General features: G+C 50.6%; 9 protein-coding genes and 2 long non-coding RNA genes across 28 annotated transcripts in view; 8 read left to right on the top strand and 3 right to left on the bottom strand.

Moving 5' to 3' along the window:
* The window catches only part of ANPEP (alanyl aminopeptidase, membrane), a 24,855-nt gene extending 4,315 nt beyond the window's left edge, over positions 1–20,540 (top strand). The window contains exons 2-21 of one of the 2 annotated variants that reach the window (XM_082736081.1): positions 3,064–3,924; positions 4,446–4,588; positions 4,701–4,840; positions 5,276–5,402; positions 5,485–5,639; positions 5,862–5,975; positions 6,062–6,205; positions 6,336–6,401; positions 6,542–6,607; positions 8,039–8,214; positions 8,468–8,547; positions 9,740–9,876; positions 9,998–10,053; positions 10,833–10,980; positions 13,913–14,004; positions 14,699–14,809; positions 14,937–15,104; positions 15,913–16,053; positions 16,438–16,519; positions 19,905–20,540. In XM_082736081.1, the coding sequence (XP_082592207.1) occupies positions 3,287–3,924; positions 4,446–4,588; positions 4,701–4,840; positions 5,276–5,402; positions 5,485–5,639; positions 5,862–5,975; positions 6,062–6,205; positions 6,336–6,401; positions 6,542–6,607; positions 8,039–8,214; positions 8,468–8,547; positions 9,740–9,876; positions 9,998–10,053; positions 10,833–10,980; positions 13,913–14,004; positions 14,699–14,809; positions 14,937–15,104; positions 15,913–16,053; positions 16,438–16,519; positions 19,905–20,054 (2,934 nt within the window). In that variant the 5' untranslated portion in view covers positions 3,064–3,286 and the 3' untranslated portion in view covers positions 20,055–20,540. Of the gene's footprint in view, positions 1–3,060; positions 3,925–4,445; positions 4,589–4,700; positions 4,841–5,275; positions 5,403–5,484; positions 5,640–5,861; positions 5,976–6,061; positions 6,206–6,335; positions 6,402–6,541; positions 6,608–8,038; positions 8,215–8,467; positions 8,548–9,739; positions 9,877–9,997; positions 10,054–10,832; positions 10,981–13,912; positions 14,005–14,698; positions 14,810–14,936; positions 15,105–15,912; positions 16,054–16,437; positions 16,520–19,904 lie in introns of both variants that reach the window. The other variant, XM_082736080.1, reaches the window with a different exon arrangement.
* A 5,445-nt stretch (positions 20,541–25,985) lies between these two features.
* On the bottom strand, positions 25,986–28,516 carry MESP2 (mesoderm posterior bHLH transcription factor 2; the record flags this gene model as incomplete). Its single annotated transcript, XM_082736085.1, has 2 exons — positions 25,986–26,624; positions 27,668–28,516. The coding sequence occupies 2 exons, from the start codon at positions 28,514–28,516 to the stop codon at positions 26,358–26,360; spliced, it is 1,116 nt and encodes a 371-aa protein (XP_082592211.1). The 3' UTR covers positions 25,986–26,357.
* LOC309867337 lies at positions 28,452–41,160 on the top strand. 5 transcript variants are annotated; one of them, XR_014313113.1, is made up of 10 exons: positions 28,452–28,588; positions 29,323–29,409; positions 31,566–31,679; positions 33,625–33,835; positions 33,984–34,067; positions 34,580–34,686; positions 35,492–38,079; positions 40,031–40,140; positions 40,410–40,627; positions 40,996–41,160. It is a non-coding gene; the product is annotated as an uncharacterized lncRNA (long non-coding RNA). The 5 variants fall into 5 exon arrangements; XR_014313115.1 differs by having other exon boundaries at positions 36,796–38,079; positions 40,996–41,159; XR_014313116.1 differs by having other exon boundaries at positions 36,482–38,079; positions 40,996–41,159.
* Positions 41,161–45,735: 4,575 nt separating this feature from the next.
* MESP1 (mesoderm posterior bHLH transcription factor 1) lies at positions 45,736–47,212 on the top strand (the record flags this gene model as incomplete). The annotated part of the gene is made up of 2 exons (XM_082736086.1): positions 45,736–46,533; positions 46,854–47,212. 2 exons carry the CDS (start codon positions 45,736–45,738, stop codon positions 46,926–46,928), a joined length of 873 nt encoding a protein of 290 aa, XP_082592212.1. The 3' UTR covers positions 46,929–47,212.
* A 5,104-nt stretch (positions 47,213–52,316) lies between these two features.
* On the bottom strand, positions 52,317–94,998 carry WDR93 (WD repeat domain 93). 5 transcript variants are annotated; one of them, XM_082735260.1, is made up of 18 exons: positions 94,934–94,998; positions 92,690–92,773; positions 91,452–91,781; positions 90,372–90,564; positions 88,906–88,970; positions 83,163–83,241; positions 80,790–80,905; positions 79,587–79,625; positions 71,865–71,949; positions 69,100–69,271; positions 67,876–67,946; positions 67,243–67,329; positions 66,076–66,195; positions 64,059–64,272; positions 61,856–61,919; positions 61,020–61,176; positions 60,485–60,683; positions 52,317–52,653 (listed from the first exon to the last, which is right to left on the bottom strand). In XM_082735260.1, the coding sequence occupies exons 3-18, from the start codon at positions 91,737–91,739 to the stop codon at positions 52,557–52,559; spliced, it is 2,046 nt and encodes a 681-aa protein (XP_082591386.1). In that variant the 5' UTR covers positions 91,740–91,781; positions 92,690–92,773; positions 94,934–94,998; the 3' UTR covers positions 52,317–52,556. The 5 variants fall into 5 exon arrangements, with proteins under 5 accessions (XP_082591386.1, XP_082591387.1, XP_082591385.1 ...); XM_082735261.1 differs by lacking the exon at positions 94,934–94,998 and adding an exon at positions 94,550–94,913; XM_082735259.1 differs by lacking the exon at positions 92,690–92,773 and having other exon boundaries at positions 94,934–94,995.
* A 45-nt stretch (positions 94,999–95,043) lies between these two features.
* Positions 95,044–105,053, top strand: PEX11A (peroxisomal biogenesis factor 11 alpha). Of its 2 annotated transcripts, XM_082735267.1 has the most exons (3): positions 95,044–95,183; positions 100,961–101,076; positions 103,030–105,053. In XM_082735267.1, exons 1-3 carry the CDS (start codon positions 95,128–95,130, stop codon positions 103,599–103,601), a joined length of 744 nt encoding a protein of 247 aa, XP_082591393.1. In that variant the 5' UTR covers positions 95,044–95,127; the 3' UTR covers positions 103,602–105,053. The 2 variants fall into 2 exon arrangements, with proteins under 2 accessions (XP_082591393.1, XP_082591394.1); XM_082735268.1 differs by lacking the exon at positions 100,961–101,076 and having other exon boundaries at positions 95,054–95,183.
* Positions 105,054–107,794: 2,741 nt separating this feature from the next.
* Positions 107,795–120,484, top strand: PLIN1 (perilipin 1). Of its 3 annotated transcripts, none has more exons than XM_082735264.1 (9): positions 107,795–107,994; positions 108,659–108,717; positions 111,567–111,771; positions 113,372–113,454; positions 114,770–115,034; positions 115,344–115,516; positions 117,142–117,333; positions 117,763–118,008; positions 118,932–120,484. In XM_082735264.1, the coding sequence occupies exons 2-9, from the start codon at positions 108,670–108,672 to the stop codon at positions 119,277–119,279; spliced, it is 1,560 nt and encodes a 519-aa protein (XP_082591390.1). In that variant the 5' UTR covers positions 107,795–107,994; positions 108,659–108,669; the 3' UTR covers positions 119,280–120,484. The 3 variants fall into 3 exon arrangements, with proteins under 3 accessions (XP_082591390.1, XP_082591391.1, XP_082591392.1); XM_082735265.1 differs by lacking the exon at positions 107,795–107,994 and adding an exon at positions 108,003–108,157; XM_082735266.1 differs by lacking the exon at positions 107,795–107,994 and adding an exon at positions 108,166–108,258.
* Positions 120,485–127,829: 7,345 nt separating this feature from the next.
* KIF7 (kinesin family member 7) lies at positions 127,830–162,250 on the top strand. Of its 4 annotated transcripts, XM_082736079.1 has the most exons (22): positions 127,830–127,995; positions 129,613–129,957; positions 131,788–131,988; positions 132,356–132,749; positions 132,968–133,514; positions 134,026–134,142; positions 134,690–134,917; positions 135,634–135,767; positions 136,116–136,231; positions 136,409–136,561; positions 137,815–138,017; positions 149,857–150,054; positions 150,338–150,463; positions 150,591–150,767; positions 151,793–152,008; positions 152,713–152,919; positions 153,703–153,901; positions 154,020–154,166; positions 154,331–154,522; positions 155,305–155,356; positions 155,787–155,849; positions 156,527–156,620. In XM_082736079.1, the coding sequence occupies exons 2-21, from the start codon at positions 129,630–129,632 to the stop codon at positions 155,833–155,835; spliced, it is 3,984 nt and encodes a 1,327-aa protein (XP_082592205.1). In that variant the 5' UTR covers positions 127,830–127,995; positions 129,613–129,629; the 3' UTR covers positions 155,836–155,849; positions 156,527–156,620. The 4 variants fall into 4 exon arrangements, with proteins under 4 accessions (XP_082592205.1, XP_082592203.1, XP_082592202.1 ...); XM_082736077.1 differs by lacking the exon at positions 155,787–155,849 and having other exon boundaries at positions 135,637–135,767; positions 156,527–162,250; XM_082736076.1 differs by lacking the exon at positions 155,787–155,849 and having other exon boundaries at positions 156,527–162,250.
* On the bottom strand, positions 155,409–198,472 carry TICRR (TOPBP1 interacting checkpoint and replication regulator). 2 transcript variants are annotated; one of them, XM_082736075.1, is made up of 22 exons: positions 197,639–198,472; positions 192,545–192,821; positions 191,025–191,260; positions 189,671–189,905; positions 188,677–188,806; positions 183,991–184,130; positions 183,029–183,247; positions 180,032–180,183; positions 178,862–178,959; positions 178,187–178,280; positions 178,008–178,087; positions 177,601–177,840; positions 177,023–177,119; positions 175,289–175,343; positions 173,347–173,493; positions 163,868–163,958; positions 162,753–162,814; positions 161,422–161,556; positions 160,681–160,838; positions 157,073–159,170; positions 156,836–156,961; positions 155,409–156,112 (listed from the first exon to the last, which is right to left on the bottom strand). In XM_082736075.1, exons 1-22 carry the CDS (start codon positions 198,299–198,301, stop codon positions 156,000–156,002), a joined length of 5,646 nt encoding a protein of 1,881 aa, XP_082592201.1. In that variant the 5' UTR covers positions 198,302–198,472; the 3' UTR covers positions 155,409–155,999. The 2 variants fall into 2 exon arrangements, with proteins under 2 accessions (XP_082592201.1, XP_082592200.1); XM_082736074.1 differs by having other exon boundaries at positions 156,836–159,170; positions 197,639–198,469.
* Positions 198,473–214,677: 16,205 nt separating this feature from the next.
* Positions 214,678–218,640, top strand: LOC309867326. The gene is made up of 3 exons (XR_014313111.1): positions 214,678–214,905; positions 216,440–216,576; positions 218,560–218,640. It is a non-coding gene; the product is annotated as an uncharacterized lncRNA (long non-coding RNA).
* Positions 218,641–250,661: 32,021 nt separating this feature from the next.
* Positions 250,662–271,310, top strand: RHCG (Rh family C glycoprotein). Of its 2 annotated transcripts, none has more exons than XM_082736073.1 (11): positions 250,662–250,920; positions 258,639–258,825; positions 261,245–261,395; positions 264,432–264,579; positions 265,416–265,582; positions 266,959–267,096; positions 267,214–267,350; positions 267,653–267,777; positions 268,001–268,074; positions 269,971–270,052; positions 270,866–271,310. In XM_082736073.1, exons 1-10 carry the CDS (start codon positions 250,737–250,739, stop codon positions 270,037–270,039), a joined length of 1,380 nt encoding a protein of 459 aa, XP_082592199.1. In that variant the 5' UTR covers positions 250,662–250,736; the 3' UTR covers positions 270,040–270,052; positions 270,866–271,310. The 2 variants fall into 2 exon arrangements, with proteins under 2 accessions (XP_082592199.1, XP_082592198.1); XM_082736072.1 differs by having other exon boundaries at positions 269,971–270,063.
* The last annotated feature ends 8,887 nt before the right edge of the window (positions 271,311–280,197 follow it).

Raw genomic sequence — 280,197 nt, 5'->3', positions numbered from 1 at the left:
TTCCTTTAAGGTGCTTGGGTCTAGTGGCAGGCTTTGAACACATAGATGGTGTAGTCATAAGTGCTGTGATAGAAATGTGAAACGGGCCAGGAAACCACAGAGGGGAGAGGAGTCACCGAGCGTGAGAAGGCCATGACATTGAGGTGGGTTTTGAAGGATAAGTAGGAGTTTGACAGGAGGGAGAGGAAAGGCATTCCTAGTAGTAGAAACGGGACGAGTAAAGGCACAGAGGCATGAAAAGGCCCAGCAGGTTTGGGGAAATGACTGAGGCTAGAGGCACAGTAGGCACTGGGAAGAGGAGAGGCCAGATGGTCAAGTTCACGGAAAGTGTTCGGACTCAAGACTGAGGTTTCATTCTGCAGGCAGTGGGGAACTGGAGACTGTGTAGCAGGAAAGGAAGAGCCTTCTGCTGAGGTGTGGGGTGAGCCTGGAGATGCCCACCACCACACGCTGGGGTGTGAAGATAGCAAGCTCTGAAGCTAGAGCATGCCCCTCACTGTGCCCCCAGCCTGAGCTCGCCTGGTGCCCAGAGCAGGGACCCCTTATTACAGGGCAATAAGGTGCCTGCTGCGCCAACTTTGAAAACTAGAGGCTCTTTCCAAAAGAGTAAAGATTCCAGCCAGCTGGGCCTGTGGTCTGCATCCAAAACAAACAGGAAGAGACCACAGTGGGCCAGGCAGGGCCTCTTTCTTTATTTGGAGAAGGGATTAGGCCAAGTGGGCTTGTGGGTCCTTCTGCTTCAGAGGTGGGGGGCTGCAGGCCCATCAGGGACGGACTGAAACTTGGTTTAGGGGGACACATGGCTCCAGGGGCCAGCCTATGGGGTCGCTATAAAGATGGCCTCCTTAGGCCAGTCCTGGCCCTGATGATAGTCTGGAAGCACATGCCACATCACCCTTGGGAGCCACTGTCCACTGTGTCACCATGCCCAAGCTGGAAACTTCTCTTGGGCACTCGGCTTCCTATGAGTGCCCTGGGCGTCAGCCCAGGCCTGATGAGGGTGGGTCCTGGCCACCACGGTGGGAAGTCCACACCAGCCAGCCCAGGGCCACATAGGCAGGTCTCTAGAGAGAAGGGAAGAAGCACCGAGGGCTCAGAACACCCTCAGCCTGAAGCAGCTCTGCCGGCCCAAAGACAGGTGGCAGTCATTTATTCTTGTGGTTACATGTGAATGAATTGATCTATGCGTCCATTCAATGCGTATGTGCACTCACTTTCCAAGCATTCGCACAGCTCAGGGGAAGGCAGACCGGAGCCAGGGCGGGGAGTGACAGATGAACGAGGAGTTTACAAGCCGATGGAGCCGGCCCAGGTGAGCCCTGGGATAGAGTTGGCCCGAACCAGAACACCGCTCGTCTGCCATGGTTGGAGGAGGGTTCCTAGAAGGGGGCAGGCAGTTCTCCCAGGGCCAGAGTGGGGGCAGGGACGGGGTGGAAATGGGCTAGAAAGACTTGAGTAAGCAGTGATTCATGTATGTGTGCGTTCACTCAACGACTACGCGTTGAGCACCTGCTATGTGCCCGGCACCATGATGGGCTGGTGAGCAGAAGCAGCCGAGGGCCTGCTCTCATGGGGACTGCAGTTGCTGGGGTAGACAGACGGGACTCAAGTCTTCACTATGCAGATCAAACGGAAAACTACACTGAGTTAAAGGGCTTTGACAAAGAGGTTTGTGGTACTAATGGAACTAATAGGGCCTTGACCTGGCCAGCGAGGGCTTCTCTGAGAAAGAATGGAAGGATGAGTAGGAAATAACTAGGGAAAGAAGGTGCCCCTGCCCAGCCTACTGACCTTTGCTTCTGTGAGCCCTGGATCATATGCTGATCCAGTCAGCGGGAACAGCATGTGCAAAGGTCCTGTGGCAAAGGGAGTGGATGATGACCAGAGTGGCTGGACCACTGGGACAGAAGGGAATGTGGTGAAAATGAGGCTGGGAAGGGGGTAGGCTGATGGCAGGCTGAACTTGTAGGTCTCTTTGGAAGATTTAGTCTGGATTTTATGAGAAAAAAAAGTTTTTTTTTTTATTAAAGATTTTATTTTTAAGTCATCTCTATCCCCATCGTGAGGCTTGAACTCATGTCCCTGAGATCAAGAGTGGCATGTTCCACTGACTGAGCCAGCCAGCTGCCCTAGGAAGGTTTGAAGCCGATCCAATTCTTGTGGCAAACAGGTTTGAGGGGGCCTGAATGGAAGTGGTGAGTCCATGAGGGCATAGTGGACTCTGTATGAACAGGGAGAGCAGCTTTGACCAAGGACATGGTGAGAGCAGGGATGGGGGCAGAATTGGACGTGGAAGTCAGGGTCAAGAGGTGTCAAGGTCTGAGACACTGGACTGATGGGTGGGAAGAGCGATAATGAACATTCTTTTATTAAGTATGATAAATCACGTCTTCATTTCTACTAAGGATAGGAAAAGAGGCCATGGCTGAGCTCTGGGTAAGGAAGAAGGGAATAATGATGCGTAGGTTGTGCTCTGTGATATTTAATATGTTCTCTTGTTCAATCTGGGCAACAAAGTTGAGAGATAAATACTGTTATGTATTTGTGAGGAGCGAGCTCTGAGCAAGGTACCTGCTCAAGGTCACAGCTGGGAAAAGGTGAAACCTCACCAGCCTCCTGTCTTTAAAAAAAAAAAAAAAAAAAAAAAAAAAAAGGCAGAGCACCTCCTTTCTTTCTCCTCTGTGTGCTGATAGCTGAGCTAGAGCTTTTTGGCAAGAAGGGGTAAGAGGGGGAACCTGGAAGAACTCCTGCTCTGGAGGAATGCAAGGGACTCTGAGACCCAGTCGCCACGGCTTGGATTGTCTGGGTGGGCCAGATCCAGCCACAGGGGTGACCCATGCCCCTCTTGACCTGAGCAGAAACTGACTCCTCTGCATCTCCTATCTCTTCCTGCTCCTGGGAGGTCCTTCCCTGACTCTAACCTCAATCCTCCCGCTTCTGTCCCCACTGTCCCAGCACGCAGGCACATCAGTGCCACCCAGCCCCGCTGCTCCCTCTACCTGCTGCCTGCGCTTCAGCCGTCTTCCTGCAGCCCGTAACTGGACACTGTTTGCTCCCCAGCAGGTACCCTGGCACACTGTGTCTGGACCTCCTCCTCTCTGGAGCCCGAGCAGAAGGTGTCCCTGCCCAGCCTACTGACCTTTGCCTGTGTGAGCCCTGGTTAATTTTTGCCCAGGCTGTGGGCTGTGGGGCTCCTCCCCCGTCCCCTCAGGGATATAAGTCTGGCCCGAGGCTGCCTTGCTCCTCGCCATCCTGAACCTCCCCCAGCCCCCACCCTGCCCTCACCATGGCCAAGGGCTTCTACATTTCCAAGGCTCTGGGCATCCTGTTCATCATCCTGGGCGTGGCAGCCGCGTGCACCATCATCGCTCTGTCTGTGGTGTATGCCCAGGAAAAGAACAAGAACACCGGGAGCTCCGCCGACGGCTCCACAGCGAGCCCCACGAACCCCATGAACCCCACGGCCCCCACCACCACTGGGTCCACCACCGCGGCTACCACCTTGGACCAGAGCAAGCCATGGAACCGTTACCGCCTCCCCAAGGCTCTGATTCCCAGCTCCTACAATGTGGTGCTGCGGCCGTACCTCACCCCCAACAGCGACGGCCTGTACACCTTCAGCGGCAAAAGCACTGTGCGCTTCTTGTGCAGTGAGCCCACCAACGTCATCATCATCCACAGCAAGAAGCTCAACTACACCAACATCCAGGGGCAGAGGGTGGCCCTGCGGGGCATGGGGGGCATCCAGGCCCCCGCCATCGACAGGACCGAGCTGGTGGAGCTCACTGAGTACCTGGTGGTGCACCTCCGGGAGCCGCTGCAGGTCAACAGGCAGTACGAGATGGACAGTGAATTCCAGGGGGAGCTGGCCGACGACCTGGCGGGCTTCTACCGCAGCGAGTATATGGAGAACGGTGTCAAAAAGTAAGTAACAGTGGGGTCTGTCTGCTTGGTGGGGGCAGGTACCAGATCGGAGGCAGAGCCGGATCCTGGGGGCCAGGGAAGGGCTTGGATTGCAAGTCTTGGAACCTGGAACCTCTTGCTGGCCCCTGACTCCATCCCAGGTGCTAGGGGAGCAGCCCCTCCCCTGGGGGCTTCTGTAACCCACATTAGGGAGTCAGGGGCGAGTGGTAAAAGAGCCTCTTGGACAGATAGGAAAACTGGGGCTCAGGGGAGAGAAACTTGCTTAAGGTCTCCTGGCTAATATAGGGATGGAGCCCGTCGGGACTTTGACCCTGACTCCTGAAGGAGCTCTGCTCTCCCCGAGGAGCTGGCCTGTCAGGGCCGAGAGTCTGCCTGGGGGAGACGGAGACGGGGAGGGCAAGAATGAGTCTGGAGCAGCCTTCCCCTGCACGCCTGGCAGCACCCTGAAACCCCCACCCCGCCCACCCTCACGAAGCCCGAGTGTTTCCCCGGCACACGCTCTGACATCCTGGTTTGGGCAGGGTGATCGCCACGACACAAATGCAAGCTGCAGACGCCCGGAAGTCCTTCCCATGCTTTGACGAGCCAGCCATGAAGGCCACGTTCAACATCACCCTCATCCACCCCAGCAACCTTGTGGCCCTGTCCAACATGCTTCCTAGAGGTGAGTGGGTCTGTCCTGGGGCCACACAGCCTTGGGAAGGAGGCGCCCCAGGGCTAGGATTTGGAGCAGGGGAGAGGAGGCATCCCTTTGAATTCCAGTGCTCCCTGCCCAGGCCCCAGCGTCCCTCTCCCGGGAGACCCCAGCTGGAGCGTCACGGAGTTTGAAACCACACCTATCATGTCTACTTACCTGCTGGCCTACATCGTGAGCGAGTTCAAGAATCTGGAGAGGATAGCACCCAGCGGCGTCCTGGTAAGAAGCTGGGCCCTCTCGTTCTTCCCCTTCTCCGGGATTGGCCCCAACCCGAGGGATATTCTTGTTCTAATTCATTCCCATCTCTGCCCCTGAGTTGTTAGTCCAGTGTTCGAAAACTGGCGCTGAGTGCCTGGGACAAGTGTCTCAAGTTTTGGCCCTCAATCTCTGCAGCTGGATGTTCGCTCTCTCCTCATGAAGGGTGTTCCCAACCCTGGGTCAGGCAGACGGCGGCCATGACTGCTGCTATTCCCAAAGGCTCCTCCATAGGACTCTGAGCCCCTCAGAGACACCCCCCCCCAACCTCCCCTCTGCTGCCCATGCCTTTCAGTTTAACCTAGTCGGTACCCTCACTAGCCTGCTGGCCCCTGGGGCCCCGCCCATCTGCACCGGGACGCAGGAGGGGCCTCTGACCTACCTCCATCCTCTCTGCAGATCCGAATCTGGGCTCGGCCTAGTGCGATCGACGAGGGCCATGGAAACTACGCCCTGGGTGTGACAGGCCCCATCCTAGACTTCTTTTCTGCACATTATAATACCTCCTACCCACTCAGCAAATCTGGTGAGTGAGGGGCCTTGTGGTGGGGACAGAAGATGGGGCACCCCACCCAGAGGCCATCCTGCCAATGGCCTCGCCTCCACAGACCAGATCGCCTTGCCTGACTTCAACGCTGGCGCCATGGAGAACTGGGGGCTGGTGACCTACCGGGAGAGTGCCCTGCTGTACGACCCGCTGTCCTCCTCCACCGGCAACAGGGAGCGGGTGGCCACTGTGATTGCTCATGAACTGGCCCACCAGGTAGCCCCCACCCATCCCAGGGAGGGCCGAGAAGTGAGTGGGGTCTCTGGGAGGAGAGGGCACAAGCCCTAGGCAGCTGCAAAGGGAGGAGGGTCCCAGCTAACAGGATAGCGGAGGGGAGTCACGGTGATGCCAGCCAAGTCCCGGCCAGCGCCTGGCACGTGGGGGACACTCGGTGAAGGGGAGTTCTGGGTACTGTGAGTGACCTTCCCTCCCCAACAGTGGTTTGGGAACCTGGTGACCTTGGAATGGTGGAATGACCTGTGGCTGAACGAGGGCTTTGCCTCCTACGTGGAATACCTGGGCGCTGACTATGCAGAGCCCACCTGGAATCTGGTGAGCCGGGGGCCCCGGGTGCAGCGTCGGCGGGCCCCCCACCCCACCGCCAGGCCGGTCTCCTGATGAGCACTGGGGATTTGCAGAAAGACCTCATGGTACTGAATGACGTGTACCGTGTGATGGCCATAGACGCGCTGGCTTCCTCCCACCCTCTGTCCTCGCCTGCCAGCGAGATCAACACGCCGGCCCAGATCAGCGAGGTGTTTGACTCCATCTCCTACAGCAAGGTACGGAGGCAGCGGCGGGCAGGCAGAGGCAGTGGGGACGCGGCCCACTGAGCCCCGCTCTGGGAGCATGCGCACTGGCCCGGTCCTGCTGGCTCAGCCCCGCTTTCTGAGACGCCCTCCCCTTCCCCAGGGAGCTTCCGTCCTCAGGATGCTCTCCAGCTTCCTGACAGAGGACCTGTTCAAGAAGGGCGTGGCGGTGAGTACCCTGGGCCAGCCGTGGGGGTGGGTTTCCCCAGCCCCTGCTGTGTGTCCCCGAGCCCCCGCCTACCCCAGGGGTTCAGTGGGAGAGGCTGGGGAGCACCAGCTTCGCCTTCACCGTGGCCTTTCTTTCCGCAGTCCTACCTCCACACCTTTGCCTACAAAAACACTGTTTACCTGGACCTGTGGAACCACCTGCAGAAGGTCAGTAAGAGCCAGCTGCCCGCAGCCATTTTTGGGGAGTCCTGAGATGCTGTAAGTCTGGGGGGGGGTAGTTGGCGCAGCATGTGTGGGAGAGAATGTGTCCAGCTCCACGGCTTCCCAGCCCAGGCAGGTCCTCTGAAGGAAGCCTTGGTTGCTCGTCTGTAAAATGGGTGCAGCGAGAGCTCCTCGAAGGAGACCATGGGTCAAGACCCCAGGCAGGCAGCTTGCCTCCCCCCCCACAAACCGTAGTGAGCTCCTTGGCGGGAGCCCAGGAGCAACCTCATCAGCTAGCCCGCACGGTTCCTGAGTCCTCCCCTGCCTGGAACTTTGGAGTCAGTCATTCTACCTACTCAGCACTCCTGGCTGCCCTGTGCCCCAGTGGGCCCCTCCCAGGCCTGACTCTGCTGCACACTCCGGCACCCCCAGCACCAGCTTTGACCTTTTCGCCCTGCCCTGCCTTGTCTTCCTGTCCCCTCAAACCTCACGCAGCCCTGTCTGTGGGACAGACCCTCTGGCCACCCCGCTTCCCCTCTCCTCTCCCTGCCTCTCCTAGTGCTGGAGTCTGCACACTGCCATCTTCCCATCGGTTCCCCTCCCTTACAGCAGCCTGACTGACCCCTCCTGAGTCCCAAGCCCAGTCCAGCGGGGAGGGGAGACCAGAGGCTCATCAGGGAGTCACAGCTGGGCTCCAGCACCCTTCTGGCTGGTCTCCAGGCCAACTTCTATCTGCCAGGAGCCTGGTTGGGCCCTCTCCCCAACATTTCCCTCCCTGGACCCCCCACAACCTGCTGACAGGGGCACCTCACTGCCTCCACACTGTCTTCCTAGCCTGCCTCAGTCTCTCCCTCCTTCCTCTCCTGCAAAGCTGAGCCCTCCTCCATGCCAGGTGCCTCTCTACCTCCACCCCTCCCTCCCACTCCCTCTGTCCCTGAGCCCCCCCCCCTCTGCAGCCCCTCCCAGCTCCCCTCCCTGCTCAGCTTCTGCCCTTCTGACACTCTTCTTTCTCTTTCCTGTCTTTATTTTCTCACTTAATAGCAGATGTTAACTTCTTGTTGTTATTACAAAAGCAACGCATGTGCGCGGTAACAGATGATAAAAACCTGAGAAGACCACCCTAAGCCGTCCCCAGACCACCCACACTCTCACCCACGTGCTCGCTCTGCACGCTGCCTGCTCCTGGCCCTCCTGTCCTCCTTGCGGGTTGTTCACTCTGGGCAACCGCCTGCCCCCGCAATACCCACCTCACCTTGGGCCCCAGAAGTGGTGGAAGGGGGGAGCCCACCTAGATTTGCAGCGCACCAAACGACTGGCCATTCTCAGCTGGCCCAGCCCTGGGACCCAGCCAGCTCCTGCCTCCCTGCGGGGTGGCACTTCCGGAGCGAGGCGGGAGGGGGCGCTCCGCTGACCGCCGCCCCTGTGGCTCTGCCCCAGGTTGTAGACGATCAGGGAGCCATCAAGCTGCCTTACTCTGTGCGCGCCATCATGGACCGCTGGATCCTGCAGATGGGTTTCCCCGTCATCACTGTGGACACCGCCACGGGCAACATCTTCCAGAAGCACTTCCTCCTCGACCCCGAGTCCGTTGTCACCCGCCCCTCAGAGTTCAAGTGAGTGGAAGGGGTCACCGACGCAGGTGTCTTAGGGAGGGCTCTGAGGGGCAGTGGCCGTGGCGCCCCTTGGCCATCTCAAGTCCAGGAGTGCTGCGATCCCGGCCCTGGTGGCCGGAGACAGGCTCTCCCTCTGTGGCCGGGAGGATGGGAGTGCTCGGTGCGGCAGCAGGGCAGACTCGGAGAGCTCTTCCCCGGCCGCTCCAGGGGCTGCTGTCCCTCACCACCTGGTCCCGGGGGGCTCTCGTTGCAGCTACCTGTGGATCGTGCCCATCACGTCCATCAAAAAGGGCATAAGGCAGGCAGACTACTGGCTTCCGGACGTTCAACAGGGTAATCCAGCCCTGTCCCAGCAGACGGTGGGCCCACCCTAAACCCCCAGCTCCTGGTTCACGTTCTGGGGGTTACAGCAAGACTCGGGGGCAGCTTCCTTTGTCATTTCATTCAACAAACGGAGCTGAGTACTTCGGTTCTAAGCTCTCCTCTGCTGTTGCCCAGCTGTGTGACCCTGGGCGAGTTACCATCCCTCTCTGGTCTCTCTTTCATCATCTATAAAATGGGGCTGAGAACGATATCTACCCCACTGAGTTGTGTGGGGACTAAAGAAGAGAATGTATATGAAATGTTTACAACAGCACATGGCATAAAGTGTGAACAGCCCTGCTGTGCCAGGTACTGAGGGGAAACCAAGCTCAAGGCAGTTCCTCCTCGGCCTAGGCCAGAACTGCAGATGAAGAGAAGGAAGATAAGCAGCTAGAACTTTCCAGAGCTATGTTGAGTACTTTAACAGAGGCATGTGGCCTCTGGGCTGCTGCAGGACAGGAAGCCAGGAATAAGAAAGCGTCAGCTTTGTGGTGAGGTGAGGGAAGGCTTCCTGGAGGAGGTGAGCAGGGCCTTAGAGGAAGGGAAAGACTTAGCCAGGCTCATGGCGGCAGAGGAAATAGCAAGTGCAAGGCATAGAGGTAGGAGAGAATGTAAGGACTGTGACTAGGGCAGAGGTGTGCCCTCCAGGTGAGGCAGGTTCCTGAGGTCCCTGCAGGCTGTGAGGCACAGTGGCTGTGTCCTCGGCCAGGAGGAGCTGGGGCAGGTGGGAAGTCGGCAAGGACCACCTCTGTGGAAGGACCCCTTCTGGCTGCCAGAAGAAAGACTGGAAGGGACGGCTGAGAGGGCCAACCCTGGGGGGGGAGGGGGTTGACTGGCAGGAACAAATTGTCTGGGCTTCCCCCTCAGGGACTGGGGCGTGCTAGAGCTGTTCATAAGCCCAGAGAGGATGAGGAGGACCACAGCTTGGGGAGCTGAGTCTGAGTGGCCCGGGGGTATGGGGATGAGATGTCCAGGCAGTGGTCACTGGCCAACCCGTGGTAGAGTTTGGCCTGGCAGCCCCGTCCTACACCCCTTCTTCTCTCCTCTCCTTGGCACTGCCCAAGGCTTGAGGGCCAGCCGGTGCCAGGCTGGAGAGAGGCAGGCCAAGGGTCGGCCTGTGGCCTTCTGGGCAGCCCCACCCAGCTCCGGTCTCTCTCCACAGCCCAGAATGAACTGTTCAGAACCACAGGTTCTGATGAGTGGGTCCTGCTGAACCTCAACGTGACGGGCTACTACCTGGTGAACTATGATGTAGACAACTGGAGAAAGATCCAAACTCAGCTGCAGACAAATCTGTCGGTGGGTGTCGGCAGCCCCACCCCATCCCCTGCCCCAGGCCCCGGGCCCAAGATGGCGCCCCAGACTGCCGGGCCTGCCCCCACTACCAGCCTGAGGTGACGCCCTCTGTTGCCCCTTCTAGGTCATTCCTGTCATCAACCGGGCTCAGGTCATCCATGACACCTTCAACCTGGCCAGGTGAGTGCCCCCGTCTTCCTTGGGCCCAGCCTGGCTCAGGCCTGGTGACTTCAGCAAGTGCTGTTCCATCACGAGAGCTGGTGCTCTTCCTCTCGGCCTTACCGTCCCAGGCACAGGGCGGCGGGCTCCCCGGGCTTCTGCACACCCCGCCCTGGGCCCCCAGATAATCATCCGAGACTTGGTTTGAGTACTTTACCTCAGGCCATATAGGAGTGGCCCCTGAGAGCCAGACACAGGCCCGTCCCCTCTAAAACCACTCTAAACGGGCTTTTCCTGAGGACTGACAGTGGGCCAGGCCTCCACAGTAGGCGCTCAGAGAATCTGGGAAGGCCAGGACAGGAGAGAGGCAGCACCTACTGTGTTCCCCGCAGGTGCTAAGTCAATTTAAGTGATGTCCCCCATAGACACGGACGTTTATGAACCAGATGTGTGCACACGGCCTTAGAGGGAGGGGGGCGGAAGGCGCAGAGGGCCAGACAAATCAGAGAAGAGGTGGGCAGAGCACAGGTTTCCGGCCTTATGAATCTCTGCTCTGTGGCCTTAGGCAAGTCACTTGACCTCTCTGAGCCTCAGTTTCCTCTTCGTAAAATGGGGACAGTATGCGATGGGCTGCGGGTGAGGGCGGGGCCTGAGCTGGCCTCATCTGCGGTGCCAGCGCATCCGTTCACGGTGAGCACTGGAGCTGGTGTGTCTGGGGCTCTGGAACCTTAGGTTCCACGAAGAGCTTGGAGTTCCCTCCCTGGGGCTGGACTTACTTGAACCCCTCTGTTTGTCCCCAGTGCCCAAATGGTCCCCGTCACCCTGGCGCTGAACAGCACTCTCTTCCTGAACCAAGAGAGAGAGTACATGCCCTGGGAGGCCGCCCTGAGCAGCCTGAGCTACTTCAAGCTCATGTTCGACCGCTCTGAGGTCTACGGCCCCATGAAGGTACAGAGGGGCGTGGCAGGGTTCAAGGACCCGTTGGTCTAGTGCCTGAAATTGCACCATCAGGGAGTTCACGGAAATGTTATCTGGAGTGGTAGACCCTTCAGAATGCCACGACGCCGGGTTCTTTGCCAAGAGCCACCTGGCCAGGGTGGTGAGAGGGATATGGGGTGAAGGGAGCAGGTGCCAACGAGGCAGGTTGGGGAGGGCAGAGAAAGGACACAGACTGCTAGCGAAGTTTGCTGTTTGGGAAGTTAGCACTGTCCGAAGGCACAGAAGAAACCGCTGCTTGGAGCTGGGAAGCCTGCCATTTACCAGCCCTGTGGCTTCAGCCAGCTCTCTTCAGCCCCAGCGCACTGTTCCCTCTGTGAAGTGAGCAGGCCCGTACCTGCCAAGCCCAAGGGCGGGGAGGGAGAAGCAGGTTAACAGCTTTGAAGTTGGGGTGATTGGGGGCGGGGTATGTTGAGGCTCTCATGAGGGAAACTCCGCAGTTTCAGACCCCCCCAAAAAAACCACCCCAAACTCTCAATGTCCAACAGTTGGGGATTGGTTAAGTAAATGGCAATATCCATTTAATGGAGTATTACATGGCCATCAGATAATACTCGAAAAGCAAGTGATGACATGCGTGAGGTTGGGTGGGAAGGGGCAGAGGGAGAATCTTAAGCAGGCTCCACACCCAGCACAGAGCTCAACACGGCTCAGTGTCACAACCTTGAGATCATGACCTGAGCCAAAATCAAGAGTCAGACGCTTAACCCACTGAGCCACCCAGGCACCCCTTGAAGACATCATTTTTATGCTTGCCTTCACAAGTAGGCAGAAAGGCAGGCAGAGAGAGAGGGGGAAGCAGGCTCTCCCTGATGCGGGGCTCGATCCCAAGACCCTGAGACTATGACCTGAGCCAAAGGCAGAGGCTTAACCCACTGAGCCACCCAGGTGCCCCAAAGAGATAATTTTCACATTAACTTTCTATCAGGGTAAATGCAGTATTAGTGTAAATGAGCTTTTAACTCAGGGAAGTGTTCAAGGACATGGAGGCATAGCATCTGCAACATCTTTGTCCCACTGCCACACAGGTCCCAGAATTCACCCAGGTTTAGAAGGTTCTAGGTTGGAAATTGTTCCTCAGCGAATTTCAGGGCTTGCTCCACTGACCCCCAGTCTCTCATGTTGCTGTTGAGAATCAGAGCCTTGCTTATTTCTGGTTATTTGAATGTGGCCATTCTCCCCCTTCTGGAAGCCTGTGAGCTCTTCTGTCAGTCCTGGTGTGCCTTTGTGTGGGTCTCTCTCCTCCCCTACCCTTTCCATCCGGGCATTTTGACATTGTTCCCTAAAATGTTTTTCCCCTCCTTGCTGTTTGGTTCTCTTTCTGGGTCCCCTGTTTATCCAACGCATTGTTCTTGCGTTGGCCTGCCTTCTGTCCTCCCCTTAAATTCCCAAGAGCTGCTCCTGGTCCCAGTGTCCTTTGCAAATCTCCGAGTGCTCAGAAGGTACTCATCTCAGGCTTTCACCAAGCTTTCTTTTTCTTCCATTGACTTGTTTCATGAGTCTTCTGTTTGTTTTGGTCTCCTTTGGAGAGATCACGGCAGAGGCTGAGCTGCCCTCTTTGGATTTGAGAGTGAGGCAGTAAAAGGCAATTAGAAGTTCCATGAGGTCATGTTTGTCACCTGCAGGTCTCACTTGGGGGTGACTGGGGCTACGTGACTCCTCAGGGGGACCCTCAAATATTAGTATCCATGGGATGTCTGGTTGGCTCAGTTGGAGAGCATGTGACTCTTAATCATGGGGTCATGGGTTCAAGTCCCACATTGAGTCTAAAGATTACTTAAAAAGAAAAAAACAAAAACAAAAACCAGTGTCCAAGAGTGTTCCCCTGAGACCGGAGAGAGTCATCCTTTATCTTCTTCTTTTTTTTTTTTTTTTTAAGATTTTTATTTATTTATTTGGCAGAGAGGCAGGCAGAGAGAGAAGGAGGGAAGCAGGCTCTTATCTGGTGACCCCTGATTCTGAGCCCCAACCCATTCAGCCTCACCCACGGGGGAGGTCGGGGTTTGCCTGCTGCCCGGAGAGAAGCAGGAGCTTGAGGGTTTCATTACTCCTGCTACAGACCCTGACTCCTTCGTGCCCAGCCCCCGCCTCACCCCTGTCCCCTGCAGACCTGTCCCTCTGATTCTGGGCCCCTCGAGCCAGTGTCGCTTCTGGTGGTGTGTGCCCCGCAGCAGGCACTATGCTGCAGGCGCACCTGTCCCTCTCTCCCCACCTTCTGGCTCCTTGCCTGCACCGGTCCCTCATCCACTCTGGTTTCCCCTCCTGTTTCCTTTGTTCTGGAAGTTTGTTCTTGGACATAAGGCAGGACTCACGTCCCAGTGTCAGGGACAAAGAGCAGTGTGCAGAGTTATAAAGATGCTAGGTAGAAAAGGAAGAAGAAGGGGTAAGCTCCCCAGCGTGAAAATCATAGTTTGGGGAAGCACCTGGGCGGATTGTATTTTCTGCAGACGCTGCTCCATGTTTCCTAAGCTCTTCATAAGGGAAGTGGGATACTAAAAAAATAAAAAATCAAAAATTTAAAAAATCAAAAAGAAAATTAAAAAGAAAATAAAAAAGAAAAGTGGGATACTTAGCATTGGGCAGTGGGGGTGGGGCGAGGCATAACACTCCATTCAGATGTGGTGACCCGGAGACCGGACTGTTAGACTGGGTGAGGCTTTCGGGAGGGAGAACCTCAGAACTGTGAGCTCCAACCTGGGCCGGCCCTGGCCTCTTTGAGCCCTGTGGCCCCCGGGCAAGGCCTGAACCTCCAACCTTTCCGCCTCCGCCTCCTTGCCCTTCACCCTGGTGACACCTCCCTACCCACGTCAGAGGTTGTGCAGGGCTCCAGAAAAGTCAAGTGTGAGTCTCACCTTTGAAGCCCTTCCTGTTTTCTTTTCCCCAGAGTTACCTGAGGAAGCAGGTCTCGCCTCTGTTTGATTATTTCGAAACTCTCACCCAGAGCTGGACGAAGCACCCAGACACCCTGATGGAACAGTGAGTGGAAGCATTTCCGGAAGTCATGGGCGGCCCAGCTCCCCTGACCTGGGGAGTCCCAAGCGGGGTCCTGCAGTGTCGTCTTCTGGAGGACAGCTCCAGGCTGGACCAGGGCCACTGGCCACAGAGAGAACCCCTCCTAGGAGTAGGAGGCCTGCCCTGAGGCTCTCTGTGGCCTGCGAGCCGGTCTGGCCTCCTTATACAAGGGATCAAACTGAAACTGAGGTCCCTCACTGGCTTGGTCATTTTATTTTATTTTAAAGATTTACTTATTTCTTTTGGAGAGAGAGAGAGCGAGCGCACAGGAGCTGGAGCAGGGCAGAGGGAGAGGGAGAGGGAGAGAGTCCTCAATCAGCCTCCCTGTTGAGCCCTGACATGGGGCTCTGTCCCAGGCCCCTGAGATCATGACCTGATCTGAAACCGAGAGTTGGCTGTTTAGCTGACCAAGCCACCCGCGCGCCCCTTGGTCATTTAGATTCCAGGTGTTCAAATTGGGGCTGGAGCTCGTACTGACCCCTCTAGGTCCCAAGGCACAAAGCAAAGAGGGGGACCCGCTGGGTGGAGTGGGTTACAGCCGCAGACAGAGCCCAGGCCCTGCCATCCTCCCTGGAGATGTGCATCAGCAGGGGACTCCGGCCGGAGTCTGAGCCACGTGACCCACGGGCACACTGACCAAGTGTCACCCCCGGCACAGGTATGGTGAGATTAACGCCGTGAGCACCGCCTGCACCTATGGGGTTCCGAAGTGTAAGGAGCTGGTCTCCGCTCTTTTCGCAGAGTGGAAGAAGAACCCCCAAAACAACCCGTGAGTGTGCCCCCTGCTCCTCCCACCCCCGCCTTCATCCGCCCCTCAAGCCCACAGCCATGTCCTGGTCAGACCCTCGTCCCACACTCCCTGCGGCTGCTCCCCCTGACGCCCCCACCCTTACCAGGATCTACCCCAACCTGCGCTCCATCGTGTACTGCAACGCCGTGGCCCAGGGCGGTGAGGAGGAGTGGAACTTCGTGTGGGAGCAGTTCCGAAATGCCACGGTGGTAAACGAGGCTGACAAGCTCCGTGCGGCCCTGGCCTGCACCAACCAGGTCTGGATCCTGAACAGGTGAGGGCTGCGGCCAGCCGGGGCTGGGCAAGTTTCCCTCCCCACTGGGAACCAGGATCCCCACGTGCGAGAGAACGCACCAGCCAGGCCTCCGCACTCTCATTCACAGGATCCCCACAAACTCGTGCAGTGGGGTAATACGTTCCCCATTTTACAGATGAGAACACTGAGGCTCAGGGAAGCAAAACCACTTACCCAAAGTCCAGAAGCTTTAATAAGTCGTGGAGTCAAGAGCTGAACCCGGGTCTGGGTCTCCGTCCCCAGCTTTTAGCTGCTGTAGCTTCTTGGCCTGTGATTGACCGCAGCTCAGTTCTGCTCTCTGTCAAGGGCCCTGGGGCAGCTGGACCTGAGTCCTCTCGGACATGCAGCCGGGCACACCTCCAGCTCTTGCACAAGGGCTCCTGGCTCCCACTCCTGGGCCCCAGGAAACAAAAGCCTCTCTCCATGTCAAAGACAACATAGCCACCCTACCTGGGATAGGGCTCTTGAGCCAGGTTTTTTTCTTTCTTTTCTTCATTTGTCCATGGCCCGTCATCAGATATTTATCAGGCACTGGGGCCACGGGACGCATGACGTTTGGCATAGCCAGTGACCCTGTCAGGGAGACTCAGTATCCCTCCTACTAGAGGGAGGTTGACTAAGAGGTCTTCAAACCTTGGTAGGCCGAAGCGATATGAAGAGGCTTACAAGAGAGGTGTGGGGAGGGGAAGGTGGGGTCCATTGCCCTCCTGGGTTCTCTCTCTCTCTGTCAAATCCTCTGACCAGAGCCCTCGGAGGAGGTCACGAAGTCAGCACCCTGCCCTCACAGGTACCTGAGTTACACCATGAACCCTGACCTCATCCGGAAGCAAGATGTCACCTCCACGCTGAGCAGCATCGCCAGCAATGTCATTGGGCAAAATCTGGTCTGGGACTTCGTCCAGAGCAACTGGAAGCAGCTGTTTGACGAGTGAGTCTGCGGGAGCATATTAGGAGAAGTGCCTGCAGAGGCTGGGGTGTCCTGGGGTGGGGGGCGTGTCTGTGTGAATGGGGCCCCGCAGGGCTGGAAGTTGGGGGACCTGTGGGCACTGCTGAGGAATGCGGGAAAATGAACCAGCTCAAGGGGAGTCGGGTGGGGGGCAACACGAGGCAGGTGTGGGCCGGCAGAGGGAAGAGAGTCTGGTTCTCTGCAGAGATGGGGGCAGAGACACTGCGATCAGACCTGTGTGCATGTCCCTAGAGCATGTCATTTCCTCTGGTATACGAGATAAGGACAGTCGCGGCATGGCTGTGAGGATGCAGTGTCACCGGCCTGTCCCTGAGCATTAGTTCCCTGCTCTTCTCTCCCCCACAGCTTCGGCACTGGTTCCTTCTCCTTCTCCAACCTCATCCAGGCGGTGACCCGACGGTTCTCCTCGGAGTTTGAGCTGCAGCAGGTAAGCAGCCCCGGACCCTCGAGTGGCCCCCAGAGGCCCATCGCAGTCTATTCAGCGAGCGGCCCCTGAGTGTGCTCTCCACACTGCCAGAGCCTTCCTCATTTCCAGGGGAAGGAGGGCATCCGGGCTTTTTAAGTGGTGACAGTTCAATCAGAAACATGCATCTGGGAATTCTTGTATAGGCAAAAAGTGAAGAGAATCATATAAACAAACCTCCATGTTCCCGTTACCCAGACTGAGCAATTATCAACATTTTGCTGCTTCTTTTTGGGGGGGGGTGGATAATTTTCGGGCACAGGTCACTTACATAATTTCACCTGTAAGTGGTTTAGTTATATCTAAAGGAAAGGAATTTTTAAAAGATAATCTCAGTGTCATTAACAGGCCCAAGAAAAATGAACAATTTCTTGCTATCATGTTCCATTCAGGGACATTTAAAACCCTCTGGGTGGCTTCTTTTAAAATTCCTTTTGCAATGATAGATATGCTTGAATCAGAAGCCAAACAAAGTTAACTCATTGTATTAGGTTGATTTGCCTTTTTCTTTTTTCATTGAGATATAATTTATGTAGCACAACACTCATCATGTTAAGTGGTTTTCTGTATATTTACGAGGCTGTACAACCATCACCACCGTCTAGTTCCAGAACATTCTTGTTATCCCCCAAAAGAAGCTGTGGCAGTCACTCTTCCTCTGTCCCTAGCCCCAGGCAACCAGTCTCTATGGATATGGCTATTTTAGATATTTCATAAAAAGGGATCATGTAATATGAGACCTTTTGTGTCTGGCTTTCGCCTAGCATCGGGCTCTCAAGTTTTATCCATGTTGTAGCATGTAGCATTTATGGCTGAATAATATTTGTGTGGCTATACCACATCTGTTTATCCACCAATCAGTTGGTAGACACCGGGTTATTTCCACTTTTTTTCTTTTTTTTTTAGATTTTATCTTATTTGTTTGTTTGAGAGAAAGAGCAAGTGTGGGAGACAGTACGAGCGGGGCTGGGGTGGAGCAGAGGGGCAGGGAGAAGCAGACTCCCTGTTGAGCAAGGACCCCACCCCCAAAATATGGGGCTCCATTCCCAGAACCCTGGGATCACAGCCTTAGCCGAAGGCAGACCAAAACTGAGTCACCCAGGTGCCCCCACTTTTGACTATATGAATAACTCTGTTATGAATATTCATGTACAGATTTTGGAGTGATTGTATGTGTTTATTTCCCTTGGGTATACACCTGGAAGTGGTACTGCTGGATTGTTTGGTAACTCTGTTTAACTTTTTGAGAAATTGCCAGAATGTTTTCCAAAATAATTGCACCTAATTTACATTCCACCTGCAGAGTAAGAAGGTTCCAACGTCTTTCTGTCTTTGTGGACTCTTAGTATTTTCTTTTCCTTCTTTCCTTTACTTCTTTCCCTCCCTCCCTCCCTCCCTGCTTTCTTTTTTAATTATAGCCATCCTGTGGGTGTGAGGTATATGGACTGCATTTCTCTAATGACTAATGATGACGAGCATCTTTTCATGTGCCTATTGGCCATTCATACATCTTCTTTGAGAAATGTCTATTCGAATCCTTTGCCCGTGTCTTAACTGGGATATTTGTCTCTTTATTGTTGAGTTGTAAGAGTTCCTTATATACTCTGGATAGTACGCCCTCACTGGATACCTGGTTTGCAAATGTTTTCTTCCATTCTGTGGATTGTCTTTTTACATTCTCCATAGTGTCTCTCGATTTCCTGAAATTTTTAAATTTAGATAAAGTCCAGTTTTCTAATTTTCCTTCTATTGCTTGTGCTTTAGGTTTCATATCACATGCTACTAAGAGTCTTACCATTTTAGCTCTTACATTTAGGACTTTGATTAATTTTGGCTTAATTTTAGTATATGATGTTAAGGTAGGGGTCCAACTTCATTCTTTTGCATGTGGCTATCCAAATGTCTCACCAGCATTTGTTGAAAAGATGATTCTTTCACCCAGTGAACGGTCTTGGCATCCTCGCTGCAAATCAATGGACTATAAATGTGAGGGTTTATTTCTGGACTCTCAGTTGTGCATCATTGATCTATCTGTTCATCCTGAAGCCAGTACCACACTCTCTTGATAAGTGTAGCCGTGCAGTGAGTTTAGGAATGTGCGCCTTCCAACTTTGTTCTTTTTCAAGACTGTTTGGCTATTCAGAGTCTCCTGCATTTCTTTGTGAATTTTAGGATCAGCCTGTCCATTTCTGGGAAAGAAGAAAATGCAGTTGGGATTTTGAGAGGGATTACATCGAGTTTGTAGATCGATATGGGAAGGGTTGCCATGGAATAATATTAAATCTTCCAACCTGTTAACACAGATTTGGGTCTATTGGGGTCTTTTTTCCTTTCATTTAGGTGTTCTGAATTTCTTTCAACAATATTTTATAGTTTTCAACTTGCCAGTCTTGCATGTCTTTTGTCAAATTTATTCCTCAGTATTTTATTCCTTTTGATACTATTATAAATGGAACTGTTTTCTTAATTTATTCTTTGTAGGGGCGCCTGGGTGGCTCAGTGGGTTAAGCCTCTGCCCTCAGTTCAGGTCATGATCTCAGGGTCCGGGGATTGAACTCGGCAGAGAGCCTGCTTCCCCCTCTCTCTCTGCCTGCCTCTATGCCTACTTGTGATCTCTCTCTCTGTCAGATGAATAAATAAAATCTTAAAAAAAAAATTATTCTTTGATGTTGCTCTTCCATCTTGCATCCTTGCTGAATTCATTAGTTTTAGTAGTTTTTTTTGGGTAGATTCCTTAGGATTTTCTATATTCAAAATCATGTCATCTGCTAATGGAGATAGTTTTACTTCTTCCTTTCTGGATGCCATCTATTTCATTTTCTTGCCTAATTGCCCTGGTTACAACCTCTAATAGTATATCTTAATCTCTGACATCTCTCTCTCTCTCTCTCTTTTTTTTTTTATAGTGCCATTTATTTGTTGAAACAGCTAGGTTGTTTGTAGTATAGAAATGGCCACATTTTAAATTTCGCTGATTACTTCCTTGTGGTATCTTATCTGATTAGTCCCTCTCTCTTTCCTGGATTGGACTGAGATTACAATTCAATTAAAAGCTAAGGGTTAACTCAATAAAGAACCATAGGGTGAAGATCAGAGATGTCCAGGAGCCAGATTTAACCACAAGGTTCTTGGTTTTGACCTCTGCTCTAGATAAAGACTTTATTGGGGGGGGAGGAGGGGAGAGGAAGGACTGGCCCTTCCTCTGCGGCCCTTCCTCTGCTGGAGAAAGCCTGTGGCTGTGTTCCCAAGGGCCCTAATGTGGGTGGGAGGCCCGAGGCCTGGACAACCCTCTGCTTGAGGCTGTGTGACCGACCCAGCCTGGGGCTGAGAATCCTCATTCTCCCGGCAGCTGGAGCAGTTCAAGAAGAACAACATGCACATAGGCTTCGGCTCAGCCACGCGGGCTCTGGAGCAAGCCCTGGAGAAGACCAAAGCGAACATCAAGTGGGTGAAAGAAAACAAGGAGGTGGTGCTCAGGTGGTTCACAGAAAACAGCTAATAGCCCTTGGTCCTTCGTCACCTGCCCGCCCCCACTTCCCCGTGTGAGTGAGATGCGTGCATATGTCTGCCCGGTGGCCCGCGGCAGCAACCCCTTCCTGGAGCCTGAGGTGACGGTGTCCTCCCCTCAGGGACAAAGCCCACATTTTCTCTGGTCTGCCCATGGGGCCAATCCAGTGTCCAATGGCCAGACTGTCCAAGCACCTCCCAGCCCCTGCCCCTCGTGCCCACCCCCACTCCAGGCCTGGCAGGGTGCCTGTCCCCCGGGCCCTGGGGCTGATCTCAGGGAAGCCCTGCTCCAGGGCCAGATGAGCAGAAGCCCTCCATGGGGCTTCCCAGGCCTCCAGGGACGATGGATGGCCTTGGGGGGGTAGCCCTGTGCCCTCTCTCACCTTCCCATAAAGACCCTGAACCTAAAGAATCAACAGGGCACAAGACCTATATATTTTTTTCTAAGAGAAAATGTAAATAAAGGATTTCTAGATCAGTGTCGAGACTCATTACTAAACTAGAGCAGGACTGGGTTTGCACAGCAGCCAGGAAGACAGCGAGGGAACCTGGAGTGTAGGGACCCCCAGGGAGCACAGGAGGGGAGAAGTATCCAGAATGCTTGTGTGTCCTGTGGGGTCCGCCTGCGGTGCCTCTCATCCACTCCCCCGTGGCGGCTGGGGACCTGGGTGCTGGAAGCTACGAGGAGGTAGAGGCCAGGCAGCCAGACCCAACGGTTCTCACGGTGCAGTGAGAGAGCTGGGGCTCAGTGCCGGGCCCAGGACAGGTCATGGCGGGGAGGCAGTGTTTTTTTCAGAAAGCAGAAGTTTCCATAGTTGCAGATGCTGGGGTCAGCCCCTGCCCAAGCATGAGGGACAGGAGCAGATGCTGAGTGGGCTTTTCTTCTCGTGGCTCGGTCAGCACACCTGGAACAGTGAGAGAGGGGCTTGGAGGGAGGGCAGCAGGCCCTGGGACCCAGGCCCCGTCTGACCCCTCCCTGGCCAAGGGCCTGTCCCATCTCCTCTCCTGGACCCACGATGGAAGGTGGGATGTTACTTTGTGAAGTGGCTGTTTTTAAGAGCAGCGCGCAGAGAAAGGCCGGTGCCCTCCAGACTGCCCGGTAGCCAGGGGGTCAGTGCCGTTTCCGAGGAGAAGCTCTGGGACCCCCATGGCTCCGCGGCCTGCACTGGCCTTGGAGGAAGTTTCTTGACCCATGGAGCCAGGTGGTTGGAAGCTCACCTCAGCCTCAGCCCCCCACCCCCGGGGGGCCCAGGTGAGCACCCCCAGCTGCTGGAGGGCACGTGGGAGGTGACACACCACAGGGCTCCTTGGGGGTCTCCTCCAAGTGAGTCGCTGGGCCTGGAGGCCCGGAGACCAGGGGACCTGGTGTCAGAGCACAGCTTGGCCAGTTTCTTGGGCAACTGACCCAAAGCTCTGGGTTTTGGCTTCCACATCTGCACGATAAAGGTGACAAATCACGGAGCTGGGGTGTGGATCTAAGGACAGTCACTTATCAGGGTATCAGTGGCACTGCCCCCCTTCCCCCCACAGGAGATTTGGGTGTTGTTACCCTTAGCCTGGTCTCCTGGCCTGCGGGCTCCCCTTACAGCCTCTGCTTGGCTTTGGGAGAAGTGGGGGTGGGGCTGGGCCCGGAAGGCGGTCCCTCATCAAAGGTGGTGCACGCCAAGGGGTGAGAGCAGCCCGGGGGGGATGGGGTGGAGTCTCTCCACCAATCAGGAGGCTTCCCTCAGCCCAGCCCCTCAGGGCTGGGCCTTCCTGTCGCCAGTGCCCAGCAGCTGTGGCTGGCACTTAACCTTCTGGGGATCAGATGGCAGGCCCCCTCAGGAGGTCCCGCTGGGGGAGGGCCCAGCCCCACCAGGGTCCCTGGGAGAGACCTGGACTCCAGGGAGCCTCGGCTCTGTGCCTGGCACTGGGCCGAGTGTTTATGCGCATTATCTCATTTGGGTCTCAACAGTCCCAGGAGATAAGGATTGGTTTTCTTATCTCAGGTTTGCAGATAAGGATACTGAGGCGCAGAAAGAGTAAGTCAGTAGGGCTAGAGCGAGTTGCCGGCTTCTGAGCCACGCGGAACAGAAGGCCTCCCCCCATCTAGAGCTAGGGCGAGGTCTGTGGCACCCACCTGTTGGGAGCTCCCACCACCGCACGGCTCCCCAGGCTGGCCTTCAGATGCCCTTGTAAGGGCCCATTCAGCCAGAGCTGCCCCACCCCGGTTGAACTGCCAGTTTGCTGTAAAACTTAAATTGACCTTGCCCACCCCCCGCCAGGGGAACTTATATAAAAGCAAGTCTGGGGGGGCGCCTGGGTGGCTCAGTGGGTTAAAGCCTTTGCCTTCGGCTCAGGTCATGATCCCGGGGCCCTGGGATCGAGCCCCACATCGGGCTCTCTGCTCAGCGGGGAGACTCCTTCCCCCTCCTCTCTCTGTCTGCCTTTCTGCCTAGTTGTGCTCTCTCTCTGTCAAATAAATAAATAAAATCTTTAAAAAAATAAAATAAAATAAAAGCAAGTCCGGGAAACCAGTCCCAGGTAACAAAATCCAAGTACAAGGGTGGTCAGACCAGGTGGAGGTATTCAATCAGTGGGGGGCGCATACTGTCTCCTAGCTACCAAGGAGTATGGGCCCCGCCCTTTGGGAGCCTTTTGGCACCAATCCTAACCAAGGTGGGATAGGCTAAATCAAACGTCTACTAGGGTAAATTGTAATTCAACTGGTCACCTAGCATCACTGTGGAGTTTCCTGTGTGTGTTATAATCTCATTGGCCTCCTGTGTGTGGCCAGGCCCAACTACGCGGCCTTTGCCCTATAAAAGTCTACAAAGCAAGGAGGGGTCTTCCTCTCTATAGGGGCGGCTCCAACCGGTCTGCTTGACGGTCGGTCTGATTCCTGATGTTTGGCGCGAAATAAAACTTTGCTTGACCTTCGCTTTGTTATCAGTCTTGCTTCTTTAATAACGGACCCATTATTGGGGTACCCAATTTTGGAGGGACCCAACACCCTGGGTGTCTGGAGGAAATCAGGTCCCCAGGAATCCAGCGAGGGCACCCAGAGCCCGACGCCCGCCTGCAGAACCTCCCCCAAGTCGCACACACAGCAGGGGCCAGAGTGGAACTAGCACTCTGCGGTGGGCTGACCGCTCAGGGCCAGTGGGGAGGCAGGCCCTGGGCAGGGTTGGGGACGGTGGGGGAGGTCTCCCACCTCCCCTTACCCAGGAGGCTTCTCGGGAGGCATGTCCTTTACAGTGAAGGATCATGAGAGAATGTCCGTTCTCCTATGGCTGGGGATGGAGGGGGGTCCCCAGGAAGGTGTGGGAAGACCAGTCGTTCAGGGCAGGCTCCAGGCAGCAGCGCCTCTCCCTCCACTGCCCGGCCCTTAGCAGACAGGCACCATCAAGAGTGGCACACCCAAGGTGAAGCCATGGAAGGAGGTGACGGGCTCCTGCTCCTGAGAGGCAGGCTTGAGCCTTCCCATGCAGAGGCTGAGGACAGGGGTGGGAGATCAGCCCAAGCGCCCCGCCCCCGCTCCCGGACCCCCCACTCCAGTTGTACCCAGATGTCTCCCAGGCAACGCTGGCTGCCTCTCCTGCCTTTGCACCTCTCTTGGGCTCCACTGCGGCCCTTGCAGGACGGGGGAGCTGACCTTGGAGCTGGAAGGGCATGGCCCTCTGTGATAAGACCAGCGAGCACCTCTCCCTGTCCGGACAGCGACCAACCCCCCTGGGAGCCAAAGGAAGGAGATGGGCAGTTGTTTAATTTTGCCTTTGGTGCAGATGCTGTGAGACTACGGAGCCAAGACCTTGGGTCTTCTAGGGAAGGAGAGAGCACTGGATAGGGAGTCAGGGGCCAGGCATCCCTGCCTAGCTTGGGGGCTAAGGAAAGTGGCTTCTCGGCCTTGGCTTGCTTTCTCAGCTATGAAAAGAAGGGGTGGGGAATTTCCACTGAACCCAAGCCTGTTAAGGATTTTCTAAATCCCCAGGTTTCTAAGTCCCCGCTCACTGAGCTGACTCATTCTCTCAGGGTGGGCCCCGAGAACCAGTGTCTCGGCAGGCAGCCAGGTTAGGGAACCTCCGGACTGCAAGGTTGTGTGGCTCCATTCAGCAATGACTACGTGCCCTGCCTAAGAATCCTGAGGGACTGGGTCTCTTCTCATTTCACAGCTGAGAAAACTGAGGCTCAGGGAGATTTCTGTTTGCTCAGTTATATGTGAGCAAGGGCTGAGTGGAACGTGCTCCCAGGTTAGTCGTGCCCTGTATCCATCTCCTCGATGTATGTAATCATGTGTGAGGTGTTCTGATCCTTCCAACTGCGCCTGGCAACCCCTAGGGACAGGAGGCCCTGGGGTAAGAACCTGAATCCTAAAACGCTAGGGCAAGAAGCCACTTCAGTGGGCAATTAAACCAGTTCCTCTTTTGGGAGATGGGGCAACTGAGGCACGGAGAGGGAGTGACTTGCCTGATGTTACCGGGCACATCGGTGGGTCAGATGGCCGGCCCTATGCACAGCTGAGAGCTCAGGCAGCTTGTGCTTGGTTTTCCTGCCCCTCCTCTAGCCTGGCACCGTGACCATGGCCTCCCTGCCCGGCTCCTTTGTGGCCACGCAGCCAAAGGGACCACCTGCGCCTCTGACCAACTTCTTCTGAGTTCCCTACCTTCAGTGCCCCCCATCACCCAAGAAAGAGGCCATACGGGGTCCCCACAACCTTGTCTATGAGCTCCTTTTCCCACCCTATTCATCACCTCTGTCAACTCTGGACACGCTGTTTCTTCTGCCTGGGTCACTCCCCACTCACCCTTCTTGGCAAACACCCTTCAATACCCACCCCCGACATCCTGCGGTTCTCCCCTACTCCGGTCAGTAGAGACACCATGAAGTCACCACCACGGTTGGCTCCAGCCCATGGCGGCCATTGTCAATGGACCGCGGGTGGCAATTCTTTTCCTCCAGATTCTGGAGGTGCAGCTTATCCTTATTCAAGGCGGCATTAACACGATCGGGTAACTCAAGGAAGAGAGCGTGGTCAGCCCCACCTCCCACCAACTGTCACATCCTCTCTAGTCCCTAAGTACCTTATAAAATTCCCATCCTCGACCCCGGCTTTAACGGCTTACTTTCCTCTAATCCAGCTGTTAGTTGGGGGCTGTTTTCTCGCTGGCACTTCGCACTGGGTATTCTGGGCTGAACTGTGTTCCCCCAACATCCACGGGCAAGTTCTAGCCCCCAGGACTTCAGAACGAGAATGTATTTGGAGAGAGCACTTGTAAAGAGGTAAGAAGCTCTCATGGGGGGGGTCCCCTAATCCAGTATGACTGGGGGCCTTACCAGAAGTGATTGAGCCAGGCACACCAACCACAGCGTACCTATGTGAGGACACAGAGAAGGCGGCCATCTGAAAGCCAACCCCGCTGACACCGACCTTGGATGCTAACCTCCTGAACTGTGAGAAGATGGTGTTTCTGTTCTCCGAGCCACCCCGTGCGCACTGTTTCCTCATGGAAGCCCTTGGAACAAATACGCCAGGCCTCACTTGTGGAGGCGAACCACAGTGCATCCTTCAAAAACGCTTCGCCCTAATTGTGAGAGTTCTTTGCGTCAGCGGGGAAGCGTGCAGGACAAGGGCGTGGTGATGGGTTGGAGGCAAGCAAACAGGCTCAAAGGTGAACCCCGACTTGTGCCACCACGCACAGCAGGCCAAGGGCAGCCCCTAGAGATAAAGACTTGTCACAGTGGCTCGGGAGGGCGGGGCGGGGGGGGGGGATGGGGGTGGGGGGAGGGGGGAGGGGAGCTGCGGGGTGGAGAGGGTATTTGGGGTGGGGGAGGGTGGAGAGCAGCAGGACAGTCCCTGCAGGATGGGAGCATTCTTCCTTTTCCAAAGGCAATAAAAATCCAGGTTGATGGAAGAAAAACAGACCAAGCCCACATTTTTGTTGTTTTTAAAAGAAGTACAAAACCCAAGCGTACAGGTTTCTCTCCCCCTTCCCCCACCCCCAGAACCCACACCCCCGACAGTCCCAGCCTGGACGACTCCGTGGCCAAGCGGCCAGCACCTTGCTCCTTAGCCGTGCTCTGCAGACACTGGTCATTCTGGGGGCTACCTGGGAGTAGAGGCTGCTCCGTCAGCCCCGACTATAGCCAGGGCAGCACCCCCCCACGCTCTGTTTCGAACACTACCTCCGTGGAAGACATCACTTGGAAAAGAGGTCTTTGGCTTAAAAACAGCTTGAAGACCACAGCACGTACCAAAGGAGGGGACACTGCAAACCAGAGGGCTGATTCCTGGCTGACAAGGGGACAGGCAAGGCTATTAGAAGATGCCCAGGTGGCCCCCCTCCAAATCTTCTTGCCAAAGTTCAGGGCAGCCACTGAGCTGCAGGCCTGAGCTCTGGGAAGGGCTTTGGTCACCAAGCTGGAAGCCAGGGACTGTTCCCTGGTCCTCTGAGCTGGGGAGCACGTTGGCACTGTGACTCCAGCATTCCCACGGGGCCTGAGGTTGGAGTCTCTGGCATGCTGGGCTGGACAGGAGCGGTGGGGTTTCTGGCAACAGACAGGATTCTGGAGACACAGCAATACCCTGCAAGAGAGACAGAAGCAGCTGGTTAGTGGCCCACTGCCTGATGTCCTGAGACCTTGAACCTGGATGCTCCCTGGAACATGGCTGGCAGTTTCTGGACAGTTCTGGGTACCACGGACACAGTGAAGCAAAATGGTGAAGCTCTGGGGATATGCTCCAGGGGTTCAAATCCCACCTCTGCTGCTAACTAGTTTTAAGAACTCAGCCTCTTTTGGGGCGCCTGGGTGGCTCAGTGGGTTAAGCCGCTGCCTTCGGCTCAGGTCATGATCTCAGGGTCCTGGGATCGAGTCCTGCATTGGGTTCTCTGCTCAGCGGGGAGCCTGCTTCCTCCTCGCTCTCTCTCTGCCTACTTGTGATCTCTCTCTGTCAAATAAATAAATAAAATCTTAAAAAAAAAAAAAAAAAGAACTCAGCCTCTTTTATTCAGTTTTCTCATCTGTAAAATGTGGATGATGATACCAGTATCGACCGCACAGGGTTGCTGGAGGGCTGGCTGAGTTACAGCACCAAGAACGGTGTTGGGCAAACAGCAATCAAGCAGTAAATTTTGGTTCTTAATATGCTCTTTTATGGACCATGATTCATCCACTCATGGGCCTCATGAGCAAATGAAGCTTAAAGGAAACAAGAAGGTCCCCAGCTCCAAGCCCATCTATTCTGGAAGTCACTGCCCCTAATGCTGGCCAGCCTCCCTTCACCCCGAACCTTAGTGGAGAACTTGGAGCGAATTCCCTGCCAGGACCTCTCCCTACCTTTCATCTTGCCTCTGGAGCAAGTCCGAGGATCCCCCCTCTTTAACGTGGTTGCAAAGACTTCTCCGTGGTGGTGTCCTTAGTGACCTGGGACCCCACCTCTTTCCCCAGGAGGTTAGGGTCCTCTCCACACTCCCTTCACCTTCTCTCTAACCCTAACTTGGCTGGATTAGATAAACCAGGATCTAAAGAGCACAACAGTGTCTGCAGACTGGAGCCTATCCACTCCCTCCATCTCCCAATGAACCCGGGTACGACCTCGAGAGGAGCGGCATGGGATTGCACGCATACCTGGTATAGGACAGCAAGCTCCGGGGCCGCGGGGGGCGGCGTCCAGGGCACCGCCTGGTTCCTAGGTTCTGGGGACGTCTGCGTTCCGGACCAGGCCTGGGACGCTGTCCAAGGGGCCGTCTCAGGGGCTGGCCCTTGGGAGAATTGCGTGGGCGACTGCGTCGCAGGGCAGTAAGGGGGTGTAACCCAGGGATCCACGTCGGGCACTCTGCTCCCCAGCAGCTCTGGCGCCGCTAGTGCTACGGGACAGGCGGGCGGGGACCCCCACGTCGCGGCGGAGCCCAGGACCGGGGCGCGCGCCGCCACCTGCGCCTGCACCTGCGTCTGCGCCTGCGCGGGGCCGCCGTCGGGGCAGAGCGGGCAGCCCCGAGGGGTCGCCGCGTCGCCGCGCCGCCGCCGCCGCCGCTGCTGCAGGCTCTCCTCGCTGAGGCCCAGCACGGCCGACAGGTGGCCGATGTAGCGGATGGCCAGGCGCAGCGTCTCGATCTTGGTGAGGCTCTGGCCGGCGGGCGCCACGGACGGCGGCAGGTAGCGGCGCAGCTCGTGCAGGGCGCGGGCGAGGGTGCGCATGCGCAGCTTCTCGCGCTCGCTGGCGCTCTGCCGCTGCCCGCCCGCTGGCCCGCTGCGGGCTCGTCCTGGCGCCGTCGGGGCGGCCTCTGCGGCGCGGGCGCTGCGGGCCGGGAGCGCGGGCTGTGAGGGACCGCGGGCGCCGTCGCAGGGGCACGAGCCCGACGAGTCTGAGGAGGAGGCCGGGGACGTGGAGTCCGGGTGGCCGGCCCAGCCCCAGCCCTGGGGCAAGATCCAGTGGTCGTGGCCCGGGAGGCTGTGCAGAGGAGGGGACTGGGCCATGGCCGGGGCTGCAGTGGGCTCTGGGAGGCTGGGCGGGCCACCTCCAGGCCTGAGCTTTTATCTGGACCAAAGGTGAGAGGTGGCCCCCTGCCAGGTTACAGAGAGGTGTCAAAACCCACAGAGCCCAGGGAAGGCCTGGGCAGGGGGGCCTTGGGAAAGCGGGCCCATTTGCGGAGGTGTGGATTCTGACTCCTCGGGGGCTCTAATGGAGGCCCCTGCAGCCCGGGAAGTGTGGGAGGGACAATTCGCATCTGGATGGAGCTGCTAAGCTTCTCACCGAGTTCCCACCCACCCGGGCTCGTGCGTGGTGAGTGCCCAGGAGCCCGACAGGGGTGGGCAGTGCCATTGTTAGGGATGGCCAGGCGCTCCCTCATGTGTGGAGTGGACCCATGTCAAGAGGGGCTGCCTCTCGCATCACTAGCCTCCCAGTGGGAGAGGGTGGGTGTCCAGTAACTTCCACTCACTGTCTACAGGTGTGCTGGATAAGGCGGCAAGACGAGCCCGGAGGGATGTGTCCACAGTGATGGGGGGTGGGGTGGAAGTAGGGGGATATACAGGTGCATCGTCCCTGGTTTGCTTCCAGAACCCACACTGGCTGGTTTGGTGAATAGTGGGAGGAAAGTCATCTCACTACCCACAGATAGTTTCCGCCCCTGAAAACTAGAGCTGCCTGGAGAAGAGGGATAGGAAGCAGTGGGTGATGAAAAGAGTGGACGGTGAGCGCCCCAGGCAGGCCTGAGTCGATTTGTTGTGTGACCTGGGACAAGTTACGTAGGTCTTCTGACAAGTTTCCTTCAATCTCCTAGCATTAATACTACAGACCGCCCACCACCTGGGGTGTCAGCTGGTACTCAGCGGAACTGACTGGATCCGTTCAGTCCTGGGCCCGGCAGGTGAGCGGAATGTTTGCCGCGATCACTCCATAAGGAAGGTGCTTACATTTCAAAACGCTGCAGCCAATAGTCATTTACTTCGTATTTATTTAGCGACTGGTGAAGGTCAGGTACAGCAGCATAAACAAGTTAGTTGTGGTCTCTGCTCTCATGACATTTCAGGTTTGTGCTGAGAGGCAAGTGAACAGGCTGTGTTCCCTAACTGGCTGTGTGCCCTTGGGCTGGGCCTTTAACCTGTCTGAGCTTGAACTTGGGCTCTATAAATAATGATTATAGTATCAACTCGCAGGACTGTTGTTACAGTCTCATAATATAAACCTGGAGATAGCAGTCAGCCGTGATGACAGTTTAAAGGAGGCATCAGTGTCCTTCGTGATCTTCAGAGAAAGGGTTGAACTCTGAGGCTAAGGGCCAGATGAGGGCCAGGGGCTATAGGGCTCTGGCCACAGGGCTGGAGAGGTTGCCACTGGGCCTTGAACCATGAGTAGGACTTGGTTAAGGAGAGAGGCAGGTAGGGAGCATTCGGGCTGTGGGAACTGCTTAAGGAAAGGCCTGGCAGTGGGACTTGCTGAGGGCCTTCCAGGACAGTGTGCAACGGCGCTGATGTGGAAAGCGGGAGCACAGCTTGGCTGGGGCCAGGCTAAGAAGTAGGATTGCCAGATGGACCTTAGAGCAGAAGTGTGACGGGCGGGGGGGGGAGCGGGCCATTAGTAATGAAAGGTCAACATGATGATGTTTCTGGGATAGATGGCCTTGTATCCGCTTGAAGTAATAAATAATGGCCTTGTAGTATTTGTGCCTACAAAGAAACATTTAGTTACACAAATTACATAAGGAATACATTCTCTTTGGCCGCAGTGGGAGCGTTACAGGTGAAGCTAGGGTCCCTCAGCAAAGGAAGCAACGCTCAGGTTGTCACGTGTGGCTCCACACAGGGCCCACACGGCCACGTATGTAAATGAGGGAACACGGCGGCCTGTTTGTAAGTTGCTTTTCTTTCTTTTTCTCTCTCTCTCTCTCTCTCTTTTTTTTTTAAGGTTTTATTTATTTGAGAGAACAGGAAGGCGTATGAATGGTGGGGGGGGCGTGGAGCAGAGGCAGAGGGAGAAGCAGACCCCCCCGGTGAGCGGGGAGCCTGACGGAGGTGTTACAGGGGAGGCAGAGGGAGAGGGAGAACCCCAAGCAGGCTCCACGCCCAACACCAAGCCTGATGCGGGGCTCGATCCCACGACCCTGAGATCATGACCTGAGCTGAAATCAAGAGTGGGAAGCTTAGCCCGCTGAGCCCCGCTGGGGGACCCTGTCGCTTGCTTTGTTTCAGTCAACAGCATGTCTTACGGCACGTCCTGTCAGGAGAGAACCAGCCGACTCCTCGACGGTCATAGGCGATTTAAATGGATGAACATTTAAACATTATACAAACATTAGAGCAGATCACTGTAACCAGAAGGAAAATGGCAAGAGGCGCCGGCAAACCTCCGCGAGGAGATGACACCACTTTCGGCTCATGACTTATTATTATTTTTTTCAATATTCGAGAAAATGTGCCCGAGTTACCGCTCTAACTTGATGTTGAAGGAATAATTGGCATTGAACGACGTTGGTCAGGGCAACCCCTGTTTAGGTGATCCTAGCTGCCATGAAGGAGCAGAGGAAATTTCTAGTTTGTCCACAGCACGGGGGAAAAAGGTGACTCACTTAACAGTGACCTTGAATCCAAACGGGCTTTTCTCTGGAAAGAAGCAGGAAGTCACTGCAGTATTTCACAACTTAAAAGGATTTAAACCAAGTTAGAACAACAACAACAACAAAAACCTAACTTTTTCCTAAGGGTGGCGGGGACTTAGGAAACAGTCGATCCTACACTTTATTGGTTGCGCTCAGGGCTATACCGGCTGGGAATTGTTTTATGTATAACTGAGAGGGGCGAACAAGATCTGTCAGGTTTCTTGTGTGCTTCCTGATCTGGATCCTGAAGTTTCAGATGAATGTGCTGCTGGGACTGTTTTTCTGACTCATCTCTTTTAATTCTTCTATCATAGTCTATAGCCCATGTGCCCTGGTCAGGCTCTTACTGATGCATCTTTTTTTTTTCTCTTACTGATGCATCGTTAGTGTGTGTTTATTTTTGCCAAATAACACTGCTTTGTGCACAGGCCTGTAGAGCTGGAGAGGTGGAACAGCCTCGTGACCTCCAGTAAGGGTCCGAAAATCCAGAATTATGCCCACCCTCAGAGCCAGCCTGGAGGAGTTTCCTGTGAAAGGATTTGGTGAGTAAGGGGAGCCCACCGCCAGTACAGAGCCAGCCCCCTGCTTGCTCTCCTGCCTCGCTAGGATAGCCTGGCCTCCTCTCTGGGTCTGGGCTGGCCCCAGAGCCCGGGCCTCACACTGACTAGGACGCTGGACTGTAGGTTCTAGCCGGGCTCTTCACCAGGCCCCTCAGCCAGGCTCTGGAAGCGCCGGGACGCACTGTAGACCAGCCCCATTCATCAGGAGGGGAAGCCAAAGTGATTCCACCCCACCACCCCACCCCGCTCACTGGGCCTGCGCTTAGCACAGGGAGGCCGTGCTGCTTGATGGTGAGGAGGCTGGGCCGTGGAATCTGACTGCCCTGGGCTTCGAGTCCCAGCCCCACCCCTTCTAAGCTGTGAGAACATGGGCAACTCAGTATGTGTTTTCTCATCTCCAAAGGGGAGGATTCTGGTTTCCAGGGTGACTGTTGCGGTAAATAAAGATGACGTCTGTCATAGTGCTCAGCACGGAGCCTCCATGTGCAAGTCTTGCTTTTGGCAAGTTCAGGGGCAGCAGAATGAAGTAGGTAAAGGACTAGGCGGGGGGCAAGGAGGCCGGTATCTTTTAGTCTTGGCCCTAGAAGAAGGCGATTGCTTCCGTTCCCGAGACTCCAGCACCAGACCAGGCGCATCCTGCCCTATCACCCTCCTCTACCTGTGGCCCTTTTCCTCTGTGGACCGAGGATTGGGGGGGGGGGGGATCGCTAGCAGGGCTCTCCAGCCCCTGACCAGCAGCAGGGGTCACCACAGCTGCAGAGCAGCAGAAACAGGAAAGCTCGGATGCCTGGATCCAGAGCCCACCAGCCCAGCCCAGCCAAGGCTAGGAAATGGAGGATCTGAACCTGCTTCTGATGGTCTGGGTCCTGGCCCAGGTGCTTGTCCAGCTTGCTTCTGGGACCCTCGAGCATTCCTCCTCTGTGCAGGAACCTGCCCCAGGTGCATGGTGCTTGGTGAACAAGCCGGGCCTGGGCCCTGCCCCGCGGGGGGCTCTCCTTCCTTCCTCCTCCTACTCTCCTGTTGCAAGGAGGGACATCCGCCACTGTGTGCTCTTGGAAAAGGTGATTAACTTCTGGGCCTCAGCAGGCCACTGGCTCTGGGTTCACCATCTCCTTCCTGTGCTGGGAGGAAGAGGTGCTTAGGTCAGGGAAGCACGGTCAGTAGAATGTTCACGGGTATGACAGGCCCTTCTAGTTGCACACACAGCATCTGTTACAGCCTCTGTTCTTATATCTTTTTAAATAACAGGACTGGGTATTATTGTGGGTGGCAGAGTGCCCAGCCAAAACACATGTCCCAGGCTGTCTTGCTCACGGAACGGCCAGTAAGATGTTAGCGGAAATACTGGATAGGGCTTCTAGGAAAGCTCTTTATTTTTTAATTTTTTTAATTTATTTTTTTATTCATTTGACAGAGGTCACAAATAGACAGAGAGAGAGAAAGAAGCAGAGGGGAACTGAGCAGAGAGCCCGATGTGGGGCTCGATCCCAGGACCCTGGGATCACGACCCGAGCCAAAGGCAGAGGCTTTAACCCTCTGAGCCACCCAGGCACTCCTAGGAAAGCTCTTTAAGGCACCCCTTATGTTTTCTTCCTGGAACATGTGATGGCTGGAACTTCAGCAACCATTTGGTGACACCGAAACGGTCCCAAGGACAGAAGTTGTCCACTGAGGATGACGGGGCCGACAGAAGCCTGGGGCACTGTGTGTAAGCATCATACTGGCCCAGCACTGTCTGTCCCTGAATTTCTTCAACGTGAGAGAAAACAAATCACCTGTTTGTCCAAGTCATTGACGTTCGGTGTACACGAGCGGCCACACATGACTCCTGTAACGAAGAAGTGCCAGGGTATCCCTGTCAAGAAATAGGGCCGCGCGAGCTGGATGGCGGTTGAGTGAACTCATAACAGACTCGATGTTCCCACAGATGAGTGGCTGCGTGTTCTCCTGGAGGAAGGTCTACGGCGACGCTGCCACCGCCTCTGTTCCCAGCCTCGTCAAGGGCATCGTTATGACCTTGAATGAAGATAAGAATTGGTCTACGTGGGGGTAGGGTCCATCGCAGCAAGCGAATTGGATAACAGCCAGGATCTAGAGAGAGGCTGACAGGCAGGAGCAGCCCTACCAGATCGAATAAGGTGGGATCCCCAGAGCTCCACAAATCCTCCCACAGTTTGGGGGTCAGGTGGCTCGTAACTAGCAGCGCGTGTGGAAAACAAGGTCATTCCATTTTCGAGAAACAGGATCTTCAGTCAAAGAGGTGACTGTTTCTTGTTCACTCTGCAGGAAGGTCATTGCCCGAGTACGTGGTCAAATGTGGGGGCCTCTATTCATGATGGAAGGAAGCAGGCCCTAGCCATGGACGGTAAGGTTAGTGACGAGGCTTCAAACCAGGTCACCAGAGAAATAGTCAAAGGACTTGGGGATGTTTTGTGCACAAAACACAAACTTTAGGATACGATAGGATGGTCGTCTCCAGGTGCCTGGAAGGAAATACTCCAGGGAGACTGAAGAACTTCCTAAGACGGGAAGATCTGTCTTATGAGGGCGTGAGTGGCCTGTTTGTGGAGGTGATCAAGAACAGGCCAGACGAGCACATGCTAGGCACGGGCAGGAGCTGGGGTGGATGGCTGTGTCTGCCTCTGCCAACAGCGACAAGCCCCATAAAACAAGGGGATTAGACATGACAACCCCTGAGGTACTTTCAGAGCTGAGGCCAAGAATGAGGGAGAGGGCGGGGCGGCCGCCTCAGGGCTCCTGGCTCTATGAGGGCGAGGAGCCACGGGGGCCCCTGCAGGCTGTCTCGGGCTGGGGGTGCACACCGAGGCCTCCCAGGGCCTCAGCACCCCTGACACTCTCTCCCCTGTTCTCTGTGCCTGAAGTCTGGCTCAGCGGGCCTCCAGGGCAACCTGGAACCATCAAGTCACCACGACCCTTGGCTCGGCCGGCCAGTGGGGTGCAGTCCGGTGTCCACGATCCTTTCATACAGGTGAGGAGAATCATCCTCCCCAGGGCACTTCCCCAACTTTGCCCCAGGCCAGCAGTCCCAGGAGAAGGGCACAGAGGCCCAGGCTGGCCCCTGAACATTCTCAGTCAGCTCCGGCCCTGCAAGAGGCTGTGGGAGGCCAGTGACGGCGGCCCAGCCTGCTCCTGGTGTCTCAGCACAGGCCCCCCGGTCTGTTCACCCCCAGCCCCACTCCTGGAAGTCCCGCAGCTGCTCTTTCCCCTGGGCAGGCCGTGCAGGGCCCCCGGGAGCAGGCCTGAGGACCCGGAGCCTGGGGGAGGCCTGGCCTCTGCCCTCTAGGTCTTCTTCGCCTGCTTCCCCCTAGGGTTCCTGCCAAGCCCTGGGTGTGGGAACATGGGAGGGAAAGAGAGGCTGGGCACACGGGGGGCTGCAGCGGCGTGTGGTATTCTCATTACCGGGGAGCAGAAAGGGCCAGGCCAGCCCCCCCCCCCGCCCCCGGGCCACTGTGGCCGCCTTCACACCTCCTCTCGGCTGTTGACACAAGGCCACCTCCCCCCGGGCGGAAGGTGTCGACTTGGGAACCACGGTGTTCGGGGGCCTCCAAAACAGGCAGCAGGTCCTCTCAGAAACCCCAGAAAGCCCTTCTGGGGTGGGGGTGGGAGGCTGCAGGTCCCCACCCCCGGAGGCCCAGGGAGGAGGGAGGGCCTGTGTCCTGGGGACGGGGAGGAGGAAGCGGGGAGTGGGGGAAGACAGGAGCCCCGAGTCCACCTGCCCATTCCATCCCCTCCTGGCTCTGGGGGCTGGTGCATGACAAGGTCCTGCCCGGCAGTGCCATCAGTGTCACCAGGGGGCCCAGAGACTGAAGCCACCAGGGCAAGGTCACCCTGACAGGACTTCCTGACCGCCCGGTCTCCTGAGCCCTTTTAGACCGCACCGCGCCCACTGCCACCTGCAGGAGCCTCATCACTGCTCAGACCCCGCGACTTCTGGCCTGTCATTCTCCCCGTGCTTGGACAGGCCAGGCCCAGAGAAGTCAGCCCCTCAGCCTTCATGCCCCAGAGTCAGGATTCAGATCCACGGAGGCCAGGCACCAGGCACCATGGGGAAACTCTGCCCCAGGCCGAGGGGAGGCTCTGGGGAGGGACGAGCCCTCTGGAATCCAGAACTTGGCCTAGCGTGCCGGGAGCCCAGGCCCACAGAGGGGCACGACCCGGCCAAGTGATCAGGGCAGGACCGAGGAGGAAGTTGGGGGGGACCCAGAGTTGTGGGTATTCTCCTGGCAGAGGGACGAGGTGGGTGTGTGCATCTGGGAGTGGGAAGTTCCCCCTCCTCAAACCCCTCCGCTGCGGCACAGCAGTGCAGGTGGGCTGGGTCCCCGCTCAGAGAGGTGGGAGAGGCAGAGGACTAGCAAGCAGGGGAGGTGGGGGTTCAAAAGGCTACTGACTGGTGAGCTGGGACTCCTAGGGAGGGAGGCAGTGGGAACACAGACCTTCTGAGTAAGGAGGGGGGCAGAAGCTGCCCAGCCAGCCGGGTGCCCTTCTCCAAGAGGGCTGATCCAGGGAGGCTGGCGTGAGAGGGCGTGCCGTGGCCCCAGGACTGCCTAGTCCAGGTCCCAGGGCAGCAAGGCCCAGTGTGGGGGGGCTCAGGCCTAGGGCCAGCCATGCCTGGGCTCCATCCCTCGAGCCTCAGTCTCCTCCTCTATGAAATGGGTGTCCTTGCTGGGAGGATTTGCTGGAGCATCATGGGTTTGGCATGTGGGACTCCAGATGTCTTGCCTGCCTGCCCGGCTGGAGAGAAGCGACCACTTGTGCTCCTACAGCTCCGGGAAAGGACAGAAGGGGAGAGTGAGGACCACGCACTCCTGCGACCCAGGCTCTGGGAGGGAAGACCCAGCCTTCTGGCCCCCCAAGACACCGGAGGGCATGGGCCCACCTGCTGGAATGCAAACAAGTTTGGGCTGGTTCTGCAAAGTTTTTCCCTCCCCTCCTCTTCCCGGCCCTTCTCTCCCCCTCCCTGCCTTCCTTTTCTGTCTCTTACTTTAATTATCAAAGCGAGGCATGCGCCTTACAGGAAAGTGAGAAAATGTAGGCAAATCAAAAGGAATTTTAAATGCCCCTGGTTCCATCTACCCAGAGAGAACCAGCTTAACACCAGATCGGCACCAGGTTGGCGCGGATCCTGGATCCTAAACTTCTCCGGGCAGCCCTGCAAATTCACGAGCACAGAGAGAGGCGTGAAGGGGAGTATGTCGGGGCTTTTCTGTTTGTTTTTTGTTTGTTTATTTTTGCATTTCTTGAAGTTTCTGGTATATATATCTATATATTTTTAAGATTACTTTAGAGAGTGCACGCATGCACGCGGCAGGGAGGGTTGAAGGGCGAGGGAGAGCATCTCAAGCCGATTCCCGGCTGAGCCGGGACACGGGGCTCGATCCCACGACCCTGAGATCATGACATGAGCCGAAATCAAGAGGACACTTAACCACCAGGTGCCCCATGTTTTCTTTTTTTATACGAGCTCTATTGAGAAATAATTCAAACATTGCGCTTTCACCTGTGTAAAAGGTACAGTCCACTAGTTTTGTAGATACATTGCATTAAAAAACCATTATAAAATATATATGACAGAATGTGCCATCTTACCTGGTTTTCAGTGGTGTTAATTACATCCGCAGCATAATGCAGTGGTCACTTCTTTCCACAGCTTTCCATCACCTTGAGTAGAAGCACGGTACCCGGGGCGCCTGGGTGGCTCAGTGGGTTAAAGCCTCTGCCTTTGGCTCAGGTCATGATCCCAGAGTCCTGGGATTGAGCCCCACATTGGGCTCTCTGCATGGCAGGGAGCCTGCTTCCTCCTCTCTCTGCCTGCCTCTCTGCCTATTTGTGATCTCTGTCAAATAAGTAAATAAAATCTTTTTTTTTTTTTTTTAAAGCACGGTACCCATTAAGCAACAGCTGCCCCTGGTAACCTCTCGACTGTTTCCTGTCTCTACGAATCTGGCTGCTCTGGGTGCTTTTTGGCAGTGGAATCAGTGCGCGCTTTTTCTATATGGCTCACTTTATAACGCCCTTGAGTTTCATCCACGGCGTAGCATGTGTCCCAAGTTTATTCTTTTCTGTGGCTGAGAAGTATTCCTGCGTCCATATAGACTGCATTCTGTTTGCCCATTCATCTGCTGGTGAACCTTCAGCTCGTTCCCACCTTTTGGCTGATTGTGCCTAATGCTCCTCCGAAAGTTGCCGTACAAACCTCTGTTCTAGTCCCTGCTTTCAAGTTCTTTGGGTATGAAAAGGGCAGGTTGTTTTGTGACCAACTTTTCTTGCTAATGTATTAACATTCTCCATATCAGTAGTTGTAATTTTTTTTTTTTTTTTTTTTTTAGATTTTACTTCTTTATGTGAGAGAGAACATGTGTGGGTGAGTGGGGTGGGGAGAGGAACAGAGAGGAGGAGGGAGGGCTCCAGCGGACCCCCAGTGAGTGTGGAGCCTGACGTGGGGCTCAGTCTCTTGACCTTGCAATCAGGACCTGAGCTGAAATCAAGAGTCAGACGCTCAACAGACCGAGCCCCCCAGAGCCCCGTCAGGAGATGTACTTGTGTAATGAGATGTTTCAGGCACACCTGGTTCTCCACGATGTGGTGGCATTTTTGGTAACAAGTTGTCTAGTACACACTGAGGTGCATAATGGCTTTCCACACAGCGACATCCTTATACCTAGATTTTTAAATTTATTTTTAAGTTGTACATGTAATACATGAGTGCAAACTTCGTGTGATAAATTTGAGCCTTAGAGATGAGATTAGAGTCTCCCTTGGGGGCGCCTGGGTGGCTCAGTGGGTTAAGCATCCACCTTCGGCTCAGGTCATGATCCCAGGGTCTTGGGATCGAGCCCCATGGGGAGTCTGCTTCGCTCTTTCCATCTTCCCCCACTTCACTTGCACTCTCTCTCTCAAATAAATAAACTATTAAATGAAAAAAGTCTCCCTTGATCACCTCCCAGAACCCAGATCTCCCTACCCACCACACATACACACCAACTAAGTCCTGGGACGTTGTTGGAGATTGGGTAGGTGCCCCGAGACCGGGGCTGTGCGCAGACACGCATGCACACAGTGGAGCGCCGGAACTCGCCTGGCATCACCAGACGCCTGTGTGGGGGCTGGGCTTCAGATCTCTGTTCTGTTTGTGCGTCTGTCAGTGGTGTGCTGCTGAATGGGTTGTTCTGGGACTTGGTTTTTCTGTGCCTTTAATCTTTTCTAAGCAGAATGAATTCCCATCAGGGCACCCTCTGGGCAGAGGTTCTGAGGCTGTTCTGAAGATGCAGGTGGCCTTGGGGAGCCCTGGAGGTGGGCTCTTGAGGCTCAGCTGGTTTGGGGTGCCCAGCTATCCTGGCCGCCTGCGCCGTGCTGGGCGCTCTGTGTTCTCCCAGGGCGGGGGCTGGATCTTAGATTTCTCTTGGTGGGGGAAACTCTAGAACTGAGGGTGGGTTCATCCTTTCACAAATAACCAGTACTCACCTCGTAAGACCCTTCTCCCGCATGATTTCGTATCCGCTCAATTTACGTTCTGTCCCCTCCCCCTAGATGTTCCCCACCGTGTCTGGGGACATCTCTGTCCCCCAGTCTCTGGCAAAGAAACCTCTGCCCAGAGGCTTCTCACTCCCCAGGTCTCGGCCAGACATTCCAGCTCAGTCCTAGGAGCCCCTATTCTGCTTTTTTCTGGGCCTGAAGTCAGGTACCTCTGCGGGCACCCTCTTTCCCTTGCTTCCTCTGCCCTTGGAGTTGGCGAGGGCCTGAGCCACAGTGACCTGGCAGGGGCTCATCACTGTCTTGGCACCTCACCCGTGCTGTGGTGAGCAGTCAGCACAGGGAGGGGTGGTGTTACGAGGAGCTGCAAGCCGTGGATCCTGCCTGGAGGAAGCTCCACCTTGTGCTTTCTGCAGGGCCTGGTGTCCAAAGTTGGCAGCTGAGCTGGACCTGCAAATCCTTACCAGGGACTTGGCAAGGGCACAGAGCCCAACACATCCCCTGTCTAGATTTTCCATCAACTTGGGGTCTTTTTTCAGACTTTGCTCCCGGGAGTATATAAGGAAGGTCAGGGGCCTGGGGAGACCTGCTTGGCCCTGCCCTCCTGACCCCTTCCTCTTCTCCTCATTCCTCTGGGCTCGATCTTGTGCTGCTTCTCTGCACACAGATACATATTTTTCCGAGTGGCCAGATGAGCACATAGGGCTCCAGAGAGAGCAAGTGGCCCGGCTGGGGCCACACAGCCCATCACACTGGCACTGAGCTGACTTCATCCACATTTTTTTTTTTAAAGGAAGGAAGCTTGTTTCATGTTTTTGTTTGTTTGTTTGTTTGTTTTTTAGGAGTCAGTGGAGTCCAAGGGCCGAGCCAGGGCCCTGGGCCCCAGGGGCGAAGGTCAGCCCAGAGTGAGGCAAGTCCTGCCTTCTGACAGCCCTGGGGCTCAGGACAGGAGGTGAGCCTGGCATGCTTTGCTCCAGGCCCGGCTAACATGGGGATGTGGAAGAGTGAGTCTGTGTCCCCTCAGATGTCCCTGAGTTTATACGGGCACGGTAGCCCGACAGGGCCAACCCTTAGTGAGTCAGGGGTCCTGCCTGCACAGGGAGAGGCAGCAGTTTGCATTCACGGAAAGTAAACTGAGGGAGGTGGCCGCACTCCCCAAGTTAATAACCCGTTTGCAGTGTGAGAAACAATTGTCCCTAAATGTCAGCCTTGGTGCCACAGGCCGCACCTGGCAGCATGGAGGGCAGCGAGACCAGAACGAAAGCTTCCTGTAGCCCCCCAGCAGTGAGAATAGGGTCAGAGGGAGCGAGGGTGGCGCTGCGTGGGTTCACCCACTTCCGAAGCCAGCCCCGCATCTCCTGTTCCTGGTGCCCATCAGCCCACCCACCGCACCCAGGCCCTGGCCCTGACCCTAGGACAGAGGCCCCTGACTCGCGGAGGTAGGTGTGCCCTGCTCATATCCCCGGACCCCGGGTGGCTGGGCAGTGCCCTCTGCTGGTGATGGCTGGGAATTCGCGGACCTACTCCAGTGGACCCAGGGTCAACCCGCTGGCCAGAGATGGGAGCCTTCCAAGCAGGGTGTACAGTCTCCCCCCCCAGCCCCCCCAAACATCTCAGCAGGCGGTCGCCAGGTCTAGACTCCAATTTAGAGTTGGAGAAACCAAGGAGCCAGGTGACAGGATCTGCCCCCCCCCCCCCATTCACATGTCTGCATCTCGGCTCTGGGCTAGTTCAGCTCCCTAAACCCTTTCTGCTTTAGTTTCCCCACATTACACTATAAAGCTTAGCTCTTCCTCCACTTACCCAGGTGAAGCAGAGGAGTCTAAGTGTGACTCCCCGAAGAGCGGCGCGATCTGTGGACCCTGGGTTCTCAGCCCCCCTCCCAGAACCACAGAGATTGTGCATCTCCCCGGGAGCCCTTCCCAGAATCCGCCAGATCTCTCTCCTTTCTTGCCACCCCCTCCCTCCTCATCACCCCTCTGCCTCCTGTGACTCCCACTGGCTGCCCATCCAGCTGACCCAGGACCAGGATAATCAGATTACCTCGGGTCCAGAATAATCCATTCCATATGGCTTGCCAACTCAGAGGCTCCGGGAGCTAAAGGTGTGAGGAAAGGGGGTGATCTTGGTAGGAAGGGGTTCCCGGGGTTCCTCGGGGGCCTTAGCGGGGGAAGGAGGGAGGTGGAGGAGAAGTCGGGCGCCTTCCTGCTGAGCCCCCTGACTGCTCTGGGACCCGAGGGGACCACGGCCTCATCCATCTGGGACCCACGGGGGCTTAGGATCTGTGCTGGGCTAGCACTGGGCACTCCCAGTGCCTTTTCCACTCTCTGGATTGGGACATGGCCACTATAGGGTGCTGCTGCTCGGAAGGGGCTGAGGTTCATAACTCTGGGGCAACTGTACTTTTCGCACCCACATTCTCCTGCTCTGTCCCCCCAGAGGCTCTGGTGGAACAGGTCCAGGGGGAGCATGGAAACCTTCTTCTATCTCCACGGGTCCCTGTGACTTGTGACAAGATGTTGTGGGTGTTGGAGGATTCTGGGGGAGTCTCCCCCACACCAGCACCCTCCCTCTTGGGGCAGCCTTCAGGAGGAAAGGAGCCCCCCCCCCCATCTTCCCGAGGAGACAGGACCCGTGCTGGGGAGGACAGAACACAGGCTTTGACCCAGGCTGAGGCAAAAGGGTCCCAACTCGGCCCCTGTTTGCCATGTGACACAGGGCCACCTCTCCACACCTCCATTCCCTCATCTGCAGAGGGAGGCAGTGACGCCCACATCACGGCAGGACGGAGAGCTGTGACCCAGCCACGCCCAGTGCGGTGCCAGGCCCAGGTGACAGTAGCAAACGTGACCACGGCTGTGGCCAAAGGCCAGTCCACGCAGGACAACTGGATCCATATGATGTCAACACGGCAGGCATTACCCCGTGGCTCAAGAGCAGAAGCTGGGGCCTGAGGACCGGGAGTGAGTTCCCCACGGGACACAGGCGGTGCCTGGCAGGCCACACTCCAGAGGGGGTGTCCTAGGCTGTGTCAAGACGGCCGCTTGTTAATAGCAGCCCCCCACCCCGAAGGCCCTCCCTCTCAGGCTGGTGCCAGAGTGTGGTGGGAAGACCACAGCGTCGGGGACACCTCCGTGAGGAGCCTCCTGGGAGACGCCCCTGCGGATGCTAAGAGCTGCTTCCCTCTCCTGGGGCCTCTGGCTCCGGCGGGGACAGGGATTAGGGGCCACAAGAGGAGTATTGACATAGCACCTTTGATTAGCACTCCTGTGTCAGGAGGGCTGGCTGGGAAATGAGAGCGCGGAGGCTGGGAGGTGGGAGGGGGCTGCGTCCAGGACCCAGGCCTAGGCCCGAGGAGCTGGCTGAGTCTTCTTAGCGGAAGGCTGAGACCCAGGCCTCGTATAGAGTCCGGTCTGGGTCCCAGAGGAGGCCGCCCTGTCCTGCCTGCCCCCACCCCGGCCAAGGGCCCCAACTGAACTCTCACCTCTGCTCAGTGGGGCTGCCCCCAGGCCTCATTTCCCAGCCTTACACGTTGGCAGGCGAAGGCAGGCTCGGGCCAGGGGAGCAGGAGCCACTGGCTCAGGCACTTGTCAAAACACAGGCCCCTGAGGTGTGAAGGCCTCACCCCGGCAGGAGGGCCTGCAGGCCCTGCTGCCCGGAGAACTCATTAGCTGGGGCAGCTCCCAAATGAGCCCACAGGAGAGGCTGGCTGATAAGGAGATCAAAGGTGAGAGAGGCCTGGGGGAAAGGGAAAAGGCGACTGGCAGGAGGAGGCAGAGCCCAGGCTCCAGGTTGGGGAGGGGGTCCCTCCTCTGCCGATCTTGGCTGCATTAGGCCCACTGGCAATGTCCCTTGCACACACTGGCCTTGGGACCCCCCACTCCCGCATCCAGGGTGTAGCAGGAGAGGGAGGGACTCCCTGGTGGCGGCCTCTGGGGCTGAGGCCCCCCAGCTTGGGATGGAGGTGAAACCGGCCATCTGCTGCACCTCTCTCATGCCCTTTCTGGAGGCTCTTTGCCTCCACACTCGCCCGGGGGACTTCTGAGCCCTCCCCCAGCCTGAAAGCAGAACTCCTCCTGTCACAGGCGCTCCATCGCGGTGTCTCTCCTGCTCCAAGCCTCTCTGTGGCTCCCAGGCAAGGGCCCAAGGAGGTCAGAGCTTAGGTCCCCAATGTGCGAGTCCTCAGGAGCCAGAGCTGTGTTTAGGATGAACAGTCTGCCTCCCACACATATGGCCTGTTGTCCAAAACGTGTCTGGTTGATTCTGTGCTGAATAAAGAGTCATTCCAACGACACACCAGTACTGGTGGTTTCCCCTGGACCGGGAACTGCAGGCCCCAGAGACAGGACGGTAATGAACTTTGTTAGACCCTCATGCTGGTTGGGCTCTGGACGTTCTAGCCTTGGGCGCGTATTGGATTCCCAAAGAGACGACAATGAAGCAAGAGGGTGGTTGATTGCCTGGGCATTTTTGGTCCTTCTGAGTTTTCTCAATGATTAGCTGCAAAGTGGAAATCTGAATCATGTGGGAATTGGAAGGATTTTTTTGACATTCAGAAGGTTGGCTGCAGGGTGCCCAGAGCCCTCGCAGATCCCACCTCTCCTGCCTGACTTTACTCTGCACTCCGTCCCACCCAAGTGTACAACACGCTCTACCTGTTGCCAACTGTCAGTCCCCTCAGGCCCAATGACATTGAAGGGGCCCAGCAGCTGGGCTGCAATGCCAGGTTCTTGGCTCGGATCTGGAGCCCCAGGAAGGCCTCCCTTGACAAGGGTCTGAAAAGCCCAGACCCCACTGACAGTTTCCCACTGAGGAAGGCCCTCCTGGAGCAGGCTCTCCTTGGGAGTAGATGGATCTACAGCACGGCCCAGGGGATGGGTTCCTCCCCTTCTCTCCGAGGGTGGGCTGGCAGTGCCTCTCCTGGATGTGACCATGGGCATAAGAATTCTGGGGCTCCTGGGACAGACTGCAGGAGAGACCAAGGGCAGTAGAAGATAAGAAATGAGGGGAAGGATGGTGGTGAACAGAGATCCCACAGGGAAGTTACCGAGTCACCTCGCTGCCTTTACTACAGACCAGCTCACCCATCAGTCTCACTGGGCTGGAAGCCATGGGAGATGCAGGTGGGAAATATTAGCTCTCACACACTGAAAGATGTGAAAGACTAAGGCTCTTTTTTTTTTTTTTAAAGATTTTATTTATTTATCAGAGAGAGGGAGGGGGAGAGAGCGAGCACAGGCAGACAGAATGGCAAGCAGAGGCAGAGGGAGAAGCAGGCTCCCTGCCGAGCAAGGAGCCTGATGTGGGACTCGATCCCAGGACACTGGGATCATGACCTGAGCTGAAGGCAGCTGCTTAACCCACTGAGCCACCCAGGCGTCCCAAGACTAAGGCTCTTAAAGACACGATGCTAGACACCAGGTACTTCAGGGTCTAGGCAGAGGACAGACATCCGTGCACAGAGTAGCTATTATGACAAGGGACAGACTCAAACTCCTGAGGGGTCAGGCAGGCAGCACAGGTCCTCTGAGATTTCCTACATAGACTATCATATCGTCTATAAATGGAAACAGTTTTATTTCTTCCTTTCCAGTCTGTATGCCTTTTATTTCTCTTTTGTTATTGCACAAGCTAGGCCCTCCAGGACAATGCTAAGTAGCCCCAGGTAGGAGCAGACATCCCTGCCTTGTTCTTAGCATTATGGGAAATGCACTGTGGAGTACGTTATTAGCCTTGGGTTCTTTGCAGATGCCTGTTATCAGGTTGAGAAAGTTCCCCTCTGTTGCTAGCTGGCTGAGAATTTTTATCATGAAGGGGTATGGATTTTGTTAAATGCTTTTTCGGTGTTACGTCCTTACGTCCACTCACATTTCAGTGGCAAATTCTTCTCTGCCTGCCCCAAAGTGGTGGAATACCAGCTAGAGGCCAGTGGCGGCAACTGGATTCCGCCAGGCTGAGGGTGGCCTGGAGGGCATCAGGCTTCCCCTCCTCCAGGTCGGACGGTGTGGCAACTTGACCAGATTTGGCTAGCTTGTTGGACTGGGGTGGAATAGTTTCCTCATATTGCCTCCTCGGTCCCACCACCACCACCACCACCGGGTAAGGCCATGTCCAGGAGCAGAAATGGGTTACTGTTCCTCTCACCTCTAGCAGGGATCAGGGCCCCATTCAGGGTTCCCATCCTACAGATTCTACAGATCTGGTTGCAGCATGCCCCAAGGCTCCCCATTGTACAAACTGGGAACAAATTTGCAAGAAAACGTTAAGAATCTGCACAAGGTCCCAACAGGTGAAGGCAGCCCAGATCTAGGTCCTATACGTCCAGTTCCCTGACTGCGCTTCCATTAACCTCCTGAGCTGGCCCAACACGCCAGGCAGCTCGGGCCACTAGGTGCAGGCAAGAGCCCGAGCGGCTGGGCCAGGTGCCCAGTCGAGGACCCAGGTGAGGCCAACCTGGGGCAGCCCTCGGCCTGCACCTTCTGCACCCCGTTTGTTCAAAGGGTCAGGCCCCGCCCCCTCCAGGCCCCGAGCCCGCTTTGAAGTGCTGATGCGGCCTGGAAGGGGCCACTTCACACCTCGGGCTCGGGATAAAGCGGTCGCCGGCTGCCGGCCCCGCAGACGCGCCACCGCCGCCATGGCCCAGTCCCTGTGCCCGCCGCTCTCCGAGTCCTGGCTCCTCTCCCCGGGATGGGGCCCCGCTCGGCCTCCGCCGCCCTCCGACAGGGACTGCGGGTGCTCCCCGGCCTCGTCCCCGGACTCCTGGGGCAGCGTCCCGGCCGGCAGCCCGGAGCCGAGCCCCGGGCGGCCCGGCACCCACGCGGCCCCCAGAGCCCGGAGCGCGGGGAGGCGAGGCGCCCGGGGCAGCCGCCTGGGCTCGGGGCAGCGGCAGAGCGCCAGCGAGCGCGAGAAGCTGCGCATGCGCACCCTCGCCCGCGCCCTGCACGAGCTGCGCCGCTTCCTGCCGCCGTCCGTGGCGCCCGCCGGCCAGAGCCTCACCAAGATCGAGACGCTGCGCCTGGCCATCCGCTACATCGGCCACCTGTCGGCCGTGCTGGGCCTCAGCGAGGAGAGCCTGCAGCAGCAGCGGCGGCGGCGGCGGCGCGGCGACGCGGCGACCCCTCGGGGCTGCCCGCTCTGCCCCGACGGCGGCCCCGCGCAGGCGCAGACGCAGGTGCAGGCGCAGGTGGCGGCGCGCGCCCCGGTCCTGGGCTCCGCCGCGACGTGGGGGTCCTCGCCCGCCTGTCCCGTAGCACTGGGGGCGCCCGAGCCTCGAGACCCGCCGGTGCTCTACGACAAGGCGGCGTGTCCGGAATCGCAGACAATGGAGCTGGACCCCTCGTCTCCGGTGAGTACCTCCTTCCCGCGCGGGACTCCCTCCCGGCGCCGTCGTGGGCGGCGCTACCTGCTATCCGCGAGCCAGGTGCGCAGCTCCCCCTGCGGGGCCACTCACTCCGCGGCACCCCCACCGGCAGCCTGCCTGCTCTGCATGCTGTCCCGAGTAGTGTAACTGGTGTGTCCCCCAGCGCTCAAGCGGGGACGGGAGGGAGAGGACACGCCGGGAACAGGGGCCTGTTCCCCGCCAAAGGTCCCCTGAGAGGGGAGCCCCTGGGCGCCGACACCCACACTGGGCAGCCAGCGCGGATGGTAACTGTTTCCTCCCCGCAGCTCTTTCCTGGCGACGTGCTGGCCCTGCTGGAGACCTGGATGCCCCTTTCGCAGCTGGAGTGGCCGCCCGCCTGAATCGTTGAAGTGACTCCCTGTAACTGACACCCTGTCTGTGAGCATCGAGGCCTTCTCAGCCTCGGCACCTTCAAAACGGCCGCTCTCCAGACTCCCTTTCCTGGGAGGGGGCCCCTGTGATACTGGCATACGCGTTCCTGAGAGGGGGAGCCTGTCCCCACCCAGGACGGTCCTCCCCAGCCCTTCCCTCAATGGAAGGACCCGTAGGTAGACCCTGGGAGGCCGGCAGGGGGTGCCTGCCTAGTATGTATTTATTTATTTGTGAATAAACGTGCTGGTGTCCATTGACCGGTTCTTCTTTCTCTACACGGGCACAAAGCTCCCACCCCCTCTCCAAAGAAGAACCTGGAAGAATCAAGAGGGTCCCTTGCCGACTTCAGCCCTCAGAACACACGGGCTCAGGCCCTTTCCTCCTTGCCCCCACCCCTGGCTTAGCATCTCCCATTCCCCAAGTTCAGCCTGGAAGGGGGAGTTGCTGCATATGAGGGTCTGTCCATCTTTTCTTTGAACCTGGTGGGAGTTGGGTAAAACCCAAGGATCTCTGCAGAAAATACGTTGCCATTAGTACTTTCTGTGTATTGGGTCCTTTACACAATTTATACCCAAATCACCATCTTATAGAAGAATAAACCAAGGATGGACACTCGAGTCCTGATATGAATTCAGAATCTGAGTTCTAATCCCCAGTAGGATTTTACCAGCTCTGTGGTCTGAGGGGACACCAGCTACCAAGGGTTCACGTCAGGCGTCCCAATCCCTTTCTCCCCCTGTGCTATAGCATCATGGCCTAGACCTTGGGGTTTTTCTCATCTCCTTCACTTCTCTCCCTGGTGGTTTAGGGACATAAACTAACATCAGTGAGTCAGTCCCGGGTTCGTGTAAGTGTGACCTCCCGGCGGCCTAGCTGGGATGGAAAGACTCATGGGGGTTGCCTCTGGAGTCACACAGCTGACCTGGAACCATACTCCTGACTACACTGCTGGATTCTGATCAGGGATGTGCTGCATGGGGAAGAGGAAAGCCTTGACCCTGGCCTTGCTCAAGGGGTATAGGAAGCAGTCAGAGGTCGCGGGGGGGGGGGGCAGGGCAGCAGCCGAGGCCCAAAGGCCCTCTGTGGATGGGTACTGAGTTCTCCCCTCTCCCTCAAGCATCTTTGAAATACAGGCCTTCATGATTTATTGAGATAGTTTATGTACCATCAAATTCAACTTTATAATTCAGTGGTTTTAGTGTATTCATAGAGTTATGCACCCATCACCACTGTCTGAATTGAGAACTTTTTTTTTTTTAAGATTTTATTTGAAGAGAGAGAAAGAGCACAAACCAGGGGAGCGGCAGAGAGAGAGGAAGAAGCAGGCTCCCCACTGAGCAGGGAGCCCAGATGCGGGGCTCGATTCCCAGGACGCAAAGGCAGACGCTTAACTGACTAAGCCGCCCAGGCACCCCTAGACTGAGAACATTTGCACCACCCCCCAAAGAAACTCTGTGCCCATTAGCAGGCACCCCCCCATTACGCCATCCCCCCTCCCCAGCACACTCCTCTCCTTCCCGCCTCCCTCGATCTGCCTGTTCCGGACATTTTGCATGAGCGGAACCACACAACATGAAGCCCCTGGTGTCCGGCTTCTTTCCCCGGTCAGAGCATTTTCAGGGTTTAGCCACGTGGTTTCGGGCATCCCTGCTTCTTACCGCCCAGGGATAGTCCCCTGCATGGACACACCCGGGTCTGTTTAGCCGTGGATACTGATAGGTTTGTTTTGAAACCATCTCGGAGATCCTTTCCAGCGCTTGGCTGGGCCGGGAAGGTGGGGGGTACTCAGACCCGGCGGGCGGCAGGGCCGTGTCATTCAGGCGGCGGCGGAGCGCACCCTGACCAGCATTTGGCCGCAGAGAGTGGGATCCGAACGCAGAGGCCCTGCAGGGGGCAAACCTCACACCTCCGCTGACCACCCCCTTTCCCACACCTCCCCTCCCAAGACCCTAACCGGAGCCAAGTGGGAAGGCCTTTCCAGGGGCCGGGCCAATTTAGAAAATCTGTTTGCATGGCAAAGGTCCTGCGGTTTAGGATGGGGAATTAAAGTTATTAGCAAGTCTTTTCACAGGTAAGTGGAGCTCATTGGCCAGCGCCCTCCCCTGGGGAGAGCCTCGCCTCCTTCTCGGAGCCAGCCGCGGCCGGGTGTTTGTTAGCACCCGGGTGTGAATTTTCATTAGCGCGTCTCTGCTAATAAGGCAGAGGGCTGGGGCTGGGAAGGGCGCTCCTCGCACGGCTCCTGTGCCTGCGTCCCCGTTGCGAGGCTCCAGGACGGCCAGCAGCGTCCAGGTAGGCGACTCTCAGTTCTCAGCTAACCGACCTGTGAAAGTGGCAGCTGCTGGGGCCAGGGTGAGGTTGGGAAAGTGGAGGAAGGAGAGGCTAAGAACACGCCCCAGCAGATGGCCAGTGGCAGCGTCGGACTGGGCCCCCATGGGAGGGCAGCCTCCCCGGGCGCGCACACAGGTGAGCACCAGCCTGTCCCAAGGACGGGGACCCAGGGTACTGGGTAGCGCCCTCTCCATCACCTGAGGCCTTGGCTGGGTGGGGAAGGCGCAGGCCCGGAGCCAGAGGCTCGCTGAGCCCGGGAGCCCCACCAGGCCGCAGGCGGATGCTGCCTCCTTCCTGAGGAGCTGCGTTCTCAGCTGGCGGGGTCAGAACCCACGGGGCACGGGCCCACGGAGCGGTTCCCGTCAGCCAGGCTCCGTGGCGAGGGCTGCAAATGCAACAACTGACCTCACGTGGTTTGAGCATGGGAGCCGCAGGTGAGGGGCAGGTGTGTGGAGTTAGACCTGTTTTCCAGAGCGGGACACAGCAGCACAGAGAACAGGGAGTTGTTCACAGAGCGGGTACCCGGCTGGTGAGGCGCGGACACCCGTGGCTGGTGGTTGATGGATCAGGTCTCCGGGATCGACCTGGCCGTCACGTGTGTGCGCACGTGTGTGTGTGCGCGCGCGCGCGCCCGCTGGGAGGGCAGAATCAGGCCCCTCATGCAGAGGAAGCTGCCTCTGCTTGCTGAGCGGAGATGTTGTTCTCACTGAGAAGGCCACACTGTGTGGGCGCTGATGCTGACGGGCTGTGTCCTAAGGAGGGACAGCTGATGGTTTCATATTTAAGCCATTTATTCAGGGGCAGGCTCCATGGGTCACTGTAGGAACCCGGGGGAAGACAGGGGGTGGTGGTCATGGGCTGTCTGCCGGCGGGTCGGAGGTGATAGGACTGAGGCCGGGCCAGGCCTTGTGCGTCTGCGTGGTGCCCCTGGAGGAGGCCAAGCCCACACGTCCCTCCGGCCACGTGTTGCTCAGTCAACAGGGCCATCTGAGGGGCACGCGGATGCGCTAGGATTCTGGAACCACCAGTATCTGGAGAAGGAGGGTAGCCCAGGGCTGGGGAGGGAAGCTGGGCCTAACTGCAAAGCCCTGCTTGTCCTGGCTGAGGCCAGGAGCCATTCTGCCCAGCCCGCTCACCAGAGGTCATCCCTGCGTTTGCACAACCCTGAGTGTGATGTGTCCTAACTATGACACCTGGGGCGCTCCTTTAACTGATACTAGTTCTAACATTCCCCTGAGAAATCCCAAGGTTCTTGGTGCTTCTGAGGGGTTCTGTCACCCAGTGGGCAAGGACCTCTTTTGGGGACCACTGGCACCACCCACTCAGCCCTGGTGGTGCATCAGCCCTGGGCGGGGCGGGGGGGGGGAGGGCTAGGGCCATGGGTCCCCAGCTCAGCGCTGCTCAGGCCTCATCTGCCCATTTTCCAGCCCTTTGCTGGGCCTGGGGTCCTCTGCCTTCCCCCCTCCCATGTACCTGCCCTAGGAGGCTCCCTGTGACTGTCCCAGCTCCCCTCACCCCTCCCTGCTCTCCCTACACACACTGGGCAACTGAGGAGGTGGCCTGGTTTGGGTGGCACGTGACTTTGGAGGAGGAGGACAGGGCCAGCCCAGCACCCCTCCTGCCTTCTTCCCTTGTGACCTGGCATTTTCCTGTCTTCAGACAGCTCTGCCCTCCTTAGTTTGGGTGGGCATGACCTCCATGTCCCTCCAGGGATGGGCCTGTGCCACAGGCCTGCACAGTCAGCCCCTGAGTGGTTCCAGAATGTGACCACATTCAGACCAGTGAGAAGCAGGCTTCGGACTTTGCTGGAACTGTTGAGAAAGGGACACTCGCTGTGGGTGGTGGTTGCGGTCACGTTGCCAGCCGAGCAGAGGGCCTCCCAGAAAGGGGAATCAAAACAGAGTTGGAAAGAGAGTCCTGATTTCTCCAACACCTGGACCCAGCCGCGGGGGAAAGCACCACACCTGGATTTTTAACATTACATGAGCCAACCTGAAAGTTCATTTGAGTCTCTGACACTTGCTGATGAACAAGTCTTTTAGGACTTGATCCAGGCTGTTCCGGGCCATGTAACCCGAGTCTCCACTTCCCTTCTGGGAAATGTGGATAATGACAATATCTCCATTTCACAAGGTCACTTGAGGCGCACAGGTTGAGCCCACAATCACGAGCCCACAATTACGGTGTCCCGTAAACCTTCGTTCCCTGCCCCATTCAGTGTATGTAAGGTCATGGCCACCATCCTAAGTTTTCCTCCCTCACCTCAAAAGAGAGTGGCCACAGTGCCTGGCGCGGGGAGGAAGAGGGTTGTTGTGAAAGTTGCCGCTGCTGTGGTCTCTGCTCCCGCCGTGGGAGGGCGGGGGACAGAGTGCCTGGGTGGGGGGACCTCTTCGTCTGGGGACATTCTGCGATCAATACCAGTGCTGTGAAGGATGTGTCGTGGCGATGAGGAGTGTGTGTGATCCAAGGGAGGAGAGGGATGGGGACACAAAGGGAGCTGCTTGTCAGAGACCCTGCCTTCCGCAATCGCGGGCAGGCTGGGACGCGACAGCCACCTGCAGTTCTCAGAGGGGCCACACGGTGTCCTCAGAGAGGCAGGCGGAGGCCCTGAGCCAGGGCAACCCTCTGGCCTGTTTGCCTGGGAGGAAAGTTTCCAGAGAAGACAAAGACACCTCTCTGCCCACCCCTCCTGTCCTCCGGTCCCCCAGCCTCCTCTAGGGTTCCAAGCCAGCAGCCAGCGGCAGGAGTGGCACCGTCCCTGCCTCCCAAGTGCCCTCTCAGGTCCCTGTGACCTCAGGCAGTGCCCAGCCACTCTTGAGTGAGCCTTGGCCTCTCCAGTTGCGAAGAGGGAAAGAAGCCGGTGGGGAGAAAGCCGGCCACACAGTCGCTGGGGGAGCCTGGGGTCTTGCTCATGGGAGCAAAGGGACTCTCCGGGGCCCAGAAGGCGAGTGGTCCTCACAAGGCCCAGGAAAGCCTTGCCTGGGCCCTGCTAGGGTCTGGACTGGGTGGGAAGGAAGAGTCACGGCTGGAAACAGTATTGCTGTTTATTGGGGTGACACATCGTCCACCTGAGGGCTCTCACAAGCGGCTTAAGGTTGAAGCCCTCCCAGAGCATGGCTCTCCCTTGCTGATGTCCTGGACTGCCAGTCCGGGTCCCTGGGCCTACTGAGCTGCAGCCCTGTCCCCGCGTCGTCGCCTGGCCTCAGGGCACCCTGAGGGGAAGCCTGCCTGTAGCCAACCTTCTCAGAGAGCCCAGAGCAGCAGCCCAGTCACTTCCTGAAGTTCTCTCTTTGGAGAAGCAAGGAATACCTGCGAATCCGCGCGCAGTGCTCCTGCTCCTTTGCCGCCTTCTCCAGCTTCTGGAACCTGTGGGCCACAGAGGTGGGAATGAGAGGAAATTGTGTTGCGCCCTGTGCTCCCCACCCCTCCAGCTCCTCGGTCCCAGGACAGCCCCTGACCACCCTGTGCTAAACTAACAAACTCGCCAAGTGACACGTGTGCTGCCTGTCGGTGTCCTCGGGACTCAGCCTGGGGCACAGCCTGCCCTCAGAACCTTTACTGCCTGACTACAGGGCTGGCCACCTCAGCCAGGAGCTGAGCCCGCTAGAAGGCACAGTGCGCTGGGGGACTCATGGTCCATGTGCATGGACCACCGTCAGCCACATCGGAATGCCAGCACGTCCAGTGGTTAAATACTCCTCAAGCGTCTACTAGTGTCTTCAGCTGGACCCCAAGACCTAGCCTTGACCACCCCCCTGTTTGTGCCCACCAACCTTTGTGGGTACATTTTTCCTTAAGTTCTTCTTCTTCTTCTTTTTAAAGATTTTATTTACTTATTTGACAGAGGATCACTGTTGGGCAGAGAGAGAGGGGGAAGCAGGCTCCCCGCTGAGCAAAGAGCCTGATGCGGGGCTGGAGGACCCTGAGATCATGACCTGAGCTGAAGGCAGAGGCTTAACTCACTGAGCCACCCAGATGCCCCTCCTTAAGTTCTTCTTTCCAGCATATCTCTTAATTTAGGCAAACGACCCGAGGGCCACACTAAACCTGAAACTACCCCTCAAGCAGCAGCAACAGCCCAGACAAAGCCTTTTGGAGGCCCAGACCACCCCGACAGGTTTGTGCTTAACCCCCAACCCACGCCTGCGCATGTGGACCATGGAGTGACCCACGGAGGGACAGACCATTGTATCTACCTCCTTGTAATACTAAAATCTCCACCCAAGGAAGAGCACAAGCCTCATTTATACAACATACAATGTACACACGGGCGAGTTTCCTAAAGGCGCACGCGTGACCCTAGGCCGGCCTCTATGTACAATGACGGGGCTTCCCTAGCTAAGTACTCATCCTAACCCTCACTAAAAGGAACCCAGTCCCCATTGCTCAGGGAGTCACGGCTTTGCAAGTCACTAACTTTGTAAGTTAGCCCGTGATCACCTCATTGGCTGCAAATCAAGCTCCCTTCATGCAACAGCTTGCCCGGTGTAGCTTCCTAGGAGGGTTTGGTTACGCTTGTGACAGGCACAGGTGCAAGTGCAGGGAAGACCAGAGTGTACAGAAACAGCCCCGGTTTCCTCTGGGTGACAGGAGTGAAGGACATTTATAATCCGAGGCATTTCAGCAGCCGTCAAGGTCAAATGCAGGGAGAACCTGGGAGGGGTCGACCCTGCCCGGGGAGTGCTCCTAGAAGATCAGGTGTCTGAGTTGGGTCTCTTACAAAGTAAGAGGTTAATTTAAAAACAACAAAAAAACAAGCAGATGCACGTTCAGTACAGGAGAGTCGGAGAAGCCCAGGATCCACCCCTCATTCTGCACGCAGACCTGGCCGCTGGGAGCGCGCGGAGGACGCCTTCCTTCTGGGGAAAGGGGTGCGGGCTGCTGGCCAAGTTCCTGCTGCAGCCTGCGTGCACCGAGGGTGTCAAAACAGTCCCGGCACGCAGGAGGAGGGCTCCTTCTGGGGAGAAAGGCAGTGATTGCAGCTCTGGATTTGTTTCAAGGCTCTGTCTGCCAAAGCGCATCCACGTGGAGACGTATCTGGTCTAAACGCACTAAAACATTTTTTAACTTGAAAAAGTAGCCTATACGTTGCTTTTAAAGAACTCAGAAAATCCAGGTGGGTATACAATTACAAGCAATCTCCCTCTCACCTCAGATCCTGGCTTTCCCTTCCCAAAGCAACTGTAATTAACAGCTCCCTGTAAGTCCTTGGAAATTGCTTTCACACGTACAAGCATAGACAATCTTGTGGTTTTTTTTTTTCTTTGTGGCCACACACTCTTGTGCACCCCCCGGTTTGCACTGGAAATGTATCCTAGAAACGGCTTCTAGTGGCCACTCACAGATCTGCCACCTTCTCTCTCCCTAACAAGCACACCCCGGGGCTGAAAATCCTTTGTTAAGGCCTTCCAGGCTGCATGAACCGGAGGGAGCGCGGGGAGGAGGCTGAGTGTGCACAGGGTACACACTCGGACTTTGAACCCACACTGCTTGTACCTCACTTACAAGCCGTTGACCCTGGACAGGCGAGAGTAACAACAGTAAAAAATAAGATTATGCCCGCAAAACACTTAGCATAGTACCAGACCCCGGGTAGGTGCTCAGTGCACGTTAATGACCATAATACTTCTTGGGGTGCCTGGGTGGCTCAGTGGGTTAAGCCTCTGCCTTTGGCTCAGGTCATGATCTCAGGGTCCTGGGATTGAGCCCCACATCGGGCTCTCTGCTTAGGGAGCCTGCTCCCTCCTCTCTGCCTGCCTCTCTGCCTACTTGTGATTTCTGCTTGTCAAATAAATAAGTAAAATCGTTAAAAAAAAAAAATACTTCCACTGCTGATGAATTAGTGGGAGTGAAATTTCTGGCTCAGGAGGTCAAAACAACATGACTTCCATAGACGACCCTCCAGGAGTGCCTGCTGGCTCAGTTGGTGGAGCCATGGCTCTTGATCTTGGGGTTGTAAGTTTGAACCCCTTGTTGGGTTTAGAGATTACTTAAAAATAAAATCAGAGAAGAAAATAAAAGAAAAAGTGACTGCCCAAGTGGCTGCTGAATAGATCGGACGAGGGCAAGTCTGAAAAGGAAGCCTGAGAATAAAGCTGTTTGTGTGTTAAGACAACGTGGGTGATTTGCAACATACACTGTGGCACGGAGGCCTTTCTCTGTGGTCTCATGATAAGTAATGCTGGCCCTTACTGCGCATGCCATCATGTCCCATGCTGAGATGTGGCCGTCACTCATTTCATGCATGAAGACCTGAGGCCTGTCCTGTCCCACAGCTAGAGGCCCCCGGTCTGCGCCCCAGGCCTACTGCACAGCTTGTGCCCTGAATTTGAGGCTCTTTACACCTGCCCTTCAACAGCATCTAAGGGAGAAGATGGAAAACTCCAGCGACCTGAGCCTCGAAACTTCTGTCTGGCTGCGTGAGCAGCCGCATTTGCAGCTAGCCAGACAAACCAGGAAAAAAAACCGTTCATAACACACTGACACAGGACTTTTAAAATCAAAAGAGAATGAACTCGTGCTTGGGAAAAAGATCCAAGCCAAGTCACTGAAAGAGAGAGAGACATGTACAATGTATGTAACAAAAGCTGCAAAGTGTCCTTCACTTCCAGGTGAAAATAGTGATGGGCTATCACTTCTGGCCTGCCCCACCCCTGGTTCCCTTGGCCGTGGACCTGGACTGTTGTGTCACCCCCGAAGCCCACCTTCTGGCAGAAAGCCAGCTATGGAGAACCCTGCATCTTTCTGGGCTTTGTATTCACAGAGAATGAAAGGAGAGAGAGCCAGAGACACAGAGAGGAAGGGGCACTCTGTTTCTGTCTGCTTCCTGGTGTCCAGAAATTGCTATCGTGATCAAGTTTGAGCCAGCCAGAGAGGGCAGACTCTAAAGCAGGGCAGGGAGCCAGGAAATGGTGCCTAGAGACCCGGGCTGGAGGAGAGCAGAGGCCAGGCCTCGGGGAGGGGGGTGGCGGAGTGGGGGGTAGGGACACGTATTTGGAGCTAACTGGCCTCCTTTTAAAGCCCCGAAGGCAGGCTCCCTTTCACACAGGCTGTTTATAAAAGTCCCAAGGGTAGGTTTTGTGAAAGCAATTTGGACAGAGTATTGCAAGTCTGAAACTTTGACTCGATTGCCACATAAACCCATTGCCTTGAAATTTCACTTATTTTTAGCATCAGTGAAGCTGTTTCAGACACGAGGAATGAAAGGGGGGGGGGAAGAGGTGAGATTAATATTGGGGGGACACATAGGAGCCTATGTGAGAAACAGCAGCAGAAGTATGTTAAAGTCTACATTGTGGGCATGTGGCTGTTCAGTGACTTTTTTCTCCTCAAACCTGTATGTTTGAAATTTTTCAAAGTAAGGGGCACCTGGGTGGCTCAGACCGTTGAGTCCAGTTCTTGATTTTGGCTCAGGTCATGATCTCAGGGTCATGAGATCAAGCAGCATGGAGCCTGCTAAAATTCTCTCTCCTTTTCCCTCTGCCTCCCCCTGCCCACCCCTACCCTTTGTGCACTTTCTCTTGGGAGGAAGGAAGGAAGGATGGACAATTTCAAACTAAAATGCTGGGGCAGGGACTACTCTTTGGGAAAACCCCAGGTATCAGACCTCAGAACAGGAGAAGAGAAAAAAGCCTTCTTTTAATCAATGTTTCCCAAATTCTTGCTGGGACCCAGTTTGGAAAATGGGATGCCATAAGGGATATAATTCGAACACTGTGATCAGGCCCAAGTGAATGTTCCTTCAATCTGGGCTGGCCACAACCACACAGTGTGACCCCTCCTAGCTCCTGCTGGGTTCCAAGGACCCAGTGAACACTTCCCTGAGCTTTTCTATTCCCAAGCTCCCAAGCCCTGGCCCCTGGCTCCTGAGGTCCCACGTGGTCAGCCCCTCCAACCTTCTCCCCTGCAGAAGGTTCCCCAGGAGGCAGTCCTCTTCACCCCTCTCAGCGGCTGTGGGGCCTTCCCAGGGAGAGGTTGGGGTGAGGTTCCTAAGAGCTAAGCTGTGTTGATAAGGAGGAAAGACATTAGGGAAAAAGCACCTTAAAAAAGTCCATTCCCACGGGAACTGGAGGAGGTCAGGGTAAATAGACCCTGTCCTTACGAGAGGAGACCCAGCCACAGGGGAGTGGGGAGCTATACTGTAGACACAGCCTTTCCATGGAAATTACATAGGCATTAAAAGCCGTATTTATAAGGAGGTTTTTCTTAAAAAATAATGAACTTCTATTCTGGAGCGACACAAAGCCAGACTTAAAAATTGATCATGAAACAGGATCTCAACTTAGTGAAAACACCAAAGGGAAAACCTGAACCTAAATTAACAAATTAACAGCCCTGCTAGGGTTTTTGTGATGGACTCTGAGTTATTTTAAAAATTTTTTTTGCATTGTCCTATTTTCCAAATTTCTACAAGTGTATCGATAATAACTTCTATCAGAAATAGTGAATAATTTTTTTTTTTTTACAATGGAGAAGTACTTAGTAGTAGCTCTGCTTGAAGAAAATTTCCTTCCTTCCGCGGGTTCCTTCCACGGGTGTCCTGAGTTCTAATCTCCACTTATACCTTGGCCAAGGGTGGGACTTGTCCATCAGGGACTGTGGCAGCCTGAATTGGCCGGGCCCTCCGCTGCCAGGCGGGAGGTGAGCCTCCCAGTGCTGGAAATGTGGGGCCGGGGGCCATTCCCCCAGGTGGGGCAGCCGGCTGGCTTCCAGCTCAAGTGGGAAGGCTCACCCTTTCCAGGCCAGTGAAAGAGAGGGGTCAGACTGAAAGGCAGAAATGGAAGCAAGCTCCTTAAACAAGGGGCTCTCTGGGTCTCCTCAAGAAAGAGCTGCAGATACTACGCCGCCATCAAAAAGAATAAAATCTCGCCATTTGCAGCGATGTGGATGGGAGTAGAGGCTGTTAGGCTAAGCGAAATAAGTCAGAGAAAGACAAATACCATATGATTGCACTCATGGGGGACTGAAGAAACGAGACTGATGGCTATAGGGGAAGGGAAAGAAAAATAAAACAAGATGAAAATCGAGAGGGAGGCAAACCATAAGAGACAAACTCTAGGAAACAAACTGAGGGTTGCTGGAGGGGAGGTGTGGGGGGGGTGATTGGGGGATGGGCATTAAGGAGGGCCCTTCCTCTAATGATCACTGAGTAGTATACGCTGCTGGCGAGTCACTAATTTCTACCTATGAGACTAATTAAAAAATTTAAAAAGGAAAAAGCTCCAGAAATCTCCGTGCCAGGACCTCCCCTGAGAACAGTCTCACTACGGCCATGGTCTAAACTCATACTCTTCACTTCTTTTTTCACTGATATTTAAAATTTTCCAAAATAACTTTTTTGTTTTGTTTTGTTTTTGTTTTTAGAAAAGCTGCAAATAGGGAAAGTACAAAGAAAGAAAATCACACATACGTGATCACCCAGATATAACTACCGTTACTATGGGTATACACACTTCTAGTCTTCTTTTACTCAAAATCAGGATTATACTGTAAGTAATAATTTATAACCTCTCCTTATCTTTTACTTAGAAAAATTTCAAACCTACAGAAAAGTTGCAAGTAGTACAATATACCTGTATTTACCACCTATAAACATTTTATCTGTCTGTCACTCTCTATGAATATTGTCCTCGGTTTCACAGTTTGTTCACATTTTCTCTTTCTCTCTCTAAATGTTTTCCTGGTCTGCTGGAAAATAAACTAGACTTCATGATGGTTCACCCTTAAATTATTCAGTTGCATGTCCTCAGAACAAGTCAAGCCATCAAGGGTTAAAAAAAGAAGCCTCCATGGGAGGAACAGGGGCACTCTTAGTAAATCTTGGTAATCCTTTCATCAGGGGAAATGTCTACTGACCCCTTCTTTGCTGTCCTCCCCCAAGACCCACAGAGCATCCCCGCCTCCGACAAGGATGGCCCTACTTCCCTCCCAGGGATGCTGAAAGCCCTAAGGCCAGCCCACCACGCCCAGGAAGGAACCAAGTGCAGCCTGTAAAAGCCGTCATGGGGGCTGAAGCGCCACCTGGCGGTGGTGTCTACAGTTTCCTGGGCACGAACTGAGACTAACCCAGCATCACTCTTGGACCTACCATTGAGTGAGGACCCTATGCCCAGCCCTTGACATGTATTAGCTCTCGAATACCTACACCACCTGCGGGCCAGGCATCGTGGAAGAGCCCACAGCACAGTCTGCTGCACCATGGGCATACCACACATCTTTTTTGAATTAACGAGGAAACTGAGGCTCTTGGAGGTTAAGGGACTCGACAAGGTCTCCCGGCCAGTGAGCGGCGGAGGCAGCAGATTTCAGAGCTGAGTACCCTCCTGTTGCTTCATTCCTCTGGAGGCAAGCGTGAGGAGATCATACTGGAGAGATCACAGAGTCCCAGAGCGGACGCCACAGAAGGCCCGGGAAGGAAAGGGACCACTCGATTCCCTCCCCACCCCGTCTGTTGTGGAGGGCTCCACTAGTGACCCTGTCCCACTTAAAGTGCACGGTCCAAATCACGACACAAATCAACAAGAATTTGCAAGCCGCCAGAAATTTGTAGTGAATGGGAGAGAAGAGAGACCTCTTCTCCAGAGCAGACAGAGCACAGTTCACGATGCTTCTACAGTGGAAAGGGCTGTGGATAGAGTCCTGGTGGCACCACGACAGTGGAAAGGGGAGAGACGCAGGACCTCACCATTTGTCCAGATGATGGATAAAGCAAAGGGGAGCTTGGACCAGGGGCTGGAAACCCGTTTCTACAAAGGCGTGACAGATCCTATGGTGTCTGTTGGCAGTGTCAGCTCTGCCGTTGTGACACATGAGCAGCCACTGGTAAGACCTAACAAACAGGCCTGTTCCAGCAACACTTTATTCATGGAAACAGGCCACAGCCCCTGTCTTAGATGATTGCGTCTGATAATCCAAACATGATTTGTAAAACCAAAGACTCGAGAAAGCAGAAAGCAAAGACAGTCTTGACACGGAGAAAAGAGCAACTGGCAGCCCTTCCTTTCCAGCCTGAATCCGCTGCTCCTTTTCTACCAAGCTGAACGGGAACGGAGGCGCGGCTCCGGGGTCAGGAGAGGGTGGGGTTCCCCGCTGGCGGGGGCTCTAAATGCTGGACGGACCTTACCGTCAAACGAACGCCACTAGTCCTCCATCCAGACACCCCCAGGGGCAGGGATGGGAGGCGGACCCAGCACTCTACCTCTTCTGGAGGAAACGCTCGCATCTTTTCTCCAAGGGCAGCACCTGGGCAAAGGCCGCGTTCTCGGTCATGTCTGCTTCCGGAATGGTGTGATTTTTGGACAGGTTTTCCAGGAGTGGGTAGGCCTCGAGGTTGAAATAGAAAACAGAACTCTGGATGTCCTTGGTGTTGCTGGATTCAGTTTCGTCGGGATGGTCTCCTGAGATGAAACGACAGGGCCAGCGCTGTGGAGGGATGACCTTCTCTGTGGGCTGGGCGGGCACAGGGGGGCTGCTCTCTGTTGGTAAGGCTGGCTCATTGGGACTGAGCTGTGAGGGGCTCACTGGATCTAGAATAGCAAGATTCCAGAGAAAAGACCTTGCCTTGTGTTTTAGCTAAGCACCTAGGGAGGGCTGAACAGCCGCGTCGTTCTGGCCTGTGGTGTGGGGTGCGAGAGTGGGGGAAGAGATTGGGCAGTGTCACCCCATCTAGTTCTGGGAGGGGACGGAGAGTGTCAGGAAAAGAGCCAGCAGGCCACAGGGTCCCCCTCCAGTACCTCGGAGCAGGAAACACGGGTGTTGAACAGACACGACAAACAAGGGCTTCCAGGGGACCACCAGATGGTAGGTTCTGGGTAGAGCAAAGGCACAGATGATCTGAGGCTTGGCCACATCCATGAGCTGTAGAGAGCCGTTCCCATAGAAGACCAGCAACTGGGAAGCAGACAGATGGTGATGGGGACTTCTCTGTCCCCTCCATTCGGAGTCAGAGAAGCAGCTGGACATTTCAACAGGCCACAGAGAGAACTGATTTGCTTTCAGGCACCCGGTGAGGCTCAGGGAGCAGAGAAGTGTGTGTGTTACCTTCTCTGGCGGTCCCCCCAGCAACAGGCCCTCCTCCAGGCGCTGGATCTGATTCTGGAGGCGCGTCCCCCTTCTGCCCTGGCTTCTAGTCCGCCAGTACCTCACCCCGCCCTGCTGAGGTGCTGCCTCTGTGTACAAACCCTTTCCTTCCGTCCTCGGGGACCCCATTCACTCCAACGGCCCCTCCTGGCCTGAGATCTGAGCCAGAACTCCCTCCTGCCTGGGCTCCTTCCTCCCTGTAGATGGGACATACCCCGATGTCATCCTCTTCCAGCTGCCACACTGTTTCCTCTCCCCCAGACTCACAAGTCCAGCGTCTGTCCTTGTCTTCTCCACCCCCTCTTGTCACTGCCTCCTGAAAGCAGCTGCTTTCAGCTGTGCACCCCAGCAGGGCAATGACTTGTTCCTTCATCCCCAGGTAGCCCAGAGCTAGTCCAGGGTCTAGCACTTGACCTGCCTTTGACATGTAGTGTTTGAAGGACAAATGATCACGTTTACTGAAGAGGAGTGAGGGGCACAAGGAACCTACCATGCCAGGTAAGGCTTGGACCGGGGCCACTGCACAGATGGCTTCATCCAGGTGCTTTATAGGCCTGCAGGAAACAAGACACATGGACAGTCGTACTGAGTCGGCCAGAGTTCAAGCTGCGCTGTCCTCTCCTGGGCATACACCCCAGACACACTCTTGTGTATATAAGCATCAGGAGATATGTTGGACTTTTCGGAGTAGCAAACACTGGGGACAATATGATTGTCCCCTGGGAGGAGCATGCCTCGTTGCACTCTGTTATACGACGGGCTGCAGTGCAGGTGGGAAAATAACCAGGCCACGTTGCCCAACATGTGCGACTCCCATGAACAAGGTCGCAAGGCAAGTGATAGAAGAAACGGCACTGAGAAACAAGCTGGGGAGTGTACAGGATAGGATTCCATTTACAATTGCCCCAAATAATGTGCAGCTAAGTGGTCGGTTACTTGGAGATACAGGTGGTTAATTCTTATAGGAGAGCCAAGGAATAATGAATTTTGGAAAATCATATTATAGATGGAAAAAGAAACTGGCTGTAATATTTTGCAGCAACTCCCATCAAAAGGTGGAGTCAAGGGGCGCTTGGGTGGCTCAGTCTGTTGAGTGTCTGACTCTTGGTTTTGGCTCTGGTCATGGACTCATGGATTGTGGGATTGAATCCCCCTGCTTCTGGCTTCTTGCTCAGCTGGGAGTCTGCTTGAAAGAATCCCTCTGCCCTGCCCCGCCCTCTGCTTGTGCATGCACACTTGCTCTCTCCATATAGATAAATCTTCAAAAAAAAAAAAAAAAGTCTTTAAAAAAAGGAAAAAGATACAAATGCCTGGGTGGCTCAGTGGGTTAAAGCCTCTGCCTTCGGCTCAGGTCATGATCCTAGGATCGAGCCCCGCATCACATCAGGCTCTCTGCTCAGCAGGGAGCCTGCTTCCTCCTCTCTCTCTGCCTGCCTCTCTGCCTCCTTGTGATCTGTCAAGTAAATATATAAAATCTTTAAAAAAAAAAAAAAAGGAAAAAGATGGAGTCAATTTTCCCACTGCTTGATTGTGGATATGGCCATGTGATGTGCTCTGTCCTGTGTGGCATGAACAGAAGCCTGGAAAGTGTTTGTGCACTGCGGTGGCCCTTGCTTGCTGAGGGGGCCCTTGGGCTGTCAAGTGATAGAGGCTGAGACAGCCTGCAGGAGTGGCCACAAGGAGGAGAAACAAGCATCCTGGCCAATGGCCACGTGAGTGAGGCCACTGAGAACTTCCCAGCCCCTGGCTGAGCTGTCAGTGGCCTGGGACACACAGGAGAGCATGAACCAGACCGGTGGAGGAGCTGCCCAGCTGAGCCTCACCCAAACAGCCGACCTACAGGATCGGGGGTCCGGGGCTAAATAATGAGTGTTTCCTTTAGCCTTTAAGTTGTGGGGTGGTTTGTTACATACAGCAATAGATAGATAACTACCTTTGGGGAGGAGAGAGGAACGTGACAGGGGACAAGCACACAGAGAGCCTTAACTGAATTGGAGATGATCTTTTCTTAAATATTTTATTTATTTCTTTGAGAGAGAGACAGCAAAAGAGAGGACAAGCAGAGGGGAGAGGGAGAAACAGACTCCCTACCGAGTAGGGAGCCCAATGCAAGGCTCCGTCCCAGGACCCCAGGATCATGACCGGAGCCAAAGGCAGACGCTTAACCGACTGAGCCACCCAAGCACCTGGGAGATGATCTAGTTCTTAAGCTTGATGATGGGGTCAAGGGAGTTTCTCTCTGCCTCTAGATATACGCATACGTGGACACACACACTAAATATAGTGTGTATATGTATATATATATATGCATACATATAGGGTGTGCATATAGAAACAGCCGAAATCCACACACATATTCTGTTGATCATTTGCAAGCTTAAAGTATTCCACAATTTAGAAAAGAAAGAGACCCTTGAGGAAACGGATAAAAGGCTCTTTTGGCAGAAATGATGCTCTTCTTGGTCATGTGGGACACGAAAGGTGTCCCTTGTGCCATCATACAATTTTTGCAAGACGAGTTTTACATATTTACCCACATATAAAAGACAGTGGGGACCTTGGGACGCTCACGGGTGGGGGGTGGCAGCTACAGAGCAGTGGACTCCCACAGGGGAGGTGGTCGGTGTCTTATCAGTGAGAGGCGCCTTCTGGCTGGCAGCTCGTTCACTCCGTCCTGCACTCGAGCCACCCACCTCTCAGCGAGCACACTGATGCTGGGTCCTTGGGTCCCTCTGGCTGTCACCAGGTAGAGAGAAGAGTCTGTGCACAGCACCACACACTTCATTTGGGATTTCAAGGGATTCTCAGGATACATGTTCTTTCCTTTGTGGACTAAGAAGTACTTCAGGAAGTGAATGCTCTGGCAGGAACAACCCTTGGGAAGCGCGATGACCCCAAGAGGGAAACCTGGAGAAATAATTGCACCAGCAGATCAGAAAAGTGGCCAGACGACGATGCAGCCATGGGCTCGGGGTCCGTGACCAGCAGGTGTGTGAGTGATGTGAAGGCAAGATCCAGCCAGGAGAGCCCTTTGAGAGTGAAACCAGAAACCCCAAAGCCCAGTGGGAGAGAAGAGCCACCCCTTCTGAGTATGGAGAGGCGTGGGGGACAGGGAGGACCAGCCCCGTGGAGGGGTCTGAGTCAGCACTGGGATGGAAGGAAGGAAGCTACACCCAGCCTGGTCCTGAACCACAGCTGACCAGGGCAGGTCGAAGTACAACAGAGGGGGCAAGGGCCAGGGTGGTCTCGGAGAAGGAGAGGGACATGTGTGTGTGTCGCCAAGCAATATCCAGAATGTATCAACATCCAGAAAAATGAAAGCAAGCTATTGGGCAAGTGAATGTGCCATTAGTATCATCCTTCTGCCTTTGACGTATCTTTTTTTTTTTTAATCTTATTTATTTATTTGACAGAGAGAGATCACAAGTAGACAGAGAGGCAGACAGAGAAAGGAGGGGAAGCAGGCTCCTTGCTGAGCAGAGAGCCCGATGCGTGGCTCAATTCCAGAACCCTGAGATCATGACCTGAGCCAAAGGCAGAGGCCTTAACCCACTGAGCCACCCAGGCACCCCTGACTTGGACACATCTTTAGCCATTGTAAGAACACTGTGGGTGCAGTAACTCAAGCTCAAGAGGGCCTGGAGCCCTGTTTATCTTCCCGCCATGTGGGCAGAGTACACACTATTGGAAAGAACTATGGCATTCTTCAGACAAATATGCCAAGTGAGGAAGGCACTCCACTGGCTTGACAGAGGCCTCCCTGAGATGGCCACGAGCCAGGCACCACCCCGAGCTCTACACCGATGTGTGGGCTCGGAGCGCTGCCGGGGATGATGGCATACCTCTACTCCCAAATGAAACACCTATCCAATTACAAAAGGGCAAACCAGTGATTCAGTCATCCCATCTAAGAAAGTCCGGTAAGAGGGAGACACTCCCAGGGCGCCTGGGTGGCTCAGTCGGTTAAGCGTCCAACTCTCGGTTTCAGCTCCGGTCATGATCTCATGGGTGGGATGGAGCCCCATGTTGGACTCTGTGCTCGGTGGGGAGTCTGAGGTTCTCTCTCTCCATCTCCCTCTGCCCCTCCTCCCCACTCTCTCTTTAATTAGTTAATTAATTAAAGGGAGACACTTCCTTACATCTTGATCAACTTAGGGCAAGTAGACACTGCTGATTTTCTGCACCTGCAAAGCTAGACCCAGGACCCAGGACTCTAGCAACTTACCGCCCACCCAGAATAGTTGCTGGTCTTGCCCTGGCCCCCTTTGAGGACTCTTAGTTTCCATACCAGTGAGGTTCCTGCTGACCAGGGAGGGGGTAGAATAGCAGGAAGCAGGACTTGCTTATTTTGAGAGGTTGGGGGAGACGGGGAGAGGGTCGAGACTGCCATGGTGCCACACCCGGGGCTGGAAGACACTTCCTCTCCAGAGAGTGACAGTGAGGAAATGGACGGACTTCCAGGCCCTGGTCCGGTGCGGGGACGGAGCTAGCACTCAGTAAATCCACAGGGAATGGGAATTGTCCGCACATAGTAAGTTCAATAAATGTCTGTTGAATGAGTGAATGAGGGGAAGGCAGGACCGGCTCCCCAAGTTGACCTAAGAACACGGAGTAACTAACAGAAGGCTCCGAGCCTACAGGAATTCCAGCATTCCCGGACTCTCGTTACCCGGAGACCCACCCAGGGGTTAGGCGGAGATGGGGGCTCACCTTCAGCCAGGTCCAACAGCGTGAGCACGCCATCCTCGCAGGCCAGCGCTAGGTAGGTGCAGGTGCAGCTGAGCTGGGAGACCGTAATGGGCGCGGCGCAGGGCCACACGCTCTCCGGGTCTGCGGGGAGGACACGGCATGCAAGGCTGTCCCCCAGCCTCCGCCCCCACCCAGCACCTCCACCTGCACAGCCCGAGACCCAGATGAGTCTGCCTGTCTGGGACGTGGGCAGGAGCCATGGTCTGGGCTCACCCTCTCACTCACCTCTTGGCTATGCTGTCTCCCTCCTAAGGATAAAAGAAGGGGTCATGCTACTGTCCCCCTGCAGCTAACAGTGAAGGCTTACGAGGTGCTGACCACTGTGTTAAGCCCTTTCCATGCCTCCTTTCAGTTAATTCTCACAAGGGTCCCGTGAGGTGAGTCCTGTTAGCACCCCTATTTCACAGACGAGGAAACTGAGGCAGAGATGTAAGCGACCTGCCCCAGGTCCCAGCCAGTCGGTACAGAGGTTGGTATTAGAAGCCACGCTGCCTGGGAGAGGGCTGGAAGGAGAGAGATTCTTCCTTTGCCCATTTTCACGTTTCACTATCCTTGTATAATTCTGAAATATAACCTAAGTGAACAGCTCAAGGAATCACCCCGAAGTGAACTTGCTCGACAACCATGAGTTTGTATAAACCAAACCACCACCATGTTTCCAAAGTGCTTGTCAGTTTCAAAGAGCTTCCACATCCGGAAACCCTCTGGATTTGGCTCTTCCCAGCAAGGGCGAGCAGGGGGCAGGGATGGCGTCGTGAATTAGCTCTGTGTTTCAGATGAGAAGAGGGGACTGGGGCTCACGGTGGCTGGCCTGACGGCACGCAGTTTACAAACGCCTGGGCCGGGGCTGGATCTGGCCTCTGACGCCAGGCCTCTCTTTACCTGAGCTGCCAAAGGAGTCCTGGGGACTGGACCGGGTTTTGTCCCTGTTGACCTGTTCTCTTAAAGAAACGGGACCGCTCAGAGACAGAGTCTTGCGGTCACTCACACCCCAGCCACTGAGCTACCTGCTTCTGCCTGCACAGCTCTGGTCCCCTAAAGTGACACATCAGTCACGTGCCCTCAACTAAGCTGGAGAAGGCCATGCTCTGAGAGCCCCGAGCTTAGGGAACCCCCATCTCAAAGTACCGACTTTATCCTTCAGAGTTCGGTGAAGTGAATAGAGGAAGAAGTTGTGATTTCCAGGCCAGTGTATGCCAAGGACACAGGCTACCCCTGGGAAAGAAGAGAGAGGGGGCATCATGTAAGGAATCTAGATACCCTCTGGTTTATAGAGAAGCTGTTTGCCCAAGAGGAAGTCAGTTTGCAATCAAAAGTGGTCTGTTCTAATGGGCAGCAGGCAACAGAAGGACGTGCCTCCTGGGGAGTGGGGGGGCACCCCTGGGAGGGCTGTACCTAAGGTCAAGTCACCTTCCTGGGTGGGGAGGATGGTCACACTGCCCCTGGGCTGCTTTCACATCTTCTAGGTAATTCCTGTCCTCTTGGCTGTCAGTGTTTTAAATAACCTTTTGTACAAAATGAATTCATCTCCACAAGCAGCCCAGCGGGCCATGGGCTCATGCCCTCCTCTGTGGCAGGTCCCTCCCTGAGATGATGCCAGTCTCTGTCATCAGGGAATCTGGGCACCATGCATCCAGCCAGAAACCATTAAGCTCCAGCTGTGAAGCTAGTGACCTACTTCCGGCCTCCCTCCCTCCCAGGGTTTGCTGAGGCATTCCCTCCAGGGGCTCACTGCCAAGGATAACCCCCTGCTTCATTTACCCGAGGGGCTCTTGACTTCTGCTGGCATTGCAATCATGCTGCTGGGAAGGAGGAAATGGAACGTGGCCATGCTGGGGAGAAAAAGAGACACCAGTCAGAGCCCCAGCAGACTCCTTGGCCAGGAGAGATGCTGGCAGTCTTGGTGCTAAAACCAGACGTGGGTGGTTAGGATGGACCTTCCACGCTCTCTGTGCTGGTACTGGTGGCTGCAGACCTTGGAAGTTGGTGAGGGCGGGGCGGACTGAGCTGTGGGAGTCACTCGCAGGTTGGGAACAGTGCCCAGCACCTAGCAGAACTTTCTCTGTCCTAGAGGAAGATCCCTTAGTGATCAGTCTCGGCTCCCTCATGCTGGGGGGTAATCCAACTAGGGGGGTGCTGATAAATTTGCTCTTCTTAAAAAAGCCAATCAATTTCTTGATTTATAGAGTTTGCATTTACAAGAGCTTCTTGTGGTATAAAGACTCCCACTACAGACTGTGCGAATAGTTTTAACAACTAGCCTGCAACACTCCTAACTACCCAGCTAGGCAGTGCACCCCTGAACTTCATGGGGGTCCCGCTTCAGGTCTCTGGTAGCTGCTATGAGGGCACAACCCTAGGAGTCTGTGTCCCCAAGTGAGAAAATTCGAGATGCTCTTAACAGCAAGATGTGAGGCTTCCCGGGTAAAGCAAGAACATTCCGGAGGTTCAGCGTAGCTGTGAGGAGAGCTAGCTCCTAAAACCAGCTCTACCAAGTTCAAAGACTTGGGCTCAGTTTTTACAATCACAGCAGGGCTCATGAGCCCTTCCTGCTGCCTAAGGTTACAGAGGAAGGTATTTAAGTAATTAGACATTAATATATGACATTAGAAAGACTGGATGGACATTAGAAAGTCTCACTGAATAGTGAGACTTTTATGTCTGTCTGCAGGCTCTTCTGTGTTGTCAGGATAATCAGGAAAAAATTTTTTTAAGAGAAGATGTGCACAAAATTGTAAACTAAACTCCTCTTGCGCACACGCGTCTATCCCCTCTTTGAAATTCATGTGATCAGCCTCTGTTCTAACAGTATTTGAACAATCTCCACACACTTTTTCAAAACATCTGCTGAAATTTTTGGAAAAAAGTCCCCGAAACCAGGAGCTCTTAGACCTCAGATGAATTCACGGGCTTGGGCACATGTTCCTGCGAGTGCCCGCACGGCTCCGGGGAGCAGGGGGCTCCCGGGACCCCCGGCCCGCTCACCTGAGTGGCTCCTCCTCCCACTCCGTGTCCGGGTCCTTCCGGTATGAGGCGTGGAAGATGGCCGCCTGCTGCTCCCACTGACTGTCCTTGATGAAGTGGTTCTGCCCCGAGCCCAGGCCATAGTAGTCCTCTACCTTGGCAAAGATTTCCAGGGGGCTTTTGAACGTGGTACCTAGGATGAAAAGATTCCGGAATTGGTCAAACCCTGGGACTTCCGCCTTCCTGATTTTCCCTCCTTCCTCGGTGCTTCCCAGTTTCCTGTGGAATCCCCCATCCCCAGAAGTCCTTGGGGGAGCCCAGGGTTCAGCCTTCGCCCTGCCTCTTTCCTGCCCCGGCTGCTCAGGGAGCACGGGCCAAGCGCAGCTCCCACAGCCCCATCCCACCGCCACTTCCTGTTTCCGGGTTACCGGATCCGCAGCGGAGGCCTCAGACCACCGGTGCTGCGTCCCCAGGGCAGCAAGGCCCCAAACGGCCAGTTACGGTCACTACTGAGCTGCTGCTGAAGGCCCCCGTAATCAGACAGGCCCGCCCCGAGTTCACCTACCCCACCGCCTTCCTTCAAAATTCTCCTCTCTGCCAATCACTTTTCTTACCACTCGACTCCCCCTGAAACCTTTCATTTCCTTCTTTTTCAACTGTTCCTAAATCCTCAGTATGACTGGGTGATTGATTTTTTTGGGCGCCCACCCCAGCTTTGAGAACTCTGCTCTCTTTGGGGCGGGCTGGAGGCCCCATAGTGCCCCAGGTCCCCTTCCCCTGAGACATCCACTGTCCCGGGTTTCTTGCATTGGTTGCTACAGGAGACCCCTTTTGTATAAACAAGTGGCAGCGAACGATGCACAAGCAGTTCCCTTAGTGGGGTCCCTGATCAGCAGGGATCGCGCAGGCTCAACAGAACTTGTTAGAAATGCACATTCTCGGGCTCCACCCCAGGCGGAAGGGAAAACTGTGGGTGGAGCCCAGCCATCCGGGTTCTAACAAGTTCTCCAGGTGAGTCTGATGCAACTAACGTTTGAGAATTGTTCTTAGACACGAGCACCCTTGCGTTTATCACTCACAGTGGCTTGGAGATCTCTTCCTATCATACTATAGACCTTCCTCATTGTTGCTTGTTTTCTTTTCTTCTTCTTCTTTTTTTTCCCTTTTTCCTTTTTTTTAAAGATTTTATTTATTTGACAGACAGAGATCAGAAGTGGGCACAGAGGCAGGCAGAGAGAAAGAGGGGGAAGCAGGCTCCCCGCGGAGCAGAGAGCCCGATGTGAGACTAGATCCCAGGACCCTGAGATCATGACCTGAGCCAAAGGCAGCTGCTTGACTGACTGAGCCGCCCGGGTGTTCCTGTTGCTTGTTTCCATTCTCTGAAAAATTTTCTTATGTGAAATATAATACATTCAGCAAAGAGCATAAAAATATATATCTTAATAAATTATTACAAGGCAAACATCTGTCTCTACTCAGGTCCAGAGATGGGACAATGTGTGCTCCCTAGAAATTCTGCAAAGGCCTGTCTCCAGTCACAGCCTCTGGGGAAGAGCGGCAGCCACTCTCCTGGCTTCTGTGTAAGCACCACGTTCTATTTATTTTACTTTCTCCCTCCTCCTCTTCCCCTTTCCCCTATTTGTGCTCCCTCTCTCTCTCAAATAAATAAAATCTTTAAAAAATATTTAAAAGCTCTATTGTTTTCTCTTTCTTATTTACTTCTGTGAGTCATCTGGAATTTATTTTTGTGTGTGGCATGAGGCAGGAGTCCTGTCTCACTTTTGTTTCCATATGGACAAGCAGCACCATTTACTGAAATGACCATCCTTTCTCTACAGCTCCGGAGTGCCACCCCTCAGATATCAAGTGGACACTAATGCCTGAGTCTGTCCTGGCCTCTATGATAGTTCTTTCATCTATTTTTTTTTTATCTTGTCTTAATCACTATAGCTTTATGATAAATCTTGATGGAGCAAATCGTATCATCATGTTCTTTTATGAGAGTGAACTAGATATTCTTGGCTTTTTAAATTTCCTTCTTTGTTTTTAATGGTTGCAAAGTATTCCTTTGGATGCGTGTGACCAGATTTTATTTAATTAGTCTTTTGCATCTATAAATACTGCTGCAGTGAATATTCTTATATCTTTTATGTCATGTGCACGTATTGAAAGGATATACTCTATCCTCTGCCTATAATGGACTTCTCCTCTGCACCTCATGACCTACTCCTACTTATCCTTCAAAACCTTTCCAAATGCCTCATCCTTTGATAAAGGCTTTGCCTGCTCTGTGGCAGAGTTAGTCACTCTTTCCTCTATATTCTCATGGTCCTAGATGTTCCCCATCATTGCACTTATCATAATGTTCAATGTTGGTTCCCTCTTACTCCTCTTTAGTAGCACTGCAGCTTTTAGAGCACAGGAAGGTGTGTCTTCCTCATCTGTGTGCTTGGTGTGTTACTGGCACTCAGCAAATACTGATCAATGAACAAACACAGAAATATAGAAATGAATAAACTCCAGCTAGATGACTGTCTTTCCAGATTTCCCAATTCTGTTAGTTAGCTGTATCCTTGTAACTTCTATATTTTTTGTCTTCAGATCCCAGAGCTTATGACTTAAAAATTTTTTTCCTTTCAGAACTATACTTGTAATTTAGATATTGCTGCTAATAAGTAGAAAAGATGGGAAATGTAGAGAAAGGCAAAAAAAAAAAAGGAAAAAAGAGAAAAGAAAACCAAATTCATGGCAGAAGGAAAGAGAGCAGTTAGTTGAATTATACTAACCTGTAACTGGTTTGGGTGGTTTGATCTTCATTATGTGAACTGGAAGACTCAACTTAATGTCTCCTCTAAAACAAACCATCATATCCTACAATAAGGAAAAGGCACAGCTAAGAAGCCAACAAAGGGGATATAACAGAATCATTAAAAACATATCTGAAAGAAGTCAGAAAAAGAGGGGAAAGGAAGAAAGAAAAGGGGAAAAGTGGGACAAATAGAAAGTAAATAGCAAAGTGATAGATTTAAATTCAAACACATCAATAATTACATTAAACATAAATGGCCTAACTACCCTAATTAAAGGTAATTGTACAAAAACTGTATAAGAAGGTAAGACCCAACTACATGCTGTCAAAAAGAAATTCATTTTAAATACAAAGACACCAATATTAAAAGTATAGAAAAAGATACATCTTGTAAAAATAATGAAAGGAAAGCTGGGGTGACTGTATTAATATCTGACATAATAGATTTCAGAGCAAAAAATATTACCAGGGTTCAAAGATTCACTGAATAATGATAAAACAGTCAATTCACCAAGGAGATATAACGTTCCGAATGTTTACACACCTAATAACGGAGCTTCGAAATACATGAAACGAAGGCTCATAGAAGTGAAAGCAGAAATAGATAAATCTGTAATTTATTTTTTTAACCATCTCTGCCCTCCCACCTCAGGCAGCGATCCTGATAAATCTGTAATCTTAAAGATTTGAACACTCCTCTCCCAATAACTGATAGAATAGACAGAAACCCAGTAAGAGCATAGTAAGGATATAGAAGGAAAAGCAGTAAATATATAGGAGACTTAAATAACTTGACCAACAGTAGCTGAATACACATTGTTTTGAAGTGCACATGAAACACTTAACAAGATAAACCATATTCTGGGCACAAAACAAATCTTAATAAATTTAAAAGGCTTCAAATTATATGAAGCATGTTCTCTAATCACAATGGAATTAGAAATCACAAAAATAAAGACATCTGGATATTTCAAAGTATAGAAGTATTTAGAAGTATAATATACCTCTAAATAATTCATTGTTCAAAAAATATGTCAAAAAGCAAACTGGGAAGTAATTTAAAGTATTTTTTAAAATAACATAAAATTATAAAGAAAGGTCTATTTCTGGGCTCTCTGTTCTCTTCCATTGATCTATGTGTCTGTTTTTGTGCCAGTACCATACTGTCTTGATGATGGCATCTTTGTAATAGAGCTTGAAGTCTGGAATTGTGATGCCACCAACTTTGACTTTCTCTTTCAATATTCCTTTGGCTATTTGAGGTCTTTTCTGGTTCCATATAAATTTTAGGATTATTTGTTCCATTTCTTTGGAAAAAAAAAAAAGATGGGATTTTGATAGGGATTACATTAAATGTGTAGATTGCTTTAGGTAACATAGACATTTTCACAATATTTGTTCTTCCAATTCATGTTCACTATTACATGATCTCCCTGATATGAGGAAGTGGAGATGCAACGTGGGGGGGTTGGGGTAGAAAAAGAATAAATGAACAAAGATGGGCTCGGGAGGGAGATAAACCATAAGAGACTTTTAATGTCACAAAACAAGCTGAGGGTGGCTGGGGGTAGAGGGGTAGGGAGAGGGTGGTGGGGTTATGGACATTGGGGAAGGTATGTGCTATGGTGAGTGTTGTGAAGTGTGTAAACCTGGCGATTCACAGACCTGTACCCCTGGGGCTAGTAATACATTATATGTTTATTAAAAAATTAAAAAACTTTTTAGGGGCACCTGGGTGGCTCAGTGGGTTAAGCCGCTGCCTTCGGCTCAGGTCATGATCTCAGGGTCCTGGGATCGAGTCCCGCATCAGGCTCTCTGCTCAGCAGGGAGCCTGCTTCTCTCTCTCTCTCTCTCTCTGCCTGCCTCTCCATCTACTTGTGATTTCTCTCTGTCAAATAAATAAATAAAATCTTAAAAAAAAAACTTTTTAAAAATATATAACGGAAACAGCTAAAACAGTGCTTAGATGTAAGTTTATAGCACTAAATGCCTATATCAGAAAAGAAGATCTCAAATCAATGACCTACCTTCCTACCATAAGAAACTAGAAAACAAGGAAAAACTTACACCTGAAGTGGATGAAAGAAAATAATAATCAAATTGGAAACCACTGAGATAGAAAACAGAAAAAAAATGAAGAAATGAAACCAAAAGCTGGCTCTTTGATGAGATTAATCAAGTTGACAAACCTCTAGCCAAGCTGATTAAGAAAAAAAGAGAAAATACAAATTACCAATATCAGAAATGGGAGTCATTTGAGTGTCCGACTCTCAATTTTGGTTCAGGTCATGATCTCAAGGTTGTGAGATAGAGTCCCCCACCTGCCATCAATGGGGAGTCAGTTTGGGATTCTCCCTTCCTCTCTCTCTGCTCCTCCCCCACCAGCTGTCTCTGTCTCTCTCTCTCTCTGTCTCTCTCTATCTCAAATCAATCAATCAAACAAACAAACCAATATCAGAAATGAAGAAGGTGACATCAAAACAGATTTTACAGGGGTAAAATCTGGGGCGCCTGGGTGGCTCAGTATGGATTTGGCTGAGGTCATGATCTCAGAGTCATGGGCTCAAGCCCCACATTGGTCTCTGCATTCAGCATGGAGTCTGCTGAAGTTTCTTTCCCTCTGCCTCTCCCCCTGCTCACTCCCTCTCTTTTTTTCTCTAAAATATATACATACATACATACATACATCTAGCTTTTTAAAAAAACACATTTTACAGATAATGAAAGGATAACACGGGATTATGAACCACTTTATGTCAATACCTTAGGTAACTTAGATACAAAAGTTTCCTTAAGAAGAAAGAGATAACCCTTTGTCACTCAGGACATCAAATTTGTAGTTCCACAAAGGAAATTCCACAGCTAGATGGCTTTATTGGTTACCTCTATCAAACATTTTAAGAAGAAATAATACCAATTCTATATAAACTCTTCCAGAAAATAGAATGGGAATATTCCAACTTATTATACAAGACCAGCATCACCCTGATACCACAACCAAAGATGTTATAAGAAAATAAAACCAGGGTACCGGGCTGGACCAGTTGGTGGGACGTTCGACTCTTGATCTTGGGTTTGAGCTCAAACTCCAAGTTGGGCTTAGAGATGACTTAAAAAAAATCTTAAAGAAAAGGAAACTAAATATTCTTCATGAATATACATGTAAAATTTATTAAGAAAATATTGGCAAGTTAAAATTGGTGAGTTGAGCTTTGTGCAGTGGCAGTATTGTAGCCAATGAGGTTTATCCGAGGCGCAATTATTGCTAATTGAAAACTTTCCCTAAACTTGGTGAGTTGGATCTACAAACAGTTTCTTTAAAAAAAATTAAAAGAAGGCACACATAAATAACATTAAGAATAGGAAAAAGGACTAATTTAAGAGACAGGTTTTTATTTTTATACCATAGGAAAAACATATTTACACATATACAAAAGTTATAGATCTACACTAATAAATGAATTGTGACTGAACTAGGCTCAAAATTTTTTTTTTAAATTTTGAAATTAAAAAGATAATATAGGGTGCCTGGGTGGCTCAGATGGTTATGCGTCTGCCTTCGGCTCAGGTCATGATCCCAGGGTCCTGGGATCGAGCCCCACATCGGGCTCTCTGCTCAGCGGGGAGTCCACTTCTCACTTCCCTTTCTACTCCCCCCACTTGCACTCTCTCACTCTGTCGATAAATAAATAAAAATAAAATCTTTTAAAAAAGAGATAATATAGGACTTATTTAGACCTAGAGGGTAAAAAAAGAAACATCAGCTTTCTTTACAAGGCTAGGATAACACTAAGACCGAATGCTGATAAGAAAACCACAAGGAGGGGCGCCTGGGTGGCTCAGTGGGTTAAGCTGCTGCCTTCGGCTCAGGTCATGATCTTAGGGTCCTGGGATCAAGTCCCACATCGGGCTCTCTGCTCAGCAGGGAGCCTGCTTCCTCCTCTCTCTCTGCCTGCCTCTCTGCCTGCTTGTGATCTCTGTCTGTCAAATAAATAAATAAAATCTTAAAAAAAAAAAAAAAAGAAAAAAAAACCCACAAGGAAAAAAAAATATTCTACAAGCCAATCTCATGTTTGAATATGGATACTCTATGAACACCAAACTATCATTTTGCTTTGTCAATATCTTATTTAGGACTTCAATATCAGCAAAGCAAACTGACAATGCAATTAAATGAATTATTACCAAGTATGGATTACCCAAGAATGGAAGGAAGAATGTTTCCACATTAGAAAATCTATTAATGCAATCCACTGCATTAGCAGATTAAAGAAGAAATACTCTGAAAAGATGAGGAGGAAGTATTTGATGAAGGTCAATATCTATTCCTAATTTAAAAAAAGAAATAACAAACTCTTAGCAAACACAGGCTGGAGGGACACATGCTTAGCTTGCAGAAGGATATTTATGTCAAACACCTTTAGGAAGCTTCATGCAAAATGGTGAGACACTTGGGAGTGTCCCAGTTGGGTCCTGGATAGTGTACTGTCCCCATGACTATTCAACATTTTACTAGAGCTCCTAGAAAATAGAACAAGGCAAGAACAAAAAATAAATAGGAATAAATACTTGAAAGAGGAAAAACTGTCATTATCTACCGTTAGGATTGTCTATGATTGTCTAGGTAGAAAATCCAACAGTATCAGCTGACAGACCATTAGAACTTCAGTAAAGAGGCCAAGGGTCCTGAGACTCAGGTGAAGGAAGTAAAGTATGAAATTTAAGGAGACTCTCACCCTTAGGTGTCCACCCTGTGCTTGCATGAACCTGCCAGGATCTAGGTTTTGCTGACCTCACTCAAATACAAGATCAATATACAAAAATCAGTAGCATTCCTTCCAATTTTCTGAAACTTGATATTCTTCCAGTTTCTTTGCTCTAACTAAGGACCTGATGAATACTGATACAGCCACAGACTAGCACGAACTTGCTAGAAAATATAGATGGTAGTGTCAACATTTAACACTTAATACCTCTCCTTCCTGAAACCCCATTAAAATGACAAAAAGTCATTGAGGAGAGCATCTCTTCAGAAAGACAGAGACCAAAACAAATTGGAAGAAAAAAGCAACTTGGGGAAAACAGACCATACATGGAGAAGAAACACCAACAACTAGAAACGTTTTTTAGGGAAGACATAGTATTTATCAAATAAACAATCAGAGAAAAAAGGGAGACGCTTGTAAATAAAAATATGATAGCAAAAATGAAAAACTCAGTGAGAGAGTGGAGAGACTGAGCCAATGAGCTCTCCCCAAAAGGTGAACAACAACAAAAGTATGGAAAATAGAACAGAAAATAATCGGGTGACATTGATGAGATTAGAACCCTGGCAGTTTTGCTCCAAAGTTCATTAAGGTCCTGGTGTAGGTAGATGAATGTTGTAATGGGACAGGATAAAGAGCATAAAAATATATACAGGAATGATTGAAGATCACACTTCAAAACAAATGGGAAAAGATGAATTGTTCAAGGTTATCTGTGTGATGATTGGCTATTGGAAAAAATAGATAAAAGTGACCCCCTTCTCACTCCATTCACAAAAGACACTCTCCTCTATGAATTAGAGTGAAATGTCAAAAACAAAACTCTGAAATTATTAGAAGAAACCACAGGAGAACTTATTCATAACCTTGAGAGGGGAAAACCTTCTTCAGTAGAATGAATATTTTTAAAAAGGATAGAAAATTCTCACTGTATTCAAACCTAAAGCTTCTCCCCACTCCCCGCTTTTTTTGAGAGAGAGAGAGAGAGAGAGTGCATTCACATGCAGTGGGGAGAAAAGAAGAAGGGGGAGAGAGAGAGCCCCAAGTGGGGCTTGATCTCATGACCCTGGGACCGTGACCTGAACCAAAATCAAGTTGGGTGCCCAATTGACTGAGCCACCCAGGCACCCCAAGCCTAAAACTTCTTTACAACAGAAAAGCACACGAACAATGGAGAAATGGAATTAACAAATTGGAAGCAAATATGTAACAAGCAAACTATATAGGCAGGCAATCCAAAGAAAACCAGTAAATAAGGCCAGTTAAAAATATGGAGATCAATGAAAATTATACAAGATGTCATTTTGTTCCATCAGTTTGCAAAAACAAAAAACAAAAAAACACAAACAAAAAAACAACAGAAAAAAGGATAATAGCAAGGTCAGAGAGGCTGTGGAGAAATTGGTTAAAAGCCTCAGGGGGTTGGGCCTCTGACTTTGGCTCGAGTCATGGTCCCAGGGTCCTGGGATCAAGCCCTGCGTGGGACTCTGCTCCACAGGGAGCCTGCTTCCTCTCCTCTCTCTCTGCCTGCCTCTCTGCCTACTTGTGACCTCTGTCTGTCAAATAATAAATAAAATCTTTATTAAAAAAAGTTAATTGTCACGCCACTTTGGGGAGGCAACTTAGCAGTATCTACATTAACACTAAAAATGCAGTGCCTGAACGCTCAGAAGCACCCAGGTATACAAAGAATTGACAAAGTTTTTCACTGTATAATGTAAAAGCCACAAAGTGGAAATGTCTTCAGTATCAATAGACTCATACCCCAAATAAACTGTGGTATATCCATAATATGGAACAGAATACGATAGGTCAAAAGAACAAGGTAGGTTTATTTGATGTTGAAAAACTTTGCCAAAAAAAAATAACACCCCCCAAAACAAAAAAACGCAAAGTTGTAAGAAAATATATAGTATAGGAAAATATAGTATAGGAAATTCTCATAAAACAAAACAAAAAAAAAATAGAAAAAATTTCCCATAGAAAAGACATTCCCATAAAACAAAACTATATATTTTTAAAGATAAATGCATGTAAGAACCTATGTAAGATACACACCGAAGATCGAGGAAACACACATCAGGCTAATAACGATGAGGACCTGTGGAGACAACTGCTGTCTCCGAATTACCTGGCTTTTCCCAGAGTGATAGGTTCACCTGTTGTTTGTATAATTTGAAGCATAATGTAATTTAAAAAGGGGGAGAAGAGAGGGCTTTCGAGAGACTTCCATGTGGAGGTGACCTCTTCTGTACTGGCCAGCCTGGGTCCTCCCCAGAGCAGAGCCTCTGGAAAGCCCGGTGTGCTCCTGGCCTCAAAGGGAGAGCCGGGAAGCTCCAGGGAAGCCACTCGTCTCTTGAGGTACGAAGATGAAACCCTTCAGGAAACTTGGCTTGGGGGACTGGGCTGTTATTTAGGCAGGAGCAAACCGGGCCTCATGGGGCCTGAGGGTATATAATTTGGGGGCCTCTTGTGAAAGAGAACACAAAATTTTGAAAGCAAAATGCCCATGGCCATCCTAATACCTAAATGGTGACAGGGGGAGAAGGAGTGAAGACAGTGGTCTGAAGTGACTGTGGTTAAAATGTTACTTTTGCCAATTTTACAAGACTACGTGGCCATGTGAATACATTGTTAGGATCCCTTGCAGGGCCTTGGAAGGGGCCATACAGGTGAGGGGCCCTAAAATGTCACCTCCCTTATCTTCATGGAAACCCATCTCTCGACAAACGACTCGGGGCAATGATCCTCAAGGATAGGGGCCTGTCTTCGTGGATATGAGGTACGAAGTTGAGTGACAGAGAATCTGAAAATGTGCCCTACTGGAACATTCTCCTGGGATACTTGGTATTTAAAGCACATTTTCAGTCAACATAAAAATCTGTGGCATGCAACCTAAATTTTCCCTGCAGATTTTCTTTAAAATTCCTTACCGTTTCTAGATCCTCTGAAGTCACAGGTTCAAGAGCATTCTGAGGAGAAAAGTGAGAAATTAAGTCACAATAGGCCGGATGTATGTGCGTCCGCCGCTTTATTCTCTCTCTCCCCGTTACTGCCGTCAGTAGTGAACGCATCCTGCAGACACAGACGACTGATATTTGCGTGGTTGCCTGGCCCGCAGGATTTTAACACAGGATCCCCTGCTGTCCAGGGTCTTGGGATGCAGGAGGGGAGATTGGAAATAGTGAGAGGAAGAAATATGAATGCGGGCGCCCCTGGGTGGCTCAGTCGTTAAGCGTCTGCCATCAGCTCAGTTCATGATCCCAGAATCCTGGGATCGAGCCCCGAGTCAGGCTCCTTGCTCAGCGGGAAGCCTGCTTCTCCCTCTCCCACTCCCCCTGCTTGTGTTCCCTCTTTTGCTCTCTCTGTCAAATAAATAAAATCTTTATGGGGCGCCCGGGTGGGTTAAAGCCTCTGCTTTCAGCTCAGGTCATGATCTCAGGGTCCTGGGATCGAGCCCCGCATCGGGCTCTCTGCTCATCATGAAGCCTGCTTCCTCCTCTCTCTCTCTCAGCCTGCCTCTCTGAGCCTGCTTGTGATCTCTGTCTGTCAAATAAATAAATAAAATCTTTTTTAAAAAAATAAGTAAAATCTTAAAAAAAAAGAAATATGAATGAACAGAGGTAATGTTGGGCATTGAGATTATTTTTTAAAAAATAGACTGAAATGGTAGAGCTCCTACTTTCTAAGAATAATATGAAGAACATATGTATTCCCTATATATTGACAACAACCTGTTTATACCATAATCTGGGAAATGCAGTGAGGCATGAAAGGATTATTTCAGCCCAGGGCGGGGGTGGTGGTGGTGGGAATAAAATGACCGAGGAGGCAGGAATCAGGATAAAAGACCTGGGAGTGGTCTTGGTGGAGAGGCACCTCTCAGACGAGAGAGAGAGAGAGAGAGAGAGAGAGAGAGAGAGAGAGAGAGAGAGAGGCTCCCACTACTGAGGGCCCCTCTTAATATCTTATTTTGACCAAAGCAAATCGAGTTTGGAGTCATGGGCCCATGTGCCTGCTGTCCTCTCTTGCCGCCTCCGTAAGGCCCCATTCGTCCTGACTCCAAGGGGCATTTAGGCAGATGTGGGTCAAGGGGAGGGAGAAACGTATCAGTGGGAAACAGGGGCCTTTCCTACCGGTTGTGGCTGTCTGACTTTCTTCTTCGGATTTAGAGCCGGTTGGGGGTGCTCCACCTCCTTGAGCCAAGACTCCTTGGGCAATTTGTACACGTCCAGCCAAGTGTCCCCAGCTCCTGCATTGGGAAACCAAGGCGCCATTGGGCAACTGTGCGTAGGTGACAAGCTTCCCGTGAGGAAAGGCCTGTCTTCTCAGAACCCCCAGCGTGGGGCCCGGCAGGCACCCTCGGAACAGAGACTTGGGCAGACCGAGGGGGCCGTGGTCCTGCCATGGGTCGCTGCCCGGGGAGCTGTAGGGCCTCTCCCCTCAGGCCACCGCCTTCTGAAGGAAGCCGGGCTCCTTACCGTCACAGCACTGGTATTACGGTTTTTAACCAAGCTGTCGCCTCTGCCCAGACCCCCTGTCTTTTTCTAGGTTCCAAGAGGTAAATTACACAGACATTTTGTCATACTGCTTTTCCTGTCAGGGGAGGAAGGCGGTATGACACAGAAGCCATGACTGAGAGGGGATGGCTGAGGCTGGAATTGGGAGAGATTCCCTCCAGAGCATTCTTCTGATATTTGAGGAAATGACCACCAAGGACCACCTGGGTGTGGGGCTTTAACTCGTCACGGAAACACACTCAGCTTCTATACCCAATACCTGACAACCTGGGAAGGGCCGCTTCCCCTTGGTTTGGGGCTCTAGCTAAGTGTTTCCTTTAACACGCAATCATCTGGACCCCTGGACTTCAGGTTTCTGGTCTCCAGTCCTGGGAGAGAATAACTGTCTGTTTTGAGCCACCGCATTTGTGGTACTTTGTTGGGGCCTAGGAAACAGGACAGAGTATAAAAGCTTCCTTTGAAGTATATACTTTCCTCAAGCACTTAACATTTGAGGGACCTGTGGCAAGAATATAGAGGCCCATATACCATATGTCTAAATATTTAAAAGTTTGGGGCGCCTGGGTGGCTCAGTGGTTTGGGCTGCTGCCTTCGGCTCGGGTCATGATCTCAGGGTCCTGGGATCGAGCCCCGCATCGGGCTCTCTGCTCCACAGGAAGCCTGCTTCCCTCTTTCTCTCTCTCTCTGCCTGCCTCTCTGCCTACTTGTGATCTCTGTCTGTCAAATAAATAAATAAAATCTTAAAAAAAAAAAAAGTTAAAAGTCAGGTTGCCTGGGTGGTTCAGTCTTTAAGTGTCTGCCTTTGGCTCAGGTCATGATCCCAGGGTCCTGGGATCGAGCCCCGCATCAGGCTCCCTGCTCAGCTCATGTTCCCTCTCTTGCTGTCTCTCCCTCTCTGCCAAATAAATAAAATCTTTTTAAAAAGATAAAAATCAAGCTAAGAGTCACTTGAATAAAAGATGTTCTATCTCGGCAGTAATAATGACAGCAGGTAAGAGCCAACGACAAACGCTAGAATTGGTGGGTTGTACTTCAAGGGGATGCGGAATAGATGCATAGTCTCAAAGTATCTCCCCCCAAATGGTTATCGATTACTGTGGTGGTTTCAACATATGCCCCCAAATTCTCTGATTCTTCTGCCTCCAGGAAGAGAAGCTTAAATCCTTTCCCCTTAAGTGTCGCCTGGACCTAGTGACTTGCTTCTAACATAGTATGGGACGGGAAAAGCAGTATCGTAGTGGGGGAATCTGGCAGACACCAGTAACCTGGGTGAAATTGCTGGCACATACCCCTGATATACAATGACAAGAGCATGTCACCTCTTTGGCATCTCCCCTAAATCCTTAACCCTGGTTGAATCATGAGAAACAGAGCAGGCAAATTGAAATTGGGGGACCTTGTGCAGAATATCTGACTGGTATTCTTCAAAAGTGTCAAGGCCATGAAAAACAAAGAAATTGTCACAGATCGGAGTAGACTAAGAAGACACAATGACTAAATAGAATATGGAATCCTGGATTGAGCCTTGGAACAAAAATTTAGTGGAAAAAAGGGGAAAACCTGAAGAAAAAAGCCACCACCTTTAGTTAATAGTATTATATCGATGTCATCGCTTAATTTTTAAAAAGATTTTATTTATTTTTTGGACACAGAGAGAGAGAGCACAAGGAAGCAGAGTGGCAGGCAGAGGGAGAAGCAGACTCTCTGCTTAGCAGGGAGCCCAATGTGGGGCTCGATCCCAGGACCCTGGAATCATGACCTGAGCGGAAAGCAGAGACTTTACCCACTGAGCCACCCAGGCACCCCTGTCATTAATTTTGACAAACGAACTGTGGTCATGTTACATGTTGGTATTGGAAAACAAGGGACACCCTGTCCCTATCTTTACAACTCCCGTAAATTATTTCTAAATAAAAGGTTTGAAAGGAGGTGGTTATCTGGAAGAGGCTACACATCTGAACCTTCTTATCAGCTCATCGTTAATCTCACCTTGTAGGAGGAAGGCCGCGAAACCCCCTCCTTGAGAGATCTCCACCTTCACACAGGTGGTTTGCTTGCTGGCATCATCCTGGAAAGAAGAGAAGTGTGGATAGAGTAAGGTCAGCCTCATGATGGAGAGGAATGGTGGACTTTGGATTTCCCGCCTAAAGGTTTTGGATGTATTTCCTAGTTTCTTAAATACCATAGATTGGATGACTCATCAACAATAGACCTTTATCTCCCATAGTCCTGGAGGCTAGAAAGCCAAGATTTCCAAAGATTTCAAAAATCTGGCAGATTCAGCGTCTGGCGAGAACCTGTTTGCTGGTCTGTAGACTTTCTGCCTGCCACTTTCTCAGGTGCCTTCACATGGTGGAAGGGTTGAGGGAGCTCTTGGGGCTCACCTAAGGGCACTAATCCCATTTGTGAAGGTTCATGATCTAAACCTTTTGAAAAGCCCCACCTCCTAATACTCACACCAAAGTTTAGGATTTTCAACCTGAATTCTGTGGGGACACAAACATTCAGTCCATAGCAAGAAGAGACTGACTGTAACCCTGGTATGAAATTTGCTCAAATTTCAGGCCAGGTGAGAGATTCAATGTTTATGGTTGTCTGTGGCCTGCTTTTTCATTTTCTTAATTGTATCTTTATAATAACAAAGATACTTGTTATTATTAAGACCTTTATTAATAGGTGCTTGCATTTTGTTGACTTTAAAAAAAAACAAGTTGTAATGTTTTATTACAAATTAAAAATGAGGTGCTTAAAAACCTCAACTTGGTGAGGGACAGCTGGGTGGCTCAGTTTGCTCGAGAATCCAGTTCTTGATTTTGGCTCAGATGGTGAGATCAGTCCTTGCATCTGGCTCCGCACTGGGCACGGAGCCTGCTTGGGATTCTCTCTCTCCCTCTCCCTTTGCCTCTCCCCCACCATCCCAGGCTCGCTCTCTCTCCAAAACAAACAAACATCTCAACTTGGCTAGATATGAAACAATGTTAAAACCTTTAAAGGTGTATTGAGAAAAACCAGACTTTTCAAAAAACCCATTTGTTATTACCAAAAAGAGACATCTTTAAGTAAAAATAAAAACCAGATGCTGCATAGATGATGCCACTAGTTCTAGCTGTCTGGTCAACAGTAGAAATACAAGCACTGAAGGTCTTCAGTTCCAATCTTTCATTCACTTCTTATTGCTGGGATGTCATAATTTCACCCCCCACCCCTCTGGCAACCACCAATCTGTTTTCTGTATTTAACAGTCTATTTGTTTCTTTTTTTTCTCTGTTTTGTTTCTTAGAATCCACGTAAGAGTGAAATAATATAGTATTTGTCTTTCTCTGTCTTATTTCACTTAGAATTATACCCTCTGGGTCCATCCATGTTGTGAATGGCAAGATCTCATTCTTTTTTATGGCTGAGTAATATTCCATTGCATCTGTATATACCACATATTTTGTATCCATTCATCTATCAATGGACACTTGGGGCCTTCCATAATTTGGCTATTGTAAGTAACACTACAGTAAATACAGAGGTGCATAGAGTTTTTCAAATTAGTGTTTCATTTTCTTTGGATAAATTCCCAGAAGCACAATTACTGGATCATGTGGTATTTCTATTTTTAATTTTTTGAGGAATTTCCATAGTTTTCCACAGTGACTGCACTGACTTACATTCCCACCAACAGCACACGAGGGTTCCTCTTCTCCAGCTCCTTGCCAATTCTTGTTATTTCGTATCTTTGATTCTAGCCATTCTGACAGGTGTGAGGTGATCTCATTGTGGTTTTTTGATTTGTATTTCCCTGATCATGAGTGGTGTTGAGCATTTTTTCATGTGTCTGTTGGCCACCTGCATGTCGTCTTTGGAAAAATGTCTGTTCATATCTCCTGCCAATTTTTTAATTAGATTATTTGGTTTTTGGGTGTTGTGTAAGTTCTTTATACATTTTGGACACTCTTTATTAGATATGTCATTTACAAATATCTTCTCCCATTCTGTAGGTTGCCTTGTCGTTTTGATGATGGTTTCCTTTGCTGTGCAAAAACCTCTTATTTTGGTGTAGTCTGGATATTTATTTTTCGAGATCACTCGGTGGGGACAGGACAGGTGGTAAGCATGCATTAGCTCAGTCCCGCCCTGCTCAGCCTGGGGAGCCATGACGCCTCACCTGAATTCTTAGCTGCTTTGTCCCTTTGCCATCTTATGGCTTAGGATCTCCAGGCATTTGCATCAGTAATAGAAGTTGCAGGGTTGAGGAGGCTGCTGACCTTGGGTGCCATCTCCTTGATTTTCCTTTTCTTCATTGCTGTCCTCTCTAGGGGGTCTTTGGTGAGGTGGGCCCATCCCCTGATACAGATTCTCTCACTGATCTACCTGCTTCTGCACCCTACTCGTCTACCCCCTTCGTCCCTTCTGCACGGGAGGGTCGGCATAGTGTGCTGGGCTCTGCCCACATGCAGGTGGGGACTGTCACCTGTGCCGGGCCCAGTGGTGTGGAGCCTGACCTTCAGGGGCACTCTCTGACCCCTCATTCCTTTCCCTACTCTTACAAGTCTGGAATCCCACTGGTAATTGCATGGAGGCCCAGCCCTAGACATGGACAGCGTTTCCCCCTGGTTCTATTCTGCACTGATTTACTGCCTTGTGCTGAACTCCACCAGGGCCTATGACGCCCACTGCCTCTGCACACTTTCTCCTCCAACAACATCCAACTCTTCCATCTCTTCATCTCCTATATAAAAAAGTCCCTTCTTGGGGTTACCTTTTATGGCAGTCTGCTATCCAAATACATCTTCCTTGGTGTCCTTGCTGCTGATGAAACCGTGTCTGTTCTGCGCATGGAACCACCTGACTGGTCCCTAAACCTCTGTTGCCATGACCTCCTTGTCCCCACCAGCAGGTGCCACTGCTCCCTTCTTGTGGGCGGGTGGGCATAGGCGGGGGCACTGCGGTGTGGGCGGGGGTATTGTGGAGGCCCCTGCTGGGTCTCCTCTCCACGGCTCAGGATTGCTATCACTCTGATCGGGGACAGCTATGGCTCCCCCTGGAGTGTGAGGGTCATTGGGCTGTGCCGGTGGGGCCGGTCAAGGCTCTCAGGGCCCCCCGTCAGCTCCTGCTAGAGAGTGAACTCCAATAGCATCTTTTGATGAGAAGTTTTAATTTTTTTAAACTGCTTTATTAGGGATATAATAACATGTACCAACTACATGTTTAAAGTGTACAATTTGATGTTTTGACACATGTATATCTCTTGAAACCATCCCACAAGCCCATGAACATATCCATCACCCCCGAAGTTTCCTTCTGCCCTTGGCAATCATCCCTTCACCTTTCTCCCACCCCACCCCAGACAAAAACTGATGTTCTCTGTCACTACATTAGTTCGTATTTCTAGAATTTTATATAAATGGAATTATACGGTGTGTACTCTTTTTGTGTCTGACTTCTTTCACTCAGCTTAATTATTTTAAGATGCATCCATGTGCATTAATAGTTCATACTACTGTGTGCGCATACTACAATTTGCATATCCCCGCCCCCCATGCTAATGGACGTTTGGGTGGCTTCTGGTTTTTGGCTAGGACACAGACAGCTGCTTATAAACATTCACAAACACATGTTTGTATGGAGATACGCCCTCAGTTCTCCTGTGTAAATATCAAGGAGTGGAACACCCAGATTGTATGGTAGGTGTACATTTAACTTTTTTAAAAAAACTGCCTGGCTGGCTCAGTTGAGTGAGGGCGTGACTCTTGATCTCAGGGTTGTGAATTTGAGCCCCACGTTGGGTATAGAAATTACTTATATAAAAAAAAAATTTTAAAAACCTTAAAGAAAAACCTGCCAAAATAACTGAACCATTGTATTTCACCACCAGCAGTGTATGAGAGTTCCGGCTGTTCTGGATCTCTGCCAACAGTTGGTCACTCTTTTGAACTTGAGGCATTCTAATACATCTGTTGTGGTAGCTCGCTGTGATTTTGACTTGCGTTTTCCTAATGACTAAGGATGCTGAACAGCTCATGTACTTCCCATCTATCTTCTTTGGTGAACCGTCTTTTCTTTTCAAACCCCTGCCCATTTTGAAAACTGGGTTGTTTGTTGTCTTATTGTTGAGTTTGCATCTTGAGAGTTCATCGCATGTTCTGGATACAAGTTGTTCATCAGGTAGGTGATTTACAATTATTTTCTGCCGGTCCGCTGCCTGTCTTTTTATTCTTTTGCCAGTGCCTTCTACAGAAGAAGCTTTTAATTTTGATGAAGGCCAACTTACTAATTTTTTCTTGTATGGATTGTGCTTTTGATGTTGCTGCTAGAAACTCTTTGCCATTCCCCAAGTCGCGAGACTTCCTCCTATGTTTTCTTGTAGAGGTTTTATGAGTTTAGATTTTACAGATAGACCTTTGACACACTGCAAGCTAATTTTTGCTTATGCCGTGAGAATAATAAGTTGTTAACATTGATGAAGCCCAAGATCAATTTTTTCTTTTCTATTTAGTACTTTCCATGTCCTAAGAAATCTTTGCCTTCCCCAGGCGCCTGGGTGGCTCAGTGGGTTAAGCCTCTGCCTCTGGCTCAGGTCATGATCCTAGGGTCCTGGGATGGAGTCCCGCATCGGGCTCTCTGCTCAGCAGGGAGCCTGCTTCCCCCTCTCTCTCTGCCTGCCTCTCTGCCTACTTGAGATCTCTCTCCCTCTCTCTGTCAAATAAATAAATAAATAAATTTTTTTAAATGCTACAAGAAATCGTTGCCTTCCTGAGGTGGCTAAAATATTTTCCAGTGTTTTCTTTAAAACGGATAATGTTTTTAGCCTTTACATTTAGACCCATAATCCATCTCAAATTGATTCTTACATATGGTACAAAGTAGGGTGGAGTTCATTTCCCCTCTAGCATTCCAGCATCATTTGTTGAAAATACTTTCTTTTCCCCACTGACTTGCTTGGATGCCCATCAGTGGTATTTTTTACAAGACAAACCGCAGTTAAAAATCTACTCTGAGCAATATCCTCTCTCTTTTTTTTACTCCTTGATTTACGAAACACTTTCCGAGACGCTACGGTAGACAGGCAATGTGTTAGGAACAAGGGATACGTGGGTGAAACATGGGTGAATAAGAACACGTCTCCTGCCCTCTGGATGGTTATACCCAAGAGAAGAAGTAGTCATTCAAACAAACAAGGACGGAAGGTAGAGAAAATACTGCAACAGAGATTCTGTTCTGTATGGGGGCGGACAGAGGAGGGAGAGATTGGGTTTTTAGGGGCATTTCGGGGAAAGTATCTCAGAGAAGGAGATATCTGAGCTGCTCTTAAAGGAAATGTAAGGGAATGAGGGAAATTTAAGAGGTACATACAGTAGATAGGGAGGCAAGGGAAGCACTTTGAGCAGGGGGAACAGCATAGGCAAGGAGACAGGATGGGAAGCAGCCTGGAAATTGTAGGGGCTTGTAAGTATTTGCTGAATATATTGGTCTGGTGCTCATTCTGGACTGGAGATTCTTAGTAAATTTCCTCTGCCAAAAACAGGGTAAATAAATCCACAGCTTTCAGCATGTGCCCTCAGTTGGTGGGAGGGTCTTTAAATTGTATATTTTTAGAGAAGGCCCTCTGTCCAGAGAGTCTCTATCTTTCATGAAACTCTAGGACAGGTGTCATCACCTCCATAGTAAAAGTCAACTTCATTTGCTACAGCTTTTGGCTACATTTTTGCTACAGCTGTTTCTAGGGGAAACAGCAGGAACTTACCACTTCATTGATGGCTTTGATGAGGAAAAGACCATCCTTGTAAAAATAGAACAGTCTAGCAATGCCTGAAACAGAGAAGGTAAGGCAGACAAATGAATCAAAGAACTGGAATTTTAGATCTGACTTTCTGAATTATCAGCTTGCGCTCACGGGTCCTTAAGCCTCCTCCTGGCCTCTCGGTCTCCCTGGCTTCCTCCACCCCTGACTTGACATGTTCAGGCTGTTCTCCCTGCTGGGTTCTCTCTGCCTACCGTGGCCCATCCTCTGGTCCCGGAAGCCTCTGTAAGACACTCCTAACTCGCTCTGACACCCATAATCCAGAAAGACAAAGGCAAAGGTTCCATTGTGGGCGAAGGTCTAACTCAACCCAATAAACAACCACAGGATATCTGCTGCAGGACCACAGATGTGCCAGGGACAGCCATGCATTACACTGAAGTCACACAGATGTGAAACCCAGCGGATGTAACGCAGTGTGATAAAATACAATCCTATCTTTAGACCAAATTCCTCTTGAATTCAACGTTCCCCCTCTAGCTGTGTCAAAAAGCACACGCTCAAATTAGAGAAGAGTTTCCAAAATAGTACCAAGAATACCCCAATATCCCTCAGCTCACTTCCCCAATGATAGCATCTTACAAAACCAGAGTATGATTTTTCCTTTCATTGTAACAGCCCGTGTCTTGGTTCAGACCTTCATCATTTCTCTCCTTGATGAAAGCAACAGTCTTCTTGGTCTCTCTCCCTCCCTCTTTCCTCCTTTCTCCCTCGCTTCCTTTCCTTTCTTTCTTTCTCTATCACTCTCTCTGTCTTTCTTTCCCAACAGAAGATAGGTTTTTTTGGGGATAGTACAGAATTGCACCCCCGGGCAAGCCAACTACTACACAACCGCATCTCTTTCTCTCATTTTGACTCACCCCTACCACGGCACCCTTCCTAAAACACCAGTCTGGGCGGCTCACTCTCCTGCAGTGCACTGTCCTCCTCAACACTGTCTATGGCTCTGGGTACTCTCGTCCCCATGAAGGCCTGGTTCAGCGTCAGGCTGAGGGGAAGAAACGATCCCTACTTTATTCGAGCAGCGGGATTTCTGAGTGCCCAAAGGGTGTGAGCTCTGGGTCCATGCTGGCTGGGCAGCACCCTGCCTGTGCTACTCTCCTTCTACATCATCCCAAGTAAGTTATTTAACCTCAATGCCTCAGTGGCTTCTTCTGAAAAACAGGGTTAAGAAATTCTACTTACCTCCCAGGGCTGTTGTGAGGGTTGCATGGGTCAGCTTATGAGCAATGTTAGACTAGTGCTTTGCACACTATCATGGTCTGTGTGTGTGAGTTAATACTATGTGACCAGGGAGAAGGCTCCAGGTCTGGCCCCACCCATACCTAGAAAGGAGATTATATTGGAACAGTCTACAGATAACTATATATTTGGCTTAAAAAAAAAAAAAAAAGAGGAAGAACATGTACCCATTTCATCCACAGGAACAATAAGTATTTCACTCCCCAAATCTGTGGCCCAGATGGAAGTGACATCCACCTTAAGTTTCTCCCAACCATATACTCGTTTGGCACTGTACAGATTATAGATGGAGAATCCTTTGGCTCCTCCAATAAAGACATAGTCTTGGGAAATCGCCATACAATTTGGCATTTTGTTAAGCTGAGGAAACAAAAAAACAAAGGAAGAAGGAATGATTTTCAGTTGCCACCATCTGCAAGAACATGAGCTAACTTTGCAAAGAGGCATGTGGGCCCTTCCTAGGTAGAATACCGCCCCAAACAGTGCTCACCTAAGTATTTTGTCCAAGCATCAAGAAAGTCATAGCATTCTACTTGTAGGAGAAAAGAGCCAGAGAAAACAACCAAATTGAGAATAAGTACACATTTACAAGACTAACCATGACCACAGGTCCTGTGATGAGTAGACAATTGTCCCTATTCCCTGCCGTGGAAATGCTGAGACACTGGCAGATTCCCAATCATCAAGCAAGAGAGTGATTAAAGTATTCAGAAGCATTTTAAAATAACAACAGAATATAAAAGACTTTCTGTATAATCTCCAACTAATCAGAATACCCATTTCTCCCAAGCAATTACTAGATCCATTTTTTAAATTAATTAATTAGCTAATTAATTAATTAATTAAAACACCATGCTATTTGCTGGGTAGAGGGACCATTAACCATGGCTGTCTTTTTTTTTTTTTTTTAAGATTTTATTTATTTGACAGAGATCACAAGTAGGCAGAGAGGCAGGCAGAGAGAGAGGGGGAAGCAGGCTCCCCGCGGAGCAGAGAGCCCAATGCGGGACTCGATCCCAGGACGCTGAGATCATGACCTGAGCCGAAGGCAGTGGCCCAACCCACTGAGCCACGCAGGCGCCCTACTAGATCCATTTTAATCAACATCAGCAAGCCTAGTAATCTTTCAGAAATGCACCTGTCTTAATGAGGGAAGGTTCCTTGTAGGAGCTCCTTCCCTGGATCAGGCATTTTCATTTATCAACACTCTACTGGGAAACAGGGACTCCTGGTCAGCACCTCCATACCTTGCTTTCTATAAGTGGAGCGTAGATGGTGGGCTGGGTCTGGCTGAACTCAACTTTCCTCCGTGCCTCCCTTTCCTGGATAACTTCCCAACACTTGTCAAACAGAAGGTTCACCATCTTGTTGATCATGCGGTAAGGCTGTGGCAGAAGATCCACCTCCTCACCCAAATCTATGAAGACATAATCATCTTCATCATCCTTCGGCCAGTCCTTCTCTGTTGGGGATGGCACCTCAAGCACCCCCTTTCTCATAAAACTGGAGACTTGACTTCCTCTGGGGGTTGACATCACAGAAGCTGGTACTGGGAGCGTCTAGGAAACTTGGAAAAGCTGACAAAGGAAGCAAGCAGAGGTCCTTTGAGAAAAAAGAGAAGTTACCAGAAGACAGCACATCTCTCTCTCTAGCACAAAAATCCCTGGGAACTATTCATTCTAGAGACTGGTGCTTTCCTTATTTATCACGGGATTGTTACCACATTACTAAAGTATGCCCTTCATATAATAAGGATATTAGCAGAACTGGGTATTAATGAGTCACATCTTCCAGAATAGCTCAAGATGATGGGTGCTATGGCACAGGGAGAGGAAATGTGGCATCCTTGTTGTCTTTCTCCAGCTCCTGCTCAGAGAGTGTCTTTCTGGGTCCCACCTCTCTCCTACAACTTAGGTCTTCTCTTCCTTCTTGCATCTCTGCAAGTGGCTATGGCCAGGCCTACTGGGTAGTGAGCCAGAACGGCTCTCCTTCCTTCCCCTCGACTCTGACCAGATGCCATCCAAGCACTTCGAATCCTTGCCGTCTCGTTTGGTCCTTTCTCTCTAGGCCCACTGCTTCTGACTGGCAGTTCTGTAGACAGAGTGCCCATGGCCTGTGAGATTTTTCTAGGGCCTCTAGAAATGTTTGAGACTCGGGGGAAAAAATGGAATAAAAAAAAAAGAAATCCCCAAGAAATGAAAATAATTAAACATTCACAAAACTATCACAACTTATCAGCTACAGGTTGTGTGTGTGCATAACATTTCAGTCCATAGAAAAGAACAAGTAACCTGAACTTCATCGAACTCAAAACTGCACAAATTATAAAAAGGCTCTCAAAATCACAGGTAAATAAAGGCATTTAATGTGGCACATGGGGTCCATTCTGAGATGATTCACATGTAGTGGAGTGGGGGTCTTGCATTGTCAGAGCACTGGGTGGGGGGCATGGAACCCTTGAAGAAATCTACTGCGATCCTCTTACCTCACCCGTTAGGGTTCATCTGTGATGTTTCTGGTGCATAGCCAGAGGAGCTAGCTGAGCCCCAATATGACAGAAGACAGCCACCTGAAATCATGGGTAGGAACAGTAAGCTGAACTCACACCAGGAATAATGCCGGTTTCCACCGAGGAGAATGGGAAGCCTCATAATTCACAAACACTGGGTGAAGTGATCAGAAGTTCTTGCCAAGCAAGGGAAAAATTAGCCCTGGAATTAACGTTGCTCTGGTACTGCTAGTCAAATCTTAGAAGTGACAAGATAAAAAAATTGCTAAGTAACTTCATGGCATACCAGAGCAAACTCAACAATATTTATAGGAAAACAGAAATATCCAGCATCCAATGAAATAAATATCTGGGATCCAATTAAAAAAAAAAAAAAGACCAGGCATGCAGAGGCAAGAAACTCACAAAGAGAAAAGTCAGGCAACTGAAGCTGACTCATCATCAACGCACTTATTAGAACTAGCAGATAAAACAGTTATAAATGGGGCGCCTGGGTGGCTCAGTGGGTTAGGCTGCTGCCTTCGGCTCAGGTCATGATCTCAGGGTCCTGGGATCGAGTCCCGCATCGGGCTCTCTGCTCGGCAGAGAGCCTGCTTCCTCCTCTCTCTCTCTGCCTGCCTCTCTGCCTACTTGTGATCTCTCTCTGTCAAATAAATAAATAAAAATCTTAAAAAAAAACAGTTATAAATGTATTTCATGTGTTTAAAAACCAAGAGGAAATGTTCGCTAGAGATGTGGAAGAAACCCAAACTGAACTTCCCAAGATGAAAACTACAGTGTCTAAGATGAAGAGTACATTCGATCAGATTAATCACAAGCTCTTCAGAGCAAAACAAATTAGATGGACAGAGGATTAGGAAATTTGAAGATACAGCATTAGAAACACTTAAACAAAGAGAGAGAGGGAAAAAAAATGAAGAAAGGTGTGGGAGAACCTGAAGTAGTCTAATTTAAGTGTGATTGACATCCCCAAAGGAGGGAAGAGGCAAAAAAACAAAAACGAAACAAAACAAAAAACCCTGCAGAAATAGACAAAATATTTCTAAATTTGATGAAACTGTAAACTCACAGATTCAAGAAGAACACAAGCCCTAAGCAAAGGAAACATGAAGAAATCTACACCAAGGCGCATCATGGGCAAAACCCTTGATAAAGACAAAATTTGATGAAGACATACCCCCACGCACTGCGAGTGTGCTTGGGCTCTGCTCCCTTGTCTTAATTCTATGCAAACCCCCCCATGTCCCTGAGCACTCCTCTCTCTCAAATAAATAAATAAAATCTTTAAAAATATATACTTGTTTTTAAAGATTTTATTTATTTATTTGACAGACAGAGATCACAAGTAGGCAGAGAGGCAGGCAGAGAGAGGGGAAGGGAAGCAGGCTCCCCACTGAGCAGAGAGCCTGATTCAGGGCTCGATCCCAAAACCCTGGGATCATGACCTGAGCCGAAGGCAGAGGCTTTAACCCACTGAGCCACCCAGGCGCCCCCAAAATACATATTTTTTAAAAATAATTTAAAAATAACCATACGGTATGTGGGTCTTTATTTGTAATCCTCCCCCTGGCCTGCAAATGTTAAGGGCAGGCCTGACCAAGGGAATAAAGGTTACAAAAATAAACTTTTTGATTGTAGGGGGTATATTTCGTAATATTACTATTATAGAGCGGGTGGGATTCCATGTCTTCAAGCCCCAAAGAACCAACGCTCCGTGCTGCAATTTCGCCGGAATCTATTTCTGCCCCAACTTTGTTCATAGTAGCCCCTCTAGGATTTCCTCAGGTGGCAATCTTGAGTTCTTAACGATCCGCACAGAAAATTCTCCCGCTTTACCTGACTCTCCATGCTGGAAATACATGCCACGTGTTGGGTTATCTCTGCTCTATTTCCTACCCCAAACTGGAGCTGGGGTTGCTCAAGGGAAACCGAGGTACAGAGGTGGGACACGATTAGGCCCCAAAGTCCCCAAGCAAAACCTCAGGGGACTCTCCATTCGGGATGCCGCATGGGGTTCCGGAGTGCTCAGGATCTCCGGAAAGGTCAGAGGCTGGGGAGATCCCCCACCCCGAGTCCTCCTCTAACAGATCCTAGATGTCAAGGAGCATCGGGAGATTCCCCCCCCCGAGTCCCCCTCTAGGAGACCCTAGATGTCGAGGGGCCTCCAGAGACACGCGGGGAACCGCTGAACCCAAGCGGAGAAGCCAAGTTTCCGCTCACCTGGGCCGGGAGCGTGGCGTCGCCTTAGTAACCCCCACTTCCGGTCCCCACCGGAAGCCCGCGAAGTCGTTCTAAGGAAGGCGCGCCCGCCCCCACGGGGGAGGGGAGACTGAGCTTCTCCCGAGGGGACCCGGCGAAGCCCTTGAGGACTCACGACTGAACTCGGGGCGACACGTGGCCTCGGGCCGGAAGCCATGGACACCTTCATCCGCTTCACCAACCAAACGCAGGGCCGGGACCGACTCTTCAGGTGAGTCGGGTGCCCGCGACCTCCACCCCCTTCCCAGTGCTGCGACCTGAGCCGGGTCTCGGGTCCCCCGGCTTCCGGAGGAGGGGCTCGCCCCGTGGACGGCGGCAGGACGGAGTTCGGTTCCGGAGCCCTTCTCGCAGGCAGCCTGGCGGACCGGACCCCGCCGTCCGCCCGAGCCTCCGCGGGACAGCCCGGTGTGTGGCCCCGCAGCCGCCCGGGGCCCTGACGGTGTTGGACCAGTCCAGCAGCGTTCCTCTAACCTGGGGAAGGCCGGGACCTCTCCACTCAGCCTTCCTCCCGGCACTTTAAAATTTTTTTTAAAGATTTTATTTTTTTAAGTAATCTCTGTACCCAAGGTGGGGCTCGAATTGGCAACCCCGAGATGAAGAGTCCGCGGCTCCACCGCCTGAGCCAGCCAGGCGTCCCCCGGGATTTTTTTTTTTTTTTTCTAAGATGAACTTTGGGCTGACATTTGTGACCCGGGAAGCCAGCCATTTGGTTGTGGCTTCACATAATCCATGAAATGCTTACGGAGAGACAGAATTTGTATTTATCTACTATTATCGCCCGGTCTATCTCTTTGAGATTGTAGGGCAGGAAAAATTCTCCCCCTACCCTCAACGTCTTTCAACTAGACTAAGAATTACATTTACACGGAACAGCTTCACAGGAGGGGGAGAAAAGAAAAAGAAGGTGCGTGCACAGAGTCCCATATTTGAAATTCAGACCTAGAGAAATGACCCAGGCAGGCACTTTTTATACATTTTAGACAGACAATAACATTTGTGAGGAAGTGACAGGATAAAGAAAACAGGTGTTTGAGAACTGCATTTAGGAGGGAATCCTGAACAGGATTTAAGCCGATGTAGCAGGATTCCGGAAAAAAAAAGTAACGAGGTTGTTTCTACAACTTTCTCCGTTTTAAAGCCCCTGTCTCTGGTGATAAGGATGTCTTTTGACTTCCGTAGTACAGGGAGGGTATCTTTCACATGGGAGATGTGTTTTCTGGGTCTGAGTGTCCCCGCACCAGCTGTTTCTTAAGTAACTTTCTTACTTAAAATAATCAGTGTGCCCGAGTGATACACTTTGGGGTGGCTTACCCTTGGCTGCTACACTTCCCCTTTCTGAAACTTTCCTGGACGTTTCCTACATTAAAAGTTGAGCTGATAGATGGCCCTGTCTCGTTAAACCAGCGACTCAGTTCTGACAATAGGTCATTTTAGTTAAACTCATTTCAGGAGGTGGTGATGCAAGAGTGTTCTCAGAGTTAGGCCTGTGGTTCAGATAATCAGGTAATAAAGCATTTCGATGAAAACAAAAGAAAAACAATGATTCATGATCGGATCAAATTACAAACCAGTTTCTGAGTTCTGAGTATAGCCAGTCAAGGATTTCTAGTTGGCAGGTTTAAAGGATCTTTATATCAAGTGAGGGCAGGCAGTGGCCATCTGTCAGAATTGCTTGGTTTGTAGTTTGAGTGTCTCTGGTGATCATTTTGAGTGGCTCACAGAGCACCAGGCATGAAAATTGCTCATGTGTGAGCTGTTGTGGTTTTTCTAAAGTTCACATCAACTTGTTCATGCTCCGTGTGCAGGGCTTTAGGAAAAAGGGCAGTTTTAGTTACTTAGGATTTTCTTTCTTTTTTTTTTTAAAGATTTTATTTATTTATTTGACAGACAGAGATCACAAGCAGGCAGACAGGCAGGTAGAGAGAGAGGAGAGGAGGAAGCAGGCTCCCCGCAGAGCAGAGCGCCCGACGCGGGACTCGATCCCAGGACCCTGAGATCATGACCTGAGCCGAAGGCAGCGGCTTAACCCACTGAGCCACCCAGGTGCCCCTACTTATGATTTTCAATCAAGAATATAAAAAATATTAGTTTGGAAAATTGTAACCAAGCATTGGAAGAAACTAGAAGAAACCAGGACCTAGTCCAGTTCATAAAAAATTGTTATTTGAACCTAATATCCACAAAGTTGTGTTATTGCAACATAGTTTTGTTTTTGTATCATCAGTTTCATTTTACCAATTAAGACTAATTAAGACTAATTTCTTTGCAAAAATATATCTAGTTTGGAGAAACTTGGCCTGGTTATTTACATAAGTGCAGCAAAAATACTGCTTAATCATACAGGCCTTTTAAAATCTGCTTTGCTGGAACTTTTTGTAAGGAATCTTTTTGATTCCAGAAGTCAAGCCAAAGACTTGCCTTCAGCTGTCACCTTTAATACCTAGAGATTAAGGCTAATTCCTCTCCTCTTGAGGTCCCCAAAATATCCTGAGGTTTTTGCACCTGTCAGGAGGTGACTTACTCACCTGGTAGGGGTCCTGGGAACCTGGTAAGCAAGCTGTCAGACTCTTTTTCCAAAGGGCTTTACTGGCTCCATAGATCACCCTTAGGCCTTCAAACTGTCTAGTCATATCTGAGTTAAAGCCTGTCTCCCAAATGTGACATTCCAGTCACAGCCTTTGAACATAACCCATGCTTCCAATTGTGTCCTGTCACAAGGAGAGCAAACTCTTACTGAACTTGGCCAAATAAATATGTTGTCAAAAATATATAAGAATTCAGTGGGTGTTTTTGAATTCTGAAGGGATCAGATAGGGAGAAAAAAGAAATTGTTGTAAATCGTAGCTTACTTAAGAGAAGAAATTTTCTTAAATCTGGAAAACAAAACATTAAAAATTTATCAATATTTTAAGCAAAAATGTCACAATTATAATTATCCTTCTCAGTTCATTTAATCCCTTGTTATTTTTTCTTGATCTGCTTTAATTCAGTTCTCCTGTTAGTTCCAGAAATTCTTTCCCAGTTCAGTTCTATGGTCTTAAGGTTATTGGAAACCTGTATTTGTCAAAGTTCCTTATTATGAATCTCTCAAGATCAAACACATTTGCAGGAAGCTTTTGTAAAAGGATCTGAGTAAAAATGTAAGAATGACAAAAATGTTTAAAATGGCCATGGTTGAAGAGCTGATTCAAGTTTGTCAGGGAGGAAGAATTCCTGTTCCCTCAAAGATCCTTCTAGACTAAGAATCAAGTTGACCTGAGACAGATTAAAAAGAGAAAATCAGATTTAACAGGTGTACACAGGGTGTCCACATAGACATGAAAATTCCAAAGACAGGAAAATGAGGGGTGTTTTGTGTGTGTGTGTATGTCTGTCTCATGCTGAGCTAAGGAGAAGGGAGTAGAGGTCTGGGATTTCAGAGGAAAGGAATGCATTTTACAGTCCTAAGGAGAGCAGATACTCAGTAATGAACTGTTTGCCCTACCATACCGATGGGTCATTCAGATAAAATTTATCTCTGCTAATAACGCTTTTGCTAGGAAAGACCCTCAATTTAGATTCTATGTAGTTAAGGGAGGCGCAGAAAGTTCTCTTGAGCCGGCAGGATCTGAGAGTAGTAGGATTAGGAAAAAAGTAACAAGGTTTGCTTCTACAACTTTCTCAGTTTTAAAGCACCTATCTCTGGTGATAAGGATGTCTTTTGACTTCCTTAGTACAGGGAAGGTATTTTTCACATGGGAGATGTGTTTCCTGCTTTCTGGGGGACAGAGGAGGGTCTGAGTGTCCCTGCACTGGCTGTTTCTTAAGTAACTTTTATTTAAAATAATCAATGGGCACATTTGAGGGCAGCCTGCTCTTGGCCGCTGCAAGATTCTGTGTGTGAGATAGTTCTGTGAACTGTAAAACCAGGCACTGTGTGGAGAGCACCAGACAGGGCTGACTGCACCTCTGCGGTACCTGCTATGCTACTGGAAATACTGAACAGAGGTTGTGCTTTCATACTAATTAGTTCATGATGTTTCTTTTAGAAATTTGGTTGATTCTTGCTCAGTAGTAAAGAAGGAATAATTAGGGTTGTGGTTTCATTTAACAGCTTTCCCTTCTCTTCTGAGTGTGCCAGGGCTGACACAAACAGGCCAGTGTGCAGAGCCCTGATCATGAGATTTTCCAAAACCGACTTGATGCCAGATTTTGTTCTCAACATGTTACCACTGTTAATCCATTTAACCCTCATCACAACCCTGAGAGGTAGAGATTCTAAGTGATTCCCATTTCACAGATAGGGACACTGAAGCGGGAGGTTAATAGGAACACAGTGGCAGAGCTGAGATTTAAATCCACACAGGTAACTCTCGTGCCCACCACCATGGTAATGACCAGCCCCTACCACTGTAGTAATTTATTTGATAGGTTTTTTTTTAAATGGTCGCACTGTGTACAAGCTTCATTAAAAAGAAGGCTTCAAATGCAGTGCACTTGGAATGTACCCTGCAAGCTTCATTAGGGAGGTTGGTTAGTAAAATAATTGTTTTAGATATACTTTTCACCAAGATCTGAGATCTCTAGGATTCATTTCCCAAGCCCTGTGGTTATCTATAGCTCCTGTGAACTAACTGGCATTCATAAAATAATACCTGGGTTTTGGACACGTTGCTGCTATTAGCCCAAATCTGAGAAGGGGACTTACTGGCATGACCGACTTGAGCCCTATAGCCAGGAAACTGCTTTAAAAATTCTTCTTACTTCATCCGCAATAACAGTTTCTCCATTTCGGAAAATGTCCCCCATTTTTATTGAGAATCATATCTGTAGCCTGAAGGGATTCCAGTGCAGTTAGAGGCTTGTGGGAAACAGGCAGCCACTTTATTAAATGGATTTCAGTGCGTTTAGATGTTCGAGCATGTGTCACAGGATTTTTCGTGGGTTCCATTGCTGTTAATGAGGCAGTGTTACTTGTAGTCATAATAATGATCGCTTTACTGGCTACTATTAAGCAGGAGTCCATATTTATATAAAATCCTAACTAGTTTTGTTTTTTAATATTTTTTTTTTTTTAGATTTTTTTTTTTTTTTAATTTATTTGACAGAGAGAAATCACAAGTAGATGGAGAGGCAGGCAGAGAGAGGGGGAAGCAGGCTCCCTGCTGAGCAGAGAGCCCAATGCGGGACTCCATCCCAGGACCCTGAGATCATGACCTGAGCCGAAGGCAGCGGCCCAACCCACTGAGCCACACAGGCGCCCCACTAGTTTTGTTTTTTAAAAAAGATTTTATTTATTTATTTGACAGAGATCACAGGCAGGCAGAGAGAGAGGGGGAAGCAGGCTCCCCGTGGAGCAGAGAGCCCACTGCCACTGTGGGGCTCGATCCCAGGACCCTGAGATCATGACCCGAGCTGAAGGCAGAGGCTTTAACCCACTGAGCCACCCAGGCCCCCCCAAATCCTAACTAGTTTTGAAAGACAAATGTAAAAACTTATCTCTACATATTCATGCATTGGTGTGTGTTTAATCCTTTTGCAAAAAATTCACAACCGAACTTTTCGTTCAGTTCTGGTTGGAGTGTGTGTCTGATCACATAAGTAGTTGGCGATAGGTACAAGGTTCATTTTAGAAATCGGAAAAATCGTTCTACACAGGAGAAAAGAAAGACTAGGGATTGCTGCAGACTTAGTATGAGGGAGATTTTTGTGCCATTTCCACTGTGCCTCTACCCATTTCTCTGTGCCAGCAACAGGCCATTTGAAGGGCTGTTCACTGTTACCTCACCGTTCTGTTTCATTACCTTTGTGTCACATTTCCGCCCCATGTTCTGCCCTTTAGCCCCGTGGAGTGACTGTTACAGAATTGTGCTCTTGTAAGAGCCACTTATGTGAGAACTTGTCTTGGAAACTTCGCTTTTAGCAACACGTGTTCCTCCTTTCCTTACTTCATGATTCAAATTTCATTTGGCTTGTAAATCATTCTCATTTTTTTTTTTTCCATTCCAGAGCCACTCAATACACATGCATGTTGCTTAGATACTTGTTAGAGCCTAAAGCTGGCAAAGAGAAGGTGGTACTGAAGCTCAAGAAACTGGAGACCAGTGTGAGCACTGGCCGCAAATGTAAGTACCCTGTCTCATGAGTGACAGTGGCTCCCGGTTTCAGATCATCAGACCCTGCAGTTCACAGAATACTTTCTAGATTGTTAATTTTTTTTTTTTTTAAGATTTTATTTATTTATTTATTTATTTGACAGAGATCCCAAGTAGGCAGATAGGCAGAGAGGGGGAAGCAGGCTCCCCGCTGAGCAGAGAGCCCGATGTGGGGTTCGATCCCAGGACCCTGAGATCATGACCTGAGCTGAAGGCAGAGGCTTAACCTACTCAGCCACCCAGGTGCCCCCAGATCTTTAATTTCTAATCCTCGAGGTTTTCTGGTGAAGTCGACCAGGAAGGCTGCCCTCTCGAAAGGAGAGGCCAAGAAGACAATGTTTTGCTGCAGACTGTTCACAAACACCCTCCTTTGTGCACAGTTGGTGCTACGCTGTATCTTTCTGCTTAATCATAGCCTGTGTTAGTTAGCTCACCTTTAGTTCTTAGAGTTAGGCAATGTCTTGGCCATCCTTGACATGAGCTTCTGCCTACAGTAGGTAGAGGCCCTAACCCACTGAGCCACCCAGGCGCCCCTGAACAATCATTTTGAGCACCTACTTTAGGTATAGCTGAGCTTTACGAGAGAAATGAGATTGCATTGTATAAATAATGATACAAGATTTAGTGCCAGATATATTAGCTAGGATAGAAGCGGGGGAAAAGATTTGGGAGGCAGTGGAACTTGAGGTATAGCTAAGAGAGAAAGGGAAGGAAGGCCTTGAAGGGTGATTTCCCCTGCGAAGGCTCAGAATTGTTATGAACAAACCATTGTATTAGGAGGTCATGAGGAAACTAGCTTGACAGAGCACTTAGGTTGTCAAGTAGAGGGATGTTGGAGGATAGGACTAGCTTTTTTTGGATGGCTTTGAAGGATAGGATTAGCAGTTTTCAGAATTTTTAGTATGTTAGAGCTTACAGGTCCTTTAGAGGTAAGGTTCTGAAGTCTGGAAAGGACTTACCCAGGGTCATTCAGCCAGTTGATGCCAGAGCCAGAACTGGAACCCAGGATAGTTCATTACGCAATCTGGTTTGTGTATTTTTGATAAAATCATACCAGACATTCTCGTGAGATTATAAGTCTCTTGAGGGTAGCTACTTTTGAGCATTTGCTGAGTCTAGGATATAGTCCTTTAAGGAAAGTACTTTGTTTGTATTCTCCATAATGCGTAGGACTATAACTCCTTCCGGGTAGGTGCTCAAGACATACCTGTTGATTGCTACACCCCTGAGGAACTGAGTTACATGTTCAGATGAGGGTATACCTTGCAGTGGTCGATTTAATTTAAGTAGGAGTCACTGAAGACAATATTAATGGTTTCCTAGCCACTAACTCCTACTGTCTCCACTTTGTCTTCCTGAGTAGGGAGCCAAAGGGGGATTGGACCACACAGATGGCAAAATGATAATGATGTTTTATAAGAAAAGCCATCTTTTGTTTGGAAAGTAAATAAAATCTAAGGCATTAGACTCGCCAAAAGATTGTTGGGATCTGAGTCAGAGAAATGGCCACAGGGAATCAAAGCTTCTTGTGTGCAGAAATAAATAAGTAAGTAACTAAATAAAGTTGCATCTAAACTTCCTGTTATAGAACTTTTCTTCTAAAGATGTATAACTGGTCATATTCGGATGTCGCAATCCACACTCACGACTGACCTTGCCTGAAGGGTGTTGTAAGCCAGTGTTAAGCTGTTCACTGGAACGAAGGTGGTAACTTTATTTAAAGAATCACTGTCTTTTGTGCCTGCCAGGATCATTTTCGGTGTCCTTAATATGCTGTAAAGCCCTTCCTGATTCCCGAGCGAAGACTGAGCCTCACATAGTAGTCAACACACCAGTGCTGGCCTCCCACCCCAATACAGGGCTTCTGCCTTCATATGATATAGTAATTTGATACTCGTTAACCATTGTGGGTTCTTCTCACAGGGTTCAGATTAGGCAACGTGGTACATGCTGTGCAGGCGACCCAGGAGAGCGTTCACGCCACTGACCTGGTGCCCCGCGTATGCCTGACATTAGCCAACGTGAACCGTGTGCTTTATTTCATCTGTGATACCGTCCTCTGGGTGAGGAGCGTAGGCCTTGCCTCCGGCATTAACAAAGAGAAATGGCGAATGTGGGCTGCCCGCCACTACTACTATTGTCTGCTGCTGAGCCTGGCCAGGGACCTGTACGAGCTCTCCCTGCAGATGGAACAGGCTGCACGCGACAGGGCGAGGGCGGAGCAGTCACTGTCTCAGGAGCCTCTTGGGTACAGCGTGGCCGATGAGGAAACAGAATGGCTCCAGTCCTTCCTCCTCCTCTTGTTCCGATCTCTGAAGAAGCAGCCTCCCTTGCTCCTGGACACAGTGAAGAACTTCTGCGATCTCTTGAACCCCTTGGACCAGCTGGGGATCCATAAGTTCAATCCTGGCATCATTGGACTTGGAGGTCTTGTGTCCTCCATAGCGGGCATCGTCGTCGTGGCGTATCCGCAGATGAAGCTGAGGGTGCGCTGAAGCGGTTTCGGACGGAGACCGGCGCCTGCTTGAAAGACAGCGTCTAGGGTGCGTCTGCATGAGGCACAGACCGCGTCAAGCAGCACTTAAAGACTTGTTCGTGGGAGCATTTAGCGACTAGTGGTGTGAGCAAAGGTGGGGCCAAGAATGGAGAATGGGGCACGCGAAGATTTATAGGTGTTTTTTAGAGGGCTGGAGTGGCTTCTGAATTTCTGAGTCTTTTCCTTTCGTCTAACATTTATTGAGCATCTTACGCTCATAGTGGGAGCTCATTGTTTGCTAAATGTATAACGATTGAAAAAGGCCCAAACAGTTGAAACATTAATATACAGCAACCTTTGGGGTGCACGCCTCACTGCTTTTGTGCAACTACCGTAGGTCTGACATCAGCCCTCTCTCAGACCTAGTAAAGACCTCTTCCTCCTCTGACCAGATACCACCCCCCCACCCCCCCACAGGGCTTCTCCCTCAAGGACCACGCCCCCCCCCACAGCCTTTCATCATGGAAGTCCTGCCCTTCCTCTGTCCAGAAGTACAATCAGAAAAGCATCAGGCACCTTCGTGGTAGAAATGGTGACTTTAGGGAGTGCAGCGAGAAAGCAGATATCAGAAGCACGTAGAAAGGACTGGGGGCCCCTAATATGGGAGGTCATGACAGGTGCCTGTGGGTAGCCTGTGACAGATGAGGAAACCGGTTAAAAAAAACAGACCAGCACCTCATTCCTCAGACTCCAAATCCAGTGTTTTTCAAGGATAGTTCATCGCCTTCCTGATTGAGTGGAGGTGTGAGAGTCCTGTGTGAAAAGCCTTTTTTAGAACTTTGTTAGTGGTTTATAGAAAAATTAAAGCTGTATCTAGATTCACCAGCCAGATTTTTTTATTTAAAGTCATATAACAGTTCGGGCACTGCTACGTTAATTTTCAACAACAGTTACGCAGTTAAGAAATTTCATGAGTACTCTGAACAGAGGAGCACCACCGTTTTCTAAGAGAAATCAGACTTCATATGTGTGGGGCGGTTGGGGAGTGGAAAAGAGCAATGAGGAAAAGGCCATTTATTCATGGTCCTACTTCCCATCTTGGCTGTTGAGTTCTATGTTGATTGCAGATCCCCTGATTTGGGGGTAGTGAAGCAGAAAAATAGATTGCCACCAGGTGGGAGGGTTAATGTCAGTCCTATCAGTGAAGCCATTTCACTTACCTGAATGGAAATGACAAAAGAAACGCGCGCTAAATATGTTTCCCATAAATGTGAATGAGATTCTTAAAAAGCAGCTCAGGTCCTTGGCGCTCATATTTTTCAAGTGTTTAATCAAAATACTTCGGTAATTCTAAGTGAATCGAAAGCTGCTAGGTCAGGGCAAGTAAAATTTTGAGCAATTAATTTTACTTTGTCCAGATCCTCTACTGTCCTAGATTAATTATGTCCAATAAATTTCTAGACAAAAGAGACTCCAGTATCTGAGAGTGTGTCCTGGGAATGAGGAAGAGCTGAAAGGGGGGCGAGTCAGAGGTGATCAGGGGGTACACGGCTGGGAGAGCTGCTCTGGTAAAATGAGCTCTTGCCTGAAAGATCCACGCCGAGGAGGAGGATGAAGAAAGATTTAGCCTGGAGCAGCGGGGTGGAAAGAGACCTCTGAGGGGCTCTCATCCAGGACGGCGTCTCCTGTCTCAGCTCTGACAGGTGGCACTCGGGCGTCTGCCTGGAGAAGTTGGTCTCGAATCTGTGGTGGCAGGTTATGGCGGCATCCGTCTCTGTACTTTTATCCTCTGCAACTTCGTGGGGGCGGGTGATGGGGAGCTTGAGAAATACTACCTGTTCTGGAATTTGTGAAAACCTCAACAGTACCCTCATACCTCCCTCCCTGTGCATCTTTCCCATTTCTAACGAACCCTCCCCACCTCCAAGCCTCTACATTCATGAGGGATTTTAAAAACCGAAGGCATGGGGCACCTGGGTGGCTCAGTGGTTAAAGCCTCTGCCTTCAGCTCAGGTCATGGTCTCAGTCCTGGGATCGAGCCCCACATCAGACTCTCTGCTCAGTGGGGAGCCTACATTCCCCGCCCCCTGCCTGCCCCTCTGCTTGTGATCGCTCTCTCTCTGTCAAATAAATAAATAATCTTAAAAAAAAAAAAAAAAAAAAAACAACCACCAAAGGCGTTCCTAACGCCTGGACAGGCCAGCACATTCACAGCTGAATGCTGTTCCCTGAGAATTGACCGAGCAATGAAGCTTTGAATGCCGAGCTTAGTAGTGGGGTCCACTTGTGCACGGGAGGACCAAGGTCCCTATGCTCCTGTGGGAAGGTGGGGGGTAAGGGGAGGAAAGACGGTGACTGTCGCTCAAGCTGGGGCTGGAAGACAGACCGCTCCCGGGGCACTGCCCTGTGCCCTTTCACCGCTTCTCACCTCTCACCCACATTCTGGACTCCCAGCCGAAGCTGCCAGAGGACTGGCTTTGTCAGCAGAGCTTTCTGGCACGGAGCCCTCATACACTGTCTGGCCCAGAGCCATGGCTCCAAAGGCTTGGAACCGCCCTTTGGCCCAGTTTGCAATCCAGACAGAGCCTCGTGGATAATTCGTCCTGAACCTTGAAGTGAGGGTAAAGGCTCCTTTTTTAGATGCTTCCTTTCCTCTCCATTACTGTCTTGTATTTTAAAGATTTTATTTATTTATTTGACAGAGAGAGATCACAAGTAGGCAGAGAGGCAGGCAGAGAGAGAGAGGAGGAAGCAGGCTCCCCGCTGAGCAGAGAGCCCGATGCGGGACTCGATCCCAGGACCCTGAGATCATGACCTGAGCCGAAGGCAGCGGCTTAACCCACTGAGCCACCCAGGCGCCCCACTGTCTTGTATTTTAAAAGTCTAAGTTGGATCAATAAGTATTAAACGTATCATGTACTTATAACTCCTTTTGGAGGCTCCCTGTTTGACTCTTTGTATCTGACCTCTTCCCTGCCTTATATCACAGGTACAGGATTACCAAGGATCCGTCAGAAATCTCCCCATCTCCTTGTCCCTTTCTCCTGTTGCCCACAGCAACAACTTAGTGGAAAGTCAACAATAGAGGTAATTCTACCAACAACAAGGAAAATCAGCTTTGTCCCTTCATTATCCATTTTATTATTAATAAAGCTCCAACATGGGCCTCGAACTCCTGACCCTGAGAACAGGAGTTGCAGACTCTGTCGACTGAGCCAGCCTGATGCCCCCCCCACAACCCGTTACCCATTTTAAAAGGCCCTTCTTAGATAATTCGAAAACTAGCTTACACCACAGATAGATAATCCAAAAACTATAGCTTACACCACCGTCCTCTATCATCTTTGAAGCCAGGAACTAGAACTTGGGCTCCTGTGTGATTTGTTGCTGAGGAAGGGATGAGAGGTGACAGTTCTTGGTTATCTGGTTGCTGTTGATCAGGAAGAGGATCCCAGTCAGCGCACTTCTCCAGACTCAGCAAAGTCCAGTTGACTCTCCCGAGGCATTTTCTGGTGGCACCGTAGACCAGGTAGAGTTCAATAAGCTTCCTTGAAATCTAGCAATTTTCAGAGGTTGAAATGGGTCCCTCAAAGTTTAGAGTCAACCCCTAGTTCTGGTCCTTTTCTTCATGGGGAACAATCTTTTTTTTTTTTTTTTAATATTTTATTTATTTATTTGAGAGAGGGAGAGTGGACTCACAAGTAGGGGTGGAGTGGGGGTCAGGGGGGAGAGGGAGAAGCAGGCTCCCCACTGAGCAGGGAGCCCAATGCAGGGCTCAATCCCAGGACCCTGAGATCATGATCTGAGCTGAAGGCAGACGTTTAACCGAGTGAGCCACCCAGGCACCCCAAGAGCAATTTATCGTAATAATCAAAGAGTGGCACATTCAGGTGAACTCTGTTCCTGTGTGGGTTTAAATCTTACTGTTCAAAATACACTCTTAATAGTAAATAATACTGGATGAAGGAAATGGGTTAAAAACGGTCCACAGGACACTGTGAAAAAGGAGTCAAAAATTATAGAACTTGACAATTTATGAGTTCTATGACCTATATTCCGACACCTTCCCTCTGGAAGACCGTTTTTTGAGAACTGGGAGCCAGAAACATGTTACAGAGCTGATATTTCATGGCTCTGGAACAATCCCTCCCCTGGGGCCGGATCACTGTCAGCTCTGCAGTCCTCCTCCTAGTTGCTCAAATCTCCCTACAGAAGTTTGGACGTGCACAGGGGACCCTGGCTCAAATAACCATGACAACCGCCTGACCCAACGCGCTCTTCCTCTCCGCCCCCCTCCAAGGGGGACGCGTTGGCAGTGTTGCCCAAGGTGTCCCTGGAGCAGCTGGCGTTGCTTCTGCTGGGGGAGCCACTCGGCAGCCTGGCTGTGTGGGACTGAGGCAGCATCCATTCGCGTGAGTGTGGGGCCCTGGGAACAGCCGCCTTACCTGGTTGGTTTTTGAGAGTTGAGAGAAGCTGAAGGTAGGGGGTCCCCTGAGAGTTGCCCTGAAGATGAAGAGGCCTGCAGGGAAACCACTGAGGGAGACATGATTCAAGGCGAATGACCAAGAGTGGAGGGTAGATATTCTGGGGTGCCAGCTTTCCTAGAACACAGCCAGAATGGCTGGTTTTAAGTGACGAGTTGCTTCCTCATTGAGCGTTCTGGGAAGGAGTGGCAGGTACGCCCGCTTAAGAAGAGAGAAATTGATGCAGAACTTTTTCATCAAAAAAAGACTAAACCTGAAATTCTTTTAGTCTCTTTGGGATCCTCATGTGGGGACCCCTTACCATCATCTAAAACCCCCCATTTCTTAAAGCTACCCTTATTTGTCATTTCTTACCCTGAACCCTTATAAGAAACTTCAGTTAACAAGTAGGCTGTGGGGCAGCTCCCCACAGTGGGGTCTAGGTTGTGGCTGCTTGTCTGTGACATTCGTGCTCCGCGACCCAATGTCTTCTGGTGAGAGAGCTGGAGGTCCCCAGCAGCCTGGGCCTCGCCAGAACCATGAGAGGTAGGGGACTGACCCTGCAGATCTCAAGCTCAGGGCTTTCTGATGGACCTGGGACTCTGCTTTGCAGCTTGAAGAGCTATGATGGCCGTCAACAAGGGCCCAGCCTTGCTGGACGGAGACCTCCCTGTAAGTAACTTGGGCCTATCTGGGAAGTGGGGAAACCACTGAGTGGGGGAGGAAGGAGCAGGGAGGAGAGATTCAGGGGACTCAGAACAAGTTCTGTCTCCATCATATCCCCTCGCACTGGCCATTATGTCGTCATTATTCTTGCTCTCAGTACCTTTTGCAGGGGGCTCTTAGAGGATGGGGGGAGTGCCTGCCGAGAACTGAGCACCTTGGAGGAAAAGAACAGAAATACTGACTGACTGGGTAAAGAAAGAAAGGGAACTACTGTGTTCTACACCCTGGAACAGAAGCCGTCACCTCGTCCCCCCAGGCAGGATGTAGATTCAAATGCCTCTGCATTCTGCCACTCCGGGGCGTTGTGTGTGTTCTAGAACATGTGAACGGCCCCTCTCGGAGTTACACGATGCACAGCCTGTGCTGCATATGGGAAAGGGTTAGAGGAACATTGTTTCCAGGGTTTTGTGTCTAGCCTGGTTTTCACTGTGACTTGGGGCGGTGTGACACGTTTAGGGGTACCCGACCCCTCCAGGAAAGGCCGGTCTCATTTAGGCACAGTTCAAATCGTCGGTGAAACTTAAAAACTGTGAGCTCATATAATGCCCATCTTTTCCCAACTTAGGCTTTAGCTAACTTTTGCACTCAGAATCACCACCAAGTTTTATATTAAATCATAGAACACAGAGGCGTAAAATGAATCAGTGCGTAGTTAACCCAGCGTAATGGTTGGTGGTTTATTCTCTTCCACCTTGTCAGGACCTCTCTCTCCCTCTGTGGCTTTGCCTGCAACAACCCCCAAAGGCTCTGTCCAAATGTTAAAGAAAATATTCCCTTGTTTACAGTCATAATCTTTTTCTAGTTCAAATTTCAAAGTTGCCTGCAAAATGAAAGCTAAAAAAATGGTAGCCTGCTGTTACGAGTCTCCTTGATGGGTCTCCTAACTCAGCCTACAAAGAGAAGAGGCCAGGTCCTTGCCTCCAGAGCAGAACCGGGGAACTGCAGAGAGAGCTCCAGTGTCCGAGTCAGGACCTCGGGAGCTTTCTGTCTTTACTTTTCATGAGAATTCTTGGCAGTCCTAAGAGCGGATAGAAGAATATTAATGTTCTGCACTAACTGCAACGGCCATTATCAATCCTGTGGCCCGTCCTGCCTCATCGGCGCTCTCATTTACTCTCCGCACCGGGCAATATTTCGAAGTGAATCTTACAGATATGCCATTTCAGGCCGGAGTCGGAATCCTGACCCTTGCTGTGTGATCTTGGATAAGTCCCTTCACATCTCTGGGTCTTTATGTCCTTGCCAGCAAAGTGCTTTGTGATCTTGGGTCTTTGTATCCTTGCCAGCAAAGTGCTGTGTGACCTTGGATAAGTCACTTCACATCTCTGGGTCTTTGTGTCCTTGCCGGCAAAGTATTAGCACTGACTTCAGAGGGTCACTGTTAGAATTCAAGTCTTGTCCCCCAAGCACCCTCCTCAGTGTCGGGACCATAATAGCACCAAGTAAATATTTCCCTGTGCAGAACTCGAACCCACATTCTTTCCTCAAAGACCAGTGTTTGTTCACTGAGGTTCCAGGGTGACCTGAATTTTCATTTTATGACTGCATTAATAAAAGCACAGCACCCCAGTAATGAGAGGTAGCAGGTTCACAATACCCCATGTGCTCAGACCACCCTTGGAATGGTGTCTTCAATTTGGAGTGCCATATGCTTAAGAAAGACCACACTAAACTGTGGCATATCTGGAGGGGACCACCAGGCCAGGCCAGTAAGCCAAGTTAGGATCTAGGGCTGTTTGGCACGGAGGAAGGAGCACTAAAGGCAGACACTGCTTTCAGATATGTGAAGGACCAGCACATGCATGATGAAATAGATTTGCTTGGTGTTGTTCTAGAGGGCAGGGGTGGAGCGGCGGGTGCAGGCACATCGCAGCTCAGCGGCGCTGTCCAACAAGGGCCACGGGCCCCCCTGTGAGGGGCAAGGTCCATCCCAGGAGGCATCTCAATCCGAGCCTGCGGTGGAGGCGAGGAACGTGGGGGGAGGGGGTCACTGGGCGATGGACATTAAGGGTGATGCCATGAGCACCGGGTATTACATAAGATTGATGAACCACTGACCTCTACTTCTGAAACTAGTAACACATGATATGTTAACTAGTTGAATTTAAATTTTTTTTTAAATGAAGAAATGGAAAAAAATTTTTAAAAATAAAAATACAAACCTGCCAGAGAGACTGTGGGAAGCCCTTTGGCTACAGAGGCTCCCGGAGGCCTAAACGTCTGTGATTCGGTGCAGTTGGGCAGATCTCAGCTTACCCCTCCTAGGCGCAGCCCCGACCCTTCCATTTGTTCGGCCGGCCTCGCTGCACCAGCCCTCGGCTGGGCACTGGGGACGCAGCGCTGACAGCCGGCTGGGACAGAGACGAGTACACACGATCCCAGGCCGTGCGAGGGATGTGGAGATGAGCCAGGGAGGGCTGATGTGAGGGAGGAGGGTCCAGAAGCTTCCCAGAGGCAGGGATGCTCAAGCCATGTCGAGGGAGCTGCGTTCTGCCAGACAAGAGGGGTATGGCAGGGAAGGGGAGCGCGCCCCAGCCGGGGACCAGCCCACACAGGGGCAGGGAGGCTGTGACCCTGTAGCTCTGCAGAGCCTGGATTGAACCAGGAGAGCACAGCAGGCTGCCTGTGGCTTTTCCTGTGGGCCATCCAGAGACCGCTGCGGCCTGGGCTCCTTCTAGGTCCCCAGGACGCAGGCTAGCCTCAGCAGCGGGCTCCATGACCCCGGGGCTGCTTTCCTGCAAGGCGGAGCGTGGGGGGAAGCCCTTGATTGCCTGCCTGCCTTCCCTCTGCGCCAGGAGCAGGAGAGCGCGTTGCAGCGGGTCCTGCAGCTGCCGGTGGTGAGTGGCACCTGTGAGTGTTTCCAGAAGACCTACGCCAGCACCAAGGAAGCCCACCCGCTGGTGGCCTCTGTCTGCAATGCCTACGAGAAGGGCGTGCAGGGCGCCAGCAGCCTGGCGGCCTGGAGCATGGAGCCGGTGGTCCGCAGGCTGTCCACCCAGTGTGAGTCCTCGGGGCACCGGCAGGCTGCCACCTGTCTGTCTGTCTGTCTGTCTGAGAGCTTGCTTGTCTGTCTGCTGACATGTCTGTGAGCCTTCTTGGCTGTCCAGTGGTGTTTCTAACCACCTACATTCCGTTACATGATCTTGTCTACGGACAGAGATGCTACAGTATAGACGGCTGTAGAGACAGGTACAGATGTGGACCTACGTCTCTCCTCATCCGCAGCTGTCCCATCTACAGCCCAGATGACATTTTCCTGGGATGACAGTGATGGGCCAAAAACGGGCAGGGGAGGGGATGGGCAGAGCTGTGTGGGCAGTGGTGGGAGTGGAGCTCGTGGTAGACCAGATGCCCACTTTGGCCCCAAATCTGGCAGCAGCTGTGGAGCTCTTCTGTGGCAGAGTCTGACACAGAAGCAGGGGCGGCAGACACCAGGTCTGGTCCGGCAGAGCCTGGGGAGGGGATGAGGGGGACAGGACGACCTCTCTAATTCCAGGATCGCTAACATACAGCAGCATGTTCGTTTCAGGCATATAATAGAGTGATTCAGCACTTCCGCACATCACCCCGGGCCCATCGCAAGTGCATCCAAGGCAAGGCTCTCGACAGGGCTGAGGGAAATTCCAGCAGCACCCAGAAGTCTAGAACCTTCCACCGTCCTGATTAGAGAATTATGGGTGTCCGGGGATTCCGCCTTGGGCCAGCCTCCCTGCCCACAGACTCCTTCAGTAATTCCCCTGGGTCTCACTTTGCCCAGTCAGAAGATGGCCCAAGTCACCTGGGCCCTCTGCTGCTGGAAGATGTTGTGAGGAAACGTGAACTATCTGGAGAGAGAGTGTGTGAAAGCACAGAGAACCGATCTCCGTGATCATGACTGCAGAGCTCTGTCCTCAGCAGCCTGTACCCCCTAAAAGCATCTGTGTCCCCTGGCACTTGCCCCCCTCTCTGGGGGCAACTCCTTTCTCTTCCCCTGCCACCCTCTTCCCGCCATTGATCATCTCACTCCTAGAGGCTGGAAGGAAGGACGTGGACAGTTCAGGGCCTGGGCTGGCGGCTGCAGCTCCGACTTGGTCACCTCGAGGACGAAGCAGTGCCGGCCCTACCCCCACAAGGCCCATCCGAGGGCGCCGCCGCTGCTCCTCTCACACCTCGTCCTTCCTGCCCCCCCCCCCAGACCTCACCCAGAGGAGGGAGGACAGGGAGGGGAGCCCAGTATTTGCTGGTGATTCACAGAATTCCTGCCACTTCCTCCTCACCACAACCCTGCAGGGTAGGCACCCTTAGTCCACATCTGACAGACGGGGAAGCTGAGGCTGAGGCACGCAGTGACTTACCCGAAGCCACACTCTGCAGAGGGACACACCGGGCTCTGAGCGCAGATCTGCCTGACTCCAGAGTTCCTACAAAGAGCGAGGACACCAGTCTGGCCTCAAGGAGTCACAGAGGACGGGGAGCTCAAAGGGCTTGGCGGGGGGCTCAGGTCCAAGGTGCTTTGGAGGCAGCAGTCCTGGGGGCTCTCGAGGGCTTTAGGGCCCCTTCCTCGGCACAGAGGCCCCTGCTAGTTCCTTGTGGCTCACCCCACTGTGGCCTTCGCTTCTAGTCATAGCTGCCAATGAGCTGGCCTGCCGAGGCCTGGACCACCTGGAGGAGAAGATCCCAGCCCTCCAGTACCCTCCTGAAAAGGTGAGGCCCTTTCGCCTTCTCTAACGTGCCCCGTCCTCTGTTGTCCCGCCTCTCAGGAGGAGAGGGCACAGGCTGATGGTGCCATGAGTGTCAGCCTTTCATTTCTACGATGAGTGCCCTCCGGGCTGGGGGTGGCTGCCTGCCCCTTAGGCCACACAGTGGGCTCGTTCCTCTCCTCGTGGTGCCACATGAAGGCAGGTTTTCTGGAAAGCAAGCACAAGCTAGGGGGTAAACTGAAACAGGGGCTTAGGGTGGGTACCTCTGCTTCTGATTCCCCCATTTCATCTTCCCTACCCCAGGATACCCGGTGAGCCTGCACCGGGCCACGTGGTAACTCTAGTCACCTAAGATCATGGGCCACACTCATCAGATCCCAAATTTGCAGTCTCAGGTCCTCAAGATCCAGCCCTCTGCGGACCATGGGACTGAAACAGTCACTTTACCTAGCTGTGTACGCACTGGGCGTTTACTAGACAAGGGCCATGTCACGTGCTGTGGGGAAGGAGCTTCATCTCACTGACCCACAAAGATTTACTGAGCCCTACCCTATGCCCGGGGCCACAGTACGATTTATGGAGGCCTCCCATTTAATCCTCTTACCAGCCCTCTGGGACAGTGTGGGTATCCCCCTTTTACAGATGGGAAAACTAGTGACTTCTCCCTGGCCGCACAGCCTTCCGTGGAGACCACATGAAGGCAGGCCTGTTGGGCTCTGAGGCCTGTGCTCTCCACATTTTTCCAGATGAGGAGCCTCTTTGTCGCCTAAGAGCTCCCAGACTAATAGGAAAGAAAGATTAATTATTTCAATAAGGAACTGGTAGGAAGATCACCCACAGGTCTGAATCAACCTAAACGCAGATGGGAATGGGAGCATGTTCTGAGGGAAGGACAGACGAGACATTCGAGGCATGTGGGAGTGGCGACGCCTTGTGTGCCAGCGAATATCAAGCCAGGTGTCATCGAGGAGGTGGCCTTTGCGGGGGTAAGGTTGGTTAGGATGTTGCCAGGCAGAAGTGGGGCGCAGAGAAACCAAGAGATCCATGCACAGGGAGGACCAGAGCCCTTTCCCTTTAAAGCCTAGATAAATCAAGGAGCCCAGATATTGGTGCCCCTCCCCTGGGCCTTTATGTTATTTTAAGTAAGCTCTATGCCCAGTGTAGGGCTGGAACCCATGACCCTGAGCTCCAGAGTCGCACGCTCTACTAGCTGAGCCGGCCAGCTACCTCTCCCCTGAGCCTTTAAATAAGGCCTTCCTGGAGGCCAGGCTCAGGCCTACCAGACCGACAGGACTGACTCCCTGCCCCATCTCCCCCAGATTGCCTCTGAGCTGAAGGACACCATCTCTACCCGCCTTCGCAGTGCCAGGAACAGCATCAGCGTGCCCATCGCCAGCACTTCAGACAAGGTCCTGGGGGCCGCTCTGGCCAGCTGTGAGCTTGCCTGGGGGGTAGCCAAAGACACTGCCGAGTATGCCGCCAACACCCGAGCTGGCCGGCTGGCCTCTGGAGGGGCCGACTTAGCCCTGGGTGGTGTTGAGAAGATGGTAGACTTTCTCCTCCCTTCAGCCAAGGAAGAGTCAGGTATCTACCACTAGGGGGGCTGGCAGACCTTCCCTGGGAAGTGGGTTGGGGACCCATGCTGCCTGGGGATCAGCAAGAGGCAGCCGGGGCTCAGCCAGCCACGGCCCCGGAGCAGGAAAGGCCCAACAAGATTTCAAGAGTGAACTATCCTAATTTAGCTCCTCTCCCCATTGGTAAGTGGGGAAAGGGAGTGACCCGAGTCACCAGCAGACTTGTGGAGATCCGTAACCACTTTCCAACCCTAGACACAGCCCCAGTTTCTCTTGTCTCTGATTGGCTTTCCTGTCTTTCCTACCAAATCCCACCCAGCGCCTGCTCCAGGACACCAGCAGACCCAGAAGCCCCCCAAAGCCAAGCCAAGCCTCGTGCACAGGGTTGGGGCCCTGGCCAACACCCTCTCTCGGCACACCTTCCAGACCACAGCCCGGGTGCTGAAGCAGGGCCACTCCCTGGCCATGTGGATCCCAGGTGTGGCACCCCTGGTGAGTGTCTGCCCTGAGCTCTGGCTGACCCCCAGTCTGGGTCCCTTCCGTCCCTACCCAACTCCACCTCTGGTCTTAGGAACATTCTCTCCTCCAACTTGGGCTGGGAATTTTGGTCTAAGGACAAGGGCTTAAGGGGGTGGAGACCCAGTTGTCTGGGCTTCCAGGAGAGGGAAAGGGTAGGATGTGAGCCAAGGACAAGCCTGCCTTGCTGGGGTGGTCCTCCCTGCTGTCCACTTCTGTCTCTCTCCATCTCCCTCTGAGTCCCACCCCAGCATTCATCCTCTCAAAGGGGTTTCTTTCTGTGCCCCCCCCCCACCTATGAGGGAGCAGAGACCCCTAGCTGCTATCCAGGGACCATGGAGTATCACCTGTAAGTAAGCAAGGCCCTAAACTCCTTCTGCTGGGGAGAGAACGCTAGCTGGGCTGCATCCCTGACCCTGACTGCCCCCAGGTTTTCACATTTCCTTTCCGGAGGCTTCTAATTTGCATCCTACTCGCACCTAAGGTAAAACTGCCTTTTCTAGGCCCAGGAAGGGGTAACTCCCCTCCATACCCCAACACCCCCCCCCTATGTATTTTAGCAGATATAGAATAGATTTTCACATAAGAACTTTTATAAGAAACAAAGGTCAAATAAGGAAATAAAGGAAATAAAAGTTAAAAATTAAAGCCTAAGGGTCAGCAAACAAAACAAAACCACTCTCAGCCATCATTTGGATAACACTTTTTAAAAGCATCATCAGGCCTGACTCATGCATTCAAACAAATGTCAGCAGGTTCTGTGGCTCCAGTGGGGATATGAGAGTTGTGGTTCCCTTCTGTCCCCTGCCCTGGGGGATCATTCACCCGTGGGGGCTGCAGCTGACGCGTGTTCCAGCCTAGTACCACACAACCTCAGGCACCCTGTTCACACCAAACCCAGAGGTGTCTCCTGGAACCATATGATGAGGAAGCCCTGTTGGGGGCGCGCCCTCCGGTTAGGAGTGAGCCAGGCTGTGCCTCCAGGGCGCGCTAGCCCACCTGCCCAGGGCTGCTTCTGCCCTTGGGATACTGTGGCCCTCTTGACATTTTCCATCTTCAGAGACCTCCAAGGAGTGTCTAAACACCCCTCCCGGCTAAGACCTAGCAGTTCAACCCAACAGAAGTGAGAGCTTACGTGTCCCCAGAGACACGTCCAAATGTTCCTATCGGGCTTTATCCTTAGCCGAGAACTGGACGCAACATGGACGTCTGCCATCAGCAGTGGGCGGGTTGTGGTAGAGCTGCATGGGATATGACACAGAGTGACAAGCAGGAGCTCTTGACGTGCAATAGCACGGATGAGTCCGCAGCACCATGTGGAACAGAAGACGCTATTCATGGAAGAAGCCACCTTGCATGAGTTTATTTACGTGAAGTTCAGCAAAGGGCAGAACCCACCCTCTGTTGGCAGAGGTCCCCATGCGGTCCCCCGGAGGTCCCCCGACGTGCGCGCCCCAGGTGTGTCAGTGAGAACTCACTGTCAAGTTTGGGGGACAGTGCGCCGGGGCCTGGCCCCGGAGGTAGGGGTGCGCCCCCCATTGGGGGCTGCAGGTGTGCGGGGGCGCAGCTCACGTCCCCCAACCCCCCCGCCCATCCCGCAGAGCAGTCTGGCCCAGTGGGGCGCATCGGCCGCCATGCAGGTGGTGTCGCGGCGGCGGAGTGAGGTGCGCGTGCCCTGGCTGCACAACCTTGCTGCCGCCCAGGACGAGGACCACGACGACCGGACCGACACGGAGGGAGAGGAGACGGAGGAGGAGGAGGAATCGGACATGGAGGAGAACCAACTCAACGAGGTAAGGGGGCGAACAGAGGCTGAGTGGGGGCGCAGACGCCGCAAGGTCCCACGGTCCCCTCGAGGGGCGCGAAGCGGAGGCATGGGGTGAAACACGGGTCTGCGCCCCCAGACCCAGAGACGTAGCACACATGCGCCGTTCATCGGACCCCCCCCAGACAGCCGGCTAAGCACTTCCATGCACTTCTCTCAGCTGACCCTCGCCCCCAGAAAGCAGGCAGGGCGGAGACTATCATCCCCATGGTGCCCAGGAAGAAGCAATCCCAGAGAGGGCAAGTGACCTGCCCAAGGCCACACAGCTGGGAAGAAATCGGCAAACAGTTTCGCCCATTTGGTGTCCACGTTCTTTCCCTCCAGCTCTGGGGGCCGCGGGTTGGAGACGGGCCCGGGGACGCGCCGCAGTAGGTGCTGACCTAGCTCCGGCCCCCAGGTGGCAGCCCTGTCCAGCGCGCAAGGCCTCCTGGGCGGCGTGGCCCACACGCTGCAGAAGGCGGTCCAGAGCACCATCTCCGTCGTTACGTGGGCTCCTGCGGCGGTGCTGGGCTCGGCAGCGAGGATGCTTGGCCTCGCCCCGGCCAGCGCTGTCTCCTCCACCAAGGGGAGGGCCATGTCCCTGTCAGATGCCCTGAAGGGCGTCACTGACAACGTGGTCGACACGGTGGTCCACTACGTGCCGGTGAGTCCCACTACAGCGGCCTGGGAAGGACGGGGGAAGCAGATTTGACCCAAGGGGCTGCAGTGGTCCTCCTTTCTTTAATCTTGGTGTGGTTCTTCTGATCCTCAGCGCCCCAGAAACATTTTGACAAATTGTGGCCTTAGTAGGAGGCGCTTGCCAGCCCCAAGAGTATAGACACAGTGGCCCTAGCCTGAGACCTTTCCCCACAGCCCCTGCTTCTGACCATCAGTCTGAGGGTCCCCAGTTGGCCCAACCCTCACCTGGGGGTGGGGGGTTTGCGTGCTGCTGCCTGGAGGCTTCCAGGACACCCTGGGAGGCGGGCTGTATTCCAGGGCACAGCTGCTGCCCCATCCCAATCCTATCACCTATTAACAACAGGAAAAACCCAAGAGACACCAGTACTGCCCCTCTAGCAGTCCCTTGGCCTCCTCCCAGAGTGAATTACAGGTTGCGCAGGCTCCGGAAGGCCCACTCAGGACCCCACCCCTTGAGGGGGCGGGGCTTACTCAGTTACTCATTTCCAAGAGGCCGGCGGGCGTCTTGGCTGCCAGCTTGTTCTCCTTGGGCTCCAGACAGGGCCAGGCATGGGTCCCCTGACCGTGGCTGGGACAGCGGGTGGGTTGTGCTTAGCGCACAGCTCTGGCAGGAAATCCGCTGCTTTTCCATGGAGCGCGCCCTGAGGGCGACCCGAGGGGTCCAGGCACTTTGGGAGGGGGCTGCCTGCCTTAACTTGGGGGTGTGGACCGAGGAGACCATTGGAGAGGGCAAGATGTCTCCCCTGCTTCTTTGCCCCACACCCCAGGCTGCGCCTTCCGAAGGCCGTTCCTGGGAGGGGTGCATGCGAGGGGCCCGGAGAAGCGGTGGGTGGGAGAGGCAGGGACGAGGGCCAGGCTGGGGCCCTAACACAGCTGCTGGTCCCTCAGCTCCCCAGGCTGTCCCTGATGGAGCCCGAGAGCGAATTCCGGGACATTGAAGAGGTGGTGCGCCAGGAGGCGGAGCGCAGGGCGTCTGGGGTGCCGCCCGTGGGCCCGGAGCTGGCGCGGCATCCTTCGCAGCCCCGCGGCAGCCTGCGGCCCGCGCGCAGCCCCGGGGCGCCCCCCAGCCCTGCGCCGGAGGACAGGGTGGACGCGCCCCCCGCGCTGCGCCCGGCCTTCCCGGCGGTGGCCCGCGAGAAGCCGAGGCGCAGGGTCAGCGACAGCTTCTTCCGTCCCAGCGTCATGGAGCCCATCCTGGGCCGTGCGCAGTACAGCCAACTGCGCAAGAAGAGCTGAGCCCCGCGCCTCTGCCCGGCTGCCGCCGCCCCGAGGGCGAGGCCTGGACCCATTCTCCGCATAGAAACAGAGCCCGCCCCTCCGAGGGAGCGGTGACCTCTTCCAAGCTGTCCCCTGGGAACCCGAGTCGCGTTCCCGCGGCGCCCCCGAGGCACATATTATCTTTCTAGCACCGTTTTCGGGCTTAGCCGTCAGAACCTCTTTTTAAGAAGCGTCAGAGCAGCAGCTTGCTTTGAGTCTCTGCCTTGTTGTTTTGTTCTTTTAACCAAAGAATTAATTGCCCGACTTGATCTCTCGCTTCTTTAACCAAACATGTGGCCAAATGAGATCTGAATGTTTTCCCAAAATTAGAGCCATCCTCTTTCCGCAGAGATTAAGCAGGAGTCTCTGACATATGTTTAAGGCCCGAGCTCAGCGATTCCTCTGAGTATCCAGGCTCAGCAGACTACTTTGAAGGGCGCGACAATGAGGTGCAAAAGCTGTTTTATGTTTATATAAATATGAGCCCCCCTTTCCGAAAACCGGGTACTTTTCTCTGGTTAAGTCCGGGCCTGGGCTCTGTAGCGCCACCTCCTGGCTCACATCCACACTGCCGTTTGCATCCTTCAGGCCTTCCATCCGTACGCTCACTCTTCCGCTGACTTTTGAATGCCGGCGCCCCCAGTGTCGGGGGACGACGATGGTGGCCTTCACCTTATAAAGTCACAGCTACACAGACACCTGTATGGACTCTGTAATAGCTACACTTCATTCCAAGTCCTATTTCTGAAAATGTCAATATTTGGTAAATATAGAGAATGCATAAGTACAATTTAAACATTCAAATATTGCAAAAGAATGTGTATCTTCCTTACTGAGTTCCCCAGTTCCCCGTCACAAAAACCCCGGTGCTGTCAGTCTCTCGGATAGCCTTCCAGGTCCAGGCTGGGCATGGGCAAGCCCACCTTGTTCACACAGCTGTGCGATGTGATCCTGCTTTCCTCACTTAACAATACATTTTAGAGATCTTTGTTTATCTGCGCGGTAAGTCCTTCTTGCTCTTTTTTTTTTTCCCCTCCTTGCTCTTTTTAATGGCCATGTAGTAAGTGCTTCAAAATGTAGATATTCTATCTTTGATTTACCTGGTTCCCTAGTGGTGGACTTTAAGGTTGTTTCCTTTTATTTGGTCCGGCAAACAGTGCTACAATAAATGTCTGTATACAAAATGTTTTGTGCAGTTGTGTAGGTATATCTATAGGAGAAATTTGTAACATGGAACCATCGCATGCTGTGCATTTTAAATATTGTTAGATAACACCAAGTAGCCTTCCAACCAACTCCGTTTTTCTTGTTATCGTCATTGGCAGCTGCGCAGATAATCGCTCCAACTCCCGTCAGTCCTTTTAAATGTCCATGTACACACCCCTCACTGGCTCCCCTCAGACCATGAGGACCCTCTCCGCCCCCACTCTGTTGCATAGCTGAAAGCCCAGCTTCCTGAAACTGACTCTGGTGTAATGAGTTCCTTGTCCTTGATGCTTGGGTTTGGAATCTGAAGATGGACATGCATGGGTGGACATGGCCAGGACTCTGAGCTAGCCTTGGGCACCCCACCCCACCTCTACAGTCCATGCCACCCCCAGGAGTTTCCTGGGGGAGAGAGTGTGATCTGGGTAGAGGGACCATTAACCATGGCTGTCTTTTTTTTTTTTTTTAAGATTTTATTTATTTGACAGAGATTACAAGTAGCAGAGAGGCAGGCAGAGAGAGAGGGGGAAGCGTCTGTCTGTCTGTGTTCAGCTCAGGTCATGATCCCAGGGTCCTGGGATCGAGCCCCGCATCGGGCTCTTTGCTCAGCAGGGAGCCTGCTTCCCTTCCTCTCTCTCTGCCTGCCTCTCTGCCTACTTGTGATCTCTCTCTCTCTCTGTCAAATAAATAAATATAATCTTAAAAAAAATAAAAACTAGGATCTATGTCCAATGTGGGGCTTGAACTCATGACTGAGATCAAGAATCATGTGCTCTACCAACTGAGCCAGGAGGGCTCTCCTCCATATTTCTACTATTCTGTAATTTTGGCAATGAACATTCTTACGAGTTTCTTGGGGAATAGGACTGAGTGGGATTGCTAAGTCATAAAGTGTGTGTCTTGTTCACTGGATATTGCCAAATTATCCTCCAACCAGGTTGTTCTGGTTTGCATTCTCGCCAGAAATGCAGTTGACTCTTGAACAACACAGGTTTGAACTGTGCAGGTCCTCAGATACATGATTTTTTTTTTTTTATAAATACAGTCTAGTACTGTAAATGTATCTTCTCTTCCTTATGACTTTCTTAATAACATTTTCTTTTCTCTAGCTTACTTTATTATAAGAATACAGTGTATAAGACATATAGAATACAAAATATTTATCAATTGATTGGGCAAGGCTTCTGGTCGACAGTAGTTACATTTCTGGGGAGTCAAAACTTACACATGGATTTCCAACTTCGCAGGAGGGTGGGCGCCCCGGCACCCCCCCCCCCATCATTCAAGAGTCATCTGCATATGGGTCCTCTTACTCAACATTTTCACCAACATTTGATATTGTCTAGTTTTCTCATTTTTACAAATCTGGAATGGATAAAATAGTATCTCGTTGTGGATTTAAGTCCTTGATTAGCAAAGACGTTGAACGTTGTTTATTGTGTTTCTCAAATATTTGTGGCATGTCCCTACTGTGAAGTGTCTATCAAAATTTTGAGAAATTTTTTTAAAAAATATTTTATTTATTTATCAGAGAAAGAGAGGGGGAGAGAGCGAGCACAGGCAGACAGAATGGCAGGCAGAGGCAGAGGGAGAAGCAGGCTCCCCGCCGAGCAAGGAGCCCGATGTGGGACTCGATCCCAGGACGCTGGGATCATGACCGAGCCGAAGGCAGAGACTTTAACCCACTGAGACACCCAGGTGCCCCTACAGTCCAGGTGCCCCTACAATGGTTTTTTTTTTTTTTTTAAGATTTTATTTATTTATTTGACAGAGAGAGACACAGCAAGAGAGAGCACACAAGCAGCGGTGGTTGGAGAAGTAGAAGGCTTCCTGCCAAGCAGGGAGCCCGATACGGAGCTCGATCCTAGGACCTTGGGATCATGACCTGAGCTGAAGGCAGATGCTTAACGACTGAGCCACCCAGGCACCCCTGAATTACATTAGTTTAAAAGATGTTTTCATACCTGGTTGGGCAGGTGCTTCCAACCCCACTGCTGGCCCTTCTTGGAGTGTCCTCACAGCGGCTGGCTCGGCTGGCTCGGTTCTGGTGCTTTTCCATTTACATAATAAAGGAAGCTTGACAAAATTTCAAGAGAAATTTTCACAGACTTTGGTTTCTTTCAATTAACTATAGTTATTATTTGCTTTTTGGGTGCTCCAGTTGTCATATTTTGGCCCTTTTAGGTGGGAGCCTTTTTCCTTTCAGGTGTACAGCAGACGTTTTAAAAGTATCTGAGGTTTTTGATCACAAAAAATCATCCCAGTTCTTGACCTAATGTGTGGAATCAGCCACTTCTTTTTTCAAGAGATTTTTCAATTTATTTTAGAGAGAAAGCACATGTGTGCATGAGCATGGAGGGGGGTGGTGTAGAGGGAGAGGGAGAGAATCCCAAGTAGACCCCCCACTAAGCACGGAGCCCACGTTGGGACTCCATCCCACGACTCAGATCAGACCTGAGCCAAAATCAAGAGGCGGGTGCGTCTTGGTGTCTCAGTTAGTTAAGCATCTGCCTTCAGCTCAGGTCATGATCCCAAGGTCCTAGGATCGAGCTCCGCATCGGGCTCCCTGCTTGGCAGGAAGCCTTCTCCTTCTCCAACTACCCCTGCTTGTGTGCTCTCTCTTGCTGTGTCTCTCTCTGTCAAATAAATAAATAAAATCTTAAAAAAAAAAAATCAGGGCACCTGGGTGGCTCAGTGGCTTAAGCCTCTGCCTTCAGCTCAGGTCATGATCCCAGGGTCCTGGGATCAAGGCCCGCATCGGCCTCTCTGCTCAGCAGGGAGCCTGCTTCCCTTCCTCTCTCTCTCTGCCTGCCTCTCTGCCTGCTTGTGATCGCTCTCTGTCAAATAAATAAATAAAAATCTTAAAAAAAAAAATCAGCAGTCAGTTGCTCAACTGACTGAGCCACCAGTTGCCCCTGGAGTCAGCTACCTTTACCAGGGGATACCGATAGAGCCTACAGTTTGAACGCTGGGCTATACATACTTGATGGTTCCTTGTGCATATTAGCGATAGGCAAAAAACCATCGCACCACCACTAGTAAGAGCGAGAAAAAAGATGTTTCTTTCCCAAGTCATGAATTCACACTGGTGGTTCCGGTGAACTCTAACATCACACCAGTCTCTCAAAATTGTATCATAACATCAAAGTTTTAATTTTATTTTCTTTAAGCTTAATAACTATAATTATCACTGTACCTCCTTCTCTTAAATATGAGGTTTCGCCAACTTTTGTTTCATTTACATGCATGAAGATCGAAGTTTCGTTTCCAGCTTCTTCACATTCTAAGTCTGAATGAATTGTTTTGACTGTTATGGTAACAGGCATTCTCCAGATCATTCCAGCTCAGGACCCCAGCTGCTTTAGAATATTTGGGACCAGGGCGCCTGGGTGTCTCAGTTGTTAAGCATCTGCCTTCGGCTCAGGTAATGATCCTAGGATCCTGGGATTGAGCCCCGCATCTGGCTTCCTGCTCCATGGAAAGCCTGCTCTTCCCTCTCCCACTCCCCCTCTCTCACTGTTCTCTCTGTCAAATGAAGAAAATCTTTAAAAAAATAGAATATTTGGCACCAACAATGTCTGTCTTTCTACAGCATGTCAGAGAACACTGGGTTTGCATCAATTTTTCCCAAATAGGTGAATTTTTAGTCTCTCCTTAATTGAATTACTTTTTTCCTTAATTGAATTCTATACCCCAGAAGTGTGGCAGCTTCTGACAGATAGATGCTTGGTAGCTGAACAAGGATCTTTCATGATACGTGAATAGCTGACTGGCCTCTCGTATCATTAAAAATTCTAGGATGTGGTTGTGGATGACTTCCTGTCTTAGGGTTCTCCAGAAAAACAAACCCATCAGGGAGTACACACATATATATCAGTAGGAGGTGTATACACACACACACACACACACACACACACACACACACACACACAGATTCATTACGAGGAATTAACTCACACAGTTAGTGGCTGACAGGTCCTCAGAGTTACAGGGAGAGGCAGCAAGCTGGAGACCTAGGAGAGCCAGTGTTTTCATTGTAGTCCAAGCCTGAAGGTCTGAGAACCAGGTGAACTCTTTGTGTAGTTCTAGTCCAATCCAGTCCAAAGTCTGGCAGGCGCAAGACCCAGGAAGAGCCGATACTCACTCTGAGTCTGAAGGCAGAATCAAAGCCAAAGTCTCAGTTCTAGGAAAGTCAGGCAGGAAAACTCTTATTTGGGGCAGGGTCAGCCTTTTGGTTCTGTTCAGGCCTTCACCTGATTGGATGAGGCCCACCCACATCGTGGAGGGCCATCTGCTTTGCTCAAAGTTTACCAATTTATATGTTAATCTCACCCAAAAATGCCCTCACAGAGACATCTAGCATAATGTTTGACCAAATATCCAGGCACAACATGGCCCAGTCAAGTGGATACATAAAATGAACTGTCACATTTCCCAGCACCAGGCAGACCCGTCTCATGTGCATATTCCAAGCTGTCATAGTCATTCCGCCCTTTTGCCAGTGGTTACTTCCCAGGGGGCAGCCCTAAGCCATGCGGTACAAGAGACATGAGGGAAAGCTGCTCTTAGGGCTCCCAGGAAAAGTTCCTTTGATCCCAAGAGTGCTGCATGACACAGTTCTCTCTCCCTCCTCTGGATGTTTTATGGTAGAAGGTGATGGCCAGAGAAAGGGACAAGCCGGGTCCTCCGTCACACTGCCACTGACTCAACCTGCCCCAGAGCCGCCTCCTTCTTGTCTTTCAGCTGAGATAATGCACAGCCATTTTGAGCTCTGGTTTGTGCTCCTTGAAACTGAGGCCTTCCTAATACAGATCTATCCAGAGAGACTTGGCAACCTCTAGAGCCTTTACTTACACTGCCGGTCTATGACGGGCAATCTTGTGTATACATAATAAATTAAATTTGGCTACTACATCAGAGTTCTAATGACATTTAACGTGACAAATGTGTTTCCAGATTTTAATTAAAATTCAATCATGTGTGGCGCTTCCAGTGCCACCAGTCCGTCAGGGGTCACAGAGGTGAAGACACCATCTTCTTAAGGCAGCAGGTAGACATTCCCATCACCTCTCCCAGGGCCAAGTTTCCCCTGGCCATGACTCTAAGATCCAACTCCCATTTCACAAATGTTACAGTGTGAGAAAATGTGAGTCTTAGAAATGAGGAAACATTTTTTTGGTGGGGGGAAATAGACATTTCTACTGTTTTTTTTGTGGGGGGAGGCGCTCAGGACTGAGAGTGCAAAACAGAGGTGACAGAAGACGGGACGCTGAGCTGAGGACAGGATGTGGGCCTTGACTTCAAAAGCATAAGACACCATCAAGGGGATGCTTCTTGATTCTCCAGATGTGTCCTAAATGCTTTTCTGTCCCTTTTACCTACAGTGTGAAAATATGAGCTGTAATGACCCGTATCCATATTTCTGCTCATGCAAAAATGTTCTCCTTCCTTTCTTCAATACCTTTTACTAAAAACTGCTATGGAGTGACAGTGCCAGGCTGTGAGCCAAGGGAAAGAGACATGGGGTAAATAAGGCACACTCCTTTCAAGGACCTCTCAGTGTAGTGGGTACAATGGACAAGGGATAATGTGTGTGTAATATATATGTGTGTACTTGTGTGTTGTAGGGCTGTAGTCTGAATGTTTGTATCCTCCTGCAAGTTCATACATTGAAATCCTAACCCTCGAGGTGGGGTCTTTGGGAAGCAATTAGGTCATGAGATCGAAGCCCTCATGGATGGGGTCGATGTCCATACGGAAGAGACCTCAGAGAATCAGCTTGTCTCTCCTGCCATGTGCCCTCCCTCATCTGACAATCTTCCAGTGTCATGACCTTGAACTTCCCAGTCCCCAAAACTTGAGAAATAAATGTTTGCTGTTTATAAACCGCCCAGTCTGAGCATCTGACATTGTCGTATCAGCCCAAATGGACTAAGACACACAGAGAATAGGAGTTTGAAGGTTAAAAAAAATAAAATAAAAGAGTTGGAAGGTCACCATCCAAGACATTGACCGTTCTTACCTGCCTCCTTCTTACATTGTGCTCTTTATTGTTATTATTCTTTAATTGCTGTGTGTTATAGGGACAGGGGAACCAGTGAAGAGACTTTGCAGTGGCCCAGATGAGGCTCTACAGTGGTCGTGATGGTGGCTTGGATGACCAGGGTATAGCGGACAAAGAGCTTTGCCTGGACGGGAAGCTGCGGGGGAGGGGCAGTCAGGGCTCAGTGGCAGATAGGATAAGAGGAGGAGGCAAAGATGGCTGGAGTGCTGGCGTGGACGGGGTGGGGGCGGGCATTGGAAGAGATGTGTGGGGGCAGCACCTGCCCAGGTAGATATAGGAGGAGTACCTCGGACAGGTTCCTGCTAGTTGTTCACCCAGAGTAACCTCCCTGACTGGAGAGGTTGGCTGAGAACTCTACGACCTCACCTCACCTCCCAGTGGCCTCTTTCCGGGGCACTTGTCCCTCGGGGAACCCGAGACTCGGTGGCCGTGGAGTCTACCAATAGACCGGAGGTTGCCCTGCTCATTCTAAACTGGGGGCTTCCAAGCCAGCATCCTGGGGCCAGGCCTTGTCGGAGCTCGCCCTGGTGATACTCCCCCAGGGGCAGACTCCATCCTGCTCCCCGTCTGGCATTCCTGGTGGCGTCATGCATCCCCGCTCTGGGTCACTCTGGGTCTTGGCGGAGAAGGGGCACAGCGATGACTTTTCGAGTGAGTGCAGAGGGTGCGGCCAGGGCTCGTCCACACAGGGTGGAGTGGGCCGCCAACCCAATCTCGAAAATCTCCTGGGGAATAGATCCTTCTCAGCTTTAGAGAGAAAAGCGAGGTGGAGGCTTCCTGAGGATTGGAAAGGGAGAGGTTTGCGGAGCTTTGATGGGGCATAGGGAGTGCTGCGATGCCATACAGGGGTCCAACGGCGGGAGGAGAGAACGTAGGCACCTGAACGAATGAATTAATGACAAATAGTAGCTTATCTTTCGACCACTGTTACTCAGGATCTAGGGTTGGAAAATCTAACCTCCCCTCGCGGAGCGGAAAGTCTCCTAGTTTTCGTCTTCTCACCTGTTGCGACTTGCATTGTAAGATCTCTGTGCCCCGCTCCATGAGCAGGTGGGCTTCTCCAGCTCGGAGCATCAGGTGGCCCTTGGTGGGCGGCGTGTCCCCAGAATCCCGCAAGTCTGCAGAGCTCAGCGCCTGCAGCCTGGGACGGCTCAGGGGGACTCCTGTAGGAAGTGTGGCTCCGCCCCCTCGGACAAGGCCCCGCCCTCCCCTCCGCCCCCCCAGCCCCGGCCCCGCCCTGTCTGCGGACAGACTCTGCGGCGCCGCCCGGCTAGCGCCTCCGCCCCCGAGCGCCCCGGCGGGCGGAGTTGCGGGTGAGGGGCGGGATGTTTTGGGGGGCGGGGGTCCCGGTGACGGCATCGGATCGCGCCGCGCGGAGGCTCGGAGCCTAACTGCACCGGCGGGGGACTGCTCCCACCCAAGCAGGTGGGTGTGGGCCCGGGAGGGGTGGAGGTCCAGGACGGCGTGGGTGGGGGAGGCGCGCCCTCGCCCCCTCCCCGCGCAGGCCTGGGCCGGGTGGCGGTGGGAGCCGGCACCTGGGGAGCTCTGACAGAGCACGAGGAGCCCCCTCCTTGCGTACCAGCCTCCTGAAGGCCCCTTCCTGGGAGGGCGGGAGCACCCCCTTCCCTAAGCCGGGAGCCGGAGGCCAGCATCCCGGGCCTGGCCGGGAGGAGCGAGAGCCGACGCTGCGAGGGTCTGGTCCGCATTTATAATCACTTTTGCAAACTTCGGAGCCCCTGTCCCGTGCCCGCCTTCTCCAGCGCCCGACCGCACCGGCGGAGTTGTCCCGGCGCGTCGGTGCGCAGGGCCTCCGGGAAGCCGGGACCGCGCTGCGCTGGAAGAGCTCAGGGTGCGGGGCGCGCGGAGGCTCCCACTGTACTGCGCGACGGTCACCGCCGTGTCCCCAGGGCCAGGCACCCAGCAGGGACTGGGTGATTGAAGGAAAGAAAGAACCGTTACATGCGTTGAGAGTAGTGACAAATCGAGAGCTGTGGGCCCGGTCGGTACGGGGCGGTGGGGGCTGTGGTAAGAAGGGAACCCGGACGGGGAAGGTTTTTGGGGTGCAGTTTCATCATCGCTGCTGGGCAGCTACTAAGCGTCCGACCTCGTGCTGGGCGCTGGAGGTACAGCACGAAGCGGGACAGGAGGGTTCCTGCCTGTGTGTGTGTAGTGCTGGGGGACACAGAGCAGAGGCGCCTCCCTGGCTCCCTGAAGAAGACAAGGCCAGCCTAAGCCCTGGAGACATGGGAGTGTGTTGCAGAGAAAGGTGAGCAAAGGTGGGGTGCAGGAAGTGAGTAGACAAGGTGGGCAGAGCTGTTAAAGTTTTGACTACCAAGGGCAGTGTGGAACCTCTTTTGGGACAGTTTAAGCAGGAGAGTCACAGGGTTGCATTTCCAATTTTGGAAGATGCCCCTAGTTGCCTTGGCGGAGGGCACAGGGAGACTGAGAGCAGGGAGGCAGCTGGTGAAGGGGCCAGTGGCCAGACCCCGGGCTTTGGCAATAGGATGGGGCCGGGGCGGGGGGGGGGGCAGCAGGTGAACGTGATCTTAGGATGGAATTGGCAGATCTGGTGGTGGGAACTTGTTCTTGAAGGATCTTTTTTCAGGAAGGTGGGGCAGGGCCTGTGAGGTGACCAAGGCAGAGATCAGGGGGGAACCCAGTGGGTAGTAGGGAAAGGAGTTTCCTGATGTGGCGGTGGTGGTTGTGGGGTGTGTGTGTGTGTTTTAGGAGATGGGGTCCAGGGGGAAGGGTAGAGCCGGAGTAAAGAAGCCCGTCGGAGTCAGGTGCAGGAATGAGGGCCTATTTTGCCGGTCATGGGAGCCATGACCGGTTACCGAGCAGGAGCGCGTTGGCTGTCGCGGTGTTTGCGCACCAGGCTGGTGCAGAGGACGTTCTGAACGTTAATGACCCTCCCTCCCCTCTCTTGGAGGTCAGGAGCCCCAGGAGCCCCAGAAACCCCAGGATCCGACTCCCGGTTACCTGCAGGGGGCCGTCCAGCCCCTGGAGTACAGGTGCTGACCAGAGGGGTCTCTTTCTCTCCAGGACCCCACCCTCGCACCATGGGGCTGGAGACCCAGAGGCTGCCGGCCGCCGAGGAGGCCCCAGTGAGGGTGGGCCTGCGTGTCCGCCCGCTGCTGCCCAAGGAGCTGCTGCACGGCCACCAGAGCTGCCTGACGGTAGAGCCCGAGCACAGCCGCGTCACCCTTGGTCGAGACCGCCACTTTGGCTTCCACGTGGTGCTGGATGAGGACGCCGGGCAGGAGGCCGTGTACCAGGCCTGCGTGCAGCCCCTCCTCGAGGCTTTCTTTGAGGGCTTCAATGCCACCGTCTTTGCCTATGGCCAGACGGGCTCCGGGAAGACGTACACCATGGGGGAGGCCAGTGTGGGTGAGTGACCGCCCTGGAGGCCCCAGCGGCGTTGATGGGCCTCTGTGTCTCTTAAACTTCTGCCTCTGCCATTCCCTGTTGAAGGTGGGAGTGCTGCGGGCGGAGGTTTCCTCCTCAGATCTACCGCCCAGGGTGGGACCAGCCATGTCGGTAGAGTCCTTGGGAGGTGGGAGCCTTGCGGTTCCACAGAAATGAGGCCACACTGTGTGGTTGTGGTGATCTCAGCCGGGAGGACAGGCAACAGAAGCCGGCTTGTTGTCGGGGTGGCTGCTGAGGGTCAGGAATCCGTGTTTGGGTCAGAGTCGTTGGAATGGGAAGGGTCCTGGGAGAGCCGGGCTTTGCCCACCACGGGGTGAGGGAACAAGCAGCTCGTGGGGCTCAGAAGCAGACTCTTGGGAGAGATGCTGTGGAGCCAGTTAAAGGAACTGCTCCCATTTTAAGTAACACAGACTGCTTTCTCTCTCTCTCTCTCTCTTTTTTTTTTTTTTAAAGATTTTTTATTTGACAGAGATCACCAGTAGGCAGAGAGGCAGACAGAGAGAGAGGGGGAAGCAGGCTCCCCACTGAGCAGAGAGCCTGATGCGGGGCTTGATCCCAGGACCCTGAGATCATGACCTGAGCCAAAGGCAGAGGCTTAACCCACTGAGCCACCCAGGCGCCCCCAGACTGCTTTCTCTTAGGTTATAAAAGTATCCATATTTGTCAGGAAAAATTAGGAAAATACAGAAAAACACAAGTACACACACAAAAATAACTTACTTGTTGATTGCTTTTCAGCACTTACCCAGTTAGCATTCCAGTTTTCTTTCTCCTGAGGAAATTATTTTACCTTTAAAAAATGGGATTATATTATACCCATTCTTTTATAACCTGTTTTTTTTTTTTTAAAGAGTTTATTTATTTATTTGACAGAGAGAGAGACAGGGAGAGGGAACACAAACAGGGGGAGTGGGAGAGGGAGAAGCAGGCTTCCCGCTGAGCAGGGAGCCTGATGCAGGGCTCGATCCCAGGACCCCGAGATCATGACCTGAGCCAAAGGCAGACGCTTAACGACTGAGCCACCCAGGCGCCCCTTTTTTTCTTTCCTTAACAGCCTATCATAAACATTTCTCTTTATCATTAAATATTCTTCAAGCTAATTTTTTTTAAAAAGATTTTATTTATTTGAGAGATCACAAGCAGGCAGAGAGGCAGGCAGAGAGAGAGGGGAAGCAGGCTCCCCACTGAGCAGAGAGCCCGATGCGGGGCTTGATCCCAGGACCCTGAGACCAGACCCGAGCTGAAGGCAGAGGCTTTAACCCATTGAGCCACCCAGGTGCCCCGCTTCAAGCTAATTTTTAAGTGGTGGCTTGGCATTCTATGGCATTCTATGGTGTATATAATTTATTTAACCAGATCCCCTCTTGGATCTTAGGACATTTTTTTTTTTTTTTGAGTTATGCAGAGTGCTGAAGAGCCTCTTATTACTTCCTTGGGATAAATGTAGGAGGTCCTTTAGATAACTGAGCACAGATTATAATAACGAGCTCCCTGTCCCAGGGAGTAATCAAACCAGGGGTATCTGATGATCAGGAAGAGATGTAGTGGAGGGGATGCTTACATCATAAAAGGGGTTGGTGGTACCTTGAGAGGTTGCTTCCAATTCTGACATTCTGTAATTCTGCCTGACCACCCCCGGGCATGGGCCGGTTCAGGCTTCCCAGCCATCCTGGCCTCTGCTGCTGTCTTCATGCTGGACCGTCGGCCTCCAGTTGCTGGCAGGGGCCTCTGGGCCCTGAGCCCTGTCCGGCTGAAGGCATGGTGGCAGGAGGCTCTGTGGTGTGTCCCCAGCTTCCCTTCACGAGGATGAGCAGGGCATCATCCCCCGGGCCATGGCTGAAGCCTTCAAGCTGATTGATGAGAATGACCTGCTGGACTGCCTCGTGCACGTGTCCTACCTGGAAGTGTATAAGGAAGAGTTCCGAGACCTGCTGGAGGTGGGCACTGCCAGCCGAGACATCCAGCTTCGGGAGGATGATCGGGGAAATGTTGGTGAGGAACTCCTGGGGCCGCCTCTGCTGGCAGTGGGGCTTCACCGCCTAAGGGGCAGTTCACCTGTCTGCGAGGGGTACCTCCTAACTGGGGAACCCAAGCTCTAGAAGATTTTGCCTTCCTGTCTCCTGTCTCCACTGAGTTTAGTATATACGTCTGTACTTAGAGTGCAAGGCATTGAGGTGGGCTTGGAGCAAGCTGGAGCCCCTCTGTCTGGGTCATGATGGGCAGGACTCCCCCTCTGGGGTTCAGTGGGCATGGGGAAGGGGCATCTGGGTCGGGAAAAGCCGTAGGGGGCCAGCCCTGCTCTGTCTGCCCTCCTGGACGGTCAGTCCCGCCCCAGGCTCACCACCTTCTGTGCCCGCAGTGCTGTGTGGCGTGAAGGAGGTAGACGTGGAGGGCCTGGACGAGGTGCTGAGCCTCCTGGAGATGGGCAACGCAGCGCGGCACACGGGGGCCACGCACCTCAACCGCCTGTCCAGCCGCTCACACACTGTGTTCACCGTGACCCTGGAGCAGCGGGGGCGCGCCCCCAGCCGCCTACCCCGACCCACCGCGGGCCAGCTGCTGGTCTCCAAGTTCCACTTCGTGGACCTGGCGGGCTCAGAGAGGGTGCTCAAGACGGGCAGCACAGGCGAGCGGCTCAAGGAGAGCATCCAGATCAACAGCAGCCTCCTGGCGCTGGGCAACGTCATCAGCGCCCTGGGCGACCCCCAGCGCCGCGGCAGCCACATCCCCTACCGGGACTCCAAGATCACCCGGTGAGGGCCCTGCGGCCAATGGCCCGCGCGGGAGCAGAGGCGCCTCTCCCGGGCTGCTGGTGGGGAAAAGGGGGCGGGGTAGGGGGAGGCGAGTAGGGGATGGGTCCGGTCTAGCTTCCGGGGCGCGCCGCCCACCAGTCCGAGCTGCCGTCCCGCGGGGTCCGATTCGAGGTCCCGGCGCCCCGGGGCCCCTGACGCGGCCCACCTGGCGTCCTCAGGATCCTCAAAGACTCGCTGGGCGGGAACGCCAAGACGGTGATGATCGCCTGCGTCAGTCCCTCCTCCTCCGACTTCGACGAGACCCTCAACACCCTCAACTACGCCAGCCGCGCCCAGAACATCCGCAACCGCGCCACCGTCAACTGGCGGCCCGAAATCGAGCGCGCCCCCGAGGAGGCGGCGGCCGGCGCGCGGGGGCCCCCGCGCCACCGCTCTGAGACTCGCATCATCCACCGCGGCCGGCGCGTCCCCGGCGCCGCCAACGCCCCCGCCCCTGCCGCCGCCGCCGCCGCCGCGCGTCTGGGCGCCGAGTGCGCGCGCTACCGGGCCCGCACGGACGCCGCCTACAGCCTTCTGCGCGAGCTGCAGGCCGAGCCCGGGCTGCCCGGCGCCGCGGCCCGCAAGGTGCGCGACTGGCTGTGCGCCGTCGAGGGCGAGCGCAGCGCCCTGAGCTCCGCCTCCGGGCCTGACAGCGGCATCGAGAGCGCCTCCGCCGAGGAGCAGGCCACGCAGGGGCCCGGCGGGCCGACGGTGGCCAAGGGCCAGGTGTGGCCCCGGGGAGAGAGGGAAGGGGAAGGAAGAGGTCATCATCAAGTCAGTTGTGCCCCTGCCCCGTGTCCATCGGCAGAGCCCATTCCCGATCCAGAGGCCTTTCTGCTGATCACCTCGATCGCATTCCCTACCCTCCCTCAGGGTCTCTGTGAAATGGGCTAACGTTGGTATCTACCTTCTGGGGATGTTGTAAGGGCTGGAGGTGTATCAAGGGCCCAGACCAGCATGCTGTGGAGCCTCAGGTTGTTCCTAGTAATAGCGGTGATGTTATTATTGTCAATAAAAGTGTGATTAATAATGGCAGGAGATGGCCCCAATAGCTTGCAGAGGGGACCACTGGCAGGGTGGGCTCTGGAGCCCCGATTGCCAGGCAGGGCCTGCAGTGGAGTAGCAAGTTGGACTAGGGGAGCCCCTGGCAGGGCAGAGGGAGGGCTGGGGTGTCCCAGAGAAAGGCAGGCTTGTCCTGCCAGCTCATGTCCCTGAAGCCTCTCTCCTTGCCCGGTAGGACGAGGACGGGACAGTAGAGCTGCTTGCACTGCAGAGCCAGGTGGCCCGGCTGGAGGAGGAGAACCGAGACTTTCTGGCCGCGCTGGAGGACGCCATGGAGCAGTACAAACTGCAGGTGGGCGGCGGGCTTCCTCCAGGGGAAACTGAGCCGAGCCTCTGCAGCAGAGGGAGTTAGCCACCGCCGGCTTCTGAGAGGGTGGGAAGAGATAGGGGAGGCATAGCTGGGCAAAAGCGTGGAGGTGAGGAACAGAATCTGGTGGATGGGCGCGCTGCATGGCAGTGAGCGGGCATGAGAGGTGGGACTGGAGGGGCTGCTGGTCTGTCCCTGGAGTCAGGCCTTTTTGTCCCAAGGTAACTGAGTCAGCATTGCTGCTGGCGCCCTCTGGCGGCTGTGATTGACATGGAAGTGGAGGATTGACACAGAGGGCGGGATAGGGCCTAATAGGACGGGGTGAGAATTTGACCCTGAACTAGTGCAGCATGTGTTGGGGGTGTGCGGGGGCCTGAGAAGTGGTCAGAGATATTTGGCCCTTCTCGGTTTTAGCCCAGAGAGGGTGGGGTGGCCTCAGACCTGTTCTACAGTTTTCTGCACTTCTGCCGGTGGGCGTCCATGCACCCTCCGCATCCGCGTCCCCCATCAGCCCCGGGAACTTGTCTTGCAGAGCGACCGGCTGCGGGAGCAGCAGCAGGAGATGGCAGAGCTGCGGCTGCGGCTAGAACTGGTGCGGCCTGGCTGGGGGGCCCCAGGGCTCCTGCAGGGTCTGCCTCCTGGGTCCTTTGTGCCTCGGCCTCATACAGCTCCTCTGGGGGGTGCCCACAGCCACGTGCTGGGCATGGTGCCTCCTGCCTGCCTTCCTGGAGACGAAGTTGGCCCCGAGAACTGGGGAGAGGTGAGGAAGTGGTGAGGCAAGCTGTCTCTTGAACTGGACAGGCTCAGACAGGGGAAAGGCAGTGCCGGGGAATGTGCCGCTCACCCTGGGCTTTCCTGGGCCCCTTTCCAGTGCCCCTAGGGGAAGGGCCAAAATTTGGCTTCTCAGAAGGATCTGCTGTCATTGGGCATTCGGGGCTGGTTGGAGATTGTGGAGTGAGGAGGTTACAGAGGGGATTCTGGCTTCCGGCGCTGGCTGGGAAGCTTGTATACCTCCAGAGATGGGGAGCTTATCACCTCTCAGGCCACCCCTTTTGTCTTTGCAAGTATACTTTTCCAAATGCCCTAATCTCCCTGAGCTTGTCTTCCTACTTATGACCTTTTGGACAAAGGCTGTTCTGGCATCTTCTTCAAAGCTCTGAGTCATGTCTGCTGTAACAGCCCGATGCACAGAGAGGGAGGGCGTGAGTCTGGCAGTAGTCTGTTATATACCCGGTGCTCGGGCAGAGTGCAGACTTGGGTGCCTATGGCCTGTATATAAAGGAAGGGCAGATTGTCACCTGAGGAGTCCCAGGTGCTGTGGGTGTTGTGGGGTGGGGGAGCGGGGGAGCTCCTGCTCCAACTTGGGTTGGGCGGTGGGGAGGGGAGGCATGGGGGGTGCAAAGACTGGTGATGGGAAATGACTGATGGAGGGTGCCCTGGAGGCTTCCTGTCCTGAGGCCATCGGCACTGCCCTAGCAGGTGACAAATGGCAGAGAGGCGGGAGCCAAGGTGGAGGCAGATGGGCCTGGAAGCGGAAGCAGTTCATCGGCGGCGGAGGAGGAGGGGGAGGAGCAAGTGGCGGAGCCCCCGCGGACCCTGCACCTGCGCAGGTGAGTGGGACCCGCCGCCCACCTGACAGGAAGCAGCTCAGCGCCCAGGCTGGGCCCAGGAAGGATCCCGTTGGAGTCCCGGGCTGTGCTCACCTCCGGGTCCTATTGGGAGGTACAGATGGGGGCGGTGGGCTTGGAACCCAGGGTTCTCACTGGGGTGAACGTGCTGTGGGGTTCAGGGTTCCCAGCCTTCAAGGTGGCCCTCAGTGCCCCCAAAAGCTCAGCCCCGTGCCTCAGTTCTCCCAGACTGTCACCCTGGGTTCCACTGACTCTGAGGGGACCGAAGGCCCAGTGGCTTCTCTTCCTTCCTTGTGGGGAAGGGTACAGACTCCTGCTTCTGTCTTCCAGAAACGGAATCAGCAAGTGGAGCCAGAGGGTGGGGGCCCGCCCAGAGAGTCCACTCGACAGGAAGGGCCCAGAGCTTACCCTTGAGGAAGTGGGTGCAGCCATCCTGGGGCCCAGAGGTGAGCTGGGTCTGGGGCAGAGAGGGCTCTGACCCTCCCCTCCGTGGCCCTGCACTGCCCTCCTGGACGGTCCACGCCTCGTCCCTGGCTGTCTGGCCGCCCCTGCCCGGAGTGTGCCTCTTTCCTCCCCCACCTCCCCCTGTGGGGGCAGCGGCCTTGACAGTGGGTTTGTTACAGTCAGTGGTGGGAGCAAGGCCCCGGCTCGACCCCGTCAGACCCCAGCGGCCATGGCGTCTGAGTGGCGGCTGGCCCAAGCCCAGCAGAAGATCCGAGAACTGGCCATCAACATCCGCATGAAGGAGGAGCTCATTGGTGAGCTGGTCCGCACAGGTGAGGTGGTGGGCTCTCGGGTGGGGCTTCCACCTGGGGGTGGTTAGGAGCGAGGGCCCGTCGGCTTAGGTCTGGTAACCAGCCAGCCTCTTCCAGCTGGACGACCTTGAGCAAGTAGGATAGCGCCTCTGTGACTCGGTCTTCCCATCTCTAAGGTGGGGCTGGTAGTTCTACCTGTTTTATGGGTTGTTGAAGTGAGTTAATTCAGCTGGAGCGATGAGGCTGGTTCGCATTACCTGGTGGTAGTAGCAGGGGTTGTATTCATTAGTAGTGTGCTGGGTTAGGCCCCATGATGCACACCGACTCTCTTGGTCTCAGGGAGCAAACAGCGTCCCCAGATCACGCTATCTGCCACCGGTGATGCGCATCAAGGGGCTGGGAATGGTGTGAGGTAGTGACCAGCTGAGCCTTTTTATTTTAATAGTTATAGGTTTATTACAAAATGCCTTAGGAAAAATTTCAAACCCACAGGGAGAGACTGGACCAGTGGGGCCCTTACCCACCACCCAGATTTAGCGTTACGAGCTTTTCCCCGCATTCATCTCTCCCTTTTCTCTTTGCTGAGGGCTTCGAAGCAAATCCCTGGCATCTTGTCACTGGGCCCCCACACCTTTCGGTATGCCTCTTTTTGGACATTTTAACCGAAATGCTGTGAGCATATCTAACAAAACTTACTGTCACCTGGACGCCCAAGGCACGGGCCCGTCCCCTCAGTTCCTTGGCAGGGTGTGCAGACCGCTGGTTTGCTGGAACCCAGCTCCCCATGTGTCCCACGTGCTGTGCGTGCTTGTTAGGCCTCTGAAGTCTCCCTTCTAGCTCCTTCTCACGTGTCTCAAATCCCCCACCTCCCAACCCCTGTGTTCTGGGTTGTTTGCCTATTTGCTTCCTTGTGGTGCTATTTAACTTGTTCCTCTGTCCTCAGATTTCCTGCAAAGGAAGTTAATTCTAGAGGCTTAATTATATGCAGGCCCAAGCTCTGTATTTGTTAGCATGTATTAGGTAGAACTAAAGCCAGTTTAATCCATAATAGCTGTTACCAATAAGGCTCATTTAAAAAGCGAGCAATTTAAAAGAGTAGTTTAAGTAAGTAACTCATGTTACCAGTGGAACCAAAGTTTGGCAAAACCCGTGCAGGTGCCCATGGTGGACAGCCGTCTGGAACCCCGCCCAGGGGAGCGAAGGGATGGTCCCCCCTGGTGGAGGGGGGCCACCTGTGCTGAGGAGCACGCCCTCCCCCACCCCCTTTCTACCAGGAAAGGCGGCCCAGGCCCTGAACCGCCAGCATAGCCAGCACATCCGGGAGCTGGAGCAGGAGGCAGAACAGGTGCGGGCTGAGCTGAGCGAAAGCCAGAGGCAGCTGCGGGAGCTCGAGGGCAAGGAGCCTCAGGACGCAGGCGAGCGCTCTCAGCTCCAGGAGTTCCGCAAGAGGGTCGCCGCCGCCCAGAGCCAGGTGCAGGTCAGTGTTGGGTCCTTGGGGTGGTGGCTGGAGTCCTGGGATGGAGACACATGGGCCCCAGGGCCCAAGTTCACTGGAAGCAGTGGATGTTCAGGCCCTCATGGCCCTGGCTTCTGGCTGCTTTGGTGAACGACCTCCCGGCCTCCCAGGGTGAGGCTGGTGTTCCACAGAAGTCGCAGCCGTGGGGGAGGAGGGGTCGGCTCAGCTTTAAACACAGCAGGGGCAGGAAGGCTACTCCTGCTGCAGACCAGTGAGAGGGGAAGGGTGGGCATCGAAAGCAAGGTACCCCTTCCTCATGCCACCCTCCCCTCCCGCTTCCCTGGCCACTTACCTCTCTATTCCTTCTTCCCTCTGTCTTTCTACCCACCTGTCCATATGTCTGTCTCATCCATACACCCGTTTATCATTTTGTTGGTTTGTAACCCACTCTGGAGCTCCCCAGGGATAACCCGAAATGGGTCCCCACGCTCGGAGGGCAGGGAGAATGGGAGAAAGAGACAGCCACTCCAAGTAGGAAGGTGGCAGGTTTACTAAGCACGGGAACTTGTCTTGGGTGCCCCTCTTTCTGCAGTGGGCTCTGACCCATCAGCAAGGCATTGGATTCACTTCAAGGTAGCTCTTTTCGTGGCCCTCTGGCTATCTTGGAGGCAGATGCCCCAGGAACAACGTAGGCACATGTAAGAGAGAATACAGAATAAGACACTGATTCCAAATTCCAAAATCAGTCACTGCTTTTTCTAAGAGCCCATGATGTGAACCACTGATTTCTGAGTCCCCAAGGCTGGGGCTGGGATCACTCGGTTCACTTATGTTCTCGTGTGATTTAATAAAACCATGTGTCAGCAGACTCAGCTGTGAACACACTGCAGTCTGTCTGGATAATGGCACAGGTGCCTCCTCGTGGAGTGACAGTGTCCCAGGCCATGCTGTTTTGGAGGATAGCTGTTCTCAACAGAGACATCAGTGTTCAGTAAGAACAGACTTTGTGGGCTGTCCTCTAAGCCTTGCTGGATGAATTCAGTAAGGGTTTCTGTGTGTACTGTAACCACCGGGCTAGAGGAGGGAACCAAGATGGTGGCCACATCGTATTACTGGAAACAATGTCCACCTGGCATTGAGACGCAGGATGGCCCCTTTAGGAAATTGGCCTGGTTATGCATACCGTGCATGTTGGCTGGGAGAGGCAGCACAGTCTGTGTAAAGATGGATGGGGGTGGGACGTACCCAGCCCCCACCTTCTTCCCTCCCTCAATGGTGCATATTCCGTTGCACTTACAGTGCTTTTCAGCAAGTCCAGCTTGTAGCAGGACAACAGAATCCCCGTGGAGATTGGATAGTTTCCTTTCACCTGGGGGTGTGAAGTCACTCACCCAACCTGATGGGACATCCCGAGGCAGGTTCTGGTAGATGATCCCTTTCCCAGGCATGGTGGGGCTTGGTGTTCTCAGCAGCACAGCAGCTTGCTCTTCAGGAAGAGTTGGGACCACGGCTGTTTCCCGTGACTTCTATATCTTTACAGGATTGGGTGCCTTGCTGGGGTCCCCAGTCCGACATAGGGGGCAATAGACCCTACTGGTTGATCAGCCAAATGTACGGAAGCCTAGGGCAATACTGTAGTCTACCCAGTCAGACTGGTCTTATGTGTTAATAGTTTAATCTGCTGGGGTTTTGGGGGTTTTTTTGGAAGTATAGTTGACACACAATGTTATAGTAGTTTTAGGTGCACAACACAGTGATTTGACAAGTCTGTGCTTGTGCGGGGCTCACCACAAGTGCAGCTGTCGCCTCTACCACCCCACACTGTTCCAGTAGCACTGACTGTGTTCCATATGCTGTGCCTTTCATCCCCGTGATTTATTCATTCCCTAGCTGGAAGCTTGGACCTCCCACTCCCCTTCACCCATTCTACCCATTCTCCTTTCTGCTAGCAGCCATCAGTTAGCTCCCTGTGCTGGTGGGTCTGCTTGTGATTTCTGTTTGTGCTGTTTGTTCATTTGTTCTTTAGATTCTGCATACTGGCAAAGATCGTATAGTATTTGTCTTTTATTTCACTTAGCATAGTACTCTCTGGGTCCATCCATGTGGTTGCAAATGGCAAGATCTCGTTCTTTTTTTAGGGCTCAATGATAGTCATTGTGTATATATACCACATCTTTATCCATTCATTTATCAGTGGACACTTGGGCTGCTTCCGTATTTTGGCTCTCGTAAATAATGCTGCAGTGAGGGGCATCTGGGCGGCTCAGTCAGTTAAGCACCTGCCTTCGGCTCAGGTCATGATCCCAGGGTCCTGGGATCAAGCTCCACATCAGGCTGTCTGCTCAGCAAGGAGTCTGCCTCTCCCTTCTGCTTGTGCTTTCTCTCACTCAGTCCCTCAAATAAATAAAATCTTTAAAAAATAATACTGCAATAAACATAGCGGTGCTTGTATCCTTTCAAATTAGCATTTCTATTTCCTTTAAGTAAATACCGATGACTGGATCATATGGTATTTCTGTTTTTTGTTTTTTTTAATAATGTATGCTACTTTTTATTTAAATTTTTTTTTGAGATTTTATTTATTTGACAGACAGAAATCACAAGTAGGTAGAGAGGCAGGTGGGGAGAGAGGGGGGAAGCAGGCTCCCTGCAGAGAGCCAGTTGTGGGGCTCGATCCCAGAACCCTAAGATCATGACCTGAGCTGAAGGCAGAGGCTTAACCCACTGAGCCACCCAGGTGCCCCGGTATTTCTGTTTTTAATTTTTGTGGACCCTCTAGACTATCTTCCATAGCGGCTGCCCTGATTTGCATTCCCAGCAGCAGTACATGAGGTTTCCTTCCCACCCACCACCCTCCACAACACTTGTTACTTCTCGTCATTTTATTTCTAGCCATTCCAACAAGCACGAGGTGATACCTCATCGTGGTTTTGATTTGCATTTCCCTGATGATGAGTGATGGTTGAGCATCTTTACGTACGTGTGTTGGCTGTCTGGAAGTCTTCTTTAGAGGAATGTCTGTTCATGTCTTCTGCCCATTTTTGATTGGATTATTTGTCTTTTTGGTGTTGAGTTGTGTAAGTTCTTCATATATTTTGGATACTAATCTCTCACTGGCTATGTCATTTGCAAATATCTTCTCCTATTCCAGAGGTTACCTTTTGTTCTGCTGCTGGTTTCCTTGCTGTGCAGAAGCTTTTTATTTGAACGTGGCCTCAACTCTATTTCTTCGTCTATTTCCCTTGCCTCAGGGGCCTAGCTGGAAAAAAGTTGCTTCAGCTGATTTCAGAGAAGTTACTTCCTGTGCTCCCTTCTGTGATTTTTATGGTTTCAGGTCTCACATTTAGGTCCTTAACCCATTTGAGTTTATTTTTGTGTGTGGTGTAAGAAAGTGATCCAGTTTCATTCTTTTGCATGTAGTTGTCCAGTTTTCCCAACACCACTTGTTGAGATTCTTTTTCCCGTTGGATAGTCTTGCTTCCTTTGTTAAAACTTAATTAACCCCAGAAGCATGGTTTATTTCTGGGCTTTCTATTCCGTTTTGTTGATCCATGTGTCTTTTTATTTATTTATTTATTTGACAGAGATCTCAAGTGGGCAGAGAGACAGGCAGAGGGGCGGGGGGAAGAAGACTCCCCACTGAGCAGAGAGCCTGATGCGGGGCCTCGATCCCAGGACCCTGAGATCATGACCTGAGCTGAAGGCAGAGGCTTTAACCTACGCAAGCGCCCCTCCAAATCCATTTTGGAAAGCATCCAAATCCATTCGAGGAGGCCAGCACTACCCGGATACTAAAACCAGATAAAGACGCTGCCAAAAAAGGAACCACAGGCCAGTCTCTCTGATGAGCATAGATGCAAAAATCCTCAACAAAATACTAGTGAACCGAATCCAACAACACATTAAAAGAAAAATCATTCACCACAATCAAGTGGGATTTATTCCCAGGATGCAGGGAGGGGTGGTTCAATATTTGCAGATCAGTCCATGTGCTACATCACATCAGTAGGAGAAAGGATAAAAACCATAGGATCATTTCAACAGATGCAGCAAAAGCACTTGACAGACTACAACGTCCACCCACAATAAAAACCCTCCACAAAAGTGGGTTCAGAGGGGACAAACCTCAACATAATGAAGGCCACAGATGATAAACCCACAGCCAACACCACACTCAACGGTGAGAAACTGAGAGCTGTCCCCCTAAGGTCAGGAACAAGGTGATGGTGTCCACTCTCCCCACTTTTATTCAACACAGTACAGGAAATCTTGCCCCCAGCAATCAGACAACACAAAGAAATAAAATGCAGCCAAATTGGTAAGAAAGAAGTAAAACTGTCACTATATGCAGATGACATACTAGATACAGAAAACCCTAGAGACTGCAACCAAAGAAACTGCTAGAACTGATAAATGAATTCAGTAAAGTTGCAGGATACAAAATCAAGGTACAGAAATCTGTTGCAGCTCTTCACACTCATAATAAAGTAGCGGGAAGAGAAATTAAGAAAATAATTCAAAATATCTAGGAATAAACCTAACCAAAGAGGTAAAAGGCTTGTAATCTGAAAATCACAAAACACCGATGAAAGACATGGAAGATGACACAAATGGAAAGACAGACTATGCTCACGGACTGGATGAGCAAATGTTGTTAAAAAATGTCCGTTCCAGGGGCACCTGGGTGGCTCAGTGGGTTAAAGCCTCTGTCTTCAGCTAAGGTCATGATCTCGGGGTCCTGGGATCGAGCCCCGCATCGGGCTCTGTGCCCACCAGGGAGCCTGCTTTCCCCCCTCTCTCTGCCTGCCTCTCTGCCTACTTGTGATCTCGGTCAAATAAATAAAATCTTTAAAATAAATCTTTAAAATAAAATCTTTTTAAAAAATGGAATAGTTTGAGAGCAATGGGTATTAACACTTCTTTAAATGTTCAGTTGAGGGCGCCTGGGTGGCTCAGGTCATGATCCCAGGGTCCTGGGATCGAGCCCCGCATCGGGCGCTCTGCTCAGCAGGGAGCCTGCTTCTCCCTCTCTCTCTGCCTACTTGTGATCTCTCTCTGTCAAATAAGTAAATAAAATCTTAAAAAAAAAAAATGTTCAGGTGAGAGGACTCTGGGTGGCTCAGTCAGTTAAGTGTCTGTCTCTAGATTTTTGCTCAGGGCATGATCTTGGGGTCCTGGGATCAGGCCCCGTGTCGGTCTCCCCACTCAGTGGGGAGTCTGCTTGATTCCCTCCCCCTTTGCCCTTCCCCCCGCTTGTGCTTTCTCCCTAAAATAAAATCTTTAAAAATAAAGAAATAAACATTTGGTAGAATTCACCTATGAAGCCATCTGGTCCTGAACTTTTGTTGGTTGGGAGTTTTTTTTTTTTTTTTTTTTTTTTAATAACCAATTTAGTTTCATTGCTGATAATTGGTTTGTTCAAATTTTCTATTCCCAGTTCAGTTTTGGGAGGTTATATTTCTAGGAATTTATCCTTTTCTCCTAGGTTGTTCAGTTTGTTGGCATATCATCATTTTTCTTTTATTTATTATTTTTTTAAGATTTTATTTATTTATTTGTCAGAGAGAGAGGGAGAGCAAGCACAGGCAGACAGAATGGCAGGCAGAGTCAGAGGGAGAAGCAGGCTCCCTGCAGAGCAAGGAGCCCGTTGTGGGACTCGATCCCAGGACGCTGGGATCATGACCTGAGCCGAAGGCAGCTGCTTAACCAACTGAGCCACCCAGGTGTCCCTGGCATATCATTTTTCATAATATTTTTACAGTCCTTTGTATTTCTGTGCTGTTGGTTGTTATTTCGCTTTCATTTCTGATTTTGTTTGTGTCTTTCCTCTCTCGTTTCTTTATTTTTATTTATTTTTTTTGATAGGATCGGCTAAAGCTTTATCAATTTCATTGATCTTTTCAAGGAACCAGCTTCTGGTTTCATTGATCTGTTCTGTGGTTTCTTTAGTTTCTATATCATTTATTTCTTCTCTAATTGTTCTTGTTTCCTTCCTTACGCTGTATTTGGGTTTTGTTTTTCTTTTTCTAGCTCCTTTAGGTATAAGGTTAGCTTTTTTTGAGATTCTTCTTGCTTCTTGAGGTCAGCCTGTGTTGCTGTCAAACTTCCCTCTTAGAACCACTTTTGTTGCATCCCAAAGATTTTGGAGTGTCGTGTTTTCAGTTTCCTTTGTCTCTGTGTATGTTTTGGTTTCCTCTTTGATTTCTCGGTTGGCCCCTTCACTGCCTCGTAGCATGTTTAACATCATGTACTTGTGTTCTTTCCAGATTTTTTCTTGTGGTTGATTTCTGGTTTCACAGTGTTGTGGTCAGAGAGGGTGCACAGGATATGACTTTGATCTTTTTGAATTTGTTTTGCGTCCCAACATATGCTCTATTCTGGTGAGTGTTCCGTGTGTACTTCAATGTATATCCTGCTGATTTAGGATGGAATGTTCTGGATATGTTTGTAAGATCCGTCCTGGTCCAGTGTGTCATTCAGAGCCACTGTCTCCTTGTTGATTTTTCTGTTTGGATGATCTGTCCATGGATGTAAATGGCCTGGTAGAGTCTCCTACTATTATTGTATTAGTATCGATTGCATAAATATTTACAGTTGTTCTATCTTCTATCTTATCTATCTCCAATTCTTGTTGGATTGTCCCCTTAACAATTGTATAACGTCCTTTTTTGTTACGGGCTTTGTTTGAAATTCCATTTAGCCCCGTGTCAGTGCTGCTACCGGGCTGTCTTCACAGCCATTGCGTGATGGTCTCCATGCCCTCCCTTTCCATCTGCAGGCAACTTTCAGTCTGAAATGTGTCGTTTGTAGGCAGCACATAGATTGGTCTTATTTTTTTATCCATCCCATCACCCTATGTCTTTGTCCTTTGATTAGAGCGTTTAGTCCATTTACATTCCAAGTAATTACTGATCGCTATTGTACTTATTGCCATTTTGTTACTTATTTGTTGGTGGTTTTTTGTAGTTCCTCTTGGTTCCTTTATTCTCTTGCTCTCCCCGCACGGTTTGGTGGCTTTCTTTAATGATATACTTGGATTCCTTCCTCTTTATTTTTTGCATCTCTGTTACTGATTTTTGATTTGCGGTTCCCAATACATTTGTGTATTATATTCTCTGCACTTAGCATTCTATCTTCAGTTGAGGGCGGGTTGAGTTTGAACCCGTTCTTTACCTGCCTCCACAGTTTAGGTATAGGGTCCATAACTTTACATCCTCTGAAGAGTCTCTTCACTGAGTTTTACAAATAAACTTATTTTTACTGCTTTTGTGCTCGATACTTTTTTAACTCTTACTTAACAGTCTTTCCACTCAGAGCCACGTTGAACATTTCTTGCAAGGCTGGTTTAGTGGTCATGAGCTCCTTTAGCTTTTGTTTGGGAAATTCATTATTACTCCTATTTTAGGAGGCCACTTTGTTCTGACCTGCAAAATTTCTGCTGAAAAATCCATGGTACGTAACTGTTTTCTCTTCCCTGCTTTTTTAAAAAAATTTTTTATTTATTTATTTTTTTAAGATTTTATTTATTTGAGAGAGAGCGAGCAAGAGTGAGAGAGAACATGAGTTGGGGGAGAGGCAGAGGAAGAGAGAGAAGCAGGCTCTCCACTGAGTAGGGAACCAGATGGGGGGCTCGATCCTGGGACTCAGGGATCTTGACCTGAGCCGAAGGTAGATGCTTAACTGAGCCACCCAGGTGCTCCCCTTAACTTTTAAAAATTCTCTCTTTATCACTATTTTTTTTTGCCATTTTAATTACTAAATGTCTTAGTTTGGGCTTCCTTGGGTTAATTTTGTTGGGGGAGTTTCTGTACCTCCTGGATCTGGTTTTTTTTCCTTCCCCAGATGATGGAAGTTTTCAGCTATTATTTCTTGAAATAAATTTTCTGCCCTCTTTTCTCCCTCCTCTTCTTCTGGATCCTTATAATGCAAAACTTACTACACTGGAGGGAGTCACTGAGTTCCCTAAGTCTCTTCTCATTTTGCATATTTTTTTTCCTCTCACCTGCTTGCCTTGATGACTTTCCATTACTCTGTCCTCCATTCTTCTGCTGCTTCTTGTCTTTTCCATTTCATTTATTCTATTCTCTGACTGGTTCTTCTTTAATCTCTTTGTCGAGGGTCTCACTGATGTCTGTTAGTCTTTTCTCAAGTCCAGTGAGTATCTTTGTTATTTAAATTCTTTATTATTGAAATTTATTATTTGTATTACATTGTTATATATATATTATATGTATGATATATACTATATTAATAATAAGCTATTAATTTGTTATTTATTATTTAAATTTAAATCTTTATTATTTAAATTCTCTATTCAGGCATGTTAGTTATCTCTGTTTCACTTTGGTCTTTTGCTGATTTTTGTCCTGTTCTTACATTTGGGACATATTCCTCTGTCTCCTCATTTTGTCTAACTCTGTGTCTGTTTCTCTGTGTTCAGAAAGTTAGCTACAGCTCCTGCTCTTGAAATCAGTGCCCTTATGATGAAGAGGTCCCATAGTGCCTGCAGTGCAGTGTCCCCTGTCGCCCAGAACCTGACCAAATGTCTGCCCCCAGCCCACTGATGGGACTGCAGTCTGGTGTGTGAGGTCACAGGTCCCTCTCCTTGGTGGCAAGAGTCACTTTGGAGTGGTGCTGCCTCCTGTCGGGGCTGTTTGCACACTGCCACGCTTGTGGCCCAGGTTTCAATGGGCTCCTCCAAGAGCAGATTAAAGGGGGCAGAGATGTGACCTCCACAGGGACAGGGCATCCAGTTTTAGTAAGGTTTGCGGACTGGTCCTCTGGTGACCGGGAACCTGCCACCATGCCTGGGACCACCTGCAGGGTTGGAGAAGGCGGATCTGTAAAGCATGGGGCACAGAGTGTTTGCAAGGTTTGCGGCCTTCTTCTGGGGGAGGATTCCTGTCTTGCTGGGACTCCGGCAGGCCTGGTTGCAGGGGCCAGATCCACTTGAGCATGGTGGGGTGGGGTGGGGCTCAGTGTGCATAAGTTGAGTAGTAAATGTTGGTGCTGCCTGGTTCCTGCAGATGGCCGAGCACTGAGGCTGGGGGCAGCAGAGGGGGAGGGTGCCTTCCAGCTCCTCTGTTCCTGGAGGAGTCTCCCAGGGACCTCTGTCCCTCCAGAACACCTCCGAGATTAGTGAATTACTCTCCCTCCTGTATGCACCAGGCATTTTTTCCAAACCACTGCTTCTGTGCTGTATCTCCTTGGCTCATGGGTTGTGCTCTCTCTGTAAGGGCAGGGACTTAACTTCCTGCCCCCCTCGGGGCTCTCCCCTGAGCTGAGCCTGCTGAATTTTATAGTTCCAGGCTCTACATATGCTAGTTGCTAGTTGTAAGAACTCTGAAAATTTGCCCCCTCTGGTTTTCAAAGCCAAATGCTATGGTAGTTGTCTCCCGTGGTGGCTCCCTGGTGTAAGGGTTTCCCTCCCTTCTTTATTTCTTTGGCATCTGTCCCTCCCGTGGACAGTCCTATGGTCCACTTAGCTCCCCACACCTCCTCCGCCCTTCCCTCCCTTTTCGATGCATTTAGTTGTGGAGTTTGATCTGCCATCCTCGGGTCATTTTCTGGGTCTTTTGGACCAATGCAAATGTTACGTAGCTGTACCCTGGGATGAGGCGAGCCTAAGGTTCTGCCCCTCCCCAGTCTTCCCACACCTCTCCCGCAGCTTCCTGTATCCATTCGGCTTTCGTTGCGGCCATCTAGCCGGGAATCACTGTCCACCCGCACTCATACCCTTCATCTTCCAGAAGCACTGGACGGGATTTGGGGCAAGGAAACTGACAGCAGTTTGCAGAAGGTCTCCCCGACATTTTTCTTTAGTCTCTGTGGGCAGGGCTTTGGAAGATACAAATTTAAGGGGCAGAGAAAGCGTGCAAGTTTTCTTCTAGAAGTTTTGGGGTGATTGCTCTTTAAATTTTTGCCTTTGTGGGCGCCTGGGTGGCTCAGTGGGTTAAGCCGCTGCCTTCGGCTCAGGTCATGATCTCAGGGTCCTGGGATCAAGTCCCATATCGGGCTCTCTGCTCAGCAGGGAGCCTGCTTCCTCCTCTCTCTCTCTGCCTGTCTCTCTGCCTACTTGTGATCTCTATCAAATAAATAAATAAAATCTTTAAAAAAAAATTTTTTTTGCCTTTGTGGGGGTGACTTGGTGGCTCAGTCAGTGAAGCGTCTGCCTTCTGCTCAGAGTCCTGGGATCGAGTCCCGCATCGGGCACCTTGCTCAGCCAGGAGTCTGCGTCTCCTTCTGCCCTGCCTGCTGCTCCCCCTGCTTCTATGCTCGCTCGCACTCTCTCTCTCAAAAATCTTTAAAAAAAATAATAAATTTTTCCTTTGTTTGGGGGCATGGGCCACATTGTCCATTTCCTCCTCAATTACCACAACGTCCTCCTCTTTATTCTGATTACCTCCTTAGAGAGTCCCTCTCTTAGCGTCTGAACCAGGCTTTGTCCCAAGCCCCGATGTCAACCGGAGGTGTCTCGTGCCCTCATCCTCATAACTTGCTTATTACTCTGCTCTCCCACTTTGTCCGCCAGCCCAGAAAGCAGTAGACTGGGGGACATTCCCGCGTCCGTCTCTAATCTCAGCTCTTCTAACTCTAACTCAGGCCAAGGCCTCTAGCTGGGTCTCAGCGGCCACATGAACTGCCCACAGTCAAGGCCAGCCCACTGCACAGCCTTGCCTTCTGCTTCTCTACCCCAGCCCACAATCCCCTAAATCAGCCAGCATCTTCAGGGTGTCCCTGTCCTCACGTGGCCGTCCGTGAGTGTCTGACATAGGGGCTGCCCCTCCCCGCCACACACACAGAGCTCTGTGACCAGCTCAGGATTTCCCCTGATGCCTTTTTCCCCAAGGTCCATTCCTTCGGTGGTAATCTCCTTGGGAGCTTCCCAGAGGTAACCTTAAATCGGTCCCCACATCTGGAGGGCAGGGAGAGACCAAAGAGGCAGCCACTCCAGGTTGGAAGGTGGCAGGTTTAATAAGCAAAGGGAATTTATTGACAAAGCTGATCTTCGGTGGATCCCCATGCCTACCTGCTACATCTTGAAAGTTTATCAAGAGGCCTTCACTGGGTTCCGTCTTAGGAACTGTGCAGCGTTCCCAGCTCCTCGTCACTGTCTCAAGGCCATGTCTTTGGAGCCCCCTGTGAGAGCGGGAAAGGCAGGCAGAAACCACATTCCAAGGACAGGGTGAGGCGCCTCTGATCACCCAGGTCCAGCCCATGGGTCAACCAGTGATCACGTCTTTCGATGATCTTCCTCAGCACCTTTGGTCGCAGTGGATGTGACCCACTGTCCGATTTTCTGTGCATCCATTTGTCTTTCTCTTGCCTTTTTTTTGATGCTGCATTATCTCTTCATCCTGTTTTTTACCCTTCTGTGACCCCGTCCATCCGTCTGTCCAGCTGGCCATCCCTCTTTCCTTCCTTCCTTTTCTCAGTTCCGGTGTCCGGGAGACACGTAGTAGAAGGACCGGGAGTGCGGGCTCTGGAACCCAACTGCTTGGGTTTGAATCCCGCCTCTGCCTTTTACTAGCTGTGTGTCTTTGCTCGGGTTTCCTGACCTGTCGGTGCCTCAGTTTCCTAAGCTGTAAAGTAGGCATAATGGTAATCCTGCTTTTCCAGAGGAAGGTCAGGATCGCTTGATACAGAACACCTGCTGGGTGCCTGGGCCCTAGTTACCGTCAGACGGCCCCCCATCGCCAGTCTGATGGCCTGGGTCTATGCCCCCCCCCCAGCCCCTGGGCATGTGTCCCCCTCTGTCCGCCCCTCTATCCCTTCCCCGGCCTTGGGTCCTGCCCATCCCGGTGGAGTGCCCGGCGGGGGGTGGGCGGGCGGTGGCCCAGCGGAGGCTGTGTCGGTCCAGGTGCTGAAGGAGAGGAAGCAGGCGACGGAGCGGCTGGCGTCGCTGTCGGCGCAGCGCGAGAAGCGGCTGCAGGAGCTCGAGCGGCACGTGCAGCTCATGCGGCAACAGCAGGGGCAGCTGCAGCGGCGGCTGCGCGAGGAGACGGAGCAGAAGCGGCGCCTGGAGACCGAGATGAACAAGCGGCAGCACCGGGTCCAGGTCAGGCTCCCGGCGGGGGAAGCAGCCTACATCTGGGGGAGGCCCCCACCTCCTGCTCCCCTTGGGGCTGTGTGACCTCCCGAGCCGGTCGCTTGGCCTCCCTGAGTGTGTCCTCCGGCCTGGGGGAGGGCGGAGGCGGGCCGTGCATGGAGTGGGGTCCCGTGAGATGCGGGGCGGCGAGCCTGTCCCCACAGGGGCTTTGGGGAGCCCAGGCAGCTCTTGGAGAGACCCGGCCTGCCCCCCACGGCCCCACCGCTGAGCCTCTCGCCTGGTGCGTCCCTAGGAGCTGGAGCGAAGGCACGAGCAGCAGCAGAAGATCCTGAAGATCAAGACAGAAGAGATCGCGGCCTTCCAGCGGAAGCGGCGCAGCGGCAGCAACGGCTCCGTGGTCAGCCTGGAGCAGCAGCAGGTGGGGAGGCGCCGCGCCCATGGCGGGGAGTGGGGGAGCCGTTCTCCCTGCTCTGACCCTGGGCAGCCGCTCACCAGCCCCGTTCCAGAGCTGAGTTTCCCTCCCCGGGCCCCCCACCCTCCCACAGAAGATCGAGGAGCAGAAGAGGTGGCTGGATCAGGAGATGGAGAAGGTCCTGCAGCAGCGGCGGGCCCTGGAGGAGCTGGGGCAGGAGCTCCACAAGCGGGAGGCCATCCTGGCCAAGAAGGAGGCCCTGATGCAGGAGAAGACGGGGCTGGAGAGCAAACGCCTGCGGTCCAGCCAGGTGAGGTCCGGCCAGGCGAGGTCCCACCAGGTGAGGTGCCCAGCTAGGCGAGGTCCTCCCAGGAGAGACCTGGCAGGGGGGTTTCTGCTAGGTGAGGTTCTGCCAGGTGAGATTCCAATAAGTGGCTCCTTCCAGTTGAGGTTCCTCTGCCAGCGGACAGTAATCCTGCCAGGTAAGGTCTAGACAGGTGAGCTGCTTCTGGGTGGCGTCCCTGCCAGGTCAGTCCCAGCCATGTGATGCTTGGTCCTACGGGACTACAGCCAGCCCCTGGGGCCTCGGGGGCATCAGGGTGTTTATGCTGCAGGCTCTGATGTGCGGGTAGAAGACGCTGGTTGGGGCTATGCGGGCAGAACGAGGACTGGCAGGTGGAGAACCAGCCCTCCCTGGTGCTGGACGTGGAGAGACCCGGGCACGTGGCCCAGCCCGCCTCTCTCCACCCTGTGTCATGGCTTCCTCCTAAATAAGACCTTCTGAGCCAGTTTCCACCTCAGTCGAGCGGAGTCGAGCAGAAGCCCCATGTTGCCACGCAGACGGCAAGGGGGTGTCAAACACAGAACCAGAGCCTGGGCCAGGAGCCGGTGCTCCCGCAAGGTCCCCACAGGGCTCCCGACCCGTTGTTGCTGTCACAGAGCACTCTGGAGGCCAGGAGCTCTCAGGGCACTGCCGGATCGTCCAGAACTTCCCTGTGCTCGCAGAGTCCTCTCTTCCTCCCACGCTGGGCTCCTGGAAGGGCCTGCTTTCTTTCGGTCCATGCCGTCCTCTTTTTCCAGTATCTTTTCCCGTGCTTGTCTGTGTCCTGGGCCATCCCTGGGGGCCAGCCCCTCCTTCAAGGCCCCACTCCCTGAGCCCCCGCAGGACGGAGAGCCAGGCCTGCCCACTGAGCAGTGCTCCTGGCTGACAGGCCTCTTGAGGGAAGCTCCAGCAGCCTCCTTTGCCTCCCTGGGTGGGGCGGGGCCACTTGTGTCCACCCGCTCCCGGGTGGGTGGACGGGCCCGCCCCCTCACCCCTGGCGGTGCCGCCCCCAGGCCCTCAGCGAGGACATCGTGCGCGTGTCCAGCCGGCTGGAGCACCTGGAGAAGGAGCTGTCGGAGAAGAGCGGGCAGCTGCGGCAGGGCAGCGCCCAGAGCCAGCAGCGCCTGCGCGGGGAGATCGACGCTCTGCGCCAGGAGAAGGACTCGCTGCTGAAGCAGCGCCTGGACATCGACGGCAAGCTGAGGCGGGGCAGCCTGCTGTCGCCCGAGGTAAGCCCCGCGGCCGGGCTTCACTGGTCCCTCATCCGTCCGTGCTCCGCGGCCCGGCCCGGCCCGGTGCTGGGCCCTGCTGCTCCCCAAATGTGCTTTTCCCGCCAGTGAGACCCAGAGGGGGGTGGTGGCTGGGGGGATGCTGGCCTGGCCCTGGTGCCAGCTCTGGCCGCCTGGGCTAGGACACACGGGCCGGGGCCTTGAGGTTCCCACCCAGGAAGACCCCGGGTGCACCCCGCGTCCTGTGCAGTGTTAGCCGCATGTGTCGCGCCTGGGCTCCCTGGGTGGGAAGGAGTGTCAGCAGCACAGCCCCGCAGCAGGGAGAGCCTTGCTCAGCCCCGCAGACCCGCTGGTGCCTGCACAGCAGTCCCGCCACACCTGCCCTTCCGTGTAATGTTCTCGGCTTCCTGGTGTAGACAGCGGGAGAGGCAGGCAGTCTGCTGCGGAAAGCGGCTTCTCAGAGTCCTGGCGGCCCCCTGGGGTCAAGGCTGGACTCCCCCCCCCCCCCCCCCCCACCGCCCTGGGGTCGAGGCTGCCATACGGGGCGTGGACTCTGTTCCTGACATGATGACTGCCTGCTTAGGACGAGGGGACATGCTGTCTCCTCTGTGGCCGGACGCTGGCATTGTCGGCTCAGGTCTGTCACTCGGGAAGTGGGCGCAAGAAGCCAGGCATCCCTCTGCACACGGGCCTGTGTCCCATAGGAGGAGCGGACGCTGTTCCAGCTGGACGAGGCCATCGAGGCCCTGGACGCGGCCATTGAGTACAAGAACGAGGCCATCACGTGCCGCCAGCGGGTGCTGCGGGCTTCGGCATCCTTGCTGTCCCAGTGTGAGATGAACCTCATGGCCAAGCTCAGCTACCTCTCGTCCTCAGAGACCAGAGCCCTGCTCTGCAAGTATTTTGACAAGGTGGGTCACTGGCTCCCAGCGTCGCCTTCTGGTGCTTGCTTGGAGGGGAGCGGCAGGGGCGTCTGATGGCAGCTGCAGAGAAGGCCCTGTTTCCTCCCAAGTGCGGGGACAGAATCAGGGCTAACTCGTCTCCAGGACTGCCTCAGACTCTCCTTCCTAAAGCCTTTCTTAGTGAAAGTAAGACCCAGTCCTCTCCTCACTTTGCCCCTGTCCATGGGTCCCTTCAGTGTACCCATTGGATCAGTGGTTCTCAGCAGGGAGGGTTTTGCCTCCAGGGGACATCTGGCCATGTCTGGAGAGGCTTCCAGTCACCACCGCAGTGCGGGTGGGGGTCTAGGGATGCCGCTGACTCCCCTACAACCTACCAGACAGGCACCTACAACCACACATTTTCTGCCTACCATGCCAGTAGTTCCAGGGTTGAGAAATCCTGGCCACGGGGAGATCCCGCCACTCGAGGCTCTGTCTGGGCGCTTAGGAGCATGTGACAAGGGAGGAAGGAGGTTGAGGCAGGGACAGAAAATAATCTGGTTAAAAAAAGCGCGGACTCTTTTTTTGTCATTGGGCCTTCATTGCCTAGAAGACTGTCCAGGTGTCCGAGGCCCTGTCTTGGCTCAGCAGGACCCCCTGGCGGTTTCCTGGTGACCTTCACCTTGGGGCAGCGGTGGTGGCGAGTTGGCCGAATCCCGGTCGCGTCTCCCCCTATCCCTCCCTCACCGTGGGCACTATCTGGGGAAGGGAGCCGCCAGGGCCAGGGGCCAAGCGTGTCTGGGTTTGGGACAGGTCGTGACGCTCCGGGAAGAGCAGCACCAGCAGCAGATTGCCTTCTCCGAGCTGGAGATGCAGCTGGAGGAGCAGCAGAGGCTGGTCTACTGGCTGGAGGTGGCGCTGGAGCGGCAGCGCCTGGAGATGGACCGCCAGCTGACCCTGCAGCAGAAGGAACACGAGCAGAGCGTGCAGCTGCTGCTGCAGCAGAGCCGAGGTGAGCGCCCCGCCGGCCCCGCCCACCCCGCTGGCCCCTCCCCCGCTGGCCCCGCCCCCGCTGGCCCCACCCCGCCCGCGGCCCCTCACCCCTCCGGCTCGGGGTCTGTCCCCTGCAGATCACCTCGGGGAGGGCCTAGCAGACAGCAAGAGGCACTACGAGAGCCGGATTCAAGCCCTGGAGAAGGAGCTGGGCCGCCACATGTGGCTGAACCAGGAACTGAAGCAGAAACTCGGTACCTGGAGCGCTGCCGGCCCGAGCAGGGGTAATTCTCCCCCGAACCAGCGAGCGGCCCCCGTTTCCCCGCTTTTTGCCATGTCGGGCTGAGGCCTGCGGGGAGCTGGGAAACCGCGCTAACCTCAGGTTTTCATGGGCGGGTCACGCGTCGCTCGCGGCCTCCGGCTCTGACAACAGCGCCCTCACGCCCAGTGCCAGGTGCGGAGAAGAGGACGCTGTGCCTGGAGAGTCGACCAGCCCCCGGGCCCGAAGACGAGCTCCCCGCCGCGCCCGAGCTGCTCCGGCCACAGCCCCTCTCTGACGGTGCCTCCCGCGCCCGGGAAGAGGTGCGGGACTTGGTCCGGGCCCCCCTCCCGCTGACTTGGAAACGGTCGAGTCTGTGCGGTGAGGAGCAGGGCTCGGTGGAGGAGGCGCGGCCGCGGGAGGCCCCCGAGCCCCTGGCAGGGCGGGTGCTCTCCGGTGCAGAGGTGGCTCTGCCCTGGAACTTCGGGGTCCTGGCCAAAGCCCGGCGGGACCTGCGCAGAGCCGGCCCAGGAATGATTGACGTCAGGAAAAACCCCCTGTAGGCTTGTGGGCAGAGCCTGCCTTGGGGCGGGGGACGACCTTCTGAGCCCCTGCGCAGTTCCGCTGCCTGCCTTTGCTTCTGGGAAGGACAGTCTCGATTTCCCACCGTAGATCCAGGTCCTGATCTTGACCCCATTGGAGTCTACAAATTCTGGCTACAGCCCAAATGAATGGGACTCAATTTTTTAAATATGCAGACTGATGCCCCCTTTTTCCTTTGAGCTATGGTACCATATTGCCATCTTTTGGCTTGAGAGTTTGCAAAAGGCACTTCTGGCCTCAAGCCTACGTCTGTGTGCCTGTCGTTCTGGAGTTCAGCCAGAGCCGGACCCAGAACCGTCAGTGCCATCCGGGTAGGGTTTTAAATGGTCTTAGGTTTATGGTGGGAATGGGGAAGCTTTGCCTATTTTTAGAGTTTTGTAAAACCATTTTATAATAAAGGAGTGTCTCTGAAAGGAGAAATAGGAGTTTGACTTGGTTTCACCTACAAGACAAGAGAATTTGATCTGAGGACATGACAGGCTTGAAAGCATGTCAGACGCCTGAACCAGGGCCAAGTGAGAGCTGTGCCCCCCCCCCCCCCAGCCCGTCCTGGGTTGCAGGGCTGACTTGGAGACGAGACACGGCACCAGCCACCACTGGAGCTCTGCCGGGGTAAGTCAAGCTGAGGCCTCGAGGTTTAAACAGAAAGGCACTGAATGCTGCATAGATGGAGAGGGTTTTATTAGGACGTGAGGAAGTTAAATTCATTCTCTGTCGGGCACAGCCTTCAGCTTTGACCCATAAGGAGCCCTTTCTCCCACTTCCCAAGTGAGGGGGTGGTTGTTGGACTGGTTTTGGTCTCCCAGACGTGGGGGCTAGAAGGGGAGCCTGCTCTAAGGTCCTTGTCTGCCTCCCCTAGCAAGGGGCAGGGCTGGGCGGCAGGCCTCCTGGGAGGGGGAGTAAAACCCGGAAGGGACTCTTGTGGGAATCACAGAGACCTGAGACCAGGCCCTGGTAGCTGCAGGCTCCTGGGGACCAGGCTGACTTCATCTTTTGGGCCTCCTCTGTTCAGAGCGCCCCGCTTCTTCCTGTTTCTGTGCAGCCAGCCCAGGGTGACGCGGGACAGAGTAGTCAGGTCCTGGCTCAGATGAACGGAGTTTCTGGGGTAAGAATTCCTCTATGACTGGAGGCCAGAATTCCTGAAATGGCCAGAGCAAACAGCTCTCCAAACACTGGTCTGTCCTGGGAAGGTGGTGGCTCTGGTCAAGCCCAGTGGTGGGTGTCATATGAAGTCCCCCACCCAGTTGCATCCTAACTAGCTTATCAGCTTCTTCCGGGTGTAAGTTCTGCTGATGGGGCGTCTCCTGGAGAACGCTCGGCTGAAAGGAGATTCCTCGGCTGTCGGGGGGAGGACCTCTATGTCCTCATCTAGAACAAGACAGAGGGCATGCAGGACGTGAGCATGGAACAGAAAAGGGGCTTGAACGGGAGGGGATCCACATGCAGAGGATGTCCCCCCAGCCCTGCCTGCGGCTCACGTGCTGAGGAAGGGCAACCTGCGCTTTCTACTGGGCTGTGCCCTCACGCCAGCATGGGGCGGTGGCGGTTAGTGACTGAGAAAGCACAGTACCGTGGTCTGAATTCCTTCAGCTGTTTGTACATTTAAATTCTCGTCTTGGGGGCCGTGGCCTCCCGTGTTCCTCTACAGTTCTAGATGTTTCTCCCCTGGTAGTGCACTAAGCACCTGCAAGCCAGTCCCATCCCAGGTGGGGTTGAGGAAGGGAATCCCCATGTCCAGACGCTGAGCACAACAGCCGGTCTCTAATCCTAATCTAAGCACAGAGGTGTGACCCTCCCAGAGGTGTCCCAGAGGTGTGACTGCCAGTGCATCACCTGCCACCTGTGCTGCCCGACACACGCTCCTCAGGTGCCCGTGACTACACTGCACAGAGGTCACTCCTTCCAGAAGCTGTTTCACGACACACTGGAGTTCCAGCGGTGGAGTTTCTCTGGGACGAGCACAGGACGCTGTCCCAGCTCGGGCACTCCTTCCGACTCCTCCACGATCCCAGTCTGGCAACCCTGAGCTACCTCTGGGGAGTCACCCGAAGGACCCACGTAAGTCTCCAGGACCCTCGCTTAACGAGTTACCTCTGGCTTCGTGATACTGCGAGGAAGGCGTCCTCCCTTGGAACAGCAGCGGAGAGTGGGTGAGAGCCTGCAGGCCGCTGGCTGAGAGGCAGCTGCGCAGCGCCCAGCTGGGCGGGGGCGTGGAAGCTACGGGAGGGGACAGGGTGAGCACGGTCCCGTGGTACCCCCAGACAAGGGAGCCTCCCGATGCCTCTGTGCCCAGCACCGCCAGCCGCAACCCCAGGGACACAGACTCACCTGGAAGGAACACCTCGTCGTCGCCCGCGGAGGGCAGGTGCCGCCCGCTCGCACGCGGAGATGGCTCCCTGCTCCTGCTAAGCTCTGCGTCTCCTCTCGGCTCCTCACACGCTCTCTTGGCTGGAACCTCTGCTTCCTCCTTGGCAGGAAGGAGCCTCTTCCTGGAACCCAACCCGAACTGTCCCCAGGAGGCTTCCTCAGCCTGAAGCGCACAGTCCCTGGGAGGTGACTGGTCTGGCAGCCGGCACACCCCCTCAAGCTCAAAATCCCCCACGAGGGGCGTCCTGCTGCTGCCGAGTTCAAGGCCTCGCTCCCTTCTCTCCGGCTCGAGCAGGGACACGCCTGCAAGGTCAGTGCCGCCGCCCACCGCCCTCTTCCTCCGCGGCCAGTCTTTAATGGTGTCGGGAGTGGTCTTCCCGCTGTGCTTGGGAGACGGGGTCCAGGGAACACCGACGTCTGTTTGAAACGGAGAGGGGGTGCTAGAGGGGCAGCGGGTGGGGGTACAGGACTGGCAGATGTAGGTCTGTCCCCCGCTCTTGCCAGGGGTGCTGTGTGAGGGGCGAAGGCAGGGGGGCGACACGTAGGTGGCTTCAGGTTTCCCCGAGGCCTTGGTGGCCCCAGACATGCTGAGTGCAGGGAGGGTGCTCTCCTCTCCCGGGGATGTCCCCTCCTGTCCCAGAGGCTCGGCTTCGGCTAGGGAGCTGGCGTCTATCTTTTTAATCCGCAGCTTGGGCAGGCCGGAAGCTTGCATCTCCAGCTCCACCTCATAGGCCTGGGGGCTGCCAGAGGCTCGGGAAGGCCGAGTCGGGGCTTGCGGGTTCTCCAGCTGCGTGGCGGCCTGGCGCTGCCTTCTGTCCGCGGTGCAGCGCAGGGCATAGGACAGGGCCAGGGGAGAGCTGGGCCCGCAGGAAGGTGGGGATGGAGCACTCCCGGGGTTGCACGGAGAAGGCTTCTCCTGGGCCACCACTGTCCTTGACGCCTCACCTTCTTCCGCTGGCATGACGTGACCGGGCGTGCCGTCGCTGCTGTGGTGCTCTGCCTGGTCCAGGAGAGCGAGCTCGTCGGGGTCACTCGTGACAAGAGGAGAGGACATACACCAGTCACTCCTGTAGCCCGTCCCAGAATAACTGTGTCTTTCCGGGGAAGGCTGAGGAGAGAGGGTCACTTCCTTCTGGTTCTTTCTAGTGTCTGTGAGGGCAGCTGGGTTGCCAGCTATGGGAACCCTAGGCACAGCTGAGGTGCTCGGGTTCAAGTTAGGGGTCTCTCTCTGCCTTTTTCCAATTTTGGAAGGGGGCCGAGGGGGCACGGGGTCAGACTGGTTTATCTGTGAGATTCGGGGGGGAGTGGAAGGAACAGGACAGGAGAGAGACAAGGCTCCAGTGGGTGCTTTCAGGGGCTCTTCCCAGTCCAGTTCTTCAGGGGGAGGAGAGTCTATCGAAAATTCCCGAAATGGACTCTTGGAAATCTCACCTAAGGGAGAGGTCAAAAGTTTTTCTAGAGAAAGAGGTGGGGGAGAAGTCAGATTCGTGCTCCTCGGTGTCTTGGAGACTGAGAGGGCTTCATCCTTCCATTTCTGCACGAGTGCCTCTGCCTGAGGAGGACTCTCCTCAGGGACATGGGGACAATAGTGTATTGGCTCCAGAGCAGCTTCCTGTAGCGCCCCCGAGGCTGCTGCTCTGGGAGGCGTTATCAGGGCAGACCCGACGGGAGTCAGACCCTCACTCCTGATCAGGGCTTCCGGGCCGGAGGGGCTCTCGGGACTAGAAGTCAGTGAAGGTGGCCAAGAACTCAGAAATCCAGGTGACTGACCCCTTGGCCTTTTGGGAGTTCTTGGTGTCTTCTTTTCCAGAGGAGAGGTTCCTCCTTTTGCCAGGGATTGTCCTTTCCGAGGAGTGACTTTGGGTTGAGACGGTGAGCCCCAGCTATGTGAGGAGTCTTTTAAGGACTCCTTAAAAATGACCTGTTTCGCAGGAGTCACCTCCGTCGGGGGCTTCTGCCGACTTTCAGGGGTGCGCAGTGGCATTCGTGGGGAATGAGGGAACCTTCTTGGTGTAGCTTTAGAAGAGCTTGGCGATTTCTGGTTCCTCTTCTTAGGAGTCTACAAAGAGATGCTTATTTCAGTGCCTAAATACCATAATAACCTCTACGCACTGTTGAGTATTTTAGTCCTCTCTAAAACAGAAAGGCAGATGGGAGATATCTGGGCAGCCGACAGAATGACCATAAGCTGGCTTTCCAACAGTGACACGTTTCCGCTTCCAGCCATGACCCAGATTTCACTTGGCTACTTTTTCTAGCGCCAAACATGGAGTCTAATCTTGGGTCTGGGACAAAAAAAGTTTTCATCACGGGCACAGGCCAGCTAAACCAGGCTTTGCCTCTAACGATGTATCCCTCCACCGCTCACAAATACCTTTCTCTTCAAGGAGATAGCTCCTTCCGATCTCTGACTTGGTCTCCCTCTGCTGTTCACCTGCGTTCAACATGTGCCCGCCACGCCCCCACTATGTGCCAGGCCCCATGCGGGTGTGGGACGGAGGGTGGAGCGTCCAATATACAGACATAAGGTACAGACAACAGCTCAGGGAGGAGATCTCCCTCCCTCCCTTTCTGCAAAACGCAGTGACACACTCCCCACAGGTAGAGGAGATCAGACCTGTTGTTTCTACAACCTTATCTGATGATCTCAAGGGAATCCTGGTCGACTGGGCATTTCACATTCAATGAGGCACAGCCAGAGAAAACACGGTGCTGCCAGTGCACGGGCAGCGCCGTGCATGGGACAATGTGGGAGCACAAGAGCGGGCCAGCTGTCCAACCCAGCTCGCAGGAAAGGGGACAGGAACAGGGAGTCAGGTCTTTAAGAATGGGGGTCACAGGTAGAGGCCAAAGGTGGGGAAGTGGGGAAGAGGGAACTCTTGTGCCTTTGCTCTGTAGTCTTCTGTGCCTACAGTGAACAGCAGCAGCTGCGTGCACTCTGATGTTGCTGGGAAAGTGGATTATTGGTTGGGGGGGCGGTGCAGTGGCAGCCCACAGAGGCCCATGCTTGTCTGGGGAGGACTGAACCTGGCCTTCGAGATCAGTGGTCTTCAGACCCATCCCCAGAACTTTGTCCTCCCCCAACCTCTAAGCAGTTTATTGGGTTTCCAAACAAATATTTTTTTTAACACGAGAGTTCCATTTTAGGAAAACCTAAAACCCTGCTTGAACAAAGAATGGTAGAGCTTTAAGCGTAGTGTTGCGGTGTGAAAGATCGCTCTGGCCTCTGGGGGCAGGATGGACGTGAGCGGGAAAAGGAATGCAGGCAGGAACTGCACAGGAGGGAGAAGGGGGAATGAATTATGAAATTCAGTCTGTAAATAAAAGTGGCAGGACGGACTGCCTGGCTCTGTCCCAGAACAGGGAGCAGTCCAGAGTGACTGGACTCACGCCCCCATGTACCCAATGATCATTCATCTTGATCAACCCCACCACCCCTAAAGAGCGAGTAGTAGTGACAGATCACCTGCTTACTTGTTCATCCCTGACAGACTCAGTGGGTTTTCTGGGCCATGTCTCTGTTTTCCCCTCAAGACCACACTTTTTTAAACATTGAAGAAATATTATACCTGATAAGCTGTGGGTATCTCAGAGCCTGGTGGGTTTCTTGAAGATCTCTGAATTCGAGCTGAACCCTTCTCTGAGGGACTGACCATCTCGGACAATGCCCCGAAAAGCAGCCTCTTGGGAGAATGAATACTTTGGTTTGGAGAATTTTCTCTTTGGCCTGCAAGTCAAAAACAGTGAGTCTTTCTCAGCTCCTGCCCGATACTAAGAGAACAGCCAGTCCATACAAGATGACGGTTTGACAATGTTTTAGAGCAAGTGGAGTGGGGAGGGATCCCACCTAGTTACGCCAGCAACTACAGTTATGGCTGCCATCTTGAATTTTAATAAGCTGGTGAATGAACTTCAGCTCTTATATGTTAGGCAAGTAAAACTATTTGTAAATATAAAAGCACATGACTGAGGTTCCAGACTAATGGATAAAAGCATGAAGGCCAAACCTGTATCACCTTCTAGCTAGGACATCTGAGTGTAGAATGTGAGCACAGGTAGAAATAATGGGTAATTCCTGTTGAATGGATAATTACCCCGAAAGGATAGTGTGGATGACCAGCTGTAATAATCCAGAGGGAGGACACTGTTAACAAAGGTCCTGGATTGTTCGTCATCCTGAACCTCTCATGGACATACCTGTTCTACTGCTCTAGTGTCAAGCAAGAAAATGTCAAATTTTGTACTTTTCCCAAAAACACTTCCTACCAAGTAGGCCTAGACTTCTGAAGGCAGATGAACAAGCATCTTACCTGACTTTTCTTGCTGGAATGAGTGAACTCTTTGCACACTTCGAGACGTTGGCTGAGATCCAGAATAGAAGGAACCAGAATTTGTCCTGCTGAATGACAACTGTTTGATTCGAGGACTTCGTCTCAAGCTTATTTCTGCAAAAACCAGAATCCCAGTTAGTATCCAGGGAGAAATGCAAGCTTTTTACGTTTTCCTACGTATGAAATGGATAAAATTTATGTAATACCACATACAAGATGGAAATTTGACAAAGATGGAGACTTCTGAAGTGTCGTAACAAAGCTACAGAAGGTATGATATATGGCCGCAAATGGTACAAAAAAAACCATTGAGCCACTAGACTGTCACCCTCACAAGTCTCAACTGCCAGCCTTTTAACCACAATGTTGGGTGGGGGGGAATAAAAAGCTTTGTATAGTGTGACTTTTGTAAATTTTTAAAATTTAAAAATTGCAGTTTTCTTATTTATGTTACATACATTTGTACAGAAATGGCACCTGTAAGAGTATTATTAAAACTAAAATGTAGGGGCGCCTGGGTGGCTCAGTGGGTTAAACCTCTGCCTTCGGCTCAGGTCATGATCTCAGGGTCTGCTCTGCAGGGAGCCTGCTTCCTCCTCTCTCTCTGCCTGCCTTTTCACCTACTTCTGATCTCTGTCTGTCAAATAAATAAATAAAAGATCTTAAAAAAAAAAAACAAAACTAAAATGTTAAACAGTATTTCTAAGTGGTGGGATTATGAAGTGACTGTTAAAATTTTGCTTCTGTTTTCTGATTTTTATACAATAAGCAAATTACTTGAATCATTAAAAAAGGTTTTTTTTTTTTTTTTTTTCTTAAAGATCTTATTTCTAAGTAATCTCTACACCCAACATGGGGCTTGAACTCACAGTCCCGAGATCAAGAGCCACACACTCTGCCCACGGAGCCAGCCAGGTGACCGCACATGCACTTTTAAAATAAACCACAGCTCTTTGTATTACAGTGGTCGGCCTGTACCCTGAATTCCATTTCTACTGTGGAAAAAGATTTCTCCAGGAGTCCCCTTGGTAAATTCTGTGTAAGAGACCACTTACTAATAAATATTTACTGATCTATACTGTGGACTCAGAGCTGTCACAACATCTGTAAAATATCTTGGGATATGCTAAGCAACAGACAACTCAAGTACAGAAAGGTTTTCACAGAAACTAGTTGAAATGCAACACAGAAGAGGGGCTCCTGGGTAGTTCAGCTGGTTAGGCATCTGACTCTTGATTTCAGCTCGGGTCTTGATCTCAGGGTCATGAGTTTAAGCCCTGTGTGCGACGCAAAACAAATGGAGGCAATACCGTCTGCTCCTTTTTCTGGGGACTCTTCAACAACTTCAATATCAGGACCAGGGTCAGACGACCTTAAGGAGTAACAAGTGCAAGGGTTATTCAGTGTCCCTCGTTATCACTCATGTTCAGTGCACATTAGAGACCCAGCCTCTCACCTCCCACAGAGGAAGGACTACAGGGTTTGATACTGCCAGTGTCGGCATGCTCGCACACTGTACGGTCCAAAGTAAAATATTTAGGACGCTTTTTTGGAAAGCAGTTTTACAATATATAAAAACTAATTAGAAATATGTATGCCTTCTAACCCACCAATTTCACCTCTTGCAATTCGTCCTACAGATTCTTACACAAGTATGTTAAATCTGTACACAAATAATGTCTAGATGAAGCCTTCCCTGGGCTCCCCATTGTTCCTGTGAAGGGCAGCTAAAAACCCAGGATGTTATACATAAAATGAACTACAGACTAAAAGGTAGTGAAAAGAGGCAGACTGGCTAGGGACCTCAAGATCCCAGGAGAGACAGGACAGTGAGCTCCTGGAGTTACCTTTTTGCTTCATAGCTCCCAGACTGGGTGCTGGGGGGACGGCAGCCCAAATACATCGACAGGTACAAACAATGCCCTTCAAGCCAGTTCTCACAGCTAAAGAAGCAGGAAAGGGGCAGCCTAGCAGGACAAACTTTCAGACACTAACTGCTGTGGAAAACTGTGGCCCAACCACACCCACAGGCCAAGTTGAGATCCTAGACTTCCAGCCTTGCCCAGCAGCCGTGACTCCCTCCATCCAATGATGAGTGGTTTTAAAAATGTTGAATACGTACTTGATAGAAGGCTGCAAAGCGCCTGGGCATGTAAGCGTGCGCGGACACACACACACACACACACACACACTATGGACACCACAGATAAATCTCAAAATAATTATGCCAAGTGAAAGAAGGAAAAGTACATTCTGTGTGGTTCTCCAGTCCTCAAAGAATTTACAGAGTGCTCAACACTTTGGTTATAAGCAAGACAGTTAAGACGTGAGTCACAGGAGGCTTGTGGAGATGGACAACAAGCCCACAAGACCATTAGCAAGGCCAAGGCAGCGCACAAAGCAGCTGGACAAGGATATTACTCACCTGCCCTTTATTTGTCTATGAAGGAGCCTTCTGGACACTTGCTTATGTACGGGAGTCTCAGCCACACTCCTCGTCAGCAGTCTGTGATAACCTAAGATGTAAACAGCACAAATGTCATTTAACCTTATCAAAAAGCAGCAGCAAGCCCCAGGGGGACAGTTTGAACTTAGGTATGGCTTACTACTCATGCTGGAGTGGTTTTTGTTTGCACTTAATGGTTTCTGGGCTAATGTCTGACCAACCCCAGGACTCGATTTAACATGGTAACAATAGTTTATCAGCATTACAGACTAAATAATAAGCCAATGTAAAATACTATAAAATTCTTCTCTAATAAACAATCCTGAAAAACAAAGCAAAAACACTTATTAGAGCTAATATATTCACTCATCAGTGGTTCTTATATTTATGATTAAATGAACTAAAGTATGCAAAAATGCTGATATGCCACACAGCTTTAAGGTATTTAATAATAAGATCCAGCCAGCTGGCATAAATTTCCACAGTAAAGTATACAACTAAGCTGCTCATGGGAGGTCAAGTTTAAAGGGAGTTAAAAGTGGCTAGGAAGCCTCTCCCAGGGAATGCTTTCATCCTCTCCCTTTATGGCACCCGCGCTGCAAAAAAAAAAAAAAAGTGGCTAGGAAGTGGGATGCCTGGGTGGCTCAGTCAGTTGTGCATCTGCCTTTGGCTCAGGTCATGATCCTAGGGTCTTGGGATCAAGTCCCATAATGGGCTTCCTGCTCAGGGAGGGAGCCTGCTTCTCCCTCTGCCTGCCCCTCCCCTGCTTATGCGCTCTCCCTGTCTCTTTGACAAATAAAAATCTTAAAAAAAAAAAAAAAAAAAAAAAAAAAAGATTCTTTCTCTCCCTTAAAAAGAAAAACAGTGACTCAGAAGAGAAAGGATATCAGCTGGTGGAACCATAAGGACCTCTAGAAATAACTCTCCTCCATAAAAGGAATGAGAACACTGGGCAAAAATGGGCAAAATCAGTTTTAGAACACTGGAAATTAACCAGTTTATAACAATCCGTGGAGTATTTATGCAAGAAGAAACACTGAATCCTAGTAACAGCAAGCTTCACAGAATTTTATCTTGCCTGGGTCCTGACCCCCCTCTCCCCTGCCCTGTAGCCTTGAGAACCAACAGTCTGCAACCACACTGTAAACCAACAGCGTGGGGGTCTGTGAATGGGCTGAACAGGACCGAGGCTCTTCCAAAGTGCCACTCCCAGCTATCATCATCTGACCTGTCTGGCAGCTTCCTGCAAAACCCCACGCATGAGGGTGGTCTCTGTTGGACCTCGGAACTCAGTGCAAACCACCTCTGTCCAGGGAGCACTGACTGAAACCAATGGGCAGTGACCATAAACGTTACAGCTGCCAGAGGGAGTGGTAACAGCGGGGACCAACATGCTAACCAGGAGTTTAAAAGGGAACACTGGGGAAGGAGATGTCTACAGGGGCCTTTGCAAAACTCCAATATACTCCTGGGAACCTCAAATTCCATGCAATGTAGGGGCGTGTGTGTGCCCTGGAGAAACCTCTGAGGCCTGAGCTATCAACTGCGACTAACCTCGAGGCCTCCAGCACTCAGCCAGGCGGCTTACGTTTCTCTCTTAGGGTTTGAGCCCAGGCACCTAGGACCCTCGACAAAGGCTGATAAACTTACTGGTTCCAGGCACTGAAGGAAATCGGTCCGATCACCAGCGGGACCACTAAGCTAACTGAGCAGACGTCAGCGGCCACACAGGACAGAATACAGGCTTTAAAGAATTAGTTCAGGAAAGTCACCCAGCAAACAATGGCACCAACGGTAACAACCAACCCTGGCTGGGAGGAGCAGGTCTGTCAGAACTGCCTTGTTATGTCCAGTTGTCAATAAAACATGAGACATTCAAGAAGCAAGAGAGTTTGGTTCAGGTGCAGGGAAAGAGAAAAACCAGTCAGTGGCAGCAGTCCCTAAGGAATTCCAAACGCTGAATTTGTTAGACCAAGACTCTAAATTAACTGAAATATGTTCAAGGACCTAAAAAGACCACATTCAAAGAACCAAAGGGAAGTAGGAGACTGAGGACTTGCCCCAAAGGCAGCATCAATAAAAAGACAGAAATCCTAAAAAAAGAAACAAGCAGAAATTGTAAAGCTGAGAAATGAAAATATTAGAATGGCTTAGCCACAGATATGAGGTAGGAGAAGAGTCAACAAATTTGAAGGTGGCTTAATTTAAATTATCCAGTCTGAGGGGCAGAAAAAGGATAAGAAGAAACTGTCTCAGACACCTTCAAGTGCAACATCCACATAAGAGGAAGCCCAAAAGAAGAGAGAGAAGCACAAAGAACTTCTGAAGAAATATGGGCTGAAAACTTCCCAACTTTGATGAAAGACATTACACATCCATGAACCTCACTAACTCAAGTAGGATAAAGTCAAAGAGAGCCACACTTAACAAATCCTAATCAAACTGTCAGAAGTCAGAGAGGGTCTTGAAAGGAGCCCAAGATCAGGGAATTCCTCAAGTACAAAGGAACCTCTAGAGAGGCTACAGCTGGTTTCTCACCAGAAAGGAAGGACAAAAACACTGTGATGATGTACTCCAGGGGCTGAAAAGACTTCACCAAGAATTCTCTATCCAGCAGAGTTATTGTTCAAAATGAAGGAAATTAGCACATACCCAGATTAAAACAAATTCCCCCCAAAAAACACAACAGAGAATTTTTAAGTAGAAGAACTGCCCCACTAGAAGGAGTCTTTTAGACTGAAAGGGCACTCAAGGGGAGAGGAATCTGTGGGAAGAATTAGCACCAAGGAAGGAACTACATAAAAAAATAATATAATGCACAACACAAAAGCATTTTTTGTTTGTAACTGTTTTTCTCCTAGGAGTTAAAAGATAAAGCAATAATTATAAATTGGTGTCGATGGGGAGCCTGGGTGGCTCAGTCAGTAAGGTGTCCAACTCTGGATTGCGGCTTGGGTCTCAATCCCAGGGTCCTGAGTTTGAGCCCTGTGTTGGGACACCACACTGGGTTGTGGGGCCTACTTTAAAAAAATAAATACAAATGAAAAATAAATTGGTGTTGATGGGCATACAACGTACAAAGATGTAATGTGTATAACAGTATAGCACGAAGGAGGGAGTAGGAAATAGAACTGAATTTATAGGAGCAAAGTCTTAGAATGCTACTGAAATCAAACTGGTATTAATCTGAATGAGGCCGTTATAGGATATTAATCATAATTGGGAAATAGGGGTGATGTTCCACAAACTAGTGCCATAGAAGCTCTTGGGGTTGGTCTCTCCACCAAAAACAACTAGTAAGCTGGGGGGAGATATGATCAGAAGCAAGTATTTTGGAACTATGGAACCCAACTGGCCACTTGTAACAATAAGGGAAATGCTTTATATGAAAGGGAGATGCTGATTTTCGGGAAGGGAATGCCATGCATGGATAGCTATGATCTCCTTTCCTCAGTCCTGCTGCAGTGGTGGGGAGAGGCCCACATTCTGGGAGCAGCTGGCTGGTGGTAGAGCAGACAGACAGTGGGGACTCTGTCCTCCAAACTTGGGGTTGTGTGCTTTGTGGACTCCTGAGTGCAGACAACTGCCTTGGTTTTCGACCTCTCAGGATGCAACAGCTTTCCCTCAATGCACCCTGGGAAGACTTTTTTTTTTTTTTTTAAGATTTTATTTATTTATTTGACAGAGATCACAAACAGGCAGAGAGACAGGCAGAGAGAGAGGGGGAAGCAGGCTCCCCGATGAGCAGAGAACCTGATGCGGGGCTCAATGCCAGACCTTGGGATCATAACTTGAGCCGAAAGCAGAGGCTTTAACCCACTGAGCCACCTAGGTGCCCCTATCCTGGGAAGATTTTTAAGATTTTTATTTATTTTGAGAGAGAGAGAGAGAAAGAACGTATGCAAGTGAGAGAGAGACACTCAAGTGGATTTCACGTGGAGCACAGAGGCCGACTCAGGGCTCCATCTCACAACCCTGAGATCATGATCTGAGCTGAAATCAAGAGTTGGACATTTAGCCAGCCAAGCTACCCAGGCACCTCATCCCTGGGAAGATTTAAAGAGACAAGAATACCTTTTTGTTTTTCCCTTTTTGGAGTCAGACATTTAAGGAAATCTTTGTCAGGTCACTGATTAACCACAGATAGAAACTTCCGTGACCACACACAACATGGAATAATATATGCCTTACAAAAAGTTTGGAAAACAGAGCTGATGCCCTCAATATGTCAAAAAACAAAAAAAAAAAAACAAAAAAAAAACCAACCGTTAAGGACATCAATTCAAGTTTGCTTTCTTCTTTTCTTAAAGATTTTATGTATTTATTTGTCAAAGAGAGAGACACATGCAGAGAGAGCACAGACAGGGGGAGAGGCAGGCAGAGGGAGAAGCAGGCTCCCTGCTGAGCAAGGAGCCAATGAGGGACTCGATCCCAGGGTCCTGGGATCATGGCCTGAGCTGATGGCAGATGCTTAACCAACTGAGCCAACCAGGCATCCCCAAATCAAGTTTTCTAAGTATGCTAATGAGCTTAAGAAAATAATGAAGAAGTAAATGAAATCAGGAAAACAATGTATGACAAAATGAAAATATCAATAAAGTGATAAAAATTATTAAAAGAGGGATGTCTGGGTGGCTCAGGTCAGAGTCCACCCAGAGTCCTAGGATCAATTTCCATATCAGGTTCCTTGTTCAGCAGGGAGCCTGCTGCTCCCCCTGGCTTATGCTCTTTACTCTCTGACAAATAAATAAAATCTTCTTAAAAAAATTATTAAAAGAAACCAAATCTGAAACTATTCCAAAAAATAAAACAGGAAGAAAATTCCTAAATTTATTCAACAAGGCCAGCATTATCCTGATACTAAAACCAAAGACACTACAGAAAACTACAGGCCAGTATGGCCTGACTCGATGAGCATAGAGACAAAAATCCTCAACAAAATATTAGCAAACTGAATCCAGGAATATATTAAAAAAATATTCACCACAATCAAGTTGGATTTATTCCAAAGAAGCAAGGGTGATTCAATATTTGCTAATCAATGTGATCTATCACAGAAACAAGAGAAAACACAAACCAAATGATCCTCTCAAGAGATACAGAAAAAGCATTTGACAAACTACAGCATCCACTTATAATAAAAACTCTCAGCAAAATAGGTTTAGAGGGAACATACCTCAAGGTAGTAAAGCCATAGATGAAAAGCCCCCACAGCTAACCTCATACTCAATGGTGAGAAACAGAGCTTTTCCCCAAGATCAAGAGTGTCTACTCTCAACTGCTTTTAGTCAACACAGCACTGGAAGTCCTAGCTGCAGCAGTCAGACAAGACATAAAAGGCATCCAAATTGGTAAGGAAGAAGTACGACTGTCACTATTGGCAGATGACACAATACCATATAGAGAAAACCCTAAATATTCCATCAAAAAGCTACTAGAACTGATAAATAAATTCAGTAAAGTTGCAAGACATTAGTATGCAGAAAAGTTGCTTTTTTTTTTTTTTTTTTTTAAGAGGCAGGCAGAGAGGCAGGTAGAAAGAGAGGGGAAAGCAGGCTCCATGCCCAGCAGAGAGCCCAATGTGGGGCTCGATGCCAGGACCCTGGGATCATGACCTGAGCCAAAGGCAGAGGCTTTAACCCATTGAGCCACCCAGGCGCCCCAGAAATGTTACATTTCTACACACGAGTAATGAAGTAGCAGAAAGAAAAAGAAAACAGGAGCACCTCGGGGGTTCAGTCAGTTAAGCCTCTGCCTTTGGCTCAAGTCCTGATCCCAGGGTCCTGGGATCAAGCCCTGCTTTGGGCTCCCAGCTCAGCGAGGAGCCTGCTTTTCCCTTTCCCTCTGCCCCTGCTCGTGGGCTCTCTCTCTCACTCAAACTCCCAAATAAATAAATAAAATCTTATAAAGTATAAAAAATTAGAAAAAAAAAATCCCATTTGTAATTCTACCAAAAAGAATAAAATACCCAGGAATAAACTTAACCAAGGAGGTAAAAGACATGTATGATGAGTACTATAAAACACTGATGAAAAAAAATAGAAGATGGCACAAATAATTGGAAAGCTATATCACGCTCATGTAGTGGAAGATTTAATATTGTTAAAATGTCCATACCATCCAAAGCAACCTACACATTCAATACAATCTCTATCAAAATACCAACAGCATTTTTCACAGACCTAGAACAAATAATATTAAAATTTGTATGAAACCACGAAAGACCCCAATTAGCGAGAACAATCTTCTCATTTCCAGATTTCAAGAGCTACTACAAAGCTGTAGTAATCAAAACAGTATCGTACTAGCACAAAAACAGACTTAGATCAATAGAACACAACAGAAAGTCCAGAAATAAACCACCCTTATATGACCAATCTACAACATAGGAGGTAAGAATATGCAATGGCAAAAAGGCAGTAACTTCAGCAAATGGTGCTGGGAAAACTGAACAGCTACATGTGGAAGAATGAAACTGAACCACTTTCTTACACCATACACAAAAATAAAATGGATTAGAGACCTAAATGTGAGACCTGAAACCATAAAAATCCTAGAAGAGAGCACAGGCAATAACTTCTTCGACACCAGCCTTAGCAACTTCTTTTTTAAATATGTCTCCTCAGACAAGGAAAACGAAAGCAAACAAATTGCTGGACTACACCAAAATATAAAAAGTCTCTACAAAGCATAGGAAACCAACGAAACGACCAGGCAACCTACTGAGTGGGAGAAGATATTTGTAAATGACATATCCCATCAGGGGTTACTATCCAAAATAAGAACTTGGGCAAGTCAACGCCAAAAAATAATCCAATTAAATGGGCAGGAGACCTAAAACAGACATTGCTCCAAGGACATCCAGATGGCCAAGAGACACCTGAAAAGATGTTCAACACCACTTATCATCAGGGAAATGAAAATAAAAACTACAATGGGCTATCACATCACAGCTGTCAGAATGGCTAAAATCAAGAAACAAGTGTTGGCGAGGATATGGATAAAAGGGTAGCCCGGGCACTGTTGGTGGAATACAGGCTGATGCAACCACTGGGGAAAACAGTATGAAGGTGCCTTAAAAAATTCAAGAATAGAATGATCATACAGGGACGCCTGGGTGGCTCAGTTGGTTAAGCGGCTGCCTTCGGCTCAGGTCATGATCCCAGCGTCCTGGGATCGAGTCCCACATCGGGCTCCTTGCTTGGCGGGGAGCCTGCTTCTCCCTCTGCCTCTGCCTGCCACTCTGTCTGCCTGTGCTTGCTCTCGCTTCTCTCTCTCTGACAAATAAATAAATAAAATCCTTAAAAAAAAAAAAAAAAGAATGATCATACAATTCAGTAATTCCACTACTGGGTATTTACCCAAAGAAAATGAAACCACTAATTCAAAAAGATACAAGCACCCCTGTGTTTACTCCAGCTTTACAGAGAGCCAAGATGTGGAAGCCATCCAAGTGTCCACTGACAGATGGAAATAACTGTGGTATATATGCAATAGAGAATTACTCAATCATAAAAAAAGAATAAGATCTTGGTATCTGTGATGACATCAATGGTCCTGGAGGGCATTTTGCTAAGTGAAGTTAAGTCAGAGAAAGACAAATACCATATGGTTTCATTTACATGTTGAATCTAAATAAACAAAACAAAAACTCCAGACTCTTAAATACAAGGAACTGGTGGTTGCCTGAGGGGAGGTGGGTGAGGGATGGCTGAAATAGATAAAGGAAACTAATTTTCTTTCTTTTTTTCCCCAAAGATTTTATTTATTTATTTGACAGAGAGAGACACAGCAAGAGAGGGAACACAAGCAGAGAGAGAGAGGGAGAAGCAGGCTGCCCACTGAGCAGAGAGCCCGATGTGGCGCTCGATCCCAGGACCCCAGGATCATGACCTGAGCTGCAGACAGACGCTTAATGACTGAGCCACCCAGGAACCCTGGGAATTAATTTTCAATTATAAAATAAATAGATCAGGGCACCTGGGTGGCTCAGTGGGTTGAGCCTCTGCCTTCCGCTCACGTCATGATCTCAGGGTCCTGGGATCGAGCCCCACATCGGGCTCTTTGCTTGGCGGGGAGCCTGCTTCCCCCTGTCTCTCTGTCTGCCTCTCTGCCTGCTTGTGATCTCTCTCTCTCTGTCAAATAAATAAATAAAATCTTAAAAAATAAAAAATAAAATAAATAGGTCAAACAGATGAATAGTAATGCACTCCACCCAGCAAAAGCTGAATGCACGTTATTCTCAAGCGTACACATACCATTTTCCATTAACAGAACAAATGGTAGAGCATAAAATGAGTCTCAGTAAACAAGATTAAAATACAAGGTTTGTTTTCCAGCCACAATGGAACGAAATTAAAAATTAACAACAACAGGGCCGTCTGGGTCACACAGTGTGTTAAGCCTCTGCCTTCGGCTCGGGTCATGATCCCAGGGTCCTGGGATCGAGCCCCGCATCAGGCTCTCTGCTCAGCAGGGAGACTGCTTCCTCCTCTCTCTCTGTCTGCCTCTCTGCCTACTTGTGATTTCTGTCTGTCAAATAAACAAATAAAATCTTAAAAAAAAAAATTAACAACAGCAGGAAATTTGGGAAACTCACAAGTACAGGGAGGTTAACACATTCTTAAATAACCAATGGGTCAAAGAAGAAATCACAAGGGAAATCAGAAAATATTTTGAGATAATGAAAACAAAATACACCCAGACTTAGAGGATACAGTTAAAACACTGCTTTGAAGGGAATTTGCACCTGTAACGCTTATATTAAAAAAAAAGGAAGATCTCAAATCAGTAGCCTAAACTTAAGCTTAAAAGCTCAAAAAGATCAAACTAACACCAAAGCAAATAGAAGGAAGGAAATGATAAAGACTGCATAGGAAACCAATGAAATCAAGAATTAAAAACAACATTTAAAAATATCAATTAAAACTAAAAGTTAGTTCTTTGAAAAGATCATTAAATTGACAAACCTATAACTAGACTGACCAAGAAGAGAAAAAACCCAGCCTCCCACTGGGAAAGTCAGGGGAAAGGGAGTGACCGCTAATGGAATGTGGTTTCTTTCTAGAGTGATTAAAAATGATCCGCAATTCATGATGATGATTGCATAACTTTGGGACTCTAACCGACACAGGTGAATCATATTTAATTACTAAAAGAACAAAAAAAGCAAAAAGTAAAACAAACAAACAAAAACCTCCAAAAGAACTGAAAACAACTGGTTACTATCCTTCCTTTCTTTTTCATTGGGTTTGTAAACTAGATGTTTGTTTGTGGGGTGGACTGGGCAGACACCAGGATTAAGTCTTCATGCAGGCTTGGAGGGAGAGAGACCCCAAGGGGAAGACTGATGGTAACCACAGAGAGGAAAACAGAAGATCAGTGAGCTTCTCCAAGAGTTGGGAGGCTGCTTTGGATACAAGAGCCCCCTTTCTCTTGGCTACCCGAAAATATAGTACCTTTGGTCCTTTTGCCATTGTCAAGTTTACACTCCAGACCTTCCACTGCAGACACGGAGTGGCTTCTAGGCAACCCTCGCTTTGCCGATCTCTTTGAAGGAGAAATCATTTCCTGGTTGAAGAGGTTTCTTCGAACTTTGGTCACTTCTGAAAGCATCAAAAAAAAAAAAAAAAAAAGAAAGAAAGAAAGAAAAGAAAAGCAACATTTACTAATATTCACATTTACTAATAGATTTCCTTAAATATTATACTCACATGATGCAAACTATTACCCTTACAAATTCAGTTTATTTATTTGTTCATTTGTCAGAGATAGCACAAGCAGGGCAAGCAGCAGGTGCAGGGAGAGGCAGGCTCCCAGCTGAGAAGAGAGCCTGATGTGGGACTGGATCCCAGGACCTTGGGATCATGACCTGAGCCCAAGGCAGAGGCTTAATCAACTGAGCCACACAGGCACCCCACAAATTCCATTTAAATCCAACTTTTCAGAAACATAAGTAAGGCCCACATCACTTGAGGCCATCCTCATTGTAAAATGGACACAATCCTTAAGAGGTTGGCTAATGTAGATCAGAGTCCTTTTACTAAATACCATTACTATGATGATTTTCCTCACTTTTGACTACTTTGTATTCTGCTCAGCTCCAAGGAGAGGAACTGTTCCTTTCAATTCCACAAATCTCATTCTTCCTCTTATATTTTACATATTTGCTGGGCTATGCTCTTCCTGACTCCAGGGCATGAGAACTGTGTGACCACTCAGACTCAAAGTTAGGAGAAACAGCTCCTAAGTCAGAAACTACTGACAGAGCTAGCAGGACGTCTTCTACTAGTCTGAAGCAAGATGTCCCAGAGGCGGCTACTCAAAAACTCACGAAGGATAAACTCCTCTTAGAGCAGGTCATTTAAATACAAACCAGGGGCACCTGGGTGGCTCAGTGGGTTAAACCTCCGCCCTTGGCTCAGGTCATGATCTCAGGGTCCTGGGATCGAGCCCCATATTCGGGCTCTCTGCTCAGCGGGGAGCCTGCTTCCCCTCTAGCTCTCTGCCTGCCTCTGTGCCTACTTGTGATCTCTGTCAAATTTAAAAAACAAACAAACAAAAATCTTTTAAAAAAATAAAATAAAAAAATAAATACAAACCAAATTAACCCTGACCCACAAGCTGGGAGGAGCCCTGATATTTACCACCCACTGGTGACCGACATTACTGTTAAGGACACCAAAAACACCCAAGTTTCAAAAAAAAATACTTGAAATGGATTTAGGACCTGACAGCCAAGTTTGATTTGTTCCTTTGTTTTCCTGAGGTTTTAAAAGTTTAATAGTGACAGAAAGCTTCGAAGAATAACATATTACACATAGACTCAACACTAAAATTCATCAGCCATCAAAATTTGATTTTCTCCCTGCACCTCTCTATGTTTACACAATTTTTTCCCTCACTGAAGTTGCACAGTAAGGTGAGGACATCCCAACCCGTTAGTTCCCTGCACTTCGGCGCACATCTCCCAAGATCAAGGGCAGGGCACCCGGCATACTATCCATCTTCCCATTTCTCTTGTGGTCTCAGCAATACCCCTTACCACACCCCCCACACCGGCCCATGAAAGTTACGATGGAAGCAGGGATCACGTGGTGCACTCAGTGGTCACGTCAAGTGCTTTCACCCAAACCAGTTTATCACCGCTTCTTTTCTTTCTTATGGCTTTCACAGTAATGGTGTTTTTAAGAAAGATTTCCGACCAGCGATTTTGCAGAATGCAGTGTTTTGAGACCATGTGAATTTCTTATTCTCCTAGCATCAGACATTTGGACGTATTTCATTAAGCAACGAATACACAAAATTCTCATTTACAACTGTATGCAGCTGCTAATATACATGCCATTAAGCTGGGTTCATCATGTTAGTGAAGAAATGCATTGCGAGAGCCCGGCGTACCTTGTACTGGATCTTTCAGCGGAAGTGGAGGCTGCTGAAGAGGACAAGAGCTCTCCTGGAAGAGGAGGAAACCAACGTTCATTTAAAAGAATAAAAATTCCACACGAAATCCTCTGACCCTTGCAGTTCCACTTGTAGGAATACTTATAAAATGCACAAAAACAGATATAGGTTCTAAGGACACGGAAGCCTGCATTATAATACAAAATAAGAAACATCCTCAGTATCCATAGTGAGGGGTGCCTGGCTGGCTCAGTCAGTTAAGCTTCTGCCTTCGGCTCAGGTCATGATCCCAGAGTCCTAGGATCGAGTCCCGCATCGGGCTCCCTGCCCAGCTGGAAGCCTGCTTCTTCCTCTGCCTCTGCCTACTCCTCCCCTGCTTGTGTCCAATCTCTCTGACAAATAAATAAATAAAACTTTAAAAAAATATATCCATAGAGTGAAACAAATTTTGATACATCTATCCAAAGCAGACGTGAAAACATCAGAAAGACCTCTAGAAATAGAGAAGGAAGGAAGGCCTATCTGTACGTACACAGAAACAAGTCAATGATGGGGAAAAAGAAAAAAACAGAACGAGTACAACAGGTTTGTACAACTGTTTGTAATGTGTGTGTGTGTGTAACAGATAATAAAGACATCTTTGATGTGTGCTATTGGTATATATAGAAAAGGGCCTGGAACAGACACAACAAACAGTCATCAAGGATTCCTTCTAAAGAATGAATGGAGGAGGGGGCGACTGAGTGGCTCAGTCAATGAGCACCAGACCCTTGATTTCTGCTCAAGCCACTTTCTGAGGGTTTTGAGATTCTCAGATTGTGAGATTGGGCCCCTGCGGCAGGCTCCACGCTCAGCGGAATCTGCTCAAGATTCTCTCTCATCCGCTCTTCTCTCCCCGCCCAAAATAAATAAAATCTTAAATTAAAAAAAATAATAATGGAGAAGAGACACTTAAGGGTAAAGCCATATAAACCAGAGGAGGACTACACACTTTAGGACTTCACTGATCTATTCACTACTCGATAGTCTAAAAATCTAGATGCATCTAAACAACAGAATTGTTTTTAAAGCTTTTCTTTCCAATTATGCCAATATATTTTTTTAAAAAATGAACTACCACATACAGCCTGACTTAAGGAGTCCTAGAAGGACTGCAAATCCTTGTAACATCTAGAGAGAAAGGAGGTCTGACACCTTTGTTGCCGTCCACTTCTGGATTTTCTATGATTTCTGATCCGGATTCCAAGGTACACAAGATTTGCATCTTTTTTCAAGGCATACTAAGGATGTGAAAACACCACTAACTTTTTTTTTTAATAATTTTTTAAAAGATTTTTATTTATTTACTTGACAGAGATCACAAGTAGGCAGAGAGGCAGGCAGAGAGAGAGGAAGGGAAGCAGGCTCCTCGCCGAGCAGGGAGCCTGATGCGGGGCTCGATCCCAGGACCTTGGGATCATGACCTGAGCTGAAGGCAGAGGCTTTAACCCACTGAGCCACCCAGGCCCCCCAAGGGTAAAATGGTATATCTTTAACAACTCTGTAGTTCTTCAGTTGTTAGATTCCAGTTGAATACTCATTTATAAAACCCTCTCGTTTTATTTCTGTATCCCCCAGGGTCCCACTCCCTCAAAGTAGAGGCACTCCCCTTTAAGCTTATTTATTGTATCAACTCGTGCTAGAAGGAACGGATCTGGTGGCACTATCTCCTGTCCCTTGGAAAAAACTTACATTTTTTGTAGCTCTCTTGGACACTTTGGGGATCTCAATTTGTCGAAGATTCTGGGAAACCTCTGCAATGCTTTTATGTCTTATTAATGCGTTTTTCCTTTTAAAAATAGAAACAAACAGGCATTACACATTGAACAGAGATTATGAGTAAACTAGAAAAGAATCAGAGTTGAAAATAATATACTAATTAATAAAAGTCAGTTATCTTGCCATTGGTTTGAATTTGCAGCAAAACACAGCAACCTCACAATTTCCAAAAGTTAACTACTATTAGTCCAACTAGTTACGAACAATAGGGAGCATCACGGAAAACAAAGTCACCAAAGCCGGAAGCTTATCTCAGCTCCTGGAGACCCTACGTGGACAAACAAGGGCACTGTGGACTACATCATCAATCCTGCATATTCGCTGGATAAAATACAGGACGCCAGATGCTGCACGTTAGGAAGGCCTATAGATGGCTTCTGGGATTCAGACAGAAGGACAACTAGTAATTCAACAAATTCTACACCAAGACAACTGCCCTCTGTCCGACCTACAACAAAGCACGTAATTCCTTCAACTCCTTGAGCTCCTACCTTCTTTTCTTAGCCGATCTGGTGCGAAGCTCTTCTAGCTGGTCAGACTCAGTGCCACCACACACTGACCTATGAGCACTTGATGGAAGAGGCTCAGAGAGAAGGGGTGATATGTTTTCTTGTGTCACGGAGTCATCACTGAAAAAATCTAGAGGAAGGACACCAGCCAGCTTCGGAGGAATCATAAACCCCAGGCTGTCATAAAGATTTCCAAGTGTCTTCGGGATGGAGTCAATATACCTGTGGAAGAGATTGGTTAACTGTGCGACGATCACCATTCCGCCCTCTCTGTTCCACCCCGCATCCAGCAGGACACACAGTCCTTAGAATTCCGTAATTCTCACATAATACCAACCACATGCAGTTCCTGGTAAGACAGTTCTAAAGTTAGTAGTCATCAAACTCACAATCCCAAGATTTCCTCGAGAAACTTTGCTAGGTATGCCGAATCCTCAGTCAAACACACCGTGCGCAGCAAGCCTGTCACCTGAAGAACATAACCGAAAATGACCACGTGCCTCCTGCAGGGAAGTGGAGTGGAGAGCCTTTCGGGCTCATCTCCGGCGGTGCTGGGCTATATACTTGCCTCCTTCACCACCTGCTCCATCTCTGCGGTGCTTTCGTGGACAGACGGGCACTGCAGACACAGCTCCAAACGAAGAAACACCTGAAGCTGGCACCTTGACAGAATGAAATACTTGAGTCAGGGGCGCCTGGGTGGCTCAGTGGGTTAAGCCTCTGCCTTCGGCTCAGGTCATGATCTCAGGGTCCTGGGATCAAGCCCGGCATCGGGCTCTCTGCTCAGCAGGGAGCCTGCTTTGCCCTTCTCTCTGCCTGCCTCTCTGCCTACTTGTGATCTCTCTCTGTCTATCAAATAAATAAATTAAAAAAAAAAAAGAAAAAGAAATGCTTGGGTCATATCCATCCTGAGTGCCATTTAACTACATGCTCCCTCCTTAAGCAAAGATCCATTTACAGAAGAACTGACAACCGAAAAAGAGAAGAGACATTGCTTTTAAATAGGGTAGCTCAGACTGCACATCACAACATCGTGGAGAATCAGCCTCTAGGAGAAAGTGGCAATCTAGTTTGTATTTATTTATCAATCAGTCAATCAATCCATTTTAAGTGGATCCAAGCAAATCTTGGAGCTGTTCTGGAGTGATATAAATAAATAAATAAATAAATAAATAACACCCCTCCCCCCCCCACACACACATACATACATATATAAAGTAAATATATCAAGGTAATAACTTACTCTCTGACTTTATCTTCATCCAATTTTTCCCCTAGATTCTGTCGAAGACTTTTGCTAGTTTTTAAGAGGCTATTTTTCACTTGATCCACGCAGTTCATCTGAAAAAACAAAATTATTACATAGGAGACTACTGAGTTATATATTATTTCTAATTTATTTCACAGCTGATTAATGTCCTAAGAAGGGAAGTACATTCCCTTACAAATTGCCCCCTTATTTCATTTGAATGAAAAACAGTGAAATGAATGTGCGGGGTGCCTGGTGGCTCAGTCAGTTGAGTGTCATCTTGGTTTCAGCTTAAGTCATGATCAAGTGCGATCAAGACCCCATTGGACTCTGCACTTGACGCAATCTCCTTGAGATTCCCTCTTTCCCTCTGCTTACATGTTCTATTTTAAATAAAGTCTTAAAAAAGAATGTTCTTTCTCCTTTTCTTCAAAAGGAACATGGTAAAAAGTATTTGAGAGCAAGGGAACATGGATACAAGCCTGCATATCTAACCTTTTTGAAAAAAAAAAAAAAAAAAAGATTCCTTAGGGGTGGAGGGGTACCTGGCTGGCTCAGTCAGTACAGCATCTAACTCTTGATCTCAGGGTTATGAGCTCAAGCACCACGTTGGGCGTGGAGCCTACAATCAATCAATCAAATTAAATAAATACATACATACATATATAAATAAGGACCATAAGCAACTCCTGTCCACTTGAGAGGAGCCTGGCTTTTACCACTAACCATGAATAAAGACAATGACAGCATGGTCTAAACCAGTGACTGGCAACACTCCCTGTGCATAACAATCATCTAGCAAGCTTTATAAGTACATATACCCAGGAACAAGCCTCAGTTGGTCTTGAGGAAGCCAGGCATCAGCATTTTTTAAAAAACGTTCCGGGTGAATCTGGGTAAGAACCACCAGCTTAATTCATGCAGCTAATGTGCAGCTCGGGACAGAGATTTCATTAGAAAAGTACGTGTAATTTCCACTACCCTCACTTGGCCTATTTCCTGGGTTTCTGCCTTACCAGTTCACCATGTCCACCTTCCAAGGTCTGGATTTACATTCACCCCTTTGCTTATCTTACCTGTGAATCACACACCACGGAACAGTCATTTCCCAACACATATGGCCAAACCTGCCAATAAGAATCCAACCACCCCATACTCTCTTACTTCTAATTCCTTGGTGCCTTTGGATTTTAGGAATGCTTTAATGGTTGAGATCATATTCTGAGCGCATGAATGCAACATCTTTTCTCCTGTGGCCACAGTCTTTTGGTAATTTTCATGTATGTAAGACAGGAGCTCCTCTTCTGTTTTAAAATCTATGAAAAAAAAAATCAAATTTATCATCACATTTAGCTGAAGTCATTGTATTAAGTCAGTGGTCAACTGGGAATTTTTGCCTCCCAGGGGACATGTGACTGTGTTTGGGTTGTCAGCCTGGTGGGGATCTAGTGGGCAGAGGCCAGGGATGCTGCTAAAAATCCTACAGCACAAAGGACAGCCCCTACAAGAGATTATCCCACCCAAAATGTCAATAGTGTGGAGGATTAGAAACTGCAGAGATGGTCATTTTAAGGCTTTGCAAGTCAACTGTGAATGTTATAAATTTAAGGATAACCATTACGGGAAAAGAAAAAAAAAAAACTATAGGGGTGCCTGGCTGGCTCAGTCAGTGGAGCATGGAACTCTAGATCTCAGGGTTGTGAGTTCGAGCCCCACGTTGGGTGTAGAGACTACTTAAAAATAAAATCTTAAAAAAGCAAAACAGGGGCACCTGGGTAGCTCAGTTGTTAAGCTCAGGTCATGATCCTGGCTGGAGTCCTGGGATTGAACCCCACATCAGGCTCCCTGCTCAGCAGGGAGGCTGCTTCTCCCTCTCCCACTCCCCCTGCTTGTGTTCCCCTTTCTGTCTCTTCTTTCTCTGTCAAATAAATAAAATCTAAAAAAACCCCAAATAACAAAAAAGCAAAACCAAACAAAACTATGTAACCTCAAAACCTTGCAGAAAGGAAAAAGAGGAATAAACAGAACTTGATTAATCTCAAAGTCTGCTAGCAAGGAAAAAATAAAAACTATAGAAAGCACAAACTAAGACACTAAAAAACCTCGAAGCTTATCAGTAATTATAAACATTTATTTTACAAATGTGCTTGCTCAGTAAAAGAAACTATCAGATTGGATTAAAAAATTCCCTCACGTTACAGATGTCAGAAAATATTTAGAATTAAGTATCAATGAAAACAGAATATGACAAACTTGTATAATGCAGTTAAACTTAAAGGAAAATTCATAGACTTAAATAATCCCTTAAAGAAAAAAAAAATAGGGGCACCTGGGTGGCTCAGTCAGTTAACTGTCTGCCTTTGGCTCTGGTCCTGGGATCAAGCCCCATATTGGGCTCCCTGCTCAGCAGGAAGCGTTTTCTCCCTCTGCCCTTCACCCTGTTCATGTTCATGCTCTCTCTCTGCACCCCCAACAATAAATAAAATCTTTTAAAAATAAATAAATAAATACAAACCAGGGGCGCCTGGGTGGCTCAGTGGGTTAAGCCTCTGCCTCTGGCTTAGGTCATGATCTCTGGGTCCTGGGATCGAACCTGCTTCCCCCTCTCTCTCTCTGCCTGCTGCTCTGCCTACTTGTGATCTCTTTCTCTTTGTGTCAAATAAATAAATAAAATCTTAAAAATAATAATAATAATAAAATAAAATAAAAACCAATCAGCTAAGGGTCCAACACAAAAAATAACATGAGAGTAAACCCCAAAAGTAGAGGCAATAAGAAAGATAGGAACAAAAATGAATAGGAAGAAAAAAAAAAAGAAATGAGAGATCAACTGAAACAAAACAATGATTCTCTGAAAAACCAAATCCAGAAACCTATAGTAAGTGTGAGCCATTTTAAACGGAAGAAAGCATGAAAAAGCAACATTAGAATGAAAAAATCTAGAGCAGAAATTTAAAACACTAGGAAGAGGTAAGGTTGAAGTTCATTTTCTCCATAAAGATACCCATTTGTTCCCATACCATTTGTTGAAAAGATTATCCTTTGCCCACTGAATTACTGGGACACCTTTGTCAAAAAGCTGTGTGCCACTGTCGGGCAGGTCTATCTCTGCTCAGAATCTAGTCTAGAAACTGTTAATAGCACATGGTCTTGAATGCTGTTAATTTTGCTCTCTCTTGAATGAAACATCCACATTCTTGAATACTTTTACTAGCTCATTAAAGACATTCTGTCTCATTCAGACTGATGATCATCTATGAATCTAACATTCCACAGGCCCAAAAACAAAACAAAAAACAAAAAACAAACAAACAAAAAAAACACCCTTCAAGGAGCAGAATTTATTTATTTATTTCAGAATACTCAAAAGAAATCAAAGGTGACATCATGCAGTTATTGCCCAAAGTCCCTAAGCTATCTTTACAGCTCTACCACAGGACTGGCTCTAAATGTGCCCTGAGAAGGAGAAACCTACTGCAATTCTATCCCTTCTTTAGAAAAGAAAGAAAGAATGGCAAAATTAGTATTACTGGACGAAATTCTTCTGCCCAACTCTGAAAGACCTCAATACCCTAGATCGCTCCCAAAGCTTTCCCCTTCCCTTTCTTCCTCCATGCAGAAAGCTTCTTTAACCACTTGTCGTATGGCTGTGCCATAGCCCTTCTTGTGACTTTGCTTAGGCCAGTCCCCCATCTAGCATGCCCTCTCTTACTGTGCTGCCATCTCAACTATGCTCGCCCCTCAGCATCCAGCCTGGGCTCCTCCTGGCTCCCAAGAAGCCTCCTCAGCCTATTCTGGCCCAAGGCTGCCCTCCCTGTTCTCCGCTCCTCACATGTCTTTAGTTCCCTGATGAGCAAGTCCTTCCTGTTGGAGATTCCTGGCTCTCTTGTGTATTAGGCTGCCTCAGTTCATTGTGTATTTTATATATGTGTGTGTGCGCATCTGCATATATGAACTATTATCATCTTTGTGGTTGCATCATAATCTGAGACCAGGACATGATCTTCTTTTTATTGTGTTCCCCATAACACACTTTGAGGAATGCAGCTGATGTCTGATAAATGTTCTTTAATTGAGGGATAGAATTAAGAATAAGAATCTGAGGGTATTAAAGAGTCAACCTGGCCTTAGACACCAAAAGGCTATGGAACTGAGGAATACCTTTAGGCTTAGAGCTTCGTAGTGTCCTTCCTCGGTTTTCCCATTTATCTGCTGTCCTCCCACTGGCTGCCCTTGGGACGCTCTTCTCCCCGGCCGCCTCTGGACCACTGTCGGGACACAGTTTCTGCGCCTTCACGTTCAGCCTCGCCACGTTCAGCATCTTCAGGGAGCGGCACATGGTGCTCATCTTCCGCCGCACGGGAGTCCGAGGGACCCCTCCTTCCAAGACAACAGCGTGCAGAGAAAAGGAAAATAGCTTTCACTTCTGGCAATTTAGGAACCACTTTAAGATGAAGCATTCTGTGAGAGTAGAAAGCATAGCCCATCGGTGGTTCGTGCATCTCTCTGCCTCCAGCCCAGAGTAGAGAGAGAGCTCTTCTTTAAACTGAAGTTTAGGAATGAAACATCGCAAAAGGAACCGATGATTTTTAGTAAGGCCAATGCCAAACCCATTTGGTGTTCCCCGATGGTCAGAGTTGCGACGTAACTCTCCTGAAAGCTACTCTCTCCCACTTTTTGGTACAGTAACTTGTTCCTGACAACTTATTCTAAGGAAGGCACTCCAAGAATAAACCATCTGCATCATGTACACTCTAGTATTTATAATGATGAAAACTGAAAATCTCTTGGACAACATAAGATTTTTGTAAATTTTGTGAAATGATGAGGCAGAATAGTAACTGAAAAGGCAAGGAAGCAGATAGGTATTTATAAGCAGCACACAAAGCTGGATTTGGAGTTCTGTCGTAACTAAGAATGGAAACGGTTTATTAAGAAAGTAGGATTGTGGGTGATTTTTAAACATCACTTTTGTAATTAATGTCATCTTTTTCAAATTTGGAATAGAAGAACCTGTCCTTCTCTCATTCAGTTACCATTTCAACCTCATTTTAGGGAAAGTTAATCTTTTAAAACATACATGCTCAAACAAGACTGCCTCAAGAAACAGTCGGTGTGCTTACGTTTCTTTTTGCTGTCTTCCTGATTGGACACAGCGGATTCTTCCCGAGACTTCCTCTGGTAGAGCCTGGACAGGCAACACGTTAACTCACTTTCAGTTTTGGAAGACTCTTCCTTATCAGATGAGGCAGCATGTAGTAATCTGTGAACAAAACAAGAGGTCTAGGATAAAGCTGAAATTCTGGTATTTCCAAAACGCTTTAACAACAAAATTCACTATCCTTTTATTTTATTTTATTTTATTTAAAGATTTTATTTATTTATTTGACAGAGAGAGAGATCACAAATAGGCAGAGAGACAGAGAGAGAGATGAGGAGAAGCAGGCTCCCTGCTGAGCAGAGAGCCCCATGCGGGACTCAATCCCAGGCCCCTGGGATCATGACCTGAGCCGAAGGTAGAGGCTTAACCCACTGAGCCACCCAGGTGCCCCTCACTATCCTTTTAAAAGCTAATCAAAAGATGTTTGCACAAGAAGGCTTCAAAAATATTTTTTGCTTGGAAGGGAAAATATCCCTCTCTTCTCACAATTTAAACACTTATACCAGAAGATAGGAGAGAAACATGTAGTAGACCCCCTACACACCTCCACAGCTCTCAGAAGAAACCAACCCATACAACAGACTTAATAATCACACTTGTAGACTCCATAACTGTGACACAATAAATGTGTGTTGTTTAAGCCCCTCAAAAAAACACAAAACAAAAAAACACACAAAAAAAACCCACTCAGAAACGGAAGCTACCTATTCACAAAACCATTAATCATGACACACAGGACTGACTTACTACCAAGGTTCTTCACGTCCTAGGGTATATGCAGGCAACTATCCCTTAGTTATTTTTTACTCAGTGTCAGTAAGTGTAAGACGGTGTAACAGAACATTGTCACAGTGACCCCTAAATCATTCTTTCACATCGTAGTAAACTGATCTGGGATTGCGAGAAGGGGATGAAGCAGGCCGGAGGGGATGATCACGTGTCCAATGCTCTTCTGCCTAGGTCTATGTGTCAGTCACTAAGCAAACTAAGAACATGGCAACACTTTCAAAATGCATTACTTGTATTTCACTGTGCTCCATTATGTGGTATTATCTGATTTAAAGTAGGAGGAGGTTATGGCGATGGGCGTTGAATCTGCTGGGGGGTCTCAGCTTCACACACATAGCACGTCTGAAGCAGACGATTTCTCCGCAAGTGTGTGGGATATCCTTTCACTGAGGGGAGGGTTTGTTTTTCTGTTAATTTAGAACCTATGAACCTTTCAAATACACAGTAGAGAAAGCATTATTAACTATGTACATCCCAGCAAGATTAAATGTTTGCTAATATTTTACCCCCACTACCACAAATTATGCAGTCAAGTTTCCCACATTTGCGGAAATCGCAGGGGTCAGCACATCTGGAGTGCAATGGATAAGCCTTGTAATATTCCCTTGTATAATTATACCACAGTTCGTTTCTCCATTTCCCCAGAGACACAGATGATTCTTTCCACTTTTTCACTTTTAATGACTGGCAGTGAGCAATCGAGTGTAGCTCTCACGTTTGTGCAAACTTCTCTAATGCAGACACGTGTAAGTGCAATTGCTGGTGGTAAGTTTCTGCTTTACTAGGAATACAATCTGCTCTCTGAAATGGTTGTAACCATTTATAATTCTATCGTCTAAAGTGTTCTCATTTTCCCTCGTGCTAGATCGGATTTACTGACCTAGGACAATCTACTGGTACAAAATAGAATCTTGCAGGTTTTTTCTTATTGTGGTTTTCATTTTCATTTGAGCATCATTTTTTTTTTTTTTTTTAAAGTAAGCTCTAAGCCCAAGGTGGAGCTTGAACTCGGAACCCCAAGATCAAGAGTCACCTACTCCCCAGACTGAGCTGGCCAGGTGTCCCAGCTGTTTCATAGCTTTTCAAATTACTGCTCTGTTGGATTTCACTGCGTGAATTGCTTGGTTGCATTCTTTGCCCAACTGCTTGTCTTTTCCTTGTTGAAAAGGAGCTCTGTACTAATTTGGATACTAGTTCTTTGCTAGTTATATGGATTATAGCCACCCAGGCCTATGACTAGTCCTTTACATCATACAGAAAATTTTAAATTATAGTCATCTATTTTCCTTCATGGTTTGAATGCTTGAGGTTTTATGCAAAAAGATCCATTCCCAGCCTCAACTACTCATTTTCCCTTCTTACAATTTTTATTTATTTATTTGTTTGTTTGTTTATTTTACAGGGGAAAGTACGAACACGGTCCCCCACTACCACAAATTATGCAGTCAAGTTTCCCACATTTGCGGAAATCGCAGGGGTCAGCACATCTGGAGTGCAATGGATAAGCCTTGCCCTGGGAAAACCACCTTTGTGATCATGGTATCTCCCCTGCCAGGTAAGTATCCTTCTTATAATTTTACTTATTTTTATTTTTTTTTAAATTTTTTAAGATTTTATTTATTTATTTGACAGGGACACAACGAGAGAGGGAACACAAGCAGGGAGAGTGGGGGTCAGAGAAGCAGGCTTCTTGATGAGCAGGGAGCCTGATGCAGGGTTTGATCCCAGGACCCTGGTATCATGACCTGAACGGAAGGCAGACACTTAATGACTGAGCCACCCAGGTGCCCCCTTCTTAAAATTTTAAAGCTTTACTTTTCACACTTGTTTTTAAAATTTTATTAGGAATTTATCGTTGTGTATGCTGTGAAGTAGAAATCTAATTTTAATCTTTTCTTCTTCTAGAGAGCCAATGGTCACACCACCATTTATTGAACAGTCTGTTCTTTTCCAGATTTAAAATTCTGCCTCTGTCATATGCAGGGCTCCCATACAGGTGCGGGTCATTTTGGGGGCACTTTACTGTTGCATGGGTCTCTCTGTCAAATCATTGCACGCATCCCACGCTGCCTTACTCACTAGAGCTTTATGGTAAACACTGCTTTCTTATAGGGGAAAGTGCACCTGTTCCGTCTTAGCCCTTTTGAGCTGTGCCATGTTCATGAATCAGAAAACTCGTTATTATGTCAATTCTTCCCAGACTGACCTACAGACTCAATGCACTGTTGGTGAAAAATCCCAGCACCTTTTCCTGGTGGAAATTAACAGACTGATTCCATAGTTTACATGGAAATGCAAAGGATCTAGAATAGTCAAAACAATTCTGAAAATAAAGCAAACAAAGTTGAGGGGACTAAGACAACCTGATTTCAGTACTCGAGACAATGTGATATTAACACACTGTCCAGACCAGGTTCTTTTCAGAAATAGACCTAGATGATGGTGGCCAACTGATTTCGACAAAGCTGCCACAGTAACTCAGTGAGAAGAAGATTATCTTTTAACAAATGGTGCTCGAACAACTGGTTATCTCTATGGCAAAAATAAACCTTAGCTTTACCTCTTAATACTAATTTGAATTTCTTCTATATCTTTTACATTTTTTTTTTCTCTTTTTAGGATTTCTTTACTTGAGAGAGAGAAAGAGAGCGAGAGAGTGAGGGCGGGGGCACAAGCAGAGGCAGAGAGAGACTCTCAAGCAGACTCTGCTGAGCACAGAGCCTGAACCAGGGCTCATTCCCAAGACCCTGAGAACATGACCTGAGCTGAAACTAAGAACTATAGGCTATACTGAGCCCTGGGCACCCCTCTTTTACATTTCTAATGTAGTTTGTCTGGGTGGCTCAGCTGATTAGGTGTCTACTTTTGGCTCAGGTCATGATCTCAGGATCCTGGGATCAAGCCCCAAATCAGGTTCCCTGCCCAGTAGGGAGCCTGCTTTCCCCCCTCCCTCTGCCTGCCACTCCCCCTGCTTATGCTCTATCTCACATAAATAAAATATTATTAAAAAAAAAAAAAAAACGGATTTTGCTATAGATAATTCTATTTTATTTATAATTCTCAAAGAATCACTTTATGTTTGTTGATTTCTATTGTTTTTTTTTTTCCTGTGATTCATGTTTGTTCTTATCTTTTATTACTGTCTTATTTTGGGGGTTTACTCCCTTGTGTTACTTACTGTACTGGACCCTTAATTAACTGTTTTTTAGCTCTTCTTCCTTAAAAGATAAGTTCTATGAATCTTCCTTGAAGTATACTTAGCTGCATTAACCAAATGTTACTTTTCATTTTTACTGAGCTTTAATACTAAATATTTTCTGACTTCCATAATGAGTGCATTTTTATTTTTTCCAATTTTTTTTTTAATCATGGCAAAATATACATGCCATGAATATAACATCCTAACCACTTTCGAGTACAAAATTCAGGGGTATTAAGTTGATTTATAATTAAGCTACCATCAATCACCTCCATCCATCTCCAGAACTCTCTTTATCTTATAAAACTGAAACTCTATGACCATTTGAAAATGTTCTCCATTGGGGCGCCTGGGTGGCTCAGTGGGTTAAGGCCTCTGCCTTCAGCTCAGGTCATGATCCCAGGGTCCTGGGATCGAGCCTCTGCAGAGAGCCTGCTTCCTCCTCTCTCTCTGCCTATCTCCCTGACTACCTGTGATCTCTGTCTGTCAAATAAATAAATAAAATCTTAAAAAAAAAAAATGCTCTCCATTTTCACATAGTTTTTAATATTGTGAAACTATATTAAGAAATTGTGGTATGTCACACAAACCAACCCATATGTAGAGAGAAGTGAGAGCTGATTTCATCAGTCAATATCCAGAGAAATAAAAAAGGTTTACCCAAATGACTCCATCAAACTTGAACTGGCACCACTAAGGTTAGAGCTAGGAAACCACTTCTCCACAACAGCCGCATTCCAGGGACTGGTGCGGCCAAGTTCCTGCTGGGCCCACTCTGGAACAGGAGCAGCTACGGGGTCAGGAGCAGCGATGGGAGAGGACGGAAAGAAAGAGAGGCATTAGGCCCAAAGTGGAAGCACTTGCCCCTCCCTTGAACAGGTGGCCCAGGACACACAAAGTCACATCATTAACAACATTCCTTCGTCCACATCACCAATTCCAATGGGCCTATGCGGTCTATGAAAAATGCTACCCAGCAATGTACAAACGTAGGCTAACTCACAGTTCCTCAAACGCACCCTTCTCAGAGTCTTGGTGCTTGAGTTGCCTCTATCAGCAATGTTCTTCCTGTATTTGCAACTCTCCCACCCCTTACATTCCCCATTCCTTTTTTCCTGCTTTATTACAATGGCACTTATCTCTTTCAAACATACTATGCAACCTCCTTATTTATTGTCTTGTGTCCCTTGACTAGACAGTATACTAAGAACAGAGACTTCTATTTTGTTCTCTGACACATTGCCATTACTTAGTACAGCGCCTGCCACAGCAGCCACTCAATCAATCTGTGGAATAAATATCAAATTGATTATATTTCTATCCACCTAGCAAAAATAAGGTTTGTACTGTGTTAGTAACAATTCAACAAACTGCAAGGTAGACAGAATCACAATAGTTTTATATATAGTCTTCATTAAATATACTAAGACAAGGTTCACCTTATACCTTTAATTTCAAAGCAGTTTCACAGAAGTGCTTTAGGATTTCTATAAATAATACTGATTTAAATTGCCTGAAGCATCGTAGCTTGCTTTTATCTGTTTTATAATATATACTGGGGTTCACAAACAGCACAGTGAAAAAAATTCTGACAGTGGAAAAAACTATAAACCCACTGCCCGGGAGTATGCTAGTTATTGTTTCAGAAGCTTACCGCAGGTAACAGGATCTTCAAGTGAATTGTGAACCTGATTTAAGACACTATCCATAACATCAGAAAAAAGGGAAGCTGTATCCTGGGGGCTCTCTGCCACAGCTGTTTGGGGAAAAGGTCTTTGAAATTCAGCCTCCTCAGTGCGGAACACGGTGAGAATTGTAGCATTGGTGGCGAGGGGGGAAATAACTCCCGTGATGGGGGGCCAGCCTTCACCAAGGTCCACACTGGCAACCTACGTCAGAAGTTCTAATTAGTTGAGAAGAATGTTGTCCTATGGCTAAAGCAGAATGTAGCTTACTAAAAGACAGATTGATAATTTCTCCTGATGATTATTATTAGAAAAGTGAGAACTGTGGAAAAGACAGGCTGGATGGGTATAAGTGCTAGAATTGAATTCAGTGACCATATTACCTTAATCTCTCAATTTACAAATAAGAAAAAGCTAAGGTTCCCAGGAATATTTACTAAGCACTTACGATGAGTGTCTTTGTTACCTCAAAACTGAGGACCTCACAACATTACTCTGAGGTAAAAATGATTATTATCTCTCTTTTACAGAGGAGGAATTAAGGCTGAGAAATAAGTAACCTGCTTAAGGTCACCCAGGTACTAAGAGGCAGAAGCCAAGAGCACATGAATTCGAAACCCATGCTCTTAACCCAATACTATGACTTAAGGGATTTATTCAGATTACACGGTTGGGCAACAGAGCTGACACCCAATTCAGACTGCCTGACTCCCGACCCAGTGCTCTATCAGAACAGACAACTCTTAGAACACCGGTTCAGAGACTAGAGAGCTTTTCTTTAAGTGTCTCACAATGAGCTCCAGAAGATGGAAGCTTTCTGAGGTAACAAAGACAAAACACAAAGTAAGGTGAGAAATTTGCTCGTCGTTTAAAAATAACCATCACCTTTCAACAAAATCTGGATAAATATGTATTTTTCAGAAGACATTTCTAAGTTTGTGTAACTACTGAACACTATTACATCTAATGTTACAGTGCAGGGCTTTTAAAAAATGATATTGATTATATAAAGTTAATAAATATGTAACAGGAAGCTTACAAAATAACTAGAAACCAGCCATTACTTCACCGCCCTAAACTAATACTTGCATTCCATTCGGCCCGCTGCCTTTTTTCCCCATGTGACTATAATTTAACTTAATTGGGATCAAGGTACATGCAGTTTTATAAACTGTTTCGTCACTAAGGGGCACTGTCATGATGCTACACGTGTCACTGAAACCACGCCGTGTAGAACATTCCTCGGCACTTTGTAAACACACTAATTTCACCTCACCAGTGTGGTTTTGGATAAGAAGGACTGAGCATGTGCCAGGTACCTACCAGGTGTAACTCTTCAGCAGCCAGCCTGCTTACCAGGTGCTGGAATAACACCCTCTGAGTTGACCTGTTCTCCGGACTTTGTAGCATCCAGCTCTCAGTGCCCAAAGTGCTGCTCGCTGGCAGAGACCACTGGCTTGCCGTGCCTTTGAGAAAAATTCTGACTGGTTTCTGGAAATGTCTCTGATGCATGGCCAGGGGCTCTAGGGTGACTGTCCATGTTTCTGGAGTCTCTTTGCCTATTAGAGATAAGGAATATTAAAATTCTAATGTAGTTGTTACTAAAAATAGATTTAATAGCAAGAAGAAAAAAAATGAGATTGTCAGTGTGGTACTGGTACTGTCCCTTCAAGGTTCATCCCACTGCCGACAGGCTAGCAGAGCGAGTAGGTTTCGTTCTATAGGAAGAGTTACATATGAATAGAATCACAAGGGTCCAAATGAATGTTGCCTGAGAAAGTATTCAGGCAATACTCGAGACAACATAGCTTAAATCCGTAAAATAGAGTATATCACATCATAGGAGAATGTTGAATTCTAAAGATTATGTATGACAAAACTACTCTTGGGGCGCCTGGATGGCTCAGTGGGTTGAGCCTCTGCCTTCGCCTCAGGTCATGATCTCAGGGTCCTGGGATCGAGACCTGCATCGGGCTCTTGGCTCAGTGGGGATCCTGCTTTCCCCTCTCTCTATGGGTACCTCTCTGCCTACTTGTGATGAATCAAATAAATAAAATATTAAAAAAAAAAAATTACTCTTGAAATTTCCTAAAACTGTATACAATGTATGTAACATAGTTTTATGTATACATCTCTACAGAGTAGGACTTCTGTGTGGATATGGGATTCAGATGTGAGATTCATTATACAGCAGATCATGCAGTAAACTTCTGAAAAGTCTAACATGCTGGCCCTTCCCGGTAAAAAGCATCATTTTCAGAGGCTGGTCACTGATTTGTTATTTCTTCTCTCAATCATTGCTTCCCTATGGCCTCCCATTTATCAGTTTCTTCTATGGGGCGGGATATCTTCCCGCCCCTTTGCGTGGGCACCTGAACAGTATTATCCTTCTTTTCAACAGCTGGGAAATTCTTTAAAAATCACTCAGTATTCTTTTTAAAGGGGAGCTGGCAGTTACCCGGCGCCTGTGTTTAACACTTCCCTGTGCTACCTGATTCTACACAGACACCTTTTTTTTTTTTTTTTTTAAAGATTTTATTTATTCATTTGAGAAAGAGAGAGAGTGAGAGAGCACGAGAGGGGAGAAGGTCAGAGGGAGAAGCAGACTCCCCATGGAGCTGGGAGCCTGATGCGGAACTCGATCCTAGACTCCAGGATCATGACCTGAGCCGAAGTCACCCAACCGACTGAGCCACCCAGGTGCTCTGCACAGACACCTTTTAATTACAAGTATTAATCGAGTGCCTAGGCTGTTGGAAAATCGAAAGAGAAAAGCACAGGCTTGCCTGAAAGAAATCAACGTACCTGAGACCATAACGCTCCCCAAGAGAGTATTTGCTTACCTTCAACAGGGAGAAATAATGTTCCTTCCACCCGTGGGAAGGAGGCTTCATAGGCAGAATTATAGAGCAAACAGTTCAAAGTGGCATCAGGTGGCAGAGCTGAAATCCAGGAAGACGGGGCAGAGTCACTCGCCGGCTTTTTTTCACTACCACGCAGCATTTCCCCGGCTTTAGTACAGTCCTGGCTGAAAGTTTCGGATGGTAAGATCGTGCCGCCAACAACGTGGAGCAGTTCACACACGGCCCAGTACCCGAGGTGGTCCGGGGAGTCCCACAACTAAAGCGAAATGACAAAGAAACGCAGGGGGCTATAAATGAAGCATCCATAAATCAAGTTTGACGGGAGTGGGAGAAAGTAAAGCTGACATCTACATTAAAGGATCAAATTATTCGATTACTCTATTTATTAAGACACAAACCAATGGCCAATATCTTGTCACCATGCAGCCTGCTCTCACCACAGCCCTCGTCATCTCTTGCCTGGACTCACTGCACAGCCTCTCCCTCCTGGGTCCGGCCTCTCATGTTGCTCTCAGCATTCTCCCAGATCATGGATCTGATCGTGCTACTTCTCTAAAAGCTTTCAAGCCTTTCCGATGCCTCCGTGGTAGAGCAAGTCCTGGGCTTAGCCCAGCCCTAAGCAACCTTTCCAAACACATTATCTTTCCCTCACCCACTGCTACCTTCCAGGCACACTGAACCTTCCACTGTTTCCTGAATACGCTGTATTTTATCTTCCATGCTTTGGTTCATTCTGTTTCCAGTGCTTTCCCCCTTCTTCTCCAACTAGGGTAATCTAGCTCAAATTCTGCTTTCTCTGTAAAAGCCAGCCTTTATTTCCTCACATAAACAACTGTTCATTCAACCTTCTTTTAACAAACTTTTATGGAGCAACCTTTATATGCTATGGATTAGTAAGACTTGGTCTCTGTCTTCTAGAATCTTAAAGTTGGGGGTAGAGTGCGTAAAACCACAGTAACATGAAATATTTAACTTGGCATCACAGTATAACATGACAATATTCAAATAGTATAGGAACATGACAGAAGAGCGCCTACCCCAAAATAGTTACTCTGTTGGTTTGCTTACTCCACAGGACTTAACAATTGTAGATCATAAATTGCTATGGAATGTCTTGCCGGTCATCTCCAGACTTCATATACTCAAGTTCAAAAAGGGCCATAAGAGTACCCAAGGTCACAACAAAGCAAGGACTAGTCCAAGAACCAAGAATTATCTTGGAGAGTGCTATTAAAATGAGGGTCATGACCCTTTGGCAGCCTTGGATGGATCCTTTGATGGATCAACTGACTGGCTCGTGATCAGCATCAAAAAAAACAGAACAGAGTGAGAGAGCCCTGGGGGGAAGGGGTGCAAAACAAACAAACAAACAAACAACAACAAAAAAAATCCAGAATAGAAAATATCAGAGCACAAGAGAAAATATCTCATATAGTGAAGATAAACAATATATTATAAAATTTTTGTTCCAGTTATGCATGCCAGCTTGGAAATTAATCAATTAATATTTGCTGTTACCATCTATATGTCCATACTCATGTTCACCGCTACGGGGAGAATGGTAAGCTAGTTCATATACCATAGATCCTGATTAGGATTTTCTGCCAAAGGGAAACAAAAAATTTTTTGAAATTGTTAGATATTCTGGCTAGAGGACAACTAGGGGGGTAAAAAAAAACTGCTTATCAATTGAGACGTAAAGCTTTTTATTTATTTTTTTTTTTTAAAGAGTTTATTTATTTATTTATTCATGAGAGCTAGAGGGAGAGAGTGAGAGAGAGGCAGAGACAGAAGCAGGCTCCCTGAGAAGCAGGGAGCCCAGTGCGGGACTTAATCCCAGGACTCTGGGATCATAATCTGAGCCAAAGGCGGATGTTTAACCATCTGAGCCACCCAGGTGCCTGAAAGGTAAAGCTTTAATAAGAGTTGAAAAAAACATCAACTTTTGATGAAAATATAAGCATGATTAAAAAAACACAATCACAAAAAAAACCAACACCCACAATCACTATGTAGAGTACGGTTACATTTTTCATTTTTATGCATGTAACAGATTAAGTGAGAGACAAGTTTTAGTGATAATTTCAAATCTGGAGATTTATAAACGTCCACAAGACTATAAATTCAGGGGCACTTGCTTGGCTCGGTCACTAGAGCATGGGACTCTTGATATCGGGGTTAAATTCGAGTTTTAGGGGCGCCTGGGTGGCTCAGTGGGTTAAGCCTCTGCCTTCGGCTCAGGTCATGATCTCAGGTTCCTGGGATCGAGTCCCGCATCGGACTCTCTGCTCAGCAGGGAGCCTGCTTACCCCCTCTCTCTCTGCCTGTCTCTCTGCCTATTTGTGATCTCTATCTCTCTCTCTCTGTCAAATAAATAAATAAAAATCTTTAAAAAAAAAAATTCGAGTTTTACATTGGGTGTAGAGATTACTTAAAAAAATAATAATAAGGGGCGCCTGGGTGGCTCAGTGGGTTAAGCCACTGCCTTCGGCTCAGGTCATGATCTCAGGGTCCTGGGATCGAGCCCCGCATCAGGCTCTCTGCTCAGCGGGGAGCCTGCTTCCCTCTCTCTCTCTGCCTGCCTCTCTATCTACCTGTGATCAATCTCTGTCAAATAAATAAATAAAATCTTTAAAATAATAATAATAATAATAAAAATAATAAATCTTGGGGGAAAAAAGACTATAAACTCCATAAGAGCAGGAACTACATCTGTCTGGTTCACTAATGGTACACCCAACACCCAGCAGATATGGAATATGTACGTGCTAAATAAATCAGAGGTACAAAGTCAAAAGCACGCCGGTGGTTTCCTGCGCTCCCTTCTATCCTGCAAGAGTTCTGTGCTTGGATCCCTCTCCCCAAGTCTGTGGGTCCAGGTTCTGTTTCTTCCGCTTCTGTCCCTCAGACTATCAGCTCCGCAAGACAGGACCTCTCCTTCCCTTCTCTCTACCCCTGTAGTGAGAGTTCTCCAGGGACTAACCTAAACTCCCTTTTGTCTCCACAGTGTGGTGGGGAAGAGGCTTTTTGAACAGGAAAAGATGAATCTTCACCAGAAAAAAAAAATTCCAGAGAAGCTTGTTTGATGGGCATTTTCTTAGGGTAAACAACATAGCAGATGTGAGAAGGGAAACCTCAGAGAAAACCCATCCCCCAGATGGTAGAATGTCAGAACTGGAAGAGATCTTTAAAAAGACACCGACAATCTACTTATTGAAATGCTGTTCCAAAAAGAAAAAAAAAGGAGAAGACTCTCCAAGCCCCATCTGCTAAGATTTATTTCTAGCCAGTATTTGATATAATTCCAGAATAAAGTCTTTGGCGTGATTTGGTATCCATTACCCTAAATCACACAGTTATGTGTTGTGTACTATGTCCAACACATGATTTGCTGCCTTAACAAATTTTAAGTTCTAGGATTCCATTTTCTCCACCAAAGGCCCTTAAACAACTTTGTTCTTTCTTTTTCTCTGACAAGCCACTGTTGCCTTATTTTGCATTTACCATGTCTTTTTTGGGCTTTGTATGTGAAAGCACATTGGAGATTTTAATTTTTTTTTAAACATTTTATTTATTTGACAGACAGAGAGCACAAGTAGACAGAGAGGCAGAGAGAGAGGGGGAAGCAGGCTCCCTCCTGAGCAGAGAGCCTGATGTGGGGCTGGATCCCAGGACCCTGGGATCATGACCTGAGCTGAAAGCAGAGGCTTAACCCACTGAGCCACCCAGGTGCCCCAGGAAATTTTAACGTTTATCATTAAGTACTTGCTCATTTTCCATTTGTAACCTTGCAATTTAACCCACTCCTAGTTTAGTCACATGTGTTTCCAGTAAGTGGAATCACATCTTTCACATCTTCTCATTGATGGCCACTGCCCATCAATGAGAAGAAAATCTGCACTTTGACTGCCTAGGCCCTACAGACATGTGCTTTCTGAAACAAACTAAGCTCCTTTCCATTTCAAATCTTTATACCTGCTCTTTGTCTGGAATGTTCTCTCCCAACCTTCCTGTTCCTCCTCCTTTACTTCTCCTGCTCATGAAGCTCCCTCCGCACCCTTCTACCTCCTGTTGCTCACCTGTTTGTTCCTATCTGTTTAATATATGTTCCTCACTGGAAGGTAAACCACCCCAGCTGGCCACCACACCTTCTGCAACTTTTACAGTGTAGTAGGCACTCAATGCAATGGCTTCTCAATGACTATTTGTTAATTAAATGAAGGTGACAGCAGGAAAAATGGCAAGAGAAAAGTACTTATTGTAGGCCTGGTTGGCTCAGTCTCTGCCTTCGGCTCAGGTCATGATCTCAGGGTCCTGGGATCCAGCCCGAGGAGGAGGGCACGCTGCTCTGCAGGGAGTCCGCTTCTCCCTCTGCCCCTCCCCCCACTCCTTCTCACTTTCAAATAAATAAATAAAACCTTAAAAACAATACAAATTTATCTCCAGGTACTTAACAGGAGCAGGGGGTCCCACTGCCTAACAAAACTCTAAATGAGCCATTTGTGACTATAAGTATCTAAATTTATTCCTTTAGTCAACAAATAGTTACTAAACTGGCACAATGTTCAATATGCATCTTCAGGGGATACAAAGCCTTTGAGGTATTTTTAGACTAGATGGACGGTGAGAGACTCGCACTACTGGAAGATACAAAGGGGACAGCGGGAGTGGAGGCTGAGTAGTGGTCACGGGACAAGGCGTTCGAAGAAAGGACTGGCATAGAAGAGTGAGCACCGGCATTCGGGGTGACCGGTGACACAGAACACACAGTCAAGGTTTGTTGACCGACTAGACGATGCTTCCATGTGCCGAGTATTCGTCCTGTGTAGGAAAAACAGCCCCTGGGGAGGCCGAGAAGGGCCCAAATTGTGAAGGGCCTCGCACGCGTACCTTAGTGTGTACCAAGGACCTACCTGTCGTCGCAGTTTGCGACCCCGGGACTTCCCTTCTGAAGGGACCCGTGCCGGTGGTGCTAGTCTCGCTCTGGGTCTCCCCGCTGCCCTGCAGACGCTGCCCGGTTCTGGTCTGCCAGCGGGGCACGGTGCGCCCCCTGTGAGCTCCCCGCGGACTTACCTTCGGCCCCTCGGTGGTATCCAGCCAGTACAAGGTGATTTTTCGGGCGATCATGACCTCCTGGACCCTCCTGGGCAGCAACTTCTCCATCACCTGCTTCGGGGGAGGCGGCAGGCGCTGGGCCTGCGCCTCGCAGCCGGACACGAACTGCAGCAGCTCCCTCTGCGAATGCGGACACGGGGCCAGCAGGAAGACCGCGTTCCCAAAGCCCCCGAGCGCGGTCTCGGCCTCCCTGGCCTCGCCCTCCACGTCCAGCAGCCTCCTCCCGCTGCTGCGCAGGATCGGCTTCGTGGGCGACGTGATCTCGGGCCGGTCCCACTGGTAGTCCAGCAGCGTCTCCATCAGGGCGCTGTGCGTGTGGCTGGCCCGGGGCGCCGGGCCCGGCAGGTGGGCGCCGTGGGCGCCGTCCCCGAGCCTGGCGTCCAGCTCCTCCTCGAAGTCCTCCCAGGAGCGGGCCCCCAGTTCGCGGAAGTCAGACACGCGGGACGGCCGGCTCCGCGCCCCCTCAGAGTCAAAGAACTTGAAGGCCCAGCGGACCCTCGCCAGGCCGAATCGGCAACTCAGGTAGGTGAGGAGGCGCAGGGCGGCCCGTCGGACCGGAGTCCGGCCGGCGGCACCGCCCGCGGTGTCCAGCAGCAGCATAACGTTGTGACAGCAGGCCATGTCGGTCGCGCCGCCGCCCCGGGGCTCAGGCCGGGGCCCGCGCGGCTCTCTTCTCCGCCCTAGCTTCAGACAACCAGCGCCATTCACCTCTTCCCTCAGGAGCTCTCATGGAAAAGCTCCCGCGCTCTCCAAGTGCTCCTACCATTGGCGGAGTTGGTCCCCAAAGTCAGCTCCTATTGGTCGCTTGCCTTACGTCGCTTACGTGAGTAACTTCCACTCTTGGCGCTGATTGGAAGGGAGGCGGAGAAGGTCTCTGTCTGATTGGTGGAAGGCGTGGCTCTGAGCGGGGCTCCGAGTTCCGGGGGAAACTTAACATTCATTGGCTTGGGCCTTCGTTTTAAAATTTAAAGAGGTTGCGCTTCGGGGGCGTGTCCTTAAGTTTCTCTTTTGGGCCGGAGGCCTGAGTTGGGGCGGTTGTGCGCAGGCGTGGGTGCGGGCTGCTGGGAGGTATTTAATAAAACTTGGAAACTTGGTACTGGGAGGGCATTGGGGATGGTCTTACCCAAACTGGAATAAAGCCACCCTCGACTGTCCATGGGGTAGAATCCGATGATGAAGACTTTCGTTTTCTTTGTAACTTAAGAAAAAATTATCAACAATTTAAAGTTCACCTCTTTTTCCCTGATGATTTCAAGGAGTTTCTCTGAAGAAGGTGATTAGATCCAAATAAAAGACGTGTACGTACATCATAGTTATCTGACTTGAGAAAAACTGGAAAACAGCGCAAGTGCGAATGACTCAAGTACAGTACACCCTAAAAGGGAAGGAACATCATGTAGCTTTTTATAGGTAACACTAGATGAAAAAAGGACCGCGAAACAGTGAGAACCCCCGACTTTTTTATGTGTATATTTTTAAACTGTTAAAACTAGACGGAAAGTTGTCTGTGATGGTGATGACATTATGCTGATTTTTTTTTAAAGTATATAACACTTTTCTAAATTGTCTATAATTCTGTATTGCTTTGTTTCCTAGTCGGAGGGGGGAGGGATAATATTTAATGACTAAAAAGTATTTCCTGTTGGAAATAGAAGAAGCCAGATTTCCAAAAGGGCAAGAAGTTAAAGGGATATTCAGGTAGAGTCTAAGGACAAAGGGGAAATTTGTTTATGGTATACTGTAGGAAGGTCAAGGAAAGGGGGGACCGTGGGTCAAGGTCCCCTTAGAGGATACACAGCTGTCAGGGAGTTAAAATTCAGATGATGAAGATGACATTGGGAGGCTTAGTAAAAGCTGTGGGTTCAGTGCAGGACTCCAGCCATCTGCAGGGTCTGCAGTGAAACCTCTGTTTCGTTCTTGATATAGGTAAATTGTGTTCTCTTTTTTTAATACCAGTCTAACTAACTAGAGTTTATCAGTTTTATTGATCTTTTCAAAGAATGAGCTAGTTTCATTGATTTTTGTTTGCTTGTTTTCAGTTTCATTGATTTCTGCTCTTTCTCTTCCTTCATTTTTTTAAAAAAGGATTATATTTATTTATTTGACAGAGACAGAGATCACAAGTAGGCAGAGAGGCAGGCAGAGAGAGAAGAGGAAGCAGGTTCCCTGCTGAGCAGAGATTTCCCCATGCTGGATCCCAGGACCCTGAGATCATGACCTGAGCCAAAGGCAGAGGCTTTAACCCACTGAGCCACCCAGGCACCCCTCTCTTCCTTCGTTTGGCTTTACGTTTATTTTGCTCTTCTTTTTCTAGATTCCTTAATTGAGAATGTAGATTATTGAAGTGAGAGTTTTCCTCTTTCCTAAGATACGCATTTAGTGCCATAAATGTTCTCAGCACAGCTGTGTCTCATAAATTTGGACACCTTATTTTTTTTTTCCACACATCTGCATATTTTAAATTTTCTCTTGAGAATTCCTCTTTGACCCATGGATTAATTTAAGTGTGTTGTTCAGTTTCCCATTGTTTGCAGATTCCCTGTTATCTTTCTATTTTTGATTTCTAGTTTGATTCCATTGATTTGGTGAACACACTCTGTATGATTTCAATTCTTTTAAATTCATTGAGGTTTATTTTATGGACCAGGATATGATCTATCTTCATATATGCTCCTTGAGCACTTGAAAACAGTGTATATTCTGCCACTGTTGAGTGTTCTAAAATACTAATTAGATACTGTTGGTTAGTGGTGTTTTTGAGTTCTTCTGTGTCTGTGCTTTCTGTCTAGCTGTTCTATCACTTGTTGAGAGAGATGTTGAAATCTTCAACTCTAATTGTGGATAAGTCTATTTCTCCTTTCAGTTCTATCATTATTTTGCTTTATGTATTTTGCATCTCTGTTGTTTGGTGCATACACATTTAGAATTGCTATGTCTTCTTAGTGGATTGACCTTCTATCACGATGTAATATCTCTCTCTGTAACTGATGATTTTCTTTGCTCTGAAACACCTTGTCTGCTATTAATATAGCTCTCTTGCTTTCTCTGATGAGTGTTTGCATACTATATCTGGTTTCATTCTTTTTCTGTCAACCTTTCTATATCATTATATTGAAATGAGTTCCTTTACATGACAAATAATTGAGTCATTTTAAAAAATCTGTTCTGCCAGTCTCTTTTAACTGATGTATTTAAACGATCTGTGTGTAATATATAAGGGCTTAAGTCTACCGTTGTATTTTTTTGTCTGTGGGGTTTTTGTTTGGTTTTAGTTTTTGGTGTTTGGTTTTCTGTTCTTCCCCCTGCTTCCCTCACGAACATTTAAAAAAAATTTTTTTATTTTTTTAAGGACTTTATTTATTTATTTGAGAGAGAATAAGAGTGAGAGAGATCACAGAGGGAGAGAATGGGAGAAACAGACTCGCCTCCGAGCAGGGAGCCTGACAAGGGGCTTGATCCCAGGATCCTGAGATCATGACATAAGTGGAAGGTAGACACTGAACTGACTGAGCCACCCAGGTGCCCCAGTTGAACATTTTTTTAAAAGATTTTGTTTATGGGGCACCTGGGTGGCTCAGTGGGTTAAAGCCTCTGCCTTCGGCTCGGGTCATGATCCCAGCATCCTGGGATTGAGCCCCGCATCGGGCTCTTTGCTCGGCGGGGAGCCTGCTTCTCCCTCTCTCTCTGCCTGCCTCTCTGTCTACTTGTGATCTCTCTCTCTGTCAAATAAATAAATAAAATCTTAAAAAAAAGATTTTATTTATTTATTTGACCCGTGAAGTGTAATTATAATATGGTATGGAAATATTACCTCTTTTTGAGTCCCTTACCCTCCTCACTTAAAATTGTCTTAACTATTTCCTTTGCAAATATTGATAACCACACTAGTTATCATTTTTGTCTTAACCATCAAACTAAACTTACAAAAAGAAGAGAAGTAAAGCTTTTTTTTTTTTTTAAGATTTTATTTATTTGACAGAGAGAGATCACAAGTAGAGAGAGAGAGGAGGGAGCAGGCTCCCTGCCTAGCAGAGAGCCCAATGCGGGACTTGATCTCAGGACCCTGAGATCATGACCTGAGCTGAAGGCAGAGGCTTAACCCACTGAGCCACCCAGGCAGCCCAAGAAGTAAAGCTTTTTTAAAAAATACCCATACTTTTCCTCTTTCCATTGTTCTTTCTTTCTTCCTAATGTCCTCAGAGTCCTTCTTCAATCCGTTTTTTCCATTTTACAACTTCCATTAGCCATTCTTTTAGGGTAAGTCTGCTTGCAGTAAATTCCTTAATTTTCCTTCATCTGAGAACTTCTTTATTTTCCCTTTATTCCTGAAGGACATTCATCGGATATAGAATCCCGGGTTGACAGTTCTTTTTGTTTGTTTGTTTTTTCCCATCACTTGAAAAATGTGGGGCTGCTTCCCCCACACACACACTCTGTGATCCCCTCCTCTGATACTGCAGGTGGGGAACCACGTAATGGGGTGGGGGGCGGCCTGTTTCTCCCCTGTTCCTCCTCTAACATAACCCAAGAAGGGCAGGGTGGGCATCTTCTTCCCAATGGATGGATTTGGAAGTCGAGGTACCCTCAGGGATCTCCACTGCCTCCTTATGCCTGGCACCTGGTAAATATAGGCTCCCACTCAGTCTTGGCTGAGGGGGCTGGGATATCATTTGTTTGGGGCTTTTGTTTGTTTGTTTGTTTGTTTGAATTTGACTGGACTGGAGTGATTAATGTCCACAAGTTTTCTGTCTTGTCTGCCCCTGTCCTGTCTTTTGACTAGAGAAAGCAGACTTCTCCTGGGGCTTTTTGTGGGCTGCAGCCATTGAGGTATTAGGACGGGAGCTTCTTCAGGATCCAGTCAGACATAAAAGAGCAAAAGAAAACCCAAGAAACTCACTGCCCTGTCATTCCTGGCATCTCAAGTTCACTAGCAAGTCTGCTTCTTCTCTCAGCCTCAAAGAGTCTTCCCATGTCTGGTTTACACAGACTGTCCAGGGGTTTTAGCTTTACTTAGTGGGAAAAACAGGAGTAAATATGTCTAAACCCATTTTGTCTGGAACCAGAAGTCGGGAGGCTTTTTTATTATAACTTACACATTACACTTTATTCCGGCCCTTTAAGATTTCGCTTTACTTTCTTTTTTTTTTTTCCCAGATTTTATTTATGTTTTTGAGAGAGAGAGAGAGAGAGAGAGAGAGAGAGAGAGAGCGAGCATGACCAGGAGAAGGGGCAGAGGGAGAAGCAGACTCCCCGCTGAGCAGGGAGCCCAAAGCTGACATGGTGACCTGAGCCAGAGGCAGAGGCTTCACCAACTGAGCCGCGCAGGCTCCCCAAGTGTTCGCTTTACTTTCTAAACTTTGAGTTCTTAGAGGGAAAGGACTGTGCTTTATTTGTCTGTGTATCCGTAGTGCCTAGCAGGGTAGCAATAAATTATTTTTGTAATTGAAATGTAGTGTGTTATCACGCATTTTCCCAGGGTGGGAATTTGTGCAGAAACCGCTATACTACCACTAGAGGGCAGTAGCAGCACCCTTCACTAGGGGCTCCCAAGCCTGCGGGCCCCCACGGCAGAATGAAAGCTTTTCCCAGAACTGCTTGTCCTTCCTCTGGGTGAGAAGAGCAGAAGTCTGGGAACTGACTGTCATTGGGCCTCTCAGGGAGAAGAAAGGACCTTGGGGTGGCTGACAAGGCTGCACCTGGAGCACTCGGGTCCCATTCTTTTGGAGCACAATGTGTTCTGTGTTCCTGTAAAGACCGGGGAAGTCATTCATGTTATTTCTAGCATCTCGAGGGACAGTCGTGGTTCTGGGCACTCGTCACAGTAATCCTGCAAGGCAGAATTATTTCTTCCCCTTTACTGAGGAAACTGAGGCTCAGATGGTCTTGCACAGCTAGTTAGAGGGAGCACTGAAACTCTTACACTGCTTCCCACCTGGAGTTCCAAGGATAGATCCTCCCTGGACAGGGTGGTCTGGAGAAGGGAGACTAGGCCAGCCCCCCACAACCAGCAAGCCTCTCTCAGCCCTGTGTTCTTCATCTTTCTCTAATGGGATGATAATCTACTTTGCTTTTATGAACTGTGTGATTGGGGTGTCTGGGTGGCTCAGTCAGTTAAGCATCTGCCTTTGGCTCAAGTCATGATCCCAGAGTCCTGGGATCAAGCCCTATATCAGGCTCCCTGTTCAGCGGGGAGCCTGCTTCTCCATCTGCCTCTGCCTGCTGCTCCTCCTGCTCGTGCTCTCTCTCGCTCTCTTAAATAAATAAAATCTTAAAAAAAGAAAAAAGAAAAAACAAGAGCTGTGTGATGTAGATCCAAGAGCCAGCAGGACCCAGTACAAAGTGAAAATGTAGGACCCCTTATTAAAAAAATTCAAAATTTCAAAACAGTAGAGCATTAAACCAAGCATGGGGCCTTTCTAATCATGAGGGGCCCGTGTGACCGTCCAAGGCACGCATCAGTGAAGCCAGCCTTGTCTAGAGCAATAGCAGAAATAATGAAATCATAATAGCTTCCTTCTTTAGCGCAACTACTCTGAACTAAATTCTTTCACTTTAAATATTTTCTTTCAGCCTTTCTGGGGGTTTCTCCCCCTTTGTGTGGGTTTTGTTTTTTGTTTGTTTGTTTTTTCAGAAAGAGGGAGAGAAAATCTTAAGCAGGCTCCATGCCCAGGCCAGCGGGAGCGTGACGTGGGGTCTGATTCCACAACCCTGAGATGATGACCCGAGCAGAAATCAGGACAACCGAGCCACCCTGGCACCCCTCCCCTTGTATGTTTTTATCTCTACAGCGAGGAGGTTGGACTAAACCAGAAGTTCTTAACCCTGGTTACACATTAGAAATACCTGAGGACTTTAAAAAACCATCCAAACCTGGCGATTCACAGACCTGTACCTCTGGGGCTAATAATACATCATATGTTAATTTTAAAAAATTAAATTAAAAAAAAAAACATCCAAAGCTGGGCCTACCCACTGCCCCCAAAGATTCTAGCTGATATGGGTGGCAGTGGGGTGCCGGGCTATATCACTACACTCCCCCCCCAGTTCTGAGACTCTGGTTCCTACTTGGTAATGATGATAAAAATGGCCTTCCTCTGCTGGCCACCCCCCCGCCCCTGACCACTCCTGCTGCCATCGGACATGGAGCCTTGAGGTCTCAAGTCTGGGAATTTTGACTGGCAATGACATGAAGAGTGTGTGTCCTTGGTAGGTCTGGACAAGGGCTGGGTCTTCTGCGGAACTTGTTTCTCTGCCACGGCGGTCATTTGCTCAACTCTCCATTCTGCTCAGGGCCCCGGTGCATTTGTGGGGGTCTTCCTGGGCACGGAGGATAAACGATGGCTTCCCTGACCCTTCTGGGGACTGTCCCCTTGCCTAGCTTCCCTGACAGAGCCAGGGCTATGTGCATAAAGCCATGAGGGAGAAGAAAGCAGAAAGGAAAATGTTTATCACACACTTTCTGTGTGCCTAGCGTTGCACTAGGAACACTCACATTTAATCTTCCAAACCCCTTCTAGGTAAGTATGTTTTGTTTTTTTTTTAAGATTTTATTTATTTATTTGACAGAGAGATCACAAGTAGGCAGAGAGGCAGGCAGAGAGAGAGAGGAGGAAGCAGGCTCCCCGCTGAGCAGAGAGCCCGACGTGGGACTCGATCCCAGGACCCTGAGATCATGACCCGAGCCGAAGGCAGCGACTTAACCCACTGAGCCACCCAGGCGCCCCGGTAAGTATGTTTTTAAATCTCCATTTTAACAGTTCAGAAAAGCTAAGTAAGGTGCTGGGTGTCACACAGCTCACGGAGTGGTCCCTCTACTTACTGGAGGGGCAGGGCTGTGGTTCAGATGTGTGGTGGAGCGGGGGTTGCAGGCTGGGTGGTCCTTGCTTCACCCCCGCCCTGTCATCTCTCTGACCCCTGCTGGCCACAGGCCTGGGACCCCAATCTCTTGTTCAAACCTCATGTCTACTCCTACCCCAGCAGTGTTCCCTGGTTTCCTGGGTCTGAGGCCAATGTGATCCCAGGGTCTGTGGGACTGGCCCTGTTTTCTGGCTGAGAAAACCAAGCTGTGGTTGAAGCCAGTGAGGCATGGCCCAGGCCTGCCTTATCAGGCCCGCACAGGGCTCAGAAATCCTTCACTCTGGGTCCTGTGGAAATGGTTTGGAACACTGGGTCCATTCACTGATGTGAGAACCTAAGGATGAAAGGAACGTCCCCTGGGAAGGAAGACTGGGCTCCTCACAGAAGCCCATTGGGAGATGGGGCTAATGCAGCAATCCTGGGGCCACTGAGCGGGCTGAAACTCCTTCTAGAATCGAACTTCTCTGAAGTCAGTTATACTGCCCAAAGCCTGAGTCTGCTGCACATACTAAGGCAGTTCTGGGAGAATGATCACCAGCCTCAGGCTCCGCCCACCGGAGGTTAGCCTCACCTTTGAGGAAGGGTCTCAAATTCCCCTCCCTACACATGGCAGGGTCTTGTAGAAGCTCAGGAAGACTGTGGGGCCTGGCGGATGGAAGGGCGGGAGGGACGGAAAACCCAGACAAGTTAGGGGGGTGGGCAGGACTGCAGTCTCCCTAATGGATCCAAGGCCAGACCAGAGAGGAAGGCTGGAGCTGATGTGGAGGCCCCACCCCCTAGGAATCCACCCACCCCACCCCTTCAGGAGGGAGGACCTGGGCTGGGCTGAGCCAGTGAGGCCTGGACAGGCCAATAGGTGCCAGGACAAAGGATTTCTATCCCATTGTGAATCCCAGGGCTGCCGAGTGGTTTAGGAGTGAAGAACTGGGGAATCTTCTTTTAGTTCATTCTTCAAAAGCATAGGTCAGATGAAAAATATTTTGTAAGATGAACTGTGATATGGGATGAGAGACAATCTTGGAGATGGAAGGGGGTGATGTTTGCACAACAGTGTGAATGTACTTACTTCATGCTGCTGAACTGTTCACATTAAAATTGTTAAAACAGGGGCACCTGGGTGGCTTAGCCATTGGGTGTCTGCCTTCGGCTCAGGTCATGATCCCGGGGTCCTGGGATCGAGCCCTGCATTGGGCTCCCTGCTCACCAGGAAGCCTACTTCTCCATCTCCCACTCCCCCTGCTTGTGTTCCCTCTCTCGATGACTCTCTGTCAAATAAATAAATAAAATCTTTTTAAAAAAGTTGTTAAAACAGTCAATTTTATGATATGTGTATTTCACTACAACTAAAAAAAGAGGAATGTGTGAAACTGCGGTTCAGTTAGAAAGCATGTCAGGCCAGTCTCATCTGAGGCTCACGAGAGGATTCCGTTGTGCTCTAAGAGCACGGGCAGGCTGTGGCCACCCAACTTTTGAGGAAGGTGTTGTCTTCTCCTCAAGGCTCACAGTGACCCACCCAAGGGGTTAGAAATGGATTTTAAAGAGCCTAACAGATGTGCCTCTCTCCTCACTCTTTCTGGCTATCCTTAGATTTTCTTTCTCCAGTACTACTTGGGGATGAATGTGAGGAATGAGCCAATAGATCAGGTCTTTGTTCAGGAAGGCTTTTTTTTTTTTTTTTTGCCATTGTGTTTTAGGACTGATAGGACTGATTTTTACAAAATCACAGCTGATGTGATTGTGTGCAGTTTGCAGTGGAGAATGTAGGCATCCAACCTCAGAGAGCCAGATAATGACCCAGAGGAGAAGGCACTCTGGGCAGAGATCCCATAATGTTGTGTAGGGGTCTGTGGCCATATGCTAGGAGCACAAGGAGCCCCAGGAAAGAAGGGACTTCCTTGCCTGGAGCATATCTTAAAAACTCACAGGAGTGGATCATATTATGTTTTTAGACTTTGGCAACTCGTATACTGAAACAGGAATGATAAAGATTAACTTGGTCCCTGCACAAGGATAGAATCAAATTTGTGAAGCATTCCATATTTTTTAGTATTAGATAGTTGAAAGGTAAAATTAAAAAAACAATTCAATCTTGGGGTACCTGGGTGGCTCAGTCAGTTAAGCATCCAACTCTTGATTTTGGCTCAGGTCATGATCTCAGGGTTGTGAGATCAAGCTCCACATCAGGTGCCACACTGACCTGCTTAAGATTCTCTCTCTCTCTACACCTCCCCTCCCTTAAAGATTTTTTTTTTTTTTTTGACAGAGAGAAATCACAAGTAGACAGAGAGGCAGGCAGAGAGAGAGAGAAGCAGGCTCCCTGCTGAGCAAAGAGCCCGATGCGGGACTCGATCCCAGGACCCTGAGATCATGACCTGAGCCGAAGGCAGCAGCTTAACCCACTGAGCCACCCAGGCGCCCTACACCTCCCCTCCCTTAAAAAAAAAAAAATTCAATTTACAATAAAAACAAAAAAACAGAAAATACTTAAGAATAAATTTAACAAAATATGTGCAAAATTTACAAGGAAAACTAGACAACATCCCTGAGGGAAATTTTTAAAGGATCTGGACACATGGAGAGACATACCATGTTCATGGATTAGAAGACTCAGTACTCTTAATTCTCCTCAATTGATTCACAGATTTAATTCATAAATCATAATCTCCATAGCCTTATAGAATCAGGGAAATTGAAATGCTGATTCTAAACCTTATGCAGAAATGCAAAGGACCCAGACTATCCAAAGCAATCTTGAAAAGAAGTTAGAAGTCTTACATTACCTTACTTCAAGACTAAATATAAAACTACATTAATCAACATAGCATGGTACCATTATAAGAATCAACCAATAAATCAAGGAGCAGAACGGAAAGCTGAAAATAGACTCACCCTTATTTAGTCATTTGATATTTGACAATGGTGCCAAAGGAATCCAAGGGGGAGAGAAAAATCCTTTCGATATATGGGACTGGAATAACTGGATATCCAAATAGAAAAAAAAAAATGAGCCTTATCTCCTACTTCACACCATACACAAAAAGTAAGTAACTCAAGACAGATCATAGATGCAAGCATAAAAGCTAAAACCATATAAAGCTCTTAGAAGAAAACAGAGAATATCTTCATGGCTTCCTAGGAAACACAAATGTTTCTTAGGAAAGCGAGCCTGCTCTGTGGGGAGGCTGTTTCTCCCTCCTCTCTGCCTACTGTTCTCCCTGCTTGCATGCTTGCACTCTCTCTGTGTCAAAATAAATAAACTCTTAAAAAAAAAAGATTTTTTTGAAAAAGACTTTATTTATTTATTTGACAGATAGAGATCTCAAGTAGGCAGAGAGGCAGGCAGAAAGAGAGCAAGGGAAGCAGGCTCCCTGCTGAGCAGAGAGCTTGATGCGGGGCTCGATCCCAGGACTCTGGGATCATGACCTGAGCTGAAAGCAGAGGCTTTAACCCACTGAGCCACCCAGGTGCCCCCCGCAAAAAAGAAAAAAATATTAGAACAGATATTTCACAAAAGATGATATATGAATGGATAATAGGCACACTAAAGACAGTATTATTAATAATCAGGGCAATGTAAATTAAAACGATAAGATCCTACTACATAGGTGATAGAATGGCTAAAAATTTAAACAACTGACCCCCACCAAAGGCTAATGAGAATAAGGAACAACCAGAACTCTCATATATTATTAGTTGGAATATAAAATAATACAACCACTTTTGAAAAAGCCAGTTCTTTTAAAACTAATTATACACCAACTCTATGATCCAGGAATTCCACTTCTAGGTGTTGACCTGAGGGAAATGAAATTACGTCCACAAAAGGACTTACACAGGAATGTTCATAGCAACTTCTTCACAATAGCCAAAAAGCTGGAAACAACTCAGGCATCCATCAATAAGAAAATGGGTAACAGTGCTATTTTCATAAAATGGAATATTACTCCAGATTTAAAAAAAAGAACAAAGTATTGGTACATGCAGTAACATAGGTGACTCAAAACCATGATGTTGAGTGAAATAAGCCTTACACAAAAGAGTACATTCTGTATGATTCAATATCTATAAAGTTCTAGAACAGGTAGAACTAACCTATGGTGGAAACAACCCAGTGGTGTCCTCTGAGAGGCTGGGGGCAGATATTGACAAGAAAGTGTTCGAGGAAACGTTCTGGGATGATGGTAGGGTTCTACGTCTTGTTCTATGTCTTGGGGTGTACAAGTTTATGTATTTGTGAAAATTGGGCAAATGCACACTTAAGATTCTGTGTTTCATTGCTTGTAGATTTCACTTCAAAAAAACTAAAAACAGGGGAGCCTGGCTGGCTCAGTTGGTAGAGCACGCAACTCTTGATCTCAGGGTCATGAGTTCAAGCCCTGCATTGGGTATTGAACCTACTTAAAAATGAATTTTGGGGGGGAACGCCTGGGTGGCTCAGTTGGTTAAGCCACTGCCTTTGGCTCAGGTCATGATCCCAAGGTCCTGGGATCGAGTCCCACATTGGGCTTCTTGCTTGGCAGGGATCCTGCTTCTCTTGCTGCCTCTGCCTGCCTCTCTGCCTGCTTGTGTGTACTCTCTCTCTCTCTGGCAAATAAATAAAATCTTTTAAAAAATGAATTTTTTTTAAACCATAAACAATACTGAGCTCTAGTTAAAGATAAATATACTGAAGTAACTAGGGGGAAGTTACTGATGTCTGCAATTTACTGTGAGATGCATAAAAAAATAAAATGTATTGATAGAAGGATGGAGAGGTGGAGAGATATAATAAGGCAAATATAATAAAATGTTAACAGTAAACATTGGGGGATGGTATAGGGCTTTTTTCACTGTGAAAACCATTGTGTTTGAAATTTTTCATTAAAAATGTTGAAAAAGTGGGTACCTGCGTGACTCAGTCAGTTGAACCTCTGCCTTCAGCTAAGATCCTGATCTCGGGGTCCTGGGATCGAGCCCCGCCTCGGGCTCCCTGCTGCTCTGCGGGGAGTCTGCTTCTCCCTCTGCTCCTTCCCGCACTCATGCTCTCTCTGTCTCAAATAAATAAATAAAATCTTTTTTAAAAATCTTGTAAAAAGACATATAGCTATATCATGGAGTAGCATATGAAATTTATGTGAATTTTATCACAGACCTGTACCCCTGGGGCTAATAATACATTATATGTTTATTAAAAAATAAAAAATTAAAAAAAATTATGTGAATTTTATATGCTAGAACAGGAGTGTTCCAGACAATTCTTGAATATATATTTCCTTTATTGGTCTGAAGTGCCCCTTCTTCCCAACACTTAACCATAGTGATTCCCGCCCCCACCCCCTTTCTCTTGGGAAACAAAACATCCAGCAAATTGTGCCTCGTGGCTCTGGTTCTCTTCGTAGCCAAAGATTCTGATTCTGGCAGTTTTTTTTTTTTTTTTTTAAGATTTTATTTATTTATTTGACAGACAGAGATCACAAGTAGGCAGAGAGTCAGGCAGAGAGAGAGGAGGAAGCAGGCTCCCTGCTGAGCAGAGAGCCCCACGCAGGGCTCCATCCCAGGACCCTGGGATCATGACCTGAGCCAAAGGCAGAGGCTTTTACCCACTGAGCCACCCAGGCGCCCCTGATTATGGCAGTTTTAATTTGCTACTAGAGACTCGAGAGGACTGCCCACTGTGCCTGTCTAAAAGAGGTAATCAGGTTAGAGTTGACTATTTAGAGGATATCAAGGCCTCTGGAGGACAGATCCTTCAGCATTCGCCAAGTGGAGACACAGCGGGGACCTGAGGCTGGAAGGCCCAGCACCCCACAACAGGCACTATGCAGAGGCTGACTTCGGTCTGGAGCTGGAGGTCTTTGGAGGGAGGAAGCTTTTTATCCCAGCCCTTGGGGGAGTAAAAGGAAGAGTTGGGGTGGGGTCTGCTGAGCCCATGCTGGGGAGCTGAACATCAGGGCACCAGGCCAATGGGAGCCTCCCAGGTCTCTAGGGGCCCTCCCTGCCTCCTGGCCCACGGGCTTTTACTCCTAGGTTGGATGATTGCTCAGTTAACCTGAGAGCCCAGGGGACCAGCCTGAACTGCTCTTGCTGGAACTGGCAGGGCTTGGAGTGGGGATAGGGCTGGCTGGAAAAAGGCGGTATCCATGGGCAGAGACAGAGGAGGGAAAAGACAAGGACGACTTGACTTCTCTCAGCTGAGGGCCAGTGGCGGCCTGCCTGGTCAGCCCACCCTGCGATTAGTGTGGTAACTGGGAGTCGTGAAGATGACAGGAAAGGAGAGTGGATGATTAGGGGTGCCGTGTTCCCCCAGGGGCCTCCAGGCCTGGAGTCCTTGGATTTAAGCCTCTCTGACCTCGTGCCCATGGCCATGGGTCACCCCCATTCTGTGTCCTTGCTGGTTACATCTATTCTTTGAGTGTCTTTGTGTGCTTTTCCTGATTTCTTTCCTTAAAAAAAAAAAATTATCCCTCATAAAAAAGTAATATGTACTGATCATAGAAAATTCAGATAAACAAATTAAATAAATGGAAATAATCACCCAAAGGTAACCTCTGTTAAGCCTGCGATGTGTTTTCCTGACAATGTTTATTTCCCAATGGGTATCTACCTAATTTAAAAAATGAGATTATAATATGTGTTCTGCTTTGTAGCCTGCCTTTTCTACTTAACAGTGCGTCATGGAGGTCTTTCCTGGTCATGAAATACAAGGAAATAATGATCATTTTCGCTCGCTGCTTAGCCTCCCAATAACACGGATGTGCACTAAGTTGTTTAATCTCCTCTTAGTGGAATTTAGATTCTTAAAGTATTTTGCTATTATGAACAGTGCTGTGACTATGAACATCCTTGGACTCAAATCTGCCCTTGTCTGTGATTTTTTTTTTTCTTTCAGGAATTCTTTGATGTGGAATCATTCTCTTAGATGGAAGGCAGACTGCTTTAAAGTCTTTGTTGACTTTTTTTTTTTTTTTTTCTGAATGTAAGGGACATCTGATGTGCTTCCCTGCTCAGAATTCTTTGTCCCGCTTCTTCTAATAACAGCCTTTTGTTTTTCCCTTAGGGAGCCACACCTCCCCTATACTCTCTGGCCCTTGTGGGCTGTCAGTCACTATGAACCTCTCCTCTACAGGGCTGAACTTGCCACTGGAGGCAGCCAGAGTACTCTCTTCCCTTGCCTGCATGTTCAATTCAGAGATGGGCATAAGATCCAAAGAGAGTTAATCAGAGTACTCCCTGAGACTTTATATGAAGCTTCTGTGAGAGGGGGCTTTTTCTCTCCCTTTTTGATCAGAAGCCACAAAGATACAGGCTTGAGGCTCTAAGAGGCCATATTCCCTGCCATGTAGATTGAGTATCATGAGAATAAAGCCAACACAGTCAGAGAAACAGTCAAGAAATAATGAGTCAGAGCCCTGATGGTCTTAGCCATGTCTTGAATCCAGCTATGCCTGAAGCCATCCCTCCCTCGGTCTTCCCAGTTAACTGAGTCAATGACTATCCTTTGCTTGTTTGTTTAAGCTAGTTTTGTACTAGGATTTTGTAAGCTAGTTTTGTCCTTGGATTACTGTCACTTGTAAATGAATAAAACCTGAATGATACACCATGCTGTCCTCCTGAAAAGTGACACAAATGTACACTCCTGATAGCATGGGATGAGAATGCCGATTTCTAAGGACCTGCTGCTTGTCACCCACATAAGAGTATATCATGGAGATCTCACCTTGTCACAGTCAGGAAGGTGTGAGAGGGACACAGCATAATCCCAAGGAAGTGGGACCAAATGGGGCAGCTGACAAGACAAACCTAGATGATTAGAAAATTATTCCTTGGGATGCCTGGGTGGCTCAGTGGGTTAAGCCTCTGCCTTCGGCTCAGGTCACGATCCCAGCGTCCTGGGATTGAGTCCCTCATTAGGCTCTCTGTTTGGCGGGGAGCCTGCTTCCTCCTCTCTCTCTGCCCATCTCTCTGCCTACTTGTGATCTTTCTTTCTGTCAAATAAATAATTTAAAACTTAAAAAAAAAAAAGAAAGAAAATTATTCCTTAGGATTCTACATGAAATGAGCGTATTCACAGGCTACAGTGAGTGGAGTAGTTCATGGATACGTAGGTCCTGCACTGATGTCTATTATATTTAAGAACAAGTAATCAACAAGTAAGAATGACAACACAACAACAGCAACAACAAATGCAGAGACATCTGATTGCCCATATCCCGTAGCGTAAAACCACAGAAACCGAAAACCCGAGGTGGCAAACTAGCAAACTAGGCTGTATCCAGCCGAGGAACATGGTTTATTTAACCTGTCCACTGCCTTTAAAATACTGGGAGAAGGAACCTGAAACTCCTGCAGAAATGGCTGAAGTCAGGGCTGGAGCAGGAACAGTTCCCTTGGGAATGAGAGACATCAAGTTGTGCCTGGAAGGAGAAAGGTGACCAAAGGCAGCAGAGAGATGTCCAAAACAAACAAACAAACAAACAAACAAACAAAAAACTTCCCAGAGAACCATCTCGAAGGGGTCTGCTGGCCAAAGGCAGTACAATTTGAGCATCAGAGAAGAATAAAGGATGTCACTGATTACACAACATCGAATACAGAAAAATCCAGCCGTCCACAATGATGCTACAAAAGGAGAACACTTTGTCATTTCAGTCATTCCCCCATTATCTGTGGTTTTGGTCAACTGCAGCCTAGAAGGAGACGATCAGAAGACCAGTAGCAACCTAACGCTAAGCCACTGGCCCTACGTCTCCCACTTCGCTTCATCTTGTCACACGGGCATTTTATCATCTCACCTCATCACAAGAATGAGTACAAAACAATGAGGTATTCTGAGAGAGAGACTGCATTCCCATAAGTCTTATTAGAGTATATTACTTACATATGATATATTATATACAGTATCGCTGCTCTTATTATAATTGTTCTATTTTATTGTCATTCATCTCTTACCGTGCCTAATTTATAAACTAAACTTTATTGGAGGTATGTATGCCTAGGGAAAAACATAGTATATTTGTGGTTCAGTACTATCCACAGTCTTAGAACATACCCCCAGGGACAAAGAGGACTATGGGATTGGCCAAAGCTCTTATACCAGCTCCTTACTCTGAGAAATGTTAAAGACAAAACATGATGCATTTTTTTTCTGTCTTCCAGGAGGAACCCATAGTTCCAGTTTCAGGAAAACCACGTAGCCTCAGTTGGTAACACAAGAAAGCTCTTCCATACTGAGCAATGCCGGCTTGTAAATGTTGAAAGCATAGCAACCCCCTCTTGCGATCCCTAATGAAGTAATTGATTAGGGCAAAGTGTACCAATGGAGGCTAACTCATCCAGTAAAGTGTTTCTGAGGCAATGACGATCTAAGGAAGAAAATACGTAATTATAAGGTAAGGAATCATCTCAACCTAGTCTTTCATCAGACATCTGTACTAATAGCAACAGCAACCCGGGCCTTCTGAGATCACAGATTAGGCATTCCGCATCACCCCACGACACGTTCTTGCCAAAATGCTAACATAAATTTAATTCAGCCTTTAGATCTAACTTCCAGTTTGCAGGAAATGCAGAAGATAAATGAACAAGGTAAGTGACACCACAAGGAAACCATCAGACCTGTCTAGATAAATAGCACCGTCGACAAGACACTGGTCTGAGTTCTTCAAATTGGTGTCCGCAAAAGCACACACACAAAATAGCAAAACAAAACAGGGACAGTCTCTTCTAGATTAAAGATACTTAAGACACGTAACAATCAAAACCAATTCTTGGTCCTTGATTGGACTCTGGTTTGAACAATCCATCTAAAGCATCGCCTTTGGGGTAGCAAAAGAAATCAGAGTAAAGATTATTTGTTAACTTTAAGTATTATTAAGTAGCTACTACTTAGGAAAATATCTGTGTATTGAAGAGATACCTATTAAAGTACTTAAGGATAAAATATTTTATTAGCTCTTCTGATTTTGTTACATTAAAATACTTGATGGGCCGCCCTGGCTGGTTCAGTTGGTGGAGCGTGTGGCTCCTGACCTCGGGGCTGTGAGTTCAAATCCCACATCGCGTGTAGAGAGGACTCAAAATAAAAACTTATAAAATATATAGGCAGGAAAAAAGTAGATGAAACATGGCAAAATGTACAAAGTGTTAAATCTGAGTGAGGAGTGTATTTGGATGTGGTTGTTCATTATACCATCCTTCTATTTTTCTGTACATTTCGAGTTTTTTTTTTAAAGATTTTTATTTATTTATTTGACAGAGAGAAATCACAAGCAGATGGAGAGGCAGGCAGAGAGAAAAAAAAAGGGAAGCGGGCTCCCTGCTGAGCAGAGAGCCTGATGCGGGACTCGATCCCAGGACCCTGAGATCATGACCCGAGCCGAAGGCAGCGGCTTAACCCACTGAACCACCCACGCGCCCCATTTCGAGTTTTTTGTAATAAAAAATTTTTTTAACAGATCAAGAATATTTGACCAGTTATTGTTAAATCCGGATGTTTCATGTAGAGAAGTCCACAGAGTTATCTGGTCACTGGGTCCATATTTCTAAATGGAAACATCTGGGGAATGGCCTCCCCTTCAGTCCTTCTGCCCCGAGCACACCCTTCTGTCCACTTCCTTCACTCATTTACCTGCCTGGCCCTTGAAAGGATTTGCATTTGCCTACAAAGACCCCAATCAAACATTCAAGCAATAATTAAACCATCACTTATGGGATACAGAGAGGATGCTGTCTCCTGGCAAGGAGGCAGGACCAACTTTAGGAGCAAGAGGGTGAGTATCTCAGGACCCAGGCAACAGGGTCGGGGCCCAGGGGCCATTCTCAAGGCAGGTCATTGGCTCCGGTCATTGTGATTTTAGGTCACTGATTATGTGTGATTATTTATCCTTCCTCTTGGCTGCCCACAAACACCTTTCTGATGTTTAGGATGGTGTCCACCTTCGGAGTCTGTGTCTCCCTAAAATAGACATCAGAAACGTACCTTCCCAGTTTCCTTCACAGTTGAGGCATAGACGTGTGACCGGCGTCCACCGATCAGATGCTTGGAGCCTAGCAGTTGGGAGGTGAGCGCCAGTTTGGGGGTGGTGGCGGCAGAGCCGGGTGCTCAGCATCGGCCCTGGGAGGGCTCCCATCGACCATACTCCACTGGGGCGGCCATGAGATCTCCTTACAGCAGCTCAGCCTTGTCCCAGCGCCCAAGCCCAGCCTCTCGCCCTCACAGCGGCTTCTCAGAGGCACACGAAAGCCTTTTCTGCTTACACGCGCCCCAGTGGCTTGTTTGCAGCCAACAACTCTGAGTATCTGTCACCTAATCTGTCCAGGCCTATGACTGAAGCGTGAAGGAGAAAACATTGGTGGGAGAGAGTCAGAGCCCATTTCATCCACGCCCTCCACTTCCCCAAACCCCAGTCATTTGGGGAGCGAGCCCCACTAAGATTTGAAGTCCCAGGGTGCGGGAGTGGCCTCAGCAGGACAGGTGCTGAGTGAGGGAATCCCTGTTCCACTGGTGAAGTCTGCCAAGCGCAGTCTTGTCTACCTTGGCAATGAACTTCACGTTTCTTGGCACGGAAGAGTCAATCTTCTAAATCAGATCATACAAAGGAGAGCTGAATGCCTTCCAAGCCAGCCCAGCACATTTTCCCTGGGGCCTGTTTCAAACTTAAGGATCTCCTGTGATGAATACTTCCTTCCAGATGTTCCCAGAGCCCAAGGGGTAGTATCGCCCTGGTCCTGGGACCCCGTGCACCTTTGATCCCCAAGATTCCCATAGACCAGCTGCAGTAGATATGGGGGTGCAGGGGCGGGGAGGAGGGGAGGAAAGAAAAAGAAAACCACGCCCATAAATTTAGAATTTGGGGAGCTATCCAAATCTATTAGCAGAATGATAGAGAGGAGCCATGTCTAAACAGTGCGCTCTGACTCAACTCTGTGGATGCCATCGTGGGGTTGGAACCCGTGCCTGTCCAGGGCCCCAGCCGTCTACCCAGAGGCTGCACGCAGCACACAGGGGGCAGGAGGGGAAGACGTTCACTGCCCGTGACCCACTGCCTTATCCACTCCCCCAGCCCAAACTCCTCCCTACCCACCCGGGTCTGCCCACCTTCCTGCCTCTCTCTGGGACTTGACCCAGGAACATAATTCTCCAGGCACACGTGGAGACAAGCCAGCCACCAGCCACACTCAAACTCAGGAGCCGTCCCCGGGTGACTTGGACCGCAGATAATAATAAATAACAGCCAGCATTTCAGTAGCACTTCCCATGTGCCATGCACTGTTCTAAGAACCGCAAATCAAGACTTGGTTTAATGTTTTATTGTCTCCACCTAAGAAAGTGATGGGAAAATGATCATAATTCAGATTAAACTGCAAAGTGTGTTATATCTGTGGCCATTACGTTCTGAATAGCGTGCACACACACACACACACACACACACACACACCTGAGGAAATATTCTCTTACCACTGGAAAATAATTCTCTGCTAAAGCAGAGCAACAGCTCACGTTACTGACTAGTGAGTGAGGTTCCAACAGTTCCAACACGTCTCGGTTGTTTCATTTCCTCTTCCTCGTTCATATCAACGAGAAAAGTGTTCACCAAGTTTTACATTAAGACTACAGTGAATGGCAACCATAAGTTGGCTAAGGAGGCAAGAGTTTGGCAAAAATCAACCAAAGCGTTTGTGTGAATCAACTGTGTAGAATTTACAGTAAATAGGGGTGCCCGGGTGGCTCAGTCAGTTAAAGCGTCTGCCTTTGGCCCAGGTGATGATCCCAGGGTCCTGGGATCGAACCCAGCATTGGGCTTCTTACTCAGTGGGGAGTCTGCTTCTCCCTCTGCTGTTTCCCCTGCTTGTGCTGTCTCGTTCTCTCTCTCAGATAAATAAAATCTTCATAAAAAATTTACAGTAAAGTGTATGTTTTATTATTATTTATAAATGATGGGCCATACAGTCTTTGCATCAGTAAAATATATGTATATATGCATGCATACATTTTCCCCTACATCCTGGGTGGACCCAAAGGTTTATCTTCTTGTCTCTCACAGGGTGTTGGGGAAGGGAAGGCAGCAGAATGCAAGCTCATGGTCTCCAGTGTCCAACAGAAACCCTCAAAGTACTCGCAAGGCTCTGGGGCTTCTTAACTCCAGTTTGCGGGTCTGTGGATTGCTCATTTTTGTGTCAATTCAGTGATTCATTTAAAAAGACACTGTGTTTCATCTTTTCCTCAGCATTCAATTTTTTAGGTTTTTTCCCCTGGGAGAACTTCTCAGGTATCTAATCTACCACACTCCTATTTTTGTACTGACACAAAGGCACAGGGGGCCTGGCTAACCTAGGAAGCAGGCTTTGTTTATTTGTTTTCTCTGTCTGGCCCACAAGGACGAAGACTCCGTCATCTCTGAACAGGGAGCAAATTAGTGGATGGTACCTGATTACTGTATCATTTCCAGTCTTCTCATGAAACGTGTGGATTTAGAGTGTGAGGTTTCGGATAACTACATTGTCCTGAGCTTGTTTTGTTGTGTTTTCATTTTGTGAAGGGTATAGGTGGCTTTGGCTTGGAGGTGAATCATTATTGCTACCATCACCATCACCATCGCCACCATCATCAAGACCACCATCACCATCACCGTCACCGTCACCACCAACGTCACCGTCACTGTCACCGTCACTACCATCCTCTTGGTTCTCCTCCAGTCCCACTCAGTTTGAACAACATTCCATGCAAGGGGGGCCATTCATTTTAATTGTCACCCTTGGCTAACTGGTACCAGCTGGGTCCCTGCCTTAGTTTGCTGGGGCTGCCAGGACAAAGTACCATAGACACCGACCAGGTGGCCTAAACACCAGAACTTTATTCCTCACTGTTCTGGAGGCTAGAAGTCCAAGATCAAAGTGCTGGCCAATCTGATTCCTGGTACAACCTCTCTTTCTGGCTTGTAGCTGGTCAGCTTCTCACTGAGCCCTCCTCCCACAGCAGAGAGAGGACGCATCCCTCTGATACCTCTGCTTATAAGGACACTAGTCCTATCAGATCAGGGTGCCACCCTTATGACCTCATTAAACCTAAATTACTTCCTTACTCCAAATGCAGCCCCGCTGGGAGTTAGGGTTTCACCTTTTGAGGGTTTTTTTTTTTTGGGGGGGGGGTGGCACAATTCATCCCGTAGCTGTCCCTCTGTCCAGCTGAAGGCCCAGCATCAGCTATAGAGTTGGACAGACCCAAGTTCAAAGCTGAGCACTGCCACTTACTTTGTAAAATATTTCACCTTTCTGACCCTCGGTTCTGTATTCTGAAAAGTATATATTACCTCCCAGTTCAGAACAGCGCTATAACTAGTACACAGCGCAAGTGCAGAGGGAGCTTGCACAACGCCTGGCAGACTTCAGGGGCTCAGTAGGCAGTTTCCAGGATGTCACTCCAAATGTGGTTTTTGGCCCAGCAGCATCGCCTGACGTCAGGACAGAAAGACAGAATGCCAGGCCCCATCCCAGACCTGACAAGTCAGAATCTGCGTCTTAGCACCAATCCCAGTGATTTGAACGCACGCTGAAATGTGAAAAGCACTGAAGGACTTAAGGGGTGTGACTTGCCCGGGCTGGGTCATGAGACAAAATTCAGGGGTGCTGGGGAAGGGAGCCAGGGCCGGGCCGCACTGTGAGTTCCCTTGGCCAGCGCAGCCCTGAAGAATGCTAGATGGGAAGAAAGGAAGGGAGCCGAGTCTGAGGAATGGGGACCCCGGCCAAAGCTCTCAGCCGTGCACTTGCACTGTCCAAAGGACCCCACTGGGCAAGGTCCCCATAGCTGTGCTGCTTTCCAAGGAGTCTGCCTGCAGCTTGGGCCGGTGGTCACTGGCACTTACAGAAGGCCAGTCCTCCGCCAGTTCCTCTCTGGTCTGAACTCCTAATTGTTTGCAGAAGCTGCTGTTTCTCATCTCTGGGGTTTCACACCTGATGCTTTTTCTCCTTCTTCCCCCTTTTCTGCTGGCTCCTTCCTACTCCTCCCCCGAAAACTTGGCTTGAAGGACACCTTGAAGTAGTCGCTACCCTTCCCTTAACCGCGCCCTTCCCAGCTCCCTAGCCCCAGCTCAAGCAGCCTTGCCACCCGCAGGGAAGTGGTGTGGGGCACCTGCCCACCTTCCCCTTTGGTTTTTTGGAAAAGTTTTCTGTTGGGAGGCTGAGCTGGAGCTGGAAGGCTGCCTCTGCCACTTCGCAGAACAAGTCTCTGAATTTCTAGAAGCTTCACTCTCCTCAGTGAAATGGATACACAGTTCCCCTTGAGAATTAAATAAGATCTGGGTGTAGGGCCGGTAAGCTTTGCAGCTACTGTCAAGAGTACGAGAAATAGCACGTCTGCTCATTCTCTCAATCAGCTTACGTCCAACTACCAGTAGGATGGAGGGAAACTCAGTCTCAGTCCTTCCCGGGGCCTCCTCCCACCCTCTCCCCTCCACTGCCCCCGCCACTCACACAGGAATCTTGGCAACAATCATGATGTGTGGTGAATGGGAGAAAGGCCCTAGATCTCGAGTCCCACTGTGGACGTCAGCGATTGGCGTACTTGAGCGTGTAGGGTAGTGTAGTGGTTGAAAGGGAGACTCTGGCGTGGGTTCCCCCTCCACCACACACCAGCTGTGTGACTGCGGGAAATTCGCTTGACCTCTCTGATCCTCAGTTTTCGAATGAGGATGTTGATAGTACCAACCCTACAGAGTTGTTCCAAGGACTCAAGCTGATCCACAGAAAGCACTTTAGGAAACGTAAAGCTCATGGCACCTAGAAAAGGTTAATCCAGGGAAGGTGATTATTATTATTACAGCGCACAACGTGAGATCCCTGAAAATAAAAATCATTGTCCAAAGGCACCTGGGTGGCTCCGTTGGTTAAGCCACTGCCTTCGGCTCAGATCATGATCCCGGGCTCCTGGGATCGAGTCCCACATCAGGCTCCTTGCTCAGGGGGGAGATTGCTTCTCCCTCTGCCCCTTCCCCACTCATATTCACTCTCTCTCTCTCTCTCAAATAAATAAATAACACCTTAAGAAAAATAAATAAATAAAACCCGCTGGATAAAATTTTAAAAATGAATTTTGTGGAAACCTTTCGAGTGAAGAAAACGTCTCATGTCTCCTGTACATGCCCCCCCCACCCCCAGGATGTGATAAAAGATGCAGAGGAACAGCCAGAGGAGAGACACATGGGGCGGGGCGGGGGACTGGGTGGATCCCTAAGGAAGGAGCTTCTGTCCCTGTGCCATTGGGATGCCTGACCCTCCCCGTGTGGAGTTATACACCAACCTGGAAGCCCACCAGACCCCTGACTGGGGATTTTATGGCTGCCTCATGTTGGCAAGGTCATTTCCAGCCCCCCTCCCCTCTCTGCAGGATGGGGCGCTCCTGAGAATTCCAAGTTTCTGATGATGGGTCGGTCTCTCTGGTGAGCAGCCTAGAAGCTATCTAGGAGCCCACCCAGGGTCACTGCCCCAGGACAAAAGACGCCCCTATGACCCAGGAAATTCCAAGGGATTTAGGAACTCTGTGTCAAGAGCTAGGGTCAAAGACCAAATATTAGAACAAAAGATGCTCCTAGTGGCCTTGTCACTTAGCAATCTACAAGGGTTTTGTGGAGTCCCTTATGGGGAACTGGGACAGAGACACAGATTTATTTGATTAGGTCGCATCTTCATCTTGCTTTCACACCCAGGGAAAGATGACAAAGGGGTCACTGCCCAGCCCTGTGGATCAGGTGCTGGTTGACTTCCTTAGACTCTGGTTCTCTCTCTCTCTCTTTTTTTTTTTTATAAGACAGAGCAGCAGGTGGGGGGATGGGGGGGTAAGAAGAGGGAGAGGGGGCTCGATCTCACAACCCGGAGATCATGAGCTAAGCGGAAGTCAGGTGGGGCTCTTAACCAATTAAGCCACTCAGGCACCCCTGGACTCTGGCTTCTAATCTCAAGCCAAACAAGGCCCCGAGTCAGATCCAGCAGAGGACTGGCCCAGAGGTCCCTTGCCATCTTCCCTAGAAGCAGGAAGGCTTTCTCCAGATTCTACCTTTTTTTTAAATTTTTTTTTTAAAGTAGCATGGGGTTCAAACTCACAACCCTGAAATCAAGACCTGAGCTGAGATCAAGAGTCCGACGCTGAAATAACTGAGCCACCCATGAGTCCCCCACATTCTTATTTAGGACCTTTCCCTTTTCTGGGGTGCTCCAAGGAGCCAGGGCCCTGGGTGAGGCCTGGGAATGCTCTGGGCAGTCTGGCTTCTACTACCAAACAGGCCCTGTTCTCCCGTCTCCCTGTCTTTCATCTCTGAGACTCCACACACTGTTCCCCTCTCTGCCTCCCTACCCAGCAAGGCCCCCCCAAGAAAGCTTCCTGCTCCCTCTTATCCATGTGCCTTATCAACATCTCTTTTTAATCGGCTGGCCTCAGGCAGCCACTTCCAGTCCCCAGAGGTGAAGGAGGCACCTCTCAGGCCATCTGGCCGAGCCAGCACCTTGTCACACATGGCAGGACCACTTCTAGCCTTGGTTTTGGGGAGCGGCCCCCATGTCTGCTCAGACCGCCATTCCTGGAACTGTCTGGCTTTCTCACTGCTCCATGTACCTACACCATGTAGCTGTACCCCCCTACTCAGGACACAGGGAGAGATAGTCAAATCCACTCTGAGACAGACATACGCTTCATAAAGAAAACAAACATCCGCTTCATAAAGAAAACAAACATCCACTGGGTTCCGCAGGGTCTATGGTGGTAGCTGATCCTTCATCCCAGGTAAGCGCCCTGGGGCGTGGAGGAGCCCAGGGCTTTTGGAAGCCCTGCCTTACATTATAGAAACCAACATTTTAAAGGATTCCTCCTTCCCCATTTCACATTAAGTATAAACTTGACATAAAATTGTTTGAAATGATGGGGGACATTTCTTTCTCTTTTTGTTGCCAAAATATATTTTAAACTTTCATTGCATTTTTCATGTAAAAAAAAAAGAAATACAGAATTAGCTTTATTATTATAAATAATAAAGTGGTATGGTGGTCACCATCCCCCCTTAGAAATAAAAAGTTACCAAGATAGTTGAAACATTCTGTATTCGCCTCTCCCCTCCCTGCCAAGGAAAGGACCATCATGAATTTGGAGTGTCTCCATTTCTTTAAACGTTTCTTTTTTAAGGACTTTTTTTTTGGTTTAAGATTTGATTTATTTGTTTGACAGAGCTAGAGAGCACAAGCAGGGGGAGCAGCAGAGGGAGAGGGAGAGGGAAGAAGCAGGCTCTCCACTGAGCAGGGAGCCACTGAGGGGCTGGGCGCCAGGACCCCCGGATCAGGACCTGAGCCAAAGGCAAACACTTAACCATCTGAGCCACCCAGGTGCCCCTCTTTAAACTTTCTATATATAAATATTTACATATCTATACATTTTAAACAGATTTACATTTTTTGCATTTTTCAACTCCATCCCAGTGATCAACTTAAACGATTTTACAATTTTTGCCTTTCAGGTATTTGGTTACAAATTACTTAAATTATGATTGGTTCTGATTTCTTATCATCCCTGCAATTCTTGCAGGATAAGAAAACCTGGCCTAAAAGGAATTTCTAATGTCACTAAATGTTTAGGAACGCAGTTCATAATGTTAAAGTGATAGTGCATTTAACAAAGCATTCACTAATTTTGACTTTACAAGTTTCCTTTCATAGTTCGAAGCCAGTCATTTTTCTCTAGGTCTTATGGACGTTTCTGCAGATTGGAAAACCTCGCAGGCCCTACCCTGCAACTAGAGTTTCTGGGAGCAGCACAGACCAGGGTGGGGGTGGGGGGCCGCTGGGGCAAGAAAAAAAGGCTGCCGCTTTGCCACGCCCACTGAGCCCAGCGCCGCCAGAACCCTCTAGTGTCTGAGTTCACTTACTCCAATCAAGCGCAATCAGGCGGGTGCTACTGCTCCCCCCACCAACCAACCCATCCCCACTTTCGGGTAGAGGAAGTAAGCATTCCTGCGCCAGGAGGAACCAGAGCTGGGACTTGAAACCAGGCAGTCTGAACCTTTCTTCGAGCTGCCTTCTCTGTTCTGAGCCACCCTTGTACGTACACGGATGTGAATTTCCTCAAAACCCTCACATGGGCCAGGGATCCTTAGCCCCATTTCACAGGAAGGCAAACTGGCTCAGAGAACCCCAGGTCACCCAGCTGACTGAAGGTGCTGGTGGATGTGGGATTTGAATCCGCATTTGTGGGATTCCAGATACTGCCTGTGCTTTTAAAGACATCAAGCTGCCACCCCTCCTGAACTTGCCACTTGGTAACCAGGCCGAGTCCCCTCCTTGTCCCTTGTAGGGGCAGGGCCCTGCAAGTGTTGAAGGAAGGTTAACAAGGGGACACCAGAGGCCAAATCAGCGGACCATCACCACGATGTCCCGCCTCTGTTAGCAGGAGGCCCCTGCAGGAGTGGGAGAGAGAGAGGGAGACTATTTATTTGCAGGTCCTTGCCCCCTGCTCCCTCCTCCGTCCACCCTCTCCTCTTCCCTCATCTCCCCTGCCCAGGGCCTCGTGCTGGTGGCTGGGAACCGGCTAGCTGTTTCGCTAGCTGCCGATAGTCTCAGCTGAGTGCCTCTCCTCCCCCCGCAACTCCAGCAACTCCCGCTTATCTTGGGCCATCAGAATCTCTCCTGCCTTACCCACCCCCCCCCCCCAGCCCCCAGCCCAAGGTCACCTCCAGAGGGCTTGGCGCCTGCTCACTGCGCAGGCCCTCTTCTGCCTGGACCTGGGGGATGGTTTTAAAGCGCCAACCCCCTTCCCTGAACCCTCAGCTTTCCACGCCAAGGAACTGGGTCAGAGTGACCCGTGCAGGGGAAAGGACAGTGGGCTATAAACTAGGATTTTGTGCCAGGCTCTGAGCCTCACTCATTGTATAACCTTGAACTAGTCACGTCCTCTTTCCTCTTTCCGGGATCCAGTTTTCTCATCTGGGAAGAATGTGGCTGGACCAGCAGCTTCTCCAAGATCTTTTCCTTCTAGGAGAATGTGTGACTCAGTCTCTACCCTTCACTGTTGAGACGGTGACAGGCATATGTATATATGGGTGTGTATGTATATTTATATATATATATATATATATACATATATATATATATATATATATGGTTTTTTTCTTCAATTAGTAGTACTACTGGCAAACTTGTCCCCTACCATCCAGGATGAAGTCTCACTGACTGTTCAGCCCAGAGAGAAGGCCCAGAGGAAAACCAAAAACCGGGATACCCGTGGCGGGGGGGGGGGGGGGGGGTGGGGGTGGGGGGGGTGCCCGGAGGCTGAAGCAGGAAGGGGAAGGGAATCCCAGCGTTCAAATTTGGCAAGGCACCAGAATCAGAGATGGAGCTTCTGAAAGCGGGGTGCCCGAGTCCTCCTACAGACCAGTTAATTCAGACCTTGGCGGGGGCGGGGGGCTTGGGTGTTCATGTGTTTTAGAAACTCCCCAGATGAGTCCGCGGCACAGTGAAAGTCCCCACACCGTTTGGGAGCACTGATTCTCAAAGTTGAGCTCATCTCTGCACCCCAGGAAGGGCTTGGGAGACACAGGGAGGGTGCTGGGCCCCAGGGCTGTTTCTGACTCAGCCGGTGGGGGTTGGAGCCCATGCTAGTTTCCTACTGTTGCGTTTTTCTTTAATTGATGCCGAGTGGACACACAGGGTTACACTGGTTTCAGGCGTAGTACAACCTAATGATTCACTCTACGCTGACGCTGTGAGCCCGCAAGTGTGGCTATCACCTGTCACCACGCAGCACTGTCACAGCATCTCCGACTATGTTCCCTATGCTGTGCCTATTATATCCGTGGCTTATTCGTCCCATAACTGGAAGCCTGTATCTCCCACTCCCCTTCACCCATTGTGTCCATCCCTCCCCACTCCTCCCCTCTGACAACCAGCAGTTTGCTCTCTGTATTTATGGGTCTGTTTCTGATTTTTTATTTGTTTTGCTTTGTTTTTCAGATTCTACCTATAAGCAAAACCATATGGAATAGGTCTTTCTCTGTCAGACTTCTTTCTCTTAACGTAATGCCCTCTGGGTCCACGCCATTGCTTGGTTTAGCAGATCGCCACAAACTTAACGGCTTAAACAACACAAATCTATTACCTTACAGTGCTGGAGGTCAGAAGTTCGAAGCGAGCCTCAGCCGGCTGACGTCAAGGTGCTGGCAGTTCTGCGTTCCCTCTGGAAGTACTGGAGGAGGCCGGTTCCCTTGTCTGTCCCAGCTTCTGGAGCCCCTCTGCCTCCATTGGCTTGAGGTTCCTTCCTCATTCAGAGCCCACAGTGGTATCCTCCTGCTTCCCCTTTGTCCACATCTCCTCTCTGCCCCCAACACACCTGCCTCCCCCTTTCATTTGTAAGGAACCTCTTGAGTGCTGGCTTCCGCAGCACATATAGTAAGGAACCTCTTGATTTTACTGGGCCCACTCAGATAACCCAGGATAATCTCCCCAGATCAAGACCCTTAATTTAATCAATCTGATGGTCCTTTTGCCAAGTAAAGTAACATTTTCACAGGTTCTGGGAATTAAGAATTGGGAGGGGGGCAGTATTCCGCATACCACAGGTCCCAAGAATTTACATTTCTAACAGGTGTTCAGGTGAGGTTACATGTAGTTGGACTGGCGAACCCCTTTTTTTTTTTTTTAAAGATTTTTATTTATTTATTTGACAGAGAGAGAGATCACAAGTAGGCAGAGGCAGGCAGAGAAAGAGGGGGAAGCAGGCTCCCTGCTGAGCAGAGAGCCCGATATAGGGCTTGATCCCAGGACCCTGAGATCATGACCTGAGTTGAAGGCAGAGGCTTTAATCCACTGAGCCACCCAGGTGCCCCATGGGGGGACCCTGCTTTGAGAACCACCGCTTTACAGTTTACAGAGAAGGGGAATCCAATGAGTCGAAGCCATACTGAGAAGTGGGTGTCTAGGGGAGGACTTTGCCTGACATTGGGGGAGATGATTTCGCTTTTCTACCCTGACCCCAAGTCCAGGAAAGCTTCCAGGAAATGCATAAAGAAGACATTCGAAGTAAAATCAGTGTTTCCTTTCCATGTGACCATGGGGAGACCCACCCCAGAATGAGAGCAAGTGGGAGAGAGGATTAGGAAATCTTTCTTCCCGTGCCTGGGATGCTGCAGATGGCCCCCCCACAGGACAGAGCCACGTATGATGAAAATTCCAGAGGTCCAGGTGACGCTGAGAAAGTTCATGTCCCTGAGGACGGATACCTTTTGGCCCTACTGCCTGGAAGGTTCCCCTCCCCTCTCCCGACTCTAGGACACGGTAACCTCCTGGTCCCTAAGTCTCTTCCTCTTTCCCTTCTCTTCCCCTCCCTCCAGGTTCCGTCCAACCTCCAGGAAAGACTGCCTTCTGGACCGCTTCACAGATTTCCCTTCAGTGTTTCACCGCGTCTGCCAGGTGCTCAACGTTTTCCCTGACCACTGAGAAGAGCACTCATTTCCTTCCTGTTTCTGTTTTGTACTTATTTGTATTTGGTTTGGGTTCAGAAAGGTCTTAAAACAGAGTCGCCCATTGACTCACATCTCACATTAACTCGCCAGCTAGAAGAGGCCTGCCTGATGCAACCTCTTGGATTCAGCCAGAAAAAACATTCCAAGGTTCCCACCCTCCTTCCCCCAGCCCCGTTTGCAGCAATGGGGCAAGACAAGCGTTTGTATCTCTCACTCCTGGACACGTTCTCTTTTAAAAACATCTTCCTGGGGCATCCCGGTGGCTCCACTGGTTAAGCATCTGACTCTTGATTTCGGCTCAGGTCATGATCCCAGGGTCGCGAGATCAAGCCCCACGCTGGGCTCTGAACTGGGTGGGGAGCCTGCTTAAGATTCTCTCCCTCTTTTTCTCCTCGGCCCCTCCCCCACCTCCTTCTCTTAAAAAAAAAAAAAAAATCCTCTTCCTTTGGTTCTGGGGATCTAGTGGGACCATAACTAGGGTGACCCTAGTTATCATCAAAACCAGAGTGAGAGGGGGCAGTATTAATAATTACACCAGGACAGCAGGTGTAAACAGGCCTGCCTTGGGCCATGGGACACATGATCACTCTAGCAGGACAGCTGAACGCCACCCACTTGCCCACCAGGAAAGCTTCTTCCTAGCCTTATGACTAAAGGGACCCGAGAACTTATCCCCCTCCGCACCCAGTGAAGGGCTGGAGGACCAAAGAGCCTTGCAGATCTGGCCTTCCCAGAGATTCTCAGGGCGCCCTACACCTGGCTGCTCTCTGGATGGCCTCCCTACCCCCCCAGAGCTGTGTACACATAAACAGAGGCCCCACTCGACCGCCCCTGCCTAGGAGAGGGCAAGTGCCCCGCCATGCGCAGCAGAGCTCCGGTTTCGGGTGCGTCCCTCTGTGTGACACCCACTGAACCAAAGCTCTAGGTTGTGCAGTTCAAATGGGCTAGAGCCGCGCCCCCCCATCCCCCACCTTTATTTTCACTTGCACAGCTAGTGCGGGGTTGGAAATACACGCAGGGGTCTGAGATTTTTCTTACGGAGGGACCCCTAGGCAGGCTAGCCCAGGCTTCTGCCCTTGACAGCAGTGTCCCCAGAGGGCAAGCCCCACGCCCGGGTGCTTCTCACCCCATGATTGCATCATCACGCTAGCTGCCTCGTCATTGGCGCACGCCAGTCACGTGGTTGGATCCCGGCATTAAGAGGAGGGGCTTCGCGGAAGCACGTGGCTCGAGAGACCCAGTGAATTGCGGGCCGCCTGTGACAGTCTCCCGCAATCAGTAACAAACACCTAGATCCATGCCATGTTATGACTGCTCTGAGGGCAGTGAGCCGCTGCTGAGAGACGGTCAGAGGAGGGACTTCCGTAGGTCCATGGGGACATCGCCCCTTCTCTAGTGTTGTTGACCTCATGGCCAGCTGGGGACCCCACATCCTGCTAGTTCTTCCTGCAGGTCCTGAGCTCTGCGCCCACAGCCCACGGTGGCTCCTAAGCTTGTGTCTCAGCCCAGGGACTCGCTGGCCATCAGCTGCCTTCTGGGTCCCTACACTCCAGCCCAATGAGACCCTTCTCTGGGCTGCACTTCTTCATTGTGTGTTGTTGGGGACAAATAATTTAATCAGCTGCAACTGTATCTCCCTCCACGGGGAATACTGATGTCACTGTGTAGGCATTAGGGATGGGATAATGTTCAGGAGGTGCCCTGCTCATCGTAGAAACTCACCCAGGGATTACTACACCTACTGTGTCCCATCTTAATGTTAATATATTGTTTCTTCATCTTCACTGCCTGCAGGGGGCCTACTTCCAGGTCTTAACAGGCTTACTGGAGAATTAGTGGAAGTGATTTACAAGCATGAAAGCACCAGAAGGTTCTGCAGAAACTCTCACTACCAGGCTCTCCACCTGGAGATAACATGTTCAGCCACTCATCTGACCAATGCACGGGCCCAAGGAGCAGGGGCACGTTAATCCCTTTACCACGATCACATAGCTGCCGTCATCTGTAATCTTGCAATGTCCTGTGGTTAAGCTAAACTCTCTTCCCCGACTCGCTCCGTTACTCTTGCTTTGGGGTGCTTTGTTCTAGCAGGAAGAACACCAGCTCTGAGTTTGACACTCAGCGAGCTGCAGTCTTGTCTCAGTCTCATTTCCACCAGTGAAAAGTTGTCTCCAGCTCACAGACTTGTGAGGCTTATATGAGGTAATGTATGAAAATCTGTCCTGTGGCAGGACTCAATATATGCAGTTTTTTCTTTAAGTTTTTTTTTAGATTTTATTTATTTGACAGAGAGAGTGATCATAAGCAGGCAGAGAGACAGGCAGAGAGAGAGGGGGAAGCAGGCTCCCCACTGAGCAGAGAGTCCGATACAGGGCTCGATCCCAGGACCCTGAGACCATGACCTGAGCCGAAGGCAGAGGCTTAACCCACTGAGCCACCCAGGTACCCCAATAAATGTAGGTTTTATTGCTTTTAACACATTATCTTTCTTTTGATTGACAATATACAATGTTTTGTGGGGCAAAGTAAGCAACCAAGTCAGCCAGAATGTCTAGTTTTTATTGCTGTTTAGCAAATCGTCCCCAAACATAGCAGCTTAAAAAAAAAATCTTTTGGGGGGGAGCTTCTGAGTGACTCAGTGGGTTAAACACCTGACTCTTGATCTAGCTTAGGTCTTGATCTTAAGGACATGAGTTCAAGCCCTATACTGGACTCTACCCTGGAGGTGGAGCCTACTTCATTTCTTTTTTTTGCTCATACTTTTGTAGGTTAGGAAATTGGGAAGACTCACCTGGGATGTTCTTGCTGAGGTTCCCTCAGGCAGTTATGGAATGGGGCTGTCATCATCTGAAGGCTCGACTGGGCTGGACGTCCATGATGACACTCACTTCGCAGCAGTTGATGATGGCTGTTGGTTGGGAGCTCCATCTGGGACTGTCCAGTATCTTGGTAGTTGGAATTTTTTTTTTAAGTTTTTATTTATTTATTTGTCAGAGAGAGAGAGAGAGAACAAGCAGGGTAAGCAGGAGGCAGAGGGAGAAGGAGAAGCAAATTTCCCACTGAGCAACGAGCCCAGTGCAGGACTTGATCTTAGGATGCTGGGATCATGACCTGAGCTGAAGGCAGACTCTTAACAGATGGAGCCCCGCAGGTGTCACTTAGTAGTTGGATTTCTTATTTGGGGGCTGGCTTCCCCACCAGAGCAAGCCTCTTAAGGGGACAGTCAAAAAAAAAAAAAAGACATGGCTTCTTATGACCTAGTTTTAGAAGTCACAGGGCATTCAATTCTGTCATACTTTACCTGTGGAAGCCTGCTCAGACTCAAGAGGAGGGGACTTAGACTCCACCTCTCCATGGAAGGAGTGGTGAGGTTATACTGTCAACAAGCATGTGGGGTTGGAGAAATGGCTGAGGCCATCCTGGGAAAACTCAATGTCGCATCCTCCCAATTCATTTGTCATTTGGGGCTTTTTCTCAGACAGGATTCTTGCTCATAAACTATAGAAGTTGGTTTTGGTTAAATAAAGCAAAAATTTTTGTAAAGCCTTTAGGGCTCACAATCGGTAGAGGCTGGAGAGCCAGGACTGGCAAATGGGCCAGAACCAAGGGTGTCTGGAGGCCGGGGCAGCAGGTATCCCCACAGAAGAGGAGCATAGAGACTGTCCCATCCAAACAGTCTAGCCCATCGCTGCTAGGACCTTTAGGTGCCCAGCTTTCTTGAAGCATTCTAAAGACCAAAGCCCAGGAAAAGTGAGTTCATGGGTTGAGTCACATACTTTCTTTCTAATTGGGCCAGTGTAGACAGAGGGAGGACCCACCACTACATTTTGCTTTCATATTGGGATGCTGGGACATCTGTTTCAGAGACTGTACACAGTAGGAGATTCTCCAAAGGAGAGGCAGGGTGCTATGGGACAGGGGGTACGTAGGTGCTGGATGTTCCCAAACCACAGGTGTCCGCCAGAGAGTCCTCAGACCCAGTCACCCCTCTGCAGTGATCAGTCCCCTGGTACTGAGAAGGAGGAACAGAATGAGCTGAAGAAGATGCTCAGAGTCAGCAAATTATCTTCTTAAGGACTTAAAGGCTGTCACTTAGAAGAGACATCTGTCTTGTTCAACATGGTTGTAGGACAGATCTTTGGCTCCTTATCAGAAAGAACTTTCTTTCTCTTTAAACAAGTTATGTCATGTTTAATGTTTGAACAGGTAATACGTTCGTTAGAGAAGTATTAAAGGCACATAGTGAAAGTCTACCTCCCTTCTCCACCTGCTCCTCACTCCGGTTCCCATCCCTGCCCACTCCAGGCACTCATCTTAGTAGTGACTTGTGTATGCTCCCGTGAGGGTTTGTCACCTTTTGCGCTTTTTTCCCTTAAGTTTTGTTTATCTAAGGAATCTCTACACCCAGCATGGGGCTCAAACTCCTGACCCTCAGATCAAGTCACATGCTCTTCCAACCAAGTCAGACAGACACCCCTCCTTTTGAGTTTTTAAAATTTAACATTTAGGGGCGCCTGGGTGGCTCAGTCGGTTAAGCCTCCAACTCTTGGTTTAGGCTCAGGTCATGATCTCAGGGCTGTGGGACTGAGCCCACGTATGGGGCTCTGTGCTCAGCGTGGGGTCCGCTGAAGATTCTCTATTTCTGGGACGCCTGGGTGGCTCAGTTGGTTAAGCAGCTGCCTTGGGCTCAGGTCATGATCCCAGCGTCCGGGGATCGAGTCCCACATCGGGCTCCTTGCTCGGCAGGGAGCCTGCTTCTCCCTCTGACTCTGCCTGCCATTCTGTCTGCCTGTGCTCGCTCTCTCTCCCTCTCTCTCTCTGATAAATAAATAATATCTTTAAAAAAAATAAAAGATTCTCTATTTCCCTCTGCCCTCCCCCCCCACTCATGGGCACTCTCTCTCTCTCTCTCTCTTTCTCTAAATGCATACATAAAATAAAATCTTTTAAAAATAAAACAAAATTTAACCTTAATTCGTGGTAAAATATACATAGCATAAAAGTTGCCATTTTAACTATTTTTAAGTGTACGACTATGTAACATGAAGTCCACTCACATTGCAAACATCACGACATTTTTCATCCTTTTTTTCATCCTCCCAAACTGAAATTCTGTTCCCATCCCATTAACACATGAACTCCTAGTTCTCTCCTCCCTCTGGCCCCTGGCAACCACCATCCTTCTTTCTGTCTACGAATTTGCCTATTCTAGGTCCCTCGTGTAAATGCAATCGTACAGTAGCGGTCTATTCGTGACCGGCTAATTTCAGTTCACACAAGGCCCTCAAGTTTCGTCCACATTGTAATATGTGTCGGAATCTTCTTCCTTTTAAAGGCTGATTCATATTCCATTATACACATATACCACATTTCGTTTATCCCTTCACCCATCAACGAACACTTGGGTTGCTTCCAACTTTTGACCATTATGCACAACGCTGCTGTGAGCATGGGTGTACAAATATCTTTGTTACTCTGCTGTCAGTTAACTGGTGGACGGAATGATTACAGGCGACAGTCTATTCACAACAGAGATATGTGGAGAGGTCCATTTTTGGAAGGAAAGAAAGAAGAAAAGGAAGGAAGGATAGGAGATTGATGATCAATAGCTCGATCTCTGCAGTGTTCCTTTCAGGACAGAACATCTCCCTTTCTCTTCTCACTCATAGTCACCTCAATTGCAGATATTGCCCAATTCTTGATTTTTTACCACAATTTTTGACATTAACGAATGACGCAGTCGCTGATTTACAAGCAAGTTCTTTCTAAAACTTGTGATTCAAACTCCACCACGTTCTGTAGTGCACTTATGTCTGTGTGTCCTAAAAATGAAGCCATGAGGGCTGCATCTTCCCCAAAGTCGTTTTTAACAGTAAAATCTGGGGGGAAATCCTAAATGTTCAAAGAGGTTAAATAAATAAATGACAGGACCTTCATGCACTCAAAATATTGGCCGCTGCTATCATGATGCAAAAATGGACTTGCTGGTACAGAAGAGTGTTCACAAGGCATCACTGAACAGACACAAGCAGGTTGCAGTGCCAATGTACAGTACAATTTCCATTGCATCTGCTTTCACAAATCCTTTCTATATTTAAATATGTTAATGTACATACATGGATATATAAATTCTAGAATGGTAGCCACTACATGTTGACAACACTTACCTGGGATTTCAGGCCCTTCTTGTATTCTTTGTTTCTATTAGCTATAATGCGCTTTCTTTCCTTTATATTCAGGAAGAACAAGAAGGTTATCATCATTTTGTGGGAAACATTAAATTAAAGGAAAGCACATTTCCCCGTAAGAACGCAGCTCGGGAATTGTGTGAATCAAGTGGAAATGAGCAAGAACCAGATCTAATAGCAATTTGCCACGCAGCGCTCCCTCGGTCCCCCAGAGCTGTCCGCCCTCACCCACCAGCCTGTGCCCATCACCGCCCCTGCAACCCCCAGTTCGGATGCTCAAGGACCGCCAGCCTGGGCTGCCCCTGTCCCTGGGCTGGGCCTGCAGCGGGGGCCATGGGGGTGGGATGTGGAGCAGTCGGAGTCCCAGCTGCCAGAAAGCCTGGGGTAGTGTTGCTGTGGGCAAACCTCTGTCTATGGAACAGGGGTGAGTTTGGGCTCCTGGCAGGGAGTCCCTGCCTCCTCCCCTCCTCCCGCCCTTCCTCCCCTCCCCCAAGCCCTTCCATCCTCCGGTCTCTCTAGGTCTCTCTCTTTCCCTCCATCCTTTCCTCTTTCCTTCCTTCACTCCCTTCTAATTTCCAAGCATGTCAAGCACAAGGGACACAATGGTGACGACCCCCCACTGCCCCACCCCCACGGATCTGTAGTCTGGAGATGGAAGCAGCTGAGTCCACAGTGCGCTGTTGTGTGCTCAGCACCCTGAGGGAGGAGGGCTTCCTGGAGGAGGCAGTACCTGTGTTGAATCCTGACAGATGCGGAGGAGCTGGTCAGGAAGGAAAATGGCCAAGAGCTAACCCTCACAGGTAAATCTGTTGTTGCTCTGGGCTCCTGACAGGCCTTTACAGAACCAGCCCCACCCAGAAGCCCTCCTTGGCTGGGACAGACTCGCCCTGGCCATCTGGTGGCCCTGCCTCCCCATCGACCTAGCTCACTGGCCCTGCAACGGTGGTAGGTCATGATGATCAGGCTTGGCTCCAGCTTGGCCCATAAATTCAGCTGAATCAGGAACCATCTTTGTGCTCAGGGCTTTCTAGAAGGGGCCTGCCCCACTGCTCCAGACAGGTCACGCCCAGGTTCCGTGTTCTCGCCATCAGTTTGGCAATTCTTCCTGCTTTGGAGCCCCAATCCTTCCTGCTGCTTTTAATCCAGTGTCCTTTGCTTTATCCCCAAGGATTTAAAAACTGAAAACAAGAAACTGGTCACCTCCCTCTGTTGGAGAACAGCTCTCTGGTGCTAGACAGGCATGACTGGGTGTGTCTCTGTCACCGCTCGGCTCTTGGAGCCACTTTTCGGGGAGCTTTCTCACTGCTGTCACTTCTGCCAAGGGCCCCTCCTGGATGTCCTGATCCACCTGCCACATCTGGATTGTAATTTGACAAAAGACCTAGTCAGGGATTATTAGCGCTTGTGAATAAAGCCACTGCCCTCTCCAAATTTCTCTTGGTTTTAAAAGGCGTTCCATGTGAACATAGGCTTTGGGGAGGTCAGGTTCAGGACGAGTCATGCTGGAGGGTCAAACATGGGAGCTGGAGACCAGCAAGAGAGGTACGGAACAAGGGAGAGGAAAGAGACCCACTGAATTCTGGCAGGGAAGCTGCTGGAGGCAATCAGAAGGGAGCGTCCACCATAGAGAGGGACAGACGAGAACCTAGAAGAGCTGCGGGGGGTCAGGGGCGGACCTCCCAGCTGAGCCAGCAGCCACAGAGGGACCCTGGGCTGAAGGAGTGGAGCCTACAGTATGGTCTAAGGTTGGGGAATGAGAAGGGCTTTGGAGTTGGCATGGCCAGGGGTCCTTATTTCTCTCCTTCCCTCATTCTATTAACACTGCGGGTCCATCTCAAAGTCCTGAAAATGCATCCTGAATGCTCTGTGGTTCCAGAGACCAGCCCATCGTGATTCCCCTAAAGGGGGTGGGGGGAATGTACCGAGGTCTTCAAACCATCCTGATTCAGGCACAGACCAGCCTCACCGCTCACTGCCCCTCCACCAGGTCCCTGATCCCCAAGGCCAGAAACTGACAGGGGAGACAGACCCATAGACGTAGCCTTGCAGGACTTACGTGGTAAGAGCAATGCTGACACAGTGCCGAGAGCCGTCTGAAGCTCATTCATTTGTTCACTGCTTCCGCATGCTATCTCGTGCAGGCCCTGCTCTAGCCTCTGAGGATACAGAGCTGAGCCCAACAGACAAAAATCTCTGCCCCTTTGGAGCTTGCGTTTTTTTTTTCCTTTATATTGAGGAATAATTTATATATAGTGAAATACATTAATCCAAAGTATAAAGCTTGATACATTTTTATAAATGTATACATCTGAGTAACCACCACCCTCAGTCAAGAACTGTCCCCCCCCACCCTGGTAACCACTGTCCCTACTTCTTTCACCACCGGTTACGTTTGCCTGTCCTCGCAACAATCAACAAAACGAGACAAAGGGCAACCTACAGCATGGGAGAAGATACTCGCAGATGACATACCTGATTAAGGGTTAGTATCCAAAACATATAAAGAGCTTATGAAACTCAACACCCCAAAAATGGATAATCTGATCAAAAATGGGCAGAAGAGGGGTGCCTGGGTAGCTCAGTGGGTTAAAGCCTCTGCCTTCAGCTCAGGTCATGATCCCAGGGTCTTGAAATCGAGATATGCATAGGGCTCTCTGCTCAGCAGGGAGCCTGCTTCCTCCTCTCTCTCTGCCTGCCTCTCTGCCTACTTGAGATCTCTGTCAAATAAATAAATAAAATCTTTTTTAAAAAAATGGGCAGAAGACATGACTAGACATTTTTCCAAAGAAAACAGACAGAGGGCCAACAGACACATGAAAAGATGCTCAGTATCACTCATCCCCAGGGAAATGCAAATCAAAACCACAATGAAATGTCATCTCGCGCCTGTCAGAACAGCTAAAATCAACAGCAAAGGAAACAACAGGTGTGGGCGAGGATGTGGAGAAAGGGCAGCCCGCGTGCACGGTTGGTGGGAAGGCAGGCTGGGGCAGCCCCTGTGGAAGACAGTATGGAGGGTCCTCGAAACCTTAAAAGTAGAACTGCCCTATGATCCGTAATCACACTACTGGGAATTTACTCTAAAATACAAAACACTAATTTAAAGGGTTGCATACACCCCAAAGTTTATAGCAGCGTTAGTTACAATAGTCAAATTACAGAAACAGCCCAAGTGTCCATCAATAGAAGAGACAAAGAAGATGTGAGAGATACATATGGAATATGGACTATTACTCCGTAAAATATTATGGGATATTGGGCGCCTGGGTGGCTCAGTGCGTTAGGCTTCTGCCTTCGGCTCAGGTCATGATCCCGGGGTCCTGGGATTGAGCCCCGCATCAGGCTCTCTGCTCTTCCCCCTCTCTCTCTGCCTGCTTGTGATCCCTGTCTGTCAAATAAATAAATAAAAATCTAAAAAAAAAAATATTATGGGATATTATCCTGCCATGGAAAGAGTGAAATCTTGCCATTTGCAATGACACGGGTAAAGCTAGAGTGTATCACGCTAAGTGAAATGTTGGTTAGAGAAGGACAAATACTAGTTGATTTCACTCCTATGTAGAATTTAAGAAACAAAAGAAATGAGCAAAGGGGAAAAAGAGAGAAAGAGACAAACCAAGACGTAGACTCTTTTTTTTTTTTTTTTAGATTTTATTTATTTATCAGAGAGAGAGGGAGAGAGCGAGCACAGGCAGACAGAATGGCAGGCAGAGGCAGAGGGAGAAGCAGGCTCCCTGCTGAGCAAGGAGCCCGATGTGGGACTCGATCCCAGGCGCCCCATGTCTTTGAAGTTGATGTCAATGGCGTTGTCAGGTGCATATTCTTTGGTGGCTGGCTTCCTTCCTTTCTGTCTGGGAGAGCCATCTAAGTGGCTGCACCTACCAATAGTTACCTTGTAAAAAAAAATTTCTATATAAGGTGCCTATAAGTGTTGCATGGTCCTGAACCTTCAGGAAATTATTCTCAAAATAAATGCAGGTGGGGCACCTGGTGGCTCAGTGGGTTAAGGCTCTGCCTTCAGCTCGGGTCATAATCTCAGGGTCCTGGGATCCTGCCCCACATTGGGCTCTCTGCTCAGCAGGGAGTCTGTTTCCTCCTCTCTCTCTCTCTCTCTGCCTGCCTCTCTGCCTACTTGTGATCTCTGTCTGTCAAATAAATAAATAAATAAATAAATCTTTTTAAAAAAATTTAAATAAATGCAGGTATGATGGAATATGATTCAGACATAAAAAGGAATGAAGTAATCATGGGACACCCGGGTGGCTCAATGGGTTAAGCGTCTGTCTTTGGCTCAGGTCGTGATCTCAAGGTCCTGGGATCGAGTCCCGCAGAGGGTTCTCTGCTCGGTGGGGGGTGTGCTTTTCCCTCTCCTTCTGCCTGCCATTCCCGGGGCTTTTTCCCTCTCTCTCTCTCTTCCAAAAAAATAAATAAAATCTTTAAATATGGTGGGCACACCTGGGTGGCTCAGTCATTGGGCATCTGCCTTCAGCTCAGGTCATGATCCCAGGGTCCTGGGATCAACCCCCCGCATCAAGCTCTCTGCTCAGCAGGAAGCCTGCTTCTCCCTCTTCCACTCCCCCTGCTTGTGTTCCCTCTCTCGCTGTGTCTCTCTCTGTCAAATAAAATCAATCAATCAATCAATCAATCAATAGAGGGGGAAATATAATCATATACATGTGACAACATGGATGAAACTTGAGATCTTTCGGCTAAGTGAAATAAGCCAGACCTGAGAGGACAAATCCTGTAGGATTCCAAATACAGCAGGTACCTAGCGTAGACAAATTCAGAGAGACGGAAAGTATATTAGAGGTTGTTACCAAGAGTCAGGAGGACAAAGGGTGGAGAGTGAGTGTTTAATGGTCAGAGCTTCCCTTTGGGGAGATGAGAAGGTCTGGAGATGGGTGGTGGTGATGTCTGCGCAACAATATGAACGTAATTGACGTTGCTGAATTGTACATTTAAACATGGGTAAAATGGCTGATTGCAGATTACATATATTCTACCACCATTAAAAACAACCCCTCACTAACAAGATACACGAATGCACAGAACCCACGTGTGCTGGGGGCCAAGGGCATACCTGGACGTCCTCCAAATTAACTGTAGAATGCAGTGCTTCTGAAAGGTTATGTACTGTAACTATGCTCACTGAAGCTTATACATGCATTTTTAAAACTCAATGCTAATTGCAGCCACTGTTTAGAACTTGGGCCAAAAAAGATGTTCTGGGGTAGCGTATATTTTAACATTGTTCGGAATGGCTGATCCTGGTGCACAGTGATAATAAAAAGCAGATTATCTTCTTCTTCTTTTTTTTTTTTTTTTAGACTTTATGTATTTATTTGACAGACAGAAATCACAAGCAGCCAGAGAGAGGGAGAAGCAGAATCCCCGCTGAGCAGAGAGCCCAATGTGATGCGGGGCTTGATCCCCAGGACCCTGAGACCATGACCTGAACCGAAGGCCGAGAGGCTTTAACCCGTTGAGCCACCCAGGCCCCCCCACCTTTTTTTTTTTAAGTAAACTCTGCCCCAACATGGGACTCAAACTCACAACCACCAGAGATCAAGGTCAAATGATACCAACTGAGCCAACCAGGAGCCCCCAAAGCAGATCGACTTTAGTTTTTATCACTGTCCTAAATTCTCTACAAGTACCTCCTTATTGCCTGCACACTAATTGAACTGCAGCTACCACCTTGCTCTGGATATATGTCTAAAAGTGGAATTTCTGAGATCAGAGTAGGGGTAGGTCTGGCTTTTACTGATTTATTCTCCCTCTGGCAATGTAGAAATTCTCCAGCTGCTCTATATCCTCGACAACTTTTCTTACTGTTGATCGCTTCAATTTTAATCATTCTGATGAGTATCACAGAATCTCACTGAGGTTTTGTTTTGCATTTCCTTGATGACTGATAGTGTCGAGAGCCTTTTCATATGCTTACTAGCCCTTTAAATAGCCTCTCTTTCAAGTCTTTGCCCAAATTTTGGTTGGGTTGGTTGTCCTTTTCTCATTGATTTGAAGGAGATCTTTACACATTCAGGACATGAGTCCCTTGTCTGATATATGCATTGTGAAAGTCTTCGCTTGCCCTTTTTTTTTCTTTTAAGATTTTATTTATTTATTTGACAGACAGAGATCACAAGCAGGCAGAGAGGCAGGCAGAGAAAGAGGGGGAAGCAGGCTCCCCGCTGAGCAGAGAGCCCAATGTGGGGCTCCATCCCGAGACCCTGAGATCAAGACCTGAGCACCTGAACCGAAGGCAGAGGCTTAACCTATTGAGCCACCCAGGTGCTACTTCTCTTGCCCTTTCACTCTCTTAATGACATCTTTTGATAAACAGAGGTTTTTACTTTAATGAAGTCCAATTTATCAATTAAAAATTATAATCAATATTGCTCTGTATGGTAACTAAAACTTAAATTAAAAACAATTATAGAAGAGCCTTTTATGTCCCACACAAAAGATCTTTGCCTGTTTTTAAAGATTCTTTCCTGTGTTTTCTTCCAGAAGGTTTACTGTTTGGTTTGCACATTTAGGTCTCTGACCCATCTTGAATTAATGTATATGGTGTGAGGAAGGGATCAGAGCTCTTTTTTCTTTTTCCCCCCTCATGAGCATGCATAGAAAAAAACACTGGCCCCCACAGAATTGCATAGGCATCTTCCTTGTAACAAGTTACCATACATGTATCGATCTACCATGAACAATTTTAAAGATACCAATTTCTAGATCCTCAACTTCTCCAGGTCCTTCTTTCTAAAATGAATCTGTTTGCCTCAGTCAAACATCAAGCCAGTTCCCCCTTCTAGTCTCACTTAGCTTTCCAAGTAAGGTTTACTTTTCACCCAACCCCACTCTGACCATGGTGCATCATCTAGATGTGTGCCAACCACTGGGGACCAAACAAAGGGATAATTAGAGCATGTACACTCCTGAGGGAGGGACCCTTCAGAAAAGCACACTGAGTATCAGCTATAAATATTGGTGACAAAGCATTTTCTGACATTGAAGGGACCAGTTCTAGGTGACAAGACTCTGCATACTATTTAGCTTAGAAGTAGAATATGGAAGTGAGATGGTTGTCACAAGGCTATATATTAATATATTTATCTGAATTGAAAAACGTATCCAGATGTTCTTTTGACAAAGAGTCTAATCAAGCTGATGGGTTTGGCAATGGATTCTGATGTTGCTAATTAGCTTCTATGGCAGACCTTTTCCATAAATTAAATAAACCAAATTTGTGACTCTGAGATTCTGGAGAAATGATTCTGGAAATGATATATTTGCAGCTATTAAAATTATGATGGGGGGCCCCTGGGTAGTGCAGTTTGTTGAGAATCAGACTCTTGGTTCCAGCTCAGCTTGTGATCTCAAGATCATGAGAATGAGCCCCAAGCCCAGCTCTAACCCAAGTACAGAGTCTGCTTGAGATTCTCGCTCCTTCTCCTTGCCTCTCTGCTTGTGCTTTTTCCCTCTCAAATATTTTTTAAAAATAAAACAAGATTATGATTAAAAATCTGGACATCAATTACAAACATGAAAAGGGGTATGTTGTTTTTCAAAATCCTTTTAGGGAGCACACAAGCACGAAAAGTCTGAAGAAATCTGATCTGGGGGAGTGGTTCTCAATTCTGGGTACAACTGGAATTATTTGGGGAGTTTAAAAGAAGATGATGTCTGGGCTTCACTCCAGGCCAATAAAATCAAAGGAGCTAGGAGTGAGGTCTTTTTTAGAAGCTCCTTAGGTGATTCAAAGGGCAGCCAGGCTGAGAAACACTTGCTTCACTTGCTTCCTCCTCCACCCTGTTCTGTTCCATTCGCTCTAAACACTGCTCCCTTCCTTCCCACCCAGCGCCCGAGGCTGTCTCCCTGATGCACGCCCATGACTAGCTCCATGGGAGGCTAAACATCGCCTCCTGGGCATTTACCTGCCCTTCAAATACAGCACGTCCAGAACCAGGCTCGGCAAAATTTGGATTATATATCAGGAAAAATGTGAGGGTGTGCACCTCAAAATACATATATTCAAAATAAACCATATCTGTATAAATGTTATATATATATATATAAATCACATATACATGTTAAGTACTTATACTTCTATATAAATTTATATATATGTATTTATATACACATATATGCATATTATACATACATATATTTTACATACATATTATAGACACATATATCAATGTTATATATGTCTATATAAATGTTCTATATATAACTATGTTAATATGATATGTGTCTATAAAACAGAAAATAAGTATGAGACTAAAAATGAGTATAAACACGAGCTCTAGTATTTTCTCTCCATAGCCTATGGATGACCTGTGTTTTTTGCTCATGTTGGTCCCTTGTCCTGGAATTCCCTCCCCTTGTCTTTTACTATGAACCTCCGTTTAGTCTTCCAGAGCCAGTCTGCATACCTGAGACTCCCCCACAAATGCTCCCACTTCCATGGGGCCCCCAGGGCACTCTCTACAGGCCAGCATCTTGACACTTGCTGTGCTATGTTAAGGCGTTCATAGGGCTCTCTTCCCTAGAGGCTCAGGAACACGCCAGAGCAGCGCCTATCATAGGATCTGGCTCCTGATAGGTCTGCAATAAATGTCTGCTGGCTGATGAAGAGATGGTCAAAATACCTAACAATCAGTAGGGCAGTGGGGTGGAGGTGGGACCGGGAAGGGTGGGAGTGGGGAGAAGGTTCTGGAGGGTCCCCATTAGAAGAATGTTGAGGCTCCAGAGGCTGGTTTCGGGGAAGCCAGGGGTCCAGGTCGGCTGGGGTGGAGAAGGACGCTGGCTTGGCCCTACCACCGCGTAACTGGCTGCACTTTAGTGCTGACAGCAAATTCCCAGACACCTGGCTTGGAGACTTTAAAATTGTCTGGAGGGGGGCGCCTGGGTGGCTCAGTCGGTTAAGTGTCTGCCTTTTGCTCAGGTCACGATCCCGGGGTTCTGAGATCAAGCCCCTCATTGGGCTTCCTGCTCAACAGGGAGCCTGCTCCCCCTCTCCCTCTGCCTGCTGCCCCCCTGCTTGTGTTCTCTCTCTCTCCCCGTCAAATAAATAAATAAAAATAAATAATCATAAAATGAGTGAAATGAAATAAAATAAAATTGGAGAGCAGCACCCTCATTTGGGCTGCAGAGAGAACTCCAGCCGCCCTGGATAGGGATGGAGGTAGGGGTCAGCTCATGCGTAAGACCCCTCCCTTCGTTTCTGACTGTCTGGAATGCCAGGCCTGGCCAGGCACCCTGAGGTCACCGGGACCCCTCGAAGTACACTGCAGGATGGAGCACTGGGGTGCTGGCAGGGAAGAACTTCCCTGGGCCTGTGGGTGATGAACAGGGCTTGGCCCGTCTCTGGTCACTTTCACGGGTCCCCTTGGGGTTGTCACTTGCTGGATCCCTAGGGAGAGCCACCAGGGCATCGAAGGAGGGAAGAGCGGCGTGTGGGGTCAACCAGGTCCAGCCTTCCCTTCCCCGCTCCATGGGAGGAAACTGCAGAGGTAGACCAGTACTCCCACCGGGGCTTGTCCGCCCGCCCACTGCCAGCCAGGAGCAGGGCTATGCCAAGAGCGGCCTTCTGGCTCCAGACGGGAGGCAGGTGTTCAGCCCCGCTGTCCGGCAACGTTTGCAGACGTCTGTAGTTGTTTCAGGTAGGAGTGGAGGGTGCTACGGGCTACCGGCATCCAGGAGGCTGGGATGTCATCTAACACCCCAAGGCACAACCGCAAGGCATAGGACAGCCTCTGCAACAGAGATTTCTTGGGCTCACAACGTCACCAGTGCCCAGGCTGAGAACCCGGGCACCCCGCCCTGTGCCCTCCTCCCTCCGCGTCGTCCCTTCGGTTGTCCCACTCCCTGCCTGGCACGCCTGGCTCTCCCCCATCAGCTTCTGAAACCCCTTCATGGCTGAGACGGGCTGCCATCCTCTAGCTGTGTGACATGAGGCAAGTGGTTTGAATTCTTTGAGTCAGAATCTCCACCTTGATTAAAAAAAAAAAAAAGGTGCCTCCTGCACAGTCAGCACGGTGAGGAGGAGACACAGGGATGTCCAGGGAAAGCCTAGCTCCGTGCTTGGCTTCTAGGTGCTCCCAGTTCCCAGAGCAGCCGTCATTATATTTTCTGCTTCCGCCCTCCCCTGGACCACTGTGAGTTGTTTGTGAGTCTTTGGACTCCCGTACCCACGACATACTCTGCAGTGATCCGGGCTGACCCCCGTGAACTGTGGGCCCTGACCAAGCAGAGGCCACATATTCACGGCTCAGTGGCTTGTCCAGGGCCTGGGATGGAGGGGGCGGGTGCTGGCCCCTAGGCCCTAAGGAACACAGGGTGCTGGGGGGGCGGGTATGGGGGGGTAAGTTTAGGCAGAGTTTGAGCTGTAATCAGGCAAAGGGTGGGTGTGGGATTCCCCTTGACCCTAGGACTCTGTGGCTTCACCCTAGACATTGGGGAGGCAAATTTGTCCTACAGACATCAGAGACTTCCCATGATGGCCCCACAGGACTTATCTCCAAACTTCTTGTTTACAAATTTTCAAGGTCTACAGAAAAGTTACAAGGATAGTAACTGAGTGGCTCAGTCGGTTAAGGGTCTGCCTTCGACTGGAGTCATGATCCCAGGGTCCTGGGATCGAGTCCCATGTCGGGCTCCCTGCTCAGCACCGAGTCAGCTTCTCCCTCTCCTTCTACCCCTTCTCCTACTCATGCTTGTGCGCTTGGTCTCTCTCTCACAAAAATAAATAATAAAATCTAAAAAAAAAAAAAAAGTATAGTACAGAATAGTACAGATGCACCTGGGGGGCTCAGTCATTGGGCTTCTGCCTTCGGCTCAGGTCATTGTCCTGGGGTCCTGGGATTGAGCCCCACATCAGGTTCTCTGCTCAGCGGGAGGCCTGCTTCTCCCTCTCCCAGTCCTCCTGCTTGTGTTCCCTCTCTCACTGTCTCTGTCAAATAAATAAATAAAATTTAAAAAAAAAAGAATAGTACAACACACGTGCATACGCCCTTCACTTGGATTTGTCACTCCTGCTTTTCCTGTCTCTGTGTGTGTCTCTCTCTCTCTCTCTCTCTCTCTCTCTCTCTCTCACACACACACACACACACACACTTGAGAGTTGTAGACAAAACACTCCACCTCTAAATTCTTCCCCAGGCGTGTTCTAAGAACTAGAACATTCTCCCAGACAACCACCTTGCCACGATCATCCTCACAAGCCTCCACACTGATGAGTCCCCTAGCTAGCATATGGTTCTTTTATAGCTTTCCCCAGTTGCTCCAAGAGTGCTCTTTCTTATATACAGAGCTTTTTGTTTTGATCCAAGAGCCAATCGCAGATCAGTCAAAGCACTGCGGGCACTTGTCATGTCTTTCTAACCCATCTCCCCTTCTGTGGCATCTGAGACACCTGCTTTTTTTTTTTTTTTTTAAGCCTCCAGGCCAGTTATCTTACAGGCTGTCCCTCAGTTTGGGTTTCCCACTGCTTCTGCATGACTGAATTCAGGGCAAGTGATTTTGGCAGGAAGAGCATGGACAGGAAGCTATGTCCTTTTCAGAGTAACCCACCAACCAGGCAGAGCAAACAAGATGGCCCGTTCCCCACTACGGTCACCTTATTTTGGATCCCGCAGGTTGTCACAGAGGAGGGAACTTTGTGGACAGCCCCGCATCCTCTCTCCGTCCCACCAGGCTGGCCTGGCCGTACTGGAGAGCTCCCTGTGGGTGTGGCTCTGAGGGACTGGAGGGGACGGTGTGCAGGACTGCTTCCCAGGGCCCCAAACCCTGCTCCCAGCCCTGCAGTTCTGGGGAGGGCGTGGGGATCCCTCTCCGGGGCCCTACCTTCTGCAGACTTTTCAAAGAGCACTGGAGGAGAATGCCATTACCCAGCATCATAGAAGCCTCCCTTAATTGTACTTAGGACATTGCGTCATTTACGAGGGACTTTCCCATTCATTTCCAGTTGCAAACGAGAGCTACCGTTTCCTCCAGCAATCGCCATCCAGCCCTCCTAACCGCCCTGAGAGGTGGATACTACTGTTGCACCATGGTGCGGATGGGAGGATGGAGTCACAAAGCGGTTAAGGAGCTTGCCCAAGTTCACCCAGCTCGGAAGTAACCAGACTCAGGGCACGCAAGCCCGGGCCCCTTTGAACCTCGGCCAAGATACTAAGCATCAGGCTGCTGGTCTCCTTTGAGCATCACGGCAGACTGCAGTGGTGAGCAGGCACCTACCCATTTGCAGATGGAGGAAATAAGGCTCAGAGAGCTTGTGTGTACCAGCAACTTGACGGCACCGGGACCGACTCAAGAACTTGTGAGTCCTGGCCTAGTGCCCTTGTCACAACCTCAGGCTGCTTGTGGGAGCCAGGCCACAGATGCCAAGGGCATTGATGGTGATCTGTCCTGAGGGACAGGCGCAGAGAAGGCCAATGACAGTGACTGTCCCTGCACAGCTCCCTCGGCACGGTCACCATGCCTGGAGCAGGGAGACCCTGCCGCAAAGCAGGACAATCTGAATCACCCCTGGCCCAAACCACATGGCTGCTGCCGCCCCACCTCCAGCCCTGCCAGCAGCCGTCAGTCACTGCCACACCCTACCTCTCCAGCTGGGGAAGGCACTATTCCAACTCGTCACCCCTGCCTGTCATTCCCATTTGTCAAGTCACCCACATTTTAGGAGGAAGTGGCTAGCTCCTCTGGCAAATCCCGGCCCGGCCCGACAGACCTGAGCAGCCAGTTTCTGAACCCTGGTCTCAGAGGACAAGCCCAGAATTCCAGGCTGCTGGTGGACAGAGGAAGCACCAGGCCAGGATGGAGAGGTGACCTGGAACCATCAGTTGGGGGGGAGGTGGCAGAGGAGACAAGAAAAGCCAGAGGGCAGAGAAGGAAAGGTCTACCTCCTACCTGCTCTACAAATCCTAGATCGGTTCTACTCCACAAAGCCCACCCTGATCACCGCAGTGCGCACCAAGCACTCCCCAACTACCTGGGAAAGTCTTCCCTTCTGCTTTAACCACCAGGGCCAGTCACTTGGGCCTCCTCCTGTGTAGTATAAACTAGGGGGACATCTCTGTGAGGCTCTTTGGGCCAAAACTGAGCTGTGCATGCGGCAGGTGCTCTGGACACACATTGATTACTAGAAACTGAAAGAGTTCGTTCATTCATTCAAAAAGTCATTCATGGGCAACTGTCTTGAGTTAGGCTCTCTTCTAGAGGCTTGGCCTGGGGGCTGGCATTCTGGTAGAAGGCGACAGCCCACAGACAGAAAAAGGAGCAGATCACGTGAGGCCACGGCTGGGTAGAAAGTTGAACGCATGAATGCGTGCATGGAGACCGGGGACAGGAGAAAGTGGGCAGAGGGTCGCGGGGGGCGGCAGGGAGACCTCCCATCTTCCCGCCCCAGCCCCGCATCACGCATCACGATGGGAGCACAGACACTCTGTAGAGAACCAGCCTCTTCGGAAGTGGGGCGACCTGCTGGTCTGGCCTTGCTTTGGTAGCTGAGAGAAAATATTCTGGGAAGAGACATTTTCTTCTAGGTTGCTGGGAGCAGGGGTCATTTTTTCCCCCAGAAGCACCAGAAATAAAACAACTGGCTGTTGGGGGACAGGGGGCCTGGGAGCTCGGTCCGCCACAAAGACCAAAGGGCAGCCGATGAAGGGAACAGCTGCTCTGGGACATTCAGGAAAGTACGGAAGCATCTCAGTGCTGCTGAAGGTGCCAGGCCCCAAAGTCAGGGGTGAGGTGGGACTAGAGCCAGCAGAAGAATCTTTTTAAAAAAAAGATATTATTTATCCATTTGAAAGAAACAGCAAGAGAGAGAGAGAGAGAGAGAGAGAGAGAGCACATGAGCATGGGGAGGGGCAGAAGCAGAGGGAGGAGATTCCCCACTGAGCAGCGAGCCCAGTGTGGGGCTCCCACCCAGGACCCCAGGGTTGGAGGGTCCCTTTCTCTGTCTCCCTTTCTCCCTGCCTGCCTCCCTCTGTCCCTCCCTCTCTCCACACCCTCAGGCCCCCTTCCCCAAAGTGACCTTCCCACTCCCAGCCCCCTCTTGTCCACTTTCCATGTCCTTTTCCTGCATGGCACTCGTCACCCTCACACATACTGTATAGTTCTCTATCCTGCTTCCTTTTGTCACCCCTCCCCCACCCCGCAACAATTTCCATGGGGACAGAGATTTACCTCTCAGCACCTAGAACAGCGCCTGGGACACAGGTGCTCAAGGAATATTATTCTCCACTTCCTTCCTCTTTCTCGCTCTGCATGCATGCCGTGCTGTGGGCAGGGGAGAGAGTTAGACATAAGACATGTTCTTCTCTGAAAGGGGCTCGTGGCCCCCCGGGGAATGGAAGACTCCAGAAGCCCTTGTGTTCCCACGGAACACATCATCACCGGACTTCAACCCCAGCCCTTGCCTCCTGCCCTCCACTCTCCCTTGGCTGTGCATGTAGAGGTCTCTCTCTGCAACGGTGGGTTCACCTACCTGAAACCAAACCTTCCTTCTGCCCTGCCCAGAGGGGGCCAGCATGCATGGTGCAGTGAGATAGGACAGCCCCGAGTTGGAATCTCAACTCAGTTTCATCCGTAGGATGCAGATCCATTGTTCACGCTGCAAGGGTTCCACGGAGAAGCAGAACATGTCTAAAAGGTTTGGCCATGGCAAATATGTAATAAACGGCCCCTCTTGCTGGTATGGCTTTTGCATGTCTGGCTGGGTCTTGAAGCCGGCTGCTTCTCCTGCTAAGGGAATGGTGCCCACGTGAATACGGCAGGGCTACATTTGAGTTCCCAGCACCCTGATCAGGGGCTCATTCCTGCCTTTTACATATCTGGGATTCAAACTGGCAATGGTTTTCTGTAATCCAGCACCAGTGAGGGTGCATGGGTACCACACGACGCAGGAGGAACACACTTTAGGGGACTTCTTGCAGCGTGTATCCAAGCGATTCAGCCTCTGGGAACTCACCGGAACCCATACAAAGACCTATTACCCGGATGTTCACAACAGTGCTATTTACTACACCAGACAAACCCAAAGCAACCCCATCACCTAACACTAGGGGTTTGGCTAGATAAGGCAGGGTATGTCCTGCCATTTAAAATGCTGTAGTAAACAAGAGTATGTTTACAAACTTTTTTTTTTTTTTACAAACTACTAAGTTTGTAACGTTCACAAACTATTGTTTACAAACTATTAAGTGGATAAAGCAGCTATAAAACAGTATTACAAGATGAATCTCTTTCTCTTTCTCTTTCTCATGTTATTGTTGCCTCAGGTGGAGGAATTACAGGTGGTTTTCTGGTTTCCTCTTCGTGCTTTCTATATTTTCCAAAATCTCTACAATACAGTTACACTCAAAATTTTTTTAAGATTTTATTTATTTATTTGACAGAGATCACAAGTAGATGGAGAGGCAGGCAGAGAGAGAGGAGGAAGCAGGCTCACCACTGAGCAGAGAGCCCAATGCGGGGCTCGATTCCAAGACCCTAAGATCATGACCTGAGCCGAAGGCAGAGACTTAACCCACTGAGCCACCCAGGCACTCTGTATTCAATTTCTTTAAAGAAAAATTAGAAAATTGAATTTATGTCGATAAAATATAGGCTAAGCAAAAGATTTAACTTAAATTCTATGGTTCCCTCACATCAATATCCCACATATTGACCAACAGATAATTCCTGATCAAGCTCAATGAATTGTGAAAAAGTCAACTGTTCTGATCATTCATATATATAAACACACACACATATACAAAATGTTTCTATATTCCCTATTTTCAGGGATAATTTTAGATTTACAGAAAAGTTGCAAAGATAGTACTGAGATCCCCTAGTGCCGGACACTACCCGGCCCCCAGGGTCTCCTGCTAACATCTCACCTAAGCCTGGTACATTTGCCACAACCGTGAAACCCACGTGGGCACATCGCCATGAACTAAAGTTCACACTTCGTGTAGATTTCACCAGTTTTCCCCCCAACATCCTCTCTGTTCCATGGTACGGACTGTATCAGCAGTCGCGCCTCTCCGGGCTTCTCGGTCTGCGACAGTTCTTAGCCTTCCCTGGTTTTCCATGTATTCTGTAAATCCTGCGATCATAAAAAGGAAGGGCTGATGGTGGCGATGTTGGTGATGAAGAGCGCCGTCTAGGAATCCCTCCAGTTCCTCTCTCCGTGGGAGGCTGACAATCCGCCTTTTCCTGTCTCGGGTCCGGAACAAAAGGGGACAGACCAGCGGCCCGCCCAGGTATCGAGGAGGTTGGGGCGCCTCGATCCCCGCCCATTTGCCCACTCGGCCGCTGGCCCGGGAGCTTCGGGAAGGCCCCCGGAGTTGGGGGGGGGGAGTCGAGCCCCGAGCCCACGGGTCCCCTCGCCGGTTGGGCGAGCGCGCGGGCGGCACCCGGGTCAGCTGTTCCGCCACCGTCCGCGGCCGCCCCGCCCCTTCCCGGGTCTTATAAGCCTCTCCCGCCTGCGAGCGTGGGTCCGAACTGCCCGCTGCCCTCCGCGGCCAGGAGCCCCGCCCTCCCCGCAGCATGGTCTGGAACACCAACCTCCGCTGGCGGCTGCCGGTCACCTGCCTGCTCCTGCAGGTGGCCATGGTGGTCCTCTTCGGCGTGTTTGTGCGCTACGAGGCCGATGCCGACGCCCACTGGGCCGACAGTAAGGCGCAACACAACACCAGCGACCTGGAGAACGAATTCTACTACCGCTACCCGAGTAAGTCCGGACACCCCGCAGGACCCCCAGAGGCACCCCCGCCCCCGCAGGTCCCCGCGGCGCTTCCCGCCAAGAGCCCTGCCTCGCTGCTCGGGAACAGAGGGCGGGAGGGCGCTGGAGCAGGAGAAGCTGCTGATGCTCCCTCCCTTGGAGCCCTGTGGTCCTCCCCACTCAGCCTTCCCAACCGCGCCCCCGCCAGCCTCTGGAGAGCTCGTTTGAGAAAGGGCCACGTGCGCGCTAACCCCTTTTCCCTGCGTTAAACAAAGGGAAAACTCCCCACGGGGAGCTCCCTCCCTGGGGCCATCAGAGTCCTCCAGCTTCCCTGTCAGAGGGCCCTACTTGTCCTCCAAAGACCCGAGTCCTATCTCAGTCACCAGCCAGGGGGGGACACCGGCTCCCTTGGCGCCCATCAAGTCAAGGTCCCAAATCTTGGGCTGGTCTTGGTCCCTAGTCAAGGGCTGCAGTGGCTGTGGGGAGAGGCATGCGGGACCACGGCACCTGCCCTCTTCTGGCTTGGAGAGGAAGAAGGGGAATCCTGAATTCTCTGGTGTCTGTGCTACTGTGCTTAAGAGCATGGGTTTGGAATCACCAGACCTCACTTTTGTCAGGATTCTGCCATTGACCAGGTGGGTGGCCTTAGGCACGGGCCAACCTCACTGAGACTCCCTTTCTACCTCTGCCTTACTGGGCTGGGGAGAGGCTGGCGTGAGATAGTGCCCGTCGAGCTCTGGCATGGGGCTGGCCATGGAGCCCTCACTTCGTAAGGGAGCACTTAGTGGAGGAGCACTGAGCACAGATGCCCTGGGACTCAGGAGTTGGAAAAACTGGCTCAAGGTCACTCAGGTCAGCCCAACCTCCAAACTCCCAGCCCAGGGCTCTTTCCATACCCGTGTGCTTTCCGACTGCCTACACCATCCACCAGCAGCCAATGGCAGTCATTCCAACTTGTTGGTGCTCACGTGGTCACGGACTGTTAGTCTCGGCATGGACCCTAAAGCTTGTCAGCAACAGCCACCTCTCCCCACTGGCGTTCCCTCCATGGCTTGAAAACCCTCAGTGATGGGAACCTTTACCTCCAGAAATAACATGTCACTTAGATCCAGATAAATAACAGCATACATTCTGGATGACGGCCTGCATGAACAAAGACGAGGGTGAGGGGTCAGCCGACACACTGGGAGCCAACCGTATTAAATGGCTGCCAAAAAGCTACCCACAGGCTACATTAATAGAAATATGGTGCCTAGAAGAAGGGAGGTGATGGAAGGGGGTTGTACCCTGTGCTGGTTGAGACCACAGCCTCTACTGGGCTCTACTCAGGGTCATGTTTTAAGAGATCTTGACAGCTGTGGCCTTAGAATTTGGACTCTAAATCTGCCCTTCACTGCCCACCTTGACTCTCCTTGAACTGACCCCGCAAATGGAGAGGCAGGCCAGCTGAAGACCTTCCTTTGCCTGTTTCACTCCGCTCTGGCGCTTACTTATCTCTTAGCCAAAAAGCCAGCCTCCCAGCAAAGCACAGGAGGCAAGGTCTCCCATGGGCATTCATGGGTCCTTCATGGGTCCAGGCAGTGGAAAGTCTCAGAGCCCTCAAATGGAAGCTACAGACCATTCCCAACAAGAGTTGTGGCCCTCACATCTCCCCAGCTTCTATCCCCACCCCTTCCACATCCACCTTCATTTATTCCCACACCAATCAATCACTTACCTATGGGGTGGCCATATCATTTATCAACCAATGACACTCTAGAGAGTGAGGAGGTGGGGAGTTGTGCTAGTAGTCATTTGCCAGGACACACACATAAACCACGACTCCTCCAAGAGACCAAGACCGCTCTGGAGGAACAAGTTGCATATCCTGGGTCTCTGACCCCAAAGGGCTCCCAGACTCATTGAGAGCACCCCAACACCCTGTCCTCCATGGGGTCAGGTTCTCTGGGCACTTCTCTTCCACTTCTTGGAAGGTGGTGGGACAGTGGGGGCGTGGGGAAGCAGGGCAGGCATGCGGGGAGCATGTTGAGTGGTGCAGAGTGGCCCAAGGGTAGGGTTTGTGAAAGGGATAGGAGGGAGGTTCCTAAGAGGGAACAAGGCAGCCATCAAGGCGGGCTTGAGTTTCCCCTGCTGTTTCCCGTGCGTGCTGAGAAGCTTTTGGTCACCACGCAGGAAGTGACAGAGAGGAAAGCAATACAGGGAGAGAGACCCTTGGCCTCGGGACTCCTTGGCAAGTAGTGGCAACAAGGCAAGCTAGCAGGCGTGCGTTCTCTCCTTGGATGCCCCCACTGCCCCAGGAAGAAGGCAGGGTCTGGGTTCCCATCGAGGAGTCCTGGGTTCCTCTCCCTTCGCTTTCGACCTTTCCCGTCCCCTCCCCCCTCCCCTGACCCTTTTCTGGTCCACCTGGTTGTGGTGATTGTGTTAGGGGTAGAGGGCAGGCGGCCTCCCTGTGGCGCTGGTGGGGCTCCAGTGGCGGTGGCACCGGTGCGGCTCCAGTATGGCAGTTCCCAGGGGCCAGGGATGAGGGCGTGCCCTTCTGGTACCTTCTGGGTTCTTGGTGCTAGGCTGTCCACACAACACCTGTGTGGGCCTCATTCCTTCCCCAGGGGATTAGTGGAGCCTGCTGGGCATCTCAGGTTTCCAGAAGAGTCCAGCTCCAGCTGGCTCAGGCCGGGCCTCAGGAAGGCCTTGGGACTGCTCCCCAGGCATGGGCCCCTCAGCAGGCAGCAGGCACCAAGCCAGCTGGGGACCTGCCCTGACAGTGCCCTCTGAGGTCCGTGCTCCTCACGGGCTAGGGCTCTGGGGCCTCAGTGGCTGTTGGAAGGGTCCGGGGAAAGCTGGCTTGAGGAAGAGCCCTCAGAGTCTGCGCTCCTGAAACTTCCTGCAAAGACTGCAGGAGGAGTGGACACATTTCTAGGACATGACCGAGGGCAGAGGCTGCCGTAGTTTCAACCCCAGAAAGACTGTTTCATGAAGCCACGGCAGCCAGGCTCGCTCTGCAATTCTGCGACCTGCCCCCTCAGACTCAGCTCCATTTAGTAAAGGACAAGCTTGCCCACAAGTCTCAAAGGGCAGCACAACCTGGACTGTGGAATTCAACAGATCTGCGTCCCTCACTAAATGGAGTGAGCCTCAGTATGCTCATCTGTGAAGTGGGACTGTTATTTAATGCACTGGCTCTCCAGGAAACCTTAAGAGGGCAGCGGACCGTTAGGGCCCATTTGGGGGCAGGAAGTGAGGGGACGGTGAATGCTGGTATCAGGTGTCCTCAGAGGGGAGTGAGTGCTCCCGCGCTGAAGGGACACGAGTGGAGGCTCAGCATCTCTTTAGAGATATGGCCAAGGAGTGTGTCCCTGAATATTAGTTTGTCCCTAAATGTGAGCATTTAAATTCCTCTGTGTTTTCCCCACTTACAAGTGCTTTTTGCAGGCTCTGTCAGGCAGAGCATTTCTTTCCATCTTGTGGTGCCCAAATGGACCTTAGAGATGTGCCCAACACTCTGGGCGCCAGTGACAGGGACAGGGACTGGCTGAGCCCTCCCTCCCCACAGCCCACCTGCTTTCCCGGGGCCTCTGCGCCATTGCCAGGAGATTGTGCGGTGACCGGGTCTGATCTGAGGTGTGGGGGAGGTGGACACAGAGCCTTGGGGAAGTGCTGGAATGGCCAGGAGGACTCCAAGGGAAAGTCTGGGCCTGGCTGGCCCGCAGAGAGTAGGAAGGAAGCAGCACCCACCGGCACCAGGCAGGGCTCCATGCTCTCTGTGCCGGGGCGGCAGAGGGGAGGAAGCTGCTGTGGTCCAGTGGCACGGGAAACTCAAACTCGTATTTCAGAGCCACTGCCGGCTTCACTGGGGACACATTCTGGAGGTGGGGGAAAAGGGGCCCCTCTAGACCTAGCAAGGGGGTGGAGAACGGGAGTGAGAGCTGCTGTGTACTGGTGCCCCCTTGTGGCAGCCTTCGTGGCTGCAAGCCAGCTTGCCTGTCCTGCCCCTTTGGTTTTGGGGGAAGATCTCTGGGTAGAGAGGACAGATTCTGGGAGGTGCAGGACTACTGTGTCACCCCAGGCTGGGGAAAGAGGGGGGGGGAAGGGAGGTGTCTCATCACCTTCCACTGATCTACAGCAAGTCGCCGACTCTGCGAAACACAAAGACAGCCTTGAAGGAGAAAAGAGAAATAGTAGCTAATATGATTGATCACTTTGCAAAAAAGCCAGGCCTCTACCCAGGGCTGGATGAAGTCATTACATGTGCACCCCAGAACTCTGGGGTGAGCACTTCCCAAACACATGGACTAAGCCCACTTTACAGAATAAGAAACTGCAGAACCGAGAGATGATGCCCTTCCCGAAAGTCACACAGTTGGGACCTTCGAACCATTACTAGTAAAAGCATTTTAGGAAGCACCCAACCTTATGAAACATAAATTATTCAGCTGGTAGGTTGGGGTTCTAAATTAGGACCGGTGTGGGAGAGAAACAGAAAGGGAGCAAGAGAATGAACGGGGAGGCGCCCCAGGAGAGGGAAGCTGCTGTCTGCGTGCTCCAAGTGGGGCAGGAGCACCCCCGGGGGCACCCCCCGGAGAGGGGCAGAGAGAGAGGTCAGGATAGCCGGGGAGTAAGGGGAGTCACAGAGAACAGAGAACTGGCAAGAGGGGGCAGGCAGAGATGGTGTGCTAAGAAGGGGAGGGTGTCAGGCAGCCCTGAAATTGAAGCTATTCCCCAGGAGGGCCCCCCCAACATACCCACCCTCCGCCCCTGCCCACATGGTTCCTCTCTGAAAGGCCCCCACCCTCTGCGACGCTGCCTCTTCCCAGGGGATTCCTCCCACCCCCTGCCAGCGCCTTCCCTGTCCAACCTGCTAGCTTCAAAGGCAGCCAGCTCTCAGCTGCTGTCTCCCCCTCACTGTGCCCACATTCTGACTCACAGCTCCCTCTGCGGGCCTGCCCCCCACACCCGGGTCTCAGATCCCCACTTCACCCCACACAGCCAGGCTCTGTCCCTCTCACCCGCCACGCCCACCCCGCTGTGGTCCCCCAAGGCCAGCACTTGACCCAGCCCCTCCCTCCCACTCCACAACCAGCTCCCAGATCCCAGGGTCTATCGTCAGCTCTGCCCTCCTACCAGCCCCCCCCCCCAGCTGCTGGAACTGGAGTCTGAAAGTGTCACCTCCCTCTTTCACACCTCTCCTCCAGTCTGCCACCCATCCGTTCTTCCCAAGAATAACCATGATGCCACGTATGGTGCCTCACACGCATTAGCTCAGATCCCCCCACAACAGTTGGAAACGTGATAAACCATGAAGCGCGGTAATACACGAAATCAGCCGCACACATTGTGAAACCTCCACTGAGCTGCTGTTGGCTCATGCAGACCCGCACAGGTCTCCAGACAGCCGCTCACAGCACCCCACTGGGGTGAGACCCACGGCTCCCTGGCACCAGCTGGCATGCCTCCGCCCCCGCCCGGCACCGCGCCAGCACCTCATCCCTAAGCCGCCTCCAGGTGCCCGCTAGCCAAGGGGACTGTGGTCGTGGCCTGGGCCCCAGGGAGACTGGGGTGGGGAGCAGGCGGGGGCAGGCAAGGTCAGGACTGCTATAGCATCAGCACCGCTGCCGCCACCTCGGCCAGGCTCTCCACCCCGGGGTGCAAGAGGTGTCCTACTGGAGAGGGACCACAGCCTCCCCTGACCGGCTGCTCAGCGGACACCCTCGGTGCTGCTGGGGTGACAGCTGTCATCATTCATTCCGTCACAGACAGTGACGGAGAGTCTCCCCGGCCACTCTCCCAAGTGCGGGGCAACAGTGGCTGGAAGGAAACAGGCATGGCCTTGCCTTCTGGGAGTTTCCAGTCTGGTGGGCGGGACAAACACTCCAACTGCACACAGTGGAAAGAACTAGAAAGGAAGGAAGGGGTTGCTGGGAGAGGGCGAACCGTCTTTAAACGGGAGGGTCAGGAGGGCCTCTGTGATGAGGCCATGTTTGGATGAGATCTGCGGGAAAAGAAGTTGTTGGCCTCCATTTTGTGGGAACAGCATCCTGGGCAGGGGGAGGCCACAGCCAGAGACCCTGGAGCAGGGCTGAGGAGCTGTGCTGCTGGTTCATGGGGGGAGGGGGAGCCAGGAATGTAGAAAGACCCTGCAGGTCCCGCCCACCTTTTTTTTCCCTTTTACTTGGGAAGAATTTCAAATTTGCAAGAAGTTGCTAAAACAGAAGTAGCATAAAGCGTGCTATATACTCTGTAACTCCCAATCAGCGACCTGTTCCTTCTCTTTCTCCACACACACACTTGTTTCCTCTGAAGCACCTGCGGGTCAGTTACACATGCCATGGCCCTGTTGTCACCTTCATGACCCCAGGATGTGTCCTGAGCATGGAGGGATTCTCTTCCAACACCAGGCTAATCAATTTCATCCATCTACGTTGTGTGATAGCTTAATAAACGGTTCCGATCTCATTTCCTCAACCGAATTTTCTAATTATTTTCTACTTTTGTTGACAACGACCTTCGCGGCTCTCCTCCCATTCCCCCCCCCCCCCCCCCCCGTCACATCTAGAATCCAGTCCTGAGTTAGGTAGTGAATGTAGCTGGCATGTCTCCTTAGTCTCTTTTAACCTGTTTCTGCCGCTTTTGTCTTTTACGACACTGACATTTTTCAAGACTACAGCCTCAGTGCGCGTGCGTGCGCGCGCACACACACACACACACACACACACACACTCACACACCCTCTAATGGCACATTACTCGTTTTCTGTTTGATCTTCCTTGTAAGTACACTGGGATAATGCCTGCTGGGCTAGAATGCCATACAGGTGATAAGTTGCCTTCAGATTATCACATCTGAAGGCCTGTGGTAACCCACCTGTCCCTCATGAGTAAGGTTAATTCTGATCACCCTGCTGAGAAGTCATCCTGTTTCTCCACTTCATAATTACTGGGTGGTTTTTTTTTTTTGTTTTTTGTTTTTTCCAGTCCCTTGCAACTCACAGTCTCTAGGGAGACTCTTGAAGACAATGCAAATGTTCTCCTCCTCATCAAAATTTCCCCCTGGATTCAGCATCCACTGATAGAGTCTTTACTGTGAAAATCACGATTTTCCAACTTCAGCGCTCATTCCGCATTTAACTGTCTGGCTCTCAGCATTCTGTTACCATCAAGAGCCTTCCCCCACATTCTCACTTATTTCTTACTCTGAGTTGCTATTTTGTAATGGTTTTAATTTATTACAGTACGTAATTATTTTGGTGCTCAAACCATCCCAGATTTGGCCAGTGGGAACCCTTCAATCTAGCTCCTGTGTCCTATAGACCCACACAGTGCCTTATATTTTTGTAACTGTCTTTGCTTCCCAAAGGTCCTTGCCCTCTATTTTAATTTTCTGGGACTCTAGAATCAGGTAACATTAGCACTGGGAGAACAGTTATGATCACTCTAATCCATCCTTTGGTTTTATGGAGAAAACTGGCTGTGACAGGGGAAATAGGTTGTCAAGGCTAGACCTGAAGAGTTGGCTCAAATCTCAGAATGAACCTATGCCTAAGTAATAACAAATAATAAATAATAAAGCAACAATGACACTTGTCCAGTTTGAACTCCTGTTATGGGACAGACACTGCTAGGTGGTGTACCTACACCACCGGGAAGACAGCGCTGCTCCAGGGGGCGCTGGCCCAGACGACCGAGACACCCCCCCACCCCCCCACCCCCGCCCCGGCTGCGCTCTCCCCGCAGGCTTCCAGGACGTGCACGTGATGATCTTCGTGGGCTTCGGCTTCCTCATGACTTTCCTGCAGCGCTACGGTTACAGCTCTGTGGGCTTCAACTTCCTGCTGGCGGCCTTTGGCATCCAATGGGCGCTGCTCATGCAGGGCTGGTTCCACTCCTACCACGAAGGCTACATTCACGTGGGCGTGGAAAAGTGAGCGCGGGGCGGGCCCTGGGGCCAGAGGGCGGGCCCGGCGCGAGTGGGGGCGGGCCCGGGGGAAAGGGTGGGCCCGGGGGCGGAGCCCAGAGGGCGAGGGGGCGGGTGTGCAAAGGAACACTCGTTAGCCTGCTTGGAAGACCAAGTCCACAGAAAGGGTTTAGAGGCAAATTGCCATAACACCACGTCACATCCGGGGCACCAACGGGGGATAATATGCCAGGTGTCTGACCTTAAAACCTGCCAAATACTTGCAAGATACTCGTTCACTCAAGCTGGTCAGGGACTTAAGTCTTCTTAAGTGACTTAAGAGAAACTGGAAAAACAGTTGACAAAATAGAAAATGTGTTGGAATCAGTAAGTCAGCCTTTAATTGTCTATAAAACCGTTGACATGCATATCACCATGCAGTTCAAAATACACAAGAAAAGTCTCACTCCCAAAACTGTAGACCCAAAGAATAAAAACACCTGTAATATATTTAGCTGGCCGACCCAGCAAGAGAGCTATGGCTAGTTGAAAAAACAGAAGCATACAACGTTTTAGAAATCTTCAGAGGGAATCATCATATACTTTGTGAGTTGGAAGTGTGTGGTGAACCAGTTATGGGGCAAGTTGGTCACTTGACAAATTGAGATTTTTGGCAAACTGGTTTTCAGGGAGTTGATTTCCAGCAACTGAGCTGGAGCCAGTCCTGGTGCCCAGGGCTGGATGACCATGTTGTCCCCAGACGCGCCTCCTGGCTTCCGTCCTGTCCCCGCTAAGGAGTCCTCCAGGTCCCACCTGTCTCTGCAGGGCGATGCCCTCAGGCTCTGCCCCAGCCTCCATGGGCCCTCCTGAGATGGGACATGCACGCCTCTGTCTCCAGGGAGCTGATGGGCCAAGATGTGGGCTTTTCTGCTCTCCCTCTCTCTTCTTCCCAATGGTCACGTCTGTCCGATGGGTCAGTTATGGGAATGTGAGCAAATAACACAGCCTCTCTAAGCCCCCTGTTCCATCTCTATGATGTGGCTAGTAATAGTACCTGTCCCCTCAGGTTTGGGTGTGGTACAGGCTGGCCTATGCAGTACCTAGCGGGTGTTTCCCTGCCTGGCACTGAGTAAATGCCATGATTCCTTCAGTCAGGCCCTGTGTGAGGCCCTGGGGACACAGCAGTAAACAAGGCTCACAGGGAAGCTGAGGTTCCAATGAACATCCTCATCTTGGGAAGGACCCTGACAGCTGGGCCCATTCCACACCCTGGCCCTACAATTAACTGGCTTCTTACTTCTCACCTCCAGATTCTCTCATATACCTGAGCATGGGGCAGGGGCACTTCGAGATGTGAATGTCTTGAGGAAGGAGCCTCTATTGTCCCTGCACCCAACCCCACCCCATTAACAACTCTCATGAGTCTGCCTTGGAATCCTTGACAGCTTTGCCGCTGGTTGAGCACAGAAAGGCCTGGGTTAGGCAGACATGTGGATGGAACCAGGGTCTCCTTTGGCCCGACGACATCTGCCTGGCTGTCTGCCTCCATCGGCCTTCTGCTGGCTGGCTGGGCCTTCAGGGTCCAGACTTAAGAAGGACTGGGCTGGTCCTCTGCCTCTGTTCTCTCTGTTGGCTTTCCTGCCCCCTTCTACCCAGCCCCCAGTTCCCTACCTACCTCCTGCAAGAAGGCCTCTCTTTCTTCCGGGGACACAGATCCTCTCTCCCAGGAAAGGTAAAGAGAAGGTCATGAGAGCTCCAACCCAAGCGGGGCCCTGGTAGACAGAAGTGTGTGTAAAGTGAGAGATAAGGATCTGGAGGTGGAGACCACATCTGCATGGAGGAATCAAGGAAGGCTTCCTGAAAGAGGAGGCAGTCAGAGGTTGTTCTGGAAGGGCAGCTAGAGGATGGAGGGCAAGACAAGCCCTCACATAAGGGGCATGTCCTAGAACAGCAGCCAGAGGACCTGGGTGCCTTGAACACAAGCTCCCTGAGGGGGCACTGGGATGGGGGCCACAGAGGAAGGGTGTGGCATCTGGTACGTGCCATTGCTGTGATGGCCCTTTCATGAGCTATTTCTTTTCATTCCTAGATTAGCTTTAAGATACTCTGTGCTAGGAGGGGTGGTGGTAATGGGTGAACCCAATGATGGGTTTTAAGGAGGGCACAGATTGAATGGAGCACTGGGTATTATATGTAAGCAAGGAAGCATGGAACATTATATCAAAAAACTATATCAAAAACTAATGATGTACTGTATGGTGACTAACAGAATAGTAAAAAAAAAGAAAAGAAAGAAAGAAAAGATACTGTGTGTTCGTGACCACACCATGAAACTGAGGCTCAGAAAGGTTAAGCCACAAAGCCAAATGCACAGATTCAAACCCAGGACTCAGAGTGCCACTTTTTGCTGTTGCCTCAGACCCTCCCCTGACCTGTCTCCCCACAGCCTCATCAATGCGGACTTCTGCGTGGGCTCTGTCTGTGTGGCCTTTGGGGCAATTCTGGGCAAAGTCAGCCCTGTCCAGCTACTCATCATGACTCTCTTCCAAGTGACCCTCTTTTCAGTGAATGAGTACATCCTCCTCAGTCTTCTAGAGGTGAGCAGGGCTCAAGAATGGCGGTTCAGGGGGACACATGGGGTGACAGCAGGGGAGGAGAGAAAAGGAGGGCCAGGGAGGCATGCTGGCTGGATTCAATTCACCCTTGGCCTGTCACTTAACCTTCTGAACCTCAGTCTCCTTATCACTAAAAGAAGAGTAATGACATTTACTTGGGCAGGGATGGTGGTCCACCTGGCCAATCAGATCAGCACGTTGGCAGAGCAGGGGTTCCTCATATGGTGGTTTTCTCCCTCCTTTTTCTTTCCAACATATCAGATGGAAAGAGTGGGTGTTCCTGCACATACACCCCTCATTCCCAGTTTGCTCTGCCAAGAAAAGGACCCAGTAGATTGGGGGTACACGTCTGTAAAGAAGGATCCTAGGGGAAAAGCCATGGTGGACATGGACAGCTGCATAGGTTGTGGCCTGCACAACTCGAGAGATGACATTCATGTGGACTATGGCAGGAATGACGCCCCTTGAAGTCAGCCGATTCAATGGCCCAAGTAAGGGGTACCTTAGACCTCTGACTCTAGCTCAGAAACCTCTTTGGTACCTTTGCAGGGGTGAAGGTCATTCAGGACCTCATCCATTTCTTAGCCCCAAACTCCTCTACATTTGTACTCTGCCTGGCACATTTCTGCCCCCCACAAGGGGGAGAGATTTTTTTGTTTTTGTTTTGTTTTCTCTTTTAGATCCCACTATATTCTGTCATTCATTTTGTCATTTTCTTCAGCCACCAGGCTGGTCCAAGCCATCATATCTCTTTCTTCTAACTCATTTCCCTATCTTCATCCTTGCTCTACTCACTGCCTCAGGCCAATCTCCACCAGCAACCATGGAGACCTGTTAATAATCTGTGTGAGACCATTCCCCTGATCAAAACCCTCCAGTGGTTTTTAAAATTTCACTTTGAGTAAAATCCAAATTTGTTGTAAAGCTCCACATGTTCTGCCCCCAGCCTTTCCCTCCAAGCGTATAATCTCCCCGTGCTTTGGCCACACTCTGCTGTCTGCTCTTCAACGATCATGCTTGGTCCCACCTCAGGGCCTTTGCACTTGCTATTCCCTTTGCCTTTAATGCTCATCCCTCAGTCATTTTCATTACTGAGGTCTCAGCTGGAATATTACCTCTTCAGAGAGGCCCTCCCAGATTCCCCCCTGCCCCACAGTGTTGGCCTCTACCTTACTTTACTGCTCCCCACCCCAAGTCACTATCTCTCACATTGACTTGGTTCATTTTCTTTGTAAACTTCCTCCTTTTCTGATAAACCTGATGTGTCTGGGCCGTCAGGATCTCCAGTACCTAGTTCAATGCCTAATAAGGGCTCAACAAATATTTGTCAAGTAAATGCATTTTGGAGTCTGGCCAAGCATCGGGCACCTCATACATAGGTGGGAAGACCTCTTTAGACCCTAAGGAGCTCACAATCTAGAGATGGAGCTAGGAAGTCAGTAGACAGTAACCACATAGTATAATGAGGAGTGGGATCAGGGCCTTGGTGGCCTAAAAGGGGAGGCGGGTGTCTGAACCAGCAGGACAGGTCAGAGAGGCTTCCTGGAGGAAGAGATGTCAAAGCTAGAAGTCAAGTGGGAAACAACCAGGCGAAGGAGTGAGGCAGAGGGAACAGTGAGTGGCTAGGCCTGGAGGGAGGCCCACGGTGAGAGGTCTCAAGTGGGCTGACCTGCTGGAAGAGGGTGTGCCAAGAATGACTCTTGGGCACAAGTTAAGAGGGCCTCAAAAATCCTCCCGACCTGCTATGGAAATTCTTTGAAATTTCATGACATGAAATTTGCATGACAACCTTTGTGTCTGTCTCTGTGCCAAGCCCCTGCTGACATGCAAGGAGCACTTACCCTTGGCTGGTCCCTGCTCTAAATGCCTCACATGGCTTACCTCATTAATCCTCCCCTCTGAGATAGGCGCAATTATTATCCCCACTTTACAGAAGAGAAAGTTGAGGCTCAGAGGTTAAGGGGCTCAGCCCAGGTCCCACAGCTAATAGAGGCACCCGTCAGGCTGGGAACCAGGAAACCGAGCTCTGCTGACAACTAACTAGCTCTGTGACCTTGGACAACACACTTAACCTCTCTGCCGGGATTTCCCCACCTACAGTGAAGGAGCAAGTTTGTGATTCTGATTGGAATTTCCCCTGAGATTGGTTCTGAGTGGGGAGGAAGAGGAGGATAAAGAGAGAGGAGGTGGGGGCACAGGGAGGAAGGCTAAGTCAACCAAGCCCCTGTGGGATACCAGGCGCTCGCCAGGTGCCAGACACGAGTTGTCTAGTTTCGCCGTTGGGACAGCCCTACTAAATAAGGCACCCTGGTCTCCCCGACTTTGTGAAGGAGGAATTTGAGGCACAGAGTGGGGTAGGGCAGAAGGAGACAGAAGAGGAAGAAACCGATCTGCGTGCTCTGACTATAGGGGACAGAGGAGAGGAGGGTGGGGTGGGGCTGGGCTGGGGGCGGGCGGTCAGCAGGAAGGTTGTCAGGCAGCAAGGGTGGCAGGATGCCTGGGAGATGAGGAGTGACCTTCTAGATGGACTGGGGCTGGACCAGGAGTGGCTGTGGAGGAAGCAATGCGGAGAGGGGAGGCCCAGAGGGAACAGCAGGGCTCCCAGGAATTAAGACACAGTAGAAGCTAGTGGGTGACAAACTAGATAGGGGCGGGGCCTGGGTTCTAGCTCTGCTTCACCTCTTCCCACTGCTTGACTGAGCAAGGTCCTCTCCAAGCCTGGGGTTCCCCATCTGGGCACAATCCCATCTGCTGAGGGACGATGCCCTGGCACTTTGCTGACTGGCTCACAGCTTGGGCTCAGGGATCCCCACTTTCTCCCCTTCCCAACTGATTGGTCTGTGGGAGCCCTGAGCTCCATCCGGAAGCTTGTGGAGTCAGACAGATGGAACTCTTTGTGTGTGTGTGTGTGTGTGTGTGTGTGTGTGTGTGTGTGTGTTTCACGGGGGTGGGCAAGGAAAGTGCTAATAGTTGGGAGAGAGAGAAGGTATCAGAGTCTGACAGATCCCTACCCCCCAGGTAAAGGACGCAGGGGGCTCTATGACCATCCACACATTTGGTGCCTACTTTGGGCTCACAGTGACTTGGATCCTCTACCGGCCCGGCCTACATCAGAGCAAGGACAGGCAGAAAGCTGTGTACCACTCGGATCTCTTTGCCATGATCGGTGAGAGCTGCTATAATGAATGAGGGCCTCTGGGATGGGGGAAGATGGCCCTGCTGGCTACGGGCCATCATGATGCCTTAGGGCTGCCATGATGGGTGAGGACCTCTATGAGGAGTGAGAACCCCCATTAACAGGTGAGGGTCTCCAGGAGGAGTTCAGAACACCATAATCACACCTGATACCCACATGGTCTGGTGGGTGGCAGGTAGTTCCCTTGGGGGAAAGGCAGAGGAGGGGTTGCCTGTAGACACCTCCAGGATCCCAGATTTTTTCCCTTTTTCCTATGGGGCTGAAAGAAGTTGGTCACTCATCCTGTACTCCCTAGGATGTCCCAAGGCAGATGAAGCGGCACCCAGAAACTGGTCAGTCCATCCCCTGGACTAGGGCAAGGTGTGAATTCCTACTTCCTGTGTCCATTCATTCCAGAGAATACATACCAGCCACCCACTCTGGTCTCCTAAAATCCAGCCCTGCCTTCAGGGAGCTCCTCCCAATATGGTGGAAGAGATGGCAATGTTACCAGATGATCTAACTACAGTAGGGAAAAAGATTCTCTCTCATGATGCCATGGGAGCAAGGGGGGAGGCATTCAGCCCAGTTATGGGGCTGGGGTAGACTTCCTGGAGCAGAGGAGGGCTGATTGGAAGTTAGGCAGGAAGGATGTTCTGGGAAGAGCCCCCAGCATGAGTAAAGCTGCAGGGGTGGGAAACTACTACTGGGGCACATGAGTCCTATGACATCTCTGGAACTAAAGGACAGGAAGTCTGCCTAAGCTCTGTTGGGCCAATCTAACACCTCTTCCACCCGGGCCCACCGGTCCTGTCTGGTCTGGCCAGGCACCCTCTTCCTATGGATGTACTGGCCCAGCTTCAACTCAGCTGTGTCCAACCACGGAGACGCCCAGCACCGAGCTGCCATCAACACCTACTGCTCGTTGGCAGCCTGCGTGCTCACCTCAGTAGCACTGTCCAGCGCCTTGCACAAGAAGGGCAAGCTGGACATGGTGAGTGGTGGAGGGTGGGGGGAGGGGGGGGAGACTGGGGAGCCCCCCAGGGGGTGGGGGGCGGTGTGACTATGACTGCCTGTGCCCTGTGGGCACTGATCACCATGTCCGGCCGACGACTCTGTGAGGCAGGCAGCATCAGGGTGATCTCCCCCATCCTGCAGATGAAAAAACTGAGTCTCGGGGAGACTCAGTTTTGGATTCCCTAGCTGGTTTTCCGCAGAGCCCAGAACCAGATTCCCAGATTCTGTTACCCTGGCTGCTCTGGGTGGGCGTCTCCTCCTCTTCATTCTCGTCCTCCCAGTCTGGGGTGCTGAGGGCCCCATCAGACCAGCCTAGTCTGGTTGCCAGGGGCATTTCTCTTCTGTCCAGCTTCCGATCCTCCAAACGCTGGTCCTCAGCCTTCCTAAAGCTGCCTCTACCTGCTCCGCCCCATACCCTCAGAAAGGGGACCCCTTCGATGTCTGTCCACTCCCCGGGGGAGGTTGCTGGGGGGCACATGGTTTCGCAGTGTCCTTCCTCTCCCACCACTGGGACAGACCGTTCTGTCGTTAGTGGGGAGGGGCCAAACCCCATAGATGTTGGTCGATTTTTCTATAAAAAGAAGACCGCCTCTCTATTTCCCAGTCTGACACTAGCTTCTTGATGTGGGCATATGTGGGACACTCACCACACAGAGCGGTAGGGACGTTCGCATCAGGGGGAAGAGAATCAGACAAACCCTGCGTGCGCCCAACACCCCCGCGCAGACAAGGACATGGAACAGGGTCAAAGTCGGGGGCCCCCGGCTCCGCCCTGATCCGGACCAAGACACCTTTCTGCCCCTTGCTAGTACGGTCTCCCTGCACCTCCATTTCCTCCTCTGCAAACATCCAAAGATTACTGTCCTTACCTCCTGGGCTGGTTGTGGAGACGGACTGACATCCTCCCCACAGCGCGCAGCAAGGTACCGGGAACTGTCCGGCCCCCAGAGAGGGTCAGCGGGCGCTGGTGCAGGCCCCCAGACGCCGGCACGGGCGTGTGCGCATGCGTGGGGCCCCACGGCCGCCTGACGTCAGCAGACGTGGGTGTAGAGCCCATCAGACATGCACACCTGCGCACATGAAGCCAGAGGGAAAGTGTAGACGTGCCAAGAGGGTTCACCCACCCCGACACGATTACACAGATTTGTGTCCATGGATGATGGCCAGCCTGCTGGTGGGGGTGCCCAGTGTGCAGAGAGCACAGGAGCCGGCCCTCTGCGGTCTGCCGGCTTGCAAGATGCCCTCGGAGTCATCCCTGCCTCCCAGCGCCAGCGCCCCCAGACACGGCGTGCTGGTGCAGGCGGGCTCTGGGGACAGGACTGAGCTCCGACCCGCCCTGCCCGCCCTACCCAGGTGCACATCCAGAATGCCACGCTCGCAGGAGGGGTGGCCGTGGGGACGGCTGCTGAAATGATGCTCATGCCCTATGGCTCCCTCATCGTTGGCTTCATCTGCGGCATCGTGTCCACCCTGGGTTTTGTGTACCTGACGGTGAGGACCCCAGGCCAGGGGCTGAGGGCTGGAGGATCCTGGGTTTGCGTGTACTGGGGCCTCCCCAAACCCCTGCCACTGCTCAGGGCGTGAGTAGCACCCGTCTCCCCTGTCCAGCCATTCCTGGAGGCCCGGCTGCGGATCCAGGACACGTGCGGCATTCACAACCTGCACGGCATTCCCGGCATCATCGGTGCCATCGTGGGTGCCGTGACCGCGTCTTGCGCCACCACCGATGTGTATGGAATAAACGGGTAAGTATGGAGGAGGGACAGGGGAGCCTGAGCTCCCTCCTTCCTTCTCCATTCCTCCTTCCTGCTGTTCCTCCGGGGTCCAACATACGGTTGCTACCCCTAGCCTTCCCCAAACTGAACCACTGTCCATGGGCCTCTCTCCCTAACCTCTGTCCCTCCTCATGAGTCTTAGAAACCATCTGATCTGTCCAGTGCACACGGGAAGGCTCAGAGCCTTGGTGCCCGCTCACATTTGTGGGCCACAGCAACGGGTTTCTTGGTCTCACTGTGCCGCCCTGATCTGCCCCCAATCTCCACCCCAGGCTTGCCCTTGCCTTTGGCTTTGATGGTTTCAAGACTAACTGGAACGCAAGCATGCAGGGCAAGTTTCAGGCTGCTGGGCTCTTTGTGTCCCTGGCCATGGCCCTGGTGGGCGGCGGCATCGTGGGTGAGTGGAAGTGGCTGGGCTAAAGAAGGCGGGGCTGCTGTGGGTGGGGGACCCAAGAGCATGTACCAGAGGTCAGCCCAGAGCCCACAGGAATCCTGTGCACTTGTGGCTTTGGGACTGAGTTGGGGGGGGGGTGGGGAGGGGGTGCTTCTCAGCTAAGGGGAAGGCCTGGGTAGGCTAAAGTAGTGGTTCCTGACCTTGTGTGACCCCAAACTTTCCTTAGGAATTATCCTGAAACTGCCAGTCTGGGGACAACCCGCTGATGAGAACTGCTTTGAGGATTCGGTCTACTGGGAGGTGAGTTCCAGGGACTGGTTCCCCTGCACAAAGGGAGTTATATCCCTTCTCCACAGACCCGGCCCGCATCAGCCGAGCTGGGGCCCGAGGGACCGGAAGCTGAGGGTTGGGGCCAGAGCCTGCATCACCCTGTTCCATCCAGAGGCTGTGTGTCTCCTGGGGGCCAAAGGCTTTATTCTAGAGCAGTCGTTCCTAAAGTGTAGCAGCTTCCCAGATGCCAGCCCAGAACTGTCACTGAGTAGGGCATCCTCATGGGAACGAGTTCCCAGCTGATTCTGGCCCAGAAAACTAAGTGACATTCCATTATTTTCAGCATCCAGAGAAGTATCGGTACAGAAACCCAACTTGAGAAACATTGTTCTAGAAGCTGAAAGTAGTAAGATGTCACAGAACTCCGTTTCTTTAAAAACTTGCCACAATTTGGGTTTTCTGTGACTTGAGGCAGGGCTCCCTCCCAACGGATCCTTGTTGCAGGTGTTTACTGGCATTCGATGTTGGGGAGATGACAGCCACCTGCATCTCCCCTCATGACACGGGGCAGGACATAACCTGTGTCTGTGGCCCCTGTGACTCGGGTCTGTCCATCACCGCCTTTCATTTGGTTCCGTAATTTTAAAACCACACCAGAAAGTTTTCTGGGTCATTTTCACCGATATCCACTATAAGCCAATTTCATGTACATAACTAATAACATTTTTTAATTCATTCTCTTTAAAATGTCTATTATAAAATGAATAGAAGCCCATTAAGAGAAATCGGGAAATAGAGAAATATAGAAAGAAATCCCATCACCCTAATTCAAGCACTGCTAATATTTTGGGCCTATGTTCCTCCAGTTTTTTTTTGTTTTGTTTTGTTTTATCAGCCGAGACTTTTCTTAGCAGAGATTTATGGATTTATGCCCGATTTGGGATCCTGCTCACTTTCTCTCTCTTCGTCTCTATTGTAAAAAGTATTCTGTGTCATTACATTCTTAATAAACTTTCTTCTTTTAGCAGCATTATTTTCATTCCATATTTAAAGTCAGAACTTAAACTATTTTAGACACGACCATGAGAAATCACATGGATTTGCCACTAATGAAATAAACTAAAAAATCTTATCGATTCCCATACAGAGGAGTTCATTCTTGGTTCTGTTTGGATCTTTATCATTCTTAGTTCACACATTCTAGCTGCTGCATACCCTTCAGCAGTGCTCCGTTTTGAGGTCTAATTCTATCTCTGTGGAAGTAAGGCACCTTCAGTCTATCCGCTTGGCCCCTGGCCTCTGGCTGCTTTACCTGGGAGATGAGGTGGCCTTCCAGAGGATGTGGTGAGACAGATGTTCCCCAGGACCTCTGCTGAGGCCATCTTTAAGATTAAATCGAAACCTTGAAGCCAGCGCAAGGCTGTTCCACCCCACCCCCACTCCAGCTACCCATCCGTTTCCGGTCTGCCCTACATCTCACCTCACCTCACTTTTGGACCTGCCTGGTGTTCAGGGAGCTTGTCTCTTCCTGGCACATTACCACTCATCTTTCAAAAGCGGGTTCATTCTGCACAACCAGAATTCCACCCCCCAGGTGGGTTATCAGCCTCTCGTGTGCGTTTGCAGCTCCTGTTGTCACTGTGCCCATCACCTGAACGCCTTCCCATTGCTCTAAGTGGGGCAAGGACCCTGTGTCGTCCTTGCAGAGCCCCAGCACCCTGGACAGTGGCTAACCTGATGTAGAGGGCCGGATACCTGTGTGTAGGACCGCCCTGCTTCTCTGCATGCGCTCTGCACAGTGATCACAAGGTGGCGCCCGCCACACACCATCCACCCCTCCAGACTTGGCCAGGTTGTTCTAGTCCTACCAGGGACAACCGCCTGGCCTGGGACAAGGCCCCTGGAGCCACCCTCCTCTCTCCGCAGATGCCTGAGGAGCCAAAGAGCACGGTCTTGCATCCTGAGGACTCTACCCTCAAGCCCTCAGAACCTTAAACTCCCAGGCCAGGTGAGAAGCAGGTGAGCATGGGCAGGTCCTCCCCGTGCCCGCCCCCCCCCCGCCCCCCCCCGCGCTGGAAATTGGATGCCACCAGTAAAGGGGCAAAAAGAAAGCATCAAGAAATCCACCCCTCCTGCCTGGATTGGGGTGGGCACATGGGGTTGGTGGCCTCAGAATAAGACTCCTAGCAAGCCAGACAGCCACAAGAATATGTGGAAGGCACTAAAAAAATAAAGATCTAGGTGATCTGGCTACACACTTAGTTTTGCTGCTTACCGGTTGTGACTTTGAGGCCCTCCTCACCCACAGAAAGAGCCTGAATTTCCTCATCTCTAAAAGTGGAAGTGACAGGTCTGGCTCTGTTCAGTCGATCAGCTCAAGCTAGTTCTTCCTTTCTTCTCGCTCCTCCTTTCTTCTTCCCATCAGCTCACCTTTCCTTGCTCCTCTGTGGAATGCACCAAGCCCTGCCTTTTGCATCTCACCCTCCAGAGAGCGCCACTTGACAGGTGCAACTACTTCCCTCTTTCTAATAGATGAGAAAATGAAGGCTCAGAGAAGCTCAGGCTCTTCGAGGCCCCACAGAGCAAGTGGGGGGCATGGGATCCCTGCAGGTCATTTCCTTTGTACTCAGTAGTACTGTTTGATCCCCTTCGAGGCCAGAGCTGAGTGATGGGGCGGGAAAGGATATTGCGGCTTACGGATAAAGAGTGAAGCTATGACCCCTTGCCTCTAATGCCCACCCTGTCCGGGAAAAGGTAAAGGGGCCCGAGGGGCTACAGCAGGACCCACAGTGTCCTGCTGCTCCTGGCTCTCTCCCTACAGGCTCTGCAGACTGTCCCGGCTCTCCCAAAGGAGCCGTGCTGACCAAGCTGGGAACACAAGAGCAAGGCGAGCAGCACCCCACTGCTGGCCTGGCCCAGGGTGCCTCCCTTCCTTTCCCCTTCATCCCAGGGGGCCTGCCTGAGAATGGACTAGGAAGAGCTATAGACAAAGTGGGCATCCAAGCCAGGTTCTGGCTGAGGAGACCTGCCTCCAGCGGTCTTGGTGGCCACCTCCTGGGAAAAGCAGGCAGGAGTGGGGCTGGGAGCTGGCCGTGGACCCAAGCCCTCCTAGGAGAGAACTCAGCTGCCAGCCATCAACTGCTGGGCTCCTCCACTCTCTGCCTGCCCCTCGGCCAGCACCTCCCTTGCTCCCTGCGTCCCCCAGACCACTCTGTGCCATGCAGATGGTGGCCTCTGTGAATAAACGCTTGGTATTCTTTGTAGAATGGGTGTGAGTACTTCAACAGGGCCAATCTGAGGGAGAAAAGGACCCAAGAGACCCGGCCTCCTGCCCCAGTCCTGCCCTCCCACACCACCCCGCCATCCACAGTGCAAGGGGAATCATCCCAGGCTGAAGAGGAGGAATTTGGGGTGCTGGAGCCTGCCCGGCCTGGGAATCCCTTCCAGGCTCACTTCTGGGCCGGGGCCTCTCTCCAAGGTTGACTTCACGTCAACCATTCCAGAAACACACCCATGTTTACTGTGCCCTTCATGTGACCGTGCTCTGGTTCAAGGGTACTCAGGCAGGGTGGGAGAATGGGGGGGGGCTCCTTCCATCCAATCCCCTGACCCCAACCTTTCCGTCCATCCTCCCTGCCAAGCCAGCCTTCCCTCCCTCCACAGTGGGAGAAGGCTTCAGCTGTTTTGCTCTCCCCACTTCCTGCAGCCAGCCACCACCCTGGGCAGACTAACACTTCCTACCCTCAGGGAGCTCTCAGTCTAGCTGAGGACCAACCTGATGCCAGGGATCCATCCTCAATCCTGACAGCCATCCAGTTCCCCAGGGGGGCTTCCCAGAGTGGGTCACCGGAGCAGGGTTTTGGAGGCTGAATAGGAGTTTACCAGAACAGAGGCACAGGGACAGCAGGGGCAGAGACCCAGAGATGGGAATCAACATGGCGAGGTTTGCTATGGCTAAAAGAGACGTGAGGCAAAAGTGTGCCAGCTGGCCAATAAGATGCAGAATCCAGACCCTTTGTGGAGCAGACTCCAGGGAAGAAGGGGTGAGGGGAGCGGGAGGAGAAGGTCTCTCCTGCCTCCAAATCCGCCCTCCCCGCCCCCTCACAATTCACACATGCATACATACACAGGCCTTCATTCTCCGTGCCAGAGGAGAGGAGGGGGAGAAGAAGGAGGGGAGGAGGGAGCTGAAATGCAACCTATTCATGTTCCCGCGATGTAACACCCCTCATTTTCCATGCTGGGTAAAGACAAAAACCCTTTACAACCTGTTTCTGGAACTTGTCAGCAGCTGCCAAGAGGAGCATGTTAATTAAACGTCGGCAAAGATGGAAGCTGGAGGCCCCGGCTCTAATTGGACAGTTTGCTTCACCGGATTGAAAAACATTGTGACAAAGGAGGAGGTGCGCGACGGCGCGGCAGGGGTGCGGCGTGGCGAGGAGGGGCGCGGCGGCTTTGATTTCCGCGGAGCTGGGGGCCCCAGCCGCCCGCCCCCGGCCCGGCGGCCCCGCCCAGCGGCACGCCCACGAGGCCCGGGGAGGGGCCTGTCCGCGGGGGCGGGGGCGCGCCGGGGGAGACCCTCCCAGAGCCTGCCCAGGGAGCCCGCCAGCCCTCCGCCAGCGGGGATAGACCCGGTGCAGCACGGGGCTCTGAGGGGCTGAGACGGGACCCCTCTTCCCCTCGCTCCCCGTTACCTGACCTGGATCCTGGGGGCTGTGCGGGGAGGGCACCGAGGGCAGGGGTTGATCTGTCGCCTCCGTGCTCCGACACCTGCGTCTAGACCCCTGTTTCCCAGACTCCCTCTGCCTCTCCCCTCATGATCCGGGACGGCATCTAAAAATTGTTGGCGCCTGCGAGGTTTGTCCTTAAAAAACACCCAGTACTGCAGAGCCTTGCATTTCCAGCAGAACCATACGGGTTCCCAGAGACTCTTCCCCCCATCTGAGTTGGCACCCCTGCTTTCCTCCTGGCTCTTACTCCCATATGATGACAGCAGCCATGGACCGTGCTGAGTGCACGAGGCTCCCTCTTTGACCTCTCAGCCACCCTGACGGAAACTTGTTAGCACACCCATCTCACAGGTGGGGAGACTGAGGCCTGGCTGATAAGTAACCCTTTGGAGGTCACAGGGTTATTAAAGATGGTGCTAGAGTGAGGCTGGGGTCCAGGTCTCTCTGATTCCAACACCTCAACCTGAGCTCCAGATTGCTCTCTGGCCCAGCCACGTGAAGGGCTTCGGGACAGTCTGAGAAGAGAGTGGGGTTCCTAAGAGGAGAAGACGCTTCTCAGGACCTCCAGGCTGAGGGCCCTGAAGTATGGGGGTGCAGCAGCCTGGGCAGGGGTTCGCCCAGGAGGTCGCTAGGCATGTTCCCTACCGGCTCACGCCCAACTTGCTCCTCCCCCGTGGACATGAGGTTCGCTAACAAGGCCAGAGCCCCATCTTCTGTCGCCTTCTGCCTTGGCCCCAGATTTGCCCCCGACCCCACCCTCATCCTAAGCGGCTGCCCAGGGGGAGGGGGGCCTCCATTTGGGGTGGGAAGCTAGGCCGGGGCCTTCGAGAAAAAGTATGGGAAAAGGAGCCATTGTGGCTTAGCCTCGGGGATTAAGAGCTACAAAGTGGCTGTGGAGGGCTGAGTTCCCAGGGGGGGTAGACTGGGCAGCCTGTGCCGGAGCTGTCCAGGCTGCCCGCTGGGCCTAATCCCCTGGGAGCTGCAGCCTGAGCCCCAGAAATCTAGCTGCCGTGGAGAGAGGGATGCCTTGATGGGGTCGCACAGCCCAAAACTGGATGCCCAGAGTGGCCTCTCTGACAAAGAATGGTGATGGGGAAGGACAGGGCATCCCCACGTGCCCCTCACCCGGGCAGGGTATCTGTGTGGGACCCTCAAGATAGGGGACCCCATGTGTTAGGAGGTCGCCAACGCCCAACATGTGTCTGAAGTTGAGGGCGTACCTTGAGAGGACTGGGGCCCGAGGGCAGCCACCGACCCGCTGAGGGTCCCTAACTGAGGACGTGAGGCGCGGACAAAGAGCAGCAGAGCCCCCACCAGCAGGCCCAAGTGGGTGCTAAGTGTGTGTGTGTGCGTGTGTGTGCATGTGTGCGCACCATAGAGCGGGGGTGCTTGAGAAAGGCCCTTCAGAGGCGGCTGGAGGGGCTCTGCAAATTGTAATCAGATTAAGGGGGCCAATCACTTAGGGCTCTTGAAAAGGCCACACGGTTTCTAATCAGCCCTGAGCGCCTGGCCCACAAAGCCAGGGAGGAGCTCCGCGGGAGCCACCCGCTGGGGGGCCTCCGGGGTGGGGGCCGCTTTCTTCCCTCTCTGTCTCTCATAATTATGTCAATTTGCTAGCCAAATTGTTTGCTCGAGTGGACCAGGGGCTTGTGCCCCATTCATGTGGTAATGTGGGAACCCGCAGGCCTCCTGGCTGGGAAAATAGGAGGTACCCGGACCCTTCTCCAAGGAGCAGGCAGGCCTGGGGGTGTGAGGCACCCAGGCTTTGGGGACACCTCCGCACTAGTGTGGGGCTTGTCTCATGAACCCCAGAAGCTTCCAGCTTGAGTTGTGCTCTGGGATGTCCTTTTGGGTCTGAGAAAACCAAGGACGGGGAAGGAGGCAGGGACCCCAGAGGGGACAGAAGAGGTGGCCTCCAGGTTCCATTAGGATGAAGGTGGGCAGCTTGCTGTCCCTGTGCCTGGTCCGTTGTGGGCCAGGCGGGGTCTTGAGCAGTTAGAGAACTGCATGGGATCCAAGAGGGGGCAGAGATGGGGTCCTGAAAGACAGAGCCGCAGCATGCGTAGACGGAGACGTGTGGAGACTCAGAGAGAGTTCTTCCCCGTTCACCGAGCCTCCACGAAGGCACCAGCCCACTGTGCACCTCCTTTGCACACAGCGGCTCATTGAACCAAGGAGGTAGGCACTGGGCTTCCCATTTCACAGACCAAGAAACTGAGGCTCAGACGAGCTAAGTGACTTGCCCAAAGGCACACAGCTAATAGATGAGGAACAGAGGTTTGAACCCAGCTCGGTCTGATCCCTCTACCCCTCCTGTCTCTCCCCCACGGCGGGAGTTCAGTTCTTCCTTTAAGCAGCAAAAAGGAGCCAACAGTCCACTTGGTTGTGTATGAGGCATGGAGAATGCAGGAGACCAAGATGCCCCAGGGAGGGCATGATCCTGGGGCCCTCAGCCCTGGCACACTGTAGTGTGTGCTCTGGTCACTCTCAGCCGGGAGCTGTGGGCACGAGGAAGGGTCGCGCAGGGGATGTGTTGCTTAGGAGACGTCATGGATGTTAAGAACATACCCTGTTTGGATCCTGCCCCAGAGGCATCCCCCTGCCCTCCGGGGTCCCGTCCCCTCCCCAGACTCTCCCATCCCCCCCCCCCCCGGGATGGCACGCCGACACCAGTTTCTCTGATTATGGGGCCCTGTCCACGCTGGCTGTTCCCTGCTGGGCCCACCTGGCTCCTCAGTGTCCCTCTGGATGTAAGGAGCCCCCTCTCCATCTGTGCTCGCAGGGCTGCTGCCTGATCACGCCCCCCACCCCTACCCTGACTCTTCCATCCAGGGCTGTTAGGATCTGCCCTGGGGGGAGCTGGCAGGGAGATGGGGTGTAGGGTGGCATTGGCAGTTGGTGGCAGGGAGAGAGATCTGGGGGAGGGTCTGCAGCCACAGCTGAGCACCTCTCACCCGCCAAGAGGGAGAAAAGGCCAGGGTCCACGTTTATCACTATATGGGACGATGGTCAGAAATTCTTCCCGGAGCAAATACACTTTGATGCGCAGTTACCATTTGACCTCTATTGGGCCAGATGCTGGGAGTCAGGGGTGCAGGAAGGCCCCCAACACCATAAGCACAGGCTCCACAGGGAGGCAAGTCCAAGACCACTGACGCAGTAGCTGGTCAGGACAGGATAGGAGGGAAGACTAGTAACACACAAAGACTAATAACACACAAAGCCCTACTGTGTGCAGGCTCACTTCTAGGCACTTGGCCCATAGGAAGTCATTCACTCAGCATATGGTAGGGTCAGAACTTGAACCCCCAGGCCTCCGGAGCATGGCTGAAACCGTGACTGCCGCCACCACTCCGACTCCCCCTTTGAGAATTCTTTCCAGTGTCCCTGCTCTATAGAACCTTCCTGAATGCCATTTCACCACGGGCAAACCTCCCATCGAGCACACATCAGAGGGCATACGCAGCACATGCCTAGACGGTATATACCACACTAGGATACAATGTCCACAAGGACAGAACATTCGTTTCTGGCTCCCCCAGGGCGTAATGGAGGGCTTGGCACAGAGGAGGGATTAGGTAGAGTCTGACCTTTGTGGGGTTAGAGTCAATGCTTCGGGTAAACATCAGCTACCCCTGGTGAGCCTTTCGCAACTGCCTAGCAAGCCCATAAGCGCGGTTGGGTGTACTCACCTCTAACCGGTCATAGACCTGTAGAAGTGAATGTACTACCATGTTGCTTATGAGAAAGAGGACATATTCACATGTATTCTTTTTTTTTTTTTAAAGATTTTATTTATTTATTTGTGAGAGAGAGAGAGTGAGAGCGAGCCCAGGCAGACAGAGTGGAAGGCAGAGTCAGAGGGAGAAGCAGGCTCCCTGCAGAGTAAGGAGCCCGATATGGGACTCGATCCCAGGACGCTGGGATCATGACCTGAGCTGAAGGCAACTGCTTAACCAACTGAGCCACCCAGGCATCCCTCACATGTATTCTTATGGTTTTTTAAACTAAAGACATGGAGCATTTATGCACAGAATTAAATGCACGTGAGAGAAAATTCCCTGAAAATGCTTGATAGAAGGGATTGATCACTGAGCAAAGGGAGGATTCTGGCAGGTCTGCTCTTCTTTCCCCTAAAACCACCCCCGTTGGGCTAACTCTGTCTCTCCTGTCCCTGAAATGTCCCTCCTTGTGAAACTGAGCACCAAGACCCCCCCACCCCCGAGGTCAGATGTCTCAAAAGCCGTAGTTGCGAGTGGCCGCCAGTGCCTGAGTCATCTTCTAGCCTCTGGTCGGCTGCTACCACCGACTGAAGGACAGGTCCCCTAGCTGACCCTTGGATACACCAGGAACCACCCCTGGAACGTGGATAATACGCACGCTTACGCACTTCCACACGCGTGTGGGTGCTTGTAAAAAGCTGCTTCACGAAGGTCCTGGCCCTCCCGTACGTTCCTGAGAGAGGCCGCTGCGGGGTCCAGCCGGCAGGGCGGGCACGGATTCCAGTCCCTTCAGCTGAGGGGAGGGAGAGAGGAGGGAACCCCTTGTGGATTTTGCTTGGAGGATCAGATCCTGCCCCCCCGAGTTTACTCAAGGAGGCTGCTGGGAAAAACTTAACTTTTGATCCCTCCTGTGCCAACACAGCAAACATATTTCTCTTTTATCATCTTAAAAATTAATAACTCTTTCAAAAAGAAAATTTTTAAGAATTTGGAAATGGGGGGGACCTCAGTGGCTCAGTCAGTTAAGCATCTGCCTTCAGCTCAGGTCATGATCCTGGAGTCCTGGGATCGAGTCCCGCATCAGACTCCCTGCTCGGCAGAGTCTGCTTCTCCTGCTGACCTCTGTCCTCATGCTCACTCTCTCTCTCTCTCTCTCTCTCTCTCAAATAAATAAATAAAATCTTGGGGAAAAAAAAAAAGAGAATTTGCAAATTTGGGTCTCCTTCTTCCCAAGCTGAATGGGGAACTCCTTTGAAGGGTTGAATAAAGCCCCTTTCTGGAAGGCGTCCCTGGGGTCTCAGTGAGAAGCGTCTTCCTGCCCTCCGGAGCCCCAGTGGGTCAGTTCTGGAAGTCTGCCACTGACCCAGCACAGAGCTGGCGCTGACCCCACCTGAGCTTCAGAGCGAAGAGCAAATCAGCTCGGACAGAGGGCGCTATGCTCTCTGCTCAGAGCCTCCCAGAAGGGCCCAGATGGCCCTGCCAAGGGGGGGGGGGTGCTGGGTCTGCGGAGCCTGAGGGCGCCTGGAGTGAGCGCCCCCCACCTCCCACTGACCCTCCCCTTCTTGTCTCCTCTCCTGGGGCACCTGCCCGCATGGCTCAGTGGGTTCAGCCTCCCCTCCTCTCTCTCTGCTTGTGTGGGTCTGTTCCTCTTCCTCTCTCCATCTCCCTCTTCTGTCTCTAGCCCCATCCACAGCCTCTCCTCCACCTCCCCCTTTGACTTCCCCTCTTCTTCTTGCCTCCTATATCTGCCTGATTCCCCCTCTTTCCTTCCCATCTTCTCTATTTTTCTCTCTTATCTCTCTCTCTCTCTGGTGTTCTCTGTCTCTGACTCTCTCCTCCTCCGTCTCCCTCCCCACTCACCCCTTCTGAAGGATGCTCTGTAGGATCATGCCAAGCCCAGAGGGAAGGTCAGGGCACCCTGTGGGGACCAGTACAGACTGCCATTAACCTGTCATTTCTGCCTCTAGCCAGGAAAACAGCAGAGCCCAGGAAAGGCAAGGGACCGGCACTCCCTGGAGACGCGGCACCTCAGCCTGAGCTGACAGCCCAGAGCAGAAGCCAGCCAGTCAGAGGCCTGCAGACGGGCTCCAGGGCACCAAGGACAGCTGGAGTGGGTTTCTGGACACCAGGCTGGCATCACAGCCCAGTCTTGACTTCTGCACAAGCGGGAACTTCTGCACAAGCAGGGAGAATCTGGGCTGGTGGCTACAGTGAGGCCTCCTTTGCCTGCAGCCCTGGGAATGAAGGTTGGGGATCTCAGTGAGGCCAAAAGCAAAGGTCTCAAACCCAGCAGCCCGCTGGCCACGTAGGCCACCCCTCCCTGCCCTTCCAGAGGCTTTAAAATATGAACCTACATTTTTTTAAAGTGGCAAATTTGATACATAAAAAATATCTATCTGAGTCTTCTCTTGAGGGCCTGGCAACGCTGGGCTGTGGCTGAGGAGCAGTGGCCCTGGGGGTTGTGGCACGCTCCCTCATCCTCCTGGTCACTCCTCCTTGAACCTGCAATGCCTCCTTATAGCACCTGCCCGGCTCTGTAAGCTCACAAGGGCGTGGCCTCTAACATCGGAGAGACGCCCCGGGTAGGGGCAGAGGCCCTAGTGCTACCTCTAACTTAACTTGTGACATTGGGTAAGGAGTGTCTGTTCTCTGGGCCTCAGCTTTTCCATCTGTGAAATGGGAGGCTGACTGAGCCCAGCAGTAAGACTTGCCTTTAGAAGCATCTGGCAGAAGATACGGACCCTCTCCCTAGAGGAAAGGACCTGTTCAGAGATCTGCCCGTGGTTGGAGAGGGTCCTGTGCTCCTCCCCCTGGGGACCAGTGCCAGGGTCCCTTCCCCCTCTGCCTCAGCCAGGCCGACCCGCCCTCTCAGACCTGACTGGCCAGGCCACCCCTTCTCTGGGGGAGCCAGGACTCTCCGGGTCCCCAGCCCATCGATATGCAGGAGGGGTCCCGCAGGCCTGATTAGCATAACGCCCTCCGGGAGGGAAAGGCCCACCAGGCGGTCCGTGTGTGCAGCACCCGCCTTTGTCCTGGCCTCAGGACGGCCCAGGCAGTGCGCACACTTTGACTGCCAGATGAAAGCGGGCGACATAAAGACGCTGCCTGGGCCGAGCCTGGGGGCGCTTTGTGTCCCTCCAGACGGAGTTACAGACGTCTGTGAAACGTCAGTTGGAGCTGAATAAAGACGTTTGCTCCGTCCAGACGTGCCTCCTTTCAGCTGGGGAGGTGTTTCCAGGCTGGGCCTAGGATGCCTTTGGCAACCTAATTTGGCGATTGTGACTCCGTGAGCGGCTCTGGCATTCATCACGCCCAGGGAGGATGGGAACAAGCTGGGCTGGCCTGACCCAGCTCTGAGAGTTGTCCTGGAATGTGGGCTTGGGGTGGGGAGAGACGGGAGCAGCTCAGCTCCCTTCCCTGCTCCTTCCCTGCTCCTCCAGGCCAGGCCTCGGTGGTGTCCGGGGATGGGGGAAGTCTGGGAGCCACACAATTCCCCCAGTATCCGCCCAGGCCCCCCTCCCAAGACTTTGTGGGTACCAAGGTGGTCCAGTGCCCCTGGCATCTGATGACCAGGATGAGGGTTCACGGGTCCTTCCTCCTGATGGGCTACTATGACGTGTTGTCGAGGGGACAGCATGAAGAGGGTCTGCGGTTCATGTCCCAGGGCCACGAGAGACGCTGAACCCATTCCCTGACATCAC

The sequence above is a fragment of the Mustela nivalis genome (genome assembly GCF_964662115.1).
Source record: "Mustela nivalis genome assembly, chromosome: 6".
In the NCBI taxonomy this organism is placed as follows: domain Eukaryota; kingdom Metazoa; phylum Chordata; class Mammalia; order Carnivora; family Mustelidae; genus Mustela; species Mustela nivalis.
This window is presented reverse-complemented; position numbering and strand designations above follow the sequence as displayed.

Excerpts from the sequence above, each read along its gene's own strand:
- WDR93 (XM_082735260.1), bottom strand. The coding sequence starts at position 91,739 with ATGTCAACCCCCAGAGGAAGTCAAGTCTCCAGTTTTATGAGAAAGGGG. Across the intron at positions 88,971-90,371 it reads TGTTCCTGTGGATGAAATGG|GCATTGCTAGACTGTTCTAT; the intron begins GTACATGTTCTT and ends TCTCTGTTTCAG. Across the intron at positions 67,947-69,099 it reads TGGGAGGAGGAGCCACTCAG|CATGGCCACGTTCCATTTCC; the intron begins GTGAGCGGGCCG and ends TTTTCTCCCCAG.
- PEX11A (XM_082735267.1), top strand. The coding sequence starts at position 95,128 with ATGGACACCTTCATCCGCTTCACCAACCAAACGCAGGGCCGGGACCGA. Across the intron at positions 95,184-100,960 it reads GGCCGGGACCGACTCTTCAG|AGCCACTCAATACACATGCA; the intron begins GTGAGTCGGGTG and ends TTTCCATTCCAG. Across the intron at positions 101,077-103,029 it reads TGTGAGCACTGGCCGCAAAT|GGTTCAGATTAGGCAACGTG; the intron begins GTAAGTACCCTG and ends TTCTTCTCACAG.
- PLIN1 (XM_082735264.1), top strand. The coding sequence starts at position 108,670 with ATGATGGCCGTCAACAAGGGCCCAGCCTTGCTGGACGGAGACCTCCCT. Across the intron at positions 111,772-113,371 it reads CCGCAGGCTGTCCACCCAGT|TCATAGCTGCCAATGAGCTG; the intron begins GTGAGTCCTCGG and ends CTTCGCTTCTAG. Across the intron at positions 115,517-117,141 it reads TCCCAGGTGTGGCACCCCTG|AGCAGTCTGGCCCAGTGGGG; the intron begins GTGAGTGTCTGC and ends CCCATCCCGCAG.
- KIF7 (XM_082736076.1), top strand. The coding sequence starts at position 129,630 with ATGGGGCTGGAGACCCAGAGGCTGCCGGCCGCCGAGGAGGCCCCAGTG. Across the intron at positions 131,989-132,355 it reads GGATGATCGGGGAAATGTTG|TGCTGTGTGGCGTGAAGGAG; the intron begins GTGAGGAACTCC and ends CTGTGCCCGCAG. Across the intron at positions 134,918-135,633 it reads GCCCCGAGAACTGGGGAGAG|CAGGTGACAAATGGCAGAGA; the intron begins GTGAGGAAGTGG and ends GCACTGCCCTAG.
- TICRR (XM_082736074.1), bottom strand. The coding sequence starts at position 198,301 with ATGGCCTGCTGTCACAACGTTATGCTGCTGCTGGACACCGCGGGCGGT. Across the intron at positions 188,807-189,670 it reads TGAAGATCCTGTTACCTGCG|CTGCTCCTGTTCCAGAGTGG; the intron begins GTAAGCTTCTGA and ends CTGACCCCGTAG. Across the intron at positions 160,839-161,421 it reads ATTCCAGCAAGAAAAGTCAG|GCCAAAGAGAAAATTCTCCA; the intron begins GTAAGATGCTTG and ends TTTGACTTGCAG.
- RHCG (XM_082736073.1), top strand. The coding sequence starts at position 250,737 with ATGGTCTGGAACACCAACCTCCGCTGGCGGCTGCCGGTCACCTGCCTG. Across the intron at positions 258,826-261,244 it reads ATTCACGTGGGCGTGGAAAA|CCTCATCAATGCGGACTTCT; the intron begins GTGAGCGCGGGG and ends GTCTCCCCACAG. Across the intron at positions 267,097-267,213 it reads TGGGTTTTGTGTACCTGACG|CCATTCCTGGAGGCCCGGCT; the intron begins GTGAGGACCCCA and ends TCCCCTGTCCAG.